Source organism: Acanthopagrus latus, chromosome 23 (assembly GCF_904848185.1).
Source record: "Acanthopagrus latus isolate v.2019 chromosome 23, fAcaLat1.1, whole genome shotgun sequence".
In the NCBI taxonomy this organism is placed as follows: Eukaryota; Metazoa; Chordata; class Actinopteri; order Spariformes; family Sparidae; genus Acanthopagrus; species Acanthopagrus latus.
Window position 1 is genome coordinate 7,945,638 of NC_051061.1, and position 285,551 is coordinate 8,231,188.

Here is a 285,551-nt window from a genome sequence, read left to right on the forward strand (position 1 = left end):
AGATTGATTGACTGATATTTGTCTGTCAAGCCTTAGCAAGCTGCAGTGTAGCACAAGGACTAGAAATAGTTGGAAAAAGCTGTTCTGACTCCCTCCAAATATGAGCAAAATCGACCAACCGGCACCTCTAACTGTCATAAATGAACATTTTTTGTCATGTTTGGTTAATCAGCCCAAAAAAAGAAAGAAAGAAAGAAAGAAAGGAAGAAAGGAAGGAAGGCTTTTTCTCTATGGCCTGGTCTTTATGCTAAACTAACCAGACCTGTAGTCTTTAATTTGAAAGCCCACTGGGTCTGGTTTAGGGGGATCTATTGGCAGCGTTGGAATATAATATTCACAATTATTTTTTCATTGATGTATAATAATGATCCCCTGACACGAAGAATCGCTGTGTTTTCTTGTTATTTAGAATGAGGCTTTTTATATCTACCAGGGGAGCAGGTCCTCTTCCAGTCTACCATGTTGTACCGCCATGTTTTCTACAGTAGCCCAGAATAGACAAACTTAACACACTCTGGAGAGGACCTTTCATGTTTTTTTTTGTTTGTTTTTTTTTGTTTGTTTTTTGCATTTTTGCTGTTGCACCGTAGGGGATGGTGAAGTGAGGGGGGTCTTCAGTTTGACGCAATCTGCGACGTCACTGCTAGATGCCGCAAAATCCCACACAGTGGTCCTTTAAGTGACAGACATGAAGATGATATCAAGTCTCTCTTCTGACTCTCTGCCAGAAAGCAATTAATCCAAGTCAGCTTTATTTCTACAGACACAGTTACCTTTCCCTTTAAAGGTGGCCACTCGACTCATATCTGTCTATGAAAACTGAGCTTTCATGGTTTCCATGGCCCGCTTTCTACCACAGTGCCCGGAATTGTTTTCTCTGACCTTTTCCACCCCTCGCCTCCCCCCCGTAGGCTGGCCTAACAGTGCGTGCGGTCCAGAAGTATCTGCTCGGCACAGACATGACTCTGTTCACCACGGAGCACATGGACGGCGGCGCGCCCACGCAGCCATACCCCTCCAACTCGCCAGTCGGCGGCACCACCGAGACCACAGAGACCTACCAGAGTCCACCGTTCACCGAGAGCAACGCAGCGCCCACATACCAGGTTCCCATCTACTAGATAAGATAGACCTGATGCTGCAAGAGAAAGGTCAGGAGAGGGATGAGAGGAAGGTGATAGCAAATTGCTTCCTGTGATGTTACACCTGCAGTTGTTTATGTGTTGATCTGGACTGAGTTTTCAATAATTGTCAAAAGAAAAGAAAAAAAAAAGGTCTCTTCTTCTTTGTTTCCTCCTCTTGTTCCCCTTAACATTCCAGCTTTATCTGCACTTTTTCTAGGCCTGTATGTCAAACCCAATTTCCTACTAGTGTCCTTGGATCAGAGCAGATGAGATTAAAAAAAAAAGAAAACAAGAAGAGGGAATGTAGAAGGAGAGGCTGCTTTGTTGTGTTCAGACTATTTCGAAGAGGAAAAGGAGATGAAGGGATCAACAAGTGAGTTGGCCTCCACCACAAAGCAGTACTAGAGCACTAAAAATAGTGCAGAAGACACGCGCATACAGCACCTTCGTCTTATTCTTTTCATTCACTGAAGTGTCAAAAATCCCCTTTCATGCCAAACAGTACGGGGAATGTTTTTTTTTATTTTTTTTTTTTACAAGCTACAGTACGGTCTGGTCTTTCCTCATCTTTCCCTGCTGCAGTTAAAAGCGATCATGTGTATTGAATCTGCATGTTTTCCAAACTTAGACATCAACTAAGTGCCATACTGTACTGTGTGTCTCAGACAGTGACTTAATTTAGTAGATTTCCACATGCTGTAAAAAAAAACAAACAACAACGACAATGTTTTGTGACCAAGTGCAATATCTCACATTCTTATGTAGGTCTGTAGGTAGGTATGTACTGTACTGTAGGTAGGATAGTTACCGCTACATAAGAGCAATTGTAGGCGCTGTCTCAAATTACATGCTAGTCTTTGAATTGTACTAACAAATCTCAGGCAAGTTTCCAAATTGAAATCGTTTATCTGACTGGCGAATTTTGCAAGACGTGGAGGAGGCTGTATGTCTAACGTGAGAGACCTGAGAGAGCTTTCCGTCCTCAAAAGTTAATTGACAGTTTTAAATAAAAGTAGTATTGGTCAAGGAACTTTTACAGCATCTTTCCGAGTGTTTTTGGCCTTCCTTGATGTGGTTTGAATCCTTACCTTAACACGTTCAAAGAAAAACAGCGACATGATGGCTGAATCACTATGATTCTGGTTATTTCATGTCATTCAAGAGTGTTTTTTCTTAAGAATTGGGGAAACGTAAATCCACAGTGAATCACTTTTTAGTGTTCAGTTATATTTCTGTGCCAGGTATGGATGGATGAATTGTTGAATGGGCCTACTGGGCACAGGCCAAAGGGGTCAGGGGTCAGCTCGGCCAGAACCTCTGTTTGAACTAGCTGTCATGTCGGAAAGGCCAAACGTGACCACAGAGAGTAAGAAAATGACCACACCCTAACCCTAACCCTAACAGCTACAAAGAGACATGTAACCACCACAAAACAACCACAAAAAAGACCCCCAGAGAGACACAAAAAGACAAAAACAGCTACAAACAAACACAAGACAGCTACTTAGAGATGCTAAAAGTCATCACCATGGCGCAAAACACCTGCATAAAGAAACAACTACAAAGAGACACAAAAAGACATAACTAAAAAGATACATATAACAACTACAAAGAGACTCAAGACAGACACAGATGCTAAAATCAACAAATCAGCGAAAAAAGCCTGCCGTTAGAAACAAGACGACAACAGAGACAAAACAGCAAACATGCAAAACAACAACAACAAAGAGACAGAAAAAGACCGTGAAGAGACACAGAAAGGCAACTGATTGAGACAACTACAAAGAGACGCAAAACACCCACAAAGAGACGCTCAAATCAACAAATGGATGCAGAACAACTGCAGAGAGAATCAAAGTGACCGTGGTCATCACTTCGGATCCAGAGGTCTAGCTTCTGTCTAGCAGGCGTGGGTAGCCTCTCACCCCTCTGTGCCCAGGGGCCCGTTGTGTAATAATCCATCCATGGTACCAGGGAATGTATGCAGTGCGTTATTTGAGACAGTGTTCTATGTTGAGCGCTGTGTGTGTAAATTGGGGTGACTGGGGAGATCATGGGTAAGTCAGGTCTGTTTATGTTTACGTTTTAGAAGCTGCCAAACTGCCCTGTGTTCTTATTGCTGTCTTCTGATTACCACGTTGCTACTATGTTGTTAGTGTCTCTAGGATTTAATGTAATCACAAAGCAGAGGGGGCAACAGATAAGCTCTTATTCAGTGAGGGAGGTCAGGTTACTGGAGGATTCAGTGTCTCAGGCAAAAGAAAAGTCAGTTTGTTGGATGTTAAGGATCGCTAGCTGGCTAATTAATTGATCCTGCAATCCTGCCATTGAAGGGGGGGGGTTCAGAATTTGTTGCCATGGTGACAGGCACAGGGTTGGGTGGATGTGGGTCACTGAGGGCCCTGATGTAAATAGTAACCATGCCCAACCATGCCGGTGTGTAACAGTGTCTGTGTCGTGATTCACGTACACTCGCGATCAACAAATCTGTAGTTTTGTTGTGTATGTGTGTGTGTGTGAGAGAGAGAGAGAGACAGAGAGAGAGAGAGAGCATGTGAGTGCGTCCTCGTGCAGCAAGTGTCCATGTGCACGTGTGTCGCCGTCATGCATGAGAGATATGTGGGTTTCTGTTTGTGTGGAAATGTGTGAATGTGTGTAGCTGATGAAACTTTGTGGTGCATAAAAGTTATTTTCGTGAACATGTGTTTGTCAAAGTTTTAGTATGGAGGAGGAAATCACCAATGAATCAATTCCCCAAAATAAAACATATTATCAGAGTCCCTCTCAAGATACCTAAAGTACAAAGTAAAAATCTCAGAGGGTTTTTTTTGTTGTTGTTGTTAATGAACAGAGCCAAATACAAACACACACACACACACATATATATAATTGACCTGTAGAATGCCTTGCCTACTATTATAACTGATGTGTAAACAGCGCCCTCTGCAGACCAGAGGCACTGCAGCAGTGGCCACATGTGGCCCACAGAGTTTAAAAAGTAATCATGATAATAATGCATGAAATTGTTGTATAGAACTCATTATATATTGAATACTATGTAATTCTTAAGTTGACGTCAACATGTTTTGCAAAGTGAGATTCGCCAGCTGACAGGATTCCCTCAAGTGTGACATTAATCACAGTTTAATGTCAGAAATGCGACCGCACAGCCGAACAGCTCTTTGTTCCCTCTGTGATGTTGAATGCTCACATTTTCTTTACTTTGTATTGTTGTATAGAAACCTTAACGTGACCCAAGTATCCAGGGCCTGGAGCAACACCGACAGAAAATGACAGCTAAAAAAGTGTAAGGCTCCGTGTTCAAGGTTGAGTCCAAAAAAGTGTACAATGAGAGATAAGAAGGGTCATCTACTGTAGATAACAGATAAGTAGAGTATCAAAAAAGGGTTCAAACAATTTCAATCTGGTCCCATAAATCAGAGCTGAGATCACTCAGTCTAAAATTACCTGTAAGTATGATTTATTTTATTTCATGTTTTGTGACATTTTATTCCCCAGACTGTCTGGCAGTGAGTGCATGGTAAAGTGGGTTTATATTTTAAAAATGAGGGGTAACACAAAAGTACTGTGGTTCGGGAAAGGGTGCTGGGTGCTGGCAGTATTACTGGGCGGGTTTCAGGTACCCTGGGAGGTATCGCTCGGGGAGCATTAAGTCCATTTGATGCAGGTAAAGGACTATACGCTGTGGTTTTTCATGTTATAGTCAGTTACCTACAAGCTGTGTGAACATTCCTACCAGTTATCTCCAGAAGCAATCTTAGCTTATTCTTATATTATATGGATGTAAGCTTGACTCGAGACGTGAATTGACACTGAAGTGACACTTTATAATCAAATTTAAAATCTTATTGGACCTGAACACCAATTTTGATACCATTTATGCTTATCAAATGTATTTACATGCTGCACTCACCTCTATGTGAATGTTTTCATTGTTAGTGGCGGTGTCCACGATTCACGTGCTGAATTCAAGATCAATTCAAGTAACTAAATATTTAAAGTGATAAATTAGGCCCGTTTCTTTTGAAAGGAAGGAAATTAGTGTGCTAAAATATGTAAAACCACTAGTGTAGTCCTTGAAATCTTGATTATTACCGGGCTGCTAGTTATCTTTTTAACTGTGGATGAGTGAGACTGGGGTATTGGTGGTGGTACTAGATAATATTGGGGTACTATTAAGTAGTTTGGAGTACTATCAGGTCAGGTTGTATTATTGTTCTCAGTGCTTCAGTCTCTTCTTCAATCTGTGTGGTAGATAAAAAAAAATTATAATAATAATACAAACATTCTCTATGTTTTGTGCTCTGGCCCATGTACACTACCGTGGTATTGGTTGATTGTAAAATACAGTACGTTATTGAAGTAAATGGAACCTGTGTGTGATGCTGTCTAGGGTCTGGTTTGTCCTGTACTACTGAAAATAATAAAAAAAAACAATATTAATAATGATGATTATTTATTAACTAGAATGCATTCTTTGTTGGAAATACTTTGTTTGACCACTCTTAAAGGGGCCGACGATGCCGAAATCAAAGTTATGTGTGATCATGCTGTCGTTTTGTTAGACTGAGATAATAAAAGGTGATGATATGTAGTGACGCTGGTGCCATCACTTGTGTGGTCTCCAGTATGAAACATTGCATGGATGTTACGATATCTCCCCCCATAATATTGATAATAAAATTTTATTCCCCATCGACCAACAAACAAGTCAATATTGATTTTGTAGCGTGCTCCCCCTTTAACATGTTTCTTCCTGTTCTGAAGGTGTTTGACCTCTTCAGTGTAAAAACGCCGTGTACAGAGATGTGTGTCACTGTCTATTACCTGAATGTCTCTGGACTGCAGTCTGACCGTCACTCCAATAAAAAAGAAAACATGTTTTGGACTGCCTGTTTCTGTTCCTGACTGTAATGTGTGACAATTAGCATCATACCATGTATCATGTATCACCTCAACTGTTTGCAGCTCCACTCTGTATTACTGAGCTTATAACATATTCTATTTATGTTACTTCTACTTCTATCTACTTATAACACATTCTATCTCTCACAAAGACAAAGACGCACATGCACCTCTAACAAAGACACAAAAATGCACAGTGCTGACAGAAACAGCTTTATTAAAGCCAGACAGGAAAAGAGGAGGAAGCAGCTGTGTGATGTACACATTCATTCAGACACACGTGCAAACACAAGACGGACGCACACCCAGGCGGGCAGCAGTGCCAGCTGAAGGTCCTGAGAGAGAGGACGAACAGATCGTGTACTAGATGTAACCAGCCCTCTCTGACAAACTGAGCGAACAGTGTGTCAAAGCTCGAGTTCTAACGGAGGCTGAGTGTGTGTCAGGATGACAGTGTTTTTTTTAGTGTTATATGAATTATGATCCCTCTAGGAAGTTCTCCCTGATAACGCATAACAAAAATTTTCACCAATAAAATATATGGACATTCTTTTCTTAAAAAAGGAGTGATTACGATCATTTTCAACAGAACAGTATTTCAGTTTTTAGTTTGTTTCTTTTCACACCATCAAACACTCCATTAGTCACCAAATCAGTCTGACTAGTGGTCAGTCATGAGAACAGTTAGTTGTTTTTTTTTTTTTAAGTCAAAGATTCAATCTGTGAACCAAAATTTGTTGCAATTTGCCAAAGCAGCTTACATCTTCTCACTCCCGCTCCGACTTGATGTATCTGACCACCCACTCATAACAATTTCTTTTTTTTGCATACAGCAATGAACATTTAAAAGCAATTAAACAGCTATACTTAAATAAATATGGTGCTGAATAGTTGAACTACACATGTTTGTGTTTATTTTGTTATTTAACCAAGCAGCCCCGCTGGGGAATAATACATAATCAACTTTGACAAAATACATTTTGTCATCTCCTGTTAAAGTGAAAACACAGAGCAAGGTAAAAAATGTGAATCATGATCTTGTATTAGGCAGCAATGCATTCAAGCATAGCCTTCTCTAGTCTCTCCTCTTCATTAAATAAACTGTTAGCCCTGGTTTGACCAGTGCCAGCTGGAGACGTCCTCCAAGGATGTGGAGTTAAAATGGGGCAAACTGCGAAACCATTCACACAAACGTACCAACAGGAGTAAAATCACCATAAACCATCTTTATTCCAATTCTTTATGAGATACTATCCCCAAACTCCACTGGGGTGTGCTCCCACAGCAAACAGGCTGCTGGTTTCCAAACTGGCTGCTGCGCAATTTTAATGGGGCTGCAGGAGGCAACTGAAAATTCACCCCATGGTGGCAAACGGAGCTGAATGAGAAAACACTAGGGGCTAGCTGATGATACGGCTAATTGACTGCAAGGAAGGGAACTCGTCGCTGTCCCTGATGTGCAGGGTCTTATGGGAGTTGAAGTCTTTGGGGGCCAGCACCTGTCTGCAAATGGGGCACACCTGACAGTCCAGCTCGGCTGCTGTGCTAGCCGCTGTGGTCGGCGTCTGCCAGGCATTCTTCTTGTTCTTGTTTTTCTTTCCTCCTCCAGTGCCCGACTGCTTCTCCAAAGCCTTGCTGTCTCCGTGGGCAGTCAGGAGCTCCTGCTGCTTGCTGGTGTCCGGCAAGAGTACCAGCAGCTCGTTGAAGATGCGGTTGAAGTTGTCTCCGAGCAGGTCCTTACAGCTGTGGTGGTACTGCGCTGCTGTTATCACGCTCTGGGAACAAAGAGGAAGCCATCAATCTATCAACACAGAACTGTACTCTAGTATCATCTTTTTGTCTCCACATTAATTGCATATTGGCAAGTTGCTTGTACTTAAAATCTTAGTTAACACAGAATTAGTACCTGTCTGAACTGTGCAGAGTAGTTCTTGAACTCGTTGAACTTTGACTCATCGTTGTGAAGGTACTTTCTAATGGACTGGATCAGCTCCAAGTTCCTCTGATGGAAGTCGTCCGGTACCAGGTAACCACTGCTTGACACCTTCGGGGGACTGGAAAAAATTTCAAAAAAAAAAAGAAAAAATGCATTCAACTACTAAGTACTTGACAAAGCCGACATGAATTAATCAAAAGGAGATCATGTATAAAAAAAGAGATCATCTCACAGGTTGACTGCAGAAGGAGGAGGCTCCAATACATTGCTGTTGAGGGGGATCCCAGTGAATCCTGGGGGAGGTTTGGGGGCTGAGATTCCCAGGCCGGGTGGAGGAGGGGGCAGAGAAGAGGACTGGGCGGGGGCAGAGGCTTTCAGTGGGAAGGAGCTCTTGAAGCCTGAAATATAATGACAGAGCTGAAATACCACCACTGACCAATGGCAAAGTAGTTGTTGATTGATTTTCTTTCAAATCAACTGATCGATTATTCTTGGAGATAATTTGAGGCAGCCATTGATACAGCTGACAGTGACATTCAAACAGCTGTTGATTCAGCAAATACAGACCTCTATAAGCCTAAATATTGACCAAACAATACATTTCAAAAGCTACCACACAAATGAGAAGGGAAATTAGCCATCAAGACTTCCATCTGCTTTGGAAATTCTTATTGACTTTGTATTTTAAAAGATAATTTGGAGCATTTCCAGTTCACTTCCAGAAAGCCAGTCTGATTAGTCTTTTATTTAAAGAGACTGCACCTAGCAACCATTATAGCAGGTACACAGTCAGCTCCCAATAACAGTAACTGTCAAGACCAATGGCAACATAAACTCAATGTTACTCTGAGATGAACAGCAGACTCATACGAAAGATGTGATTCATTATCAACAGTGATAAAAGAAAAATAGAGCTACAGTGACAAGTAGACTAGTTGATCAAAATAAAATTCTTTGCCTACTATTTTCCTAATGAAACTTATCATATTGTCATTCATGATAGTAAGAAGTGAGTCCTTAATTGAAATGAAGATTGAAGACTTCATGATGGGCTCTGACAAAATGTGATGAGCATTTCTTTAAATTTATTTATTGACCAAATGATTAACTGTAAAAAATAACCAGCACTTTAACCAATAAGGACAATAATCGATAGTTGCAGTCCTGGTAGAAAACAGTGAAAAAAAAGCAAAAGGTTAAAAAGATAAGTTATCATCCTGGGGTGCTGTACCTGGTGGTGGGTTCTTGGTCATGAGGGCAGGGAACTCTTCTTCCTGTTCAACAGGGGGGTCTTTGTTGGGATGAGGGGCTACTGTGGCTGCCTTCTTAATGACAGGTGGTGACTCCTCAGGGTGGCCATTCGCCAATACACTCATTGCTGCCGACGTCACACCACCAGAAACGGGTTTGCTCCGACTTTTCTCAGGGACGTTCTCCTTCTGTGCTGCCGTTTCCACTGAGACTGCACTCAAACTTTGCGTCATCCCCGAGGCTGAAGGCACAGATGTAGAGGGAGTAGCTGTGTTCTTCTGCTGTTTTTTCTTCTTGCTGGCCTTAGAGGTAGGAGGATCAGGGTTGGGAGTCAGGTTTGGAGGGTTGGGGGTCACAGGAGGGGGTTTGATGTTGCCTCCTTTAACAGTGAGCAGCGATGAGATGTCCAACATGGTTGGCACTGAGCGGAACTCCTGCTGCGTCAGTCCTCCACTCTCATCATCAGAGGAAGGAGGAGACCGGGTTAATGTTGCTTTCCCGTTCTCCCCTACTTTCTTCTTCCTACGTGAGGATGAAGATGATGAGGAGGAGAGGGGCTGAGGGCCAGAGGATGCAGAAGAGAGTGGAGGAGGAGGTCGGGAGGAAGAAGGGGGTTGTGTGGCAGGTTTAGCCACAGTTGCATGGCTGGACCAGGCGGAGTTGCTGCGAGCTGCGGTTTTGAGGGGCCGTATTTTGGACACAAGAGCGGGGAAATCCTCGTCATGGAAAGAGGAACTCTTCTTAGGTTGGGCAGAGTAAGCTGGAGTCATAGGGGACGAGACAGCGACAGCTGAGAGGCTGGGGAAGTCGTCTTCCTTTAAACCTGCACGGGCTGCTGTTACAACTGAAGGAGCTGGCTTTACTCTGGAAAGAGACAAAACAACAGAAGCAGAAATTAAACATTTCAGCACAATGTGGTGCATGAAAGGAATTCAGTCTGTAGCATGTGAAAAAAGTTACATGGATGTGGCAGCTGTGGCCCCTAAAGCTGGAAAGTCGTCCTCCTCTGGACTGCTCTTCATTGTTCTTACTGTAAAAGCAAAGACAATAAGTATATATGAGCACAGTGAGAGTCTTCCTGCTTGTGAATACTTTGGCCTACAACTACTTATCCATTACAGCTGAATAACTGACATCAAAGACTAAGTTGACACATAAACTAATATTCAGAATCTGATACTGGTCACGTAAACAGCTTATACCATTTGGATGTTCCTAATTTAAACCTTATTTCAACTATAGCTTTCTTTTTCACCAGGAGGTTTGCTTGTTGGTTTGATTTGTCCGGTCCTGTGTCTGGGCTCTTCTGGTTCTGTTCTCTCCATTCTCTCAGTCCTTTCCATCCTCTCCATCCTTTCCTCACGGCTGTGTTTGGGAGCATTCCTCTCCTGCGCTGCTGCCCTCTCCTCCTGTCTATGCATTGCCAAGGACGCCCTCATAGCAGCTGCCACCTCTCTGTCCTCTTCCTCACTGCGTGGACAAAGCACACATGCACTCATAAAGCAAGAAGAAAAACAAATACATCGCATAAATGCAGTTGTTACACATCCATTCAGAAACTGCAGAGGAGGGAATGTTGCGCGCACACACACACACAGTGAAAGCTTATGGGACACTCAGTAGTGACAAATTCATGCAGTAAATATTTCCCATTCTCACTCATCAACAATTGCTCTGGATGCTCAGCAGTCCGGTTATGATAGCGTCCACATCTTTGTGATTCCTGCCGAGTTTATGCTAGCTGTTGGTGCTACAATCCAATAAAATAATTTAGACTCACCGGGAGTACCTCCAGCTTTTCTGTCCCCCCTGAGGCCTTCCTCCTCTTCGATTGTGACGCTGCTCCTCATAGTCCTCACCTGTCAAGATACCTAAATGACACATGCACATATTTTATTCCCATTCACGGCATTCAAACTTCAGTTATATCAACAATAATTTTCTCAACACTCAAAACACACAACAATAACCATCTCACCAACCTTCATTTCTTCTTTGTTGTCGCGGGGCGTAGTTAAACTGTAGGTCGATGTGGCGGTTCTGCCGGGCCTCGGCCCGGTTCTTGCTGTGTGCTGCAGCCTTGTGGGCCTTGTAGTCGATCTCAGTGCGGAATGCATGTGTGAACTGTTCTGTGGCACAGCGGCCTTCCTCACACAGATAGTGGCTCTCTCTGAAGTGCTCGCTCAGGTACTGATAATCACTGTTGATAGCAAAGTTAAAAATAAAATATATATATTATTATACAACAAAAAAAGTAAAACATTTTTAAAGCAAATTACAAAAAAAAGATGAAAAGAAAAACTAAATGACCATGTAAGGCTATTGCACACATTTGAACTTATTAAATACACCTGTAGTATTCCTGGGAACCATCAGCATCACAGAAATGGCAGAAGTAGTGGTCCCTGCGCAAGTGTTTAAGCAGCTCATCGTTATCGAGGTATCGGTCATCACAGAACTTGCAGAGTGGATGTCCTCTGTGGCTTGTGTCATCTGGGTCTCCATGCGCTCGGTGGCGTGCCAGTTCCTTTCGGTTGTACCACTTGCGCTCATAGGAAAAGATCTGGTGGAAAAGGTAAAGTTTAAAGAACATGCCTCTGACAGCACTGTGATCTTGATCTTGTGTATTTTTTAAGGGGGTGCACCTTTCAGCCAGCTTGCACAGACAATATTCTTAACACTTCAAGAGAAAAATAAGCGTCATAAACAAATATCTTAGATACTAGTTGAACTAGCCCTCAAAATGTTCCAATAACCAGTTTCTGGTATTCTTTATAATCAAGTGCTCGTGTTTAGATGACATAGATAGTCTTTCAGTCTAATGGGGCAAAACAAGATCCTTCAAAAAATACACACCGCAAAGAGAATCATATATAGCTGCAAAAAAAACTTGCGCTGAGAATTCAACGGACCAATGTTTACAAGTAATTTTAAATTTTAAAATGACATTCTCTCCTGGTGTTTCTGATACTCAGTTCACATTGTAGTTTTTAGTCCTGCACCACTAAGAGGTGTAATTCTTTGGTGACCTCAGGTGGTGGAAAAAATAAACTGCATAACATGACCATAAGTATATCACAGTATTTTCAACATTTACAACATTAGAACAATAATTTCTTATATTTGTCAACAACTGGCTTGCCCCTGGACCGGCTGGCTGGGTATGAGCATACCTTGAGATGTTTTGTGCAAAGCTTGCAACAGAAAAGCTCGTGTTGCTTCCTCATGTGATACTCCAGCTCCTCAAACTTGGAGAAGACCTTAGGCTCTGAACAGCGGAGGCACTCTGGCATCAGCAGGCGCCTGATAAGACACACATACACAGGAGTGAACAACCAAAATAAATGAGCTCTTGGTTACGTGGAGAAACTGCTCCTTTCATTGTATGCAATTGACTGTATTACTCTTAGTGATAAAAGATATACATTAATGATCACTTCTGTATAGTTACCAGTAAGGTTCAGAGAAATGGTCTCTTTTGTTAAAGCAAATGATCCTACAAGTGACAGCACAATGTCTACTCCCTGCATCTGTACCCGTTTGCTATATATTTGCACAAACAATACAAATACCCACAGAGGAAGTCACAAAACTGGCATGTATACATTGCCTGTTAACATCATTGTCAGAGATTTGGTCTGATAGAGTGTTTTCTCATTGTGTGTATGTGTGTAAATGTGACCCCTTATATTCAGTACAAATTAACTTAGTTTGTAGACAAAGAAGCATTGCTCCCCCGAGTATAATAAATGGAAAAATTCAAGGCAATCAGGGTTTTTTTTTTTCAAACCAGAAGACTTGCCATGTTAAGCAGGTTGTTCTTAATCTATAAACCTGGTTGTGGCTACTTTTCAAGGGCCTTGTAGCACAAAATTATCAGAGACATCCAAATGTCACCACCATGTTAGTGGTGGTCGGGTCTCCACTTTTCCAAGTTAAAGAGTTTAAATTATGAACAGGCTATTGGTGACACTGTCATGTAGAAAGGGGAATGGAGCAGAGAGGTACCTGTACTCTGCATAGATCTTCTCATTACTGAAATAGATATCATGCTTCTTCTCACAGGGGAACTGCTGGTAGGGCAGACAGGAGAAGGCCTCCAGTTTTTTTACGAACACCACCTGAGAACAAAAAGACAGTCAGAATGGAAGAGGTGTTGATCATTTTAAGCAACACACACACACAGGTTAATATTCTGAGGCAGGTTTTGGTATGATTAAGAGTTTGGTCTAAATGATCTTCTATAGGAGGGAGAAATGCTGCTGCTGACATACAGTCACCACTGCTCTCACACAGATCTTATGTAATGTGGTGGGACACCTCTACCTTATGAAACCCACCAGTAGATAAGGTTATACATACCTACAGCATATATGAATGAAGCAGTTCGAAGCATCGTGTTAATAACAACATCAAGCTGTAATATTAGCTGACAGTAAACTTACTTTAAAGGGGAACGCTGGGCCATTATTGGTATCGCACCGTCCAGCTGAGTTGTCTAGTCCATAGCTAACTAGCTACCTGTGCTACCTGTTACGCCCGAATTCCACAAGGCAGGACTGACTAACAGACATTTAAATAAACATTCATCTGAGTGACACCAACTTAGAAGCCAACGTCACAGACCCCCCGATGGACCACTCCAACGTGCTCACGCTGGTTAGTTTGAGAGGTGACAGCTGACATGCTCAGCTTAAAATGCACCGATAATTCACTCAAATTAATTGTCACATTGAGTAAAATGAATGAGCCATGCTGCACTAGCACAGTGCCCACTGCTCATTCGCGGAAGCAAAACTCAACCTGACTTCAGAGGAGCTAACTAGCTAGCTTATATTGACAGACTTGCTAATGGCGTGAGCCACCTCACGAGACAAAAGTAGTTGCTAGTCATCGTTGCTAGGCACTGTCGTATTCACCGGCACTGCTTTTCATTCATTATGAACCCAACTAAGAGTTAATCATACAAATATCTGCTGTTTTTCTACAATAAACACCCCCCAGAACGATGTGGCCTAGTTAGCACCACCAGGCGCCATCCCCGGGCCACAGTAGCGGAGGAGGGCCCACCTTATCGAGCTCCTCGCGGCAGACGGCGCAGTACTTCTGGTCGCACAGCACCCTCATTTTGGTAGAGCAGCGGTAACAAACCGGGTGGTCGCATTTTCCCAAGGCGAAGATATCGACCTCCTGGCAGCACAGGACACAGTGCTTCTCCGTTTCTTTTGTGGCTGCTGAATCCATTGCGGCGAAAAGGCACAAATTAACTTCAATACTATTTGTTGTGAGGGCGAGCCAGCCACACAGCCGCTGAAGTGCTTACGTAATTATGAAAGTCTGAGCTACAGCCGCGTCACGTAACTGTCGTACCTCTGATCTGTATGCTGTGCGGATGGACAGCATGCCCTCCGGTTGTGGGGCTTTCACCTATCACACATGTGTCTGTCAGCGCAGGCGATCATGACGGCTCCACGTGTGTCCCATGGTGTGTGTCCCGCACCGGTCTGAGCTGATGCAGATAAGAGCTGCTGCACTTTGGGAAATATTAACATATGCCTCAAAGTCCTTTTTAAATATACATTGTATGGTGTCAGTTGCAATCATGTGGAGATCAAGAGAGGGTAATAATTTAATAATTCTAAAAAGATCTAGATATGAAGTGTCAGCTCTCTTGATTTTAATCTGTGGCATTCTCATAAATACACAGACCAAAAGTAGAGGGAGAAATAACATTTTCAGGCATTTGCTGATGAAAACATCTTAATGTAAATAAAGAGCTTTGAGCAAAGGATGCAAGCTCAGACTCAGCAAGAAACCTTTCATTTGGTTTCATTTCTGTTCAAATGAAACTCAATACATGTTTCAATAATGCTTCTTTTGTTTGCTATTCAGAGCCCGGTGATGTGTTGAGACCAGTAAATGACTGAGTGAAACTGTGATAGACTGAGGGTGAGCTGTTTCAACAGGAAGGTTTTCCTTGTACAGCTCTGTATGGTGGATCATCTCTGACTGTCCTCCATCTGGATCTGCACCAAGGTAGTGTTTATTGTTGAATTCTGATTTCTGCAACCTGGAGATCACGAGCTCATGTTGGGCCCGTAGTGACATGAGTTATACAGAAAAAATAAAACAAAAACTAGTTACTGAAAACAAAATCATCCATTTAAGAAGATCAGTAGGTATCAGACAATTTGCTAGCAACTATTTAAATTAATACAACAGCTGCACAAAACTGTGTTATGCTGCGTTCTGATGAAACACGAAGCAAATTTTTCATGTTACTTGATTACTTACAAAGTCATATAAGAGATATAACGTCATGAGATGCGAATTGAAGCAATGCCGTGACAAATCGCACCTAGACAGCACTGGCGTGAGTTGAAAACATTGCACTCAAACGAAATTTCCGTGTGACGCTGTATTGCAAAGGCCTATCACCGTTGGCATTCAAACTGACGTCATGATGGTAAACTTTACTGATGTCCGGATGTACATGAACAACAATGGGGGAGAGGATAATAATCACCAATCGTTGCCGTATGTATCTGCTCGTACCAAGAAGGGCCAAATAAGGAGCTGCCATGGAGGGAGGTGAGCGAGAAAGTCAGACAACCTTGTAAGTTTTGGAAATATGTCTCAGCACTGCACAGCATAGCTCTTATCGATCCCAACTCAATTCAGGGAATGAGCATTTTAGAGGACCGGACCTGACAAAGCATGAAATCAGCCTTTTTACAAGACAGTATTTTAATGTTATTTCAGCATCCTACGCGAGTAGATGATATTACAAATGTATAACCCTGTGATCAAACTTGCGCAAGTAAGGCAGCTAGAATATTTTCTTAGTGTTTCGTCTGAACGCGGCATTAAAGAAGGTGAAAGACTTCCACAAAGTTGAAGTCCTCTTGCAAGCAGTGATTATTACTGTCAATCAGTGATCAAGTGTCCATGGTTGTGAGGTGTCTTGCTAGCTAGCGTTTCTTGTAGTGGTTGGGGCTCAGTCCCATGACTCTGAAGGTGCAGCTGGCAATCTTCTCATAGAGAAGGAACATGAGAGCAGCAGTCAGCACCGTCTGCAGCAGCTTGGCCTCCAGGCCTTTAAACAGACCCAACATGCCGTTCTTCCTGTGGAAGGAAACAAGTGTCAAAACATTAGTTATGTTAAATATGAATATGTGAAAGAGTAAAAGTCTTTGATAATATTTATTCATGCAGGTTTATCATGATTTGTCCACCTGCACATATAAAAACTAAAGAAAGAGCTGCTTGATTATTTGTCTAATAACAAATATCATGGTAAAAAAGAGCCTCATGCGAGAAACACCAGTACAGACAGATTTCTTCAACTGTACTATAAACATTTTCTTCAGTTGTTTCAGCTCCCGTAAAATGATTCTAAATTTGTTTTGTGTGAAAAGTCATCTTTTCTCTAATTTCATCCATTTCTTTTGATGAGCTCGATATCCTCATACATCCATTTAGAGGCATTGATTATGATGCTCAGATCCCATGAATGTGCACATACTTATGAACGAGTGGCATTAAATAAGATTAGTCATTATTAACACTCGTACACGCAAACCTTGCAGGGAAAACGATTTAGTATATGTATATGTGAAAAATGTAATGGAGAATGTGCTCCCTAGTTTCTCAGAGCAAGAATGAGTCATGCTGACAGAACACGCTTGAGGTCACTGCACGTGTCATTTTAAATTTTGTAAAGAACCTAATCTGAGTGGCGAAACTGAGATATACCAGCTATGAATGATTGAAATGAAAGGTGTGATTTGCTTGCACCCACCTCGCCCTGTTGACCAACAGACACTTGATAGTCCTCAGGCTGGACAGCAGTTTTGACTTGTCCTTTGACTCGTTGAACTGACCGAACTGCAGTAATTGTGAAACAAAAAGCAAATACAATGCTCTTGAAAGAGTGGAATTTTTGAATACTTATTTAATATAAATGAGAAATATACATTTCTACACAAAATATCAACCAACCACATGCCTCTTATGTGACATGTGGAAACAGAGACCCACAGGCACAGACCATCAAAACTTACCCTAAGAATGGACTGTATAGTCTGCAGCGGGTATGTAACAGTGGTGGCAACAGCTTTAGCAACTGCGCCGATGATGAAGACTTCGACAGACGACAGCTTGGGGGATAAAAGACAAACACATTTTCACGTTATTAGTGGAACACAGAACACCTCTCAGGAGTATGGTTTTCTGGAGGATATACAAAGGTGAAATGTCCACACTAACTGCTTATGTGAATCTGTGACACGCTATCAGATTACCCTTAATCAATATATTTATCCACAATTGCTCCAAAAATAGTCAAAACATGTTTTATAAGTATGGAATTGGGCACACATCCAGCAGACTGTCTGCCTCTCTCACTCCCTTTAAGCCACACAAAGATCATGTGAACAGATTTACCGAGTGTCTACTCATCCAGATGATGGGATGACCTAGACATAGCTTCCATCGCTTTGATTTTTCAATCACTGGCGCAAGCATCTTTAAGTATCTTTAATTTTATTCCCAGGATGTGGCAGTATTATTACCTACTTTAATGATGACTGAAATTACTTTAGCGCCTGAAAAAATAAAGAACATGAAGAAAAACGCAATCTATTCCTCTGTGAATGCAGTCATTTGGAGCTGAATCAGGACAGTAGACAAGATGTTATCTGACAACAAGATGTTATAGACAAGATTTTATGCTTATGTTTTATGTTCTTTGTAGATTTTTCACTCTCAAATATCGATACTGGCATAAGCGTAAAAAAAAACCCCACATCAGCTGGGCTCATAAATGCGCTCATAAATATCTGCTCTGGCAGAGGCTGAAATGATAGTGAACATCAATAACATTTTCACAATAAGAGAATAATGAGTAATAAAAACATAATATTGTCATTTTCAATCAGCTGTGTTCTTCATATATCCTATTACCCAGCATTCTCTGCTCTTAAATACTGCTCTATTTCGCCTTCTTTCCTTAAGATGTTTGTTATCTCCTGGTCCCTCTCTCATGTCTCACGACCTTCACTCACCTCCCGGGGAACTCCTCTCCTCAGCTGCCTCTTCAGGCCTTCATAAATCATGAACTGGATGGCGGGATTCAGCACCAGCAGCAGGGACGGGAAGGTGCCGTTCCACAGTGCTCCGACGCCCTCATCACGGATGATCTGCACAAATGCATCTGCAAAAAAAAAGAGGAAAATATAAATGATTGAACTCAGTGTATTAGACACACTTAAAATAACATAAAAGCATGATCGCATAATGACCATTTACCCTGAATGCCAGAGTAGTTGGTGGGACGTATGTCGGAGTTGCGAAACTTGGAACCTTGCAGCTTCAGCCTGGTGTTGACGACCCACAGAGGAGTGGTAACCAGTACGTTTATAACACCTGGAGACAAGAAAGCAGACTAAACACAAGCCATCAACCAAAGAAAACTATGGCTGTGGTTAAGCTTCAACCTTTGCAAATCTTGTAGCATTGTTTCATCACTCTATCTATGAACTGAACACATTACATAGCTAGTCTGTGAAGACAGATTTAAAAGTTTTGTTGGAAATGGACAAAATGTTGTTCGAGGTTCACCTGCTCAGTCATAAAGAAATGAAATTAGATGGACTTTCATGTCCTGAGTCACTTAGACAACACTATATGATCTGAGTTCATGAGGCTTACCTGCAGCGATGCCTACGATTAAGTCAGTGCTGGGTGACGACTGCTTTCCCTTCAGCCAGCTAGCCTTGAGGCTGTGGAAGCAGTAGAAGTAGACAAAGTTGGAGCAGCATAAGCTGCAGATGACCGGGAACCAACCTCTGTACGGAGCAAGTCTGCAGAGAGGGGACAGTAGACACAGGAACACATTTGAGCACTCTGCACCTGCTGTACTGTAGTGGGAATATTGTGCAAATAAAAGTTCACATTAAAGACAAAATTTCAACTTTATTTCCCTCATTTGCTGTATTCAAAATAACAATTGGTATACTGTGACAGCAGTGCATATCCTTTGCTTATGTAGAGATTGGAACTGTGTACATACCGACAAAACGAACACAGACAATTGAAAGGCAAAACAGAAATCAAATCTTGGCTGATCACTCACAGTCCTTCCTCTTTGACAATTTCTGCCAGAATGGCCGGAGTTGACTTGGCCTTCCTATTTTCATCCACTGATCACAAACAAAAAGACAACTTGTTTTGATTAAATACATTACACTGATTATTATGATAACTGTAAACAAGACTGCGTCACTGGTATTTCTTACCTTGAAGCCTCAGTCTGGCAGTATCAAGGGGGAAGAACACTGTCATGGCAGTCACACTTCCCTAAAACAGTATTTACAGGAATTGAAGAGATCCAACACCAAACACTATTAACAATTCTAACAATTATAGGGCGCATAATAGCACGGAGCAAGTGCTAAGACCGAATATACTGCATTTGCTGAATGACCATTAACACTAAATCCGGCAGGTTTTCTGGGTTGTATGTTACACCAACTATTGCCGAATTGAAAGGCTGGTCAAAACATTTGAAGATTTACACAAATTGGTCTATTTAATATGATACGTGGCGCCAACAGGTCATGAACATAAAAACACGCTACATTTTGAATGGAGTTCTGTGTGGAAAATTCACAGCGTATGAGCGCCAATCAGTTGTAGCCGCTGTCACACTGCACTCAATAACGGGAATAAATGGTGAAAGTAAGGCTAACTTACCATTGCTCCCGATACAGCATGAACCAAACTCTCGTACGAGAAAACCTCGGAGCTCATTTTGAATATATTTTGTGCTTCCAAACCTTTGCTCGATTAAAATATAACCATTTATCAATTGGTATGAATCTATAACTAAAGCAACACAGCTGTCGGATCCTCGCACTGGTGCTGGCTGTTTATCAGGGATCACTTCCTTGTGGATAACTCGCAGACGTTTTCTACGAAACACGGGTGCATCATGGGTAACGTAGTTCTCGTCATAGTACCCGTTATAATGAGTTTTGACCCAGTTCCTCTAAAATCTGGATGAGGTGCCTAAGTTCACATTCAAAATATTTTTAATTTTGGTCTCTTTTATCTTTGGGAGTATTTACAGGGTCAACCAAAGCAGAGATTTAAGGATACAATAATGCACAAATATTAATCTATAACTTTCTATATTTAACAGGGTGTATTTGTGTTATTACTGAGGACTGTGCTCAAGCTGCTAAGTATTCCCGACAACAACTTTTCCCCCCACAAACATTATTGGATGAGTGCCTTCATCCATAGTGCATGTAACATAGAGGCTTCCTGTACAACTTTGTTTTTTACTAATAAGGTACCAATGATAGATTATCACACTGTGATCACACTGGAACTATTTTTCCTATTACAATACCTATTATATTAGGTATGTAGAAATACTTGCACTTCCCCTGATTTTACTTTGAGAAGTAGGCTACAGGAAAAGTTGACTCTATCATTTACAGAGCTCTACTCAACTCTGCTTTCACAAATAATGTATCACTATGAAGCGGCTGTTATTATACATGTATATTCAATAGCATTTCCAATTACCAATTTAACAATTTTCAATCTACACTTCCTTTGATATTTTTGCATAACTGACACCAGGTGTGATCTAAAGTACTTTGAAAAAGGTGTAATTATGGTCATGACATGCATCTCAAAGATTCCTTTGTAAAGTTGCAGTGGGCTGATGAAAAGCACCTGAGCTGTTGGTAACTGGAGAAAACTGGAGTACACCACTGTGGTGCAGCAACAGAACACAAGGACATCAACCTGTAAGGCAAGATGAAAACTACAGGAGAGCCACTGTAGTCATCACGAGCCATATGGCATCAATGCTTCATGCTCTATGTGCAGGAACAGGTAGCAGTTGTTGTTGTCACATGACATTTGCATGAAACCTTCATGCTTGTTCCATGACTGCAGTGATATGTGGCAGCTGTTATCATGGCCTAATGTGGTTCACACTAACAGTTTCTATATTTCTGGTCATGAATTGTTTATTCACATTGATAATTCAATGATTGCTGCCATGGACCTCTTGGTGACCTCTCTCCATCGCCCCCTTTTCATAGACTATTACTTCCATTTCATTATACTGTATGACATCATTATACTCCACAGGACCCGTCCTTTCCCTGACTGGTGTATTTTCAGTCAACCTAAGACTGATTCTTTTGGCTTGTTCCTTTGTCTTGTAGTGTCCATTAGCTGGGTTGCTCCAGGTGTGCATTTAACTTACACTTTTATCAATTACACACATTTGCTCTACACCCAAATTATTATGCTCCTTTGAAAACAGTTTGTTGCAACAGTTATGACTTAGAAAAGGAAGCTGAATCCTTGCTCCCTGTGATTCAACGTTTTATGTTTGTACTGAACCAAGATTCATTTGAGGACATTTATTTTACATTGACATAAAAGCTTTATTTATTGAACAGTCTGACATAAAAATGAAAATAAAATCATCTTATAGACACAGTTCAGTTGCAAAGACACATACAGTGCATATTGTTATTTGCTTTTACACGGGGGTTCCATGTACGTCACAACCACATGGTGAAGTCATCAGACCATATATATTATAGGCGTATGACAAACACCGCCAACTTTATTTGAGAGTGGAATGTGTGTTAGAAAAATCAATGGCATCTACCCAGGATCTCACTTACGAACATAAACTTGGAGCAAGGCACTTTTCTCACAATGACAACAATAAAACTGCTCAGTAAGCACTGGTTATAGTTGGCAGCTACCAGTTGTACAGATTGTTTAAGAGAGCAGCAGCTCACATGCTTAACCAAGTCTTCTCTGACATGTTGGCAAGTGGTTTATGAGTGAATTAGGATACTGGTTCACCTCCATGTATGCCATTGAGATGCAGTTAAATGCAGCGGTGGTCAGTGAGATGAAGCGTGCTCAACGTGGCTTCCATAAATAAACAGCTAAAATAAATAAATAAATTAAATATGATTAATACATTAGTCTCCAGCCCATTCACTCAGCCAATCCTGACACTGCCTCCTCTGCTCCTCACTCTCCTCCACTGTCCTTCCTTTCCTCCTCTCCTCCTTCTTTCTCACCCTCTCCCTCTGCTCCTCTTTGATCTTCCTGTCCTCCTCTGCCCTGCGCTCCAGCAGGGCGTCCACAGTGGCCGCAAGCGTCCGTAACGAGCGCTGAGGAAGCCACTTGGGATCCTCAGTTGGGAGAAAGGGGTCTCCGGCTGAGACGAGCAGGGGCTGAGGTTCCAGGGGAATCTGGAGGAGGTGGGCGTGCAGCATCATGCGGTAAGGGGCGTCGTCCGCTCCCGAGCTGTAGGTGAAGTCCCCAACGATGGGGTGGCCTATCGCACTGCAGTGGACTCTCAACTGGTGGGTGCGGCCTGGGGAGTAAAAGATAGCAGTGAGGGGCAAGAAATGGAGACAGACTCTTCACAGCTGTGGCAGAGAATTTTCACGAACCATTCAAGTTATTTCAAGGTCAATGATAATCCTTCTCTAAGTTTTTTCTCTAAAATATTTATCTTATCGTATGGACAGAAAGATGCTTAATTTCCTATCAGTTTTCCCTGATGTGACAAGAAGCAAATGTAGTGTTGTTACCAGTGAGTGGCTGCAGCAGCACCTTGGTGACAGGGTCCCCATCATACAACCCATACTCCAACACCATCAGCTCAGTCTGGCAAGGCTTGGGGTTCTCACAACCTGACGAGAGGAGGTTGTGGGAAGATAAACAGCCTTTAGGTATCTTTCTGATAAACTCCACACAAACTTTAAATGTAGGCATAGCTCTCTCACCCTAGTTGAGTTGAATGAGTAGAGGGGTAAAAGTTCAGCAATGCCACGCATTCATAATCAAGTATTCCACAAGTTCGACAGTTTCCCTATTCTAACTTAAACCAAATGCCAGACATAACCGTCAAACCAAGTCTTTGAAAACTGAACAGGTACACACAAACACACAGTTCAAGCCAGGCCAGGTTCACGTACCTTCTGTTCCCTCAACACACATCATATGTGTTTTTCCCTCTGAAGAGTTCTTGCCAATGGAGAAGTCCAAAGTTTGTTTCTCTTTTTCTACCCAGCCACGTACCTGCGAGGCAAAAAAACTGAATTAGTTTAATTTCCTTGCAGATCTTTGAATCACACCATATACACAGAGACATATGATAATACTTCTGTTGCACGCCTGTGTGTCACGGTGCTTATGTTGCATACCAGGGCTAGGTACGCCTTGGTGACGGTGCGGTCCTTGAAGCAGCGGTACGCCCGGCCAGCTGCAGCCTTATTGAGGGCGACACAAAGAGCCCCACTTGTGGAGAAATCCAACTGATGACAGAACCTGTGGGTGAGAGGGACAGATGAGTGTCCCTCTTGGTGATGTGTGGCAGCTGATGTAGTTGATATTAGAGTGACTCTGACCTGAATCCATAGTAGGTGCTGGGATCTGCCAGGTGAGGGAAGTGGTGACGAAGTTGCGCCTGCACGGTTTGTTTCTCATACCACATCTTGCTGTCGATGCGGATGTCCCAGTGCTTGTCGACCACGATGTAGTCATCGCTCTGGTACAGCACGTGCAGGCTCTCCAGGCTGGCAGGCTCAGTGGTCATCATGTGCGACCTTTAACTGACACAAGTCACGCAGGCCTGCAGAGACAAAGCAGATGTCTTAATATATCAAAAGTCTTCAACAGAGGCACTAGAATGTGAAACTGACTATAATATTACACTCTGAAATGTAAAGATACAAAGAAATGAAAACTCTCCAATAAAGCACAAGTACTTAAATCTGCACTTGAGTAAATATACTTAGTTTTCCAACAGACTGTCCTTGTCCTTTGTGCAGGAACAAAACATCAGTTTTAATGCCATAGATTGTTTAAAAATACAAACAAGCATGCTAGCTGAACTGCTTCGATAAATTAAAGGGGAATATAAATGGTACTACTTTAAGGTCCTTTCATTTATTTATTTATTTTTTACCCAGCAGCAAACCAGCATTTTCGAAAGACCCTACAGCTCGAAGCGACACCTTCCCCGGCTATTGTTACTTTAAATAGTCAGAAGACAACTTTAGGGATAGACAGCAGCAGCAATAATAGCACATTATAGACTGATTAGCATGTTTGCTATCTAGCTAACGTTACTGTATCTGTATTAACACCGTGACATAACTAGGTATCAGGTCACCTCACACAACTGCCACTGCCTGGTTATTTAACACTAAGTTACTTACTAGCCAAGATTAATGTACGGTAAATATTTTTGACATACCAAAAGTAAACGCACATTTATATTGGAAAGAGAGATGTAAACAAATCCACAAGTGCTGCCACGGACATGCGCAGTCTTTTCTTTCTCTTCTTCTATGGTTGTTATGGCGGATGAAACGCCAATGGCAGAGTTGTACAGCGCCATCTACTGTCCGGGAATCTGTCACATCATTTCCATGGCCCTGCTTCTTCTATGCTTTTCCCCACCCTTTTTTTTATCCATGTATCACTTTGAGCAAGTTCTTGATTGCACACAGGCAGTTATTTCAGTGATTCAGTAAACCTCCTCAGATATGCTACTGTACACTGATCTATACATTGTGCAAACGCAAACTATTATGTTTTGGTTTTACACAGATTACCACACCATGACCCACCTACCCACTCATTTCCACTGCTTCCAGAAGTTGTTTGCACTGTAGCTTGCATATCACATTTGTGGCACATTTACTGTAATATTCTATTATGTGTTTTCATGTTTATTTATGTACTGTAACTTTAAATCTTTATATTCTGTTTTGTTGCCTATTTTGTTGATATGTACCTCTCCAATTTAAAGTAGTTGTTTATGCATTTTCTTTGTCTGTAGCTTGAAAGGCTCAGAACTTGGATTACATTGTGCAGTCCTGTGTTGTATTATAACAATAAAGCAAAGCCTTGAACCTTAAACCTTGCATATTGCTAATGGATCCCAGCGATAACTTGATAAAGCTCTTGTTTTGACCTCCCTGTGGTCAGTATGTTTCTGTGTGCCACCTCTAGTTTGTTGCTCTTCTTCCCTTTTTTTTTACCTCATGATCCCTTAAAATTAAGCAGTGCCTGTCTGTGTGGGCAAATCCACCATAGAGGGATCTTTCCTTCTCCGATTGGTTCACTTGGATAAATGATAGAGGCCGGAAGTGGTAAAATTTACCAATATAACTTTTAGAAAAAGAGAAAAGATTAGGTAAAGGTTAACTATACTGATACTGCATTATCCTTTTATCCACCTGTGACTCCTCAGGCTCAGATTTATCGTGTGACCTATGTGGAGGTCTTGACCATCTGGTTCGGACACAAACCTTATATGTTTATTACATTTTTACGTATAAAGATACAGGGGCTTTCTAGTAAATAAAACTTTTCTTAAGTGTTCATTAGTCCATTAGTTCATTAGTCAAGTCGCGCATTTCTGTTATTTTTCTGTCTCCTGAAATAAATCACACATCAAGCTACCTGATCTTTACACACTGACTCAACATGAATAACAACAAAAAAATGCATTTAATGTGACCCTTTACATGTACTTAAAATACTCAAAGTCACTGTTTTAGAATAAACATTTTACTACAGCAGATTTGTTTTTACATGTAATTGGAAGAAGAGCCTCTGTAAAGCATTTTTACTGATGCTGACTCACTGGCATAGGCATACCTAGACAGTGAACAGAGCAATCACAAATGTTATTAGTTCCTCCAGTGAATTTCCTGCTATGACAAACTGCAACTGTGAATGTGTTCGTCTCAGCTTGATATTCCATCGAATAAAGCAGATTACCGTAATTTCATTTTCTCTCCTGAGCCATTTACTAAAATCAATTTTAATGGGCACTTTTTTGGATTGGGGACAATACGAACAGAGTCCATCATCTTGACACAGGGGATTGTGTTTATTGCATTTGTTTCATCTGTTTCTGCTCACCGTTCCAGGTCACTCACTTTTTTCTCTGTGACGTCCGTAATCTCTCACCGCAACCTCCCCTCGACATTTTTATCTGGCAGGGGTCACTGGCTCTGATGAAACGCTCCGTCCAGTGTTGCGAGCATGCTTAGAAGACGGGATGTTGTGTTTTTACTGGCGTTGTTTTTCTGTATTTTGTAATGTTGCGGGGTTTTGCATCTCAGGGACACCAAGTCCTTATATTGATACAGAAGGCTTTAACTGCGTTATCTTCAGCAGTCCAGCCGTCCTCAAACATTAGGAATGCAGTGTTAGCTGCAGAAACAGCTCAACTACTTCTACAATATACTACTACACAAACACAACTTTTTATCTTTCTGAACCACTCCTCCAGCAGTCACTGTTTGTGTTGTGGATCCATATGTTCAGCTGGTTCCAAACACTAATCATTCCTCCACACTAATTAGCAGCTGCAAGAGCATCGTCTGCAGGCATGCAGGAAGTCGGTCTCGGTGGTGCTGAGGTGTCAGTCTATATAATGGCATTCATGTTTTTTGTATTAATTTGAATGACCAAGATAACTTATAATTGGCCATTAGTTGGCTAATAATTAGCTAATAGTTATCATCCTTAACAACAGCCACATCAACTGCAGCCAAAAACAGCAAGGAGATGAAAAGGGAGAGAAGGTCCCCACTCCATTATGAAACTGATGATCGCAGCACCAAAGACGCATGTGAGCTTGTAGGCAGATCTGCCTGTTTGTCACTGTTAACAGAGACTCCAGTCTGCAGGACAGTTCATACACTTGACCGACAGTAAAGCAACTTCAGACTTCATGACCAAATCAAGTCTTATGTATCCTGTCGACACTTGTGATCATATTCTCACACTATCTCTGTCTGCTGAGAGTCTGTATCACCCCTTTTAATCATAAATTGATGTTTTCTTTAATGCCTTGTTTTATGGGTTGCTGCAGCCCCTCAGCACCCATAGTTCCTGTGTCCATGATCTGCTGGTTAAGTTTTCACTTAGTGAGTCTGTGTATGTCATCATGATAAAATAGACATCTATTATGGCATGAACTAACAGGGAAGAAGATTTGAGTATTCTGCTCACTGTTTATATGTCTGTCTGTCTGTCAGTCCGCGGACAGGTTTTCTCCAACGTGATAGCGTCACAACCGTGTAAGAAGCCGTCACAGACCTTTACAGGTGTGTAGCCAACCACAGACAACTTATGTAATGATAGTAGTAATCACTACTGAATACTCATGGGTCGGAACGTGAACATGTTGAAGGGTAATCGGTCGCGGCCTGTTTGATCCTGTCGCAAGATGGTCTCCAGCTCTATCATGCTGTGACCTCTGCTTGGCTCAGCGTTAACAAATCATTGTTTGGAACATACTGTACCGAGACACGTTGGTTGAATAAAGTGCGGGCCTGGTCCAGTAATCCCTGAACACAGCCAGGTATGAATGTGTTCTAAGAAGATCAAGAATCATTATATAATTGGCATTTCATAACCCAACACAGTCTGCCAATCTGCCAATCTGCCAATCTGCCAGTGTGCGCGTGTGTGTGTGTGTGTGTGTGTGTAAGTGTGTGCGTGTAAATGAGACAGGTGCGACTACAGACTGATATTCAAACACACACACACACACAAAGCGATGCATGTGTCATTACGCAGTTTCAGTGGGAATCACAAACGTTTCATTCAGATAACAGAGAGGAGATGAAGAGGAGAGCCCTGAAACACTGAAGAAACTCATTATGATCTCTTTCAATCACAAGGCACTACTTTTTTCCTTGATCCAAAACTGGATATTCTTTTTGCTTCCTTATCTATTAAATTTCAACCACTAACTGGGAATATAACCAACTTTAAGATTACATCCTTGTGAAGAGACTAGAGGAAGGCTCTTTGAATGAAAACCCTCCTGGATGTTGTATTTCATGTCTGGATTTTGCTGACTTCATGGAATCCAATGTGAATTTCTTCTTCATGGACATTATCCTTTGTGCTCTTTGGATCTTTTGAGGAGTTTAAAAGCTCGGTAGAGAGCTGGAACCAGACTGATAAGGGGTGGCTATAATACCAGCTGTGTCTCAAGGACTGATATTGTCTGATTCCTCCACAGGTGTAATTATACGGACAGTCTGGATATGGTGTTTTTCTCCCATTTTAGTCATTAGTTGATTGTTGAAGCTGAAAGTGTGACATAATAAACCGTGGACATCTCAGCCTTTTTTCCCTTACATGTATGGGTTTTTTTAACTTTTGGACACTTTACTCTTTCACCTTGCCACGACACTAGTGTGAGCGAGTAGATACGTCACCATGCCAAAGTCATTTCTGCAGGCTCGCTGTGAGGAGCCGATAATGACATCAGACTGGGGCTTCTTTCTGCTGCTGGCCCTGCTGCTGCTGGCGCTGATCTATTTCTTTCTCTACCTGCCGGCTGAAGCTCAGCGAGCCCTGCTGGAGCAGGCGCTCCGGAGCAACAACACAACCACGGCAGTGACCGAGGCCGGCAAGGAGGACTGGCTCACAGATGACTAGGAGAGTTGGAGCTTTGAAAATGCAGAAATGACAGCAGAACAATGGAAGAGTGGATTGACCTGGTCTCAAGGATGGTTCTCCTGTGGTCTGGGACAAAATGACAATGTGAAGTAGACAAATTGAGTCGCGGCATTTTCTAGTGCTCTTTATGAGTTACATGTGATGAATGGCATCAACGTACAGTCTGTTCAAGTAAAATATGTAATAACATTGATTGGCAATTTTTTTCGGAGATTAAAAGCCACCTGACACCCCTTGAAGGAGGTGCAAAACCATCACCTGCCTCACTGCAAAATGCTTTTTCAAAGATAAAAAACAACACTGGAGCAAACACGCAAATAGACTCAGCTGATAGTTTCATTTCCAGACACACACATCGTGGATGAGAATATCGATACAACTCTTACATCTTTAGAGCTAAAGCAGCTACAAATAATGTGTGAAAAATAACTGTGATACGGTGGCGGTGGAACAAAGCAGACTTTGTTTTAAGGCCGTTCAAACACAGATTTGGTTGCCGGGTAGTAAAGACAGGGATCTGACCAGATGGCAGGCTGTAAGGAAAACATGGTATCAGTATCAAGATTAAAAGTTCCTTTAAGTCTGTTTGTTATAAAGCTACAGTAGCAGTTGGTTAGCTTAGCTTAGCTTAGCATAAAGAGTTTAAATAGAGGGAAACAGCTTGCTCTGAGCAAATACAACATAATTCACCTACTAGTGCCTTGAAAGTGCACTACTTAAACAGACTCACACTATTTTTTCCACATTTAAACAAGTAATGAATGCAAACGTGTTACTGGCTAAGCTAAGCTAACTGACTGACTGATTTCAGTTAGTGATATTAGAGTACCTGACATCATCTCTTAAATACTCATGGCAAGAAGGCATATTTCCCACAGTACTGCTTTAAAACTAAGACTTAGTGTTCATATTATTTAACAAATATTAAAAAGTTTAAGCTCTTGTTGCCCTGTGGTCATTTCTCTCCAGGTTGTAGCGTGGAAACACTTAGATGATAAAAGGAAATTGCATTTGATTTAGTTAGGAGTCCCAGAACTACAGCAGTATTCAATATGAGTCCGATTTTGTCATTTAAAGGGAATCATAGTATCTGCTGAGTGGGTAGACTGGGTTTGAATTCTGACGAACGGAGAAATGAGAGACGCACTGGTTGTTTGAATTGCCTTTATTAAAAGATACAGGATACTAGAGTTGACACCAATATTTGCGGATGCAGCACTTGATCGTTACAGGCTGGGGCATTAGACACAGACGAATGTTTCCAGCTATCCGTGCCTTTAAAAATTATCCCTGGATATACTGTACCTGCAATTTATGGCAACCATTGACATCTGGATATTGCGTCAGTATCTTATTTTTCTCAAAACCACGTTAAATTTTACAATAAAGTCGTAAAAAAAGGAAGAGAGAGAATCTTGCTAAACCATGCAACACCCAACAAGCCAACATTTACAGTTAGTCTTAGATCACAACGATTTCAAATGGTATCTCAATGTTCAATATGTTCAGCAACAATGACAATATCATATCTAAAGACTTAACACAATAATGATATTTCTTATTTTATTGAAGGAGAATCTCTTCGTCCCTTGACATACGTTTTATCGACTGTCACTTTCAGCTACCACCTGAAAATGTTTCATTAATGCTCAAAGCAGAATCTTATTCACATCTTCTGTCCCTGGTATACGAGAGAGGTTTAGAAAGGGCTAGTTTTGTTCTTTTTTTTTTCTTCTTTTTTTTTTTTTTTTTAACTGAGCAAAGAGCTTCAAATCCTAAAGGACATACATGCACGTCTTTCTACAATATGCACAGTTCAGTTACAGTCTTTAATTGGTCTGCTCCACAAAGACTCAAGTAGACAGGTGCTTTGGAAAAGCGAACGTCAATTTCACGACACACCATGTTGAAATTTGAAAAGAACACAAGTCAAAGATCTTGAGAGGTGATGCGTCTCCTCTTCACAGTTAATTAATGGTTTGATACGACAAAATTTAGATGATTAGAGAGTCCTTTTATATATAATTTCAAAGTATTGTTTTACTTCTTGTAAAGTTGATGATGTATACTATTTCTTAATGTTTTTTCTGTGATATCTGCATGTTTGACTCAACACCTTAACTTAATTAGCGAACAGACCAATCAATCTAAACCCTATGATCAGATAAATGATGAATCCCAAGAGATTATAAACTAAACCAGAGGGCTGACAGTGTAAATGTAATTTTTCACCTCTGCTATTAATCTCTTTCTTGCTGCTATTTGGGGGGAAAATCGTGCCATAGGTTTTGGAACTACAGCTCCCACAATGTATTTGTCGGGAAACTGGCACAGCTTAAAAAAATATCCCAAATTAGTCTGCAGTGCACCCGTGACACAGCTGTCGCAAAGAGCACTTTCACATTCAGAAACTGTAAAAACATGATGATTCTCAGGCAAGTTATACGAAACGTCTTTTTATACGATTTCTAAGTCGATTTATGGACATTAAAGATGGACACTGGAGACGATGATACCGTCGGAAAGGCTTGTCACTCTGATTCTAGTAATGGGCATCATGTCTGTGTGCTCAGATTCGATCTGCGACTAATGGTAGCTATATGAATTCTGATGTGGAGGGTGTGATCAGATGCTAGCTGTTTTACAGTACTGTAACTGCTCCATGAGCCAGCCAGGTTTCCTTATAAATGTAGCGCACATTTTAACTGAATTTTTGAGGAAATTGGCAAAAGCAAAGGGAGTTATTGCGCATTTACATCCACTATTGATCCATTCTGTACTTCTGTGTGGCTCAGGTGCTAAATGCCTGGCTTCTGGGTAACTCGAACCCTAACCAATCGCCAACCACTCTTACATCGCAGAGCGGATCGGCCACGAACTGTCCAGTTGGGTTCCTTTGCACCACTGCAGAAGAAGAAGACCCAAACCTCAAATGGCAGAAACAGTGTAGAAAATATAGTGTTAATGTGGCATTTCTGTCTCTTTCATGTATAATCTGAGTAACGTTAAACCTCCACATCTGATACTTTCCACATTATGTCATTACTCCAGTGAAGCGGAGGCTTCAGTGGATGTTTAAATCACATTAATCCACTACGTGTGTTTCCGTTGCACTTTGTCACATTTTGTTTTCAACAATACACCAACTCTTGACTCAGCCAGGGGAAAGAACATTTTTTTTTGTGATTTTCAATATTCCCTTTTCAATTTTCTGCATTTCCACTCAGTTTGTTCTTTAATCTGCATAAAGAAACAGGTGGATGAAAAACCAGCTACAGCTGAACCTGTTGGTGAGCGAGAAAAGTCGGGCAGATAAACCCGACTAACCAACTTCCGACCAGGCTGCCCTTTTTATCTGACACAGTATCTTTGCCTTGTGTCGCTCCTCTCAGCGCACTTTTACTGTTAAACTTTAAACTAATGCACTCTGTATTTACATATTTCATCTCTTCTCTTTGGAAAAGTCTGTTTGACAGATATCGAACGTTTGTAATTATGCATCATATGTATTATTTCCCTTTGTGCCTCAGACTGACTTCCTTTGATCACCTCTGCAGAGCCTCCACTGCTGCTTTATGAAGGCAGGAATACACAAAAGGATGAGTAGGAAGGGTGGGAGACAGACGCATGACACTAAACGAAAATGGAGACTTATCATCCCAGAAGCCTCGTCATGTGGACAGCTCCACATGGATGAGTAAAATAACAATATAACTGCGGGGACAGAAGGCGGGGGTGGGGGGGTTCTCTTCTCTAAAGGTCCCTGCCTGGTTTCAGGGCACCTGCATTAAACAGACAAAGATGAAAAAGGTAGAAGAGGAGAATAAGGAGGAAGAGGAGGAGAGTTTCCTGTCTTGGGCCGCTGCAAGGCCGCTCTCACAGGGCAACAGAGGGGAGGGAAAAGATGGAGGTGAAGAATAGGGGGCGAAAAGGTAAGAGTAGCCTCATCTCTCTCCCTCTATTGATCCCAGTCCTTCTTGACGTCGAAGTTCCACTCCCAGTCCAAGTAGATGTTCTTGTCGTCGTCGATGAAGCGGGAATGGACGCCGTAGTGGCCGCGTGACATCAGGCCTTTGGGCGTCTCATCAACCGGGCCCACAAACTCGTGCTCCTCCGCCTTTGGGCCGTAACTGCCCACCATGTGTGACACCTTGTTCACTGCAGGACAGACACAAAATGGACACTCAGTAAACGGAGCCCAGATGCAACAATGTGCTCAACATTAGATTTGGGATTTAAAGTGAAGCTCTGACGATTTTGCGCACCGAGGTCTGTCTACAGGTCGTGAGTAATATAGGCAGCAGTTCATCAAATTTATTTATTGACTTCAATTACTTAAAATGGGACACTATGCAGCTAAAATATAAATAATTTGCATCTGCAGCTATCTCATATAAATACATAGAAAATACAAAATATTGTTTGTTAAGAATTGATACTGGGTGATTGTGGTTCAGGAAGCAAACTTGTCACTGATCAAGATGAATAACACATCAGCTGAAATCAAGATGTATCATCCGGAGTAGGGGCCTTCTAGTAAATTGAATATTTGACAGGATATTACTTCACTTTCTTTTATACTATACTTTTATACTTATTTCACTTGGTAATCTCCTGGAAATATTAAGGACAGAACCCGATAGAATAATCTTTTTTAAGAAAATTTTTAAAAGTGAAAGTGTTTATGCAGAAAAAAACATATTACCGACTCATCCTAACTCTGTTTTTGATAACATAAGTGCTGTGATCATCGTTTCCCTCACTGAGCATGTGGTTCATCATGTGATCACTTTAGAGCTGCTCTTCACTAAGTAGATGTTGATTGACAAATCATTTTTCTGTTCTTATAGTGCACTTTTACAGGTACAATTTGCTGAACAAAAAAGTAATCCTTGCACTTGGTTGCAGATGTTAGATGTACACTGAGTTGCATGCAGGATATATTTGAGGTATAAATGGGGAGACTGTTGGCCATGAGTGGTAACGACTGCACTCCTTCTTTTTGTCCGCCGCAGCGACTGATGTTCGAGCTTTACCCCGCAATAGCAGACATGACGGATGCCTTGTCACACTTATCGTTATCTGTTTTAAAAGGCATTCAGTCAAACTGCAAGTCTTAAATGACAACCAACATTGATCGATGTTCAGTTGCTTTATGTCTTTGTGTCACTTTATGAATGGCATCATTAGGAGAACCCTACACTTTGTTTAGAGTAGCTGAGTTGAACTCACCCTTTATCCCTTTTCTGTGGATCACATGATTGTACTTCAAGCCAGCGACGATTTCTCTGTTCACCTGCAGACACACACAGTTTCATCACATCTTGTCATGGACTTTTCTGTCAGTTACCTACAAAACCAGCATCCCAAAGTTAGCATGAACCCCAAATGACGTTACATGTATTTAACCCCCTGCTGCTAGAGGTTATTACTCCTTTATGACCACAACTACACATGGATTCATCCAGTCTACACTCACTTTATCCTGCTTTTCTCTGCACCCTGGGAAATAAGAGTGGGGTACACTGGTTCACCAGTCGATCACAGGGATGACTCATATTCAAAACAGGCAATAGAGAGTGTCCAGTTTGTCTACATGCATGTGTTCGGGTGTTTTTAGTGGGAGGAAAATGGAGTACAAGATGTAATGAAAACATGCTAACTCTGTGTGCACAGAGAGAAAACCCCAGGTAGTTGGCAAAAGCAAACAAAAAATGTGTTTGTCTGCAAATCTTTTCTACATATATTCAAAGGGATGCATAAAGTCAGGGACTCACATGAGACAAATTTTCAACTGAAAGGTTGAAACTGAAGCAGGCAGAGACACGTGGATATAACATTTCTCATTATGCATCTGAACACCTTCCTTTATCTCCTGCCCTCTAAATTCCCACTTCTTTCAAAAACCTTTTTTTTCAGTTTCACCAAGGTAACAGGCTGGGTATTACTCAGACAGACAAGAAAACTCAGCTTCATGTGTAGAATAAGTTTAGAGCCCCTTTCGATAACTTTATTTTAATCCCCTTTTCAGCTGCAGTAAACGATCAAACGAGCCAACCCACAATCAGTCCCGATTGTAAAAACTTTTTTAAGGGATTCAATGCAACACGTTTCAATTCACAGACAATTTTCCCTCTCTTGGGAACGTGTAATAAACAAACAAAGAGCTCTTTTGTTCTGGACGAGGCAGCGTTTGAGGGCGCAGTTGATGCAGTTTGTCCAGCAGGTGTCCTCACAGCAGAGTGCAGTCTCTCAGCTGTTTGGTCATTCTCTGCACATCTCCCTTTTCCTCCAGGGCTGAGTCCCTGGAGTACTACCCTCTGTCTCTAGTCCACACACACACACACACACACACACACACACACACACACACACACACACACACACACACACACACACACACACACACTCTACACTGACCTCTTTTCTCTCTCCAGCCATGCAGTGTCTCGATTTCAACAAAAAGCTGCTTGTCAAACCTACATTTCCACTTACGCCAAATAACGTTCCCCACGTCTCAGGTTTTCCTAATTTTCTCATGTCGATCCTCTTTTGTTCTTACTGTCCTATCACGTACAGAAATCGTTCCCTCAATCCGAATCACTTGCAAACCATTCCTGAAGCAGCAGATAATTAGGTATTCAACATGTGTGTGTGTGTGTGTTTTGCAGCAGCTCCACTGAATTTCAGAGATAGGACGAACAAACACTATCAGCCGCTACAGGATGAAATGTAGTTTCCAAGGACAGCTCCCTCTCTAAACACCTCCGGACCATTTCAAAAAACAGCCAGCAGTAATGTAGCCTGCACTCCACGGTCGATACTGTTGTTTGTTTAGTGCATTTGTCTTATTTGTGCGGCCAACTGGTCGAACATAGAGAGGTTGAATAATTCATAATAATAATTCATAATCTTATAAATCTCTTATAAACATCCTCTGTGGTCTCTGGGAACACTCCTTCTCTTGTGGATATCTGCTCTGCATCTCCTTTCAGAGGTATTTCTCCCTCCCCAGTCTGTGATTATTTATAGTGGACACAGAGGTAAAGAGCATGGGAAATGGCTGCTGCGTGTTTACACTGAGTGGGTTATTTGTAACAGAGCAGAGAAGGAGACGGAAGAGGACGGAGGTGTGAGAAAACAGAGGGGGTAACAAGTGCAGGCGGAGGCGGGGCACGGAGAGGGAAAAGGAGAGTGAAAGGAAAGGTGATGCAAGGGAGAAGAGAAAAAAAGTCAGAAGTTGATAGAGAGAGGGGGATCAGGGGAAGAAGTTATAGTCATTGACTAGAGTTTTACATTTGAATGATTTCTCATTTTGGCCATCACACCAGAAAACAGCAGAAACAGTAGAAAAAAAGCAGCTCTGGTTATGTTAAAGGTGAACTGGTCAGGATTCACACCTGTTGTCAATGAGAAAATGAGGATTTATAAGTTTCTCCATCAGTTGGGTGAGTTGTTGGAGCAGAAATGAAGCACTGGAGGCAGCAGACAGGAGCAGCGGTGGCACTGACCCTGCCCTCGCTTGTTGTCGTGCCAGCTACCGTGCTGGATTCTTTTTGCTCTTTTCTGCCTTTCTTACAGTTGGATCGATGCTTCGTGCACAACCATTTGCTAATTGGCACTTTGCACAAACTCCAGCTGAGGCTGCATAATCCAAGTATTGCACGGATTTCAGTTTTTGACCTGATGATGGCGCTAAAGGAGAAGTCATCAAAGTGGTTTCTTTTCATCCTGAGGTGAATGTCTGCGCGATATTTCATCGCAATCCAACCAACAGTTAGGGAGATATTTCACTGGAACCTCATGAGGATTTGTCCTTTGGGGGTTTCGAATGTCAGTTTACCAAAAGGTTTTTGCCCAACTGTTGAATTAACACTAAATTTTTGATTCATTTCACAAGATGTGTAAAATCATCATGTGATAAGTTTGGTGATCACCAAAGTTGCTAAGGTTTCCTGTCGTGCACCGTGTATATCTGTGCCGCATTTCATGGAAATCTGTCCGATAGTAATTAAGTACATTTACTCAAATACGTTACTTCACTGCAAAACATTTTATATATCTATCTTTAGCCAAGTGAGATTCATTAACATCAAACCAGACAAAAAAACTATAAAGCAAATATAAATATATACAAATAATATGTTAATATATGAAACATTTGCTTTAACTTTTGATACGTTAGTACATTTATTGCCAAAGAAAATACTTTCCATTTACTTTGGTTCACTTAATATTAGATGTTTTAAGGTATTTTTAACATGATATCTATACTTTGACTTAACGGTACAGCCCTCCTCCGGACCCCAGAGCTGACAGTGTCAACCATGGCGCCATGTCGCTCGCTTGGCTGAAATCAATGAAACTGAAATGTACTGGCTCGCTCCCTAATTTTAGAAATATAGAGGATAATCAATTGTCAGAGTTGAGCAGCCAACTTGCTGACAGATTTGCTTCACCAGCGTTCCTCCTTACTGGCACTATAAAATAGAAGAGCACCGAAAAGGCTCATTAAATATGATAATGGCCTTGTTTGATATTGTGGTCTGGTTTTATTGTACATGGTGGCTTACTCAGCACAAACACTCTCTCTCTCTCTCTTTCTCTCTTTCTCTCTCTCTCTTCCCCTCTTTCTCTTTATCACTTACAGTAAATACCTGATCATCTGTTTGTTCATTCAATCTGTGTTGTCATACAGTACATCTCTTACCTTGAAGTCTATCTTTAGTCTGTATGTCACTCCTTCCTTTAAGACGAGGGTCTTCTCTTTCAGAGCTTGAAGGTCTGCGAACAAACAACAACAAAACATTACTCATCGGTTTACACGTATGACATCACCTGATGCAGAGGGTCAGAATGACTCACTGTTAGGTCACATTCCTGCTGTTCTACTGTGGAGTCACAGGAGTGCCATCAAAACAAATTAATCTGTACGAGGAAAACAAATGTGGAAATAAAGGAATAAAAAACCTCAATGAAAAACAGTCCACAAAACACAAAAGAATATAAGTACTCATTTATATGTTCATTACTTATTTGTTAATTTATGTTTATCTATATTCATTAAAATATTTTTTGCCATTTTTGTCTTTATTTTTAGCCCTCTTTGAATCCACTTTGCACCATTCTTTTCCTTTTCCATATTGCTTTTAGAGGAATACAGCAGTTGCATCACTATTAGAACAGATCAAATGATATATCAAAATGCAGTATGAAAAAGTCATTAAGTTTAATATAATAGCAGCTGTTTCATCATGTACAATATGATGAATGGGGCTTGCTGCATTCTAATAAATCATACACATATATATTCAAATATATATACATACATACACACATACACACAATCAATGCATTTTCCTTTCATATTTTTCTGCTAACTAGGAAGAATTTAAGTCATATCTAAAGTTGGCATTCGTGTCCCAGTGACTCTCAAACCAGAACATCTTCTTTGGACAATGAAACTGTCTTTGTCGTGGCATTGGGGTTGAATGGGTTCATACTGAAGGGGGAAGGAGCATCCCGGATCACTGTGAAAGCACATCACAATCAAAAATCGCATCCACTGCCTAATCACTTTATATCTCAATTTAAAACCCGACCATCAGGCCTGAGTGCTTCCTAATGGACGGAGAGAAACGGAGGAAGGCGGCGAGGAGGAGGAGGAGGAGGAGATGAAGGAGAGATAGAGGAATGAGGTGAATAAAAACAGACAACAGTGATGTGTGGAAGAAGACAGATCGGGCAAAGAAAGGAAGTGGCCTACAGATCACACACACACACACACACACACACACACACACACACACACACACACACACACACACACACACACACACACACACACAAACAGAGAGTACATCTTCCTGTACAGGGTTGGAGGTTTGATTCCTTCCAGTGTCAGCCACATTAAACATATATGCATTTGTGGTATTTTAAGTAAAAGCCTCCAAGAAACAGCCTGATGATAATCTCCCAACTCTGCGTGTGTCGACTGACTGTTCTCACTTTGATTAAGAATCTACACGTCCCCCTGAGATTTGGGAGCGCTACACCACCACATCAAACACTTGAAACTCCCCATTAGATGAAATCAAAAATGCATGTTATCGAGATAATGAAGCTGTTCCTTGGTGACATTATTCACTGCACCAATCTCTGTCTCAACCTCATTCCATTCAGTCTATCTCCCTCTATGAAGTGTTGGTACGTGACTCTCCTCTCTCGTCTCCTCCTCCACCTCCTTCTTTCTCCCGTCTCTGGAGACGAAGAGAGAAAAGAGAAAAGATGCCGACCTCCCCTGGGAGCGTCTGACTGAGAAAATAGGTCAGTGTGGAGAGCTGTCTACCTGTTCTCCTCACAGGCACAGACACACACGCAAGCACACACACACACAACATACATGTCTATCCACACAGGGATGCACATGTGCAGGCAAACCCACGTACTTAACACACAGCTGGAGCTCGGACTTGGCAAATATTGAGTAGATTGTAATAATATTAGCCAGAAAAGCCCCAAAATCTACAGAATGAAATATCTGATTCACCATGTTAGATTACTTTATGATCTCTTTAACAATACCTGCCATAAAAATACAATTCTTTTTTAATATTTTTTTTGTATAGCTGCTGCATACCAGTAGACATGAATTTAACGTAAACCTGCAACTTCATGACTTAAAATACTAAATACTACTAGGAATAACAGGCATTATAGTATAAAATATAGTATTTTTGTGTTAGTGTCATCCTTATATGATATTAATCTGATCTAAAATCCAACAATAATTAAAACAGAAATAATTCTGATATCAGACGAGCTTTATGCAATTACAAAATCTTGCACTTTTTTTTTAACATTTTTCTGACAATTTAAGCCACCAGACCCTAGTTGGCTCCTTTGAATAGAATTTTAATTCAAAATGCAGTTTATAAAATATGATACATTCTTGAAGATTTAAGTACCCAACAGTAAATAAGGTAGATAATCACGTAAAGGGGCCAGATTGATAGGCAACAGTATAACACGATGAAGCAGCAGATCACACTGTGTCATGTTGCTAGAAATGTGTAGCCAGCAAAACAACTGTTTTCATATGATAAAGACGTGCGGTTACTTCACGCAATCTCACGGTTTACATTCTCCAAATGAATACAGGGCAGCATTCTGCTTTAGTAACTGTTAGCTGCACAGCTAACAGCACTTACAAGCTAATGGCAGCTACAATTAGCAGCAGTTAGTGGTCAGGACTGGGGGCCCAGAGTGATATTACGAGACAGGACAGGTCAGGGCTAACTGGTTAGCACTCTACCTTAAGCAGATATCTCTGCAACGCAACACACAGACGTCTTCGAAATAATGTCGAAACCCTTTCTTCTTTGCATTCTGTCTATTTTTTCTTTCTTTTTTTAAACCAAAGTAAAAAAAAAAATTAAATTCTCAACTTTATGGTGCATGATGCTGTTTGTCCAAAACACATTTTTCCAATGTTTTTCTGACGCAGCCACGCCTGTAGTGATGAGCGTGATCGGCGCCCGAGATTCCACAGCCAAGCCAGCAGCTCTGTGAGGCTGCACTTAGACACAGCAGTGCTTTGAGCTATACGCTAATGACAGGATGCTAACATGCTAACAGTGACAGCGATAATAATATAAACCATTTTAGTTTTGTTGTGCTAGTAGTTAAGTTAAACCAAAGTGCAGCTGCGCCTGATGCGGATGCCATAAAACAAAGTATTGAACACGCTGACGTTTTGTTCTAATGATGGCACCCAATGAAAAGTCAGAGAATCACCGTGGGATAAATCAAGTAATTCATCCCATGGATGAAAAGGATGTCTTTTAAATCCATGGTAATCCATCCCATAACACAATGCTGCCAGTGTGGCTAAAAATGGTGCCAACACATGAATTCACCAGAAAAATCTGTCATTATAAAATATCTATTACTTGAACTTTTCCTCTATTTTTGATGGGCATTTAACATCCTGATATTACTACTTAATTAAATCATTGATCAAAAAAATACACTCCTTCCAACAGTACTGATAACCGTATCAGACACGGCAGTCGGATAAGTCTGATCTTGTGTCAGCCGGGAAGCTGCAACTTTCATTGCTGCAGTTTCAGTGAAGTAATTATATTTAATGAAATAAATCAATAAGAATCTTGGATGACAAATGAGCAATAAGTTCATCGGAGACATCTTTCATTAAGCTCAGATACGAAAGAAAGATTAGAAATTGGCCCTGCAGTCCAAACATCCTCTTCCTCCCCTGCTGTACGCACATGGAAGGTTTCATCCTCTGCTGTTGCCATCTCAGAGACTAGCATCCAGGTCTTTTGAATTAATTTACATATTTTCTTGCCGCTTTTAAAAAGATTCATCCCATTACTAGATGAATTTCACAAACCACATCCCCTTCAATGGGTCACATGTTACTAACATTATATGTACCTGCAGTGCATAATAAATGCTCGGTAGAGATGTGAGATAAGTGTGACTTAATGTGAAGCAGTATGCGTGCTCAGCAAAACAACCCTGAGGGAACATGAAAGTTTAACAAAGCCAGTGCTTACATTTAGGGCACCAGAGCGCCGAGAAGTCACAGTTGAGGATAATGTCTGGTATAGCGCGGCCCGGCAGCAGGACACACTGTACAGTGTCTGACACACCATACACCATAGACCAGAGTGTAGTGTTAAAACTTACAGCATGGAAATATGGTTGTGCGGTGTGTCACCAAGTGAGAAATAGAAAAAGAATAAAAATAAAACATGTCTCGGGCAAATGTTTTGTAATAAATGGCACAATTTTCAACGTACAGTTCTAAATGAATTAGGTCACAGTATTGTGCTCACAGTATACGTTTTTTTTTTTTTGTGAACACCGTACCTCTGGCAGTTCTGCTGCTGCGTCCACTGAGACATGGAAACACATTAAAAGTTGTTTTTGTGCTATCAGCTCAGCATGAAGAAAAGTGTTTTTCGCATGCCAACGCATCAACATTCGGGCCATTCCTCTAAACAAAAGCAGCAACTGAAATGACAAAAGATGTGTGATTTCTCGAGAGCGAGAATAAAACCTAAAACTTCAAGTCACAGGCCAGCAGCAGCGCTGATGAAAAGGGAGTGATGTACCGGCTGGGATGAATCTAAAATAAGGAAGAGCAAGTGTCATGTCAGACAGAAAATGAGGTGAGGCAAGAAAAATTAGAGCGGTCTGACTGGTTGTAGCCAGATTATCTAAACTGCTTCATTTGCAGTTAAAGCAGAGAGTTTTACATGTTATTGTCACTGTAATAACCCCTCAGTGCAACGGCAAAAGTGAGTATGCACAACATCAGTACAGAAGTCATTCTGTGATGGGTTTACGATGGATATTTTGAGCAACAAATTTACCCTTGGATCTCATGGCTGCATGGTTGGCTGCGTTTCCTGATCTGAACAACGATCGACCATGAAAACAACCCAGGCAATAAAATGAGTGTGAATTGTATATGATAGTTCAAAAAACTTGCCATTTTTCATGACAGGCATGATGTCATTGGGAAGGAGGCACTAAAGACTGACTTCAGTAAACAACAGCGATGGTGTCCCCATACTGCCTGTTTTCAGTTCAAAAAGCCTTTAAAAGAACAGTAAGGAAAAACAACGGTGACTTTCCTCTCTTTCACTGTTCCACCTCACAGACACCCATCCATCCATTATCTGTAACCATCCTATGCAGGGTCACTGGGGCTAGAGCCAATCTAGAGATGAAAAATCAGTCTCACACCTATTCACACCTACAGGCACTTTAGAGTTGCCGTTTAAGCTGTGTGTCAGGAAGTAGCCCGAGTACTCAGATGTAATCAATGCTAACACAGGGAGAACGAGGAAGGTCCACACAGAAATGCACCTGCCAGCCATCAAACCCCTTGCAACACCATCGACATCATGCCTTTTCGCCATTTGCCATAGTTTACAGTTGTGCATGAGGGAGTGCTCTGCGCTCCAATTGGTCAACGTTTAGAGCACATCGCAGAAGGCCACAAAAAACATTAACGGCTGGCCCCTTCTGCGGGGACTTGGTGGAATGCGCCAGATTGGTTGTTGTCCAAAATCATGGACTAGATGGGATAAAATCATCAATGGTCGTGATGGACGCCCATTTTCGGTTCGGTTTGGCTAAAAACAGGATGATAATGATCAGTTTGAACCCACTTTTACAGTAGTTTATATGAACAAAACCGCATGATCCGTTTCGGTTGATGCTCAACGGCTCTTGTGCGGACACAAAATAAACAATAAATTATGAATTGTACTGTTGTGGAGCAGAAAGCAGACGTTTCCGAGCACCGCCTGTCCAGCTGTTGTCTGTGTTGACACAGAGTCAGAGGTTTGATGTACTCAAACCTTCTGAGTGCACGAGGGAGCAGTTGTGAACTGAGAAGCTGAGGCTGAAACATGCGAACCAAACCGCCTCCGTGATGTGAAAGGTCTTGGAGGGGACAACCACTCAAGGGTGCAGGAAGTGTCGTCTACGATTCTATTACTACGGTGCAATGCAATGCAAGCTTCTCCGTGTGTTTTGCCACCCCTTTTCCTCTCTTTCTCGAACATGAACGCGCACACACACACACACACACACACACACACACACATATGAAGAAGTAAACGCCCGTCATCACTGAGAGCACCATGCTGCATCGGTAACAGCATATAGTGTATAATGAGGTCTCTAATGCATTCAGCCACCGATGGAAAGTCCATTTCGCATCCAGTCTGGTGCCGGCTCGGCTATCCGACTGCAACACGATACACCAGCAGGGCCGATTATTACACTGCTGCTTACTCGGTAGATTAATGATTAAGGATGCCTTTCTCTCACAATAACATTCAGCCATCTCACTTTTTTTCTCTTTAGCTCTGCAACACAAATACACACATTCATCCAGTTTAAAGCTAACGCTCATTTGTCCAAGGGGAAATGTGGACAAGACAGTTTTTTTCACTGTTGAGATTCTCCAGGCACATTAGATAAACAGGTACTTTGGATTCAGCACAATCAAGTCCTTCTCAAAGAGGCCTTGAATATCAGAGAATCTTTCCTACATCAGACCAAAGGGTTTTCATCTGCCTCTGTGGATGAAGCACTAAATATAAGAAACGACGGAAGGGACATTTTCACAATCTTTTATCTTCAAGGTCGGTGGTTAACATGAGCTTCATGGGACAGCTCGCCCAAAAATAAGAATTCTGTCATTGTCTATACACCACCACCAAATTCGGGTGAAGTTTTGTAGTCCATAAAACATTTCTGGAGCATCACAGAAAAACAGCATTGCAGCATTCTGCTAAACAACTGAAGTAGACGGGGACTTGCTTTATGATGTAAAAAATATTTTAAAACAAGTCCCCATCTACTTCACTTGTTAAACAGAATGCTGCAACACTGGTTTGCTCATGTTTTGTTCTGCAACATAAAATACACTGGTAAATACCCAACACTTGAATTATGAAGTGTTTACTTATTTAAAAAGGCAATTGCAAGGTAACAAGTGGTTTAATGAGACTGCAGAGATTGTCGAGGACATTAAACGTCCTCGTGCAGAACATGGAGGCGCACCTCTTCACCAGTCTGCTTGTTGCAGACTATTGTATTTCTACCGTTCCAACTTATAAATTAGTCAATTAATTGTAAGGTGAGTATAGCATAATGTCGTGAGAAGCCCAGTAAAACCTTTTTTTCTGCAATAATCCAAAATACAATTGAACAAAAATCAATTTTGTTGTTGTTGTCTTTTTGTTCAAGGGAACAACAGCAATGCTAACTTCCCTGCCTCTCTATGACAGGCTGGCACCATTACTATCTGCTGTGATGTCTCCAGCCAAGACTAAATGAATGAATAAACCTGGGCCCAGGTGGTTGTCTGAATCCACCTTCAAAAGAAATGGTCATATCTGCTGCATCAGAGGCCCCCTAATAAAAGTCACATTTCAACATTATTCATTAGTCACTCCCTGCCTGGATAAACACCCACATCTTTTAACCTCCACACCTACAGTTTGCACTGCAAGGTCCCCATGAAAAATGTTAAATATTCCATAACTGACACTCCTGATGACATCACTATGACGTCATCACGGTTAGAGCTACAGACACAAACACAACTGTTTCCATTGGCTGATTAGTACTCCTCATGAGCAGTTAACTTCGCGTGTATAATCGGTGGAAAGGTGGAGTGCTCCTTCAAGCTCCACGCTCCCCGTTTGTAACACAATCTTTCTCTTCAAAAAATTGCAGTGCCAAAGGCCAACCCGAGATTACTCAATTGATTTTCCATCCGCCTTTCTCTTCCTCCATCATCTTTGACTGAGATCAGGTCTGAGAGCATTAGATCCGTCTGGTGTGGAGGAACAGCGTGCTCCTTCCATTTTGAGCGATTCAGCAGATCTTTCATTCCGCTCTGAAACATGCACATTAAAGGCTGCCAGATACTTTTCTCTCTGTCTGCGTTTGATTCAGAGGACACCGCATAGTACAAAGTCGGCATCGCCTAGCAACTGTGTGACCTTTCCTATTAGCAGTCTGTGATGGTGTCTTCTTCTGCGTGAGTGTGCATTGTATGTGCAGTCGCGTATGTGATGGGCAGGGAAATCCTTGGACTGAGGAAGAATCGAGCAAATCCTGAAAGAGACGGGCGCACTCAGTCGCAGCAACTGTAGTCCCGTTTATCAGACACACCCTGACACACTAGTCGATGATAGGGTACCTACACGCACACTCACAGATCGATCCTTTCCTCAACTTTGTCCCCTGTAGGGAGTGACATAATCTCTTTGCAGCCACCCGATTACCATGCACTGCAGACACACACACACACACACACACACACACACACACGTAGACACACATAAATGTACAGCCACCTTGCTCCCCTTCCTGCATGTCGCCTGCACCCGGGGGGAAGATGTCAATACTGCCCACTAAGCAAACATTTAGCTGTCTCTCCTCTCTCAAGCATATGGACACACCCACTGCAGTCTTTCTGCACACAAAATGCAGCACGATCTGGTTGACATGCCTTGCCCTGGGGCAGATCGGATATTTGTGTCACCATACTGGACACGAGGGCATAGCAGCACCATACCACATCCACCACCGGCCTTGGTTGAGGGAGGTAAGTACCGAGGGATAGAGACGAACGAACAAAGGAGTGAGAGGGTGACAAAGCCAAAAAGCAAAGCGTACCTGTCAGGTCCATGGTTAATGGCGCAGGGGCCTCGTCACACAGCAGGGTCAGTCTGGTCACCTGGACATTCGACCCAGACAGGTCTGGAGAGGAAAAACAGTGTGGTGATTACAGCATTCAGCCATTTCACTAATTTATACTCAGGTATAGTTCAACATTAAAAAAAAACTTTATTTGCTCTCTTGCAGCTGAAGATGCTTATGGGGTAATGTGTGTTTATAGGTCTTGGTGAGTACGATTGCATATGTTAAAAAAAGTAGTATGAGGCCTTTTTGTGGCTCAAGAGGAAACTGCATGTGATTTAATAGAAAGTTGAAGTCCCTCTGTTGGACTGCTGTGGGACATTATTTGGGCAAAAAATATTAATACCAGTAATTGGAGAGAGATAAATGATTTTTCCATCTTGCTCGAATTGTGACCAGTAACTTAAACACTGTGGGTTATACGTTGCCTTACTGCTCGCAGAACTGTCGAACTCTCCTTTCACATAACTGCAGTTGTCAACGTGACAAGTTTTATTGTGATTTTCACCTTTGCTAATACTTCTTTCTGTACCGAGGCAGCCATGTTGGTGTTGGGCAAGACGATGTAGTTCACTGAGCTGTTTAACACAAAACTGAGGATAGATGATATTTAACCATCTTTATGACAAACAGCAATGTAAATTTACTAACATAAGGACTTCATGGCAACACTCAAAAGAAATTTAAAATGTATTTGTTTCTCCCTATTGACTGGACCGCTTTTCTATTCAGGAAAGAACAACACATTTCAGCCTTTCCCAATGAATTCAATGTTACTAAGATGTAGATAAGGTGAGGTTGGGTTACAGCAGTGGAGGAGTCAGAGCTAGTCTACTGATATCAGCTGTCATGGCCTGGTTGCTGGATTAGAGATGCTGAGGCAAGCAGGTCTGTTCCAGTGTGTGTGTGTGTGTGCGTGTTTTTGTTTGTGGGTGTGATCGGAAGTTGATGACTGTGAGAAACTATGTACCGAGTCATTATATTGAGCGAATGGTACTGTTAAAGCTGCAGTAACGCTGTCTATCAGGGTGAATCACCAGCTCTTCTATTACCTCAGGTAAACAGTAAACACACACACAAACACACACACACACACACACACACACACACACCTGTTGTAATGGGTACTGTCCCCAGCAGGGTCTGCTTGTACTTGACCAGACTCTCGTCATCTTCGTCCATTTTCTGAATCTCCTCCAAAGACTTCTGGGCCGGGGGGTTGTAGTTTAGGTTTCTCTCATCTTCTTCCTCCTCAATAGGCAAATCCTTTTTGTCAGCCATTAGACCTTACAGACAGAAGGAAGAAGACCGTTAAAGAGGCATTTCAAGATGTTGCACTGTCTGAAGGTGGTTCTCAGGACAAGTTTCCAACCAGTTTTGATGTCCTATACTCTCTCCCATTGAATTCACTTCACCCTGGATTGATTACTTACAGTAATGATTTCACACTATTGTGATTACCAATGAGAACCGTGGAAGGTGGATGGTTGTACCAATAGTCCTACTCTAAGCTCATTAACTGTCACTTGTTCATGTCAAGGACCACAAAACTGACACAAATCAGACCATGGACCCAGCATCTGGTCCCTTGCTTTTAGGTACAGTTACCCCTGGTTGGGAAACTAGAGTATACAGGCGCAAAATTGGCAGAATGAATGGGTCTGTTAAACTGAGAGGAAGCTGCTTTTTGCTCAAATGTCTGTGTGGCAAAAGTTGTTTATATTGTATCCAAGTCCTCTTGAGTACATGATTATCAATCAAAGCCATCTCAAATTAAAACAGTTTCCTGTCTGTTGGACAGAGGAAAATGTAATGCACCTGTAACTTTCCTGATGGTATAAAAAATAAAATAAAATAAAACATTCAAAGCTGTCTTCTGTTAGACATTCAGCTGGAAAATCCAGAGAAGCAGAGGGCAAATAACATTTGCAGCACAGATACTCTGCAGTAAATATTTCTGTTCTATTTCAGTGACTCAAAACTCAACCAGCACCGGCAAGATTGCCTTACTGTCTGGGATAAGATGCATATTACTGTATGTAGGGCAGCTCCAGCCATCCGGGGTCTGATTTCATCAGGGATTTTGATTCAATATTGAGGTTTACAGACATTTGATAATGTGTTCTGCAAGCTGAAATTTCATTTTCAGCATCTCCACCTCATCCGCACCTCCAGAGAGTGAATACTTGCAGACTGGAATAAATATAATAACTGGAAGGATTTGGCTGGACAGAACCACAGCTGACAGCAGTCATGAAAACACAGCAGTTCTATTTAAACTAATGGACAAAACATGCTTTTCTGCAAAATTGTCAACATGTTAACCATTTTGAATTTATATCAAAATAAAGGTGAGACTTTCAAACTGAAAAGACAGAGAGAAAGTATGGCACATGCTATTATTAATCAAGATGCATCAACGTCCGTACTGAAAGCGGTGATATGTTATGGGACATTTTAATATGAAATCAGCTTAAAATGATTTTAAAGTAGACATATCATCCCCATTTTAAGGGTTCCTAGTGTTGCTGAGGATAGATCTACATGCTTTAATGCACAAAAAATGCATAATTTTACTCATACAGTCCAGTGTTGCAGCTCTGTATTCCCCTTCTGTCTGAAACACACTGTGTGAGCTCCTGTCTTTTTAAGGTCCCCCTCCTGATGCCCAGTCGGCTCTGATAAGTCAGCTCACACACACCTGAGCCCACACCACTAACTACAGCAGAGCAGCTGTGCCAAATCAATTCTTAACTGCATAATAGGACACTGGGCAAAAATGCTAAAAATGTGTGAATCTGTGATGTAGTGTGATGACACAAAGTCACAAAATTAAAGGTTGGACCACTGACAATGTGTTTCAGGATCAGTGCTTCTGGTGGGAGAGATGAGCTTCCATTAGCGTAGACTTTTGAACTATCAAGATCTTTCATAAGGCCGAGTACAGATAATAAAAAACACGAGAAGGTGAAAAGCATAATGCTGTAGGTCTCCTTTAAAATTTGCTTTTCATACCAGCTTGTACGTCAAAGTGAGCGTCAAGTCAGCATTTGTTTTGTCAAAATTATTGCGCTGTTGTGACGCATGACTTCATGACTGCATTACAGGCTTAGCATTGGCAATGATGTAACTTGATCACAACAAAAGCGGACATATTGTTAGGACTTAAGTTTAAGTCTTTAGAGTCAGCCGTCTTCCTTGTTACTTGGCATAGTTGTGCTTTTGGATCCTAAAATTCTGAGGCTGAGATAGGGAAGTCCTTTTTTCAGTGCATTGGTGGTTGTAGAATAAATAAATAGATTCATACTTTACCATTTTATGGTTTAGGAGAGAGGCACATATTATGTTTGTCTCATAATCTGTTAAAAGGACAACAGCCATGTAATGAAGTGTTCAAGTCTTTAATGTTATGCTTGCTGCCTGTCTTTGTAACTTAGTGTCTTTGTGGTTAATACCCGGCTTTCAAGCCTGAGAAACGCTGTTAAAGAGTGAAAATTCACATTATGCGTGTATCTTCTCTTCTTATCAACTTACAAGGACAACACCCACACACGTACACACACACAAGGACAGATCATATCCTACAATAAAACATTACATGGCCGCCGACGCAAACGCACGATGCATACCTCCGGACTCTAATCATCTGGAGAACAGGAAACAAGGACACGAACTGTGCTGTGGATGCCTGTTTACTGTGTTGTAACAGGTTTGTGTAATAGCCTCTGGTTCTGTTTTTACTGTTCATAATGAGACCGCTCGGTGTACATCAGCTCAGAGCTGTGTGTCGGGGTAATTGGATGACACAGAGAGTACACAAGTGCGCACGCACACACACACACACGCACACCCTTTAGTCACAAACACAGTCGAGAAATGCATATAAATGCACAGTCACACAGTGTTCTGTAAACATTAGCGGAAATCAAATGCGTTAAATGGGAACATTAACCAGCCAATGCAAGTGTCACACACACACACAGATGTACACGTGTACCCGTGCACTCCTCTGTGTTTGTAGCAGCACCCCACCCAGTCAGGGCCAAACCACGGCTGCCTTCACCCGTCACCATGGCAACCCTTTCAACTCCCCTTGCAGTGACATCACCTTTGCTGTGGATCTGTTTTATGTGACTGAATACACACAGCAGAGCATTTATTTTCACTCGCAGCAGGAGAGAGCCAGTGGCCTATCAGTTTTAATGCGCACACACATACAAACACTTGTGCACAAACACACCCACAGTGCTCACTTTTTCTGTAAATATATATTTAACAGGATGGTTTTAACCCCCTGGTTGTAGTTTTACTCAAATCAATATTTAGGAAAAGAGTACCTCTACACAGATTATTTATTTATTTATTTATGATAAAAGATTTTTGCTGCAGTGAAGTTCTCTCATTTTTTTGAGATAAGGCTAACATACTGCCACACACATCAGCACAGAGGGCGGTAAATTGTTAGCATGCAGCGCTACAGCTAGTGACCTTCTGGGGTCGACACTTGGACAATAAAGTCATCACTTCACACTTGGTCATGTCATGTCCTGACCTGCTCTACCAGCTGAGCTACAGCCGCCCCATCACAATTGGCAACAAGTGATAATGTATTGTTGATTTTTTTCCTCCTTTAAATCTAAATAAGTTGGTGGATTATTTACAGGTTTATAATAGTGTGCTGACACAGATTTGTCCCAATAGCATGACAGTGGATGGAAAGAAGTTGATCGTTGAGTCTCTCCTCTTCAGACTCCAACAATCAACTCCATTTTACCAGGTTGTTACAGTTTGTTACAGTTTGAGTGCCTCCTCGCACACTTTTACTGGACAAAAATGTGCATTGTGCCCATCGTTTCGTAACTAGAACAGATGGTAAGATAGTTCCATGGGAAATGGCACAGTACCTAACACACATCATATACATAATTAAAAGGATAAGGATCAGACAGGTTAGTTTCCACACTTCAAGCTTTTTTCGTAAATCTATCTGGTAGATTAATTACCATAAGCCCCACAGATGTGTTTCCTTTCTATTATAGTAAAAATAAATGGTCAACAGATAAACACAATTTGTCTTTTTGACAAAGTCTTTTAACATGTTCTTTGGAACAAACAATACATATTCATGCATTTCCTTGGTTCAAATATTAAACATCCATAAAACATGAAATGCCATAAATAAGCCAAACTAGTTTTACTCTGCATATCTTTCTACAAAGACAATAGTTATTCTGAGATCTCAGAGAGACATGAGAAAGCATGGCACCATGGTGGCTTATTGAAAGAGCGTGATCTTACCACGCTTTAAAAAGGTCTCCATGCAAAGTTGCCGATGTTAAAAAGGAAATAATAACAATCTGGTTTGAAAAAAAACACACACAAACATCTAAAGCTGATTGCTCCCTTCAACACACACATGAAACTCAACAGTATGTCAGATATAGTCCATAAATGATTCACCCAGCCGTATTTACATATCAAACTCTGCATGAGCGTGCGTGTGCACACATGGACCCGCACTGCATATGAAACGTGTCTCTGAGCTGCTATTAAAACAAGTTTCCTGACATCTGAGTGCTCCTCTTTGATCTCAAGACTGCTGACCTGTCACAGTAACCGTATCAATTAACATTTATTTGAAAAGGCAGGTTTCGGTCTGCAGAGATTTCCTCTCTTGTACAACCGAGCGTTTTAATATGGATTTCTTTCAAAGCTGTGGTATGTGGTCGCATAAGTATGTCAGCCTTTCTCACCAGTTCCACTGAGGCTCTTAACGAATCTGATGCAAATGCTTACTTTTCTGTAACATTTGTTCGGGGAACATCAAATTAAAATGGCATTTTAAAGTTGAGTTAAGCTTTATAGAAGTGAACTGACTTCTTAAAGAGCTTTTCCACTCTATTATGAGTTTTATCACTTACAAAAGGAAGAGAGACAACTCTTCTCATTGCCCAACATGAAACAGCAGTTGAATTGAGCCAAAACACGCAGGGCTAACACCCTCCATATTGTGTGAATCTGGTGTTAGAAACAAGCTAACGCTAGCGCAAAGTCAGCAGCGTGTGTGCATGTGCGTTTTTTACATGTGTGGAAGTGTGTGTGTGTGTGCGGTCTTCCAACAGTTTCAGCCCCCCATCTGCGATGTGATATTAACTGTTGGATTTTCTTTGACGCCCATAAAACTGCCTCATTACCCCAGTAGCTTCTGAAAGCATCTTCTGTATCATTACGTACATGCCTGCGGTAAAATACACACAAACAAGTGTAAATCAGTGCTGCTATTGCAGAAAAGCTTAAAATCGTGGCTGGTGAGGAATTCATTCGGTTGTTGAGAGGTGTCGAAACAGAGATGCTACTAGGAAAAGAATGAAATAAATTAAACATACCTCTATCTTTGTACCATTGAGTGAGAATATGATTTGGATTTGTAGGCCACTCTATGTGCTGTGTGGATTTTTACTTTGTAGTCTAAAACAGAGGATACACAGTCAGTATGTACAGCCACAATGCTCAATGCTCAGACTCAGTGTTCATCTGCTGGTATTTACAGCTAAACCAACATGCTTAGTGAAAATCAACACTGCAATCTGTTTGGCAGGGGAGAGGTGGCTTTAGGGGAAGACGGATTCAAAGAGGACTGCTCACATGGGACCTCAAACACACACACACACACACACACACACACACACACACACACTGAGCATGTTCTTCTGTTAGTTCTTGCTGAGATGAGCCATTCACAAATGTTTTGTATGCAGGAGTTGACTAAATTTGTACATTTCAAATCCTTAAGAGAACCACAGCCTTCACTGTCAGGCAGAAAGTAATGTCCCCAAAACAATATTTTTGGGGAAAAAGTTGTTGCTTTCAATTATTTTAAGTGTAAGGTTTATCTGCTGGGGACACTTGCATTGTGTTGGGGCAATGAGGTCACATAAATATCTCAAGACCTAGTCAGAGTGAGGGCTCACATATGGCTTATCAAAAACAAAAAACATATCAGAACATTATATACAAAATTTTAAGTTGGTCCACTTTTGATTCATTGGCTCTTGCCAAGAGTTAGATGAGAAGTTTGTAACCCCTCATGTGTATATGGTAAATATCAAGGGACAGCCAGCCACTTAGCTGGTTGGTTTAGCCTGGAAAGACTATAGATGGGGGTAACAGCCAGCCTGGCTCTGTCCACCAGTGTCAAAAGCTCACAAAATAAGACCTTATATCTCATTATTTTGGTTCATACAAATCCAACATGTAAGCAGACTCTATTCGTCACAGGGCTGAAAGATGAAGCCAAAGTGGAAGTGCTAGAACTGCAGTTCTTTGAGTGGCTACTTGAGGCTTGATCAGAAGTAAACATGTTTCATGTTAATTCTGCCATTTAAGACAGCTGTATGACTTTGTTTGAATTACATTAAGGCCTAAAGTTATGCATAAATAGGGGCGTGGCTGCTTCAAGCGTTGACTAGCTGTGCGCTGTCAGCAACTGGACTTAATTTGGCTCACCTCAGCTGGACCGTGCACAAACATTTGTCCATTTTTGGATTAGCCAGCAGTTAGCACAGTCCAGCACTGCCAAGATGGCGAAAGCCTGAAGCCCAGATGCTCAGCTTCACAGTGGCTCTTTAGAAACTGGTGACGTCAGAGAGACTATTCCCACGTCTCATGTGCTCTGTCGCGAAGTCCCAAGCAAAGTTAAACAGTTGCTGGCTGTAGCTTCAAATTTAAGAGACAATGGTGTCAATCGTATCATATAAATCTCTACCAAAAAGCAAATAATTGCAATTCCCTTTAAGTATTAAGGTTAAGTGGGTTGTTAAAGTGTGCAGTTCTGGTGTTTATCTACTAAATGGACACCCTGAGATAAAAACTGAATGAGGAAAAACACTTGTTTTGACAATTATTGAGAATTCTGTATCATAAATAGAGCATTATCTCACAAACTGAACAGGAACTGTTTAATTTCATCTGAAGTAATGAAAGTTAAACTGCTCTCCTCTTGCCTCAACAGCCTTCCTCTGTTTTAATAATCACTTCCTGTCTGCCCCCACTTTGCTTAACCCAGATAACCGTTCACTGTGTCAGGAAAACACTTTGTTCTCACTATGTGTGTCTACTATATGTGTGTGTTTGTGAGCATGTGTGCCGTAAGCGTTGATTTGCTGTTTTTTATAGTCCTTTGAGGCCCGCTGTCACTGCTCTGTTCTAATACTATAACGAGACCTCCGGGACACTGAAGCACACACACGCACAAAGGGACACACACACACAGCGGGAGATAGAACGCAATCTTTCAGGGCTCTGCAAAGCCAATAACAGCTTTTACAATGAAGGAAAAGGCAGTAAAGGAAGGATGAGCAACATAACAACATTACGGCGGGCCATGCGAGCAGGGTTTGCTTCCATCTCCGAGGCTGCTGACGGGGGTGCGTGGCCCTTTTCCACCGCAACACGACCGGAATCGATCTGTCGCCTGTGAGATTTCCGTGTAAGGCTGCAAACACCCTGTCAACCCCGGAGACACTAGTAACACTTCGTCATGCTAACCAGCAAATCGTTGGAATCTCATTTCCCATGTTTCCCTGTTGTGTTGATGAAAGGCTGAGATGACAAACACATGACAGCAGCTGCTGAGATTTAGCACGGGGAGGACGTCTCATGAATGACACTGCAGCTTCTTTACAAATCCTCAACTCGTACAGATACATTTCTTAGTCAAATAGAATTTCAAGTACAGTCAGTAAGGAGCCTCCATCAGACTGATACCTGCCCAACATGTGGCAGAAAATAAAAGGACAATACTGGTATGATAGAACTACAAAAATTCTTTTCTTATTCATTAAGTTTCTTTAAGACTTCTTTTGGAAATTCTTTTAGTGCCTGTGCCAACTGTGAAACAAATACAACCACAACAGCTACAATTAAGAAAGCGACAATAAACAAAGTGCTTCTTGACATTACCCAATATGAAAAGTGCAGACACATCTCATATGGGTAAGGGAACTTTACAGATGTTGTACCATTTACTTCTGTCCCAATACTTTCCCTGCCACTCAGGCCTCACAAAGCAGTGTCATACTGTCATACTATTGTTTTTAAGCAAATACCAGTGTGACATATCTACTACTTACATTTTTTAGTGGACTTAACAGACACCATTTCCCACAAACCCCATACCTTTTCCTTTACATTTTAATGAGAGCTGTTCACCTCTGTTGTTGCTTGTGTGTTCCACTAAACGGAATTTCATGAAACTTGGATGGAGGATGGATTGCAGCACAGAATAGACCACATTAACTTTTGGTGCAGATTCGGACAAATGGATGGATCCATCACTTTCTTTAAAATTGATGACAATGTTGTTCATTTCTCAGGGAATAAAGCAAAACAATCAGGCATATTAAGGAGGGTGGTATCTATGAGTATAATTTGACACAGATCCAAGATCTGGTGATCTTGAATTATGGTTAAACATTTGGGAGGTTTCAAACTTAGAGTGATACAAGGATATTGAGTTTTACATTTGATTAGGCCAGATTGAATTAAAGGGGAATGGTTGGGCCTTGGCAGAGGTATGCAATCGACTAATTGCTCAAGTTTATTGACTGTTTTTAACTGGCTTTGCAAAATGAAATAAATAAATTAAATAAACACATTTCATTATTATCATTACTGGTCTTGGAATATGGAAAGTCAACCTCTGGATCAGAAGTGATGATGTCATGATTGCAGCCCTAAAGACATGACACCAAAAGGAAAGCACATTATTATACATTGCATACATTTACTTACCTAACCCTAACCACTATTTGTCTAACCCAAACTATGAAGCATTCACCCTAGAACTGAATGATGTAATAGGGTTCACCATTTTGGTACTCACAAAGTTGTCGGACCCCTCATTTGGTCCCCGCAAATATAGAAAAACAAGGTCACGCGGGTGTACAAATACACACGTGTACACACTCGCTGTCACCTTGTCAGATGTGTTTAAGCAACTGTACAGTATCTGCTCCTCACATCATCCCTCCTCCTCTCTGTCTGTCCCAGCTGTGATAAATGAGGTTGTACAGCGGAGCAGACACATACGAGACCAATCAAGTCAGTCAATTAGACAACCTGCTGTCTCAACAAGGCTGACGGAGCAGCTGAGGACGTATTACCGTGTGTGTGTGTGTGTGTGTGTGTGTGTGTGCGTGTGTGGGAGTGAGCAGGTAAAGAGAGAAGAGAGGGAAAGACAGGCTGAAAGTGAGGAGGGAGGGGAGGAGAGGATTAGACGGTGAAGTATGGAGGTTGTGTTAGTTAATCTGACAGTGGGAGAATAGGAATGAGAGGGGACAGAAAGGAAGACAAAAGGAAGGGAAGTAAAGAAAGAAAGAGGAAGGAAAGAAGCTTGGGAGGACGAGACAGATGCAAGGAACTAAACATCCGACCAATTCAACCTAAAAAAAAATGAAATAGAAGGAGAGATTATGGAGGAAGAGGAAGGATGGGGAGTTGGAACTCACAGAGAAAATGAGGATAGAGAGAAAAAACGAAGGAAGAAGAAAGAGATTTCAATTAGCCTGTGTGCTCTCTGTGTGAGCCGGTGTTCGCTGATTGACAGCTCACAAAGAGTGTGCTGCCACATGGGCCTCACCCACTCTGTCTGTACCACACATTCACATTCACCCGCACACAAACACACACTTTGTCAAATATCTCCCTGCGTTCCTGGAAACAGCTGCTGACAGAACACGTCAGTCCCACCCGCCAACATCTCCCATTGTTTCCTCCTCTTTCATGTTAACCCCCACCTCCTCCACCTCGACAAGAACATCCTCTCCTCCTTTCCACCTGCCTCATCTCTCCCTCATCTTCCGCCTACACTCTTCTAACCATTTCCACTTATCCTCCTCCTCCTCTGCTTATAACTTCACCTCCTCATGGCTTCTCCAAACCTCTTTACCTCCCTCGCCTCGTCATTTTGCTCCCCATACCCTCGCCATTTATCTTCCACTCAGTCACCTCCCACGTTCCTATCAAAATCTCCTCCTGCTCTTCGCTTTTTTTTTTTCTTCAAAATTCAATCTCAGCCAAGTGTTTTTGACAAGATTCGATGTGTCATATCCATAGAAACATGTACAGACGCTGCAAAAAAAAATAAAAAATTCCCTGTGTGCGGCTTGTCCTTGCTGGAAGCTGAAAAATATGCAAAAGCAGCAATGAACATATTTGAATGTAAGATTCATTGCTTCAGAAGTGGCTCTCTAAGATGTTAAAGGAATTAATTAAGGAGTAAATCAGCAGAAGAAACAGACTGAGAGCTGTGACGTGAAGATGTACGGTGGGTGACTCCTCAGATCCTGACTGGAGCGGAGCGATCAATTCAAATTGCTGTTTGAAATTCACACAGTTAATGGAACAGATTATTCATGGCCGCCTCAGATCTTAAATCGCATTTCACTTCCACTTCCAAGAGCTTCTCTTTAAGATGGTCTCATTTTTTTCTCTCTGTCGTAACTGGTTTGGTCCTTCAACCTCTTTTCTCCCTCCGTGTGTGTGTGTGTGTTTCAGTGTCTCTCTTTTAAAATTACTCATCTCACAAGAACACACACTCTTATACACACACACCTGTGTGAGGGGAAACCCCAGGACTGTTCCACCATCTGTAACTGCTCGGCACTGCTGCAGTGTGGTGAACACACACACACACACACACACACACACACACACACACACACACACACACACACACACACACCCTCGTCTTGCAAAGATCGTGCTGTTGCAAATACAAAAGCAAGAAATACTGTTTGAAATAACAGCAGACAGTCGAAATATTATTTGACTCCTGCATACGCTGTGTCATCTCACACACATGCACGCACACACAGAGCTGTTCCCACCTCTGCCAACATTTCTCATGGACGCACAACCTTTTGGCTGTGTGTGTGTGTGTGTGTGTGTGTGTGTATATGTGAGCAGAAACATAATTACAAAAGCTGGCAGTGCACATGCGCACACACACACACACACACACACACACGGAAGATAGTGTAGGATGTGATCAATACCTATTGATCTGCCACCTTTGGCTTGTCTTGGCAGCGCTTCATGTTAGACATAAAAATGTCCACACCCGTCAGGATAGAGGCGTATGGCACACACACACACACACACACACACACACACACGCACACACACACACACACACACACACACACACACACACACAATTTTGATTTAATCCCTGTATAATAAATCCTGTAAAACAAATAAAATGGATAATTCATGCACAGTAAAATAACTTGAATCACTAAAGTTATACTAATTCACTAGAACACACACACACACCCGCGCGCTTCACCGTCTCCTCACCTCTGTAGCACATAGTCAACCACAGCAGCTCCAGCACCTGACCCCCAAACTCACACACGTCCACTCCCAGCATGGTGCCTCTCTGCGGGGCTGCGCCCTGTGCGACGGCTGGCAGAAGAAGCAGGGAACCAGGGAACCTCCACAGGTAGCAACAAAGTAGGAGAGCAGGGACGGATTAAAGAGGAGAGCATCCACACAAAAAAAGTCTCAGATCGGGGGGTCAGACGAGCATCTCCTTCCCAGGAGGATGTGGAAAAAAAATGTGGTTGGAGGGGCTGAAGGGGGGAGGCTGGTGTGAGAGAGACAGGAAGAGAGGCAGGGAGGGTATCCTTCCTTGGCTGTGGGTGTGGATGTGATGGGGATGTGTGTGAGCGAGAGAGAGAGAGAGAGAGAGAGAGAGAGAGAGAGAGAGAGAGGATGGAGGCAGGGAGGGTGAGGGAGGGAGAGGCAGCAGACACAAGAGGCAGCCGGCTTCGTACACTTCTTCTTCTTCTGCTTCTTCTTCTCTTTCTTAAACTAGAGCAAGAAAGAGGCTAAAATGCTAACTGTGAGCTGCTGGAAGCTAACAGTGGCAGGCACACGCTGGTTCAGCCGGCAGAGCTGTCTGCAGCAGCATGTGTGTGTGTGTGTGTGTGTGTGTGTGTGTGTGTGTGTGTGTGTGTGTATGTGTGGTACTCAGACGCTGGCTATCGATTCGCAGACGAGCTGCGAATCCCTCCTCTCCACCACCCCCCCACCCCCCGCATCCCTCCCTCCCTCCTCCTCGTGTCATCAGCCCAGAGACTGCAATGAGCTCATCCTTGACCCCCCCTCCTCCTCCCCCTCCCTCTTTCTCTCCCTCATTCACTCTTCCTCGCCTCACCCCTCCTCTCTTTTTCCACACCTCATTCCTTCTCACGCAACCCCCCCCACCCCCCCACTCTTCAACTCTTTCATGCTTTTATTTTCCTCTTCATTTTTCATCACTTTTTTTGAATTCTCGCGTGGTGTCCACCCTCTCCCTCCACCTATTCATCACTGTGTCACGCCATCGCTCTCTGTGTCTCTATTTATCTTACCCCCACCCTCTCCCTCCTCCTCCTCTTCTTCTTCTTCTTCTTTATCTCCTTCTGTCTTACAATGACCACACCCTGTCAGCAGTCTGCTTCAATCATGACTCTCACTCTCTCTTTTCCACTCCATCTCTTCCTCGCATCATCTTTTTGTCTTTTTTCCTCCCCTCTCCTCTCGTCTTGACATCCCCAGAGCTATGAGAGAGGCTGTAGTACTGTAGAATACAAAGGGGGGGGTTGCTTCTCGCCTCTTGACAATCAGACACAAACCCTTTCACACATGTCTGCGCACGCATACACACACACACACACCTTGTTAATCTGTCATTCAGTGGTTGTTCAGCTGTCATGTCATGTGAAACAACTTCTCTCCCTCTCTAACTGTCTCTCAGACTCCGGAAAACATTATTCACATTTTACATCCACATATGTACATTCATTTAAAACATGCTGTAATTTGGTACAAATCTGGGGAATATTATTAATTTTCCTGATTTGACTCAAAGAACAAAATCCATAAATCAAATGTAACCTGACCCAGATTTGTTTTGTCTTATCATAATTAATGTTTGAACTCAACAAACTGTCTGAGAGAGAGCAGAGTTGTTGTTTTTTTTTACAAGCGAAACGGGCCGGTTTGATAAATGAGGGGATGTCGGCTCGTGTGCCTGTAAAGAGGATGAAAATTAGCGACTGGGGAAGTGGGAGCGAGTGGCAGAGATTAAAAAACACTGAAGCAGAGGAGACACAGAGCTGAGCCCCGTGTCTTGATCCAAACTCACTTTGGCGACACTTTCGTCTTTGCTGTCTTGCCAGCGAGCGGCGGTGAGCTCAGCACAGAGAGGATGTTTGTAGGTTTGAGCCAGACCAATATATTTGTGTCAATAATTCTTTTGAATGATAGATATCAGTCATGTTTCACTGCTGATCGGATTAATGTTTTAGATACTGTACTTTCAGATCACTTGAGACAACAACCTGAAATAATTAACCTCAATTAACCTAATCAGTGACATCATGGAACAGATGGCTCATAATTTCAGTTTGGCTTCCTTAAACATTACATATTTTCTCTTCCTTTTTGGAATAAACTATAACACCAGTGCCATCCATAATAAACCCGGTGGTGTCAATCTATTTGGTCTATTTTAAAGGAGGACATGAAAATATACAGTTTAGAGCATTTCATCGGGTCACTTCCAGAATGTGTGCTATCTGTGTACACATAAACAAACTGGGATGTTCTCAGCTGGCGACTATAACATTCTTAGTTTATTTTGTTTCACAATTTTTGCTAAAAACTGACTGAATGGCATACATGCACACAAGCTAAGCGTTTCTAATATATAAACCCATTATTAAACCTGAGAATGGAATAGAAAAAACTCAAACTAAGGATATCATGTTAGAATATGACTTTGGTAGAAGTGAAAGCCCCCATACAAATAGTACTTGAGTAAAGATCTTCAGGTACACTGTAGGTCATCCGATTACACATCTGTCAAATGATTGGATTCCATATTCAACATTTTTCTGATTGTTGGAATCCATGTTTTGTCTCTGATTGCTGATAGAATAGATCAGTTTAAATGTGCTTCTTTGGCTCTGATGCAGCATGTAATCTGCAAAGTAACTGAAGTTATCAAATGAATGTCGTGGAGTAAAAGTACAATATTTGCCTCTGAAATGTATTGGAGTGGAAGAATGAGGTAGCAGGAAATGGAAATACTCAAGGAATTTCAAGGAATGAGACGTATTTGGTAAGACTCCGGCCGAACTGACGTGACAGGTTCAGCTGCAGCCACTGCAGGCTCAGTCATTAATGTGAAGCACAGCCGGAGGTCAACACAGACAGTGAGGTCATTCTGCTCTCAGACACAGTACAGCAAAATGATGACTATTATTCCGAAGAGACTTCAGACATCGTTTTATACAAAAATAGAAGCCTTTCACAACAGCCCATAAAAAAAAAAATCCCCTCAAACCAGCAGAAATCTCGCGCCTCATTGTACAAATCCATCATTTTAAAAAGGTTGACGTCAGTAAAAGCTTATTTAATGTCATTGCCGTGCCCCACCAATCACCCCTGTCAGTGTCAGCAGTGGCTCTTTCTCCTGTCTGTCCTAAAGCAAGCGGTGCTATAAACCCATTATCCTCATATTGCTTTATGGAAATATAAATCAGCGGCAGCAGTGGTTCCCTGTGGCATGAGTGGCATCTATAAAATGTGCGCTTGAACAAAGTAGTCATGGATGGTGTCATAAAGAGTGTCTCGGCATAAGGAGCCCCGAGGGTTCAGCCATGCAGACACACATTTTTTACTCAAACAGGACAAACCTGATAAAACGCTCAGCGGGCAGCGACCGAGGACCTGCTGCGCTTCAGTATATCTTCATAACACGAAGTCATCACCTCAAACGCCAACTGAACCAGTCCATTCCTCACTGTATACACAAAAGGACGTAGCTGGTTGTGACAACATCGATGCCAAATACTACATTCAATCCAATGACCCAATAATATTATATATACATAAATACATAAAATTGTTCCTATTGGATGTTTTTGTGATTTTTTGAAAAATGTGAGCATTTACCTATTTTCAATGTAATTATGAATACATGTTGGCCAGCATTAGGACAATATCTTGGGAAATACGCATTTTTGCTGTCTTGCCCAGAGTAAAATAAGAATATTGATACCACTCATGTCTATATAGCAAATATAAAGCTAACAGTCAGTTCGCTTAGCTTAGCATTAAAACTGGGAGGTTGGAAAACAGCTAACCTGGTTCTGTCCAGAAATAACAAAATTGTTCTACTGAAACCTCTCAAGCTCAGTAATTAACATCCTGTTTGTTTACTTTGTTCCCCCCAAAAAAGTGCAAAACTGACATGATTTGGTTTTACAGTGTTAAGAATTCTTGCCAGCCAGTTATAAAACAACAATTAGCTGTTTGACGCTACGTTAAAGCTCCTGTTGTCAAACGTTTTTTTCAGGTCTGAGACACTTCGTACAGGATATTAGGAGAGCAAACTTCATTATTATTATTATTTATTATCATCATCATTATTATTGTTATTATTATTTTATTTTTTTTTAATTTCCCCAGTGCCACAGTAGAAGGCAGCATGGAGACCAGTGATAATTCACACAAAGTCATCTTTAACTTCAACACACATCATAGTATCACGCTGTGAAAAGGGAACATTTGCATGTCCACCCAGGTGTTGTGTTTCCATGAATGCCTACTGGACAACTGCAGAATTATCCAGACCAGTAACGAAAGCTTGTTGTGCCCCTTCCCATCTAAAGACAAAAGCCAGATGGTAGTGTGGTTGCCGGGGTTTTTTTGTCCGGTGTTAAAGTGGTTAGAGTTATCTGTCATGCTGTTTACATCACACTCAAAAGTTAATTCATCACCATGACGAGGTGCACGGGTAGTGGTGCCGAGCGAGGAGAAACAATTATGATACAGTAACACACCTCAAATTGAATTCACGGAATGATATCACATGGATTTGCAAGTGTAATCTGAATTGATTTGGCAAGTTATTCCATTAAGCCGTGGGTACATGAGCTCTGGATAATTGCTTTCCCCCCCTTCTCTCTCTCACACACACACACACATACACACACACAGATATAGTATGTAAGCTATACACTCGGGGTGTGCATGTAAGCAGTGTCTAAATGGTTTTCCGACGGCATATTGGGTGTGGAGCCTTTATCTCCGTTTAGTGTGGAAAAGAATGACCCGACTCATTTGGAGCTTATTCAGCCATAACCGCCTGATTTAGTCTGACTGAGAGTGACTGAATAACCCAGACGCTAATTCTCTGAGGGACTGAATAATAATTTGATGTAGTAAAGGTAGTGGCTGTGTAGTGATGAATGAATAAATACAAAGGTGTTTGCCAGGCGATGATTGAATAACTCTGGAGGGAATCAAGTGTGTCAGGGGACGAAGGAATGAGTAAGAGGATCTTTCTGTCGGATGATGAGCGAGCATGATGTGCATGAGTTTGACTCGATTTATCAAAGGCAGAGGAGGAGCTACAGGGGAAGTATCAGCAATAATGGGACGCAAAGCAACAGAGCAGACAGTATATCAGGACACATCAGGATAAACTATGTGCATTCTGTAACTACACATACAGAAAGTCACAGTCAATACAAATGCAACACTGTTTGTTGGTACTGCTTTTGTTTAAGCCATGCTAGCAGCTTTGCCCTATGGATATAGCACTGTCTCTGTGTTGGACCGTGACTTTGGTCCGGACTGATATATGTCAACATCTATTGGACACATTGCTAGTGAATGTTGTACAGAAGACATTCATGGCTCTCAGAAGGCGATGATGCACTGACTTTTCCTCTAGCACCACCATGTGGTGTGGCAGAAAATGCTCATTGAAGAACAGAAAAACTCAAACATATGTTTAATGAAATAATCATCTAAATCAGAAAAGTATCATATTATCGCATTTGAGAACCTGGAACTCGCTAACATTGGTCGCTTAAAATAAACATTAAGTAGTAATTCACATTTTGTGTGATTTGGCGCCCCCCACAGTTTTAGAGTGCAATACCACTGTCGTAAATACAAATCCCAGGTCTGTAAGACTTTGTCAAACAACTCAATATATCATAACAATGCTATATGTTGAAAGCTTATATTTTAACATGTATGTAACACTGTGATCCTACCCTCTCAATGAATTCACACAGTGCACTAACAAGTGACAGGGAGGGCAGAGTGGCTGAGACAGAGACACCATTCACCCTGTTACGAGACAAGGTGAAAGGTGAAAAAGCTACATATTGTTGCTTTAATAATGGACTAACTGATTGTCAAAACTGTCAATTTTCTGCCAGTCAGTGGATTAAACAACTCAATTACTGATACAAGAAAACATAAAGATAAAAATGAGAGAATATCTGAATTTTGATGAAGCTGATGCTGAAGTAAGTTTTTTTTAAAGTACCTAATCTGTTCCAAAAACAATTGTTCTGGTTATCCTCCTTGCTTTTCTGAGCACCAAACAAAACCAGACCCTCATCTTTTAGACCACAAACTCACTAGAGACAATTCTGAAAATGACCTGGTTCTTTTTGGGGTTATATCATTTCTAAATCTTTTCATGCGTAAAAAGAATTTTACCTTTTTAGATTAAGGCGAGAAAGTCTTGACAGAAGCTGGCAGCAGAGGACTCGTCCCGCAGCTTATTTGTCGCACTGGCAGACGCCTTATATACCCTCAGAATCAGCCACAGGTCAGGCAGGTCAGCCCCTCTCTGGCCTCAAGCCACGCCCTCAGTCAGTCCTCTGCAAAATCACTCTGGACAGGAAAAACAAGTCTCATTAGCAAGTCACGGATAAGCCCATCTACTTTACTTGACAAACGTGGTTAATTGACAGTTATAATAACCTCTCATATGCTGAAGATTTGAGTTGAGACTGCTTCTTATTTGACCTTTTGTCACAAAAATGTTCTGGAGAAAATTTCATCAAACACATTTCAGTTCAGATCAACAGCACTAAAAAACTGTATCCTCCAACGTAACCATGAAGCTGAAATCTGAAATATGGAATTTGTTCGGGACCGTTGAATAAAACTGAACTAGCTTTGAGTCAGTTTGCCAAACAAACTATAGCACTCACATGTATACACACATAAACATACCTGTGAACACATATACAGTACACATGCACACATCACACTGGTATTTTCTTTAACCATCACATATTTTATTTTCCTTTTTTAGGCATAAACTGTAACATACATGACCCTGCACTGTGGTGTCATGTCAAGCATCTTTTGCGTGTATTCTACAAGGGGGCATGAAAATATACAAATGATCTGTACACTTCCTGTGTGTGTGCTTGGAGACATCCTATTACGTTTTGCACAAACAGGGACATTCTCAGCCATCTACAATAACAGTCTTAGTTTATTTTGTCAGTAAGCTAAAAGTTTAAAGGCATGTAGAGCCAAAGCAAGTCTCTAAAGTATAGAGCCAGTCAAACATTAATAAATCAGTAATTATCAATCAACAATCTATTTTATTCTAAAATCGACCATACTGCATAATATGTAAGTTTACTTTTTGTACTTTAAGTAAATTTGGAGCTAAAATTGAATGCCAATACTTTTGTTAACAGTCACATTTTGGATGCAGATCTTGAGTGTTTCTACAGCAGCGGTGTCTCTACTTTTACTCAAGTAAAAAATCTGAGTCCTCTCTTCGTCACTGGCTTTTTGTTTGTTTCAGTTTTTGGTTTTATAAGGACATACCACATAAAAGTGATTCTTTAAACGCTGCACTCCTACAGCCACAGTACAATAAAATGATAATTAATACAGATTATTTGATTTGAGATTTCCTTTGACGAGGATGTTCATCAATAGTTTATGTGTGAATCACACATCACTGAGCCATTTCTCTGCATACGAATCCCCTCAAGCTGGCAAAAAAAATATATATATATATATGAGTCTCATTGCACAAACCCATCATTTTAAAATGTTAAACGGCTGATTTAATGTCATTGCCTTACCCCACCAATCACCACTGTCACTGTCAGAAGTGGCTCTTTCAGCTTTCTGTCCTAAAGCAACCACTGCTATAAACCCATTATCCTCATATTGCTTTATTGAAATATAAATCAGCAGCAGCAGTGGTTCCCCGTGGCCTGACCGGCATCTATAAAATGTGCGCTTGAACAAGGTAGTCACGGACGGTGTCGTAGAGAGCGTCTCAGCGTAAGGAGCCCCCAGGGTTCAGCCATGCAGACACACATGTTTCACTCAAACAGGACAACCCTGATAAAACGCTCAGCGGGCTCAAGCCTTTAATCATAACTAATAACAAAATCATTATTCAAGTGCAGTAAATTTGACATACTTTCCCATTGTTTGACAGCTGTTTTGAGAGATGTGAGTTCACCAATCACTAGGATGTAACTGTGGCTGACAGGCATGTTGATGCGGTGAAAGCATGAAAAGGGTTCTGTTAGTACTGGCAGTTTATCAAGGTTATCGTGTATAAAGATTATCAACTAAATCCATTTTTAGTGCCTCACAGAGCACTGGATCATGTCATTTGCAGTCAGTTGGTTTATTTAACTGTGAAACGTTCACTGAAGTAACGCTTGTTGGTTCTGGAGGAGCCCTCGACAGTCTGAGAATATGTACCCTGGTGGTTTATCTCATCTTGGGCTCAGAGGCATATTTTTGTAAATGAGTGAATAATAACAGTGTCCAGCAGTGGCCACCAACAACAACAAATGAAAAGAGTTCCAGCCATATGTGACGAGGCATCATCACAGAGAGAGTTGTGATGTATGATGATGAAACACTTCCTGGCTTGGATTTTAAACACTCTGAAAAGTTTAATTCTGTAGAGCTGAGATGATTATTGATTACTCATCAACTATTCAGTTAATTACCAACTATTTTAATAACCAAATAATCGGCTTGAGTATTCTTTTTTTTCTTTTTTTCAAAAGTCCAAACTTTCTGAATCCAGCTTCTGAGATGGGGCACTGTTTAATGACATGTTTGAGCTTTCTTAACCTGCCAGTGTTAGCACTGTTTCATCAATTCATCATCCTTGTAACATAGTATACCCAGATTCCGCCTTTACAAATCGTCCGCTTTGAGAGCTGTACTTGCTGCTTCAAGAGAAGAAACTTTAACAACTTTGCAGAACAGATACATTAAGTTCCAAGTCTTCTTGTGGATTGTGTTTTGAAGGCAATGTATTAAACGGGCTCTATGTATTAATTTTTCAGCCATTTGTATGTATTTATCACTTATCAAAGTGTGTTGGCCATATGTGAGCAGATTTTAATGTGACATGAAAGATGCCATTTCAGTTATCTATTTCCTTGTAAAAAGTTTTGCAGCATTGCTTATCTGGCTCTGTAATGTGAGGGTCCCTTGATAAATAAAAGTTACTTATTTGATTAAATATGTGAGTAAAAATATAGAACTGCACACACGAATTAAATGAGCACACAGCACTCAATGTAGAGCACTTTATTGTGTATTAAAGGGTTTATATAAAGAAGCAACAATCATTCAAAGCCATCTCCTATGTTCTAAGGGCTCCGGAAATACTCGGTTTTCAGTGTGAACTCAGCCTTCACAGATGCAACTTGAAAAATGGTATTAAATGGTTATGATGCTGTTGTGAGCCCACATTCAGCATACCTGTAGAATTCTATTGAATCAGTCAGTCTAGAACACATCAAACCTTGCTATTCTAAAAAAGAGCAACACATCCATATTTTTAAGCTGAAAGGAGACTTGGCAGGTGAAGTTTTGTCTTACCGACATGTCGTGTTTTGCAACCAAACCTCAAACAGCTGGTTAAACAGAATTGTCAATAAATGTACAGTGAAAGGTGCAAGAACAGCTTATCAAGAAAACATCCTGCTTGAATAAAGAAGACACAGGCAATAGACTAGCTGGTGTCTCCATGTAGGAGTCAGAAACCATCAGTAAAGACAGTCAATTAATAACCCCTCTGTCCTGATCATCAGTGTTAAGCCAACAGAAGATTTCTACTTTTTTCTGTGACCACTTACCAGACACAGTTGTTGTGATATGCAAAACTGATCAAAGTTGCAATACAACTGAGTGCAAACAACACATTTCCAGATAAGCTGCAACTATTTCATGACGGTCAGATGTGTAATAAAACAAGTACTGAAGTGCTGCAGAGATGATCTGGCCTATAGACTTCCTTCTCAAGATGTAACTTCAATTCATGCATGTTATATGTAAATATGGCTGATTTTCAGCAATCCACATGTAGATAGCTCCGAATAGAGCAAGTAAGGGTAGCTGGTCTTTTCCGACATCTAGTGGCGACTAAGAGAACTGATGTATACAGGGCGAGCGCATGTTTGAAATAACTTATTGTGCTATTGTTTTCTTGTTTTTCCTTTTTTGCTATCAATTAATTTGGATTGTCAATCTTTTGTATTAATAAAACTGTTTTATTTTAAAATCGAACAATTGTGACATTTAGTTATAGTCTCAGAGAAAGCTGTCCACTCCTATCTGTTGATGGGAAATATGTTTAATGTTCACAGAAAATGTTTTAATGAAGATAAACTAATTTCTCTGATGTCATCTCTATTCACTTACTGATATGAGTGCTAATCAACACCATGCGACAAATAGACAAATTAATCATGTAACATAGATAAATTTCAGCTTTATTAATTTGCAAAAGGATAATCCAGTGGTTATAAAATCAAGCATAGTCTATATTTTCACATTTAAAATTGTACAACAAAACAAAGACCACAAAAGAGAGAAAAAAAAGTCAAAGTTTAAAACCAATGAAATGGACAAGGACTGAAAAAAATAACACTGATACTTGAAGAAATATTAGATTTACAAATTGAGAAAAACAAAATAAAGTTAAATCGGAGTATCTGTGTTCTGTGTGGTATCCTGACTGTGCAGGATTAAATTGATTAGTTTAGACAGAAGGTGGTAAACTACAGTTTACATTCATATAGCGCTTCAGGAGGGACACTTGTGGGTGTTTCTTGACAAAAACAGACTTTCTTCAGCAGTAGGTCAAAGTGCAAACATTTGAATGTGTGTGAAAAATGACATTCGTACCTCTTGAGTATCACTCCATTTCTGACTGACAGTAGTATAAATATATATATTCAGTAAAGCTGACAGAAGGAGAGAAGGGAGAGTCTGTATCTCCATGTAATAACAAATCCCTCTCACACACAAGATTCAAAAATACCCCTCTCTGTTATTCAAACTGCACTTGTGGAAGTGTCTTGAATTATGGGATATGTGGAATCCATGTCACACTCTTAAAATTAAAACAAGTTTTCAACATCAACAATAAATAACAGCCTTCGTTTCAGTGCAAAACTACACGATAATGGAAAATACTAATTTCTAATGACCCCAAAAAGACATGAAACAGTCAGTGAAGTTGTTGATATTACAAATCCATTCTTCAACTTGAACACTCATATGAAATGTCTTGTTTAGTTCAATAACAAGACATTAAATGCATCCATTTCAATTGTTTAAAAATGTAATTCATAATTGATTAGTAATGTATCACTGCATCACTTCACTGCACCACAACATTACTTCACAAGGGAAGTAACATTTAACTGTTTAAACAGCAATGGGGAAGCAGAATAAGATTAACACATGATTAACACAACTGATTTCTCCTCTCTTCTAGCTGGTGAAGAAGCTATTTTATTTTGAAAAGGTCATTCTTTATTTGACCCCATAACATGACAAAGTAAACAAGGTCTCAAAATGTCATGGTATCATTTTAAGTCCCAGCACACTGACGGACAAATTGTAGGTTAGAGGTCAGTTGCGTTGTCTTCCAAATTTTAAACCAACAACAGTTTGAAATTTAAATGAGTATTTTCTGTTAATAACTTACGCTGTCATGGTGACCATTTTGGCATTGAAGTATGACTGAGACCATTGATGGTGTCGTTTTAGGCTGCATAGCTGGTGGTTCACAGCTGACGAGGCATCAGGTGGTCATAGTTCATGGATTCGTGTCAGCGTGTGTGTGTACTATGTCTGAGCCAGCTGAAGTTCCTCCAGTCCGTGTTTGCCAAGGTGATATCTGGCCAAGTCTTTCCTGGTCACCAGTCCAACCACCTGCAGAGGGTCACACCCCCAAAAACATCATCCTCAGCACTGTGGCATCCAGCAACATTAGTGCGATCAATACCTTTGACTTTGATCAATACATAAAAAGCTCAGACGCACACAGGGAAAGGAAAATATATATAATTACACACAGAGACACAGAAACACACACTCTTACCCTGTTCTCATCGTCCACCACCACCAAGTGTCTGAGTCCCAGCGCTCTGAACAGCTTAAACACACGAGGCAGAGATGTTTCCTGCAAACAAACCACGTCTTTCAACTTTACATTCATTTAAACAACTTTGACCTCCAAAAAAAAAGAAAAAAAGATCAACAGTATAAATGAATAAATACAGAGAAAACAGGAGCACAAAGAACAAAAAAAACAGACTAGCTTGAATGATTTCCACAGTAGTACCAAAAAAAATGACAATGGTGTCTGTGGGTCTGTGTTACCTGTGGTACAGTGTAAGGTGTTGCGTTCATGAACTCAGAGAGGTCCATCATACACTCCCTCTCGTCCTGGGAGACATGGATGCTCTGGATCGGGGGGAAGCGGGGATAGGCATCTCTGAAGTCCTTCAGCTGGAGTTTCCTCTGGGTCAACCGGGACCGAGCCAACTCCACAAACACCTGCCAGGACAGAGCAGGGACAAACACTTAGCTATCCCATGTCAGCTGTCACACCGGTGATGTAGCTGACAATACTGACAGCATTTTGACATCACTTTTTCCTACTGCTGATGTTACCTTGTGCTTGAGAAGAACAATCAGCTGAGAGCGGAGGATGAGGCCGCAGAGCTTCGCTGGCTGAAAGGGAGAGGGGGAAACAAAGAAAGGAAAGTTCAAGAAATTAAAGAAAAACTGTTTCTATCCACACTGAGGCTTAACCTCAAAGTAACACCCCTTTTGGGTAGTATTGGTATCATCAATCTGTAATGTTCTGTGCAAGGAGTCGTCCCAGACTGCATTTACATGCCTTATATTAGTTTTTGTAGTGTATTGTTTATCATTTCATTTACTCAAGTCAGTTACAAGGTACACGGTAGATTTATTTGTCATGAATCGCCATAACCGCCAAAATAAACCCCTTCAAAGAAAGAGCCCAAGCCATTAAACAGTACCTCATCACTACCAGTGACCTGCACGACAACTGGGAAGCCGTTGTGATTGGTGGATGTGTTGCTGAGGGTGTCCACGATGGTTCCTACTTTTTCGATTCTGTTCAGACAGGTGACCGGAGAACTCATCACCTCCCTGGATGTAAAGAATGAGGGGAGAAAAAGCAGAGTAAGAAATCTAAAATCACCGCTCACCAAGTTCTTGTTCCAACACTGAACAAATAAAACACTACACCACCTCTCTCAATGTCTCTGAATGTTTTGAGTAGAATTTAACAGTCATCCATTCAGAATGGCTCCAACTCAGCCATTAACAAACAGGAAGGACCTTACCTGGCGGTCAGCCAGTGGGAGGTAGCAGGAGCCTCCCAGTGCAGGAAGGGGACACTCTGCAGCTTGATGTGGATGTCATACAGACCCTGAAGCAGAGGAGACAGGTCTCATTCAACATGCCAACTGTATACCATATGCACTATAGAGCATGATCTATGTAGCATACCAAGAGACCAACATACCTGCTTTGTACCTGCAGGAAATTACACTACTTTAACTTCAGAATATTATTTACATATTAAACTTGAAACTTAAAAGTATGTTTTGAATGGTGAAAGTAATGTTCTGGGGTTTTTTCTGTAAATGTGTTACATAGTCAAAACCTGCAGAGAATTTGTGTGGTAGGTGTTGGGACACAACTACATTGTGTTTGTGTCTCCATACTGTCCTCTAAACTTGCCTATGAACAGCTTTGAGTTTGAATTCCTAGCTTACGGATACTTTAATATGGATTTATAAGGATCAACTAATGTAACACATAAGGAGGTAATATTCTGTTGTCTATATTCCTATACTCACCTCTACAAAGTAGTCTCCGACTATCTTGGCAGTCATGAGAACGAGCATGATGGGAAGGCCGTATGTGACATTTCCAGTAGCCTCTACCATGATGACGGTCAAACTGAGAGTCATCCTCACAATACCACCTGTGGAAGGCAGTGTAGCGTTATAGATACTATTCTTTCATGTTGCATTTTACAGAGTATTTAACAGAATACATGTGTAAATATAGATTATTTGAAAAACTGCTGAGAATCACTGTGATTGGTCATAACAACATGATCCATTTAAAATTAAACGTGAGGATTAATGATACTCACCCAGCTGAGCTGCAGCTCCAATCAGGGCATATTTCCCTGGGTCAGCCCATATCTAAAAAAAAAAACCAAACACACAGCAAAGTCAAACACTGAGTCATAACACCTAGTATATTAGTTTAGTTTAAGAGAAAGACTTTCACACAAGCTCTCCACTTCCCCAAATATGTTTTTGTTTCAATTTTGGTATTTTAAACACTGAGAAAGTGGAACCGCAATGGGAAATGTGGTTTTAAGTAAATCACACAGGCATGAGGTGTTTTTATTCCTATCAAGGGAACAGGGGACAAAAGTTATTGTCTTGTCCGCACAGAGTGAAGCATAAGACACAGATACTAACCGAGCCACTTGAGGTGATGGCAGCCAGCAGTCTTCCAAACAGTCTTCCCCAGGCTGCTCCTATTAGCAGTGATGGGATGAAGACTCCAGCAGACACCGCCAGGCCGTAGGTCCAACACGCCAGGAAGAAATAAGTCAGGGTGAACAAGCCCAGCGTTAAAGGATTGTAGGTGTCTTCCAGACAGAGAGGAATGAGAGGTGAATAAGGGGATCATTTGAAAGAATTTTTATGAAGACTTATTTTAGCAAGTGAACAGCTTTACCGGGCTGGTTGTGGAAGAGACTACGAACACTTCTCTCAGGAGTGTTGAAGAAGGCCGTTGCCATGGAGTTATACTCCCCATCTGCACAGAACAACTTAGAGAGAGAAAGAGAGGGAGAGAGAGAGAGAGAGAGAGAGAGAGAGAGAGAGAGAGAGAGAGAGAGAGAGAGAGAGATATTATTATCTGTCCCTAATCTGTCTGTTATAAGGTGAAATTGCAAGAAATTAAGTCAAAACTAGATAACCAAGATAAATATTCCAATCTATCCAACACTGACTCTATAATTTAAACAAAGACACTACAGCTGAGCTAGCAGCTGTACTGAGGCACAGTAGTGATGTTTAGCTAATGGTAAACAAGCATGCTAACATGTTCAAAATGGCAACACTCTGATGGTAAACATTATGTATACACTTAACATGTTCACCATCTTACTTTAGCACATTAGCATGCCATCATTTGCTGATTAGCACCAAACACTGAGGCTGATGGGAATGTTTAGACCTGATGGTGGCGCCAGATGAAAAGTCAAAGAATAATCGAAGTTATTACAGTTCATCCTATGGGGAGCATGAACATCCAAAATTCATAGCATCCAATCAACAAATGTTGGGCCATTCACTCACAAGTGTGAGCATCGTGGCAGCACAGGGACAGTAGGATTCATCCTCTGGAGAGTAAGAATGTCAAAAGTAAGTACCTGCAATGGGTACTCCTCAGTGTGCTCCGGCCCCAGAGGCTGACAGTCATTAGAGAAGTATATCATGGTGAATGACACTGTTGCTGTCACTGCAGCAACCAACATGGCCTCCATCACTTGCAAACAAGGGCGATGAACATACCTGTACACACACGCACATACAGACACACACGGGGGAAATCTTAAGTCCTACATATAATGGATTTAATGAATCTGAAACTTCCAAAATGTTGATGTACTGTCAGCTTCAAAGTGGACTTTCCTAGAAGATGAGGAAACACTGGGTGCAATAAAAATAGCTGAGTGGAAAACAAAGCTTCACTGCCAGCTCTGCCATTTTGTGCCTTTGGGTGTTGTGGCTGCAAATGTCAAGTGGGTTCAAGACTTCATCGCTCACAGTGACTGTGGCAGTGAATATTTTTGGAAGCTGCCCAGACAGGTAGAGAATATAATAAACTATGCATACTTCAAAAGCGCAGACAGCATCAGCTGATCTCTGGAAATGTTTTAATAAATGCCAGAGATCAGAATATTTCATATACTGCCATTAATGCTGACCAATGTAACACAAGCCCCTTATACGTCTAACAATGGAATGTGTTTTTTTTTCCTTTACAAATTACAATTAGTTGAACCCAAGCTTTGTATATATTACATATTAATGTAACCCAGTTCCTATCAAGATGACTTGTTCATTCATCAATAGTAATCACATTATCTTGTAAACATTCATTCTGATTGTGGCAAATTATGGCTACTTACATGAGTACTTACTTAAGCCATATTAATTCTTTGTTGAACTTGAATTTGAACAAAGTTGAATTTTCCCAAACTAATGGTAGCACTTTATACATCATCATGACAAGCCTGGATCTATATTTTTAAACCTTTAAGTTTTTATTCCTTGTGGGTACCTTTATCTCTTAAGTGTTACTCTAAGTGACACTTAAATATCCATTCTGACTGAAACTGGCCACTCTCACACATTTCAAAGCAAACCAACACCCTGGCCAAAAATAAATAAATTTTAATCATAGGTGTGATTGGCAAAGGACAAAAAAGCAGGAAAATACACTATCTTATACTTATTTATACAATATTATTTGGATAAAAATGGTAGGATTTTAATTATTCACTGGCATATTTCTACAATATAATATCAACTATAAACATCTACTTGTGGACAATATAATTATTTAAACTGCTTGCCATATCATCATCATGACATCTGTACATATCTACCTCCTGACAAAGAAGCAGGAACAGCAAATATCTTAGCATAAGTCTCCTCCCATATCAGTCAGTCGGTCCCCCAGTGATCGTACCTGTTCTGACTTTGTGAATATTTTTAAGCACAAGATGCTTTGATTCTAAGAAGCTGTTTAAAGCGTTCAGCTGAAAACTTCCTCATCCTGCACCCAACCCTGTCTCTGACAGACAACAGCAAAGCCTTTGGGTTAAAATGTGTTGCGTTTCTTGACACACTGCATGTACAAAAGCAGTTCAAATATCCATCCATCTCTTGATTGCAACATTTTACCTGAAGATGAACATTTTTTTGTACGTGTAAGAATGTCATTCCTTCATAAGCCTAACCTGATCCTGAAAATGGTCAACCAGTAGTTGAGAACGTTGAACAAAGCTCCCAGTAATCCACCTGCACAGGAGGGAGATGAAAAACTTAGAAACATACACATGGAGGGGCTGTCATGTTTAAAATGTGAACAAAATGGCGTAGTTATTCTCAATGCAAGTGCCTCTGGTGAAGAATAGAATCAAATAACATTTACCTATAGCTCCCATAGCGATGAACAAAGGAATCTCATAGAGGTTATAAGCCACACTCTGAAAAATAAATAAGTAACATCATGTCAGCTATTACACTGACTAACAAACAACACATAAAAACAACGCATGTGTTTCTCACATCACTCTCAAAGCGTCCGAAGTTGATGAGACCAGGGCTGGAAAGGTCTCCTGTTTTGTTGTGATAGATACTGAGGAAGAAGTTCAGGGTGAATGTAGAGATCATGGAGGCAAAGAACTGCAGACAGAGACAGAAAACAGGGAGGATGATGAATTAATTGTGACAACATTTGCCTCAATACAAGCACCTTGACAACACTACATGATCATTAATACTGGGATTATGATTATGAAGCACAAAAGACACTGTGACTTACTATCCTCCATGTCAGCATCTGGTTCCAGAAAGAAGCTCCCTCCTCGAGAGAGAACAGAACGCCACCTGTCAAACAAAGAGACAAACACTCAACAAACCAAATCAGCATTTTACCTAATATATATATACCACTACCCTAAACCTAACCCACAGCTGACTAATGTACGTTAACTTGACACTGTAGGAACAGTGTTACATAACTTTCAGAACAGTTACCTTAGACATGCAGAATTGTTTTTATAATATCACATTTTCAGTCCTTCCTAACAGTTTAACTATCATTTCTAATGATACGACTGAGCAAAAGAAATTAAAATGAGGAAAATTCATTCAAAGCTGACGCAGTGCGTTTACATGACACTTAAGAAAACCAAATTACTGGGTTAGTCCAACTATGATTGGATTTTTAAGATGCATGTATGCACCTTAGTCTGACTAAAATCGGACCGGATTGGATTTCTCTTAGTCAGATTAATACACCTAGATTATTCGATTGATAGTCGCATTACTCCTGTATGTCTACACTCCATGAGATCGGATTGGATTTTTGCATTCTGCACAAGCTCACGATTTTTTTCCCGGGGCTATGAGCTGGAAACAGTGACAGCGGCTTTCCTCCGAAATAACCGCAAGCAAGAGCGCCACTGTGCATCTAGTTTGTCTAATTATCATGTACACCATATACGAAATGTACAAAGATGTAGCTTCTCCTCACTCTTTTTACGGCATCTTTCTCAAATATAAGAGTTTGTTGTTGCTGGTGACGTAAAGAGGTCAGCCAGAAGTGGCTCACTTACCACTAGTTGAAATGGGTACAGCGCCACCTATCGTACCGGGGTATGACATGCTTTGGCCAGTAATTCGATTTTCTCACCAGCATGTATACTCAGACAATTGCAGTTCTCTGACTGAGTAGCATAGTCGAACTATGGCTGTTATCTAAATAAACTGTGCATGTAAACGCACTGACTGATATTGCACTTGTCTGTCAACTGGTCTTTTTCTAAGTACAGGAAGGTTACAGTTTTATTTTGTTCTCATATTCCTGGTTTGTATTTCCAAACAGTTCACGCAATGTTGCCATCATCAATCGTCACGATAAAACTGCAGACTGACAGTACATCGCAAATCCTATTCCTTGGAGAACAAGTGCTTTTGAGAGTTTCCACACAGGTTTCTTTGTCTTAGTTTGGGCATATAGCCATGTTGGTTTTATAGCAGCTAAACTGCCTGCACAACTAAGGCACATTGTTAACAAAGTGCATGTGTATACTCTGCTTGTGTGGTTTCTGAGGTTTTTACCAACTGGTGCCCCGAAAGCAGCTGAGACTCCGGCAGCAGCTCCTGCAGACACAAAGTCCCTTTTTTCTGTGTCTCTCCGGAAGTATTCAAAGATCTAGAAGCACACATAAACTTATCACTTGTTATATATCTTTCAAACAGACTTGAGAGGCATCACACACACAATTGAGAGAGACATTCACTATACACACTGACCTTGAAGTCTCTCTTTAAGGAGGTGCTCCTGCCCTGGGATACTCCTGCAGCTACAACAGCACCAGAGTGAATCATGGGACCTTCCTAAAGAAATTGCAGGTAAACCAGAAGTCAGCTGTGAAAGGGTGTCCATGGCAAGCCTTGGCAGTTACATACAAAGAATGAAAATTATGTATAACAATTATAAATCCCCACTTTTTGTATGTGGTCTATAAATGAGGAGGTTTGCATTTTGGGACAGTCATTGGGAGTTTCAGTTTACCTTTCCGACAGCAAGACCTCCGACCACTGAGCATATTACACCACACACTTTCACCACCAGGGTCTGTGGAGGATAAACAAGCAACTTCAGGTTATGAAAGTCCTTCCTGTTAAAAGTGGTTCAATCACATCCATTCACTTGTGTGTTATATGTGTCTGTACCTTAAGTCGTACCACCCGAGGAATCTTGACTCCATTCAGGTAACATTTTATCTGAGGAATGCCACTTCCTGCGGCTATGGGCTGGATGAGAGGAGGAGGACAGGAGGACAATGGGGGTTACAGTAAAAACACACAGACCTTACAGTATTTATAATAACAGCAGTAATATCTCAGGAAATGATTAGAGAATTGTGGAGTTGACATATTCATAAGGAAACAAAAAAAATCACTGACTGATTATCAAATGAAATGGCATTAGCAGCTGACATGTGGGAAAAAACACACACTTAAACCACTTCTCTAATAAGTCTTGTTGCAAAGAAAACTTAATGTTACTTAATAAACCACAGCTGCCCCTGCAAAACACTTTGGCTAACCAGAGTGGCACGAAGAGAGAAGCAGATCCATCTTTACAAATGTTCAACATTACACACTGCTTTTGTCCAATTAGTTTTCACTTCCACCATTTATTTGAATGGCTTGTTAACACTTTTACGCATTGATGACACACTTCTTCTAAATCCTGTCCCACAGTCTGAAAGAACACACAATAGAGGAACTGAAATTAAGACAGCAATTGTGCTTCCAAAACCGACAGCCAATCACTGTCACATTATTTGCTCTCCAGTCTTACCTCAAAAAATGCAACAATGATGGCTCCCACCATGACAATGGCAGAGTTTAGGACCGCCCAGAGGATGAGAGAGATTGACAGGCCACCCACCTCTGTAAACTTCTCTATGTCTGTGAGGGGTCAGAGGTCAAGGGAAGACCTGAGGGTTCTTATAGCACATGGCTGGAATTTGCCAAATAGGGTCACACTGTTGCGGTCACTAATGATGTTTCAGTAGCTCTAATCAACAAATGGCTGACATGATGAAGGCACTAATACTAAATGTGACTATTTGGACAATATCTATGATTAGAACATAATAACTACTCATTTCTGCAACAGCTATATGGATTAAAGAAAACATTTTTTAAGGAATCAACGCTTCAAGATATTACATATTGCAAAAAAAAAAGGGAGATTTAAACGTCTTCTTTGATTATAAGGCAGGTCTAGGTGAATAAATAAATGGTGTGAAAGTATCAAAATCTTCACCCCACAGAGAAATGCACTAAGCCCATTTTCAGAAGCTGCCTATTAGGACTTCTGTAGGGTTGTTATGTCACAACTATGTGGCCACAGCCATGCGAAAATGTGCTGATTAATGACAGCAGGCTGGGCTTGCCAGGAGGGGGGCCTTTAAGAGACATGCATTAAAATGTAGTGAGGCAGAGGATGAATATTAGTGCCGCAGACAGTATGAGGGTTCAGTTCAGTTCAGTACAACCCCAAAAATCCTGCAAAAGGTGAAGGTCATATCTTCAGGATACTCTCTTTGACCACTTGGTATTTAAACCCAGCCAGTTCCTCCACCACGATGTCGATGAAACAGGCGATGAGGCCGGTCAGAAAGCCAATCAGACCACAGACCACCCAGCGACTGATCTCCAGACATCGGAAACCCTAAAGATATAGTATGAAGAGATACAGGAGAGATGAAAATAAAGAATACATGCATTTTTACACATGCAAATATTCAGGTATTATTGCATATATATTCGGGGGATTCCCACGCCACTTACCATATAACTCATCCTCCTCTCCTCCTCAAGAAACAGCTGGTTCTCAATGTTATCATAGTCCAGACTCTGGAATAACACACAGAGAACAAAATAAGCACTATAAATGAAAAAAATACAGATAAAAGGTGATGGTGACTTTCTATTCTTCAAACAAAGATCTTGATAATGTGACATAACTGTCTGTGTGCATATATAGCTTTAGATCAATGTCAACAACTTCATATCAAACCAATAACATGTAAACACAAAGCTGATTTTATCAACTGTTTCCAGTTACTGGCCAGTTTAAGAAGATTATCTACTACTTTGTTGCACTCTTTTTTTTTAGTTTCATGACCTCGAGTTCAGAGTTTCTATACAAGTGTTACTGAATCAATTTACTTCTTCTATTATCATTTGGCAACATTAGTCACTTTTAAACTCCGGCATGCCAAAAAAGTAGTTAAGTGTCCTCAGTGAAAGGCACACATGGAGGATACAATCAGGCTACACCACAGTGTTGCTGAAAGTGCTTTTTTACCTCAAATTTAAGTGACAGCAGCTTCTCATTGTGGGGGATCTCTTTAGGCCGCCCCCGAAGAGAGTCCTGCATGGTAGAAAACACAGAAAAACAGAGATCACCACACCAGCTATGACCTACAGTACAACCTCTGACCGGCTGAATCATGTGAGGGACTGCACTCAGCTGGGAACGGAGCTACTGACATCAGAAGAAAAAGTAGCAATTTACAAGCATTTGAAACAACATAAAGAAGCCATTCTTCTAAATTAGGATTTGTTTTGACAGATTTTATCTATTTCTAACTTAGATACTGGAGCACATTAATAATGAGGCAGATCGAAGATGCAGTGACTGAAAAAACAAAAGCACCAGTGTTTCCTCCAGAACATTTAGCATGAAATAATCGAAGATATGTAAGAGGACATTCTTGTCAATGCAGACTTTATTTATCATTGAAGGAAACTCTGGTGCAAAAGAGTGCATTCTGACATACAAACAAGCAACTACAGGCAATTCAAAGGCATTCCTTTTCATGTATTCATGCAGTGTTAAGTGGTCCGTCTGTCCAGCCGCATAATCAGCAACGAATCAAGCAACTAAATGAGAAAGCTGACATTCACATAGACAGACCAGAACTCTGTGTGAGAAATGCACTTTTGTTTACAGCATCCAACAATCAAGCAAATCACATGCATGACATCACATTCCCATCAGCTGAATCTGATGGTTTCTGTCACGGAGGGAAACCGATCTGCTGTCTTCAGTTATAGCCCTATGCTGCCTTTTATTTACTGTCCTGACCAAACCTGACTCTGGTGTGAGCTAACTCAAATACGTTTTCACTTTGTTGGTTTCACGATTACAGCAACAAGTTTTTGATAAGGTATTGCTTAACTGCCCTGTTGCGCTGTACTTTATCTTAAATTTTCTTTTTTCCAATCAGCAACCGGTGTGTTGGATCAGTTTCTGAAAATACTGAATGGTTTGAGCACATTATCATGGTCAGCATCAATTCACCATTTGCAATGCATCACGGCGGAACGATCAGACAGTTTCCAAGCACGTGACTCTTCTGCAGACTAGATGAGTCAACCTGCAGTCACTCTGCTGATTTGGCCTTTCAGCGGGTGATTTCTGTGACAAATTTCCTATATTGGGCTTTAAAGGGGAGCAACTGGTATTAAATTAAATACTGTCTGCAACATTTATCTCAGGCTGCATCTCAAAAAATCTGGCTTCAAGTCTCCATTTGGACACATACTCAGTCTGTGTGTGTGATTAAATCACATTAAGTCAATGGTAAATGCCACCTAGATGCACATTGATGATGTGTGTAATTTTAAGAAATCACTTCTCATTTAGGGCTGTCATAATAACTGCTTTCTGTTTGACAATATATTGTCCCAGAAATAATCACTGTCATTTCGAGACTGTCATACTGTGTGTGACTGATATAATGATAATGTAACAGCATAATTACGTAAGTGCAGCCTTTCCCAGAACACTGAACTTTGATATCTTAACTCTAGGGAAAACCCTGAAAGTTATTCCAGCTTAAAGTTGATTAACAGTGGTTATATTGCTATTTAAACACACATGCAAACACAGTGGTTAATACTGAGGTCAGCAAATATGATCAAGGTTATGTACATGCCCTAATAAGTCTGTAAGATATCGTCGAGAAGAGCTGCACGATGTATGTAAGTTGATAACGTTATTATGGTGACAGGCCTGTTCTCACTGATTTGGTTGTAGATCACTGGGGTTTTACTATTATAGTGGATAAACTGACTTCACTTAAGCAGTCTAAGAGAAATCCCACTAAAAGTCTTGATGGAGTGATGATCAACAGGAGCAACAGACAAAGAGAAAAAGTGATATGACGCTTCGAGTTTGGACTTTACCTCTTCTGACGTAATCTCCTCCTCCAAATCCACCGTGCTGAGTCTGCCTATCTGAAATATACTGCGTCCTTCAGACAGCTACAGACATCACAGACAGCAACAAATATATGTGGCTAAGTGGAGTTGTTTACAGGCTGATGTTTTCACTTGACAGAGATGATTTATCCGATGGAACTAACACAGCATGTACGATAAAACACTTGTCTGATCATCACTGAATACAACAAGGTCCTACTGAGGTTCTATTTGTTTACTTGTATTTGAGGGAAGAAAATAAATATAAGTGTAAACAGTTTGATGCCATCTATGGTCCTGATGGTGCAGGAAGTAGCTGGTGGGTCCTGGTGACTTTAGAGGAAAACAGAAGTTGGATTTTCCCATGTTTCTATATTAGTTTGACTGGTGACTTTGTTTAATCTAAAGAGAGCTGGTCAAACATCACAGAACATTATCACTCTCTGGTATTGCCTTTTGAGACTATGTTGCCCTCTAACATAATGAAAGTACTACAGGATCAAAATAGTATCTATACCAGGAACAGATGACCTGCAACTCTATGTAACACAAATCAAATCATCCTTAAAGCTGATGACTTAAGTCAGGTTAAGTTGTCCGTAATGATCAATGTGTCCATCAGACTGCCTCTTCCAGTATCAGATCAGCCGATCAGTGAATGGCCCAAGTAACAAGCCATTGAAAGGACTGGCTTGTCAAAAGTCTCACTAATCTGATTACTTTCGTAGAAATTTTCTAGCTGACTGAGTCCAACTGCGTGCATCCTGTAAGTAATTACATGAAAGCTAAGTTAATTACTTTCATGCCGTCCCAAACCAAGCTGCAACTGCAAAAAAAACATACCATAGCACATGAAAACACGCCCCAAACTGAACGCAGTGCATTAAAACTCAATACGGGCATTCATGATGCATGCAGCGCTTAACGTAACCTTACAGTGGTTTATAAGACATGACACAGCATCTTCTTAACGGTGCAAAACAGCTGTTAAGCTAACGTAGCTAACATGCTAGCTGTACCTGTCTGGAGTGTCGGGGCTGCTCGGAGCCGTTGAGCAGCGGTGTCCCCTCCCCGGTCGCCCCGGACTCGTCGGCTCGGCTGGACCACGACACTTTCTTCGTGATGTTAGCCATGGTGGCCTCCGCTAGCTCGCCGCCCAAAGTGACACAAAATTTATTTCATGAATTGCAGTTGTTGCTAGCTTACTACTGTTGTTCTTCCTCAGGTCCCCATGGTCAGCCCTGTAACTCGTGACGTTTAGTAAGGCTCGTGTGCAGGACCAAAAATATCAGTGTGGCGCGTTGGGTGCTGGGTAATGTAGTTTTACTAGTTTTGTCCCGGCAGCTGAAGATGAGCGCAAAGATGTAGCGTCAACAGGGCTGTGTTCAACTGTGAAAGAGGAAGTGTTAAGGTTCTTGACGTAAGCAAAAGTAGCAATGTAAAAATAGTCTAAAGTAAAGGTAGAAACACGCCCTCTTGCAGTGTTAGTATTAGCCTACTATAACACTATACACATATAATTATTGTTGCATTAATTTGTAATTAGCATTGTTGTATTTTAAGGCCTTCAACTGTGATGTAAATAGTATAAAATAAAGTCTAATATTTTTCTATGAAAACTGGTGGAGCAAAAGTTTAAAGTATCATGAAATTAATGTAAAAATACATCAAAACTGTATCAGCAATGGAAAAAAATATATAATTTGATCCTTTCTCACAGTAGATTCTACAATTATATTACTTGTTACAGCAGGAAAAGCACAGGTGTACACACATGACATTACTGTGGAAACTATTCAGTTTACTTTAGGTATCTGAGTAAACCACCAGTGATGATTGGCCTGTCCGACAAGTTTGTCATAGAATACCTGAGCAAGGTAAGCATACTAGAGACATGAAATGTAAGAGAGGGACACATCCTTGACTCACATTGAGTTTGTTATTTTTCCCCTTGGATGGGATGCATGTAGACATAAAAGTCACGAGAAAGTTCCAAGGAGACCTCTTGTAAAACAATAAAAATGGCTTTATTGTCACAACAAACTCTCAAACTTTTGAGACTTTGCTGTAGAAAGAGACATACACTACTAGTTGTGATCATATTCATAGAAAAAGAAATGATTCCATTCTGACTTTATCAGGCCTTTTTATTCACTGAGGGCCTGAGGCTGGTTCACAGCAAAAAGTAATTAATTTTGTCCTCCAGATTGTGCACAATTTAAACTTTGCTGTACTTATGCACCCAATAAAATGATAAAACAAGCCAATGATGAGTTTTTATATTTTTGTTCATATAAAAATAAGCATTGTACATTTTTTGACAATCCAAAAAGGACATTTATATCTGTTATTGAAATGCCATAAACAGAAAAGAAGGAGCAGCATCACTGAAAAATGTATATATAGCAATAATTATAGGCTGTTTTATTGTACAACCCATAGTATTGAATCTGTTATAGATCAGATGGAATGTGCCTCAGGTTATTAGGTAAGATAAGAAAAAGTGACAATTACAGAAAGTGAATAAAATCTAAAGAAATTAAAGTTTATATTTGACCCTTTTTCAGCAAGAGACAATTAACATTCTCTGCAGAAATTATGTTTTGGAATGTAACTTACAGGCAGCGCTCTAAACATTCACATGCCACCTGCTGCACCTCCCCACGCACCTCCTCTATGTCCTCCATGCCCAGCACCACCCCTCTGGGCACACCTCTTCCTTCTGCTACCCCTACCACCTCTGAGGGACTCAGCACCCGGTTCCACATTCTGAACCCTGCCACCTGCCCAGCAAAACCCTCAGTAGGGTCAAACCCTCCACCAACAGTGTCCTGCTCCTGGCCCAGCACCACCGATCCACCTCCGGGAATCTCCCAGCCCTTCCTGAAGTTGGAGCCTGAGGAGGTGAGGCGTCGGTCACTGTAGTACCAGAAACGTCCCTGGATGGAGGACCACACAACGCAGAGGTGGTGCCAGCGGGCATCCAGGATGGAGGACACAGGGAGACGCCGATGGACAGGGTCTCCAATGACAAAGTCCAGGGAGCGGGAGGAAGAAGAGGCATAGGAAGATGGTGAGAATGGAGAGGAGTGGTAGGACGGGCGGGAAGGTGAGGGAGAGGCAGAGGAGGATGAAGATGAGTCGGAGGAGTTGCGCCCATACAGAACCAACTGGTTATCGTTGTCATCTGTAGCATAAGAGAGCAGTGTGCCGACATGTGAGGCCTCCACACGGAGCCACAGACACACAGAGAGTTCAGGAAGGTCGGGAAGAGTCGAAGAGAAGGTGACGTAGTTCTCCGCTGAGGCCGACGGGAACAACAGCATGGAGTCCACGTTACAGACTGTAGACAGAAGGCAAGAGAAGATATATTCAGTGCGATGCTAAATCTAATATCCCTGGCACAACAAAGACACTGTAGAGGCACTAGCTAATACTTACTGGTTGCATGCTTTTTGCGAACTGGTTGTGCAGGGATCTTCTGTCTCACCGGAAGCTGGAGGAGGTTATGGATCACTGAAGACTCCACCTCTGTGTTGCTGTCTTCCTTGTCTCCTTCAGCCCATGTGCTCACAGGGCTGGGCTGATAAGACTCAGACTGTGGCCGGGGGAGAGCCTCTGAAGTCCGGGGCTGTGGAGCCTCCGGGCGGGTCCTGCCCAGTCTTTCTTTGGCGGGTTCAGGATGGGTCGGAGCCTGGTAGAGCGGCTGGGGCCGAGAGGAACTTGTGTTGTGTAACTGATGGTGTCTCTGATGATACAATTGAGCCTGAGATAGCTGTTGGAGCTGGGGTTGGATATGGGCTTTAGGATAAGGCGCAGCCTCCTCCTGGACAGGATAAGGTCTTGTCTGGGCCGGCTTTTGGATCTGTGACTGGGGACGGTAAGACTCAGGCTGGGGGAGGTAATCTGTGGGTGTCTGCTCCAGGGTCAATGAATGTTTTGGCTGGTTTGGTGCTGCCTGGTATTGATGGGGCTGTTGGGGGATTCTGGTCTGAGCTGTGCCCGTTTGGGAATAGCTGATCCCTTCCTGTCTGGGTTGGGGATGCACTTCCAGAATCCTTACAGTCTTTCCTCTTCTATGTGTCTGGCTTCGCCTGCGTGGTTCATAGTATTCCTGAGGTGTGATGTCAGAGTTAAGGGGCTCTCCCACCCTCCACAACCCCCTGGGTTTCCCTCCTCCATTTAGCTGCAGGACCTCCTCCAGTTGGCCCTCTAGTCGGGTCACACGGAGTGCCTGACTTTTCATGGATTCCTGCAACCCTTTTAGGCCAATGAGCAGCTCGTCACGCTGGGCCTGAAGGGCAGCCAGCCTTTCCTCTTGGCTCTGGAGCTCCAGGGTGAGGTTGGAGAAGTCCTGATCAGGATCAGGCTTCTGTTTCTGAGCATGGCGGCGGTTCTCCCTTATTGTCCTTTCCATCAAAGACATACGACCCTCGGTCCGCTTACTCCTCTTCTCGAGCTTCCTGCTCCACTCTCTGGGGATAATAGTTATCATGAGAACATATTTGTTTAATTTCTGAATCATTGCTGTTGAAAAATACATTAAGTAGTACAATCAGGCCTGACACTGGTGAACTCAGGGAGTGTGCAGGGGCTGTTCTGTAAATCATTATTTCCTAACCCATCAAAAAGAACAGATGCTAAAAGGAAAAGCCACCCACTCAAAAATGTCTTGCTAGAGCCGATCCTGAAGTTTAACAATGCATTTACTGTACATTCTGTTCTTATTTCATGTGTAATGGTCCAATCCGGAAAACATTCAACTGGACTTAACTGTTACATTAAGTTGTGTTCTCTCTCTGCTCTGCCTAATACATCTCGACCCGCCCAATTCTGCACCTATATTTACAGTGAACCTTTAGTATTTGTACCCAGGCTCTAACCTGAGACCTTCAGTCTCCTGAGTTGTGCTCTGCCTGAGGTGATCAAGCTCTTGTGACATGTGGTGCAAGTTGTCACTCAGGGCCTGAACACGGCTCCCAAGCTCTCCCGAGGAGTTTCTGTTCTGGTTCAGGGCCAGCATGTCCAAGCGGGCCTGGGTGAGTGCCTGGAATTGCTGGAACTGTCAAAAAACAGAAATGTGTTTTGTGTCAGTCTTTCTGCAGCTGTTTCGTCACTGATTTGAGGGTCAGGAAAATTCCCAAAACCCCCAGAAGAAAAAACACATCAATTTTCTCATTGAACAAACATCATTGTTGCAATAGAAGAGTTTTTGCAACCATTTCAGTTATCTGCTATTCATTTACAGAATGACGAAAATCACATCTGTCCAACAAAGGCAGGACAAAGGGAGTGAAGTTGCAGAAAATGGGTTTGAAGTTAAAGCTTTTTCGCTAAATAGATTCAAGATTCAAGAGGGGTTTATTGTCATTCCAGCCATATACACAGTACATGTTGCAAAGAAATAACATTTCCCAAGAAACAAACAGTGCAAACAAACAACAACAACATAGAACAACAACAATACTAAATGCTTTTTTTATAATACATTTAGCTGCATACATCATAAAATACTCTATACAGTGATTATATGATTATCATTATTATTATTAGTAGTAGTAGTACTAGTAGTATTTACATGAGGTGCAATAGTGCATCAGACAAATACAAAAACAGCTACGTGTGTGTAAACTGTAACAGTGAGTTACAATCCTGAATTTAAGGTTTTTGAGGCTAATTATTCATCACTGTCACAGACCTTAAGTTACACAAAACACATTAAAAATACATTTCAATATGTGATTGATTTAAAGGAAGCTGAAGAACATCACATAACATGATGTGCTCAAGGCTGCAGAAATGGCTCTTAGCGTACTGCTATCGCACTAAGCTGTAGGCTAATTAGTGACTAGTGTTAATTTATCTGGTGTTATTTTTTCTCCATTATGATGATTTAGCAACTGTGTTATTAATGACTGCATAACATTTAATTACTAAGATGTTAGATCAACAAACGTGTATTTTTCAATCACAGGAAACAGGAACATTGACTTTATTAGCTTTAGCTATGAGGCTATCTCACAAGCTAGCCTGATATAGTCACTACTGTTTGTTTTGTTTTTTATATTATCCTTGCTTTTGGCTAGCAAATGTTTACCTTTCTATGGTAGGATATACTATTTTCATGGACTGAAAGTCAGATTGGGGAGGTAAATACACTTACTTAATATATAGGCAACTACTGTGTTTTGACTTTTTAGGTCAGATATATTAAAAAAGTTAAGTCCTATAGTCTACAGACTCTAGTTTAGTCTGCAAAAAAATTGAAAGTCTGCAGCTTTGTATAGCTCTAAAAAATGAAGGAAGCTTTTATCATAATAGCTCATAATAACATCGCTGTTGTCTTGCTGTTTGTTGTTTTATTGAAATCCTGGTGTGCTTTTTAAAATGGCGCAGGCATTTACAGAGTTAAATGCTATGGGGAAGTGCAGCAAACTCAGAATTGTATTAATAGCGTAAAACTAATTCAAAAGCAAATTAAAACATATATAGTAATTTATTGAAAAGCATGAAGTAAACCCAGCAGCTGCAAATCATTCACTGTTACGGAAGCATGATTTATATGAACACCATAACAATCATGTATATGGAATGGGGGAAAAAAATGGATTCAACCTGACCTGCTCAGTGAGACGTCGTAGTTTCTGGGACACAGGATCGACTCCCTGCACCTTATCCGACTGAATTTGCAACAGAAGCATGTAGACCAGGATCAGGGGCCAGTGGCTCAAGCTCAGGCTGCCCATGGTGTGCTGGAGCTGGGATAGATGCAGCCAGGAGTCCAGATCCCTGTCTCGAGAACTGGTGGTGAAGGAACAAATAGAGGAGAGAGTGAGACATAGCTGAAAAAGGTTGGTCTTGGTACACACTGCACACACACAATAAACATGCATGCACCCACACAAAACACAAAAGCACACCCACAAGCTGGGACAGGAACACACTTTCCATTTTCCACAACATCACTGGGGACCTCAGAGGAAATGCAGATGGATTTAACAGGGAGTCAGCTTCTCTCCGCCTCTCTCTCACTCTCCTGGACCAGCAAACACAAAGAAAAAAAAGATTATCTGCTTTAAACTATCTACAGATTAATGACCAATGTTGACTTAAATGTAGACTGTTCAGAGGTGACCTTTGTCAATATATTTGTTTGTTGCTCCACTTGTAGTTAACTGGATGCTCTGTTAAAAAAAGGATTCATTAAAAGTTGTCAATACTTTCCTGTTGGACAAATGATAGAAAAGGAGACCTCTGACATGAAAACATCTGGTTATAATTTGGGATGTCCCGATCGGGGTTTTTTCAAGATCCGATCCGAGTCCCTTAATATTTAGTATCTGCCGATACTGAGTCCCGATCCGATACTCAGCCTTATCGAATATTTTCCTGGATAATACAGCTTCAATAAGAAAAAAAATGCCTGCATTCCTTAATAATTTGTTTTATTTTGTTGAAACGAAGTGTATACTCATATGGCTCTTTCGTATTCTGCATGTGCTATTCCAACATTGGACGACCACCTTCCCTGTGTCAGCAGGTGAGTCTGTGACGCTGCACTGTGTGCAGCCAGCTGAAGTGTGTGCGAGACGCAGCACACACTTGGTGCCTCCATATCATCCACTGCTAATTTCATATTCCTTACGTTGTCACGTTAAATGACGTGGACGCGTTGCCTGTCTACACCACGTTCAGCATCTCCTCAGTTGCCTGTTTTACACGCGCTGCTGTATGAGACCCACCAAACTGGTACGCCAACACCTGCACTTGGTAACGAAAGTGAAACGTGGAAGAAATGTAATGTAAAGCCGAGATGGTAGGGCATACCGGGGATTCAAAAACTCCAGGTGTCCAACAAAACCCTGATCCTCTACCGCGGAGATGAGCTGGTTACCCAGAGCGATTCATTGAATCACCTCCTCTGTAATATTTTTGGCCATGTCGCTGTCTGGAGGATATTTCTCTGAACTTTTGAAAGTATCCGCGAGTGTTTGTTGCTTCGGTGTCTTTGCCTGTGTTGCTTGAGTGAACTCGTTGTATTTTTTGAGCGCCGTTGGACTACTTTCGCTTTCTAATGTAAGTCATTTCCACACTGCAGGCATTTCATCCACATCCCTAGTTATAATGCAAGCGTGTGCTTTTATTTGTGCGTGTATGTTAGTGAACTTGTGCGCACGATGATGAAGCCGAGCTAAATCTCATGATGTGTGGGCTGCTGAAGAAGCAGGCCTGTACTTTCCTCCTCACTTGACTCAGCTGATTGGGGATCTGACTCTCTTCTTCCTCTTCTGCTTCCTCTTTGTCTGACCCAATCCAGGAATCATTTGGATCCCTCCCTTCTGCTTTCTACTCATGACCGAGTTTCAACACTGTGGCTTTGTTGTAGCGGGACTTCAAAATGACATTATTGACTATATCAATCAGAGGATATCGTCTCTTTAAAAGTAAGTGTGCATGTGTTTGAGTCGGTATTCTGTGACTGTTTTCCTTTCACAAACCGATATAGTTTCAAATAGTTGTATTTAGGGTAGAAAGGCCACACATGGGACGAAAATGCTTAACTCAAAGTCAAACTGAGCAGATTAAAAAGTCATTTTTTAAATGTGAAATAAGTTTAAAATGATACTAAGAGCATTCTATTCAAAATGTACAATAAGTCACACAACTAATTCCAGTCGAATTGCACATGGAAACGTTGAGTGTAAACACAGTTCTCAGTTTCACTTTCACTATGACCCCTTGGCATGAAGCCAGCCTCACTCTGGTATTTTCTGTCTGTCAGGTTGGAAACCACATGCTGCCGACAGGAGGGTCAACATCATCACTTGAAACGGGGAAGGGGTTTGGAATGTGCTGGGGGACTTTTTATCGGCTTGTCCTCACTGGCTTGGTTTCATTTTCTTCCTCGTCTGTAAATAAGGATCACTTTTGTTGGACGCTTTGTTGGAGCTTGAAGGACTTTTCCTCGGGCTGTGTTTTTTGAGTTATATGAATCAGACAGATCCTGCTGCAGACATGGATGAAGAGACTCCCCTGCTGAACAGAAGACCGGCATCATCTGAATCCCAGGTTGGAAACATTGCACTTGTTTTAAATGATCTCTAAATCTCAGCAATAGCTCATAGATTTAGCTTGTGTATGACTGATTTAATATGAACAAAAAGATAAATTCTCCATTTTTTGTATTTAGTTTTAGTTTTTTGTATTTAGATCAGGGTCCAGTTCCACAATGATACCAAAACAATAATGACTTACTTTTATGCTTAATTGTATTTCTATTCTTTCTTAATTCCTTTATTGATCAAATTTCAAGTGTAAAATTTCCCATAGAAATATACGATTCAAATAATCAAACTGAAATATGATCATTTTTACATCTCAAAAACGAGGCTTGAAAAGCTTTCTTGTTCGTTGTTATCTTAGAAAAAGCCCAGCCTCTCTACCTCAGGATACCTCAGAGCTGAGAGCCATGTTTGCACCAATCAGTGACACCTGATTGACCGACCACAGCAAAATGATCAAGCAGAGCAGCAGAGCTCACATGCTCAGGGCATCCTATAACTGTTAAATTATCACAGAATACATTTTTGCTGGAGTGAGTGAGGGGAGCTAAGTGTCTGCTCGGTCATCCAACTTAAAACATCAGCTGTAAAAAATGAATAAAAAAAACAAGGCAGGAAATTTCAAGTCATCGATTTAAGTCGTGAGTCATGCTCGTGTGCACACAGCTACATGGACATCCTCCCCTCATTACTGACCCACAGAAATGCCTTTAAATAGATCCTACAGTCTGAATCGCATTTAATCAGGCGTGTCTCAGGAGCGCTATGCAGTTTTGGGGGAAGACAGTTTAATCAGGAGAGAAAGACTTCCACTGACTGATTTTTCAGTCGCTGAATAAACAAACTGACCATAAAGGACAACACAGTTTCATGCTGTTTTATTTTGTTTATATGTGGCAGACCCTGCCACTTTTGTAGCTTCAAACAGTGTTCTGGGGACCTTATTTTCCTCTGAGAACAGTTTGTTTATCCTGAGCTTGTATTATTACCTCATCCATATTGTAAGTATTAAAATCCTGAATTTGATTTTGCTCTCCAAGACTACACAGTGCACCTTTTAAGGTAAATGATAATTTTACTTTTTAACCCAATACAAAAGAGCAACTGCTGATGTTGATCAGCACAGGCATAAAAATGCCGTGTTGTCACCTCCTATAATTTGGTAAGCATTGTGATGGCAGTAAATGCGTTTATAGCTTGTTTAGTGATGACCCCGATCATAACTGACTACAGGATCAGTGGTCTGACTGATCCTGCTATCACACTTTGAAACTTCCCCTTTTCTTATTTCTGGTACAATATTAGTCCTTTCTGCTGTAAAGAATTTGATGAGTTCATTTTGGGGTTTTCTGCAGGTTTACTTTAAGTTGACCTGGAAACAGTACAACACATTATATCTGTGCAATAAAAGACTTGACTCAGGAATCTATCAGGCATCAGGTGCATATCTTTTTTTTATCTTTTAATTACACTAATTCATTTCTATAGAAACAATAATATGTTTCTTTTTTATTCAAAACAAGGATTTATTTTTTTAGAGAGAGCAACTTGCCTTTAACCCAGACGCTCTGTCCGAGAGCAGCACTGAATCATAAAATAGAACTACTGTGTACTGTATGTAGCTTTAACTGTTCCACATCCTTCCACACTAGATCAACAACTCCAAACTGTTCCTGGCCGTTTTCTCGGCCGTCCTGGGGAACTTCAGCTTTGGTTACTCCCTTGTTTACTCATCCCCGGTACTGCCAAAGCTCCAGAGCCCTGATGCCGACCCCCGGCTCAGAATGGACCCGAAGCAGGCTGCCTGGTTCGGCTCGATCTACGCACTGGGGGCCGTAGCGGGTGGGCTGGGAGCCATGCTGTTCAATGACTTGATTGGACGTAAACTGAGCATCATGGTGTCCGGGGTGCCGTCGACTATTGGGTGGGTCTCAGTAACAACACACAGCACTTTTTACACCACAGTAGGTGTAGGCTGATTATCGGCCCTGGATGATTATCTGGCTGATTTTTTACAAGTATTGTTAAAGTTGATTTTCTGTCAGATTGAAAATAAAATAAACAAATTTAAGAATGTGCTACTACATGGTAACATGATTTGTTGCACTCAATAATATTAATCTGTAAAGTTACTAGTAAACGTATCAAAGTACAGTACCTTTAAAATTGTACTGAAGAACTGTACTTGAGTAAACTGTACGGGTGGAAACAGAGTTGGATTTTTATTGTAAATGAATATCGGTCCCAAATATCATAATTATCATAATTTAAGTCTCCTTGATTTAAAATAATCGGTATCAGTATCGGCCCTAAAAAGCCATACCGGTTGACCCCTACTCCACGAGACTTATTTGACAGCTAAAGTAACAACTCATTGCCTGCCTTAAGTGCCCTAAATACCTCAGGCTGATTAGCCGTGCAGTTGTAAGTAAGTCTTCTGGGAATGACATGCCAGTAAACTCTTTGAGGAGATGAGGAGGATAACACTGGCCTCGCCCTAAAAGGTAGAGCACGCCAAAAAAATAAATCAACAGGAGGATGAATGAGATGTCAGTCAGGCTTACGCCCCCACACACAGTCCTCAGAGGTGGCACCTGAGATACACCTGTGTCAGCCATGGCTTTCATTCAGTTACAAAATAAATGATCACTTGCAAATAATAAACTTCTGAATGATAACAATAATATGTAGTTGGAATCTGCAGCCAGTTATAACATTATTGTTTGGCTTATGCACTCTAATGCATATGTAACATACGACGACATAACACTGACAGCACCACTCTGCATGTTTTTGCTGGATTTAGTGGAATTTTTGCGCAGAAATGCCATATGAAATGGACAGAAATGTAATATAATGTAATTAATTTCGTTAGTCATGAATGTGTAATCACCTGAAACAACGAATCGCTGTGTTTTCATCTCCCTTGATTAGAATGAGCCTTTTATATATGGAGGGAGGGTACTCTTCCATTGGGTCAGCCATGTTGCATTACTATGTTTACGTTATGCTGTAACTTACCTTTTTTGTCTGAGCTGTTTGAAATCATTTTTGGTTATATGTACATTCTTGTTCTTGTTTATAAAAGTCTATATAGTCATGTCAGAAATCCCAAACAACTGAACTGTACATCTAAAACAGCAAGTGGCCTTCTGTAGCCTTCTGTATTCTGAATAAACTGAATGATATCTACCGTGAGATCCAGAGGTGGGTCATGATGTGTATGTAGGAGCCTGCATGTATTGTTTGTTTTGTATGAATTCATCTGTATATACTGTGTGTGTGTCTCAGGTACATGATACTTGGAGGGGCTATGGACCAGTGGATGCTCCATGTGGGCCGTTTCCTCACAGGAGTTGCCGGCGGGATGACCGCAGCATCCATTCCTGTAGGTTGCTATGGTTACAGAAACTTTCCTCAACCTATTTTACCATTTCTCTCTAAAACAAAACAATTTTACCCATATCCAACGATCCTGACAACAACTGTGTAGATAGTTATGGTATTATTTCAGATGTTTTCACACCTATATTGGCCAGAATTCAAACCACATGTCTCAATGTGACTGAATTTATGTCCTTTGTGTGTTTATGTCACAGGTTTACATCTCAGAGATCTCCCACAAAACAGTGAGAGGAGCTCTGGGCTCCTGCCCGCAAATCACTGCTGTGTTTGGGTCCTTGTCCCTCTACGCCCTGGGTAGGAACATACCAAAACTGCTGAGTTCAAATAGCACAACATTTTATGTAATCTATGTTAAACCAGTTATCTGCCAGAGTAACAAAACAACACCACCAAATGGCAAGATAAGCCCAGAAATGCAACAGCTTCCATAGACCACAATGCAACGTTGTCTTCATGATGTACAGGTCTGGTGGTATCGTGGCGGTGGCTGGCAGTGGCAGGGGGGCTGCCAGCCGTGCTGATGGTTGTGCTGCTGGTGTTCATGCCCTCCTCCCCCAGGAGGCTCCTCTCTCTGGGCAGGGAGCAGCAGGCTGAGAAGGCCCTCCGCTGGCTGAGAGGGAAAGACTACGACACACAAATTGAGCTCCGAGACATACAGGTAAGAGTCACAAAACAACTACATGTGTCTGTAATAACTTAGAGAAGCAGTTAAATGGACAACTAGCGTTAAAAAGGTGGTAACATCACACTCACACAGTGTCTCCAATGGTTTACCTTCTTGAAGCAAAGACCTTTTTTGTTTGAGTTTTATAAATAAATAAAGTATGTTTATGTGTCTGTCTGTGTGTTTCCCAATACAGCACAGCATCAGCACACAAGTTAAAGTCACATGGTCGCAGCTGGCCACACCCATCTTCTACCAGCCAATCCTCATCGCAGTGATGATGCGTTTCCTGCAGCAGATGACGGGCATCACACCCATCCTGGTCTACCTGGAGACCATCTTTTCCAAATTCCAAGTCCCCCTGGAGCCCAGGTTGGACATCTACTCTATTTATCTATATCTATTTTTAGATATTAATGCACTTTTTTTCTCTCTCCTTTGGTTATTTTCATTGTTTTACTTTCAATCATGTCATTAACCTTTCATTTCAATCACGCAAAAATTTGCTGAATATTTTCTTTTTAATGACGCAAATAAATTTATCTGCCCTCAAGCAATGTGCAAAACACAAATTTCATGGTGTTTGGTCTGTTAATTAATTGCATTATGCTCCAGATTTTGACCCATCCATGTCCTATGTCTGTCAGGTACGATGCTGCTCTTGTGGGTGTGGTCCGCATCATTTCTGTTGCCATTGCAGCTGTTTTAATGGACAGGGCGGGACGCAAAGCCTTGCTGTACACGTCAAGCATGCTGATGTTCGTGTCCAGTCTGACTCTGACCATGATCTCCCACACCACAGCTTGCCCTCCAGTCCCCGTCCCTCCTAATGGCACTGTGAGTCTGGACTACAGCCTCCAAAGTGACGGTGGAAACATTGCAGCAGGCATCATTCCTGTCATCAGCACCATGGTGTTTATATTTGGTGAGTTTTGCCAGCCAGTCGTGTTGTTGAAAAACCATGCTTTGACTTGATTGGGCCCACTGCCAGGAAATTCACTTCAGATATTTAAAGGTCTGATTTTGACGAAAGTGATCTTTTATGATAATAGAACACGTCTAGGTGATATATAAACACCTTCAAAATGTAAAAGCAGCCTTAAAGAGGAAGGAGCTAAAGTAAAGCATTCTGATGGAGGCTAAAAACACAGAAGGTGCTGCAGCAATGGACGGCATCAGAAAAATAGTGTTTTTTTAATATTAAAGCACATCAACATTTTCAGTAGACACCCAAATTAAAGGAATGAACCCGAAAACGTGCGTAATATGGAACCTTTGACTTGCAAGATGTAACATCTGCTGCGAGAGTTTGCTCAATTAATAAAAATAAACTAATAAAAGTACACAACTCAACAAATATGTCACAAAGTTCAAAGACATTTTAAAGCAGAAATGTTAGGTATTATGTCTTGAAAGTGGTTGAATTGTCATAACTTTGGTGATCTGGTCAAAATTTCAGTTTGCCCAATACTTCCACTGTATGGTGCACTCTACGGTGAACACAGTAAACACTATACCTGCTGAACATCAGCATGTTTGCTGTGTCGGTGTGAGCCTTTTAGCACACCAACATTAGCTTTCAACTCAGTGAATTGCTGTTTTCAATGCAGCTTTTGGTTCATTCCAGCTCAAATTGCCAATGTAAGAGCAAACAAGCACTTGTAAACACAAGTGTACAGTTAATTTGTTTGTTGGGCAAAGGTTTGAAAACCTGTCAGGCTTGTGTCTTTGTATTTAACAAAGCTGCTGCGTGTCTTGTTTCAACATGTTAACTGTCAACTGTTATGTCCTCAGGTCATTTTATTATACTTAGCTCAGCATCACTAACTGCTTTCTGTTACACATCAATGTCCTCATGCTCAGAAAACCTGTCTCTGCCTGCTTCGTTAAATTGGTTTCAATTATATTCTCACACCTTAATTAATTTGGGAAGCTTTTCAGACTTACGATGGGGTTATGCAGTGCTTTATTGCTAATAAATGTCTTTTTGGTCCATTTTTCATACAACATGAGTATTTTTAGTCAATTAACAAAATGCACCTGAGTCTGCATGGTGTGACCGTGCCCTAACAAAGTGCTCCACGTGACATTTTGTGCTTTAATTGTACTGTGAAATCACCTGCATGACATGCGCTGATCACTTTGTCATCACGTTGTTGGTTGTCTCCTAGGATACGCCATGGGATGGGGCCCGATCACCTGGTTGCTGATGTCAGAGGTGCTGCCGCTGGCTGCCAGGGGTGTGGCCTCAGGTCTGTGTGTGACTGTCAGTTGGTTGACGGCCTTCATGCTCACGAACGTCTTCACCATCCTGGAGAACCAGTACGGCCTGTACGTGCCCTACCTGTTGTTTACGGTGGTGTGCGTGCTCTGTCTGCTGTTCAACGCCGTGTGCATCCCAGAGACACGCGGCCGCTCACTGGAGGAGATCGAGAACTATTTCAGGACAAGACACGCGTTCACCATCAACCGGAGTCCTTCCACTGCACAGTCGAGCTGAGGCCTAAAGATCCATATTATAAAAGAATGAACTACTCCCATGGTTAATCTTTGAAACACCTGCGGTAAAGTGATTTTTTTCAATTTAAAACGTAACCATCAGCTTTGACAGTCTGAGGGCAGAGGGTGTTTATCAAACAAAATATAAAGCCCTTTGAGAAAAGGACTACAATAATTATTGAGCACATATGGAGCGATATATGGCTGAGTTCAGCAGACTGAAAACAGTTACCATGAGGTAACTGCTCATACATCTCACTGACAATCATGTTATAGATAATAATATTTGTATATATAGGACTACATGTTTCTTTCTCCCCCAATGATGTAACACAATATGTATTTTGTCCAAGGTTACTGTAATTAACTTACCCCAAACCAAAAATTAAAACTAGCTATGAAACTAGCTAACTAGCAACTTAACATATTTAACATAAAGATATACAGTAAATGCCATTAGTTTTATTTTTCGCAAATTAAGTCAATTATGTCAACACAACAAGAATGAGGAGAAATGGATGCATATGTTTGTTGACATCAGGATGTCTACATGACTGTGGCTTATATTCCCTCCCAATAAAAAGAAAACTGACATCGAAGCTAATAATAAAATCAAAAATGTCATATTTATAGACAAATAAAAACTAAACTGAAACAAGCAAACCAACACTGCCTACTAGCTGAAGCGAAACTGACTTGAAAACCAAAACATTTAAAACAAAATAAAAATGAATGAAACATGGAAAAATACAACCTACGTTACATTTGTTGCCTAAATAAAACCATTGTTTTCAATTATTGTGTTCTTTAACATGTATTTCTGCTATAGTAACAGTCTTCTGATCATATCACATACCTCAAGTTTATTTTGCATGAGTTTAACCACATTGCTGCTTTTCTCCTGAGCTCTTACATCTATTAAAAAAACATCTTTTATCATTGATTTTTTTTTTCAAGGTTGTAGGGTGTCACCTACATAAACACCATGATCAGAAAAATCCAAATCCACTCCAAACATGAAACCCTGTGCTTTAGCTCAGTCTGACTGGCTGTGCAGGGACACTGTAGCTGTTTCAGGTAATATTGTGAATGTTTTATTGATTCACATCAGATCTTAACACATCAGCTACTTGATCCAAATATGTATCTATTATACATAAAAACAAAAAAAACTCAATACAAACATTCATCTTCTTCTCAGGGCCTAAAAACAGGACTGAAAGTGGTGCTGCCAGCACACAGTGGTGGCTCAGCAGGCCAGGTCACATGCCACAGTGTGCTATCATAGGTTTGAGTGTGACTCACGGCTGGGTCACTGCCACACTATCCTCCTGTTGTCTGGTATCTTCCTAGAATTAGGTGACTAAATCATAGCGGCTAACAGACGGACAACTTAGATGTGTCTTTGTGCATGTGACTGCACCTTACAGCAGCAGCATGTTTATCAGATGCTTTATGACATATTTAGTATGGGAAGCTAGCTACTATGTTAGCTAAATGAAGCTATAATCATTTATTTTACTGAGACTAATAGAAAGACTTTTGCACACTGTTAAACATGTTCTTAAGTACAGGAAACCATTAATCAGCTCCTTAGACGGGACACATGTCTGGAATGATCACTGAAGTAATACCTTGGGGCGACGGCCATAAACACATGCACATACTGCTGAAAGATACATGTTTGTGTAGTAGATCTGTGCCTGCGTGTTTGCAATGCCGGTGCAGCTGAGCTGTGTGTCGAGTATGAATATGAATCCATTTTGTCTGAGTATTTCTTTGTAAATCAAATTTGTCCTTTTTTTGAAAAAAAAAAAAGAAAAAAAAAAGTTAAACACCATTGAAAGTGCACAGTTTGGTGTCTTATTTTCTTTCATTTTTCTATAAAGCAAGATTGATAAGTTCCAAATACACTGGTTCAAAAAGAGCTAGTCTTTTTTAAAGTCATCCACCCTTTGAAATATTTACAGGCCTCTTTCCATATTGTTGAAATATCTAAATTGAAAACAACATTGACTAATTACACCACACAACATGTGTATCCAATCTAATACAGCGACATGTTCACGCTGTTCTTCACATCAATAGGTTAGAGAACTGAGACTGGTAAAGACATAAACTAGGTCATAGATAGACAGTCAGATGGATAAGAAGAGCGCCAGATAGCAAAGACAGCCTTAAACTTCCGTTCACTGAGTATTTATATACCTGCTGAGTCACAGCCTATTTTTATTTTCATGATTGTACACACCTCCTCCATTCTCCTCCCTCCGACTCTCTATCAGTACCTACCTGCTGCCTTCAGTGGGTGACGTTTTTTTCTCCACTGTCATCAGAGATGCTTTGCTGCATTGTTAAAATGGGTCTTGCCAGAGGTCAGACTTACGATTTAATTTATTATAGACAACCAAGGCTTTATTTAAAACATAGTCAGGAAAAGTCAGGAAACCACTCGATAAAATTAAGAGAGGAAAAAAACCCTACTTTGTGATTTCTCTGCCTCTTAAATAATGAGGTATACTACAAGGCTCAATAGTAGGACCACATCAGTAATCATTACACACGTGTGGTGTTCACCTCAAATGTTATGCAGATGATACGCAACTATACCTGACAAGTAAGATAAATTATGTCATTGGAATTTTTCTGCTGTAAAACTAATATATGTTTATGATTTTGATGAATAAAGAGTCAAACAGTCACAGTGACAGAAAACTCAAAATGATATTTAGTCAGATTTTCTACTTTAAGTAACTTTCTAATTAAAATTGCTAACATTGGACTGATTCTGTTTCTTGCTGGCACAGAGAGAAATATGAGCAATGATCATTTCTCACCTGTTTACTTATTGAAACTCATGAATTAAATAGTTTTCTTGTTTCTAGCTACAGTGAGGGTCATTATCAGAAAATGTGACGATTAATTGTATTCGTGGTTTCAGAATACGTGGATGAAATTCAGTATTATTATTCAAATGTTAACAGCACCACGCAAAATGTGTTTTCATCTCTTCACTAGCAAGAGTTGGATATTGAAAATGTATTTATCATTACTCCTAGCATATACATTAGTACTGACATAAACATGGTGTCAACGTTATTACGGACTCAACCTCTGCCCTGTAATCACTTCATAACACACACACCTCTCTCGATGGATGGAATGTAAATCTCTGCAAGGATTGGTCCATTCTCTGGAATGTTGTCCATCAGGCTTATCGAAACAAACACTCACAAACACACACACACACACACACACACACACACACACACACACACACACACACACACACACACACACACACACACACACACACATTATCACCTCACCCAGTTGACATCATAGACAGAGGCAACACCCCAAACTTTCACACACACCTATACATGTTTATATCTGAAAAACTAAAAATGTGTTTCGGCTCAGCTTGTGATATTCACACTGTGATATTTGAGATAAAACTGTAACTTCACCTTAATTTACCCCCAGAGACTCCAGATTTATGGGGGTCACTGATCAAAATGTTGTTGTAGAAACATAGTGGACGCGAGTTAATAGATGCACCATTAATACTTACATGCAGATATCATTGTACTATAATCTGACTTACTTGTAACATTTGGAAGCATGTTAAGTCTGTAATGATAAAAGGTCAGTAGGATTGATGTGGTCTGCTTTTAGACATGGAAGACTGCTGGGTTTTCCCACTGTCATTGATTCAAATTGCTCCACATAATGGAAATCAAAGTTATTTTATGGTCTCCCCGAACATACAATACATACAAAGTGTGCCTCAGGCACTCAGGCCACAGGCAGCCGTGATCCAGTGACCAACAGTAGAAAAATGTGGTTGAACTGGCCTGCTCCCAGCTGACGGAAAGAAAAGGCAAATCTCGCCAGACATCTTTTGGAGCTGAAAATTTTTGACGTTAGCACCACAGAATGAAACAGGTTTGTATATTTCAGCCTGAAAGAAGATGTGAAAGGTTTACACAGAGGAGCGTACTCAAAAGGCATATTAGGCAGACTGGATAGCCAAAGTCATTCATCACCTCCTTTAAACAATGTCAAGTGATTTTTTTGAATACTGACAAACTGTAAGTGCTTTGTGTGGTTGTCTGTTTATGATTTCCTTTTATGGTTTTTGTTTGAAAAGAGCAAAGATTCCATTTTCATTTGTAGTCTCATATCAGTCTATACTGAGAAGTTTTGCACCACTAAAGCGGCTAGAAGGAGAGCCAATGTCTTGTCAAAAATATCCAGTGTTGAAGCGCTTACAAATGTTGAAACCCAGTATTGAACATCAAGACAAGGCATCTTAGCATTCATCACCCAGTTGTCACACCATCTCCTCCTCCTTTTGATGTGAAAATCTGATATAATCATAATGTGATATGACACATACTGTAGATGTCATGTGAAATGCATCCAAATTTGTTTGCAGAAATGTAAAAAGCCACCAGTTTATCCTGCTGACTTTACTGTTTCTGGGCCTTGATCACTTTTTGCTGTGATACAGCATTACCCATTGAGTAATTCTGCACAAATTGGGGCCAAATATTTCTTTAGTGTATGTTTGGTCCAGTGTGTTTCTGCTCTGGATGGTTGAAAAAAGATAGTGTAATAGTGTAACTTTTGCCCTAAAATACCGTAGAGATCCAAGGACTTTAGCCTGTGGTTCAGTCTGGGCTTTCTCAGCCCAGTCACCAGAATAAAATGTTGGCATTTACATTTCTGCAAATCATGTACATGTTCAAATTTCTACATTTCATGTGTCTCATATCAAAAGTTCTACAATCAATCATGTTATGTTCTGATCACATGTACATCAAGGTGGAGGGTATAATGGTCTTAGGCGAGACTACGGCCAAGCAAGCGATCAACGCTAATTTCAACCTTTGTGTGAGACTAGTGGATAATTTTGACAAGACGTTGGGACATTTTCCATCCCTGTTAGTGGCAACCAAAAAGACCAAAGCCTTTTGATGAGACAGACAGGAACAATGCAGAGACTTGTTATTGGCAACAAAACTGGATGTTTTTGATGAGGTCTCAGGACAATATCCAGCCATGTTAGTGGCTACAAAACCGTGTGTTTTTGAGGAGACACCAGGCGATTTCCCAGTTGTTCTAGTGGCACCATAACCAGATATATTTCACATGATGTCCCTGTATTTTTTACCGCCATGTTAGTAGCAAGAGTTTGAGGTCAGAAAAATTACCAGCCGTGCTTTTTGCAACAAAACCAGATATTTCTGATGAGCCATTGGGATATCTTCCAGCTGTGATCAGAACAACAAAACAGGTTGTTTTCCAGCTGTGTAGGTGGAAACAAAACCAGACATATTTGAGTAGACATCAGGAACTATTTACAGACATGGTAGTATCAACAGAACCAGTTAAACCAAAACATGATGTTTTTCAATGTGGCTCTTGTGCCTTAACCTGAGCACAGTGTTGTCACATCAGAAAATGTAAAACTGAATGTAAAGAAATGTAAAAAGGCAACAGAAAAGAAAAAGTGTCAACTGTATTTAGCTGATGATTAATAAATTATTTAAAGCGACATGTATCCCAGTATTTCCCCTTTCCAACAAATAGTTGAGGGAGAACAAGAAGTTCACTGGTCTCAGTGTGGAGCTCTTCCATGCTGAAAAACACACCTGTGAACAGCATTCAATTATTACAATTTGGCGGTCACTGGTCAGAGTTTAAGTGAATCAAGAACTACGATGGCCTCTCAAGTCTGTGCTAAGTCAGACTGTCAGCTGTAGGGATACAAAGCAGCCAGAGAGAAACTGGTTATTGTCACTGAACAGGGAGACACATACACTCCCTCAATAATCCCACAGAAACAAAGAACACTGTAAAAAGGAAGACCAGCACAGCCCTTTAAAGTTACACCTAAACACAGTGAGTGACTCATTCATATTCACGTCTTTGTCAATGAGGGAGGGGCAGTAGGCGTGTCCAGGGAGAGGCTTGAAGAGGGACAGGTGAGACAGGTGCATTTCTCAGTTATAACATATCTGGTCTCTAGATTGGCAGCAGCTCACACACACAGAATCTAACCAACTGCAACACCTGGTGAAGGTAAGACTGACTGAAATTAATAAGATTAGTACAGCAATGATTTTGTGTTTCTTGAGTTTGGAAGATTTTAAACTGAAGATGAGACAGGTGTGAGGGTTTACAGGTGTGGGGTCTGACATTTGTGAACAACAGAAGACTAAACTATCTCATATGGTGTCATGATAGAAAAACAAACACAGAAAGTAGATTGTCCAGTTATTCTGCAGCAAGAAGATGGACTGAGATTCAAAAACTAACACTATGGTAAATGCTCAAACAGAGAAGGACTGGTGATTATAAGAAGAACAAAACATTTTGTTTAATACTCGTGCTAAATCTGTGTTAATGAATATATTATGATCTAAAACTGCAGTCATTTTGTGATTACAGACATAACAGGTTCTGTAGGCTCCAGCTCAACCTTGCGGTAATGTTTCTGACAGGAAATACTCGTAATTTTGGAGGTGATTCCTGATTACTTATGTAACATGCCTCTTCCTCCTAGATGTTTGTATTTGTTATATTTACATGTTGGTTTGGTATTTGAGGTTTCGAAGAACACATACAGGCCATAGGTGTAGCCCAGGGTACATAATATAGTCCAGCTCTCGTTCAATGGCTTGGTCTCTGGTTCATCTGGGTTTAAAATGAACCTGTCATTCGGCTGAACTATTGTGAGGCTCTGTAGCAACATTACACTACCTGTACATGCGTGTATGCTTCTAATTTACTGATTAATGTAACATTATATTTATTACTTCGATTTAAGGCAGAGAGGGTCTGCTTACACCTTCACACTTCATGTTAGAAACTGACATTTTAGATGTTACTGTAATGGACTTGCTGTAATGCAAGTTTCAGTTCACATAGTTTCTTTAGCTTTTCTTTAGCTTATAGCTAGTTGATATGTTAACTGATTAACAGGTGGTGATCAGTAGAAGTAGACTTGGTTGTCTATAAAAGTAGTTCTTGCCGCCAAAATAGTAAGATCCGTAGCAGAAACAGTCCGCCGGAGAAACACTTGAGATAGAATATATTTTTCATATACAACTTGTTGGTATGTGTGGTGCCTTCAGATTAAGATAAAAAATGTTAGTTTCGCTGCTAATCTGCCCAGTTGCAATGCAATACACAGGAGCAAAGACACATTATTGGGATGTTGGGACGCTGTCATGTCTGAAAGTGCTGAAGGGTTGTGAAATGATACATTTGGAAGTAAAGTCATAATAAATACATACTGATATTAGAGACAGGAAGTGCTGAATTCTGGGACCAGAAATTAAGTGGTGCACCAAATTAAAAGATAGTCCTCCTCATAACAACTGACCTATTATTCTCCAAAATTGCACTGGACACAAAAGATCTGACTGAAATGAGCAAAAAAAAAGTGTTTTCTCTTTTCCTTTATCCTAAAATTGTTTGTATGTGTCTTTGTAATACAGCCACATACATAAAGAAGAGCACAACTCAAACTAACAGAACTCCCAACTCCATGTAATCGCCTGAATTTACTTAATAGTTTTAACATCATATCATATGTCTTTGTGTTTCTTAAAATAAGTTCATCAAACACAGAAAATGTGTCATAATAGAGAGCCTTCTAATTCTAATCCAGGATGTGAGGATCATGTTACCCAAGATCTTCTAGGGACATTTTTCTGATTGGGTGTCAGTCACAGTTTTTCCGACTAGCAGCTGGATTCACTCCAGGTGTCTGTCACAAAGCGATAAATGATAACTAGGGTAAAATCCACATTTCATTTACCCCATCCTTTCTCAGCTGATTATTAAGCTGTACCTTAAAAGTAGACTGCGAACGTTCCTCTCTCTTTCCCTCTCTCTCTCTTTCTCTCTGGCGCTCACTCAGTCAGGATGGACCAGCACAGTTGGGGCTGACAGTACAGCCACACCTGTGACTTGAACGTGTCTCAGGGTGTCAACTGAGAGCAAGTTTCACTGAACTCAACGGATCAGTCTGTAGGTGATTAGCTCTTTCATCAACAGTGGTAAATTACAGGCTGTTCTGATCATTTGGTTACAACAGGCAGTCAGCTGAACCTTTGACTTGACTCATCAGTTAGCTTCGTGGGGTTTCTCAGATAAATGGAATGAGTTGCATTAACCGGGCCAGCTTTTCAGTCACACCCTATGCATCCTCTATTAATCCACTCCTCAGCACCTGCATACCTGGAGGTTGAGAGAAAGCAAACTGAGCTGAGGCCATGTGCCTCTGTCCTCTCTGATAGACAGTGTCAGCGTCTGACTTTGCCCCCTGTGTTGTTTAAAGCATCTCTGCAATGTGCAGATGTCATTTTTCGGAAGCCGCACCCAGTCGTGGGCTCCGTCAGCAGCTTTATGTCCCGTCGATGACAGAAACATCAGATTATGTAAGGTTATTTGTCTGTCTGTGTTGATTTTTCTCATTAGTTGGTTGTTTGCTCTTGGATCTATTATTTCCTAATTCTTTATCTATTTCTTTAATTTAATCTTTTTCATTGTGGGTGGATTCTTTTTGATCTTGAAAGCACCGTGACTGTTGCTGACACTTTTTTGTCACTGAGATTAAAAAACAGAAATAGAAAACATGTCAAGCAAATCATACTCCTCCCTCAAAGAAAAAAAAGAGGAGTTTGAGGCTGATGGATACAACTTTAGAGAACCTTATCTGATTCACCTGAACCCAACACGCCACATGTTGCACAGTGGAACAGAGCCGATGAGTGATGGAGCAACTCAGCCAGTTGTTCTACATCAGCACACTCCCAAAAAAGCACAGTACATGCTGCAGAGAATCAGACCCGAGGGATGAACCTTGACGCCTCAGGTTGTGCTTCATCAGCATTTACTTTGCTTGTCTGTTCTAGACCGTTTTAGGAGTGAAGTGTTCCACCTTCACTGTCCAGTTGTCTCGGTCACGCAACATGATGTCAGGCTCCCCAGATGAGCTCACTCGACAGATTTACAGATCTGTGCAGCTGTGAAGTCTGCAGCAACACACCCTCAGACTGTGACACAGAGGGAAACATGCAGCCCGACCGCATTCCTGCACCGACGTATGGGTGTATGCAGGCCCTGTGTGTGTGTGTGTGTGTGTGTGTGTGTGTGCGTGTGTGTGTGTGGTGTGTGTGTGTGGCGCGACAACAAAGCAGCCTGTCATCTTTGAGAGAGAAAACTTCCATGACAAGTGATGAAGTATTGACTCCACCCTAGAAACTCAGATGTGTGTACAGAGAGAACGTCAGGTGATGATCAAACTAGTGTGTGCACTGTGTGTGTGAGAGAGGTAGAGACAGAGAATTGGGATGCTTAGTCATGCTGTCTTTTGTGTTTGTTTAAAGAGAGACAACGAGATGAAGCAGACAAAAGGATTAGATTTCTCTGTAGATGAGATCATTATATCAAACTAGTCACATGACTTTTTCAGAGGCCCTAAAGACATCTACATCTACACAATGCTTCAGGCTAAGTCTGAGGGACGCCTGAAAATTATATCATGATATTTTTAGGTTATATCACAACACACGGTACGTATCTCAGTATTTTGAAATCCCCCTAAAGGCACCTCCAGTGCTTGGACTGCATGACAAATTCAAACATCACAACATTTTTAAACCAGATACCTTGATATTGATATTGTGACAGTACTGTAGGGGTGACTGTTGGTGCTTTGGCAAAATATTAACATGATTAGATTTGTGTGCAGGGGCGGAAGCAGGATGTTTGAGGGGTGGGGGGACAAAAAAAAAAAAAAAAAAGAGGGCACCACATCTACGTAGAAGAAAATATCCACGCATAGCAGTGTATAAACACACTGCTCCAACAACCAGTTCACCACTTTGGGCCACATGTGCGTCAGTGAGAGGTGACAGACATTTTTGTCAGAGCCTCACGTTTTAAACTCCGTCAGTCAGGCTTTGGCTCCATCTAGTGGCAGAAATTTGTCTCAAGAGGAGACGAGAAGCTGATCATAAGGCACAAAGATAGAGGTTCAGTATGTTGAATGTATTTTACCCTGGCTGCGTCCTCATTAGAAGAGTTGTTGGTTGTAACAATCCTGCCTTCTGCCTCTGCAGCGCAATGAGTTCCGGGGAGCAAACAGACACCCCCTCTCCCTACGTCCTACCAGGTAAACCCAAGCACACCAGGCTCACACACACCATCATCTTCAACAAATTGCCTCATTGACTCCATCTTTTTTCTATCTCACCTCTTCCTTTTTCTTTTTTTTCTTGATCGCCTTGTCCAGTTGCAAGCCAGGGGAGTGATGTGAAGGTTTACCACCTCCACAGCCCATTCGACCCTCATGATACCAGACCCACGGCCTCAAGCGCCGCGCCAGGTACACTCACACCTGATGTTACGCTCCCTGGGAACACACGTCAGAAAACTTAGGCAGAGTTTATTCTATTACATTGTTTACATTCTTGTCCTCCCATCATTCTCTCTCCATCAGTGTACACCGGTGGAGGAGGTGGCACAGGCGGTCTCGATTCTTCAGAGGGCAGAAGGACGTTTGTGAGCTATGACACAGCGCTGGGGTCTGAACCCGGCATGACGACCTGCACTTCCTGCCAGCAGCAGGTCATGACCAACGTCACCTACAAAGCAGGGACGTACGCCTGGCTGATGTGCTTACTCTTCATCTGCTGTGGGTGAGTGTGTATGCATGGCCACATTGACCTGCTTGGGGGCTCCAGGGTCCCTACAGACCACCTTACACATCTCTGAATCCCATTCAGTACATCAGGCACATATGCAGCAAATTGTGACATACAGCTTGATACTAACTCTGTGTGTGTGTGTGTGTGTGTGTGTGTGTGTGTGTGTGTGTGTGTTGCAGGCTAGTCCTGTGCTGCTGCCTGATCCCTTTCTTCATGAAAAACTTCAAGGATGCATACCACACGTGCCCCCGCTGTAACAGAGTCCTGCACGTCGAGAAGAAAAAATGCTGTAAATGACGAGCCTGAGGGCCAGAAGTGGACCCACAGAAATATGAAATAACATTCTGTCACTATTGTCTGCGTTTTGGGATGTAGCTTATTTCTGTGGATGAAACATCTTATTGTTTGCAAACAGACTGTGTTTTCAGTGCTTAAATATCATGTGCTCGCTTTTTTAAAAATCAAGCGCACCCCATGCACTTTTTTGGAGGCCATTTTATTTTTGTCCCATTCCAGCAGGAAAAAAAAAATTATCTTTCTCAGAAACTTCTGCATATGTCGCGTTGTTAAAATGAAGGCTGTAAATAACTGTAACCAAATTAACTAGTTAGCAAATTGTAAGATTTAAACAGACCAAACGAGCAAATACAATGTTAAAAAATTTAACCAGAACATCAGGAACAACCTAGAGTATTGTCTTACATGCAGTTATTGCACAATAAACCTGTGTTGGCACTGTTTTGCCACACTCAGTAATAAAATTAGACCAATGTGGCTTTTTTGTGTGTTATATCTATATGTCGTAAGCCATTAACCTAGTCTTATATGTTTTATATGAAGGGATGAAGGGAAATCTGAGTGAGCCTGAGGTTCAAAGAAAAGCTTATATATTATATAACAGCAGCCGGCTGTGGATGTAATGTTGAATTTATCTTAAATCATTTTACTTTCAAACAAAGACATGTCACAGGAGTTCATCAAAATGCAAAGGACAATGCAAAAATCAGAGCAACACTTGACTATGATGTGACATCATCACCAGCTGGTGGTGCCACTGATCGAGACATATCACCAGAGCAACTGCTAACTGCTGCTAAGTGTTAGCTTGTTAGCTCAGTTAGCCGCACAAGTAGCAGTCTGGACTCAGTTGAGTCAGGGTATTTTCTCTCCATGTTTGTAGCAGCAAAACCAGATATTTCTGACGACATGCTGGGATATCTTCCAGCTGTACTCAGAAAACAAACAAACAAAAAAAAACACTAAAACTAAAAAAAAAACAGGATGTTTTCCAACTGTGCACGTGGAAATGAAACCAGACATATTTGAGTAGACATCAGGACAATTCCCAGACATGTTAGTACTGACAGAACCAGTTAAACCTAAACATGATGTTTGCCAAACCCAACAAGTGGCTGTTGTGCCTAAACCTAAGCACAGCGTTGTCACATCAGAAAATGTAAAACTGAATGTAAATGTAAAAAGGCAACAGAAAAGAGAAAGTTTCAAGATATCGAACAGCTTATATATGTTTTAGATTCTTTAGATTTCTGCATTTCATTGTCTTTCTGTACATCTTGTTCAATCATGTGACTGTTCAACTATATTTAGCTTGTGATTAATAAATTATTTAAAGCGAAATGTATCCCAGTATTTCCCCTTTCCAACAAGTAGTTGCGGGAGAACAAGAAGTTCACTGGTCTCAGTGTGGAGCTCTTCCATGCTGAAAAACACACCTGTGAACAGCATTCAGTTATTACAATTTGGCGGTCACTGGTCAGAGTTTAAGTGAATCAAGAACTACGATGGCCTCTCAAGCCTGTGCTAAGTCAGACTGTCAGCTGTAGGGATACAAAGCAGCCAGAGAGAAACTGGTTATTGTCACTGAACAGGGAGACACATACACTCCCTCAATAATCCCACAGAAACAAAGAACACTGTAAAAAGGAAGACCAGCACAGCCCTTTAAAGTTACCTAAACATAATCAGTGACTTAATCATATTCATGTCTTTGTTGCTGGAGGGGCAGTAGGCGTGTCCAGGGAGAGGCTTGAAGAGGGACAGGTGAGACAGGTGCATTTCTCAGTTATAACATATCTGGTCTCTAGATTGGCAGCAGCTCACACACACAGAATCTAACCAATTGCAACACCTGGTGAAGGTAAGACTGACTGAAATTAATAAGATTAGTACAACAATGATTTTGTGTTTCTTGAGTTTGGAAGATTTTAAACTGAAGATGAGACAGGTGTGAGGGTTTACAGGTGTGGGGCATGATAGAAAAACAAACACAGAAAGTAGATTGTCCAGTTATTCTGCAGCAAGAAGATGGACTGAGATTCAAAAACTAACGCTACGGTAAATTCTCAAACACTGAAGGACTGGTGATTATAAGAAGAACAAAACATTTTGTTTAATACTTGTGCTAAAATCAGTGTTAATGAATATATAATTCGGCTGAACTATTGTGAGGCTCTGTAGCAACATTACACTACCTGTACATGTGTGTATGCATCTGATTTACTGATTACTGTAACATTATATTTATTATTTAGATTTAAGACAGAGACGGTCTGCTTACACCTTCACACTTCATGATAGAAACTGACATTTTAGATGTTACTGTAGTGGACTTGCTGTAATGCAAGTTTAAGTTCACATAGTTTCTTTAGCTTTTCTTTAGCTTATAGCTAGTTGACAAGTTGCCTTGGTTGTCTATAAAAGTAGTTCTCGCCGCCAAAATAGTAAGATCCGTAGCAGAAACAGTCCGCCTGAGAAACACTTTAGATAGAATATGTTTTTCATAAACAACTTGTTAAAAAAAATGTTAGCTGTGTTGCTAATCTGCCCAGTTGCAATGCAATACACAGGAGCAGAGACACATGATTGTGATGCAGGGTCATGTCTGAAAGTTCTGAAGGGTTGTGAAATAATACATTTGGAAGTAAAAGAACATACAAAAGTATGTTAAATAACAAAAAGTTAGAAACAGGAAGCGCTCAATTCAGGGGCCAGAAATGAAGTGGTGCACCAAAGATAGTCCTCAAAATTGCACTGGATACAAAAGATCTGACTGAAGAGGGCAAACATTTTTTTTCATTTATCCTAAAATTGTTTGCATGTATCTTTGTAATACAGCCACATATATAAAGAGAAGCACAACTCAAACTAACAGAACTCCCAACTTGATATAATCACCTGAATTTTGTGTTTCTTAAAATAAGTTAATCAAACACAGAAAATATGTCATAATAGAGAGCCTTCTAATTCTAATCCAGGATGTGAGGATCATGTTACCCAAGACAGTATCTTCTAGGGACATTTTTCTGATTGGGTGTCAGTCACAGTTTTTCCGACTAGCAGCTGGATTCACTCCAAGTCTCTGTCACAAAGTGATAAATGATGACTAGGGTAATATCCACATTTCATTTACCCCATCCTTGAAGTTAGGACATGAACATTCCTCTCTCTCTCACGCAGAGTCAGGTTGAACCAGCACAGTTGGTGCTTCCAGTACAGCCACACCTAGGGCCATTTCCATTTTTTGGGGCCCTTTGCAAGATATTGTTGGGGGCCCCTATTTTGTCAAACTATGATGGATAGATTCATAACCCTTACAGGTGATTATTACAATTTAAGAGGAAAACAGGACAGAGTCGTGAAAACCTCTCTCAAATTGAAATCAAACATCTTAAATTGACCCACCCAAGCAAGATAGGAAATAATTTTACAAGGTAAACATGGAGGATCCTCTATAGGTCAGGAAATGAAACTGATGCAGTGTTCCTCAAAATGTTTTATTTTAAATTGTGAAACATTTTTAAACTTAAACATCCTGGTCAGGTGGTGCTGAAGGCAGCCGTGTTGCTTCCTGGTACATGGCTCCAAAATATTTCAGAATTGCTCCTGCAAAGACAAAACTTCTGAGGTTACCAAGCAATTTAGATCCTAAGCACATATTCATACTATATAATTGAGTTATGTTACACTAATGCAATAACATTGTAATATACAGTACAGTGTCCCTTTAAAGCATGCACCCACTTTCAAAGTTGTCCACCCCACATCATGAAAAAAACCTTACCTTTATTCGTTTCTTCTTTTTTTCTTTTGTTCTGAACCAGATGAATAGGTTGGTTTTGATGCCATGCCATGAATGACCGGTACCAGCAGCTCAGCACAGCCTGCTTCGCTTCTCCTCGCTTAGTAGTACTGGTTGTCATAGCAACGTAGCGCAGTAGAGACCAGCCAGCAGGCATACGTATCACTTTGGCTCGCTTGGAACCTCAGCAGAGGTACTAAAAAAATAAGTGCCAGGTACTTTGCAAAACTTTTTTTCTGTGGGTCACTCCTCAGATATTGAGGCTGGACTTACATCTTGAGGGGGCCTCCTAGTGGTGCGGAGGCCCTATGCAACCACATAATCAGCAAATAGCAAGACACGGCTCTGGCCACACCTATGACTTGGAAGTGTCTCGGGGTGTTAACAAAGAGCATGCTCCGCTGAACTCAACAATCTGTAGGCCAGAGCCGGCCGTAGGCATAGGCTGTATATGCAAATGCTAAGGACGGGGGGTGCCGCAAATGGGGGGAGAGAAAAATAATAATAATAAAATGATTTCGGCCCACAGCAACATAACTTAAAAGCAAATCCTATTAAATAATGGAGAGGCCTTTTTTCTGGGTTCCTGGCTCGTTGCCCTGTACCTGCCCTCTGTGAGAGGGGCAGGGTTGAGAGGCTGAAGACCGAGACCCCAAGACCAAGAGAGAGATTTATTGATACTGTAGCGGAATCGCAATGCCCAAAAGGCTGAAATCACCTGGCACCCAGGGAAGGAAAAGAAAGAAAGAAGAGAAAGAAAAACATGAAGAAGATTGAGGTACAGTAATGTCAATGTGATGGAGTGAATTAAATTAATAGTTTAATCCATCGTAATTACCATTGTTGAAGCAGAATGTTAGCTTACTAGCTTACTTCAGGCGATGGCAGCATTGTTTCATAATCAGTAAACAGCTCAAGTCGATGTAAGTTAATGTTACTCCACTTTAAATTCATCAGGGACATTTGGAAATCTAACATTATGCCTGTTCAGGTGTTATTTTAACCTGCTGGCTGTGTTATCCTGCTTGTACCTCAGTTAAAATGCTATTAGTTTTCCATCCCCTGTATAAGTAATAGTGTAGTTGTAAGCCTTCAGTTTATTGTGTCACAGTTTATGTTTGTTAAAGTTTACATTAGTGTTAAAGTGCAGTTAAAGTGTGTTACTGTTAATACTCCATACCTTAACTTTCCCCTATCATTCATGGGCAATAAATATATTGCAGCAAGTAGCAGCAAGAATTTGGCACAGAGTTATGATTGACAAGCTCCAAATCCAAACTTATGCCATTTGTTCACTTTTCACACATAAATCCATGCTAGCAACTTATCAACATAACTGGGTGACTTACTATTTCACTCACAGTGTGATAACGACACGCTAAACCACGCCCACTTTGGATTTGAACATCCACAGGCTTTCCCCAACACGTTACACAGCCCCCACCGAAGTGGTTAGCTGTCGTCAGTAACCCAGGTGTTCATAACAAAGTCACTGAGGTGCAGATGAGGTTAAAGGGTCGTAGGGTGTGAGCCGGTCCCGGTGGAGCACCACTAACCAGTTCTGTCTGATCAAACGTACTCTGTACACAACATCTGACAGTTTCTCAAGTAGAGTACAGGGTCCAGCCCACTGGCTCATCAGCTTGGGGTAAAAGCCCCTTTTTCACTCTAGACTGTAGACCCACACTTGATCTCCAGAAGCAAAGTTCCCTGCAGCGGGAGTCATAAGCCTGCTTCTGGCAAGACCCAGCATCTGCCAGACCCTGCCTGGTCAACTCATGGACCACCCAGAGCCGTTCTTGGAGATTGTGGACGTATTGTGGAGGTAAGTCCACAGGAGTGCAGAGCTCATGTCCAAACATGAGTGAGGCAGGAGTACACTTAGTGGATTCTTGGACTGCCTTCTAGTATGCCCACAGTCATTCTACATCAGCACATTCCCAAAAAAGCACAGTATATGCTGCATAGCATCAGACCCAAGGGATGAACCTTGATGCTCCAAGTTAAGGTTCATCAACATTTACAGTTTTTGGAATGAAGTGTTCGACCTTCATGGTCCACTTGTGTCAGTCACACAACATGATGTCAGGGGTTTTTCCCGGTGAGCTCACTCTTCAGGTGTGCTAAAGAAGTCTGCAGCGACACACCCTCAAACTGTGACAGAGACAGAAACATGCAGCCTGGCTGCATTCCTGCACTGACGTACCCAACCTTGGGCATGAAATTAATCCATCCATCTGTAGATTTTCTTCTGCTTATCCAGGACCGGGTCGTGGGGGCAGCTGTCTGAGCAGGGACACCCAGACTTCCCTCTCCCAAACACTTCCTCTAGCTCTCTCTAGATCTGTAAGGGAGCGCCCCGCCACCCGGCAGAGGAAACTCATTTCGACTGCTTGTAACCTGGATCTCATTCTTTCAGTCACAACCCAAAGTTCATGACCATAGGTGAGGGTATAAACGTAGATTGACCAGTAAATCAAGCGCTTTGCCTTTCTTCTGAGCTCTCTATTCACCATGACAGACTGATACAATGACCGCATTACTGCAGCCGCTGCACCAATCCGCCTGTCAGTCTCGCGCTCTATCCTTCCCTCACTCGTGAACAAGACCCCAAGATACTTGAACTCCCCCACTTGAGGCAGGAGCTCCCCCCAAACCTGGAGGGAGCAAGCCACCTTTTTCCAGTCGAGAACTATGGCCTTGGACTTGGAGATGCTCATTCTCATCCCAGCAGCTTCACACTCAGCTGCAAACAACCCCAGTACATGCTGGAGGTCCTGGCTCAAAAGAGCCAGCAAGACAACATCATCTGCGAAAAGCAGAGATGAAATCCAGTGGCTCCCAAACCAGACGCCCTCTGGCCCCTGGCTGTGACAAGAAATTCTGTCCATAAAAATAATGAACAGAACCAGTGAAAAAGGGCAGCCCTGCCAGAGTCCAACGTTCACTGGGAACAGGTCTGACTTACTGCCAGCAATGCAAACCAGGCTCCTACTCCAGTCGTACAAGGACTTTACAGCCCTTAGCAGAGGGCCTCTGACCCCGTACTCCCAAAGTACCTCCCACAGAATGCCACGAGGGACGTGGACAAATGCCTTCTCCAAGTCCACAAAATACGTGGACTGGTTGGGAATGAAACCTCAAGCACCCTGCAGAGGGTGTAGACTTGGTCCAGTGTTCCATGGCCAGGACAAATCCGAATCAGTTCGACTATCGGCTGAATTCTCCTCTCCAGTACCCTGGAATAGACTTTCCTAGGGAGGCTGAGGAGTGTGATCCCCTGATAGTTGGAACACACACTCTGGTCCCCCTTTTTGAATAGATGGACCAGCCCCCCAGTCTGCCAGTCCAGAGGTACTGTCCCCAACTGCCATGCAATGCTGCAGAGACATGTCAGCCAAGACAGCCCCACAACATCCAGAGACTTGAGGTACTCAGGGCGGATCTCATCCATCCCCAGTGCCTTGCCACTGAGGGAGCTTCCAAACTACATCAGTGACTTCGGCTTGAGCGATGAATGAATCAACCTCGAGTCCCCAGCCTCTGCTTCTTCTATGGAAGGCGTATCAGTGGGATTGAGGAGATCCTCGAAGTATTCCTTCTGCCACCCAACAATATCCTCAGTCGAGGTCAACAACTCCCTACCTCCACCGTAAACAGTGTTGGTGGAGGACTGCTTCCCCCTCCTGAGACCCCCTCCTCGAACTTTGCTCAGACCCAAGCTTTTGTTTCCGCAACCGCCTGTGCTGCTGCACAGCCAGTAACCATCAGCAGCCTCAGGAGTCCCCTGAGTCAACCAGGCTCGATAGGACTCCTTCAGCTTGACAGTATCCCTTACTTCACCACCACCGGGGTCAGGGATTGCTGCCATGACAGGCATGGGAGACCTTATGGCCACAGCTTTGAACAGCCGTGTCAACAATGGAAGTGGAGAACATGGCCCTTTCAGACCCACTGTCCCCAGCCTCCCTCTGGATCTGGTCAAAGCTCTCCAGGAGGTAGGAGTTGAAGACCTCCCTGACAGAGGGTTCCACCAGATGTTCCCAGCAGACCCTCACAATACGTTCGGGTCTGCCAAGTCTGTCCAGCGTCCTCCCCTGCCAGCGAATCCAACTCACCATCAGGTGGTGATCAGTTGACAGCTCAGCCCCTCTCTTCACCCGAGTGCCCAAGACATACAGACGGGGGTCAGATGACATGACCACAAAGTCAGTCATTGATCTCCGGCCTAGGGTGTCCTGGTGCCACATGCACTGATGGACACCCTTATGCTTGAACATTCGTTATGGACAAACTGTGACTAGCACACAAGTCCAGCAACAGAACACCACTTAGGTTCAGATCAGGGAGGCCATTCCTCCAAATCACATCCCTCCAGGTAACACTGTTGCTGCCCACATGAGCGTTGAAGTCCCCCAGTAGAAAGACAGAGTCTCCGGTTGGAGCACTTTCCAGTACGCCTCGCAGGGGCCTCCAAGAAGGCCAGGTACTCTACACTGTTGTTTGGCCCGTAAGCCAAAACAACAGTGAGAGACCTATCTCCGACCCGAAGGCGCAGGGAGACGACCCTCGCATTCACCGGGGAAAGCTCCAGCAAATGGTGGCTGAGCTGGGGAGCTATGAGCACACACACCAGCTCGCCGCCTCTCACTGCAGGCAACTCCAGAGTAGAAGACAGTCCAGCCTCTCTCAAGGAGTTGGGTTCCAGAGGCCAGACTGTGCATGGAGGTGAGCCCAACTGTCTCTAGCTGGTTACGCTCAACCTCCCTCATTAGCTCAGGCTCTTTCCACCCAGCGAGCTGACATTCCATAGTGCCAGAGTGCCATAATGCCAGAGTCACCGTCTGGGGATTGGGTCATCATGGCCCATGCCCACAACCGCCACCAAAATCTCATAGCACTGGCCCCCTCCGAACCCTCTTGCGGGTGGTGAAACTTCTGGACGGTTCAAAGGAGGAAGCGTGAAATTAATGTGAGATAAGTGTATGTTTGTATGAGTGAGAAAGAGAGAAACTCAGATGTGTGTACAGAGGGGACTTAGGTGATGATCAAACTAGTGTGTGCACTGTGTGTGTGAAAGAGGTACAGACAGAGAATTGGGATGTTTTGTCATGCTGTCTTTTATGTTTGTTTAAAGAGTGACAATGATATTAAGCAGACAAAAGCATTAGATTTCTTTGTATATGAGATCATTATATCAAACTAGTCAGATGACTTTTATTTGTCAGAGGCCCTAAAGACATCTAACAATGCTTCAGGCTAAGTCTGAGGCAAAAAAAAGAGGGCACCACATCTACGGAGAAGAAAATATCCACACAATGCAGTATATAAACACCCTGCTCCGATTACCAGTTCACCACTTTGGGCCACATATGCATCAGTGAGAGGTGACAGACGTTTCTGTCGGAGGCTCACTTGTTTTAAACTCCGTCAGTCTTGCTTTGGCTCCATCTTGTGGCAGAAAGCAAGATCAAATTTGTCTCAAGAGGTGACGAGAAGCTGATCATAAGGCACAAAGACAGATGTTCAATATATTTAATGTATTTTGCCTTGAATGCCTCCTCAATGGGGGAGTTTTTGGTTGTAACAATCCTGCCTTCTGTCTGTGCAGCGCAATGAATTCCGAGCAGCAAACAGATACCCCCCCTCCCTACGTCCTACCAGGTAAACCCAAGCACACCAGGCTCACACACACCATCATCTTCAACAAATTGGCTTAATGATTCCATCTTTTTTCTGTCTAACCTCCTCTGTTTTTTTCTTGATCACCTTGTCCAGTTTATTCTATTACATTTTTTACATTCTTGTCCTCCCATCATTCTCTCTCCATCAGTGTACACAGGCGGAGGAGGTGGTTCAGGCGGTCTCGATTCTTCAGAGGGCAAAAGGAGGTTCGTGAGCTACGAAACGCCGCTGGGGTCTTCTCCTGGCATGACGACCTGCACTTCCTGCCAGCAGCAGGTCATGACCAACGTCACCTACAAAGCAGGGACGTACGCCTGGCTGATGTGCTTACTCTTCATCTGCTGCGGGTGAGTGTGTATGCATGGCCACATTGACCTGCTTGGGGGCTCCAGGGTCCCTACAGACCACCTTACACATACATTTCTGAATCCCATTCAGTACATCAGGCACATATGCAGCAAATTGTGACATACAGCTTGACACTAGCTGTGTGTGTGTGTGTGTGTGTGTGTGTGTGTGTGTGTGTGTGTGTGTTTGTATGTGTGTGTGTTGCAGGTTAGCCTGTGGCTGCTTCCTGATCCCATTATTTGTGAAACACTTCAAGGATGCATACCACACGTGCCCCCGCTGTAACAGAGTCCTGCATGTTGAGAAGAAAAAATGCTGTAAATGACGAGCCTGAGGGCCAGAAGTGGACCCATAGAAATACGAAAAAACATTCTGTCACTATTGTCTGCGTTTTGGGATGTAGCTTATTTCTATGGATGAAGCATCTTATTGTTTGCAAACAGATTGTGTTTTTAGTGATTTAATATCATGTGCACGTTTTTTTAAAAATCAAGTGCACCCCATGCACTTTTTTGGAAGCCATTTTATTTTTGTCCCATTCCAGCAGGAAAAAAAAGTTTCCCTGTTATCTTTCTCAGAAACTTCTGCATACATCGCGTTGTTAAAATGAAGGCTGTAAATAACTGTAACCAAATTAACTAGTTAGCTAATTCTAAGATTTAAACAGACCAAACGAGCAAATACAATGTTAAAAAAATTTAACCAGAACATTGGGCACAACCTAGACACACAGTTATTGCACAATAAACCTGTGTTGGCACTGTTTTGCCACACTCAGTAATAAAATTAGATCATTTTTTGTGTTATATCTGTATGTCGTAAGCCATTTTATATGAAGGGATGAAGGGAAATCTGAGTGAGCCTGAAGTTCAAAGAAAAGCTTATATATTATATAACAGCAGCCGGCTGTAGATGTAATGTTGAATTTATCTTAAACCAATGCATGAATATTTACTTTCAAACAAAGACGTGACGCAGAAGTCCATCAAAATGCAAAGGACAATGCAAAAATCAGAGTAACACTTGACTATGATGTGACATCATCACCAGCTGGTGGTGCCACTGATCGAGACACTTGAAAGTGTGAGTTGGAAGATTTAGAGGTGCAATATGTAAGAAGTAGCTGCCTGTTGAATTCAAATGCAAACCAACAGCATATCACCAGAGCAACTGCTAACTGCTGCTAAGTGTTAGCTTGTTAGCTGCACAGGTAGCAGTCTGTACTGGGAGCTTGGAGACTCGGGGTTAGTGTTCACACCACTAGGACAGGAGCTTTGGGCTGGGACAGGCCGGAGCTAGCTGGCTAGCATGCTAACTTCAGTAGATATCTCCGCCAAGCAATATACAGACTGTCGGAACTGTTATTTCGTCCAGTTTTGTTGATCATTTTTACATATTGCTCCTTCAAAATACATTTTTGACCATGTCTGCATAAAGCAGCCTTTCAACATATTTTTGTTTGATTGCATTTTTTCTTTAGCCAATAACGTTCATGTCAGTGTTTCATAATGTTGTTGTTTATCTCTGCTCACACTGTCCCCTGGACCAGGTAAACCAGATATGCTTGGACCCTGTTATATACTATTATTATCTATTTTGTTACGTTATTTCTTCAGTAAAAGTAGACTTAATATATAGCACCCTGATGTGTTTATGTTGTCTTTTTCCTTGACCTGCTTTACAGAGGTCAGAGGTCGGGGCCAACCATCCGACCTGTTGGTTAAGTTGGTGTATTGTTTCCACAAGACACTGAGTTTTAAGCGTGCTGTAAAATTGTACAGCATGTGCCTTCGAGATGTAGAGAAGTAGGAGTATAAAGTAAACTAAGGGACCTTGTGTGAGACTGATTTGGTCACTGATGTGTTCATGGTCAGGAGTGAACTTTAAACCACAGCTGGTTCCTGCAATTTGTTATATAATAGAGCAAGAATGGCAGAGCTGTGACAGTTAATCCTGCATTAAATTATATTTTTAGCCCTGCTAGTAGCATGACTTTGCTCTCGACTGAGACGAATTGTTCTGAATTGTAGTTCCTCTCAGAATGAACTGTAATAACTTCTGGGCTTGTGTTGTATCAGGGTATATCAGTGCATTGCCATTTTTAAAAGTGCAAATATGTAAGAATGTGAAGAAATGAGACTTTTTACAGTATGTCAGAAGTCTTTGTATTGTCTTGACTTTCACAAATGTAATGCATTTTACCTGCTTCACTTTTGTATTCTGTGACAAAGAAGTGTAACAGGCATTCACTTTAGACTTGGCCAGGCTCACAGTTTCCCTACATCGTCCACCTTTTATGTTAACTGCCCTGGACCTCTAATTTGAATGAGCGGACATGTGAGTGGGTTCCAACTCTCCACCAAACAACTATTTGGCATTGTATTTCCCCCAACGTGTCCAACTAATCCTCTTAACAGTGTTTTGGATTCGAGCACTCGCACAAGCAGCAGTGTTTTTGTTTTTATAGAAAATTTTATTCAACATACATTTCCAGCAAAAAGGCAATATACAGGAATAGTTGTCGTACACTGCTGCTACACTGAGGATTTTAAACTGGAAAAGATCAAATTAAGGTGTGATTCTGCAGGTCATCTTTGTACTGCACTTTTTAACAAGACAAAACCAATGCAGTTAGTTTTGAAAAGAAAAAAAAAAAAATCCAAATGTAACAGAAGAAAATCGTCAATGGTACATCAGGAACGCAAAGAAAAAGAGAAAACCCTACACACAAGAAATATGGACACCTGGCTCCTTCTGTACCCAACAACAAAGGCGTGTGTTTCTCTTTAATTTTACACGTTCATATTTTTAAATATACAATTCTTAAATGTTGTCTTTACAGAGCCAGCTATGCGCTATTAGGGGAGCATTCCATCTGTGCTTTAAAGGAACAAAACCAAAATCCAAAACCAAAACAAAAAAAAGGGCTTTAAAGTGTTTCTTACAATGCTGGTTTTGTCTCTACACATTCCTCAAACCTGTGGGGCTCGAAGTTGTCTGCAGCTCCCTACCAAGCATAGCGCAGTTACCGCTCCCAATCACCTGGAGGCGACAGTTTCAATCAAGAGAGAAGATGACGAAGCTCGTGTGTGTTTGCGTTCAGAGGAGGAATGACTGAGAAAGACATTGGACCCCCCCCCCCCCCGGAAAACAAAAAACTGGAAGAGAAAGTCAAGGGGGTAATGTCCGTGCATGTGTGTGTGCGTGTGTTCCTTGAAAGTCACTGAGCAACTCAAAACCACAACCAAAATGTACATTTGCCAGTCCTGAGAAACCTCTGACATTAAGTGCCAACGTGCAAGATGAAATACAGACAAATTTCCTCCTTTCTTTTTTTTTTCCCCATTTATTTTTAAACAGATGCTGTGGATTTTTATTTTATTATACAAGATCTGCAGAAAGACAAAAAAAAAAAAAAAGTTTAATTCATTTTTTTCCTCCAACCAAACTAAGTGAGAAAGAACTGTGTGTAAACTTGTTGTCGTTGCACTAAAGGATGGGAGCAGAAAATATAAAGAACCACATCAGGGCACTAGTGAGCCTCGGGATTGGACGCCAGTTTGCAGCTGTTACTTGCAACAACAACAAAATGAAATAATAATAAAAGACCGATCGGCCCTCCCCCTTCTTTTTCTGTCAGTTAGTCTTCGCAAACATCCTTCCATCAAACTCCACACAGCAGTATGGTGCCTCTTCAAACAACTCTTTATTTAAAAAACAACCCCCCAAAAATTCTGAAGGGAAAACAATTCCGGTGAGTGGGGTGGGAAAAGGAAAAAAACCTAAGTCTAGAAGTTCATATATATATATATTTATGTATATATATATATACTTATATTTATACTGTGTCCCACTTCCTCTCCCCTCTCCGCTTATTTTATATTAAAATCCAATTTCAGTTCTCCCACTTCCTCCAGACAGCCAACAAAAAAAGCCAAAAAAAAAACCAACAGGCAGTCAACAGGTAGAGAAGCCAGAAAAGAAAAAGAACCGTACAGCCTCAAACATAGAGGGAGACGATTTTTTTTTTTTTAAAAAAAGAAAGAAAAACAAAATAAAATTAACAACAAAATCAACAGTCAGGAGGTGGTTGGTGCAGTTTATTTTGTGGTTGAAGGATAATCCGTCAGCTGCAGCAAGATCCGTATCGCTGAAGACATAGTGCCGGTGTAGAGCTGTAGAGGTGTCCAGGCGGGGTGTTAAAAGTGATGAACACACACACATACGAGCACGCACACATGCACGCCCACACAGTCTCTCACGCACAAACACACATACACACTCACGCACACACGGTTGGTTACAGTCTGTGGTTATGGTGTGTTAAAGTAGGTATGGAGGAAGGCGGAGCAGGAGGAGAAGGAGGAGGAAGAGGATGAGGAGGAAGAAGAGGAAGGGAGGGCTGCTTTAGTTGTGGATCTTGATTGCTTTCTCCAGGTAGGTGTAGCGACCTCTCTTTGGAGCCTTGTTGAAATGGTCCAACCCTAGCCAGGGGCGCGGGTGGGACATGTTACCTGGAAGGAGAGACAACATAAATAGTGTTATTAGCATTAGCAGTAGTCCTGCCTCAGAGCAAGCGCTTCATCAAACATCAAACTGAATTTTATGCAAACAAATCTCTAGGTCTTTGACATAAAGGAATATTTAAGGCCCTCATCGGTGTATTTGGGTGGTTTAATTACAACATATCATGACCGGTAATAAGCTCTCGCATGTTTTCAATAGGCACACAGAGTGCATTTAGGATTTTTTGTGTCCCTGGAGCATTTTGCAGGGCCAATACAGTGGCATCATTTAAACGATTTATCTCCCGGGACTGTCCTGACATATTTGCATGTGTTTGTTTAACTCACAGAGCTTAGCTACAGCCTGCACAACTTCATACAGTTACATTAAATACAGCAGTGGTTGTGTTAGCAGAAGCAGTAGTAAATACCTGGCTGTGGTTCAAAGTCCTTCAGGTTGACCTCATACTCGTCTTCAGTGATGTACTGATGCCGCCCCATCATCACAATCGCAAACTTGAACTGAGAAAAAACACAAACACACACACACACACAAATACATGTTATTACAACTCTTTACTTGTCTGGTTCCTGCCACACTGCATGTTGAATCTCTGACCGTATGAGCAGTGTGAGGTGTCGTACCTTCTCAAATTCTTTCTCCTGGATTTCCAGCATGGTCTGGATCCTCCTCATCACCTCCCGAAATGACTCGCCCTGTAGGGAAGGGGGCAGGGTTGGGAATCAGGGAAGGAATCAACCAGACCAACACTGAGCATGATGTTGGGTAATACACTATGCCAAGTAGAACAGAAACTCTCTTTTGCGTACAAACTGCAGGGCTCGAGACTAACAGTGACCTGCCATGGGCATGATACAATTTTTTCTTGGGATGAACAAAGATACTGCCTCAACCAAACTGATTTTTACATGTGCAAGGATAACTATTGCCTCGCAAATGACAAACTGAACCTAGTGCCAACTGCAATGGGATGCATCTTGCTGTGACTATGGTTACCATCACTGGCTGACTAACCATAATGAGTCCTAACAAAAAATGTAATCAGAAAAGGATACACTATTAAGTCACTATTGACAGGAGATGCATCCTATTTCTTCGACTTTATAATGCAACATTTTAACAACAAATCTGTGTTGAAATCAGGACGGGAGCCAGATAGCTGTTAGCAACCAGTGGGCAGCAGAGTCCTGCACTCAGATTGGCCGAGAAAGCTAAAAACTATACACATCGTTTAATCTGAAAACACATCAAGGTTACAATAAATAAATGTACCAAAGTACTTAAAGCTCGGATCAGTTTGGAGTACTTTGAATTAATACTTTTAACTCAGTTCAATGTATGATGATGAAGTAAAGGAACATTCAGATTTTGGAATGGTTGACATTCACAGTTTTTGGTAGAAGGGTTAAAAAAGGTAGGCTTTACAAACAGACACACACACCTGTCTGATCTTGAGCAAGAACGGGATCCCAAAGGTGCCGAAGACTTCCTTGTGGAAGTGAGCAACGGGGATAAGCATTTCACTGTCCTTGTCCAAGTCCACTTGGTCCAAAGGAATCTCCTGATTGAGGGGAGAAAATGGGTGAGTGGAGCTGCTACCAACTGTAGAGCAGGTAACAAAATGTGTGTATGGTCAGATCAACACCAACAATCACACTGTTAGGTGTAGTGAGTGCAAGAGACTTCAAGCCAGAAGCTGTTTGGAAGCAATTATATGGAGGGTTTTGATAAAATTTAGGCCCCGTCCATACGGAGATGCTTATTAGTGTAAACGCACATGTATTCATCGTTTTGCATTGTTTTAGCTGATCGTCCACATGGATCCTGTAAACACAGTGCCTGAAAACTCAGGGTGGAAAAATCCCAAAACGCTGCCCTCTGTCCTTGTGTGGATGACAAATCTGCATACTTTCTGTATCGATGACGCCATCGCCCCACCCCTCGACTGCTAGCCTTCAACCTCTGAACCCCACAACAACAACAACAACAACAACAGTGATGGACTACTGCTTGTGTTCATGTTTATTGTAACTTACTCGCCTTGTAGTCAAGTGTGAGTCGCAGCAGCAGTTCGACCTCATTACTGGTCCACACAAACGATTCTAGTTTCCTTGCACTAGCCATTTTCATTTTCTTGTTGTGTTCGGTTTCTCTGTCTACTGTCTGTTTGTATACAGCGCGCAAGCTTTATGCGCATGCTCCGTCTCTTCTTCTCAATTTTTGGTGAATTTCAAGCGCCACCTAGAGGCCTGGAATATGAACTACAGCGTTTTTAGTCGTTCTCAGTGGATCCATTTGGACGCAAATATTCTTGAAACGATACCGGGGAAGATGGAGAAAAAAAAAGATTGTTTTGGTACATGTGGACATGGCATCAAACAGCTGTACAAAGTGGCTGCTTGTGTAGACAAACTTTGTGAGCAAAAAATATAACAGCCACGCTGACGGGCCTGTAAAGTGATGCAGTGGCGAGAGAAAAAATGACTAAATATAAACTACTACAAAGAGAAGAGACAGAAAGGAAAAGTCTCACATTTACACTTACCTCTATTCTGAAGGTGCGGCTGGCAGCCGGGGATAAACATTCTAGCAGCTCGTCCTCCTGGTGAACCCCGATGATTTTATAGCTTACTATCTCTAACAGCCTGCAGGGGGAGGAAGAGAGGAGGAGCGATGAAGGGAGAGCAAACAGAGGAAGAAAGGATGAATAATCTACAGTCAGTAACTAAATTCTTAGAGAGTATCATCACATTAAACAGGGAACAACATAAAAATCAGTCAACAAATACAAGAGCTAGAAGCAAAATGAAAATCAAAGCTATCAGAATATTAGGTGGATTGCTGTTGGCTGTGGTTGCTGCAGTAGTTTTGAGCACCTCTGAGGTGAAAAGCTGGTGCTGCTAGGTTATGATTTAAAGTATTTGGTAAAATCTTCATGAAAATGTTTCTTTCTTCACAATTGCTCGATAATTGAAAAAAGGTCAAAAAAAGGTTCAACCAAATCGAAAATGGAAGCCAAATTCACAGGCTGAAATTGACCAACCAGCACTCTCTGAACTGTTCCTGACCCAAGATACACTGGCGGGAAAAATCTGTTCGCTATATGAAAAGGTTTGTGCTATATGGGTTAACACACAGGCTCAACTTCTTCTCAGGGCGAGGCAGGTGAGAAAGTGACCTCTGTTAGCTTCCACTGGTTTAAGTCTATCCACCAGCAATGAGAAATCTTCTTGTTTTATGTGTGTGTATGATAATGTGATAATGCCATGGCTGGGAATAGAAATGTCTTCAGATTGCATATAAACAGCTGAAATAAGTGATACGACAGAGTGATGGTGTTGTTTGTTTTCCATACCACAGAATACTGTGGTTATCTAATAAACAGTGACACACACACACAGAGTTGCAGGATAGATACCTGAGCTTCTCAGAGCCTTTTTCAGAGAGCTCCACCGCCTTTTTACATTCTTCCAAAAGGTCCCGCACACAGCCGTGTTTGTCAGGGTAGAGGGTGATCTCCTGCAATGGATTCACACACATTTACGTCTTTGATAAGTCAAATGTTCTGTGCGATTCCAGCAGAATGCGTGGGTGAGACTGACATGCATTATGTGGCTGATTAGTGTGTGTGGTTGTGATTTACCTCCTCTCTGAACTGGCTGTTGAGCCATATGGATTTAAAACTCCTCCTGTTCTCAAAGTCTGTAATCTTCATCTTTAACTGTGGATGACGAGAGAAAGAAGTCTTGTTCAGTTTTTTTGCATTTGAATACATAATTTGCATGTCACTGAAGTAGCTTACATCACACTCATCTGTACAGCTACAAAAACGTTTCATCAACTACCAGCTGCTTTATTTAGAAAATAATATACTGTTGTATAGTGATGGACATATGTTCATCATTTCCTACATGGGTACATCTACCCGAGTAGACAGCTGCAAGTTGGCCAAGATAGCTTTAGCTTTGTTTGCACAGTCATGACCATCTACTACAAACACATTAACAATGACTAGCTGGCTGGACACGTCCCTGTTACAATATCTATCAATTTAGCCTTTGACATAAATCTGGTGTCTCCATCTCCACATATGGTTTTCTGTACAGACATACTGAAACTATTTGCGCACTAAAACTCTCGGGAAAGCAGAAGGCATTTTGATTTTAGAAAAAACGATACAGCATTGATCAGCTGTCATTCTGACAGAAGATCCAGAACCATTTATGAAGGAAAATGCACAAAATGCAAGAGGAAAGGGTGATTATCTTGTCTGACCAACATTCCAAAAACACAACATATTCAGTTTACTATAATGACAGATCAAATCAAGCTGCAGATTTCAAGATCTCAGCACCAGGAACGATCAATACATTTGCCAGCCCTAAATAGATCAACAAAACATAGGAATAGTTATCAGGAAAAGACAAAAAAGGTGTGAAGGAAAATAATGATAAGCATCATGAGAAACTGTGTAGAATCAAGACATCTTTTGGCAGAACAAAAGTCCCAGAGCTGTCGTTCCTACCTGCTGGTAGTACAGTTTCTTGGGCTGCCGAGGTTTGAAGAATTGCAGCAGGTCCCGCAGCGTTCCCTCATAGTTGTGTCTGAGAGGATTCCCTGGACCGTCCCTGTACCTGGCCACCACACCACCAGGCAGGGGGGGAGGACAACGAAGGGGAGGAAAGAAAGATGAAGGGAGAGGAGAAACAGAGTGTGGGATAAAGGAGCAAAAGAAGAGAAAAAAAGAGGAAGATTGGGTAAACAGGAGGGGAAGACGAAAAAATTCAGAGATGCAGAAGCAGAATGAAGGAGGAGTGGAGAGAGAAAAGAAGACGACGGGGAGGAGGCAGAGTGGGAGGAGTTAGAGGAAAACAACAAAGAAAGGTGGGGGGGGACAGGTTACGCAACATTTCTACTGACAACTGCAAGTAATCAAATCAAAAGCAAGTGTGACACATTCTGTGAGAAAACTAAAGCCTATAACAAGTTAAAGAGGCAAACACAGTTTGTATGCCAATGACTGAACTATGTTTTAATTCATTTTATTTTACACAACATCCAACCTTTCTTTCGTGCAACATGACCGATCGCGTGAAATAATGACTGTAAAATTCTAGTTTTAGTGTGTTTCAGTGTGTGTGTGTGTGTGTGTGAGTGTGAGTGTGTGTGCATTTGTGTGCGTGTGAGGATGAGACAAGCCTCCTACCCCTGTGATTTGAAGAACTGCAGCAGCATGGGATCTGTGTTCAACCTCTGCGCTACCGTCTTGGCCACCTGACAAAGAAACAACACAAACATTACAAGAGGGGATCCTCACAGGCCTGTCAGGTATCATCTGTGTCTGCCAACTCAGAACAGGGAAACTGCTGGGATGAGGGACAAAAAAACATTTAATCCTTATTTATAATATATAGAGCTTAGAACTAGGCAGGTTTACGCATTAAAGAATCAAGTACTTAAACCCGTTTAAAGATATTTTATAGGTCTTCTACCGGATTGTCTTTTAAAGCACAAAACTAGCCACACAATCACTAGGTTCAGTTTTAAGGTCGTATATGAAATAGAAGTAAATTACCAATATCTGATGTGGTTTAACAACAATATATATTCTGTTGTTTGGAGAATGATGAGTTCCTTTCACCTGAGCTAATGCAACCACACTGACATTACATCCCCCCCACCACCACCACTTATCAAATACATACTAACATTTAAAAGGTATGAAAGGCACGCACCTGAAAATAGTTCATGCGGTTAGAGAGTGTGACCACAAAGCCGGGGTCATTGTGGATGGTCTTGTCACAGAAAATGACGTCCACACGGTGGTAGAGATCCCGGAAATAGTCCTTTGCTGTCGGCAGCTCACTGCTGTCGTTCTCTGGGTCGTCCCTGCGTTATTGGAGAAAGGTCAGACAGTGGGTTAGCTTGGGTGCAGAATGTGCAGTGTTGTCAAGAGTAGGCAGAACCTTGTAGATTTTTCTTTTTCTTGCACTTTACTCCATCTCAAAAAAGGATATGCAAGGTACATCATCTTGTTTAAATATGCCAGGTGTACCAGCTAGTGTCATCAAAAATACGTAAATATCCATTCATCAATTCTGAATAATTGCAACGGTATCAATACTCATTTTCTGCAGTTTTGATACGACACTACCACTATTTTTATCAAAAATCTATGCACTCAATGTTTTATCAATATTTCCCCATGACACTGAAAATAGATATTTTTCAAGGTATTGTATTGGAATAAGATCAGTATCATGAAAAACAACAGTAGGTGTTCAGCTGAAGGTCTTCCAGGTAGGCTGTTCTTAAATAACCTCACTAATTTTTTATTATTATTTTTTTAAGAGATTACTCCTCAGAAATAAGAACTTGAGACAGCCAGATGTACTCATAGATGTGACAGTGGCAAATGAAAGGATGGATAGGACGATGAGGTTTGAAACAAATGAGGAACAGCAAAGAACTTAAGAATAACAATATTTCTAACAAAGAGCCGCCAAAAAACAAAACACGTAGTAAGGGACACTGTGCAAAATGAAATCATGCAAGTGGAGTGTTCTTGTGAACAAACAAAAGTTGTCTCCTTTTAGAATTATTCACCAAAACACATTGTGTTCTTGCACTCTGACAAATGTGTTTAGTGTGTTTAACTCTAGCACTGTTTACATACATGTTCACTTGTTTTCAGGCTTCTTCACCACTTTTGTTGGATTACCATTATGTTTGCTAAATCAGCAGAAATTAGTCCACTGATGGAATGTGAACTGGAATGGCCCCAAAGCATGATAAAAACACACTCATGGTAACACTGAACTATAGCAATACTAGTTGTCAAAAACAACATGCTGCGCTTCTAAATCTACATGAGATACGAAGGTTATTGGGCTGTTTGCTCGGCTATAAAGTTCACAGGTGCCATCAAAGGAACCCACTGTATTTTAACCCATTCAGCTGTAAAAATCTGAATGTAAATGAAGTCATACTGCACATGAAAATAAACACAGACACACAGTCAGACTTACTTCTGGAAGACAATGATGTCCCCGTCCATGAGCTCATCCAGGGCCTTGTCCAGAGAGACATCATAGTCCTGTATCCGCTCTGTTAGATTGGGCTTTACTTCCTGTAACACACAGGGGATCATGGGAAATGTAGTCAAAGTGAAGCTACGTAAGCACACAAGCGTATTTGAGGAAAGATATGTAAACACACAAAGCTACAGAAGGATAAATTATGAGAAAAGAGTGATGCTGCATACGATAGTGTGAAGTTGTGGACAAGAGAGTTTGTGAGGCAAAGCTTGTGTGACAGATAGAAGAGCAAGAGAACAAGAGCGTGTGAAGGAGCTAGTGAAGAGTGAGAACGAGTGAGAAAAAGACAGGAATGTGTCAGCAAACGAGCGCTACATAAATAGCTCACCTCATAGAGGATAAGGCTAGTTTCCTGCTGAAACCCTGCTCTCTCACACATGACTGGCAGAAGGTCTCCTGGTTACCAAGAGAAAAGAGAAACACAAACATGATTTAATCTTTAAATCCAGAGCATTTCCACTTAAAATAGACTCGGATGTTGCCACTACTTACTTATTTTGCAGGATATAGGTGTGTAGATATGTCCACAATAATTTAAGCTTCTGGTTTTGGGGTCATACATCTTCAAGAACAACATGACATCATCTGAAAAGAAAGCACCAATTTTACAAAAATAGGAACCACTTCTGACATAGTGACTGATGAAAACAAACAAATTGTTGCTGGAGATGGACAGCATGTCAGTGTAATGTTAAAATGAAAATACGGAACACACAAAGGGAAGTAATTAACTTGTTGGGCAAAAACTATTCCTATAACATTACATTATTTTATTCTTCCTACCATAAAGCACGATTTCTAGGAAATTAATAGTGCAGTTTGTCTGTGCCAAGACTAACACAGTGGCTTTGCAGTTTGAAACAAAACCTTGAAAGGTTAATTGGGGGAATAATGTAGGGGTCATTCAGCACTGCCACAGGCTTAAAAGTAAGACTTTTTGAACCTAGAATGAGTCACCGATCTCTCTAAATCAAGCGTCATTAACAAAATGAAGTGCCACAATGTGTGAAACATTGCTGAAAGCGACATAGAGCTGGATGACGGGTAATGAGTGGGACTTACGGTCTTTGTCGAACTTGGGTAACGTGGCCCCACTGGCCGCCATCTCTGGATCCACGGTCTCCAGAAATATTGTCCAGGGGTTCTCGTTGTCACTCAAGTCGATCATCTGAAATGCAGAAATGCACAAACCTTAAAAAATGTATTTACATGCAAGAGTGAAAGAACACAGGCACAGAGAAGAGCATGCATTCATGGGCATCAATGCTGATGTTACTAAAGCACACATACACTAGGAATCAGTTACGCTTTGCACTGATTGATCACATATGAGCTGATGCATCAAAAAGAGAAACGCGCTGCCATTAACTGAGGGGCCCATGTCCATATCGTTTTTTGCAGGCACAGAAGTGTTGCCTGTGTGCTCCAAAGAGCACTGAGAGAAAAAATGCTGCATGATATTTGTGACTGACAGCTGGTAACAGAGGACGGACCACATAGCTCACAACAAGCTTAAAACACTGAAGGTGATAAAAGCACATCACTCATCAGCTACATTCAGTGTACGGATACTCTGGTCCCACAAATGGGCTTTTATGCCTCTGTTATGAGAGTTTCCACCTATTAAAGCTCAGGATAGACAGAAACAGCCAAAACAAGCTTGTCCTCCATTTTCTGGATTACCAGGGCGACAGGTGACAAGTCCCGACTGTTCTAATGTATGACTGGTTGCCTGAAAACAAGCGGTACTGATGCATCCAGTGCCGTTCTATAAAGTTGAGAGATTCTCAACTTGAAACACAAGAAGCAGCAGCAAGAAAAAAGTGGAGCGCTCTGGAAAAGATGCTGGACACTCTAGGTGGCCGCATGCTGCTGCCTACGCTCACGGCACATTAGAAACAATAAAAAAATTTTTTAAAAAAAAACAGCGGCTCGTGCTCAGAAAAAAAGCTATGTGGACACGGGCCCTGAGGACGTACTTCATCCAAGACTGTCAATCAAGCTCCTGCTTATATTTCTGTCCTCATTTTCAAACATTACTGCAGTTGCTATATTATTCATTGGATGAAAATCATTCTTGACGTGTTATTCATCATATTTAGCAACATAATAACCAAGACAAAGTTCTAATAAAACTTGCAATAATACAAACCATTTATGCATTACCTAAAATTTGTAGTGCATTTGAACTTCCTAACAATGTACAGTGAGGACTAGCTTACATAGTCCAGATGAATACCCTTTTTCCCTTGAGAACATTGGGGAGAAAAGGCTGAACAAAAACTAACATCTGTTTCAGCTAGTGTATACAATTTATTCTAGCATTCACGATAGATAAAAACATAAGTAACAGAAGTCTTCCTTTCAAACAGATGTGAACAAAGAAATTCAATATTTCCTTGGAAAATGACTTTGACCACTTGACCAATTTTAAATGGTCTCTGGTCGATCACTTGATTACTTGATCAATCATCTCTTCGTTTCACCACTGCCTACACTCATGTCTACATGATGGATAACAGCATAGTTTCCTCTGGTTTCCTGTGAAGTAAACTAACCTAAATTTAACATCTTTCTGAATCACAGCTATACTGAATGAACAGTGAAGGCACAGTGGTAGCTTCTTGTCTGACTGAGGCAGATGAGGAATGTTTCCCACAATGTACCAGAGCAGAGTACCAGAAATACCTGCACTGGTTACACCCACAAACAGGTCTGAAGAGACCAAACACTTACAGACTTGTTGCAGTCAGCCTCATAGTCGAGCATAGCGGGTCGCTTGGTTCCATTGCTCCGGGCCTGCATGGGCCACAGCCTCATCTGGTCCTGTGGGAAACCCTGCAGCAAATGAACAGGTGGGTTTAATTCAATTTGCACTTAATTTGCACTGGGAAGACAAAAAGGACTTCATATCACAAGTCAAAAGTAGCTGCAGGTCAAGTAGATAAGGAGAGATGGATATGAAAGGAGTTCTGTTATGGCAGAACTTAAAATTACTTCTGCTTTATTGAGATCAAATTCTTTGGAGTTCTTCTAAAAATGTATTTCAGTTTACTTTTTAGTCATCCTAAGCAACAAAACTAGGAATGATATATTGTACTTCAACTTAAGTTTGTCCATACACCTGTATATACACAAACAGACTAATGTTTTAACCCTCAGACACATGCACTGATGGGTCTCACCATGGTCTGGGAGAGGTTCTGAACAAACTCTTGCAGTGTAGAGCTCTTCAGGACCTTGAAGACTGTGTATTTCACCTTCTCCTCATCATACATGTCATTGCCCTGATGACCACAGAACTGGTCCTCTGTCACCATCTGGCCAGAGGAGAAGAGGACAGGAGGAAAACAACATTAGTGACTGACATCAAAAATGTACAAAGAACCAAGACTTAAAGAGAGAGAACCAGAAAGACGATACAGTGTGCAGACATTTGCCCTAACTGCAGTTACATGTCAGCTGGCTGGACATCCTGATCTAGCCAGAGCACTGGAGCTGCATTTATTTTAGCATTCAACACATTCAAAATTGCAAGAGCGACGTCCACATCTTGAAGTAGACCAGGTCTGTTCGGATTTTGCATTGTGGCACTTTGTTATTCACAAAACAACTACTGAAAGCCTTCAGTCTGTGAAACAAACAGAGACCCACTGCAGAGATCACTTTAAACTAGTGAGAAAAAAAGGCTTCTATATAGTTATAGGCATTTTGTAAAACTGTTCAACCACACAAAATCCTTATTGCCATTTATTTATTCCCCTTGTTGCCTCTCCAGAGGAAGTAATAGAGAGACTACACTTCTGTCCAGACTTCATCTTTGACAAAATAACAAAAGGCAAAGCAAGTGACATCATTGTACAGAATAAACATTTCTCTCAATGAGCCGTTTCCTCCCGATCACTTGCGGCTCCTCTCATTAGCTCGTCCATACTATGACTGCCAGAGCTCAGCTAGACTACCAACATTCTTGCCTGCTGCTGACAGGTTTCACTCAGAGAAAACAACTCAAGACTCACTGGAAAACCTTTTATGTATACCAGCGATTGCCTTAATGTGATTAACTCAGTGTTTGTACAGACCTTTAAGAGTAAAATTCAAGCACTTTCACCTAAGTACCTAAACCAAATACTTCCAGACTCTCAGAGCCTTTGTCATGACATCTGAACTGTTGCTAAAATTGTGTTTGACACTACCGGCCCCTGCAGCACTGCACCAAACTTGTAGGGAAATCTTCCGGGTTCCAACTGTACATTCTTTAATGAAACCAAAGTGCAGATGTGTTTCTCATGTATACTCTTCAAACTCACGATCTGTAATCAGCAGCTAACACCAGCTAGTTTCTGAAGTAAATCAGCGATCAAAAGTACTCTGAATCTCCAGAGCGTTACATCACTTAGGAATCTAAACTGCAGTCCTGGTTTAATACCTGGACCTGCATGTAGAGGTGAGCCTCTTGACGCTCCTTCCTCTTCTGTGCCTCCACCCTTTTCTCCTCCTGCAGACGCTCTACTAGCTGCTGGGGGATGTCCACGTCGGTCATTGGCTGAAGCACCTCACCTGAGATACAGGGACAGACGTAAATGAGAATTATACAGCAGGTTCAATAATTCTATTTATGCAGGATATTGTTCTTTATCATAGATGAGCTGTTGAGCAGTAGTTGAGGGGAATCTTTTATGCATTTATGGACACCAGTTTTTGTTTCACATTAGCCAGAAATACAGAAGGTGAAAGGATATGTTACTTACTGAGCTTTGACTCACGGATGTAGACCAACATGTATGCGTTGGTGCAGTGGCGCACTGAGAGGTCGTCATCATGTCCACCGTAGTTGTGCTCTATGGCCTCTTCCTTGGTGCACCGTGACACCACGTCATCATCAAACTTGCACCACTGGAGAGCGAGACAGAGTGATGGAAGACAGTGGGGAGGTGGTGGAGAACCGAGGATGAAGAGTGGGGCAAATGGGCAAAAAAACCAAGCAAGGAGACGGGAGAAAAAGGAAAAACCAGAGAGCACTTAAGACGACCGTATGCGGCAAATCATCTTGACATGCTTTGAATGAACTCGAATACCAACATGCTGTCCATGATGCTAAAAAATGTACACTAACTTCCCTGATTATATTACGTTAAAACGACCATAAATGTTGTATTGCCCTCCTCTTAAATAGGATGAACGGTACTGGGGTGCTTTGTCACACAATTTACAACAATACACTGAACCGATGTGGTCGTGTCTGTGGTTCAGAGTTCAGCAGGAGATGAGTTGGTGTTAGACAGGTTTTAAGATTGGGTGAAAAAAAACAATAGAGATTGAACTTGTACTTGTCAAGCAACATTTTTTGTAGTGTTCAACACTGGTTTTGAATGGTCTGGTCTTTGATATTAAGTGGTGAGACTGATGCTAACAACCCTTCTGTCAAGCAGCTAATCTGACTATTAATTGTCCACTGAATCTGTGTGGGTAGCTCAGCAAATGCTTCACCTCATTTTTAATATTTTTGTATATTTCTGGAACAATGTGTCAATAAAGAAGTGGAAGCTGATATTTTTAATCTCCACTCTGGCATCTTTTCTGGCAACTTTTCATATATGTAACAGCAGTAAGTCACTATTCTTTTAAATGGATTGTTTCAAAATATCCACAGTTTGCCGTTTTCTTGATGGTAGCTCTACCAAAAAAAAAAAAAATCCTTGAGTACTTATCGTGATGACATGTTTGACGGTGAGCATCCCAGTAATGTCAATAACGTAGTAATGCAATCATCTCTCAAATGTATTACTACTAGCACAGAAACCTTAAGCATGTTTACAGAATATTTGGGTGAAAGGTGCATAAAAAAAATTGTTCTCACTATTGGTTCCTTGACACTCACTTTGCCGTCCCCCTTTGGGTTAAGATAGACGACGTAGTGACCGCCATGGTTGTCCCCGCTGTGCACTAGCACTGCATGCAGGATGTAGTTGGCTGGGTCCTTGGAGTCTGGCTTCTGAAGGAACTCATCCAGGGGCAACTGATCTGGAAACTCAAACCTAGAGAGTGAAGAGGAAGAGGGAGAAGCAGCAGGTAGAAAGACAAAGGATGTGGATTTGGAGAAGTGTGAGTAGAGAAAAGGAAGATGGAAAACAAGGGCAAGAGAGGTGGGAGAGAGAGTTTGCAGAGGATGGGAGATGACAGGCAGGAGAAAATGGGAAAGAAGGACACAGGACAAAAAAAAGAATAAAGGGTCAAATATGAAGACATGGGGCAACATATCATACAAGAAGGAAAGCAAAAGAGAATGCAAGAGTTAAATGTGTGTGTGAGAATACATAAAGCCCTCAGGGGGCCAGGTGCTGATGGCAGCGTCACAAGGATGACTCAGAACCCTTTGAGACGCTACAGGGGGAAATTAGCTATTCTGGATGGCTGCGTGTGTGTGTGTGTGTGTGTGTGTGTGTTCCTGAAAGTGTCACTCTATCCTTGCGGATTGTTAAAACACCATTAGCTCCCACAAAGCTTTATGAAGAATGATACGTCCGAGAGAAGAAAACTCTCAATGACTCACTTTCTCACTGTCTTAGTGCAGGAGGTCAGGGCGCGCTGTTCAGAGTGAGCAGGCTCAAGAGCCGTTTCTGGAAATAGACCGCTCCCTTAACCTATGTTAACATGGACCAGAGTGTCTCTAAAATGATGTCGCTGCACCAGCCACTGACGCATTGTGTGAGCATATATCAAAGAATGTACATGCAAGTGTGTGAGAGAATATGGTATGGTGTTTTTAGCTCTACCTGTCATTAATCTTGATGTTTTGGTCAGTCTGTGGGTCGTACATGAACCTCATCAGCTGCAGGTGAAGGATTGGAGGGAAGGTAAGGAACTTCACTCCCTTTTCTGCTTCCTGCAACACAAACAAACATCCCATCAAAATTAATTCTCCAACCCCAAATGTGTGCAGTATTAGCACAGTCACATTTAAATTTCACATTCTTATGTCAACATGGTCCTGCTTTACCAGTTAAGGACAGATTTGACAAAAAATGTTAGGTTTATATAAGCATAAATGCAAAACGATACACAACAAAAATGAAAACATAAAACTACATGTAAGCAAACTAAATAACCTATATACAAAAGAAACCTAATAAATATTTTAGACGCAGTCACTGTGCAGCCTCACCTGCAGGCCATGCTCTCCTGCGTCGTATTTGTTGTCTCCATCTAACTGCTCTGTTGCAACGTAATCTTTAAACGACTCGAAGACTGGAAAAGAAGCAGAAAGCATAGACAGCGTCAAGAAAAACATCCAAATATGTACATTTTAAATCAACGTATGGACATAAATATTACAAAAGATTGCAGTCCATGTCACAAGAGTCTCATACGGTATACAGCAGGAAATGCGGAATGAGGCAATATCATGATATAGTTTGATTAGATCAGTGTAATTTATTTCAGAGAAAAGATAGCGAAGTCTCACTCGTCCATTGTTAAACAAAAAAAAAGCTGTGAAGTTGTATTCATGTTGCTACTCACTGTTCTTCTTTCCTTTTATGCTGAGCTGGATGTCATAGTAGTCCTCTATGCGCTCTGACCGGTAGTCCACATGCTTACACTGGATGTATGACTGAGGAGTAACAAACACACATGGATTAGGCTGTATGAATACATGCCAAGTTAAAAATATGATTTCCAAGAGGGCCACTTCTCAATTTAACCTCATTCTATTCTTAAACTGACCTTGTTCCAGGCTACATCCTGCGCCAAGTTAGACTACTTCAAATCATCACGATGTTAGGAAAATCTGCAGCAGTATTTACATAATGTTCACTGTGCTGACATTACTGTGCAAAATAGACTAAAAAAACCCTACCTTCATTGAATAAACAAGATAACTGTTAAATTCTTCTTGAAATGTCACTAAGGGTGGACTGAGGTGTTTCATGACTACACAAAATGTGACCATAGCCATAAAGAGGAGACATACCACCATCTTTCCTCTGAAGAGCTTGGGGATGGTTCCCTCAACACAAGTGCCTTTCATTTTGTTCTCCACATTGTCCAGGAGCTGAAGCAGACAAACACAAACAGTATGTCAGTAACTATTCGGCATGCATAAACTTAGACACACAAATTCTTTAAAAGACCATTAGAGAACTCACCACTCTGCACAGCTCCTGTACATCATGTTGCATGAAGCTATCTAGTGTTTCCCATCTTCTCAAGGTGAAAGAAAAGCACACAGAAAGAGCAAGGCAGTTAGATAGAACATTTACAATGAGTCAAGACTTGGCCATTTCAAATTCTACAAAAAAAAAAAAAAAAAAAACTTAGGAAGGTTGAAGTTGTCTCTGCAAAAGTAGTCTGGAATGATCCATGGAAGCAGCAAGTCAAATCACCAATTTATGATATATCCCTCTCTTGATCACCACTTCAAGGGTCAGCCGGCACAGTATTGTCAATATCATTTCGATTGTTATGCCAACATGAAAATTAATAGACAAGGTGAAACTTGTCATTGTAGCATCAATCTGTGTCACCTCAAAGCCCTGTTCAGACCAAGGAGAGAGATAAGCTGACACTTGTAACTACTTTCATCAAATCTGCAGCGTTCTGAAAGCTGTCAGTTCACGCTGCCGTGACGAGACGATGTATCATCTCAACTGCAACAACTCTCACCCCTTCAGTGTTATCCACCAGTTTTTAAGGCTTTTTTATGGCTGGATATAATTAACAGTGCCCAGTGATAGTGAGTTACTTCTAGTATAGTATAGTTGCATTTCTAGTAATGATTAAGTGGCAAAAACAAATGTGTGGGAGAGAAAGAGCAAAAGCGGTGACTTGACAAGCTGGGTCACACGCAACACCATCAGCCTGCCCGAGTCAAGCTCCAATGGGTCAGCTCACAGCTTAACAACTTTCCCCTGCAATGTCCTAAAATGGTTCTATTTTGGTTGGGAATCTTTTGTCTCAACTGAGCTTAAGACAAAAGATAGGTGAGCCATCATTAACGACAAGTTTACTTTACCCGAAGGACTTGGTGAGTTTCTTGGTGCCGACAGGTTTGTCGCTGTGTTGCAGCTCGTAGAAAACCCTCTGCAGAGCCAGGGGAACGCTCTTGGACGAGTCGTCTCCCTCTGTGGGCATCATGTACACCGCCTGGAGAGTCAGGAGGATTCACACATTTAGAAAGTAGCATTCTACTTTTTTTAACGTTTACTTTACAATTAAACTTTGCACATTTATAGAGCTCCTGTGGGAAAAAAAAACACAAACACTATACAACAGTGCTAAGACTATGGTGAATTTAAGGGTCTCTGTGAAACCAGATGATGGTAGAAGCACTGCTCCAAGAAACATTGAGCAGCAACTTAAAAGGAACAATAATTAACACAATAGATAGTCATGCTAATAGCAGAAAAGCAACACGCAAAACACACAGACACACACAGAATATAAGTTCACATTTCAGTTTTTGCCTTTATTTGATGTTGGCATTTAATATTTGTGGCACATCAATATGTGGACATAAAAGGTACAACCGCTGAACAGACGCTCTAGTGCACATATCCATAAAAGAAACATATGGCTATAGGTAAGTTTAATCGTAAGCATTGAAAGCACAACATCCTACAAGTGTAAAACATACCCGTCGTAGCTGGTTGGTGAAGAAGAGAGTCTGTAGCAGGCTATTCATGTAGCAGGTAGCTCCCTGGTTCTTCAGTCCAACATAGCCAGTGTGTTTCTTAGAGTCCCAGCTGGTTACAGAGAGAATGTTGAAGTTAGGGATTTAATTCCTTTAACCTACACACAGAAATTAATCCTGGGAAACTTGTAGGGGAACCAAAAGAAAATTAAAAACTACATACGCCACTCCATGTGGGGCATCTGCCTGGACGTAGACTTCAAAGGTGACTTTGTCATCATCGATGAAACCCCTCTCTGGATCAGTCACATCCTGAAACACAAAGATAGTAAATTTCAATAGGAATGGGAAGAAGTGAAAGCAAGGACCAAGTCAACGTGGTCCAAATAGGAGCAAAAGTATTATGCTGCCAGCCACTGATAAATACTAATCCGCCATGGATTTGTTTGTCTGATTCTTTACTTACACTCCAGGACATGAAGTTGGAGAAGCCCCAATCATTCTCTTTGTGGAAGAACAGGTGACTGATCCTGCGGCTGAAGGACTTCTCGTCATCTTTGTAGTTGATGATCTTCAGCATGGCCTGTGCGTGGCATGACCATGACCTGAAACACAGAAAACAGGATCGAGAAATCTTTAAAAGCCATCTTAACATTGCGAGGCAGCAATATAATTTATCTAATTAATTTTGCCATTTTTTCTCAGTCTCAGATTATTTAGACATTGTGTACGCATGGAGGAATAAGCTGCCTGCATGAGTGTTAGAGATTAGACTCGAGGTTCATGAGAAATTGTAAACTCAGAAGTGTGTTTAACATAAAACATAATTAATGTGCATGAACAAGATTAATTGCATCTCAAAGTATAAAATGAACAACCTGTGGTTAAGGGTGACCCAACTACAACGTGATAAGGCATCAATAGCCAATTTCACTTGCTTTCATGTTTCTTTCTGGTGAATTCTAACAATACCCTTTGACTGAAAGGTCAAAGAGGGCGCTTACACTTGAATAAAAGATCCTTTCATCAGGATAGCTGGCTTCAGAAAAAAAAATCCTTCAAGAGACCACAAGCACTAGAAGCTGATGTCAATTAGAGATAAATACAAAACAAAAAAGCATTCAACTGATTTAACTGAAACACACCTAAATCATCATCTGTGTAATCAAGATATGACAAGTGACTCCTGCATCTTGAAGTTCCAACAACTCAGAATACTCCTCAGCATGCATGCCATTATGACAAGCATTAAAAAATAAGATGAATGTCTCAGCTGTGACCATCTGAGGAGTAGGCGGCTCTGCCTGTCAAATGTCCATGTGTAAATGACACTAGTGAGGGAAGATGCTGTGAAGCTTATGGCAATTTTGAAGGAGCTGCAGGGTCCCAAGGCTAAGATAACTGTTACACTGGTGCTTCACCGGTTGCATCTAGGGGAAAGACATCATTGAAAACTAATATGACATCTGGGCTTATGTTTGATCAAAGGCATGTGGTGAGTTATAACAATTTGGTAGGCGGTTTGATGGTCTGATGAGACTAAAAGTTTAGCTTTCCGCACAGCGTACTACATGCTATGTTTGACATAATCCAAACACCACGTGGAAGCACACCATGCCAACTGTGAAGCGTAACGGTGGGATGCTTCACAGGCTTTGCAACCAAAAATCAATACAAGGAGTAATGCCGCAGGGATGATGAAAAACATTTTAATCTCTGGACTGAATCTATATCAATTTGCAGACAGTTTCTCACATTAACATGGAAGATGCTTTATTGTCAAAGAAAGCCAAATGATGTCAAGTGTGACTCAAGGTTATAATAGACAGAAGTTTTAAATAGATCAGCACTGATGCGATATGACCACACTGATGTGAACAACAGTTTTATGAAATGTTCCTGCTAAAAAATGATTCAATACTATAAAAAAAAAAAAACGTTCCTTGTGATGTTATCCAAGAATCGCCATTTGTGTATAAGGACTTTCGAAGGTGCCTCTGTACCAGTGCAATGCCCCTAAAATCCCCCGTCCCACCGAAACACCTACGTGGAGTCTGATTCTGCGTTACACTGCAGGAAGAAGCCCACGCTCTTCTGGTGTGGCCGGTCAGGATAGAAGCGCGGCATCACCATTATCTTCCACGGAAGGTTCCGGACGAAGCAGGACGGGCTGAGCACCGACTCACTCAGACGGCTGAAGCGTTCCACCACGAAGCGAAAAGTTGCCTCTGACCGCCAACTGGTGTCTATGGAAGGATGGTGGGAAAAAAGGTGGTCAACAGCGAACAGGTTTCCACTAGCTTTCATTAACGCAACCTGGTGTGACTGTACAGTAGATATGAAAATGTTTCATAACCTAATGTGAGACCAACCACTCCACAGCCCATTAAATTCAGTCACAGAAAGATGGACAATCTGGATCATTACTTATCACCATTTTTTTCAAAGCACAAGCTATGACACAAGCAAGACTATGAAGCATTTATACTTGTGTTTGCATAAGTGCACATAGTCCTCACCATCCTCCATGTCCTCCTCTGTGTTGTTGTGTCCATCTGCCATGGCCACGTTACCATTGATCACTGGATTGGCCGGGATTCTTGGAGGATCGTCTGTGTCCCCGGCTGTGCAAAGACAGAATTTACATTTTAACAATGTGGACAGCCGAGTATGAGCACAGGTAGTAACCTGTAGAGTAGAGTAGAAACCGCTCTTCAATTGGAGGAAAGTTGGCTGAAACCTCTGTGCTGCCAACCATGTTGACCTCAGGAGGTAAGAAACAAGGGTGAAGAATTTCAATAATTCATTGAACATGATCAATAAACTATGACATAAAGAGCTAAAACTAAGACACCCTGGTTATTCTTATTTAACTGTCTAGTCTCTAAAATGTCAGGAAATGGTGATCAAAAAGTCCAAACCCAAAGGTGACATCGTCAAAGGAAAACTCCAAGGAATAAAGGATACTAGGGAAAAAAAAATATCATGTTTAAGAAGCTAGTATCAGATATTTTTTTCCTTAAAACAAATAAACTAATTGATTATCAAAATAGTTTGCGAATTATTTTAAAGTTGAATATCAATTGATTGATCTTTGCAGCTCATACACCGTTGATCCATATCATTAACAATGTGAATATACAAAGTGATAGAAAAATTTAGCAAAAGTATGTAAAAGTTCTATGTTTGTGAAAAGTCTGAGGGGAGACTAATCAAGTTCTTAAAAGCCTTATTTTTGCCTATCTTCTCTAAATAGATTCATCCTTTGAAGAGCCAGCCAGACCAAGCTGATAATTGTGAGAATCATCTACGGCATAAACGCAGCATGAACCAAGACTGGTTCTTCTTTTGTTTTAAAAAAAAACATGAGTAATTCTGCAGCTGCTGGCCTCCTCTTTTTCTCCAATGTCTACATACATACTGATTCTTTTTTCCCCCTTTAATACATTTCACTGGGAAAACCCTGCTGAGACAGCATGACAAGTCTACTTCCCCGGTCTGTGTGTCAGAGTTAGGGCAAACGTGAGAGAGAATGTGTGTGCATAACAAAGACCATGCAACATTACAGTAGGCTGGGTAATTATGGACACAATGCAGGATTAAGCTGCAAGTCATCGCTCAAACAAAAACACATGCACGCGGAGGACAACAATTATCCCAGCCAAATGATGAGACAGCTCAATGCACAGTCTCGTCTATCAAAACACATTGATGACAGATACAGAGGAGCTAGAGTACACTTAGAGGAGTGAGGGAGATCTGTCGGGATCCTGTGATGATGACAACGATAACGACAGCATTGATACCAACACCCAAGCTCTGACATATGTCTCCAAATGTGTTGATGTGCCAGTCCGTCCCTTACACCGTCTTTCATCTGTATCAGTGTTTCTTGTCTTCCTGTGAGCCGACAGTGTCAGTGGTGTGTGTGTGTGTGTGTGTGTGTGTCTGTCTGTCTCCAGGTGACGTTACTGACCGAGTCCTCCAGAAGACTGACCTCGTTTCCCCAAGTGGATTACACTGTGCTAATGGTGTCTGTCAGTCAACTTCATGACAACTTCTTGTCCCGCCCACTGTGTCGGTCTATCCTGGAATCTCTGAAAACTAAGTACTAATGGAGGGGTCACCGAAATCTGCACCAGCTGGAGCTGTATGTAGAATTTAATTCTGAACAAAATGTCACACAGGCTCACTGTGGATCTTACAGTCACTTAAACTATGCATGCGTCTGGAGGGAAAATCACAAGAATCTCAACAAGCTGAATAATTATTTAAACATATACATTTCCAAGAAGTATCACAGCAATTGATCTAAATACCTTCTATGGCTGTCCTTCAACAGTGACTCTTAAAAAAGGCACAAGAATATCTTTCCCTTCAAATGGGATGTGTGCACAAAACTGTTTTTTAACCTTTCCTAATTTTCCACAGCATTTGGACTGAACACAGCATATAAAATTTTCTTTTAAATCATCAAGAAAAGATTTATCCCATGAGACAACTGTATGCTGGGCAGAAAGACAACTCCAGATGTTTGTTCAAACTACAGCAACAAGGTTGTAACAGCACAGATAATCCCATTACAGTGATTTGGCTATAGGACACTTATATGCTGCTCCATGTAACAGACCGCACTAAGCTGTGATTCTCTGATTTCTGAAATTTAACCAATGCAATCAAGGTAGGACTATTCCAAAAACAAAGTCATTAAGTACATATAATATCATTAAATGAAACTTCGAAATTTGTTTTTTAACAGGATGCTTATCTTAGGCAGTATTCTTTCCCTATTAAAATGTATATGCATAGATACTAGCGGGATCGTGTGGCAGCAACACACTGGCAAATCCCACTAACACTGCTGAGGCAAAACAGATAAAATGACTAAGATAAGAAGAGCGCATGATGGCTTAACCCGACTACAACTCTATGGAGCCTCAACCCATAAAGGAGTTTATTATTTCAGCTTGTTTTCATTGTCCTTGTAAGGCTGCAATGCACTTATAGAGAACCCAACAGGGGTGAAAGTAAGGGGTGAGGATGTCTGGTGAGTGCACCTGCTACTAGTAAAACAAGTATTAAAATGAATAATCGAATGCCAGCTGAAGCATTGTTCTATAAGCTTATATAGCTAATTACATAAGACAAACTGAATATTGTGTTCTGCAGAATAACAAGCAACATGAGTGAGAAGCCATGACAAAATGACTCGGACTAAATGACGCAGTGATGCTGAGGGCTCCCACAAGCCTCCACTCCGTCCAAACTTGAGATAAAAAAACAAAAACATAATAAAAACCGGTGGCAGAGCAGGTGATCTGTGTGTGTTTGAAGCTTGTTAAACGCTTACAGAGGTGGCCCTGCTCCAAACCTGACTAACAAAAACACAGATCATTAAAAATGGCGAGCTCCATGCCGTTCGGTCTTCCATACAATGAAGCAGCAAATCCCCGCGCTGCCCAAGTGCGGGCCTGGCTTACCGCAGCGGCGACAACCGTTATATGCCAGCAATGCCACACGTTTGTCACCCGGCTGTCAAGCGTCAGCATTTAACAAACGAACAACTAAACCCAAGTAGAATTTGCAAGATGTGTTTACAATTGTCATCTGCTCTACTCTAATGGCTGGACTTGTTATACCAGTCATTTTAGCAAATCACGATTGACGCATCTGCGTTAGCGTTAGCTACCTAGCTAACATTATCTAGCAAACACTAGCCACAGATTCGTCTGCAGGCCGTTATTAGCTAACATTAGCTGGGTCACTCGTACCAGCTAACAAGCTAGAATTAATGCTCGAGAAAAATATTCCCCAGAGTAAGCACAGTATATGGTTGGACGGCAATTACAAACATTTGAAAAAAATCTAGATTACGTGAGGCAGATATTCAAGGCCTTACATTCGTGCAATGGCCAAATCGAACGTTGCAAAATACAAGCCTCCATTTTGGAACGCCACACACCCCCTCCGTGAGCATTAGCTGATCAGCTAACTAGCAAGCTAGCCAGCGATGAACGTAAAGTATTGGGCCTTTGAGGCTAATTGACTAGCTTACAATTAGCTGCGCCGCTAGCATCGTATATTGCACTTTACCCGCTTAGTGAACACATAACATACTTGAACAATGCCCGGCGAATTACTAGCATCAAAAAAAATATTATTCAGACAAATATATTGACTTTGCATATTAGAAGCCGAGCTTTCTTCTAACCTTAGTTACTGATATCGTATTTTGTAGGCCCGCATTAATATACCAAGCCATCCGACACGATGCTAACACACTATGTGTAAAGGAGGCTAGCGAAAAGGTTCACATTGAGCGGTTAATAACGGGTTATGTTTTAACGTTAGTCAGAATAGCGAGGCCAAGTGTATTTTACTAAGCTATCGTTGATGAAGAACACAGGTGCCGATAACTGTCAAAATCAACCGAAAGCCCACACTTAAGTCCATTGAAGTCAATACAGCAAAATTAATTTACCCAGCGATGGTTCCATCTTAAGTGCAGGACTTACTGCCGGACTGTTTACAAACATTTACGCTAGGTTATCAACAACCTGCGGGCCTGGAATTCCATGACGGCGCTTGGATTCTTAACGGCGATGATTTGGCAAAGTGCGTCTGATAACTTGTTACAGCAAACGTACGTGAACAAAAGCTAAACGGCTTATTTGGAAACACAGTGAACGATCCCGAATGAATGATTTGTGTGGCGGATCTCCTTTACAGAGTGGACGAACATTTCTTTTGGGTTATTTATAAGCAATAAATCATTGCATGCGTGCGGGGAGAAACGAGCTCCGTTCGCTTAGAACGCAAAATGAGGTCAGCTCCATACAAGTCTGCTGCAACGGACGCACAATCAGCAAAAATTCAGCCGGCTATCCTAGCTAGCTTTGGGCCTTCATGTTTACTGTCAACCTGTGCTCACCTTTGCACAAATAAAACCTCATGCATTTCTCTTGCAGCCGTTAAATCCCGAAAAAAGTGTCCGCTCCCCGTTCGTAGGACCATTACTCACCTTCCATCTCCATGTCCTCTGGTTCACTGAGCTGCTGTTCGCCGGCTTTCTGTTGCTGCTGCTGCTGCGTGTGATGATGGTGGTGGTTCATGTTGGCAGCTGTTGTTGTTGTGGTGGTGGTGATGCGGGGCTCCCTGCTATCTCGGTTACCCTCGACCTTGTCCAGGGTCGGCTCGGCGGGGAACCGGGTTCTGGACTGCTGGTGAGGTGTGGTAGGATGCGGCGGTGGGGTGGACAGGTCGAGCCTCGGCGGCCGGGCCTGCTCTGTTGCGACCTCGGCCTTGTCCGCTGTCAGCGCCGGGGAGTGAGGAGGGGAGGTCGGCGGGGGAGCGGGTAGAGAAACGCGGACGTATTTGCTCGCTATTCGCCCAATCTCGGCGCCTTTGGTGGGTGCGAGTCGCTGGTTGACGGCGCGGAGGGGGGGCGGGCTGGATGGACCGGGGCTCCGTGGAGGGAGGCCCGCTGAAATTAGCTAAATCAATCCGGCTCTACCCCTGGAAATGTGGGGTAATGAGTCAACGCACAGCACGACCTGCACCTTCAGGAACAAATACCCTGTTTATAGCTAGGTTAGCAGTGAGCTACCTGACACTGGGCAGCCAACTGCTGATATAGGTACAACAACAATGAAAACAAAGGCGCATTTGATATAGACACACATTCAACAACTTTGCCTGCGATATCCCCAGTCCGTGTGCTCCTCCGATTGTCCCTCGTCTGGGGGAGAGCGGAGGAAAAAGCTATCCATTCAAAGCAGCTTCCAATACGGAATAGCGCTAATGTTGATTTGGAAGTTCGCGGAGACGAGAGTTGCCACGGGCCGACACCGAACCAATTCCCCCAAACCACCCCTAACACGATAAACGACGGAACGCGGCACCTCGTTGCATTTCTAGCCAACCCTCTTGTTTCCCGTGAGGAATGTGCCCGGTCATACAACGTTAGCCTGAGCCTGTGTAGCTCTCAACCCCGCTCCTCCCGTGGTTTGTGATGTGTTGAGCGAGTCTGAGGTAAATCTCAAAATGGCGGTCGGCGGCTCTTCTCTGAAATGTCACATCCGCATGGAGATCCAAACACTGGCCCAGCCCCGGCCAGGTTCACATGCATGTAAATGATAGGGATCAGGCGTGTGCGTCCGCTAAAGGGGGAATAAAACGCGAGAGCCCACAACAACAATTATTAGACGGAGGGAAAATTATAGGAAAGGGGGGATACACGGCGGAGCGTACTCGTGACAGCCTCTTTCAGCGAGGCCCCGGTCACTGATGGGAACGAATCATTGTCTGGATGTGAAAACAAACTAAAGAAGTTAAATAAGTAAACACGTACACTCAGTTGATTCCATTTGTAAAGCAACACACACCTTACGATAAATTGTAAATAAATAAATAAATAAAAATAAAAAAGTATTATTTCTTTAAATTGACATTTTAAGCCTATGCAAATCATATAAGGACATAGTATACCACCTGCAGCATGTATCATATATCAAACACATACATGAAAAACACATTGCATACCTTAACAGATTTTTAACTTCATTTTACTTTCTGGACATTCTTTAAGTATAACATGTATGCAGGGTTTTTACTTCAATGCATTTTTTTTTTTCATTTTACATTGTGCTACACTATCTCCACCAAACAGTCTCTTTGGGAACCTGCACCATGATTATTTTGATTTGCAAGGCTATTACTTTCTGCTGCCCTTCAGCTGCTTGCTCATTTATTTCAGAATACAGTGTTATGTAAGTGTGATACAGCCTGATACTGTGATGCTCTTCAGGTTGGTCTGTGTTGACTGAAAGGTTGCCAAGCGCCTGCTCGTGTCACTGCAGCGCCGCTTTTGCTGCAAAATAATAAATTACATTCATTTACAGAAAAGACCGCAAAATTGGACAGAACTACGAACTACCAACTTAGATCAAACACATCAAAAATGTACAGTTATACTCATCAAAAGTAGCCCGCTACCGTAACAATTTGAGGAGTCACTGAGGAGAAGTGCACAGTTTCAGGATTTTCGGCTGCACTGCCTCATTTAAATAATTGTTTTGCATGTTTATTCATTAATTAAATGCACATTAAAAAACAAACCTTAAACCAATCAATATAACAACTGAAAACAAGCTGCAAAACTGTAAATCACTTACAACAGAACTGCAATTTCTTCAGCTTACTCACTGGTGAAACATACCAACTCTTAAATATTACCATTTAGTAGAGAGAACAAAGTCCCATCTTGAACGATCCTTTTGGGTAATGTGATTACTACTAAACTGGATATCTGCAGTGCTGAAACCACACTGTCCAGGCTTAAACAGTCATTACTTGCATAACTAAATGGCGACATCATGTGGAGAAAAAAAATCCCTGCACCCTTGCTTGGCCTTAGGCTGAGTAGCAGTTGAATTGTTTTATAATGACAGACTCGCTCATGTTTATCTCATCCCCGTTTAAGTTTATAGAGCTTATAATTAAAACCATTTTTCCCTTTTTTGTTTTAAATCTCGCATATCTAAAAATCTATTCTCACGGGTGAATTATCACATGAGTGTGATCGTCTTGATGACTTTTAATGGGTGTTGACTTATAAAAAAAAAAATACTTCTGTCAAAAGATAGATGTTTGTAACATATATATGTATAATATTTATATATTTAATATTTATAAGGCACGTTTCCAAAATATTATATTAAATTAGTAACTCACTTAATATATATTTTATTCTATTAACAATTTTTCCGACAAAACTTGCACTCTCTTGCAAGCTTCAGTAAAGGGGAATTATTTTCACTGAGGTTCTTTTGTGTCAATGCTATGACAGACGTGTCGTAAAACCAATGAAATGCTGAGAAAACACCTCAAGCCCATCCTGCACCGCTCATGCCGCCAATTGTTGTTGACCTCTAGTGTAAGGGGCGGGATGAAGCGCATAACAGGGTAGTCTGCGTTGTATATATCCCGACGTCGACAACTAGGCAAAATAGTTAGCTAAGCTTATCTCCACAGATGGTGGCAATTGTGAGCGACGTTATATTATAGTGCGGAATTGTTAAACACTCAACAGTATTCATGAATTTGCTCACATAATTCTTCATATAGTGTCCAGATATTAATCTTTTAACAAATTAAAAGCGCAATTTCATCGAGTTTTGGTGCATTAAATGGAGGAGAAGAAGGAAGACGGAGACGCGGAGATACAGGAACACGGACCCGAGCACTGGTTCTCAAAATGGGAGCGGCAGTGTTTGGCCGAAGCGGAGCAAAGGGAGCCGAGCGAAGAGGAGGCCGACAACGACCAGGATAAACTGTGGCATCTCTTCCAGAACTCTGCCACTGCTGTGGCCCAGTTATACAAAGGTTCAAGCCAGCGCTTTCTGTTTGTTTGTTCCTCTAGCGGTTCTTACACAGCCAGTATACCTTTGGCTTGGTGGTCAGTAACCTGGCTACTTAATGTGAACTAGCGCCAGTGGCGATCGTATGCTAACTAGCTCGCTAACTCGCTGTCCAGTACTGGGTAACGTTTACAGCTGATTTTGCAATGCTAAAATTAGCTAGCTTTTGCTAGCTTGAGACAACAATTAATTCAGCTTTTAAACTCGAATCTGACGTCGCAAACCTGTTTCGATGCTCAAACAACCTCAGCTAGTCGGCAGATATATTTAAAGTAGTTTAAGTTAATAATAACTTTCTTTGTCAGAAAGCTAGCTTGTTGACAACCAAGTTGGACAGCAGCGGATGGCTAACGTAACGTTAGCCAGGCTAGTTACAAAATGGCGATGGTAACAACAATCGTAGCTACGCGACATTCCCAGATGACAGTCTCTTGAATACTGCCAGTGTAACCATCTGTGACAGCAGACACGATTAGCCGTGAAAATGTGCTTTATCGAAATAAAGTTAATAGCCACAGAAGTGTACGCTTGCCTTCAACGCCCGGTTTGCTGCTGAGTGAGCAGTTTGTTTAGCATCGCATAGCCAGCGTTATAATCACAAAATGGCGAGGATAGTATTTTTCGCTGTGGAAATATTGGTTTTTCTACAATCTGCTATGGCTGATGTGTTCTCAGACATACTAAGTTCATGTCCAAAGTGACAGAGCTCGACTTGCCGAGTCGACCCATGTTTGGCATGTATGTTTGACATAGCTTTGCAACTTAACTGCTGAGAGGGCAGTTAAGTTGTTGTGTCGGTGCTTTATTGCTTAACAAGCTGCTGCCAAGCTGGCCATCTAGCACTGGCTGACAGTTATTTTTATGCCAAACCCTGTTCATGCAATTGTAGGTGCAAGACAAAATGGCGATTGAAAACGATCTCCACTTCAACCCTGCAGTCACCAAGCTGTTGTGCCCCTCAGATGTTTCCTTGTCCTGTTGGTCCCATTAATCAGGGGTGTTTGCTTTTAGACTGTACACAACTTTCCTGTATAGAACCAAACATATTTTCCCTTTTCCTCCCACAGACAGAGTATGCCATCAGCAGGGTCTGTCATTGTGGGTGCCATTTCAGAACTCTGCCACAGCAGTTACCAACCTCTACAAAGGTATATAACAACATCCCTCTTCTCTCGACTGTGATTTATTGATCTGCCAGCTGCTACACCTACAGTTGTTTGTGTCCTTCATTTCATCAATATGGGCTGTAGTTGACAATCACTGTACTGTAAATGTAGACATATATTTATTGACAGGCTCATCCAATAAGTGGTAAACAGAAGTGGTCATTATCACTCTTATCAGCTCTCTATTGATCAGTCTGTCGCAAGACTTGGAGGTGTTTGAATATCAGGCATGTATGGTCAGCGAGGGAAAAGAAAAGATTGCATTTTAAAACTTTAACAATTTAAAGATTTGCTAGTGAAACAGAGATGGTTTGTAATAACATAGAGTTTGTACTGAACTGGACTGAATTCCTTGCCCTTTTTTAGAACACAGACTGAAGAGTAGTAGTGGGAGTAGTGACTAGTTTGCACTGTCCACAAGTAATCTGCTGTTAATTGAAAGATACTGTTCACAATTGGGTGGCTGTGGAATACAAGGTGAACACTGAATGAACTGATGAACACTGTCTTCCACCATCACAGAGAGTGTGGAGGCCCATCAGAGAAGCTTCGATCGAGGCATTCAGATAGGCCACCAACGCCGCAACAAGGTGGGTCTTGTTCTCCTGAGGCACCTAGATTCTTAATTCTTAATATAACACCTCCCTGTCTTATTTTTTTACATTCAGATACCACATGCTTACAGACGACATTGTATTTACACAATAGGGATATTGAACAAAAAATGCATCAGCATTTGTTAATAAAATTGAACTGTTGCTAACCGATGTATGGATTACTTTCACAGGACATGTTGGCCTGGGTGAAAAAGCGTCGAAGAACCATCCGTAGGGAGGACCTTATTAGCTTTCTATGTGGCAAAGCACCACCACACAGGAGTAGCAGGGCCAACCCCCGGCTAGCCATGGTGGCCCCCAGCCGGGCTAATTCACCAGCCGAGACCGGCTCATCTGTGGAAGCAGACCTTCAGCCCTTCAGGGAGGCCATAGCACTGCATGGTGAGGATACTGAATTTCATTCTAGCCACCTAATAAGAAACTTGATTTAAAACCCAAGTGGCAGCTACATAGTTGAATGGAAAATCAGTGGTACTGCTGATCTTTAACGCCACTCAAGTTGCGCATCTGTTTTTGTGTGTGGCATGCTCAAGCACACAGATTCCTCGATGTGTGGGTGCACTGAATCCACAACTTGATAGAATTAAAGTTTGGCAACATATGATAGAGTGGCGATTTGGGGATTTTATAATGAAGAACAAAAGTTAAAACATTAACTGAATAATTTATTCAAGAACAGGCTGTCACCTAAATTGGAACAAATGATTGTGTTGCAGGCTTAGCACTGATCTACAGTATCTTAGTTGGTGGAGTGTGAGAAAGCACGCTTGCCCTTCAGCCGTCTTGCTCTGCTGCCACATGTGGCTCAGAGATAAGGGTATGTTGTGAACGGGTGTTGAATTATCAACCAATGGTGAAAGAGGGCCTCACGTTGTTAGCCCCTCGTGTGTGTGTGTGTGTGTGTGTGTGTGTGTGTGTGTGACAGAGAGAGAGAGAGGACATGTCACTGAACCAAAAGCCAAGTATTTTTTAAAATGCTTTTCTTATGCAGAAGAAACTGTTTCCATTTGGTAATGCCGTTGTGTTACAGTCTGTTGGGTTGGTGTTTCGTTGTGCCGTCAGCGCAATTGAATATTCAGAACTTTATCTGAGTGTCTCCACGTTTTGAAGGGGCCATTTTCGGGTGTAGCTGAGGTTAGGGGTGGATGATGTTAGGCATGTGGTGGTTAAGGTTACAGACACACAAGTTTGGACTGTGTCAGGTGGTTTCAGTGTGTGTCCTCTCTCAGTTTCAGATATCTTTTGCATTCACCACCAGTGTTTGTGTATGTCCGAACCAAATCTTCATTTTGATTTCAACGGCACCCTCGACCCTGTCAGATTCACAGTTTTATTGTTCATTGTGTTAACACAAGCAAACTTTGATGTATTTCTTTAACCAGTCTGTGGCACCAAATCAGGTATGGTATATCCTTATGTCCTTGCCAGAGGAGGAGCTTTTTGTTTGTTGGATTACAAATGAGGAATCTGCATTACAAGTATAGCACATACTGTACTTCATCATGTCATCTTCACAGTCAGGCTTGGTTTACTATACTGGATTGAAGTTACACCTGCTATCTAAAGTCACTGTTACTGTTGACAACAGAAATCTTTTTTTATTGCTGTGGTAGTTGTAATGTTCAGTTATGTTAAACTTTTGACATCAAGCAATGACCTGTTTCAAGAGTTGTTTTGTGGCCCACATCCTAATAATGCTATTATGAAGGAGCTTCAGCTCAACTCCTGTTCCCTTCTTGCATCCATGGAATCAGAAAACCAGCCGAAGTGGGTTTCTTAAACAAATGATTAAGTCCTGTATAAGAAATGTTTACTTGCTGTGTCCTTTTCAGGCTACGGTCTTCCGTTTTAATAGCTCCTGCCTGATTATGTCTGGTTAAAAAGTGAAATGCCTTGTACATCTTTTAAGTTAGGTCTGAGATGGAAGCTTACTTTGGTTACCAACATGGTAAAGCATTGCGAGTGCAAGACTCCTATGCAGAAATCCTCTGTAGGAAGATTTGCATACCATCTTTCTGCCACGCTGTGTCAGTGCCACTTTAATCAGACAGTTGCAATTAGGGTTCATACAACTATGTTGTTTAGTACTAAATGGATGTATCACTGAGTATATACAGTTTTATAATAGACTGCAATAAAAAAAAAAAACACTAAGTATAAACTGATTGTTGTGAATTTCTGTGATGGAGATAATCTTGATTAATTAAAAAGCTTGATAACAAACAGGTCTAAATTTTATTCATTTTATTCATGAATTGCCACATGGGAAGCCAATTTAAAAACCTTTCTTTCTGATTATTTGGATAATATTGCGAATAGCAATTATTTTAACCAGGATAATTATCACATGAAATTTTCATACGGTCCCATGCCTACTTGTAGCCTTCTTTTAGAACCACTGACAGGACACAGTTTTCAGACAGTTATTTATTTATTAATTTGTTTATTTATTTAAGCATTATTCAGGTAATCAGGCTTTTTAGGAAATGATTTGCTCATCCGTCTCATTTCTCCACCCAGTGATGCTCTTTGTCTATTGCTGCTCTCTCCCATCTATCCTGTCTCCTCCTCCTTCCACAGGTCTGAGTGGAGCCATGGCGAGTATCAGTGTGCGCTCCGGTGCTCCAGGGTCTCCCACACACGTGAGTGGGAGCAGCAGTAATGCAGGTAGCGGAGGTGGATCTTCCGGCTCGGGGCCGGTCTGCCGTGGCAGGCGTAATGGGCTCCAAGATGTTGACCTGAACACTTTCATCGCAGAGGAGATGGCGCTGCATCTGGACTCTACAGGCTCCGCCTCTGCCGGAGGGGGGGCAACCAGGAAACGAAACTCCACCCAGTGTAGTGATGTCATCACAGACTCCCCTACACACAAACGCAACAGGATGATCTGATCTGCTGCCTGCCTATGTGTGTGAGGGGGTGGGGGGGGAATGCCTTCAAGGCCAAGGCTTGGAGAGGGGGATGGATGGGCTTATGTGGGACAGATGTGCAGATGGACAGACGTTCAGGTGCCGGGCTGTGCTGAAGAACCCGGGATGAAAATGAAAACGAGGACTGAGGGTCTCAGTTCAGTCTGTTCAGATGTTGAATGAATTCTGTTCCTTGTCTCCTTTCCCTACACTGTTGCCACAAATCACCGATCTGCAATCAGAACACTTGATGAGTGTGTGTGCGGGCGACTCGGAGGTCTGGCCGACATAACGTACTCCTTGGATATCGCTGCCCTGGAAAGGAGACAACGAAGAAAGCCACCAACTCATCCTAGGATGCAGACAGTTCTCTTAGGGGTGAACGTGCACTGTGCTGCTTGACAAATTAAAGCCACTTGATCCTTGACACATTCGTGCCCTTCCCTCCCTTGACCTCACCCATCCTCACCCACCACCTTAATAAGGAAGTGAGGGCCATGATCAAATCGTCTCACTCAGTGAAGTTGCTCGCCAAATGTCGGACCCGCCTCCACCAGAGACTCACCTCTGCGTCAAAACTACCACAACCTGTTTTTTTTCTGTCACTTCATCATTTGAAGCTCTCAGTATCCTGTCAGTGGTAGAGCCCAATCTCCCAGCAGGAGCACATCTGTGGCATCATCCTGCCTCATCTGTAACCAGTTACATCTCTCTGGCTACTAGTTTGACGGTATGTAACTACCAATAGCAGGCCATCAATGTTTTGACATTTAGATCTTAATCTCTGCTAACTACTCTGCTTCAACAGTGGCACGATTTAGTTCAGTCAGTCGCCCTTTTTGTTTGTTCTTCAACCACCAGTGTTAAAATACTAGGTTTGTCGCCACTGTTTGCAGCAGTGATAGCCAAGTTATTTTTGCGTTCTTTCACCTTCACCTTGTTTTTCTTTGTTTTTTTTTTGTTGTTGAGGATAATGGAAAGGAAAACTTTTTTTTTTTTTTTTTGTTTGTGTATACAGCTTCTCAGAAAGCCCGTTTGCTGACTGCGGCGCCCTCCCCCCTTTACCCCTAGTCTTATTACGAAAGCAGCTGCTGTTTTATGTGATCTTGTGATTATTCTGATGAGTTGCAATAAGGATATTTTGCACTTAGCTTTCACCTCTAACTCATGCAAACAAAATCGGCTCTTCCATTGTATCCCCGTTGTAGCCTTGTCCAACCATAAACAGGCCCACTTGTGGTCAGTCCACATGTCACTCACCAGGTGATGCTTAGAAGATGTAGACACTTGGTATGACTAGAAATGGAGCTCTCACGCACAACTCTTTGAGATTATTTGACCGACTTGTGGATCATTAGTTCTCGAGTCCTTCCCTGACATTTAACTTATCGAAAGATAATCGGTGCTGTAAAGAAAGCATAAATCTCAAATGTACTTACAAAGGTAGTGTTTCCCAACACCAAACATGACAGCCAGTGCACACGATGCTCTGGATAATTCGGATATGGATTGTGTGTTGGGACACCATCTGCTTTTTGTATAAGGGGTGTGTGCATTAGTAAGAAGTGGATGGGTTTGATTTTACTTGGTACAGGATGATGCAACTTGGGGCTCGTTTCATTTTTGAAATGGTCGTTGCCTTACATCCTTGAGTAAGGGAGTCGGGCTGGAGACACTGATATCGCACGAGTCAGAAGTGTGGGCATATTTAACAGTTTAAGTAATGTGAACTGGTACTGTAAAAGCTTATTTTAGGGTCTTATTGGAGTTAAATCTAAGCTTGTTTGTGAGCGTAATAAACTCAATTGTTGGAACATTCATTTAGTATAGGAAGCTAACAAAGTGTAAATTATTCAAAAACAATTTTGAGTTGTGTAGTTCTGAAATAAACTTTAAATATTTCCGGTGCCGTAGTAGTGATACATCCAACTTTACCTGTAAAACCTGCTGTGGCCGACTTGTGGGATGTCAGTGTTTCCTTCTCCTTTTTCCAAAATTGTGTTCACTCCCCTCAACTCTGACCTGGAAAGTGGGTTTTTCTTTTGTTGTATAAAGCATGCCAGTTTTTAACTTCTGTTACATTTTGGTCACAGATTTCATTTTTTTGCATTTATAGGTTGGCTTTTATATTCATACATGATTACTGGCTTGTCTGAAAGAAAAAGAACCAGGCTGAGATTTGCTGATTCTATCAAAAGGAAATAAGAGGTGTACATTTAGGACTTTGTTCTCACATACAAGTGAAACCACTGAATTAGACTGAAAATGTAAACCTCGTATTGGGAAAGGGAGATTTGATTTGCCTCTGATTACTGTGGAGGAGGGCAGACAAGTAATTCATGGGGAAACCATGTCGGCCTTGGTTTAAAATAAATTCACCTTATTTTTTTTTTTAAATACAAAAATGTCATAAAAGTTCTGGGTAACTTTAGCCATCACAGGTCTGATTAGATAATGTAACATAGGAATGATCCATGTTTCTTGAATAGGAAATCATCCTAAAAGAGTCATTATGAGTCCATCACAGTGGGATGTTGCGGACTGCTCGGTAGAATATGGAGTTCGGACCTGACAGCGTGTTCTTCATTAAATCGAGGAATGCATTTAGAATATTTTTTAGTTTTTTCTTTCTCCAGACACTTGACTCACTGTTTAGTGTCTGACACTCCACATTGTCATTGGTACTATACATGGCTGAAACCAAATGGCGCATTTAGTTACAAATGAGTAGTCCTAGCCTCCCTATGTTTCTGTTGCATGACGATATGTCAGTTAAAGGGAAGATGTGAAGTGTCTGCTGACAGAAAATGAATTAAAATTCAGACTATCAATTGATTATATTTTTTTTCCCAGAGGCTTAACTAAAGAGTCTTTCCAGTCCCACTGTTCAACCTGCAGCGTTGACCCCCATTGATTCGCCTGGTTATAGTAGAGGGGGCACTTTGTGTTGTTTCTTTTCTTTCCCTGAGCCAGTCGCCGGCCTTCATCCACATTGTTTGAAAAGGCTGACTCATGCCACGTGTCTCTGGAGCCAACACTATTATCAGCTGTTTCTTGATACTTATTTGTTTAAAAAGTAATAAATGGCTAATCTATATACTTAACATTTAATTGTTGGTATGATATATGTGGTTCACATTGTAAAAGAAATAAAACCATTGAGTTGCAATTGGATGGACTACGTTTCATTACAAGATAAATATTTTGATCATTTTGCTTTGCCTTTTAAAACTTTGATTTACTTAACATTTAATTCCTATAGATTCTTTATTGGTCATTAACAGGAATTTTCCTTGGAAAAACTGTACAGCAAGTCACATTTGCTTGAGTGTTCACTTGACGGCAAATAAACAACAAAACAAACTTTTCAGTCAAAGACTGGAAGCTTAGTTTTTCTTGTCACTCGCTGTTTGGCCACACAGTATTTTGTGAACTCAGGACCTTGCAGCACAGGTTCTCCCTACAGACCAGATGGATCTGTTTGGTTACAGCACCTTGTGACATACAGATAAGGAGAAGTAAACAGGTGTAATGGAATATGAATACAAAGTATAAATAAATATAAAGGAATGATTTGTGCTCTTGTAGTGGATTTCATTTTACTTCTTGTGGAAGGAGTGCCACACTGAAAAGGTTCACCATTCTCGAGAAAAAAAATGATTGGCAAGGAAAACCAAACCGTTAGTGGAGCCCTTTAAGTTGTAAAATATGCAGCTTACCTCATTTCCTTTGACTGCACAGATGATTGATTTAGCTTATGTTTGAAGGTACACAATGTAACTTCTGTAACTTTAAAGCAAGAATTCTGGTCCCGTATTCTTGACCTGCGTGAATTGGCAGTGGGCTGTTTTTGTTCCCACCCCACCATAACTTCAAATACAAATCCTTTATGAACTCATGTAACATTTTTAATGACTCTGGCCTTTTTCTAAAATAATTTAGCAATTCCATTTTTTTTTTTTATTTCTTTCCTCATTTTGTATATTTTTTTGAGTGCCTGTGTTTTTTGACATGCCTGTTTTTGCTCTGAAGTTTAGAAATCCAAACAAATGTATGGCTTTAAAACACACTGAAAACTCATGTTAGCTTTGGCTAACTGCTGTGCCGTACGAGCTCTGTTGATACGACTGTAAGAAACAGTTGCATAGCCCTTCTTTAAAGGTGGATCAAAGCAGATACCTGCTGGTCAAACACTGTTGAACTGTCACTGAAGCAGATCTGCAGTTGTAGTTTTTAAGTTTTGGGAGACTCAATTTCTACACTGAACTGTTCAAAGGTCACAGAGACTTGATCACATGAGAATAAGCATTTCTGCTGTTAACCACTAGGTGCTGCCAGAGGACAGCATTAGGAAAAACATCCAGCGTGTCTGCCATGGGGAAATGTAGCAAGACAGTTCTGCTAGGTTTTATCCTGTTCTGATGCTGTGCATCATTGTCCATCTACTATGATCACATTCAGATGGAATGTACTGTTCTACCTCTGTCTCTAAACCTTCCTACTATCTTAAAGGTTCCCTCTGGAATATTTGATTTTGAGAAAGCACGTTATTCCACTGACTTACCAACAGGTGGCGGTAAATTGACAAATATAGAGCAATGCGAAGAAAACGAAGCAGAGAAGAAGACTGATAGGAAGTAAACATGGACGTAAACAAAGCAGGATTCAGTTTTTGTTAAGAAAGTTTTGATTTTAAAAGGAAATCCAATCAGTGTGTTCGCTAGACTTTGATGAAATGCACAATGTGTTTTTCTTAGTGACACCAAATGGAGATTTACTTATGTTTTGTTTGTTTACAGGATAATTCCTCTGCACTTTAAAAGGTGCGAGCCAGCAACTGGATCGAAGGTGGCCTCTAGAATTTTCATATAACAAACAATTTTTTTTTAACCAAAACACACTAGTCATCCTTGGGGTATTACAAAGACAATGCACTTAAAACACTTCTTTCCTCATGACACATGTTACGATTGAATATTGTAACCACTGCAGTATTTATATCCATGTTCACTTGCTTGCATATTCTTCCTTCTCTTTGCCTTTGTTCACATATCATTGCACTTCTCTGCTTATCAACAGCACAAATAGACGGTGAGCAATACTGCATAAAAGCAGCAACAGAGATGTGTATTACACCCGTCTTTTGAAGCTTTCTTTAATTCAGCGGTTTAAACATACAATGTAACTGTAGTGAAAGCATAAGACAGTGTATATGTGGCAGATTTTAATTTATATTAATTTATTTGCAGCACTATCTTAGACGTTGGCTGTTTTTTTTTGTACGCTTGGAGAATGACGAAGGCAAAGCACAGAGGGTTGTCCTGAACATATCTGAAACATTAAGCCACACAGTATTAAATACGCTCTGAGAAATTACATAAGCCAGTGAAGGAGGAAGCAAACAAACGCATCATCTTCAACATTGAAAATTAAAAAGATAGACTAAAACAACCCAATCTGACAGATTGTTGAGTGAGTGAGTTCATGAGTGTACTGCTCTGTTGCCCAAGTGATCTGTGGGCATGAATAACATACAGCCAACATCCTCAAGCACAACTGTTGTTGCTACTGCTTTGGTCCATGGGTGGTATTTTACAAGATCTGTTCCTGCATTCTTCAAAACACCTTCGCCCTTCACTTCCTCCCTCTCACAGACCACCTCCACCTCTTCATCTTCACCTACAGCTGCTGTAAGAGGTCGAAGCCAGCCTCACAGAGGTCCTTGAGTTTCTCCACAACACTCTGACCAGCATACACACTCAAAAAACATCTAAAGCTGAGAGCCTGTTGATTGAAGGTTTGTATTTGTTCCCCTTGAAGGCATCTCAGACTAGCTGGGATGGTGAACACGAGTGTGCCTTTGAGCATTCTTGGATTTAAAAGACTTAAGACTCTTGCTGCAATTTGGAGCTGCAAATATACAAAACTGCCTTTTGCAGCTATTTTATTAATTATGTGCTTTACTAATACTCATAATCTAGCATCATATTAGTGCTCCTAAAAGGACCAAATGTTTTTTTTTCTTTGGGCAGAGAAACTCAGGGTCTCTGAGAGCAGAGGGATATAAGGTGAGCTCCAGAGTTTGTTTCAGTCTGATGAGTAACCCCCGTCCCGGACCAGGAACTGGCTGGAGGGCGCATGGATCCTACCAAAGGTTTTGGGGCAGGACTCAGATCTGGCTGAGAGGCAGGAATTTCTGATAGTAGCTCTTGGTTACATCGATCATCAGGTCCTGCGTGCACTCTGGGAGCTCCCCTGAAAACAGACCTGAGAGAGAGAATAGATAAACACAGATAAATACATGAGAGATGACCAGGAAGTTAGAAGAGAGAGCTGAAAGTGGTGTGTGTTTGTGTAATGTAGCTGACCTGGGCATCCAGAGAAGACAGTAAAAGGTGGCACCACGGTCTCTGGGGGGAGCACGGTGTTGTCTAGGATCTTGCAACAGTCCTTCAGCACACAGCGACGACCCTGTGCACAAACACAAGACAAAAGCAAGTTAACAAACATATGATACTGTGTCAAACACAAAGTTTTTTCCTATTCTGATTATTACACTATGAAAAATGATGAATGGTGGACAAAACAGCAGTTTTTTACAACAGATTTGTTAACCATCTACAAAAACCTGAGTAACTTTGTTGGAAAGGCACCTACTGAATCACATCTGTACTTTCATTATCAATTAATCTGACTGTTGATTAAAAAAAATGGGACTAACAATTTCCCAGAGCCAGAAGTGATTCTTTGTTATTGCTTTCATATCCAACCAAAAGGCCAAAACTGAATGACTTTTCATTTACTATCATTAATGACTAACACAAGCAGCAAATACTGAAATTGAATAAACTGGAATAAGCAAATGTTTTTCAACATATCAGCTTACAAAATAGCTGAAATGATTAATCAATTATCAAAACAGTGGAAGATTTATTTCTTTTGGCTTGACAAGCGACTAGTCATCGCTGCTCTATTTTTTTTACAACAGTCAGTGAGGAACATGCATGTGTAGCACAAAATACCAAAATGTTGCATAATACTATGAACATAATAAACTCAGAAAAAAATATGAAGAATCATTTGCAAATAATTTTATACAGCATTTGGGACACTCCATCACTAAATGCATGTTTCCAAGGATAATACACTGATAGAGATAAATACATATCTACTACATTTTTATTTCAAGTGTTAATATTAATGGCATTTATATTTTTCAATATCTGCTTGCTTCAGAAGCTGCTCATGTTTTTTTTTCTTCTACTACTTTATAAATGTAAAGACTTGCCAAACCATGAGCTGACAAAATAAGGTCAGTGCTGCATATTCACCACTGTATTTATCTTCTGTTTTTTACAAAAGAAATGGTTACATCATATGTTGTTTATGGCCAGGTGTCTCCCTCTCAACTTTCTATCCTTTCAGGTTGAAGTGGACTCTGGTAACCTCTCACACTACTTTAATATTCTAAACAACAATCAATGTATTGTTTTAAACTGAAATGAACAATCAATTTTAACAATCCTGAAAACTAAAATCAAGACATATGATTATGCCTTATTATCAGACACCTGTTTAAATTACCATTTTTAAAAATTCTGCTTTTTTCAATCGTGCAATCTAGAAAAGCACGCCATGGTAAAGACTGCTCAACCGCAATATAATTTAAAAATATACAATTAAATGTGTTTCATTTCACATTAGGTTCCATCTTTATGTCTGTGAGCCTGTGAGCAGTTTGCTGTGCTGCTTTGTTAAGTTCATCTGATCATGACTGCCATGTGACTGTTTGACCTCAGGCAAGAGAGACAGAGCCTCCTCTCATGTCCTCTCTCACTGGGGAAAGAGACGTATCTCTTTCTGCATGGTTTCCTGCTTCTGTCGATCAGCTTGTTGGCTTGCAATTGATCCCACTTACTATGACACAGTTCTTGCCGATGTGGACATAGGAACCAATCTGTGCTGCGTTGACCACACAGTCCTCCTCGATGAAGACATGATCTCCGATGTGCAGCGGGAAGAAGGCCACCCTGGATGGAGAGATGGAGGGTGGGAGGAGAAAAAGATGAAGTTCAGGTGTTTGTTTAATGGGCATGCAACAACCAAAAATTAAGGGTTGTGGAGTTAGCTGTAATTATTGACAAAATCGACCAGGTTGTAAGAATAATTGCTGTACAGTCCTCTTCTGTACTCTGACTTGGCTAGTTTAGCCTTCTCTGTGAGGATTTCATTTGCTTTTCTTTGTTATATTCAATAGACAAATGCATGTCTTTAAGTTTTGGGATGTTGTTTGGACACACCCAATATAATTAAATACATTTGTTTTCACTTCCTTCTCACAGCTCTCACTTTATTCTGGCATTGTAATATAATAATGACAATATATCTTCCATAAAGAGAGGGATGTTTTACCCTTTGCTGAACTTTTTGAAAGGTGGTCTAATGACGCTTCTGCTCTTCACCACACAGTGTCTGCCCACCCTGACATTAGCCAGGTCGCCTCTGATAATGCAGTCATTCATGACTATAGTCTAGAGGAGAGAACAAACACACACACAAACTAAGATATGCCAAATATACACATTAATAACAACAGCTCTGAAGGAAAGCTGTAAAATTCCCTGTCAGGCAGGTGCATTTTTCTTTCCATACTTTGCCATTGAGGACGATGTTTTGACTCCCACACAGCACTGACTGTCTGCTCACTTTGTTGCCAGAAGCCTGAAATAAAATGACAGAAATGATTAATTAATAACTGTATTAAAGTCTGTTCTCGTCTTCATTGTTAAAAATGAGCTGAGCACAGACAACGATTCAGTTAGCCTATCAGACGCCCAACGCCCCGCTCAGCTACTGTTAGCCAAATAGCAAGCGACTAGCTAGCTAACAACGGCTTAAAATTCAACACATTACCGTCTCAATGTACTCCGCTTTGTTGTACAGTATTTCAGACAACTCCATGGCTGTGAATTCGGTAAAATATGTAAGACAGTGTGGATAATTCAGTAATAATAGCTAACGCATCTATCTGTTTTTGCTCTCTGCTCTGCTGTCAGCTCGCTCAGCTTCTCTTCTTCGGCTGACTGATGAATGGACTTTCGGACTGTAAGAGTTGAGTACCAAATCATCGATGGGTTTCCTTTAACCGAAGAAATTAAATAATCCACTGAAATTTGTCATACTTAACTTGTATTGCACACGAGTTATTAATATACATAAGCTCTTGAATTACTGTGTTCCTTCAGGTCATTTGGCTGGGCAATTATAAAAGTACAAAACTACTTATTACTGATATTATTCTGTAATTGATTGCTTAGCCTGAGATGAATTATAGCTCCTTAGCACTGTTGTATTTTACCTTTTTATCAAAGTAAATATTTATATATTCATAGCATTATGTATTTTAAATGGAATCTTCGATAAATAACACTGTACAAAGCACAAATAAAATAAAATACACAAAAAAAGAGGCGCAGCTTGTGTTGTGCGCATGCGTACACCGGAGCCCTTGACCCCGTTTCTTCTTCGCCTTGCACGCTGGGAGCCGATAGTCAGTTTTCTCCGTCATGGCGGCTCGTGTCCTGCAGCAGTGCGTCCGCTCGCTCGCCCGGCCCTCGCTGAGGCTTTCCTCTGCCAACCTGGCAGTCAGAGCCGCTGCCGCCCCGGCTGCAGCCATCCACCGACCCCTCTCCTTCGCCGTAGACAGCCGGAGGACGCGGTGGCTCGGTCAGAGCCGGGTGAGTCTCCTGTAACATTGAAGAGTCGTGGCCTGCTGTGACCTACCGACGCCTTTCAAACCTGTCAGGCTAACCTAGCCGGCTAAAAGTTCAGGATGGCTGGCTAGCAGTTTATTTGACCGTGAATAAAAACGTGTTTGAGCGATATCCTGCATGACATCCATGAAACCTCGTAACGTCATTTTTGGTTGCACAACGGCCATGTTTTGCCTGTAAGCTAACATTAGCTAGCTAGTTAGCAAAGTTGGTGAGTTCATTGACTCACGTATGTTGTTGCTTCCCTCTCACCTGCAATTTAAGAGCCATATGCTGCCTAAACCTAATCTAAGCTCCTTCTAACACTGTGACCTAGCTAAATCTAGCTAGGAGAGGCTCGTAATGTTTTGACAGGCCCGTATGGGTTTTGGATTTATAAAACATTGCTGCAGCTGGAAGTATTTCTGAATTATCTGTGGTGTGTTCAGTTTATGGATATTTGTTGGGGGGCTGCGGGGATCAGCACGTTCAGTATTGGCATCACGGCATGTCATCCATTACAAAGGTGATGTCATGTTGCAACAGAACCCCTGGTGTTGGCAGTTCATTGGGACTGATTTCTTGCTGTGGTAATTATTTGTCCATCCTGTATTTCTGCGATCATCCTTTTCCGATACGTGCTGAGACCATGTGATACTAGTGGGGCTGCACTCTTGAGTTACAGCCTGTTAACAGTTTGTGCTCATAACCTTTGAACCATGGATGGGAAGTGAACATAAATAGCATCCCCACCTCTTTGTCCTCTGTGAATTTCCTTGACCCGTGCTCATCTCGTCTTCTTCTTCCTCCTTTTCAGGTTCCCTCAGTGGGAGTGTTGTGCCGACAGTATGGTGACCTGCCCCCCCTCACCCTAGAGAGCATCAAAGACCGCGTTATGTATGTCCTCAAGCTCTACGACAAGATCAACCCTGAGAAGGTGAGAGTGAGCGCCGACTGGCTTAGAAGTTATCGGTGAAAGATGGATGTTAGGGCTGCACAATATTAGAGAATATTGACATCGCAATTTGAGTTTATTGTGATAGAAATGACCAGATCCCTTGAATAGTGAGTCAATCTCCAAGTGGCACAGTGTTAATGTTGTCATCTGAAATCTTGAATTTGGTTTATTTTTCATATCAGTTGTATTAATTCTGATATGTATTTATTTGTTTTATTAGGGAGGACCTCAAATAAAAGTCAGAATCAGTTATTTTGCCTGTGTTACTCTGCAACAGACTTTGTTGAGCCTGCATCTTGTCAGTGACAATGTTAAGAGGTAGATAAAGTAAAAGCTTGTTTTAATTACGTGGCGTATGGAAATAATCCAGCTACTGAGAAGTTTATATTATGAGTGTTAGTCAGTACATGTTTGGCATATGCACCGTAAACATTCAGGTCATGGTTGTGGAAAAAATGTCTTGCTCTGTGCTCCCACAGCTGGCAACATCCTCCCACTTCATGAAAGACCTCGGCCTGGACAGCTTGGACCAGGTGGAGATCATCATGGCCATGGAGGACGAGTTCGGTGAGTGTCTGTCAGCATGTGTGTGTCGCTGCCAAACTGACAGGGGTACACAGAATTACACACAACGGCAAAGAAGTAATGTTCTTGTCGGGGCACTTCCTGCGGTAGAATGGACTTCATGTAGGGCGAGAATGCATTATGAAATAGTGCAGTTGTAAAGCTATGTCAGTTTATTCACTTTATAAGTTAAAATGAATGAAATAAAATGTATTACTGTATACTGTAACTCTGATACTAAAGCCAGCACTTGACTCCTGGCTTCATGAGGCCTGTGCAAACAAAGAAATGCTGGACCCAAAGACAAGCTGAGTTCAAAATAAATTAGCACTTCATGGCATTACTTTGAGTCAGAATAATAGCACAGTTATGCTGTTTGCAGCTCACTGTGACAAAGGTTCCCTTTTTTTTTAAGTTAGCATCTCTCTCTAATTCTAGACATTCGGTAGAGTCTGCGCTCATTTGTTGGTCACTGCTGTTTTGTGACCTTTGCAAATGTTCATATGAACCGGTCTGCGTTCAGCTTTCAGAAGAGAGGGCTTCCTGATAAATGGTCTGAAATGTTGATTTGGTTTGAACAAAGCTGTAACACCTAATTTAATTAGTTGGTGAACTCAATAATTTGTAAGTGAATGAATTTGAAGACATTTTTAAAGAATGTCAAATTCTGTTTTACAGCTCCTCAAATGCCAGGATATGATGGAGCTCTCTTTATCATTGCAAACTGAATTTAGACTGTTGGACTGATGACAGACATCTTATGATTTCAACAAGGAGAATGGGAGAGATGTGATGGGCATTTTCCTTATTTATTTAATAAAATTCAAGTGAGAAAAAAATATGTAGATTAATCAAAGAAAAAAGATAATAGTTAGTTGCGTCCATTGTTAGTTTTTTCACTCCACAGAATTTAAATGAAAATTTACAAATCACCAAATTTGGAGATATCTGGTACTTGTAGGACTAGGCATACTATGACTGCAGTCCATTACAGAAAATGAGAGTTAGTGTTGTGTGTTTCTCCTGCAGGCTTCGAGATCCCTGATGCAGAAGCTGAGAAGTTGATGAGTCCCGAGGAGATTGTACAGTATATTGCAGACAAGAAGGACGTTTATGAATAATTGTTCCATAGCTCGTTACAGAGGCAAGTCTCACAGCCATGTTTTCTTTCTCTCTCTGCCTCATCACTGTCTCAATCACACACATACATTATTGTTTTCCTGCCGTCTAATCAGTTTTCCTTTATTTCTTCCAGAGAGAGTGACCCCACAGAAGTACTCGTGAATGACAAAACAATTTTCCACTTCCTCCCATCAGCTCTTGTGTCCACTACGGCGTTTGTTGGCTGCCGTGTCTTGTGTTTGACTGTATTTAAATGAACATGTGCTTTGGGAGCTTGGAGATTAAACAAAATATAAAACAAGGATATATCACTGTTTATTTCTACTTCCAGCTCCACCCTGTGGTTCCGATGTATAATTTCTCAAGAGTAGATCAATAAAGACACATGCTGTATAGATCTGTGTGTCTGCTGTGATATTCATTCTCAGAGGACACAATGTTGTAAGATAAGACAGTGATATCATTTAAAGTGAGAGAGATTCAGCATCAAACTCAGACAGCAGATTAACAGCTGATGTGTTCAGGTTGTATAATCGGGAAAGTAACCAGGTGCTTTACCATTCAAATTCCAGAGACAAACATTTGACTTTTAGTATACATATAACAGCTGTTAGTTTTCAGATTAGTTTAAGAAGCATGTGATAAGGTTCTCAAAGTTCAAAACTAAGCCAGTGGTTTGAAGAGAGAAGTCTAAAGAATGACTTGATGTTTGTGCAGTGGGACCTTTTCCTACCACATTGATCATCTCACAGCCCTCCAAACTCGTTTTTGGACCCTTTGGAGGGCCGAGACTGAAATGCTTAACTATAAATCAAAACAGTAAAATGTCTCCAATCAACATCATTATCAACAATTTGGTCATGCAATGTATGTCTGTCACTGGGGCTGTCTTCTGCAGAAGCTTAGGTTTCAATTCTTTTTTAAAGATTAACTTTTACTTGTAATGGAGTATTTTTTACAATAATGCATTGGTACTCAAGTAGATCTCAATACTTCTTCCTCTACTGGCTCAGTCCTATGTTCCTGTACTACCTTATAACTTCATTTTTAATCTCGTACTTGTTTTTTTATCCCACTTTATAAGACCAATTTCGTCTTGGTTGAACAGAGCATTTAGAAATTGATGTCAGCCTTCTATAAATGTTCCAAAGTTACATTCATGCTGCACATACTGTGTATATAGCTTTAAATGGGCAATATGTAAGAATGTTACTTTAAAAATGTGAAATAACTAAAATTAGTAACAGAATGTGAAGTGGTAACAGTTTGACTTATAACAAAGACATGTATGTACTTTGCTGCAGGTATATCTACTTAAGTTAGCATGCTAACCAGCTAGTGCCAGCCATTCCTATCAAGTACCACTTTGTACATCACAATATGATTGTCCAGTAGTGTAGCTCAGGCCTCCAGTGGTGGGCACTGAGTGCTATGACTACTAGCTGCATGGCTATCTGAGCTGACAAGCTAATGTCAGCTACCCTAAAGTTAACAGGTCCACAATTGTTACATATTGCTCCTTTAATATAACTATAATTTGAAATATGTATGGTGACATTTAGAAAACAGTTCGCAAAGTTACTAGATTCCATTATCTGTGCTAGAAAAATAGACAAAAGCTCATCTTGAGATATTGAGCTTAAAATGTACCTCAGGTATGAATTCTTGGCATTTTAAATGTCTAAACTGATGAATTTTCCTTCCTTATCCCTAAACTTAAAGCTATAACATGGAAGGTTATCTGACAATGTGAGGAAAAATGCCCACAAGCAAATTTCTTGAGTAGAATTTTAAGGATTTAAATGATCTCACAGATTTAAAATTCCCTTTCCCTTCATTCAAAAAATAAAAGAACAAGAGACACAGAGAAATAAAGAGTCGAGGAGGTGACCAGCGAGTCATTGTTAGTCTTTTATTGAGGGTTGTACCCAAGTTTTACAGCTTTGTATGACGGCTGCAGGAGCCAGAGGGTTACAAACAGTAATCAGTATACGAGTACAGCCAACAGAAGACCTACTACCTACTACTCTACACCTTAGTACAGATTCTCTTAAGAGCACTAAAATCCAGAAAAATAAGAGAAAAAAAATACAGAACAAACCAAGCAACAAAGGAAGGAGAATAAAAAGATTAAATGAAACCAAACAAATAGACAGCATCAGAGGAGACATTCATTATTAGAGCACACTGGAGTTGGTTTTCTATACCTTGTAATATCAGGCGACTTCGTTTTTGTCAATTTTTATACCCATACAAATAAAGATTGTCCTTCAAAAAGTGCAGTTTCCCCCAAAGTTTAAGATAAAATCCTTTGATGACCCGAGGAAGACATTTGAAAATAAAAAGGTACTTCCTGTTTTGTTTGTGAGAGAGGAAGACTTCCCCTCCTTGATTATAGACATGTACGCTTATATTCTCATATATATATATATATATATAATATATTATATATAGTTTCAACAGTCTCCCAAAGCAATGTGCATAATAGGTTTACAGGTGATCCAACTACACACTGTGGATTGATAGAATCTCTATAAAAAACATTGTAGTTGTGTAAAATTTGCAGTTTCACCGGCCTCACTCCCCTCGGCTTATCGAGGACGAGACGAGCTGTGAAAATAAAGAAATGGACTTTTGCAAATCTTAACCTGTCCTCCTTTCCTGCTACAACTGGCCCGACGGTTGCTAGGTAATAAAGGTTTTTTCAGTTTTTATTATTATTATCATTATTATTAGTAGTAGTAGTAGTAGTACGATTCAACGATGGCACAACATGTTTGAGGAATATTATTGGGAATCCCATCTCAGCTGTTTTTAAAAAGTTTGTGGGATTTTTTGTAATTTTTTTTTTTTTCTATTATTTAAAGAAAGCAAAAAACCCAAGGTGGACATGGAAGCCTGGGTTCAACACTCCACTGCATAGTCTCTCTGAGCGACACCCACCCCTCCCCTTCTGTACTGTAACCCACCCGCACCCTCCCCGCGATACCCCGCCCACCCCGCCCGCCCCACATCTTTGTGCTGGTTAGACTAAAGCTTTTCAGGGTTTTTGTTTGTGTGTTCATACTAAATGTAAAATGACAAAAAAGACAGCAGATTCTCACAGTTTTTGTGTTTTTCCTCTTTTGTTTGTTTTTTTGTTTTTTGTTGTTTTTTTTGTGTCAAAAAAATAGCCTTAGCGCTTTTGATCGACATTTAGGAGCCATTGGGTGTGTGTTATGATATAAGATAGCATTTGCTCACAGGATAGTTAAGTCAAGAGAAAAACAAAGAGTCACATTATTTTTTTTCCTTAAACATTAAAAAGTAGTAGAGTATCACCAGCCAGCTTCCCTCCTCTCCTACCCTCTATCTTTCCTTCCTTCCTTCTTTCCTCCCCTTGTCTGGCCCTGTCGGGAAGCTGCTTGGCAGCTCTGGGGATTGTACATTGCTCATGGTGGTTTTCACTTACTAAAAAGGTTTTCCTCACATCATCCTTTTGCAAATGACATTTTTTTTTCTTCAAGCATTTAACATTGTCCAGCTTTTTAAATACACATACACACATACACAACAACGACAAAAAGAGGAAAAAAAAAATCAATCCCTTTCCTTCCCTCTCACCCTCCCTCCTCGATTTGGCATGATAATGTGTTCAAACACACACACACACACACACACACAATTTCTGTAATAGACTGGGTTTTTGCATCTTCCCACAACACACACACACACAAACAGTAGATTGGCGGAACAGAAACAGAGCGAGATTAAGCTGGAAACAATAACATCCACATCAATGAGAGGCGTTTTACAGACGTTGCTTGTCCCTTCTCTAACAGCAGAATGATGCCGCCTCCCGAGTCGCTGATCAGGGGTCAGTTTCCGTCCCGCTAATGGTTAAAGTAAAGATACTGAGGAGTGAACGAAACCGGCCCCAGGGCAGCAGCAGGAGAGAAGCATTGACAAAATTAGAATGAATGAAGTGTAAAATTATTTCAGCAGAGCGGAAAGGGAATCTAGACTATTTTAGAGTTCACCTGCCCCTGACCTCCTGTCAGTTTTGCGTTTTCCTCTCCTGTAGTTAAGCTTAGGAGTTGGAGAGGGGGAGCTGATCCTGGAGGCAAGTATAACCCTGTGTCCCTGAAAAGCCAGGAAGAACCAGCCGATCACAAGTCACATCCCCTTGCCTGAGTCACCACGGGCTAACAAGAAGCCTCGCCTTGTTTCAGTCAAGCTACAGACACGAGCGTCTCTACGCCAACAGTAGTCAAATGCTTATTCGTACACAAAAACGCCAAGCAGTGGTTTCATGTCTTGATTTTTTTCCCGTTCTATGTTTCTGCATTTGAGGCCAAAGAGGGCAGATCGAGGCTCCGGCCGTCGTTTATACTTTTAAAAACCGTTTTCAGCTACATTCTGGCTTGGTTCAGGCGGCGTAGTGACGCAGCCACTCTGACCAGCCGGCCCAGCGAGCAGAAGAGGTAAACCTGGAGAGGACCGTCCTCCTCCCTCTTCTCTTGCTCCCTCACTGGGGCCAACAAAGCACCATCTTCTCTAGCCACAGCACACACACACTTTCATTTCAGTTGAAAACATATAGACACACACACACACACAATATTCTCACAGACAGAGCTGAAAATCCAAACTACATCAACGTTGTCACCAGCAAGCTGTCTGACCGTCCTTCTGTCTTTGCTCTCTGCTCGCTCGGCCTTTAATCTAATCCACCCAAGTGCAAATTCCAAGGCTCCTCAGTTCAATTTGTCAAATTAAGTTAACTCAAAAACAAATGACAAACATGGTTCAGATGTTCCACTTGATAACATTTGTTAAACATGACAAAAAAAATTATACAAACGAGATATATATAGTTTAAGCAAAGAGATCTGGAATTAAGTAAACTAATCTTTTTGAATTATTTGGTAGAGAGCAGTTCAATACTGGCACACACCACTGTCAAGTCTGGCTAATACTCAAGGTTCTGTCTCACTACGTATGCTTTGAAGTTGTTAAATATTCACGGCTAAACTTAAAAACACAACTAAAGCCAACGTTTTGAGTACTTCTGAAATAAAAACCTATATAATAGAGGGGGAAAACACATTAACACACACACACAACAGGCTTAACACGCGATAATAACACAATGAAGAAAAGAAATTAAGGTCCATGGCTTCGCTAATGCTGACTTCTCGTTCACACAAACGCACTCTCTGAAGCTTTTGTATTTCCCCGGATATTGTGCATCATAGTAACTAAACAATCACTGGTAGGTAGGTGAATATTATTCACACGTGTATGTTGTCGACAAACACTACTGGTGGATTTACATTCACGCTGTTCTCATACACACACTCAAGCTCAACGACACAACCCCCCCCATATCCCCACATCTTCCCCTCTAGCAGTAGAACTCGTATCCGCTGGCACAGAGCATCCAAACACACACACACACGATTCATCAGGTCAGGAACTTCAGATGAGTACCCCCCCTCCCTCCCCCACCCAAAAGGAAAAAAAAAAAAAAAACAGTACAACAATACAATCATATTCTATTTGTAAACAGGTAGAAGCCACTTGACTTGTTGTTGCATCTTCGGACACAATTAGGATCAAGGCAATGAAATGTGGACGACTTTTGCACTGTTAAAATAGTATCTTCAACCAAAACAAGATTTTTAAAGTTTTTCTTCTTTCCTTTTTTTTTTTTCAAAACACCATTTGTGGCAATGAGAGTGATTAAAAATAAAAAATAAGCAAGTAATATTTCGCATTTTTGTTGTACTTAATGAAACATTTAAAACATTGAGACACGGGAAAGAGAAAAAGAAAAAAAAGAAAAAACGCCTCTCAGTAGGCCATGTGAGAGGCTACAGTATGCATAGATACAGATTCGCCTTTCTCTTGGTTTATAAGTCTGACACGACAGAACTTTTTCCACTGACAGTCACACACTCACACAATAAACACTCCCCACTTTTAATTCTTACATCAGTGGAGTGGAGGACTGGAGGAGAGGAGAAGAGGAGGAGAGAGGGACCTCCGCCTCCCCACATTAGGACCCCCCCGCCTCAAAAGACAGCATATTGAAAGCAGTGTGTTGAGCTTCTCCAGCTTAAAGCAGTTATTTGGCAGAGAAAAAAAAAACTTACAGACCTATACATAGTTTTCAGTGCTAGAAGTTGGATTTTCCTTTCCTACAAGGAGTAGTAGTTTTTTTTTTGTTTTTTTTTTTAAATTCACCTACAAGGGGGGGAAAACTGGCTTGATTTCCTGAGAACCATTGCTGGTTATTTAGCAGACAAAGAGGAATAAGTTCAAATAACCAACGCCATGGCCAAAAACACTGATCCGAATTCCCAGAGTTACAAAGCATCGTCTTCATCCTCAATAAGAGTTTACATTTTTTTATTTATTTTTTATTCATTTTGTTCATTTTTTAATTTTTTTAAAATGATTTTAAATTTTTTTTTTGAGTTTTTTTTTTTCTATTTTACTCCATCTTCTCTTTAAAATGAAGAATGAACACACGTTCCGCCTCCTAAGTCTTGTAAACAAGAGGTTGCAGTGTGGCACCTCCAAAACATTGAAAGCCTATTCTGAAAGTGCTGTTCCCCCCCGCTGCCCACTAGGGGGCCAGCGGGAGGGCTTGCTAGATAGGCCACGCCCCCATAGCAGGGTGGGCGGGGCTTGCTAGTCCCAGCTGCGGCTACAGTCCTTTGCACTGCAGAGCTCGACGTTCTTTAGTTTTAAAACAAAATTGGTGCAATACTTTTTAATGTCACTTTAACTATCACCAGATAATCCTCCTAAGTCAGCTTTTATTCTTCTTTAACTATCTGTTGATCTTGAACTCCACGACAACGCAGTAAGGTAGGCGTGCCAAGGCAGAGAGGAGCGCACACATACTCATTCATACACGCGATCACACACGCACACACAAAGTACTTTCACACACACACTCGTGCGCGTGCACACGCATACACACATACGGTAAGGACCTCAATGAGTAAACAGCTACACTGGAAAAACTGGCTGCTCCCTCTATATTGCAGATTATATATACTGAGAAAAAACCACATTCAGTGCAAAGTTAAAAAAGCTCATACTCCAACATTGTCAGCAAACAAATGCAAAAAAAAAAAAGAAGAAAACAAAAAGAAAACATTAAAAATAAAAAGAATTGGAATTCAAATAAACATGACGAATGAAACAAAAAATATATATATAATAATGAGCTCGATTGAAGCTTTTTTCGGTCTGAAAGAGCACTACCTGGAAGCAAATATCCATCCGTTCACATTATAGAATTGGCCTGCATGATTCAAGTATTCCGACTGATATGTTTTTGGGCTAAAACAAAGTGGACATATGTGCAGAGAGAGAAACGTAACTTGTTTTCCACAGGGGAAACCCCATTTTGTTGAATATCTTGTAAGTGAGAAAGAGTCCAACTAGTGCCATTGCGTTATAACTACTTTTTTTTCCCATTTTCTTCTGCTGATTATTGATATTTCTCTACTGACCCTTCCCCTCGCCTGTTTGATTGGCAGGCGGTTCACATGGATTCCCCTCCCCCTGTCAGGTGATCCACTGGGAGGAAGGAGCTGATTGGAGAAGGGCTGCTGATCCTCCCCGCCTCGGTGCCACTGGGGGTCCCCCACAGGCTACTGGAATAGTTGGGCCCACCCCAGAGGGAGGAGCTGTGGAGATCACTGCTGTTCCATTGGTTGGGTTCAGGAGCGCGGCTGGGAAAGGGGTGAGACTGATCCATTCTGCTCTGAGAGGAGCCAATGGTCTGCCAGCTAGAGGAGGGAGTGGCCAATGACTGCCCTTGTGCAAAGAAACGGTTGATTTCCTCCTCGCTGGCAAACTCAGCCAGAATAGTAGTGTTCCCCAAAACACACCTACAAAAAGGGACATCAGGTGAGACACAGAACCTGTGAGATAGTTTGTCTCCAAAAACATCCATCACCAGTATGTTGGACTCATGTACTCATGGAATCAAGTTATTCACAGAAATCAGGTTAGCCATTTACATGCACTACAGTAACCAGGTGTATTTACACACATCATTTTCTTCTCGACAATCCCCTTTATTTTGCTAGCATTTTCCTACGTATTTGGAATTCGCTGTGTCTTGATTGTATTTTTTTTTTTATTTATTAGTGTGTTAGAAGAGTAGTGAGAGCAAAGGTTTTCCTAAATGTTAAAAATGATCAAATGTTCAACGATGATAACTACTCATGGGTTTGTTTCATCAGACTGTAGCTGGGATCTTTTTAAAATAACTAGTGTTAATCACATTCATATTTTTACTTTCTCAACTGTTGTTTAGCAAATGCTCACGTCTAAAACAACCAACTGTATACGCAGTCAAGCAATAAGCATTTTCTAGGAGAAATCTGGTTTGTTTTATCTGCTGCCAGGTTACAGTAACCGAGTTTCTTTTTAAGATAGTACTTAAATACATTTGCTGTTAATGCCAAACTGTAGCACATTTACCTCAGTAGGCACAGTTAATATGTCACTCTAATGGTCTACAGGGGCAAACATCCAGTCGTCTTTCCAGCCAACAACTTATTGATTTCATTTGCTAACCTGACTGAGTCAAGTATTGAACAGGTCAGTCAATGTGCCATCATGAGCCTGGGTCAATGACATCACAGAGTGATAGCTTTAGTACAGGACAGGAAGGGGTGTGTGTGTGTGGTTTCCTTACATGTGCAGGCTCTTCTGGGCCTTGGTGGCCTCATCCTTGGAGCTGTAGCAGACCACGGCATTTCCGTGCGGCAGGTTGAGGTGGAATGTGATCAGAGGGCCATGCTGCATGCACAAGGTCCTCAGGGTAGAGCCATCAATCTGTGAGACAATCGGACCCCAACATTTCATTGTTTTTTCTCATAGACAATTTTACATGGCTCACAGTTGCATCACCTTTATGGATTCGATCAGCTTTAAACTCACCTGGCTGAATCACAAAGCCAAAATATTAACAGAACTGGTCAGAAAACAACCGGTTGTTTGATTAATTAAAAAGTACAAGGTACAGGCTTGTGTGCATGGAAATTATAAGGCCGAGGTTAACTATGACTCCCCAAGCTGTATTTTGCCAAGTAAGATTCTGTTGAGTGAAAGCTACAGATTACAGTGTTGAGAAAATGGAAATCATATCACTTTAAAACTTTACCACTTCACAACTCTATACAGGATGACAAAACACACAGGTTGAATTTTATATTTCAACATGCAAATACCTGAGGTGTGAGATTTTTCAGGACAAGCCATTGGGTTCTTCCTGAGCTGCTGCTGTCACCCCAACTGGAACCTGGCAATGCACAGAGTGGAATCACAATCAGCTAACAAAGAGCAACTTGTGTAAAGTGTAAGATGGTAAAACAAGTGGGAAGGTTAGATGTGTCATCCAGCCACAAAATGCGGATAAACTGTCCCATACTTTGTAGTAGTATACCCTGCATTTTACACATGACGGCAAAAGATGTCACCAGTGGTATTATTCTTATTCCAAACTATAAAGTTATTTTTTGTAAAACTAAACCGTCGAAGCAAATTTCAATTTCTTATATTCACAGTTTCTTTCCTTACATCCACTAACAGTGTTAGACTAATGAGAAAAATACGAAGAGATCCTAGTAAGTCCTACAGGTAATACAATACTGCTCCTACCAGGTGTGTATCTGGACTCAGAGGAGCCCCATCCCAGCCTTAGGGCTGAGCCATCCCAGCCAGAGGAGGCAGAACTGGGCTTCTGGCTGGTGAGGCCGGGTGGTGGTCTGGAGGGGGCCGCCACAGACAGCGCTTTAGGAGGCAGGGGGACCTTCCACAGCTCATGGGCAAGGGAGGAGTTGGACACAGAACCGCCGCCGGGAGACCACTTTGACTCACTGGGTCTGGCTGCAAGGCGACAGGAGAGCAAAGTGAAACCTTTTGATACCCTCAAGTCCATTGTCACATGTCTAATTTGACTGTTGTTACTCTGGATGTTCTTAAAATTAAAACTTTTTTCCTCTCCTTAATGTGAAGTTTTCTCAAGATTATTTGGATCGAGAGGAACTCATACCTGAAGTGCTTTGTGCTGTACTGGTGAGGGAACCGCTGTGGCTGGAGGCACGAATGGATGACCAGGCACTGTTAGAAGGCATCGTGGTGTTCAGTGATGAGGATGGCCCTGAGAAAGAAAAAGAGAAGGATAAGTGTCAGTGAGAGTGTTCAATAGCACCTATTTTTTTCCACACCCAATTTCTTGGTTATTTCAGTTTTACAATTTCATAAAAAGTTAATTTAACACAAACATATTAAGCTATATTAGCTCGTATTAAGACACACGATTCTGTTATTTCAGTAGAGCCAAGTAGTCCAGTACATGGTACAGAGTGGTGCTTCTTCTCTATGACACAATGTTTGGCTGAGCACAGACGCTAGCCTTCTATTGATACAATCTGCCAGTGCCTGCTGGTTAAAATAAGGACGTATACTTTCTTAAAGTTCGTTGCTAAAAGACAAAAATTATTAAGAGATTGTGTTGTAGATTATAAACTTAACAAATACAAAATGGAACTGGCTATGAAAAAAAATAATGTCCAGCATAATGTGTGTGTGCGTGTGTGTGCGTGTGTGTGCGTGTGTGTGCGTGTGTGAGAGAGACCTACCGTTGTTCCTGTCCCTGAGGTGGTCTGTGTCGCGGACGGTGTTGATGGAGAGGTTGTTGATGACACTGCCGGGGGTCACATACGGGTCAGTCTCAGGGTCAATGTTGGGGTAACCTTTCCAAGGCTCCCCGGGTCGGAACTCTGCACATTAGCACAAAAGGCACACACAGAGCAATCAGCATTTTTCTACACACACAAAAAATGTTTTGTTTGTTTGTGCATTTGAAAGCAAGCCTACCTGGGGGCCAGGTGACAGTGTTTCCATGGGGTGGGGGGGAGTTGGCACGGGGCGGCCAGCCATCGCCCACCGAGCCCATTGATTGGCCGGGAGGACTCAGGGGAGATGGGCCAGGAGACAGGAAGTCATAGAAGGGAGAGTCCTCCAGACGCAGCCCAGACGACATAGCACCTGAGGGACCAAAACACACAAACATGAAAACACAATCACAGAGAGCAAACCAAAACAGCAGCCCTATACATCTTGAAGTGTGTTCAACACTTTTAAGCCACCTCAGCAACTTAATCCCCACCCCCACTCTATTAGTGTTTGCCCCAAAAACAACGGGCCTCTTCTTTACCAGGTTTGCTGTTCTGCTCCAGAGGGTCAGTAGCCCAAAGTTTCTTCAGTTTGGACTGGGGCGGCTCTTTGTAGCTCACAGCTCCGCCACCACTACCGCCACCAACACCCATGTCCAGGGATACATTCAGATTAGAGTTCAAGCCTGAAGGGAGCAATGGAGGAAGAGAGAAAACAGCAGAGAAGAGGTCGTCAGTTGCTGTGAGTCTAAATATATGAGCCAACTCAACAGAATTGGTCAAAACTAACAGTTTATCCACATACAACAGAAAAATATCTACAACTAAATTCATTGGCATTCAAGTTAGGGAGAATACACCAATCAAATGTAAAAATTACTCTAACACTAGCCACGTACTTAAAGGGAAGTTGCTGAAGGATCCAAGAGCAGCAGCATCCTTCTGCATCTCAGGGGTATTGTGGGACAAGTAGTTATCCAGGTACGGTTTGGGGAGTGGAGGCTGTTTCAGAAGGGAGGGGTCCAGGTGCCGAGGGGGCTGCATCATTGATGGAGATGAACCAATAGGACGTGTCTAGGGACAGGAGGCAGGAGGTTAAAGAAACAAATCAATGAAGCAACATCATGGAACCAGTGCTATTTCATCATCTAAAAAATTGAATTTCGAATGTAATGAGGCCCGAATCAGAGCAATTTTTCTCCACACACACCTGTTCAGTCTGTCGTCCCACAGGCATGACTCTCTGGCTCTGAGCCTTCTGATGTTGCTGCTGCTGCTGCTGCTGCTGCTGCTGGAGGAGAAGACGCTGCAGACAGATGACATGAAAACACTTACAACCAAATACTGTATACGACAAATCACAGCATTTTATAAGTCAGTATAGATATACTGCAGGGGAACACTGTACAAGGTTAACTTACTTTAGTACAAAACATGTGTATGTAGGACATACATTAGCTGAATTTAAGAGATATTTCATTCAACTGCAACAGGTTCTCTTCAACAGTTTCAGTGGCACATAAGCTCAACAACCACAAAAACCTGAAACAATGCGGAAAATATCCTCATCTCCATGCTTGAGTGCATGTGTGTCACTCTACCTGTAACTGGCTGATCTGGGTGAGCTGTGATAGCTGGTTGAGCTGGGAGAGTTGGTTGAGAACAGCCACCTGCTGGGGGCCAAACAGAGGGTTCAGACCTCCATTTCCTCCTGGGTACTTCAACAGGGATGGAGGGACCTGAACATAAACCAGACATTGGTTTTAGTGTATATACTGTCATTCCAATGTCTTTCCTGTGAATGAAATGTTAGAAAGCCAACCATGGACCAGCTTGTGACTAACCATTATCCACGAACATTGTAAAGTGTATATCTACATAAATACAGGCACAAGTTGAACCATCACCTATTTAAATACATTTCTAATACAGAACAATATTCTAATATTCAGTCTATGGTCAATGGTCTAAATTGAACGATCTGGAAGATCAAAGAGCATTCACTGAAGAGATGCTGAGACATTCATACCATTGTTGATCACACTATGTAACCTCAAAAATAATGAGCAATCGATGCAACGATGCATCAACAAGATGAAAACAATGTTAAGTGTTTTGTGCACGTGTGTTACCTGAGAGGGCAGGATGGGTGGAGGCACTTGGTTACGAAGATTAGGTTGGGGGGGGACTTGGGACTGGGGGCCACCTCGGCCCTGTGCTACGCTGCTGCCACCCATCATAGGGTTTACATTCTGAGCAGGGAAGACACAAACACAGAAATGGTCAAAAAACTTGTGACACACTTAAAAATGACTGGGATTTTCCACCGGCTACTTACTGGTGAGTAAAATTACAAAACACATTTAGGAATTGACATTTCTAACAAGATCTGACGGGTAACCTCCTAGAATACACATAGAAAGATTCTTTCTTAATGTTGGCATCTCAGAATCAGCGGCTCACAACCTCAAGACAACATCCTCTTCATCGTCCCACACTCACCTGCCGAGCGCCCCCAGGACTAGAGTGGGCAGGAGACAGCCCAGAGTCGAGACAGGGGATAGGCTGAGCAGAATTGGAGGGAGAGAAGCTCATGCTTTGATTGGAGGAGAGCTCATCAGAAGCTTGGCTACCATAAGCAGAGGGGGAGACAGACAGCTGCAGAAGCAAGGCCAGGTGCACAGCAGATGGTTGGCAAACACAGAGGGACAGGAAGCGCATCAGCAGCCAAAGAAGTGCAGCGAGGGAAGGAGAAAAGAAGGAAAAGAGTTAATTTTACAGAAGAGGGTGACAAGAGGAGGAATGAGATGGTGACATGAGGTCAGAGAGAGTGGAGAGTGTAGGAAAGGTTGAAAGGAGTAAATGGTGAATAGAAGAGTAACCAATGGAGAGGAGGGAATTGCAGTAGAAAACTTAAGGAAGAGCAGCTTTTTAATGCAGAAGGAAAAGCAGCAGAGCCAAACAAACCCACGACAGCTTTATACAGAACTACAGAAAGGAATGAATCATTACCACATATTTACAAATCACTTGCAAAACTACCAATTGTCAAGTGTGCATATGTCAATGCTGATTTGTTGCCCCTAAGTGTCATGACAAAACTAATACTTCATAATTATAAAATAAATCTTACACACAGCAAATGAAAAATCCTATCCACCAAATGCAGTGTGTTAGAACAACCACTGTGGGGCACTACAGGGCTGAGGGAGAACTACGCGGCCTGACATTACAGGCAGATTAAAATAAGAGACTCTCTCTTCCACTCCACACCTACCACACAATCACCACCACTGACCGAGAAATTGCCCAAACCTCAGTCTAGTAATGTTGTTTGTACACAGTGTACAAGTGCTGATGCAGCCCACCTGCTGTGTGTATTCCTGTCACCCTTCTTTAACTCCAACCATAGGATACCAGATAAATATTGATGTTTCTGCGTACCTTGTCATAGTAAGGGCTGCGATCCATGGCAGACTCTTTGTGGAGCTGGTGTCTGGACCCAGGGTTCTTCCCCATGACTCCATTGTAGTCTCCCATACCTCCCATGTCCATACGCTTGTCTTGTACCATCCCTGCTCCAGTCTTCATAGAGTCATCAGGAGAGTCTCTCTGCAAGGCAAAGACAAGAAAATAGGATTTTAGAGACTCCCTGAACATACCAAGTTGGATATAACAGGAACTACCAGGCTGCTGACAGCAAAACAATGGGAAATAGTACTCACAGAAAAGTTCATGCTGTTGAACTGGTTGATGAAGGGTTTCATCCAGGGTTCATCCTGTTTGTTGACTGGTTTGTTCATCTGAAACCAGTTGAAATATGATTTAGAAGTATCAAAAACATTACTTTCCGGTCATCAATGTTAATATCTCTATTCTGTCAAAAAAGACCTCCAGAGCATAAACCTTGTTGTGCTTAACTTTAATACGTGGACAAACCTTGTAGGCATTTTTATGCTTGTAGTTCCAGCTGTTCTGATCATGGGACCGGTTGTCGTGTTGGCTGTTGCTCCACATGCCAATCTCTACCTCCTCTTCCTGGTCCCAGCTATTGCCCATGGACACCTCCTCACCACCCCATGTCTCCATGGGCTTGGGACCTGGGGCTACAAAGAGGCAGAGAGGAAGAAACAGAAAACATTATTTCAACATCAGACAAAATAGCATATAGGATTAACAGTATTTTTCACCTCAGATACTGGTTTTTGCTTAATATTTATGTAAATGAGTGCACCTACCAGACTTATGCTGGCCACCCCATGCAGGTCCAGATTCTCTGCTACCCCTGCTAGGTTCATCCCAGTTAGAGCTAGTGTCCATGGGCTTCCCCCAGGCAGATGTCCCATTGTCCACTGTTACAGGTGGAGTAGAGGAAGGCTCCCCCCATGTTGAGGACTCCTTCTGCTGGGTGTAAGGCTCACCCCAACCTGCAGGAAAAGGAGGAGGTACCGATTAGAATAAGAATGCTCTTTCTGTGGTGTTGTCTTGAATCAACAGCCATTCATTAAAATGTATCATTATTTGAATATTCAAACAGCTAAAATGCATCTAAAGCTAAAACAAACGAAGGACAGCAAAAACCATTATTCTCTATCCAGCAGAAATAGTGATACCACCATATTCCAACTGGGCCTGTACACTGCATGTCCTCTCACACAATAAAAAACGTTTAAATAGAACAAAGAAAGTATAATTGTTACTGGTAGAACGTGCCTTGTTCAGTGTGACAGTATTACCCCTATGGCCAACTGTGTATCAAGATGCAGTCAATAAAACACACAATACTGGCATTTAATAAGACTTTCCTTAGACAGAGTAGCCATATCAGGCTTATGTGGACACTCATGAGGTGGAGAGTGGGTGGCATCATGTGGAAAAGGCGACATCGATGCCCCTAATTTAAATATGTGGATGAAAACATTTTCTTCTTGGAAACCATTTGCAATGATGCTGCAAGTTTACACTGTTTTTCTCTGCTGCAAAGCTCCAGGAGCAAGCCCTGCTCATGTCCCTGGGGAACCCCATGTCACCTTGCTTATGTAAGTGTTGTTTACTTTAAGCCCTGTGGGTGTGCACAGGTCCCCATATGCTTTCAAATGTGAGACTGTGTGCTCAAAGTGAGTGTTAGCATGAGTTCAAAGAGCTCCTGTTACAGCTGACCACCCAGACCTGCTACTTTCTCCCTCCACAGGAGGCGTTTGGGGAGATGCCAGGGATACCTCCCCGTAAAAATAGGACAGATCATGGGGTGGCCTCAGGCTCCAGTGTCCCTCATGTGACTGAACATGCTCGCACACAAGTATGTGCAGATAGAACAACACAAAAACAAACACAGGGCGAAACAATCATGCAAAGGTAGCTGAATTTGCACAAACTGGCACATTTTTTCATGTTTTAAGGTAGATGTAGATATGCACTTAACACTCACACGCAATCGAGGGTGTACATGTGATGCAAACACAAACACCAAATAAGAAAATGTAACCCTAGCCTGCATCTATTGCTCCGTTTCACCATCTATGTAGGTGCATTAGTTGATCTAATAAAAGGGGGACGAGAAACACAAGATGTGTGTGTACGCATGTGTGACAAGTTGTATAGAATATAAATTTGATTTTAGTTGCACATATTCAAATACTGGAGCGGACTGAGCAGTATATTATTTAAAAGACAGAATCAATATATTTATCCAATTCTAAATATTACAACAAATTTTAAAAGTATGCATTAACTCAGAAGACCTCAGAATTTTCTCTCAATTTACAAAGTTGTCACATTTAAATGATTCGAGAAATAATCAGGTTGTAGATTTCGATTCACAGTAGCTGCCTAGTTTGCCCCACCCTTCCTTTCCACCCACTTTGCTGCTCCAGTTAGCTTGCAAGACAGCAACCCTGTATAACCCCACCAGTCCCTCCCCTCTTTTCCCTTCCTCAGCCCACTTTTACAGAATAGCTACTCTTTTTAGTTTTCCCCTCTAACATTGGAACCATTCCTATAACCGAGTCACCAGACCTCCTTCTCTACCACTCACGGTCTCTCTCTCTCTCTCAAACCCAATAAAAGCTTGTGTTTCACTGAGCAGAATTGGCGGGTGAGAGAGAAAGGGAGGAGGAAAGAAAGGCAAATGAGGGGAGAGAAAAATCGATGCTCTTAGCATTCCAAAGGGATGACTCAACCTGCTTTACAAAAAGCCCTCGACACAGACAACACCATGGGGAGATGGGAGAGAATAGCTGTACGTGTTTGTTTTCTATCTATGCCTCTGTGCAAATTGTGTATGCTTCTGAATACATTTGTCAATGTGTGTGCGTCCATGCTGTTTTGTGTCAAAAACCTTTTAAGACCTTGTTTCAGCTATCTCAAAAGAGAGTGTAGGTGGGTGTGACTTGCACCTTTTTATCCATTTGTGAGGTTTACAGACTGCACCAGAAGGCTTGCACTTACATGCTTGTTGCATTTTAGATAATGGCTTGTGTCCCAGCATTTTTATGTGCACCTCAATACCAAATTAAAAATAAAACGTTAATCTGCAAGCTAATGCAACCCAGGCTTGGTACAATCTGTCACAAGTGAGAGGATCAAAGTATCCCTGCAGGCTTAACTACACTAAACATATAGCTAATGACGAGATCTGTTGTAACCTGGCATATTACAAAGAGAGCTATTCTGACTCATAGGTGTTAAAATCAGCATAATTTTTGTTTCCACATGTATGCACATGTGTGGGCACGTGCGTAAGTTTTTGTACTCCTTCCTATTTGTGTTTTCGTAGTCAAGCTCTGTGAGATGACGACTGGTTCAACTGAAATTTAGTTTATTAATTACTTAAATCTAGCGTCTGTTTAGAACGTGTTTTCAAATTATCTTTAGTTAGGACAGTTAATTAATCTGGCTTCATCAGGCCGTATGGGTGCATGCATACAAATTCCACCTTACCAGAAGTGCAACTTTTGTCCTGGGCAACAGGCTGCATGGGCTGAGGAGGATGCTTTGAGATGTTTGCTTGGTGGGACTGGCGCTGAGAGGATGGGCCCATAGCCTCCTGTTCTGATTGGCCAGTCCTGTTGTTCCACATGTTGACAGCTCCACCGCTGTATTTACCTGGGAAGAAGGTTGAATGTTATGGTCAGTCTGGAATTTCATGATTTTGTTCAGGTGTCGCAGCCACTCTTTTTAAAGAAATGTGTAGTGGTTGAGGCTTTACCAGGGTCTCCCCAAGCTGCTGTCCCATCATCGATCTCCATCCTCCGACGAATAGACTCTGGAGAAGGCTCTTCCCACCCAGTTGCCACTTCTTCCTTCTGACCTACTGTGGGCATAGGGCCTCCCAGCCAGCCTGATAGAAAAGTGTATTTGTAATTTGTATGTCCTCCCACCTGTCTATGCTATGCAGTGTATAGCAGGATTGCTGTGTACAGGCATGCAGAAAATACATTATTGTCTACTTTCTGTGTGCAAAAAAGAAGAGATATTTCTTTGGTTGCATGTGCAAAATGGGACACTAAAACATATCACAGTCTAAATATGAACACATTTACATGGAGACACAATACGAGCTACTATACAAAGAGTACCATGTACTTTCACTATATGTTGTTTTTCTTGGCACAGGAGACTCTGTGACAAATAAGGACAGTGAATTATATAAATCTTAACTACCTGTAGGCTTGTTAGGGCCTCTGGATGTGTTGGATTCAGGACCTTTTCCCCACTCATTGGAGGGCTTGGAATTCGGCTCACCCCAGTTCTGGGATCCTTGGTTGTTCTTCATTGGCTCACCCCAGCCCTGGCTGTTATTCTGAGGATTGGGTTTGTGGACAGAGTCGCCCCAGTTGGAACCTGGATTTGGAGTGCTCTGATCTGGAGTATTTGATCCTCCACTCCCAACCCAGGTATTGCCGCTGCTGGTGTTGGTTCGGCTTGGCTCACTCCAACATCCAGAGCCAGACCGGTCACTGTCGCTGTCCCAACCCACTGAGCCTGCACTTTTCTGAGGCTCCCCCCAGTGGCTGCTGGCCCCTGGTCGGGTACCATCTCCACCATTACCCCAGCCTTCACTTCCATTTCCACTGTTGGAACCCCAGCCCTGTTGTGGCTTGGGTGCATTAGTCCATGTATTGGATCTACACAAAAGCAATCAACGTGATCAGTAAAATTATAATGTGGATGAATAATGTTTGCAAAAAGTAGAGAAAATGAAATGAAAATACCATCAGTATTTTCTATTTTAAACTTAGATTACCTGTCTTCTTTGTTTATGTTATTGCTCCAGGTGTTACTGGTGTTGCTGCTGCTTCCCTTGTAATTGGATCCATCATCCCAGCCACTCTGTCCACCTCCACTCGCTGGGACTTTGCTGTCCCAACCAGTGGATGGTCGCTCTCCCCAACCTGAACCTCCTGTACCAGGGCCTGAGCTGCCCGGCCCACCGCCCCAACCTGCAAGTTGAATAGAAAATGTTTTCTTTTATACCTGAACACGTTTCTTTATATCACTAAAATACATTATCATTTCATACATATTATAGCCATACCTCCAGAGGTCTGGGAAGGAGCTGCCGGTGTTGTTGTGCCCCAGCCGGAGCCTCCACTGCTATGCTTTCTTTCGTCTCCCCTGGGACCCTGGTGCTGATTGTTAGAAGTGGTAGTGACGTCCCAGGCGGTGTTCTGCCGTACAGGCGTCTGTCCCCATCCAGTGTTGGACAGAACCCTTGGGTCCAAATCGTTCCGGGTCACAGTTGGCGGTATTGTTGGAGTACCTTTTCTGCGGTTTCCCCCTTTTGATTGGCTGCCATCTCTGTCAGAGCTGGAACGACCTCCAGAGCTCTCTCCACTTCCCTCACTTCCTCCAGAGCGACCCCAGCCTCCACTCCCTAAGCCATGGCTTCCACCTCCTCCACCTCCACCTCCCATGCCCATGGCGTCATCCTCCAGGCTCTTCCAGCCATTGTTGGCAGAGCTTCCTTTATGACTTCCAGCATCTGAATGGTTGGTACCCGGAGCTGTTGATCCCCATTCTCCATTTGACATCTTGTTGTTAGATGTCGAAGAAGATGATGAGGACGAGGAAGAAGAAGATGCGCTGCTCCCCCAGGGACGTGGTATCCCTGCTGGAGGGCCCATAGTAGTTTGGCCATTTCCTGGTGTTTGGCCTGCAGAGCCTGGTATCTGATTTGAGCTGACACCCCAGGACAAGTTACTCTGTGGCTGGTTTGGGTTATTGGTGGGCCCCTGGTCCCAGCGTGGGGCCCCAGTGTTATTGTGGGTATTATTACTCTTGTAAGCAGCAGTTAAGGAGTTTTGGGGGGTCCCACCCTGCATTAAGGCAGGGTTTTGGGGGTTCACAGTGTCTGCATTTGGGTGGCCCTTTTCTCCAGGGTAGGTAGTTGCGCCCCAAGGTGTACCGAAGGCCCCAGGAGCCCCCAGCTCTCCTTGTGGGAGCTGGGGGGCTGATGAGGGGTTTCCATTGGGCAGCGGACCCCCACTCCCTCCTCCAATAGAGCCCCAGGAACAATCCCCGCTAAGCTGGGGTGAGGCGGTAGAGTTTGGTGGACTAGAGGTCATTGTGGCATTAGTAGTAGTAGTAGTAGTATTCATCATTATAGTGTTATTTGGTCCATTGGATTCAGTGTTAAGGTTGGTGGGCTGGAGGCCACCATTTCCACTGTTGCTGCTTCCTAACACCTTGCTGCTTGCTGTACCATTATTCACCTCAGTGTCTTCCATCATACTGCTGTTGTTTGGAGCTGCCATGCTACCCCAGCCCAACATTGGGCCCTGTTGGGGAGCTAGACCCAGTTTGGAACTCATCCCCTGAGCCTGTGGAGGACGTTGGCCCTGGGACACTGGGCTTGGGGTTAGATTCTGTGGCCAGGCACCGTGGTTGGCATTTGGGTTTAAAGTGTTTGGGTTTAACCCTCCATTGATGCAGGGGGTGCTTCCGGCGGCGGTGATCATGTTGCTGCTTGACGGGGTGCCCCATACACCTCCATTATTGACGGGCTTGTTGTTGTGGTTACCCATGTTATTGCTGCCAATACTGCTGGACCCCGTCACGGAGTAGGGGGAGGGCCCATTGATGTTATTATTTCCATTATTTGCACCGCTGATGGTTCCCATTCCTCCACCATTTACCTGGCGACTGTTGCCATTGCTGTCTCCATTCAATGAAACGCCGACCATCATGGCAGAAGTCACCATAGAGGAGGAGGGGGAAGAAGCCGTAGAAGACACAGAAGAAGAAGCATTTGCTGACATCATCATCACTGTTGTCACAGCGGCGAGGTTTTTCTCAGAGCCAATCGACGAGCTAGAGTCTGCATCCATGCATTCTGATGCCAACTCAGGGTCCGATCCTGACCCACAGCCTGAAGAGGAAGAAGACGAGGAGCAAGAGAATGAAGAGGATGAGGGAGGCCAGACAGAAGAGTTAGTTGAAGAAGGGTTGTTGGGTTTGTCTGTGTTTCCGTCCACTAGGACTTTGCCCCAGTTGCTGTTGCCGTCACTACCGCAGGGCGAGCCAGAGGACCAGGGGGAAGGCTCATACTGCGAGTCCAAGCCAGAATGCTCCAGACCTGGGGTGGACATGAATGAAGGTGATAATGTTAAATTGAAGATGTACATTTTATCAAAGCTGACTTAATATACTAAGTTTAGTTTCAAAGTTTCAAAGATGCAGTTTCACGTAAGACATTACGTCCATATTAAATGAAACAACAGATGTGGTTTGAATTCCCTTCATTCACTGTCGCTTTTACATTTTTCTATTCCCTCCAACCTTCAGCATCCCAACTGTTCTGAATGTGATCAGTGCCAGGCCTGAGCCTGGACACAGCTGCCATCATTTTGTCACCACAGCAGGACCCAAAAGCATGCCAAAGCTATAAACTAGGATTCAGAGAGAAGGAGGTTGAAAATCAGCAGGAGGCTAGAGATGGAGGGCATAGGGGAGATGGCAATTGAGTGTGAAAAGAGGCAAGGAGGGAAGGAGGTGCAAATGAGAAGAGGTGGTGGCAACAGAAAGGTTCAGACTTGATTTAAACCTTGATACTTTTTCCAAACACAATAAAACTGTCTGAGATCATCTGCATGCGGGCCTGGCATGTCCCTAGAATTAGACTCCAGAGACCACTTCTGATCCGATTTTTCTTGCATGGCCATTATGCACACACTCATCCAGTTGCAATCAAGAGTGTCTGAATTTTCAGTGCTGCAGCAACCCTCTGAATAATTGCCTTATTTATCATAATTTGGCAGGAGGCTTTGGAACTCAGACTGCATCATTGCAGTGGAGGTCCCCATTTATATCCTGCTGTAAGTTACTTTACTTTTACTTTACTAAGTAGTCACTGCAATAGGCTTTAATTGTGACAGAACCTCTAATGTTACCCCTGACTACCCAAGGTTGATTCTATTAAGCTGATCCAAATAAACCTCATTGTTTTGTTTGACAGGATGTTGGTGATTTGAGACAATGCAAGGCCTACATAGATTTTCAGGCATCTCAAAAAAATCTAGCAAGATTTGTCTTGTTGTTTCTGGTTAATGAAAAATCAATAAACCCTTAGAAAGGGATGAAAAACATTCTGCTTGAGCTTTGCAGTTTAGTAATGAGTTTATGGGTTGTGAGCAAAGATACAATGAGGATATAAAGTCAAATTATTTCTGGTACCTGCCCTATAAAGATACAGAGGGCAGCATATCCACTCCCTTGCCTCCAAGGTATCTCGCAGGAGCATCGTTTTATTATTGACACTTTATATTCTTTAAATTATACAAAAAATGTACTTCATTTTTTCATGGTCTTTTCACCTACTGTCTCCTGAGACCACTGACGAGTCTCTTGACTAACTGGTTGCACAGCTTTGGGTCACTTTCACTCAAAGCATCTCTCACTTTCAAAGCCTCTCCTTCATATAAAGTGTTTGCCAGTTCTCCATGGTGCTCGTGGTGTTCGCTTGCCAAGTCTCCTCTTGCACCCTCTCTCACACCCACTTTCTCACTCACTCATTCATCTCTCCCTGTCTCTCCATCTCATATACGACATGAATAAAATGCATCATCTGTCAAGGTTAAGTCAGACTCAGTTTACCTAGATTGTCGATCACAAAGTAGAGAGCCGAAGTAAGACAATGGGTGGAAGAGTAAAATGCAGAGAAAATTGGAAGGAAGAGGGCAAATGTGTAGTCACCTGTTTGATTAGGGGAGTGGCTGACGGAATCCCGAATGGGAGCCATGCCTGGAAACAGAGAGAGGAAAGACTGTCAAACAGACTTGGAGGGAGTTAGAGACAGAGCCAGAAAACATAAATGGGAAGATGCTAGAAATAGTTTGGACAGACAGAACATTCAATGAGAATCAAGCAAACAGAGAAGAAGACAAGAGTGTTAAAGTAGAAGGGTTCAAAGAAAAAAGACCTTGCAAGTAGAACAGCATTAATTGACAAACCCTGCTAGTTGCTGAACCTACATTAGTAGCTACAATTGATATCTGGCTGATAAAATGAGTAATAACTTAGGGGTGTGTGTGTAATTCTCTCAGACTTGACAGAGCTAAATTTGGTGCTTATTTTTATGCTTATTCTTGTAACTGAGTCCCCTTTGGGTGCAATAAGACTGCACACTAACAAGTTATTATGTTCCACTTAGTTTGTTCAGTATCACCATCATGAAATCAAATTAGAAAATAATTTATGTTCCCCAAAAAGTGCAATTGTAGATCTGCCTCCACTCTAAATTTAATGCAGTCAGTGTTGACTTTTTCGGAATAGAGGTACAAGTAGAAACTTATCCGAAAGCTATGAGCAATGACACACCCACATTGTAACATTTATTGACATTTAAAAGTAACCGCACAATTGTTTTCTTGCTTATTCAAGAATGTGATTATTGGCAGACAATGTGCACGCATGGGCTTATTTCATTGTATATGTTTGACGACGTATGCGGATCTGACTGAATGCAATCCACTGCTGTTTGCTTGTGCTCTTTCATTTCTTTTGATGGTTTACCTGTGAGTGGGGCGTGTGGCTGTGGCTCCTGGCTGGGCAGGAGGACGTCCCCTGGTTGAGTGGAGAACAGGTGACCTTTGGTTCCCAGGTCGACAAAGGGGAGGTCAAAAGGTCAAAGCTCCGAGGGCACAGCCTCAAGGGCCTGAGATGAAGAGGCAGGGCTTGTCAGAGCGGGCAGCAAGCTGATCGGGCCCCCTTGGCATTGCTGAGGACTGTACGTGTGTGTATTTGTGTGTGTGTGTGTGTGTGTGTGTTTGGGAGGGGTGTGTGTAAGTGTATGTGTGGGGAAGGGGAAGGGGGGGATGTGGTTCAGATTAAGGACTCTGCCTTGACTTGGTATGCTCTGGCACTGCTGGGAAAGAAAGAACGAGACAAAAAAGGAGAGAAATATGGTTAGGTCAGCAGATTGCATGAACATTATCAATAACTTCAAAGACAATCATCCGTTTAGAAACCACTCAGTCACATCAGTATCCATTACCAAATCACACCAACAGGAATGACTACAGTCTCTTCAGAATTCTCTACAGAATTTGTTACATTTGCAGCTCATATGACTCATTGGATATATAGTTCAATCAATGCACAGCGACTCATGAACACACATAACAATTAAGCTCTGAGTCGTGTAGCTACTTAAAAAATTAACTTACTGATGTGTGCACTTAACAGCCAAAGTACAGTTTATTCACTGTGACAGTGCGATGATAGTTACCACAAGGTTTCCAGTGGGAGTATGTCTAGTGTTACTGAAGATAAGTAAATTGTTTTGCTGGTTATTGTATTCCCTGCAAACAATCTCTCCCAGCCACACCCAAAGACGATCACTGTTCTTATGGTCTCTTCGTGACATCTCCTCAGCCCTGATGCACATGTTACATTCTAAAGAAGGTGCAGGCCAGCTTAAATGGAAGCTACGATATACAGTAACTATGGATGCCAATTCAATGATGTTTTGGAAATTAATTACAAGCCTTTCTGACCCAGTGAACACAACCTTATCCGTTCACCCTGTTCTCTCTCTATGGTTGAAGGAGACTAATTATTCCCATCTCTCCTCTCTCCTGCTTATGATACATTTGAGTGTGGGATGAGTATGTGAGTCAGAAAAGTAACATGAAGAACGAGTGACCACCCTGCACACCTTCTCTTGAAGGGGGATGATTGTGTATAGGTAAGACTAGATTAGGGTTATACAACAGGCTTAAAGCTGGCAGCGCTACCCTAGGATGCCATTGCAAGCAAAACCTCTTATCCTTGAGCAGAAAGAGAGAGGAGTAGAAACAAAGACAGCCAGTGAGAGGCGAGGTGAAAACAAAAAGAGGCAGACTCCTTCAGTAAAAAGTGGACTGGTGTGTTTGACAGTAAGAAGGAGAGTGAGTGTGCGTGTGTGTGTGTCTCTCTTCTGACCTTTTCTTCAAGCAGGTTACCAAGTGTGTTAGCTCTCTCTGCCTGCTGCAGCAGTACCCAGGTCTATTTATAAACCTTGAGTTCAAATAGCAACCACTATGTTCACTAGCCATAATGATAAGAGAGCAAACAAACCCATGTGTGGACAATGAGCAAGTTTGCATGTGCTATGGAACATGAATGTGTTGCAAGTTTGAACTATAGTAAGAACAACCTTATCAAAGAGAGACAAAATAATCCAACCACTTAAAGTCACAAGCGATAAAGTTTCTTTCAGGCACACAAACCAGGAGCCAATGTATTAAACCCTACATACTGACCAGACGCACTTAACTGAGGCCATACTCCACCTTTGTTAATTCACAGCTCACTAGCTAAACCTGGGCACACAGCCAGCATCTCAACAAAGTCTGCCAGAAGCTGCACGGCCTCTCTCTGGAATCAATCAAAAAAAACAGACAGCACAATGATATCATTATTATGAACTCGAGAAACTGATTTTAAAGTATTTTTAAAGAGGCAGCATTATAATACAAACAACCCCCTGACTAAGAAACATAGCAGAAAGGTATAGCGTTGAATGCAGGGTTGACCTGCTCCCTCAGGCAGCCCTGACACCAAATAGGACAAGCCCCTTCCAGCAAACACAGTTGTTTACTTACATGGATCTTGACTCAACCTTCTTACAAGGAAAGACCTCTGTCAACCCGAAAGCATTTGCTTCAAAGAGGCTACACAGGGAAAAACACTTATCCTTATAAGGCAGTGCGAGTCAAAGCCATGTAGAAAGACACTCAACACTTAAGATACTTGTGGGGGAAATAAAGATTTTTATTCTCTAACCATTACTGACTTATCCATATATTTAACTCTCATTGTATAGTGGTTGTCTACATGATACTGTGTTTAAAACAACCATCCTGAGATAATCAATATCTAAAATCCTTGTTTGCTGCAGCACTAGTGTGTATATGATTGTAAAACAAGTGTGACTACATTACATATTACAATTTAATCGCAAAATATAAACTTCAACATTCCTCAGTGCTGGTGTGGACAAGCATGTTCTTTGCTGCTGCTCCGTACATAGAGTACAGTTTGTTCCTCTTTCCCTTTGCTTCCATCTGAGAGCTGCTTTCATGAGGGCCCCTGGAGTTGGCAGCAACTCGACTGCTGCTATCATCTTACAGACAGAGCCCGTTGAGGGGAGAGGGGAGAGAGAGAGAGGGAATATAGGGACAAGACACAAATACAGAGTGTGTGGCTGAGGGGAAGAGAAAAGAGAAATGAGACAAAAAGAAGAAGTAAAAAACCCAGATGATACCAAGATTAAGGAGGAGGGAAGAGAGGTGGAATGTGGAATAGGAGGGACAAAGAGCAAAGGCAAAAAGAGCCTGTCATTGAAGTTGATGTGAGAGGAATGCAGCTGCAGCTTCTAACATGTATAAAAGGCAGAAAGGTCAATTTCCTGAAGTCAGCCGCACATCAACCCAGTACAATGTGTACTCTTTGCAAAAAACACAGAAACTAAAGTGTGTGAAAGTCTCCAAAATGCTGAATCCAAGAACAGTGAAACAGGATCAATAGAATTAACCAATAGTGTTTTTCTACCTTACCTGTTACATAAACTAACCTGGAGAGTAGGAGTAGAACAGAGGTGGTTCTAAACCAAGGTACATGTGAATACAGACTAAAGGCTGTTTTTTGCACATTGGGTCATAAATGACAGACCTTGTAATCAACACAGGTTCTAATTCTATTTGAGAGTCCTGAGTACTTGAAGTTCAATCAGATAAGTCACTGTATTTATTAGAGGAGGTCACTCGATTTACCAGATTGTATTTTAGATAATTTGATCCATATTAAAAAAAATTTAATTTAAAAAAAAAAAGTGACAGTGATGCCAATCACTGGAGAAAACCCACCACTGGTAAAACAATGCAATTTACAAGCTCTGCACTGTTTGTCTGGTCTGTCGAAATCACTATATGCACTGTCAACTGAACATTGCTTTTCGCTAAAGGCACTTTTCATGTGTCCTGTTGCTATGCAACTGCAAAGTCTATTTGAAACATGGTGCTTTGTTGCCAAAAGCTGACATATTCTTTAGAATCATTTGCATGTCAGAAAAACACACCAGGCCCTCAGCAACAAATTTCAACACTGAATTAAAAAAAAAAAAAAGAAAAAGGGCTGCTCTAAGAGTGGGCGTTATAACAGGTATAAAACACAGATATGCAACTTGACACGGATTTGGCTACACAGTTAGTCCTAGTACTAAATGGATTTCACCTGTCACATCACTTCAAGTGCAGCACAAGCTTTAGTGAACTCCCCGCACTTCTATTTTTATGTCAAACAAATGTACATCCGAATTGTGATAAAGGGACCAGAACTTACAGCAGATCTGAACTTTCTTCATACATGGACATGTTTCCTCATTCCCTCCAGCACTACAAAAAAATCAGCTCCAGCTCCCACACAATACATTGGCAACCACTCCTTATACTCAGACATGTTTGATTATGAGGGCCTGCGGTGTTGCTGCCGATTTATTCTGTATACAGCAAATGGTGTACATACACTGTATTATTATATGTTAAGGGTAAGGATAGTTTAATCGATTATCCTTATAGTCCTGGCTGGGTTAAACCCATCAAAATCTATTTCTGAAGCTGACTAACCAGTAAAGGAGCTCTTGTAAGGAAAGACCATGTTGTCATGGCAACATTCCTAAACACTCCCAATTCCTCTGGGCTTGTCCGAGCACGATGACATCAGTGCAAGACGCACATGCCAGGGTCCCTCTCTCTCTGTCTCTCGCTCTCTCAAGTATTTGAAAAACCTTGTGAACAAATCGAAAACCTGAGGGGAAATCTTTCCTGTTTCAAGCGCATGAGGAAGTGTGAAGACATTTACCGGAATGTTGAACATCCTTTTCAAAACAGTGTTCACTACATGAGATTGCATGCACAGCATTAATGTGTGCAGGAGTAGATAAGAACACTAGTCACATGGTCCATCAAACTTTGGAAGGGGTTACAAGGGGTGTCCACACATGCACACCAAACCCTAACGAAGGGCAACGTACACAAAACACAAACTCCATTTTTTACTATGACTCATTACTGGGTTGTCCATTATTTAGCCATTCATCAACTTTACAGTCACCTGTCCACCCACAACCAGGCTGGTAGTGGCTGCCACCAGGTGTGCTCAGGAATTTTTTTCCACAAATGTTTTAAAACGGTCATGACGAGTGTTGGCTTCTAGCCGCTGGTTTGAGTGAGAATATTCGTGGAGTTAAGCATGTTTTGCACCGATTACTATCATGCATGGTCAGGTTTATGTCTCTATACAATGACACTATACACTCTACTCAAGGCCGCAAATTTGGCAGAAAACAAGCCCCTGTTTCATAATTCATTCATTATTTTCTGGTTTTCTTTTCATGACTGGAGATTTCATCAGCTTGTTTCAATCCTGCTGATGACTACATTATCTGCACCTGTTGACATTTTGTTTTTTTAAATCATTGATACATAATTAAGAATGAAAGTGTTGCTTAAGAGTGTAAATAATGATGTGCACTCAAACCCTTGGTTATGCATTTTGCACATTTGTTCTCTCTGATGTTCCATTTCTTTGTTTGTTGTTTTAAATATAGACCTAGTGTGAAAAGCAGCTAGTAATTATCATTTACAATTTATCTGCCACTTGTTTTCTTGATTAATCAATTAATTGTTTGGCTTGTACTGTGTCAGAAAATGGGAAAAAAATGCCGTCATGAGGTCTCAATGTGAACTAATGACAGATGCTTGTTATGTCAGAAAACTGCCTGCAACTGCAGATATCCAGTGTACTATCATATGAGATATAGACAAGTTGGAAGAACAAACATTTCAGAAAGCAAATAAAGAGAAGTTTGGCATTTTTGCTTATAAAAAATACCTAAAATAAACTTTTTTGTATTACAATTAATACACATATTTCTATTAATGCAGCTTGTGTGTGTGTGTGTGTGTGTGTGTGTGTGTGACAGGAGATTTTAGTCATATCCCCACACGGTTCAAAATAAAAAATAATCACACTACTGCATACTCAAGAGCCTTTGACTACTGAAGGCAAAGCAGCCTATGGACTCAAGCTATAGTAAGATGCTGTCAAGTATAGACACTGAGTCTTTCAGAGGAACAATGACTTCACTCATGTTATTGTATAACCATTATCTAGGGGGACGATAAATGGCTGTGCCAGTTCACAGTTTGGTACTACAGAGACTACTGAGCTGTTTATACTGAAAAACATCACCATATCTAACAGTATAGTCAGAGGGTGAGACTAGAGACACAGGACGGAGGTGGAGAGGAGTGAAAAGTGAGAGACAAAGAGAGCAATTGAAACATAAAGACGCTCAAGGTCAGAGATAGACGCTATCAGACTTCCTGCTTACACAAGCCGTGACAGTAGTTTCAGCTGTAACAGTAGTAGGCTCGTACAAACACGACTCAGTGGAAACTGTAACGGCAATTCAAATGGAAAAACGTTACTACGTCACATTGCAAAGTACACCAGCGCTGAACGCACACAGAAAGCACACTGAACTATTTAGGCAGATAAACAGAGACAAAGCACAGACCATGCAAGGAAGAAAAAAGGTTGGAAAAATAAACATCTTAATATTGTGAAACTCTTGAGGCCTCCAGAGCTGAGATGGACAAATAGTTTAAAATTAGACAATAGGAGCTGATGTGAGCCAAGCAGTTTGTGGATTTCTCAAGTCTTCTGGGAGTTGAGCGCGCTTTGCTAATTTATACTTTGCCAATGTCTATCATGTACTGCCAGAATCATGTCTTGACACAAAACTGCAGCACTAATGGTTGTCAAATATTTTAAATTTTTTAATCGATCCTTCTTTTACTACCTACAGTACATTTCTAGTGATTTGCAATGCATTTAGTATTGAAGATGGAAAGGGTGCCTATTTCAACACTATAGGAACTGAAACCTACGTTTTAGCGGCTCACCACTCATTTTGGATTAATAGCTGTGTGCAAGTTGAAACAGCAGATGCTATATTGATTGCCATAAGTTGAATAAAATTATTTAAATGAGAATTGGTATGAGTATAAGTACTTGTTTCATGCCCAGAACAAAAACCCAACCTTCCCACAGCTCCCAACAAGACAATGACATCTTGTCTCACCTTTTCACCAGACCTGTATCTTCTTATCCTCCTGCCTCGTCACACTCTCCGTCTCTCTCTCTCTTCCATCCACTGTTCTTCCCTCTATGGGTATGTTCCCTGTGGAAAGTAGAAGGAAATATAATTATTTTGATTGCAATATATATATTGCAATGGCCCAATAACATAAATAATGGGTAAAACTAAAGAAAGTGTGTCATTTTTTTATTATAAATTTGTACTTTGAGACAACCTAGTGGCAATCCAAACAAAAGGGTTGAGAGAAGGGGGAAAATACTTCTTTTAGCCCATCATTTGCTTAAAAAGTCAATAAAAAGAATTGGTGTGTTTATCTTATTTGTATGAGATTAACAAGTTTAATCAGAGCGCACAAACACTTAATAAACCTAAACCAGATGAATGAACATTTGAGATGGCAGCCATATTACCTCATGTGGGTTCATGAAAAAAGCTCTATTATTTTAAAAAGGCCACTGACAGCCAATGCAAAAGTTAATGTCTGCACATATTGCGACGATTTATGACAATCACAAATTTGCGAGGAATTTATTTTAGACAGCAACTCCACTTAAAGAATAAATAATAATAATAATAATAATCACTTAAATAATTAATAATATAAAAACTTTTTTCCACTACCTTTTTCATTTCATAGACAAAAACTTGTATTCAATAAATCCAAAAAATATGATAATTGTGACTGGAGAGGAGGAAGCGAGGCAAGACCAACAACAGGACATACATTGTCTGCATGTGCTTAAAAGCATTTTATCAAACATAAATTCAGTATCTCCAACTGTGTACAAATGTGTTCCGGTATATGGTCCTTATATAGGTAGGTGCACGAAATATCTTCCATTGGTACAAATATCTTCCATACAACTCATGCAAATCCAAGGGGAAACACTACCATATTATTTTTTTGGCTTCCAGAAAGAAATAAGCTCTTCCTATTAGTGTCCTATTGGTTTGTAATCAGACAGTGGCTTCTCCCTCAGTGAGTGTTAAGTTCAGCAGTACTTGGCTCAGTGGGTGTGCCATTTAGCCTGCAGGAGAAAGCTGCAGGCTGCAGTCTAATCCAATAATGGGATTACAGCGCAGCACTTACCTTAGCTATAAACGGACAGACGTACAGAGATGCTGAGATGACTCAGACACCATGGCTACAACATTTAAAGTGCATTATTTGTCCACATGGCATTTAATTTGAGAATTGCACTGATTCTGTTTTAAAAGCAATTAAATGTTTAGTATGTTGGAGACATTTACTGCATCAAACAACTAAATTTTCAGAAAATAAGACATATTTTCACAGAATCATTTGATGTAACAAAAGGAAAAAAATAGTGCTTAATTATTGTTAAACTGGTAGAGCTATCTGTCTTTTGCATACATCAACTCATTAACATCATATCTACTGGATGATGTATCATCAAGCCAAGGGACAACAATTAAAATATGCACTGTCACCAGTGAAAATCATACAGATCTGCAGGCACCAGTGACCAGAGCTGGTGCTAAACTCTGCTGAATGTTCACAAGTCATCTTTACATGACAGAAAGTCCTTGCCTTTGATTGTATGTGCAGTCTGCTAAGCTGAAGCCTAGAGATGATCAGAGAACAGCCGGTGACAGCTTCCTGTCTGTGACTCTGTGACAGTTTTCTGTCACAGAGTCAGAAGTGTTTAGTTACCTACCTAAATTATTCTGCACAATTTTTTTCAACGTAAGATTAAATCAGCCGTTTGTCTGTACACACAGTTTCATTCTTCATTTGCCTCCACCTTCAGTCACCACCCTCCTTCCTCTGTTCCCACACTCCCCCCTCTCTTCGACTCCTCTCCAGCCATCAGTGCTTCAGCAGATGGTTCTGGGTTCAAAAACAACAGCAGAACATGGTGGGGGCCCTCCTGGAGTGCACACATACACACCATGGACAGCATCTGTTTATCAATGGGCCGACAATTCCCCATCCCCCGACAGCTACAGCTGACAGAGGGAGGGGGGCCGTCGCAAGTCATCAAAAGCAAAAGGAGGGATAAAGAAGAACAAGGCAGTCACCACAGGGGGAGGGAAGGAAGGGGACAACAAAGTTGCATTTGCAAACATGTTTTATGGTTTGTTTTTTTCCTTTTTCATCACTACATCTTCATCCAAGACCATGTCCTGCATTTTAAACAGCAACAATTAACAAACTATCAATTTAGCTATAAAAGCAGAACATGAGTTCAAGTGCTAGACTTTACTTCCTGTAGAGAATTTAGAGAATTTTTGTCCATCAGTCAACTTCAGTCCACCCAGCTCTGGGAAATTTTATCAACAATAAACCAACAGCATTTAAATTGCTAAAAAATAAATAAATAAAACAAAAAACAGTTGCCAACCTAGACAGCAGCTTACTGCTGGCACTAACATATAACAAAATACTTTTATTGTGTTGCCTTGTTTTACAACACCTTCCACATAGAAAAGTGCTACTGTTTTTTTTTCTTACTTTAACACACAAATCACCACACTGATGAAAAGGAATCGCTTTCCAAAAATATCTCATCTCTAAATATGGTCTGTGTTGTGTTAAAGTGGATAAAATAACAATCTGGACAGCTGATTCCATTATTAAGCACATACTTTTTGGTTTTTCCATCTTAAGACAGAGGGAGAGCTGAGGAGGATAAAAAAGTGGCAGACAGACACGAAAGATGAGGAAATAGCTGTAAAAGGTAACTAGTGATGCTAGGTGCAACACAATACGTCACAGTCCAATTAGTATAGCAGATATACATTTCATTTTGCTACATAGTAGTTTTTAGTGGGTGGTCTGTATGTCCTGATAAACAAAGCAAGTTACTCTTAACTCACCTCTCATCCTCTGTTAACTTCAGTGTTACCTGCTATAGTCAGTTGAGTTTGAAACTACTTCTTCGCTACCATTCTGAAATTTACAGCGTAGCACAGATTCCTCTGCCATCCACTTGCCTTTTCTGTGAACCTGTTTCTGCCAGCTGTCAAATAGAGCTGAAAGACTTAAAAATAATCAAACTATATTTGGGTTTCTGAGGTAGAGATCAGAAATCTGAGGCTTTAGACTGCTGCATGTGAAGACCCCGTAGGAGTGTTTCTCTCTCCCTGATGAAGTGAGTCATGCAGAAAAGCCAGCAAGATCTTGAATTTATAGGAGACAGAGTATTGATTGCATTTGAAGCCTCGTGGATGGCACTTTTTTTCATACACCCCAGACATAACCCAAACATAAACCAGTAGACATGAGCATCCATAAACATACACTCACAAGAGTCTGTCTGTCCCTGAAGAACAAAAGCCAAAAGGGTTGTCGCATGGCTAATTTGCATGGACAAATCAGCAACATTTGCATCAATTTGCATTAGCATGTCCTCATAGAAGGTAAACACTGGAGGCTCCATTCAAGAAAGCCATCACTCAATTAGTGAATGACAACGAGCATCTCCTCTGCACAAACAGCCAAACTGCGTACGCTTTGTGATTGCAAGATGTCACATTTCCTGCCTAGCTGCATTAAACCTGCCATTTCAACAGCAGCGTTACAAGTGGCTTGGTTCATCTCAGGTCACAGTGACTTAAGGCAATAAGATATTTCTGGATGAAAAAAAAGCTATTCAAATTGTGCCTCAAGCAGAGGAGGGTGGGGCAAGTTGGGAAAGTATTTTCTCCAGCAGGGCTCGGCAGATTCAAGTGCAGATTCAAGTTCACTTTTTAGAAAGAAAAAAAACTCAATAAAGAACAGTTAATGTTTAGTTTGATGTAAATTGTACTATTGGGCAGTTTACAGAGGGGGAAATTTGAACATCATTATAAGAAGTTGTGTCAAACTATGTTTAGATGAGCATACTCTTAAAATACTAGGCTTAAATATGTTGATACTTTATAGCTTAAAATTAAGACACTTTGTTTGAATTAAATCCGTTACACAAAGGATAAAAACAGGCTTGAGGTCAAAGTTTTGTAAATCACCAGTCACAATTTCAGCTATGCCAAAAGACACCATCACATATCTACATAGCTAAACGACATTTTCTCCTACGATCAGCTTTTTGTCTGAGCCTGCACAGAGCAACAGCACATAATATTCCATTCCTGCCCCAGTCTCATGACCATCTGCAGGTGTGGCTTTACTGCTCAGAGGGGCAATGTTCGACTACCTGATCCCCAACCAATATAGCAATGTTGCAACGCGGTAGGAATTTATAGCACTGCTGTATTAAATTCCAAATACGACAATCTCAAGAAGGCCATTTCAGCCTGGAGTCAACGCTACAGCTTCAACAGGTCATAGAGCCCTGGTGAAAACTCCTGATATTTTTAGACAAGAATAAGAACATGTTTAGAGAGAACAGTAATTTGACGAATGAAGCCAGACAACCAAAAGTGAAAGTGAAGCCAGACAGCACATTGCTCTACAAAGGCAAAGGAGATAACACTTAATTCACAACTAATTACATACTTTTTTTTTTATTGTGTCATGATAAAGAATGCAACAGGTCTACAAGCAATAGACAGGATCTGTGAGTACTTGTGAGCAAGCTTGATGGCAAGTCTGTCTCTAGAAATGACTCACAGTCGAGTTTTGCTTATGCATAACTGAAGGGCTTCGGAGTAGGAGTTCTGAATACTTATTCAGTTTTTACCCTGAAGGATGTAATCCTTGCTGGTGCCACAAACTCTATAAATGTATTGAATTTATGATACTGTGGTAAGCCTTTTATAGAACCATCCACCAAATGCTATTTGTAAACTTTGGGACAGTACCTCTCATTTAGACATAAAAGTGAAACCACATTCCAAACATCATGAATTGAAACAGCATTAAAGTCACCACCTCAACATCGCACTGTGCTGTAGTAAATTACAGCTATTTGAAAAGACACACATCCCCGAATTAAACTGATTTATATTGGGAGTTGAATGCGTGTACCATGTTTGTTTTGGAGTTGTCCTTTTTCAGATTAAATGTCCCACATGATCATTTGAAATTTAGTATGGGTAAAGTAATAAACTGTATATGTGACAGTATATAGATAGATAGATAGATAGATAGATAGATAGATAGATAGATACGTCCCTAGATGACCAGAGTTCAGCCAATATATGGTTAGAATAAATCGGCCAAACTACTCAATCTGTCAACTTCCAAAAATTTCCCTTATGTGACTTCAGTATCAGTCACTCCAACATAAACACAGCTGGAAAAATATGACCTAATACAAGGAAAATGTGAATCATCAACTGGCTGAAGCTACCCTAAGCAAAACAGCATAATACAATATTTTTTTAAGTCATTATTTCAATAAAATAGAATGGCACTCAGTAGTGTGCATACCACCACCAATTAATCAAATCAAGCCTAATCCAATATCCCCAACCCTAACCCAATATCAAGCTTGTTAGCCGTGTATTGCTAATTTTTAAACCACCCATAACTGCTTAACTATAACTTGAGTCCACAAGATCGGGGAACTGCATCAAGTTTTCCCTCATTCATAGATACCAGCCACCTAAACATAGATGATGTTTTTCCATCCATACATTGTGCCATGAAAAATAAACAATAATGTGTCTGGTAATAATTTAAAGCAAGAAAAAATTATTGGATGCACCCCTGCATCAGGATCCGCACCAGAGGTTAATAGTACCTATTCTAAACCAAGACCCATCCTTCATCAGATTTTCATGGAACACTGTTTTGCAGTTTTTGTGCAATCCCTCAGACAAACCAATAAACGTGTAAAAACATAACCTCCTTTGCAGAGGTAACATTCTTAAACCATGAAACACAACAAATACATTACAGAAGATATATAACAGAAATGGCACTAAACCAACCGTAAAAACTATCTAGTTCCGATGTTTTTATTATCTCTTGTATGAAAAACATCCCTGGACATAAACCCACACTTTTGGCAGTGAGGAGTAGGTGAGTTGATGGACTGAGTCCAATTACATACAACCAAAAAAAAAGAGATCCTAATTCAGGAAATTGGTCAAGATAACAAGATTCATAAACAGAATTAGGACCTAAAAACAGAAAACACATTAAACACAGCCCAAGGAGTGAGTGGATGGACTAGTTGTGGCCCACGGCTCTATTGTGTGCCTGCATGTAGACCAACTGTATGGACACAATGAGCTGCACAAACACCTCTCCACACACAAAACATCAGGACTCTGGCTTCTCATTTAGCGATTTTAAAACAGCAAAGCTTACTCAGCACAATGTGGCCTAGACCAACCCAGACCCTCCAATTCAATTCAAACGGAACTGCATGTGCTTGCATAAGCAGCAGCTGCCCATCCTCTGTCCCCCTGACCCACACACCCCTTCAGCAACCCACCACACAGACATGCACACAGGTCATCCTACCATCGAAAGATACAAGATGAGACGTAAACTGGTAAATCTAGTCTTAAAATGCACATGCTTGTGTGCATTTATGTTGGCACACTCACCTGTTAAGATGCTTCAGCTTCTTTGGTGGCAACAGCTTCCAATTCCAAATCTCTGAAAGACAAAGGCAAGATAAGGGGGTTAACCTCTCAGAATTAATTTACCTAAACAACCCCCGATTACGAATAAAAAAGATACCCTGTCTGTGGGTGGTATACAGTGTTATCAGTTTGCTGTGATTTAACAACATCCTGTGAAACTACATGTAAGCGCTGCATACTGTTGCTACTCCTGAAATGCTTCACATAACTCAAGCTTAATGTCACGAATAAATTACTGGTGGTCAGAAGATGCGCACCTCACCTCCGCAGTCTATGCAAGGTCAAGCACAAACAAACAAAACAAAACAAACAAAGAGTGAGACTCCTCAGTAAAGATGCATGAAAAGTATGTTAATTGGTCAATGTGGAAATGCAAGTTGAACCGCATAACAGGGCAATGCACGACGAGGGCACTGCACAGCTGAGGCCCTGCAAGGTGAACAGTGAATGTGTGTGTGTCTGAGAATGACAGATAAAGAGAGAGTGTGTGTGGGTCAGAGTTACAGCTCGGGTCCTGATCGGCCATTATCTCAGCTGTTGCCTGACTTACAGCTTAACCAACATGGCTTCTCTCAAGCCTGGTATTTTTCCAGCGCGAGCCAAGACCAACAAAAATCCTCAATAGGTCATCTAATTACAATCGATGCAATTAAATCATTATGTGGCTTAGCTCTGTTTGCAGCCTCGCCGGGCCAGTGCGAAAAGTTGGGTAGATACGACTGCAAAACCAGCATAGCGGAGGTCTAGTGTTAAGCTAACCAGCCGCTCTGTCTCTCTGCCGACAGAGGGTGTTAAACGCTCTGAAACGAATTACAACTCTGCGGAGTCACAAATTTACCACCAAATATCACATTATAGTACGTTTCACCAACACATTTTGGTTATTTGACGTCATTCCCGCAACTGTGTCCTGTGTGCAAGTCGTAAAAAAGCCCGGCGATCAGTCGGAGCCACCGCCGAGCAACCTACGTCGTCAGATTAGCATTGCTGCTAATGCAAGCTCGCGGCTAACGCTACGAAGCGGCTATTTAACTTACCCGGTCTTATTTCAAATCAAGTGGTTTATGTGCTTTAATAAACATAGTGACGCGTTGAATCCACCAACAACGGTATTTTTACTGATATTCACACCACTGGAAGCATTTGTTTCCGAATAAACACAGAATAAGCTCTTTTGACAGATACGTACGCACAGCTGGCCAGCTAAGGTTAACCAGCGCTCCTACTAGTTAGCAGTTAGCACAAGGTTATCCTGCGCACAAACACAAAGGTTTGCCTGTCAAAAAACGCTTCGAAGTTTTCAGCCATCTGTAGGCAAGTACAGTCCACTGATGTGTCAACCGATGTTTTTTCCGTCAACGTTTGCGAACTGCAATGCAACCGAGCCGCCTTTGCCAAGTGCTTAGCACGCTAGCTTAGCTCAGCTCACGGCTAACTAAACAACAGCGGCTGCTCAACTTATCGACACCAGTCCCCGGTCTCCCTGCTCCTGGGCTCTCTGTGTACACTCGCTCGACAAAAAAGACACAGCCATTCAGTGAGAAAACACCGTAAAACCAACCTTACCTCATTGAAGTATAAAGTGCAACAGAGTGGAAAGGAAAGCCGGCTGTAAGGCTAGAAGAATTTCAACGCGTTTGCAGCATCTACGAGGGGAGGCATCCGTCCTGCATGATCGCCATTTTCTTAACTCGCTTGCTGGCTAACCTTCTTTCGCTTGAGCTCTGCTTTCCCCTCCTCTCTCTCTGCATTCACTTCAGCTATGACTGCGTGTGTGTGTTTCTGGAGGGGGGAGACAGCGCAGGAAACACATTCACCACTTCCTCTGACTGAGAAAACCGAACACCAAGCCGAAGGTAAATGGTATTGAGAGAAGAGTTTGAAGCAAAGCCAGACATGTCAGACCTGTTCACGCTAAGTACCTCGGTCCCTTCATGTTAGTGAACCCGTAATAACCTGTGGTACCATATGCATCAGACCTGAACCCGTTTTGAAAAAATAACAATCAGTGTCTACTTATTTAACATATTTGGGTTTAAGCATTCAATTGTGATTTCTCTTTTTTACAGTTGTCATGATTTGCAATATATTTGTGTAAAAAATTAGCAGTATGCCAATATGAAAATCATAATAACCACAAAGTACCTCCTATTATTTTAATTTTTATCTGCACTGGGACAGATGCTGTCGGAGGATAAGTTCATCCAAAAATAAAAATGCAGTCATTGTGTACATTATCCAAAACACTATTGCAGCACTCTTCTATATAACTGAAGTAGATGGGGATAAAATGGCTCCATTCAGAATAATTGTATGTGTAATGTGTACAATCTCGACACGTGATTGAAGCCATTTTATGTTTCTTTTATGTTGTTGGGTTGTTTTTTTTTTTGTTTTGTTTTTTTACATTTAAAACATCCCTTTTTACTTCAGTTGTTAAGCAGGATGCTGCGATCCTGTTTGACTGTGAAGCTCCAGAGGTGTTTTGTGGACTACAAAACTCTACCCACCTTTCCATCCACATGGGAGTGATTGAATAATGACTGGATTTTCATTTTGGGGGTGAACTTTTCCTTTAAGAAGATTGAACCCCAAAACCTGAAAGTTACAAAGTTGCATTTTTTAGCCATCTCTTTGACCGTTGTGTAAGTAAAAATAAAAATAAAAAAGACCCTGAAAAGAGTTTTTAAAAAGAGACAGGGAGGAGAGAGAGAAACAAATACAGCGTGGAATTTGCCAACTGCAACGTTTCACTGACGAGACAAAGGCTGCTGCTGCTGCTGCTGCTGCTTACAGGAGAGACCGGCAATACGTGTGTGTGTGCAGAGCAATGACCATTGACCCGCCAATGGCAAAAACAACCCCCATCCTTGTGCACAAATTGCCTCCCTTATCTGCTTGTATGTAACTGTGAGGGAGGGAGAGAGGCATAGAGTTCATCTACTGCCAAGAGATTATTTTATTTGACCAGATATCAAAGACAGGGAGATTAGATTTTTAAGCATATAAACAAGGAGGCGACCTCTCAGCACTGGTGTGCCAATTACTACCCAAATCTGGGTTGCCTAATAGATTTCTAATACTGATGATGTGCTCATGACAGTTGGGAATTCAGATATAATTGCCTTCCAAATGGGAAAATACTGAATTGATCTCGTATTTGGGATTCATCCCGCCTTCATGCACTTATCTGAAGTTCCCTTTTTCCCATCTGTCAGGTCATACTACAAGATCAGATACCTGAAGGATATCAGGGGACAGCGAAGTTGTTGGTTCAGTTGCTTGAGAAATGAAACCTTGGACGCATTGTTATTCTCAGCAACAAACTCAAACAAGCAAGAAAAAATTGTCATTGGTCATTGGTCTTATATTAAAATAATTTAAGGCCTTAGGAGTCCTAGCTAAGTGCAGTAGTAACAATAGTGTCACTGACATTCATGCGATAAAGCACAGTGGTGTTTTGAGCCATGTGCTAATGTCTGCATGCTAACACACTCACAGTGACAAAGCTAAGCCGCTGTTGTTAAGCTGGTAGTAAGTTAACCATGTTCAGCATCATTAATTAGCATGATAGCATGCTATATGCTAATAAGCACTAAACACAAAGTGTGACTGAGGCTCATGGGAATGTCGTCAGATGATGTCACTGCCAAAAAGTTAAAGGTGCCAGATGTGTAAAACAGCTGACTACAAAGTTTCGTTCCCAGGTTGGGAAACACTGATGCTTTGGTTTGGGTGGCTATCAAGAGTCAGCAACATACAGCAAAACCAACCTGGGTATGAAACTCAGCAATTAACGATCTCCCTCCAGATCCTCTGATTTGAAGGCTCAGCAGGTGTCAATCTGGACCACACTTGTGAACAAAACAAAAGATCAATATTATTATTCAAAAACCACACCAGCTGGCATGGATAGTAAAAAATAAACTTTAGTACTGGAATGATATTTTGGATTTTTGCTGCTGCAAAGTTTAATCTGAAATCATGGCTTATAGAACATTTGATTTTCTTTTTTTTAATAACTGTAATCATGCATTGTATGCATTTTAGCATTAGCTGCTTTGCAACTTTTGCCTTTTGCTTTCTTGATAGTGTGTTGTATTCCAGTTTCTCAAGAAAAGTATGGAAATTCATCATATGCCTTTTATCAAATTCCACAATTCATAGATCGTGAGGAAAGCAGGGGTCGCTACAGGACATACTGACATGATTAGCTCAGGGCACTTTGACACATTCATGCAAACAAAACCCAGAGCTCACATGTCTGTTGGCGAGTAGAAACATGTTCTGATGGAACATATACCAGATATAAAAGCTTGATGAAGTTAAAAGTTAGGTCAACGTCAGTACATAAAGACCTGGGAGCTTGTCTGGTGTGTCCAGTGAGAGTCCACTCATGCATTACAATATACTGGGGCAAACTAGCATTAGATTAAGCTGGTAGACCGTAACAAAACAGAAAAGTCCAGAGACAGCCAGTGTAAAAACCTGAACAAAGAAAGACAGAGAAGAATAGAGCAGAACACAAAAAAAAAGGTTCACTACAAAATCAGGTCACCAACACGAGTAAAACTGATTATTCACGTTGAAGCCCAAAGGCCAACACTCGATAGTAACCTGGACATGTGTCTTTGAAAGGGCAGAAAACTACATTTTGCCTGATGTGTCACAATTAATGATAAATCTACAGTTTCGAAATCCGGTTGAGTTTGTGCCACTGGGCAGTCAGAGCAGGGCAGTCAAAGAGTTTGCTGATAGTCTGTGACAAGGTAGTCACCTTGACAGGCAGGGGAGTGTATGCAGAACAGGCCAAGGTTTAATCATTTACACACACACACACACACACACACACACACACACACACACACACACACACACACACACACACACACACACACACACACATTCAGGAGTCAAAGGCAGGAAATAGACCTTGGTTACTTGGGCAAACACAGGTAGCCTACACATACACATGTGTCCAGGTCTGCTGACACAGCAATGCCAGTTCAAGTTATGCAATTGCTTACATGTGTACACACATTCAGGTTTATTGTTGTTTTCTTCACTATGTGTGTCATGCTTTACACATTCCTCTTCTTGATTGTTACTCGGTTTGGCTCAACTATAGTCCATATTCGATGCACATGCACACACACACACACACACACACACACACACGTCACGGCTGCAGCTGCAAAAGTGTAAAAAATGGGAAGACCATTGTACTGGAGAAAGAGAGAAAGGGACATGGAACATTGGGTTGAAGTGTGAAAGCTGGAGGAGGAAAAGGGAGAGTGAGCAACAGAAAGTTAGTGAGAGAGAGAGAGAGACACACACACACACACACACACACACACACAGATAGACTGACAGACAGAAGAAGGTCAGAAAAGAGATTTGCATGTCAAGTAGTAATAGGCTTGTCCCGAGTACAGACACGCACACTAGTAAGCTGCAGTGTTCATAGTGCTGCAGCATGTGTGTGTGTGTGTGTGTGTGTGTGTGTGTGTGTGTGTGTGTGAGTGTGCATGCTTGCAGGCTGCCAGCCAAAAACGAGCTGCCACTTCACTAATCAGAATTAGGTTTCGACTGGCATCTGATGCAAAATAACAGAAACGAATAGGTTTTGTGTGTTTGTTAGACAGTGATACTGCTCCGCTTCTTCTTCTTCTTCTTCTTCTTCTTCTTCTTCTTCTTCTTCTTCTTCTTCTTCTTCTTCTTCTTCTCCCTCACTGTTCCTTTGAGTTGGATTGAAAATCATTCATCACTCATCCCAACTGCCTCCCCCATCCAGCAGTCCTCACTTATCACCACAACCCCTTCATTTTTCACGTTTGGCCCCCTCCAACCTCATTATCTTCTCCCTGCCTCCACCCTCCTCCCTCACATTCTATCAGCACAAACACTCAGATACACAGTCGCAGCCAGCATGCGCTCACACACACGCACACACACACAAACACATACACACACTGACTCATGAGCTGTCCGTCTCTTATTCTTCTCTATTTATTTCTCGCTCTCTCATTAATGTGTTTCCTTTGAGCTTGTCGGGTGAAATTAATCCATTGTTTTAATTTTAATCTATCAAATGGTGCAGAACATGTGATGTAACATGCATTTGCTGCCTCCATGAATTAAAAAAACAAAACAAAACAAAACAAAAAAACCAGTATGAAACTTACATCGTCAAAAGTTTGGACGGGCCGGGGAGTGCCTGTCGACACTAACTGACCCGTCACATTTAAAATGGGCTTTTTCCAGTTTTTCCAGCTTCTGCATCAGATAGCAACACAGTATCTCATTATTTGAAAGCCTGCAAAAGGGAAACCCTGAAATACACTTAAACATTTAATAACTTGCCAACCTCACAAACACATTGGCAATGAAGTACACCACCAAGTTCAGATGAGCTACAAGCTGAATAGAGACAGTGGACAACCTTGACTTTTCAGAGCTATCACAGTGCTCACTCAGTTCTTTCATTTTAAAGGGGCTCTGTGGAACTTGCGTGTTTTGCTAGAAGCCGGTCCTTTGCTTATTTTACCGGACTCCATTCCTAAACTAATAATAGCTGGTGCTGCTCACCGTTAGCCGAGCAGAGAGAGGCACTGAGTCGAGGCACAGGAGAACGTGCATGAGGTCACATCCTGTAGACAGGCGCGAAAACGTCCTTCACAAAGAAATCCACGATCCAGCAGGATTAAACATCTTAAACAAGTCGTCCACAGCACAGTATACACTGTAAAAAAACAAACAAAGAATCATAAAAATAGATGGTAATATACTGGCAGCAAGTTGTACCAAGAAATAGGGTAAAATAACAGTATTTAGTAACATGTATAAAAGTTATTTTCCATAAATTAGTTATATCGTAAATATGTTTTTTTAGCTTGAATTCTTCTTGAAATCATATTTATATACATAACCAGGCTTATAATTACAGGACATTGCTGTATTTAATTGGATTTTAACATATTTTTTTATATGAATAGCCATTTGTATAACATACAGCTACTCAGTTACAGATTGTTCATGTTATTTTACATTAGAAATGTAAATTCACAGTACATGTTTGTCGTTTTATGGATATTTGGTATATTTCAAAAATATAAATACAGAAAATCTGTATTTAAACTGAATAATACATTAACTGACACATCACGTTCATACAAGTTGTTAGCTGCACAACCACAGAGGGTCCCTTCAGCACCACCTTCAAGTCTATCTGGGGGACTCTGTTGCATGTCACTCACCATCTCACAGTCATCTTTCTACTCTCAGCTCCATATTAAAGACAAATAAGTATGTCCTGCAAATGTATTCCATTCCTTCACGAGTCTAAGTCTCAGCCTTGATTTTGTTGCTCTAGCTGACTGCAACAGACTTGCAAGAAGGAAATGTTCTGTCTCCTGCCTGTCTCTCTCCACCTCTCCACCTCCATCTCTGACAGGGTACCAGCTTTGAAATGAATTTTGTTGTGGCTAGACTTGCACCTGGTCTTCAACCAATTACCTGAACGTTCAAGACGAACGTCTCTCAAGACGAATACCAACGCAATCCATCAACTGCTTTGTGTGTGTGTTTTTGTTTGTTTGTTTTTTACACACATATGACTTTCATTCACCCCTTGCAGAGGTTTTGCATGCACACAACACACGCATGCACACCGATACAGGTTCCTTTGCATTAGAGACAAGACATCTTCCCATTTCTGTCCCTATAATCCATCACCGGGCTCTGAATATGCAGATAGTCTTGATAAGTGTGCTGGGTGAGGGTATAACATATTCAAATGTACCCTCTTTATTTAAATTCGCCCTCATTTATATTCATATCGCCGATTCAATGCCGGCCTCACTCCTCTATTAACACAGGAACTCATGCAGATCGGTGGTCACACGGAGCAGTGATTGGCTGGTCTTATTGTCATTCATCTTTGGCGGACATATTTCACTGTGCAGCGGAAGGTGACTGGGAAGCAAACGCACAGTACCACATTTAATCACACAGACATTCGGTCGCACACATTAGTCACATGCTCACACTCTGCAGCCCACAGCGTGTTAACGGCAGTCGATGAAAGTGGCAAAGACAGCCCTGGCACTCTGCTGACGCTGTGTCTGCGGGGGCGTGGGGGTAGACCTAGGGGAAGGGAACACCAACAAAAACCACCAATTCCACTCTGATGGTCCACCTGTACCAAAGAGGTGGCTGGAAAAGACTGCTGTCTGCTATCAAGGCATACACTTCATATTAAAAGATTAGTTTAACAGGTTGGTAAATCCTGTTTGCATCTTTGGTGAGAGTTAGATCAGAAGATGATGCTACTGTCATGGATGTATGGTAAGCTGTCAGTTAGGGTTAGGGTTGTCAGCTTACTGCATAAAGACTGAAAACGGGAGGTAACAGCGAGGTAACAGTGGCTATATAACATATTAATTACTGAATTTGATGTCAGGCTTTTTTTTTTCTTTTAATCTTTGGACGCAGGTGTTTTCCTCCGTTTAGATTATAACTTTGAGTCTCACATCAGCATCCTTAGCATCTGTGTTTTAAGCAACTGGACGCATTTCAGTTTCTTCAGTTTCCAAGAGGCCTCTTCAGATCTGACTACCTGGAGGGGAGCTGCAGGCTTTTAAACCCTGTGTGGGAATGTCCTTACAGGACTAGGTGAGCCCAGGTTTGAATGGATGTTAAGCTGTCTGGGGAGAGAACTCAGTACTGCATTGTAGATGACTGATAAGTGATGTTTTAGAACACATCCTCTGTTCAGAGACAGTCGTTCCAGTTTTACAAAGATGGATTCCTTTATTCCTCTTTCAAACCATCTGTCTTCTCTGGCCAAGAAGTTTACATTGTTTTCCTCAAAGAAATGATTTTCCTCCTTCAGATGTAAGTGGACAGCAGAGTCTCAATCTGAGGAGTTGGCCCTCCTGCGTTGTGCCATTCGTTTATGAGAAGGTTGTTTTCCCACGACATAGGGAATGACGATGTCGTTAAGTTTTCCCGTCTCCTCCTCTCTGTCTGCGCTGGACCTTTCAGAGGTTTTGACAAAGGTCCAGTTTGGGTAGCCACAGGATTTAAGTGCTCCCCTGATGTGCTTCTGTTCTGTAGATGTAAATATGGGTCATGATAAGCTACTTGCACATAACAGCCATCTGTCTGGTGAGGACAGGCTGGTTGGTCTGTCCATCCGTAATTCTTCCATAGGTGGCACAGGTGCCTCGCTTTTCTTACATCAGTGGAGTCACCTGAACCGATAAATGACCGAGCAAACCACGAACCACAGAAGGCACCTGGGGCCCCAATCACAAAGAAATGCTGCGACAGGCAAGAAGAGTTTGTAAGTCACAGAGAATCTGTCTTGTTTCCAGATATAATTTGGCTGCTTTTTCTTCATAGCTGGCCGTAAAATGTGACTCAGCAGCTCGCATTCAATCTTTTCTTTGGAAAGCAAAAAAGTGCGTCTCCAGCCTGCCAAGTTTATCTCAGAATAGAAGACGTATTTTAAACGACGGAGTGGAAAGAATCACTCAGGGAGCCCGGTGCCCAAACTCCTGCCCTGCAAAGTAAATATCAACACAAGTACAGAGAAAAAAGTTCAGACTGCATCTCAAATGGAGTGAAGCCTCATCTGAAGTCACGCTATGAATCACTGAAGGTTCATTACCAACATAACATCTGATATATATTCAGTTAGGAAAGTTGTGTGAGGCTGTATAATGCGTGCAGGGTGAGTGACAACTTCTACTTTCACAAAAGACACAAAGCTCAAAGTACAGAAGTAGACACCAGAAACAAACCAGTACTATTGCAAAAGTGAAGTGCAAACAGGTAAGTTCAAATAATAAGATCATGATACCAACAGCATGATATTACTGGCTTATATTACGAACCTTGTTTAAAGCTGGAATCGACTGTATTCTTACACAGATGACAGACCCAACGAGTTTTCTTGTCACAGTCATAATAATGTTTTTAAGGAAAAGAGATCATTTTATTCATCACATTAGCTAATAATACATGCCGCTCTGACAAAAAAAAGGACGCTTCCGGCTGCCCGTATGCTCCAAACTTTGTGGCGTTTTGGAATGTTTAAGTGTTGAGTTGCTATGCGTGAGTTTGAGTAGCTGTAGGTGTTCTGTTTGTCTTTCAGCAAAAGGAAGAGGTGGTAAATCCAAATGCAATTTCAACCCCTAACCCTAGTGTCATCTGGTTTGCACAGAAGAAGCAAAGAAAAATTGAGATAAAAAGAATTTCATAGACGGAGGCTTGATCTTTCAAATGTTAGGAGTGGGCACAGAGCCAGCCTGTAAATATCATTTTCCTTTGGTAGAGCTTCTCTACATAGAGCACAGTTTGGTTTCTCTGCCGGGCCATGATGCAATGTGTGGCATGCAGGCTGACCTGGGAGCCATTGTCATGTACAGAGCCACTGCTGGCCTTTTGTTACCGCTGGACGGGCCGGCAGACCTCTTGTGGAGAGAGAGCGTGTGTGTAGCTGCAGTTCAAAGTGTGAATGACAAAGAGGAGAATGATGTGATGGGAGGGGAAAAAAAGTGGCAGCCACAGGAGATGAGCCGGGGGGATGAGGAGCTGACAGAAATGACTGAGAGCTCAGGCCAACAGTAAAGGATCCATCATATTAAATCCTCCACACTTAAATCTAACATGTTGCAATTATGAGGGTCTAATCAACCTCTGACTACCCTTTATTCTCACTCCTCATGTCTATTTCTGTTGCAAAGAGGTCAATTAAGTGTAATTACACTGAAGTTAATTCTCAATCTAGTTAACAGGCTGAAAAAGAGAGGATGCAATTATAGTTTTCTCTTTTAACGTTCAAGGAAATTCAACTTATTTCCTCTCGTCCCTTTCTCTCTACCTTCCTCCAACACACACACGCACACTGTCCCAACCCCCATGCCAGTCCGATCAGCCTGAAACGAGGTGCGTGTGTCAATGTGTGTGTGTGCACGCTCAGAATGTTCTGGTGCAAGGGGGGAAGGGGTGTGTGTGTGTGTGTGTGTGTGTAGATTGTCCTGGCATGCTGCCAGTCTCTCTCAGTCTCTCATTACCGGTGTGTGTGTGTGTGTGTGTGTGTGTGTGTGTGTGTGTGTGTGTGTGTGTGTGTGCGCGAGCGCGTGTGCATGAGTGTGTGAGTGCACAACGGGGGCCTGGCAGCATGACGGGCGTCACCAAGGCAACGCCAGAGCAGGTTCCAGATGCAATGCATCATATTTCTACAGGAAGGTGCACAAACATATGCGTACATGCACACACACAGGGACACACACTCGTATTAAATGGGCAGCGGACCTTTGGTTAGCCATGCAGATTAGTTTTATCGTGATGGAGGGAGTCTCATTTAAATATTCATTCTTCCTTTTATTCTGCTCCGTACTCAAATGGATGATTTGCCGCCTCGGGCCAGAACTCATCCTGGACACACACACACACACACGCACACACACACACACACACACACACACACACAGTTCACTATCCACTACCCACAAGTGTTTCAGAGAGACCTTTACTTTTACTTTTGTACCTGTATGTTAAAGGAATAGTTCAAAAATTAGATAAAATACTCCTCGTGCTCAGCTGAGAAGACTGATACCACTCTTAATTTTGATTGTCAAAGTTACCATGAAGTCATAATCCCAGTGCAGTATTATGCTCCATATCTCACCTATAGACTAGTACCGGAGCCATTTGTGGCAAAAAAAGCCATTTTGAAGGTACTGGTATGGTATTTTAGAGTTTGTAACTTCCTGGAAAATCATTCAAAACGCTGATGACTCATCCTTATTTTTTATCCTATGCCGCTGCCATAGATGCATCCAAAGAGGAAAGCCTCCAGAATGGTATGTAGCTTGGGACTGGACCTCACGGGTCACTGTACCAAAGCCTTACTTTATAACGTGACCTAAAACAAACCTTCAGAACTTTACTTAGTGAATTTGGAGAAAGTGGGTCATGTTTTATGGAGAACATTTTTTCTGGTTTTCCCTCTGCTGCCCTCAGGCTGCTCTGACCAGGTCGTTTTACTTATTGCTAAAGTAACTGCTAACAAACGTGCCGATAACCAGAAGCTTCTCCATGAACAGCTCCGGACGGTGGAACACTGAGGTTCTTGGTTGACGAATACTGGTTGCTTTGTTGCTCAAGTAAGTGCTAACTGCTGTTAAATGTAATGTTAGCTGGTTAGTTCAGTAAACCTTTACTCAGCTCCAGGATTGCCAGGAGCCCAACCTCGCTATGGAAACAACCGTGTTACCGTATTTCCGCTGTGCTGGCCATGTTGGCGGGTAGCTGCCAGTCCGGGGAGAGGCAGCATTGGCGACTTGGCGGTCAGGGGCGTGGCCTACATTTGCGTGATTGACTGCTGTTTTTACTGGGAAAATGCACAACTGCAGAAGCGAGCAGCACTCCAGTTCGTGGTTTCATTGCATAAAGAGTGAAACTGGAATGCTTAGACATAACGTATTAATTAGTGCGGCGTCTCCAGTCTCGCTGCCGGCTCCAGCTTCAGTTTGAACGCACAGAGCAGTGCACGTTTAGAAATGTTGACCTTTTTACTTTAATCATCTCATTGTAGTGAGGGGATCGTTTTTACAGAATGAACTTTACAGAGCAGAGTTGTGTGGGCTTATTGGGTTTCCTTCTAACACCTCCTGCATGATTCATCAGCACAAACCACGAGCAACTGTAACAGTCGCGATTCATTGACAAAGACGAAGCTACACAACGTGCAGGTAACGCAGTTGCGAATGGTGGTCAAGTTTTAAAAGGTTTGTTTTTATTGGCCGCGTTCAGCCATGTGAAAATGATGTGTTGTCTTCCTCTCACCCTTTTTTTTTTTTTTAATTCTCACATCCTGTCTCACTTTTACACTGTTTCATCTCAGTACGAATTAGAAGCCAGGGTTTTTTATACGTCTATTTTTGCCGCTTTTAACTACGTAGGTGACATCCTAAAAATACACTCGTTGCTCTCACATTTTCCATTTTCTCCATCTCTCTTCACTCGTCCTCTCCTGCTTCCCCTTTCATTCTTATCGCAGCTCCGGCTTTATCTCCCTCGTTTTTCTTGTGATGTATCCCACACCGGTTGTTTTGTCGCCGTTCCTCACGTCTTCCTCTGGCGCGTCTCCCTCAGCGACTCACAGCAGCTCTAATAAACGCTGATCACGCTCACTTTTGGGCCCTAACAGGGGTTGGACAGTGTGTGAGTAACGGTGAAAGTTTATATCATTGTGTGCATCCATAGGAATCCTTCTTTGTTTACACACGTGTCTGTGTGTGCAGAGTTTCTGTCTGCATGACTTATTCATGCCAGCGTAGAGTTACAGTCGGCCCAAACACAGACTAACATTTCCACAGCAGGTCCCTTCAGACTCACCCAAGAACACTTTTTCCAAACCACACATGAACCTGCGGAGAACACTTTCAGAGAGTCTTGTTTGAAATGACCAAATGTTTTTATAAAGATTCGGGTAGTTGGTAAATGCCATATATGCATTCAGTCATGTAGCTGTTTAAACACATAATGCCATATAATCAGCGCTGGTGTGAAAGAAAAATGACTTGCATTTGAGTATTTTCAGTTTGTCAGCTTGTTTACAGGTCTTACTACTGAATTCCACTGGTCCAGCATTGCACTGCCGGACTGTTAGACAGGTTAAAAAACAAATAATCAAAACTGATTTTTATCACCATTTTTATACCAAGCACTCTTTCTTTTCATAATCTGCTGCCTACATTACCCACAAAGCAATTCAGTCACTGGGTGAGTGACATCACTGGGGGCAATTTATCAGACAACATGCAGCATCCTCTGAAGCCACAAAAGGCTTTTTACTAGTTTTCACACTTGCAGAAGTACTCTCCAAGACCGTTAATGCTACCTGCTTAAGATTACATTAGTAGCTGCTAGCATAACACGCCAGGATCTGTCATTGGTTGCAATGCAGTGTGGGTACCAATTCTCATTCTGGATATCCACCCATTTCTTCAGATGCCTATGGGTGCTGCCGTGACAGATAACTACTTCTGTCGGTGGTTTTCTGTTTCTGGTTTCCTTGCAACTGCATGACTTGACCGCCTCAGTCAAGCTAGCCTGAGGCAACAAGTGTTCTGTCATAAATGCTAAATTGTTTTTAAAATGAGCTCAGGTACAACATGTGCTGTTCTTCGTTACCACAACAATTCCAGAAAATTGAAGTTTTTTTCGAAAACTTCTCGTGTAGAACATCAACAACTTCACCAAACATGTCCGTGCCCTGCGCGCCATGCCGAGGAAGGAGGAACGGAGACTAGCGTGGCTCTCGGCTTTGAGACTAAAATATCCCTCGAAGAGAGTGTTTGCTCCTTCCACTTCGTCGATAAAAAGCCCACGGAACTGCACCCTGATCCAGAGCTCTATCTGGGCTACGACTGACCTCCTTCCTTCAGCATTATCCACGCTGTATGTTTAGCTTGACTGATGCTCTGGGTGGGCTCTACTGCTGCCTTCAGAAATATAAACTCACTGTGTTTCTTCAACAGTACTTTCCCTATGTTAATGTATTAATTAATATTAATGTGCAGGTAGTTGTGTGCTTCTGTGCTTTTGTAACTGCCTAATTCTTTGCTGCCAACACCTTCAGAAAATACAAGATAATTAACATAATGTTGATGTCGCTAACATCGGGCCATTGCTTCATTTCATCTACTACACCGTGAGAACTGACGGGTGAGGCACTGTTACAGAAATGTCCTAACGACTTTTTAAAACATTAGTACTGTGTATCCGCGTCCAATTTTTGTCCATTTTGTCGCTGTCTTTGTGTTAAAAGCCGATCTTTAGAGCGTAAACACCCAGTTCAACCAGTTCCACCGGAAAAGCAAAACCGACTACCGCCATGAACCATGGGTAAGCTCACAAAGTCAGGAATAAGGTGGATAGGGAAGAAAATGCTCTGGTTTGTTCTTTGAACCAATCACAATCACCAACTGGCTAAATCCTTGCAAAATAAAAGGAACAAGCTGCTAGCTCATTTAGTTTCGTATCATTAGCGACCAGATTAGTGGTGAGAGTGACTTGTCTTTTTTAGCATGTTGGTTGCTAGCTTGAAGGCTGTCAGGAGGGGAATACCGCTTGAAATAGGCGCCCAACAATCAGCTTCATACCAACTGTCCACATCCAGTGAATCAGACCATCAATGTGGCCATCAGTGCATAACTCTTTTTTAATGTGAGAAACAACAAACAAACTATGAATAACCTTAAGTAACTAATAATTTTCTTAGGTTTTAAGAGGCTCTGCTGCAAACTGCAACAGGATACAGAAAACGTTCATCTTCATCAATACAAATCATCAATGACCATATGTATTTATTGTCATTAAACATGGTTGCCAGGAGAATAACCAACACTTTTGCATCTGTGACGCATTTCAGTCTGAAAAAAAAAATCCTGCAAATACAGTATGTGGCCTCGTGCAAATATTTTCTCAGTTGTTGCTTAGAAACAGAAGAAGCCACAGCCAGTGAAGCCAACTTGAGTGTGCATCTCTTCATGTGCGTGGCCTCACAAATTTATGGGCTATTAATGGGTTATGTATGGTTTTCTATGGCTCTCTCAGTTTGAGCACAGACCAGAAGAAGCCACAACCTTACACTGTGCAAATAATAGCGATACAGATTAGGAGTAAATGGCAAGATAACACAGAGAGTCTGTCTCCTTGCTTCTTTTTATTTCCACATGGTTTCTACGAACACCTCACAAAGATCTGACTTATCTGTGTGCTATTTTTTTTTTTTTTTCCCCCAAGATTTTAAAAAAACTCCTAGAAAACTTGGGACACCATGACAGGGTGTTAACACTCAGACTCAACATGGGGGATTCAGGAGGGGCAGTTTCAGGTCTTCACACAATTTAAAAAAATGTGTTGGAAGCAACAGGGCTATCAAGTCTCTACAGTCTAAATCTATAGTTATCCCAGTGCTTTTACATCTGCAACTTAATTCAAAAAGTTACTTTTAAAAGATTGTTTTGTATATATTGTTGATAGTTCACTGTGCAATTTTAACTAGCAAAGTTAATCTGACAGATAGCCTAGCTGGCTTCCTACGAAGCAGTGAAGCACCAACCTCATTGCCAGATAAATCAGAGAAAAGGTCACTTGTTCCACTATTACACATATATGCAGAGCCTTTTGGGAAGCCAGCTAGGCTAGCTAACAGGCTAACCCTGCTTGTTAGAAACACCTATGTGATCATCCAAATGGTCAAAATTGCAAAAAACTCTATACACAAAAATGAAAGGTAAACTTTTAACATTATATGTAAAGTAAACCATGAAAAGTGAAGTATTTGAACTATTTTACAGATGAAATAAAATTGAGGTGACGATAGACATACTGTAGATGGGAGAAATGTCACAGTAAATATTGAGAGCTGTCAGATCAATGTTGAATGAAATATGACTCACTTCAAGCGTAGTGTTATAAATCACTGAAATCACTGCCTGAATCTTTGGTTCTCGAGTTCCAGTAAACTGCTATTTGGAGTCATTTGGAGGAAATTATGCAAGATGTCAATGTACCTGAATCAGTTCAAGTAAATATGTAATTAATATAGACAAAATAGATTGATAGATACATACTTCTTTCCAGGCTCATTAATAGTTTACTTTGAAAATAAATGAGAATCAGTATACGTGGGTACATGTATAATGTCTGTGTGCGGGCTCCCCTCCCCGGTGCTGTCGGATCCTGGCCCGGTGCCAAATGGCAATTGGTTTTCATTCCGCCAGAAACAAAAGACCAGCGATGACAGTCAGAGCGAGAGAGTGTGTGAGCGTGCGAGCAAGTGAGAGAAAGACAGACAGAGGGAGAGAGAGAGATGGAGAGAGAGAGTGAGAGTGAGGTATAAAAAGTGAAAGAGAACGAGGGGGTGACGGGGGAAGGGCCTGTGCAGATTTCACATCTCAGTGAGCACCGAGGACAGAGCGAGAAATGACTGGAAATTAGAAATGGAGAGCGTAAGAGAGAGAGAGAGAGAGAGAGAAAGAGAGATGTAAGGACACGGGAGGGAGGGTGAGATGAAGGTGATTTTTTTTTTTTTTAAGTTAAGTTCGTTAAGTTTCTAATGAAGCTACTGAATGGCGAGCAGAGGAGTCATTCATCACATTCATTCGCGCCGAAAGAGCAATTAGACCCCGAGCTCCTCCAGTTTCAGGGCCGTATTTAAGATATTTGTGACCCTGTTTATGAGACACATTTATTAATAACGTTAGAGTTCCATTGAGACACGCACTTTAATCTGCTAATTCTACATTTTTGTGACATTGTTGAGAAGGAACTTTTTTCCCATCAGAGACCATCTACTGTAAATATGATTAATAAACAATACTTCAATGTTCAGATGATGAACCAGTGAAAGCTTTTTTTCCATGACCTCTAAGAGAGCAGAGGTTATGTGCCGCATGTGCACCGTTTGTCTGAGACCCTGACTGATGACGCAACTTGATGAGAAGAGTGGGAATTATTTCCAAATGCTATTTTCAATATAAATGGATTTGCAATAAGTGGGAGCTGTTAGTAGTTGCAAGCCACCACACTCCACTGGCCCCAGTAGTTTAATAAGTCACTTGCAATTCTGTGTTGGCTCCACAGCACCACTGCAGAATTATTTACCAGCGTCGGCCGGCATTGTTTTCACCTTGCAATGCGGTTTTGGGTGTCATCAACACCTATTATAGGGGGAACAGAAGCAGTTTTGAGTACTGTGATTATTTTAACAGTCTGTTTCGGCAGACACATATTGTCAGTGTATCACAATTATGTCAAAGATAGGTGTGGCCCGACTTAGCACTCATGCAATAATGTAATAATGACTGCTGGGTCATCAGGGGTTGGAACATCAACCCTTAGACAGGCGTCGCAGGGGAGGTGCGACCTCATTACAAGAACGTCCCTCTTGTTATAAGTGTTAGCAGTGAAAGCGTTAAAATACTAATACTACTCATACTTATTAACTTTATTCATATCCAACAAACGTACAAAGGGCTACAAGGGCTGCATAGAGTGGAATAAAATAAAAAAAGAGTGATAAAATATACAAGTGGAACAGATTTTAAATCTTAAGTGATAGAGAGAAATAAAGAGCAGTCAAATAAAGAGGAAAATCAGATACACTCAGGATATGCTCTCGGATAAAAGTACATTCAAGAGGACACAAACTCAGACAGCCTTAGTTCCTCAGGCAAAGCTCCGTCCCTTTTAGTTCTCATCTGGGTTATGCTTCCTGTTTTTTTCTCTCTCCTCTCCCTTCTAAATGTTGAGCTGGTTTTCACTGAGAGACGATGGTCGGGTGGTTTTAGCTGTACTGAAAAGGCGTCGGTGTGACGTCCTGAAGTTCAGCAGTAGCTGTAACGTAACGAGGCTCACGCAGCAACACAGCAGCTGTGATTGAAGCTGAGTCACTGTGTGGAGACGGCCGTTATGGTGAGAGTTTTTTTCCAACCACCAAATACAAAAGAAAAAAAAAAAACAATTAACGAGAAGACAGTGAACGTCGCTCACAGAACGAAAACAAGCACTACAGAGGTTTCACGCTAACATCCTGACAACTGCTGAGCTAACCACCCTTTTGCTAATTTAACACTTTCCTTGATCTGATATTCCATAACAGTAGGCTCTATTAATTTAATTACGTTTCCTCCTAGTTTAAAGGTGTTATTGATACCATTTGGCTTTTAGATTTTAACTACTGGATTCATGCCACAACAACACAATCATCTGCCCCATCAAGTGGTTTCCAGTTTGTTGCACTAGCTAATGCTGCTACCGATAACTAGCAAACATTAACATTGCTAAAAGCAATCAATCAATCAATTAAAGCTTTACTTTCATTTAGCTGTACCAGCAACAACTAGCTATTGTTAACGTTGCTAATGCTAACAGTGACAAAAATAGTTAAAATGACTCATTAACAAGCATAATAATATTTTTAAAGAAAACGTTAGCATGTAGCTAGCTCTCTACAAGCTCTGAAGATGTCTTATTTTCTTTTAAATGTCATCAGTATGACCTGCGATGATTTTACTGGTACACGATGGATATTTTGCACCTTGTCTTGATGTTGCAATCTGAATATTTGTCTCTCACGTTAGAACCGTCAGCAGCAGCAGTGTTTGTCATCTCATGTGGCCCGATCCTTCTCCCAAACTAATGTTAATGAGGAGCAGTAAGACTTGTCTCGCTACGCTTCAAAGAGACGCCAACCGGACTGATGTTGTGAGGCTCTTTCACCACAAGTGAGACGCTTCCTAACAGAATTTTACAGATATTTTTATTATCACACGATATTAGTTACAGTGTCTTACTGGCACCAAAACCCCTATTATCTTCTATACATAATCCTCTTACGCTAAATCCTCTGTCTTGCCCTTGTTCATTTAGAGACACGAGATGAAATGTCAGAGGAGTGAAAGCTGATATACCGGGGACGCATTTCAGCATTTAATCCGTTTATCTGTGTTTACTGCTTTGTTTTAATTGGATCCCAAATGTGTTGTTGCTGTGATAATTTAATTTAGTTCTGGCTGTGTTTTAACAAATGTCTCTGATTTTTTTACTACACTTTTGGATTTGTATAATCTAATTCTACTACAGCAGGAAGGACACACACGCAGAGAGAGAGTTTCTTTCTTCCCTCTCCATCTCCATATCAATGGCTGCAGGACAATCATCTAGCTGGTTCATACCAGGAGCCTGGTGGACACACACACACACACACACACACACACACACACACACACACACACACACACACACACACACACACACACAGATTCAGCCTCTTTCTCCCACGTTTTCTTTCCCGTACTTCCTCAGCGCGACTCTTTCTTCTGTGCCTCTCACGCAGAAGATCACAATTTTCGCTGTTAGGATCACATTTCATTCGTCTTTCATTCACAGAAGTTTACCACTGAACACCATTGCAGTAAGAAAAAAGAAGAAGAAAAGCCCTGGACAGGTTTGACATTAGTGAATGAGGTCACGACAAGAAACAAGGTTTGTTGAGAAATTCTGACTCAGTATGGAACTGCTGTCCTTTATACAAAACTATAATATTCTGTACATATTTAATTATTAAACATTGCTGGGTGACATGTTTTATAAATACGCACTTCTGCTTAAAAAAGCTCGAGAAGTCAAATGAAACCAATAATAATGTGCAGTCACAGCTACTTTCAAACATATTAGAACAGAGCAGGAACAGAGATGGAAACATTACAGTGACTCTTTCTCTCATGATTTCATCCAACTGGAGAGTGCGATACAGAGCTTTTAATAGCAGGTGTGGAATGAAAACAGAAAACAAAATAAATCAGATCAACACTGCAGTGTTTGTGTACTTTAACTGAATGAAGTGACTGATGTGCGACTGTTTAGCCGACTGTTTGCAGAAGGTATAAATTTACAGCAGGATTACCGAGCACCCAACGACACACCGGCTAAACCAAATAATGACCTGTAAATACAGAAAGTGATGTCAGTGTTGGAGCAGCTCGGCGTGCAATCAGTTTTCTGTGCACTCATGTGTCAGAATGTCGCTCCCGCTTTATTTTGATGACAGGACGGCACGCCAATCTGCATAATTCCCACAGCCCGCCCCCGCGTCCCCCTCCCCCCGCATGTTAATGAGCCGTCGCCTTGGACACGCTAATTAAACAGAAAAGCTGCACACTCACCCAATCAGGAGTACAGAGGAATGTAGACATCACACACACACACACACACACACACACACACACACACACACACACTGGTAGAGCTTTTACCTTTTACTGGGTGATATGATGCAAGCACACACACACACAAATATACACATAGAATGCTGGATATCAACTGAAATCATCTCTCGCTTTCATTCTGGGATGGCAAATATTTTATTGTAGGTTGTGCGTGTGTTCTTTCTGAGGGTGGTCGGCGTCTTTCACACACACTTATCATAAATAAGGTGTCTAGACAGCACAGCCGTCAGTCTGCCCTCTGGTGAGTGTTGAACGTACAGATCAGCAGAGTGACAAAGAGAGGGGGAGAGGGAGAGACAGGAAGGCCAGGGCTCTAATAAATATGCATGGTCTGTGTCCTTCTTGAGGAAAGACTGATTCATCCCACACTGCCTTGGCTCGCAGGCCCTAACACACACACACACACACACACACACACACACACACACACACACACACACACACACACACACACACACACACACACACACACCCGAGGCACATTTTAACCTACATACCACAACAAGAATATCCTTAAGAATCAGTCAGTTTATCTGCCTTCATCATTCTGTTGAACATTCTGTGATTTTAATCGTTCTACTGCTTTGTCTTTTTAACACGGACGTCTGTAATCCAGTCTCTAATTTCCAAACACTGGACAGTCTTTTAAAATGGAAAAAAAAAATTCTCGGACTATACCTCTGTTTCTTTTCTTTTCTTTTCTTTTCTTTTTTTTTTTTTTTACACCTATCAGCCTGTAAAGTCTTGTCTTCTAGCATCCAGTTTCAAACCAGCATGAAAGAAACATTCTTAAAACTGCTCAGAATTTTTTTTTAAATGGAAATTTGAACATCTGCAATTTCATAAAATTTCAGGCTCCAGAACATCTAATAAATGGACCTCAGGGTGAGAGTAATTCATCAGCTGCTCTTCTCAAGGTCAAGAATGAACTTAGGTGCTCAACACTTGATATACATAGTTGGGTATATTTAGTTGGGTTGTCTTTGCCATTGGTAACAGTTTGTTTTTGTATGTTATAGTAACGTAAAATAAAAATAATATAAAACGGCAGATATTTGACATTTTACAACCACCAGCATTATTTAGCATCATTGTGCAATAATGTATCCATTTTGTAAATAAATGACTCTGAGAAAGTAGATCGGTGTGACCGTTGGACTCGTTATGGAGAGTTTAAAAACAAATGATCAGCAAACATCATGGAGCAGGACCAGAGATACCATCATGTTTATTCCACACATTCAGCCTGGTGCCTAAAATACCCACAATGCAACTTGATGCCACTGAGTGACATCACTGGAGGCAGTTTATCAGATTACATGCAGATTCCTCGGGAGCTGCAAATGGTTTTACACTACTATTTTCACATAATGTAGTAGGACTCCCCAGGACCTGTAAACACACACTGATGTGTCAAATTGGTGGAGTTGCCCTTTAAGTACTGGTAATGCAACTGTAAGCAGGGACCGCTTACAGCTAATGCTGCTACTGCTTTTTGTTGGCGTCCATGAACCCAAGAGCAAGGACAGGGAAACAGTTTAACAGGTGGAAAATGTATGACCATGGAAAAATCGAGCTGGTTTGAACGTGTACAGAGATGAAGTGGCCTGTATACTTTATCTTGGGTCGCGAGTTTCTGCAAGTTGTTCCCCATAATACACTGAATTTAACGTCAACTGGCGGCTTCCTCCAAGGCAAATTAAAAAAGAAAACTTTTGCAAATGGTCAGCAGTAAATGTGCTGTTAATGGGATACAACTTTTAATAACACCTGCATGCTGGAGAGGAGGGGAGAGGTGGGATTTAAATCTGTTCCTAAACTCAATAGGGCAACACTAGCCTTTGGCAAAGACGCACACGCACACACACACGCACACGCACACACACACGCACACACGGCCACACAAGCACATACACACTCTGGGTAGCCTGAGATGCTCATTGTTATTCTGCACACAGTTGTGGTCACAGACAGGGCCAGGCAGGAGTGCAGACACACACACAGACACAGACACACACACACACATGCACAAACACACACACACACACGCACAAACACACACACACACACACACACACACACACACACACACACACACACACACACACACACTAGAGCTCTGCACATGTTGTCATGACACATTACAAATTCTAAATACCACACAAGATTAAGAAATACAAAAGCAGCACTAATTTGCATACACACAATTGCACACTCCGCTACACACTCACACACACGCACACATTCCCTCAGTGCCAGACTAACATCTGCCACCAATAGACCTCTTTCTTTCGAAGCTTTCCTGCTGGCACTTCATGAAACAGAGTGAGAGGGATAAATGAAGCCGAGGGGCTGAAATATAGAAAAGTACACAACATTATAGAAACATTTCCAACACAAAGAGTGTGTGACAACAGTCTGACCTCACAGATCACCCACAGCAGCAGCAGCTACAGTGTCTGTGTGTTGCGTTTTGTTTTGTTTCGCTTGGTAGTGTACTTCAGCCTGTCTGCACAATAAAAATCCAATCGAAGACAACAAAGTCATTGAACTGTGACTTTGGTCTTGTGGATTTTAATTTGGACTTCAGCTTTGATGCAAATGTTGGATCAGTTGCAACTTGTATTATGCCATTTCTCCAGTAGAGGGTGTTAAACCCAGTGTTAGTGGCAGTGGTGGCTGACAGAGGAACAGCTTCTCCTCACTGGTTCTGACAGCGGGGTCATGCCACAGCTAAATAAAGACCACCCTGTCGCCTCCTGTAGCTCGATGGGTTTGAGTCCTTGAGTGAGGCGCAATGATCTACATGACGTTTAGTGGCAGCTGACCTCTGACCTTCACACATACTAGTCATCCTTTAATTGGCTGCTTATTTGTTTTTTCTCTCTAACACAATCAGTAACTAGTTAGTTGAACTGCAGTCAGCAACAAAATAAATATGAAATAAGCTGCACCTGTTGCCGAACTTCAACTTGTTCTCTAGTATATAGGGACATGTTTTAAAACATGTTTAAAAAAACAACTGAAAACACATAAAATGGTTCCTTGCAGTTTGTCTGGTGTATTCCAGGTCTCCCGAAAAGGCCTAGACCCCAAATCCATCCAAAAAGTAGCGTTGTATCCCCTTTGTGAAGATAAAAGTTTCCCTGTAGCTGTGACGCACAAGTCATTAGCATGCACCTTGTCTGAAGGGGTCAAAAAGGTGTAAATAATGTCTTTTCAAATCACATTTGGATCTCTGGTCTTCTGAAGACTCTGGATGAGATGTCTGGAGCCATTTTTTTATTAATCTTTTTAATTCTCAGTTTTTCGAACAAGTCCCCATTGACTTCACATGTTCTGGAGAATGCTGCAACGCTACTTTGCTGTGAAGCTCCAGAAATGTACGAAATATCACCTGACTTCCCATCGGCAGAGTGGACAACCACTGAATTTTCATATTTGGGAAAACGTTTCCTTTAAGAACCTAATAAAGCACTTGTACGTCATGTGGATTCCATTTCCATTTCTGCTTAATGACATTCAGATGAAAATATTGTTCCTTTTAATCCACTACATTTATATTACAGTAGCATTTACAGGCTACAGGTTAAATGTGAAATATTTTCATAGCTTTATATGTAGCTCTTTTACATATCATTGCATCAGTAATACTGAGATATATATATTTTACTCACGTGAAGGATTAAATATCTTTTGCATGTCGTTTGACTACATTTCTCTACATTTTACACCACTGCTTCTCAACCTGGGGTCGGGACCCCCTCGTGGGTCTCAAAATAATTTCTAGTGGTAGATGGTTGAGGAGGAAAACAAAAAAAAAACTAACCAACGTATTTTGTACTGAGGGATAGTATTTACATCACATTGCACGTGTCAGTGCTATTTTCCTGTAACTGATTTCGATTGACCAATTTTAATGAGTGTGTGTGCATTAGTTCTGATTGGCAATGCACTCAATCCCCCCTTCCACCAATTGTTTTTTCTTTTTTTTGCTTGTAATTTTGTCACATTCAGGGTGGCGGTGGTGCTAATTGTTCTGGGGAGTCTGATGAAACACACTTTGTATCTGGTCTCTATTTATCTCACTCTTTAAAGGTACATTATGCGATTTTGCTTTTCAGAGCATGGGCTGCTCTCAGAATTATTTTTTTGATGGCTCATTTGGTAAAGACGCTGCAACATCCAGCCTGCTGAGGATGGACTATGTGAAGAAACTCAGTTTAAGGAGGAAAACAAGAAGTAAACATGACAACTTATGATATTATCAACTGCAGTGACCTTGAATGTACCAGCATCGAAAGTGATGGATTATTCATCTCATTTCCCTTTTGCTGATTGGACGTTGCATGTTTCCCCCCCTTTTGTTTGCAGCTAAACGTCTGCTACACTTTGTATTCCCTCTTACATAAAAAGCACTTTGAATTGAAGGATTTCTTTTCTCAGAACATCAAATCATAAAGTAAGACTCAGTTATCTCGATGGGGCAGATTGGCAGCGGCGGCGGCTCCTTTTTCTACACCACCACATGGATGTAACACCACAAACAAGTGTTTGCAGCTGCCACCGGCCCCAAACAAGCCAATCTGCATACACCGCGACACACACACACACACACACACACACACACACACACACACACACACACACACACACACACAAGAGAACACACAGCTTAGTCTTCATCAGGCAGCATTGGCACAGCGCCCTCAGACATCGGCACACATCACGGGCACAAAGGAGGGAAGGAAACCCAGACACACACATACACACACGCACGCACGCATACAGACAAAAAAAAAGAAAGAAAGACAAAACAGAGAAAAGAGAAAGAAGCTGAAATAAGCAGAGGGGAAGAAACAAAGCGCAGCGGGCGACGGGACGACAGAGAAATAAAGGAGACAAATCTGACAAAGCGTACCTCGTTTCTGATCCTCACCACACAGGGAGAGCAGGAGGGATGCTGCTCTTGATTGCTACTACTGGGTCCACCTGTCTGTCTGTCTGTCTGTCTGTCTGTCTGTCCTTCTGTCTGCCTCGATCTTTGTCTGTGTGTCTGTCTGTGCATCTGTGTGCCATCTGCATCTGTCTGTCTCACGTTTTACTAATGTGTCTTTGTGTTACGCCGGGTCAGTGTCCCGGTGTTCTGTCACACTTTAATCTGCAGTTTATTGTTCTGTCTGTGTGATTACCTGACTGTCTGACTGTCTGTCCGCCTGGATGTGTCCGTCTGTCGGTTTCGTGCACGTGACTCGGTTTTGTTACTCACATTTTCTGCATCTTTTGTCGCCTATCTACCAGTCTGCCACTGTCTGTCTGTCTGCAGCATTGCCCCTCTGCAAACACACACATACACACTTCAGACACACATGGACGAACGGCCATGTTAGACCCAACACCCCAACGAAAGCGAAAAACAGGCGCAGAGGAAACGCAGACGCCACCGCAGGAAACGGGGGGCGAACAGGGTGGGCATGCCAGGAGCCCCACGAAGTTAAGCGGCCATCTTGGTGGACACGCAGCAGAGCACGACAAGTCAATGGAGGGAGAGCGAGAGATGCCCCGGCCGTCCCGAGGTTCGGGGGGCCACGAGCCAAGTCGGGCATCCCACAGCCCCAACAGATTTCCTCCGTTCGCTCCCAGCATGCCTTGGCACGGCGACGAGCGACTGCAATCACAAAACAGAGCAGAGACAGCAGAGAGGGAGGCAGAGGGGCTGGATCTCTGCCATGTCTTACTTGTAGTGAGTTAATGAAGCAAGAAAAGCTTGGACACACTTCAAGCATCAACTTTCACAGGCACGCACACAAACACACAATAACACGAGCCAGCACAGACAGCGGGCATATTGAACACGTCTTTTAGGTTTGATTTCCACATTTCCCCACCTCCTGCACGAACAAATGGCCCCAACAAAGGCAAACAGCCGCCGCCAACCTGTCGGGAAAACCTGGACGTATTCATGTCCGTTTGAAGTCTTGATTCACGTTTAAGCGCTTTGTTGAGATAGAAGTAAGAAAGAAAGAAACAAACAAACACAAACACCCCCTAAAGTATATTCATTGCCTTCAGCTTGGATTGCATTACGTACCTGGCGTGTAGGCGAGGCAGAGGCAGACCAGGCGGGTGGAGGGGAGGTGGTGTTGTTGTATTCAGCCGGGAGGGCAAAGAGGAAACCGAGAGACAGAAAACAAAGCAGAGGAACAAAAGGCACAAGGAGCATGTTGCTTCAGAGATCCGTCGCCTTACGCTTAATATTTCGAAAGTAGAGAAACGATCATGACAGACGCCAGCGCACAATCATCCCTCAGACATCAAGACTACACAGAAATTAAAGGTCCAGTGTGTTGGAGTGAGTAATGGAATATAATATTCATAACCATGTTTTCATTTGTGTTTAATCACCCGAAACTTAGGTTAAAATGAGCTTTCAGCCTTCTACAGAGGGAGCGAGTCGTCTCCTGCTTATTTTATTTTTCAGAAGAGGCGGCCCATTCTTTTAAGTTTTGTCTCTCCAGGCTTGATCAGCAAGTTATTACATTTCTCAAGGGGCTTTAAAACAGATTCACAGGCCAGGCAGCACCACTGACCAACACGTTCCTTCATTTTTGAAAGCCTCGATGAATGGTGATTTTAATGTTTTTTAACCCCAGCTGACAGATTCAATCATCTATTATTCAATTAAAGGTCCAATATTATACTGTTTTTCATCAATTTCACACAGCTGTCAGAGGTCCAACAACGCTGTGTTTAATATACACTGTCCCAAACCCATCCATGGTCCTGAATCTCAGCTGTCTAGAAGTTGCTCTACAGAGCTCTGTTCAGAGCAGTCTGTTTCTGTGCCTGCACCTTTAAATGCTAATGAGCACTGTCTGTCAACGCCTACTTTCCTGCTATGCTTCCCTCTCAGGAAGACGTCGCCTCTAACGCTAGCGGTAGCATCCGCTAATGTTATGGTGAATAATATATATATATATATATATATATATATACACTATATTACCAAAAGTATTCGCTCACCTGCCTTTACTCATTCTATGAACTGAAGTGCCATCCCATTCCTAACTCATAGAATTCAATATGATGTCGGTCCACCTTTTGCAGCTATTACAGCTTCAACTCTTCTGGGAAGACTGTCCACAAGGTTGAGGAGAGTGTTTATAGGAATTTTTGACCATTCTTCCAAAAGCGCATTGGTGAGGTCACACACTGATGTTGGTCGAGAAGGCCTGGCTCTCAGTCTCCGCTCTAATTCATCCCAAAGGTGTTCTATCGGGTTCAGGTCAGGACTCTGTGCAGGCCAGTCAAGTTCATCCACACCAGACTCTGTCATCCACGTCTTTATGGACCTTGCTTTGTGCACTGGTGCACAGTCATGTTGGAAGAGGAAGGGGCCCGCTCCAAACTGTTCCCACAAGGTTGGGAGCATGGAATTGTCCAAAATGTTTTGGTATCCTGAAGCATTCAATGTTCCTTTCACTGGAACTAAGGGGCCAAGCCCAGCTCCTGAAAAACAACCCCATACCATAATTCCTCCTCCACCAAATTTCACAGTTGGCACAATGCAATCTGAAATGTACCGTTCTCCTGGCAACCTCCAAACCCAGACTCGTCCATCAGATTGCCAGATGGAAAAGCGTGATTCATCACTCCAGAGAACGCGTCTCCACTGCTCTAGAGGCCAGTGACGGCGTGCTTTACACCATTGCATCCGACGCCTTGCATTGCACTTGGTGATGTGTGGCTTGGCTGCAGCTGCTCGGCCATGGAAACCCATTCCATGAAGCTCTCTGCGTACTGTACTTGGGCTAATCTGAAGGTCACATGAAGTTTGTAGCTCTCTAGCAATTGACTGTGCAGAAAGTCGGCGACCTCTTTGCACTATGCGCTTCAGCATCCGCTGACCCCTCTCCGTCACTTTACGTGGCCTACCACTTCGTGGCTGAGTTGCTGTTGTTCCCAAACGCTTCCATTTTGTTATAATAGAGCTGACAGTTGACTGTGGAATATTTAGGAGCGAGGAAATTTCACGACTGGATTTGTTGCACAAGTGGCATCCTATGACAGTTCCACGCTGGAATTCACTGAGGTCCTGAGAGCGGCCCATTCTTTCACAAATGTCTTGTTTCACAGTCTGCATGCCTGAGTGCTTGAATTTATACACCTGGGGCCAGGCCAAGTGATTAGAACACCTGATTCTGATCATTTGAATGGGTGAGCGAATACTTTTGGTAATATAGTGTATATAGATATATATATATATATATATATAGATATATATATATATATACACACATCTATATCTATATATATATCTATATATATATATATATATATATATATGGCTCACGGAGATGCTTTTGCCCAACCATACCAGTTTGACCCAGAATGGGACCCAGAAGGAGAGACTCCTGAAGAAGTACAGACTCTGCGGCTGCAGCAGGATGTTTCAGAATTGTAGTTTGTTCTATGTGTTGTTACAGTTACTACCATGTGGCTAACGGCTAGCAAAAGCTGTGTTTGTCTCCAAACTCTTGGACACTGTTCGCATCGTCTCTGTCTCCAGTAAGCTCATGTTTGCTTTGTACTGACCCTCGTTACTGAAGCAGTCCGATGTGAAGTGATTAGCACACACGTACAAGCTAACATGAACCGCAGCCGGGACATTGTTGTTAAAAATGAAAAGCAACCACTGTCTCTTCTGTTGTTCTGTAGCTGGGACAGAATATAGGCACTGATGCTGATTTTTACAACCAACAACAGAGTAATTTGCGTGTCTTACTCTGAGCGACGACATTGCGAAACACTGCTGTCTTACCACTGGACACACCAAACTTCACCTCGAGGATGAACGCCCCCCTCTCAGATATCTCCTATCACCGCGCAGAGGAGGCTGGCATGTGTAAATGACTCCTTTCATTACGTAACGAAAGGAGCTGAATCTGATCAGCCTGGAGGAGCGCTGTTATACCAGTGGGTGGGCTGCAGAGACCATGCAGGAATCACTTGCTTTCCTCATTCAGGGAGTTCAGGGAGGACCAGTGTATATATGAAGAGACCAGGGAAAACATGTTTTTCATAATATGGGACCTTTAAACTTTAAAATACAATAATCAAGAAAAAGATGTTCTTTCTAATTTCTGGCTGTATGAACTGATTTCATCCTCCTGTGGCTTGTCAAGAAGCTATGACATAAATACAAGAACATGTTTGAAGCATTTTAATTAGCATAACTAGCCCTACAAATAAATTAAATGTTGGTAGGTAGTACAAAAGGTACAGCCCGGCCATTGTCTGAAGCAAAAGACAGCTGTAAAGAAGCAGAGAATACACCCAGTTGTTTTAAGTCGGCAGGTTTTGTTGCTTACTATTGAAGAACGCTAGTTTTGAACCACGTCATGTCGCAATGGAAAGAGGAAACACATAACACCTTCATTTTCAGGGAAAACTTAAGCCTGGTGGCAGAATGAATATCACAGTAAAGGCGGGGGAACTAATCCATACATGAATGGTGTTGTTTTTCTACAGACATTTGTCTATTCCCAATTTAAAGCTCCTGTATAGTTTTTTATTTCTGAATACATTTCAATGGGAAACATTGTTTTTTTAACTTAACCACATTCATTTGTTGTTTCTACAAATGACTGTTTCATCACCATTCATAAAACATGACCAGATTGTATTTGGAGTTGTGCCTTTGATTATAAAAGTCCTGAAAGCTCTAATGAACAACAGGGTGTCTAGTTTAAATGTAACCTTGCGGGACACTTATGAGGAAAAAAAATGCGCAGAAGGAAATTAAGCATTAGATCCTGGTGCCGTTGAAAGATTTTAATAATTGTTGAATTTCCCAGGCTGTGAAATCCGTGCATAAACACATCTCAACAGCAGAAGTCCACATCATTCGCTACACATTAATCACAGATGGCATTTTAATAGCATCGGATGTTGTGTTCTGATGGACATAAGAAGTGGCCCATGCAACACCTCTGGCCCCCAGCTAGCAGCTCTGTGAGAAACACATCAGTCTGCTAACATGTTAGCATTCTGTGCTATTTATCTTTCACAGTGTTTTGGTGCTCAGAGTTTCAATTCAATGCTCTTGTGGGCTGATGTTTGTGAGCCTATTTCTGCCACTCTGCCCATGCTAAGTCTTAACTATGAGATAATGTCAAAATGATGAAAATCAAAATGGAAATGGTGGGGCAAAAGTTGAAATTATGGGAAAAAACGTCATCATAAAAAAGGTGAAGTAGACATTTCTTGCCAACCCAGAGCATCAGTATTCAACGACATGGGAATGAAACTCAAGAATTTTCTTTCTCTAGAATTTTCTGCTCCAGCTTAAATGGATAAAAAGTTGAAAATATGAAATAAAAATCATTTTGAGCTATAAGTTAACATATATTTCATGATCATGACGTTTTATCTCATACCTATAACTTACAGTGGGAATATTATTAATATTAATTTCTTTCTTTAACTGGCAGAAATGGGCTGGGAAAAAACACAGCACATTTTATGGATGTTTCTTTTTTTTTAGTCCCTCAAAACAGGAAAAATTAAACTTTCCTCTGGTAAATAATTTCTCCACCGAGCAGTTGTTTTTAAATCAAATATTTACAGAAAAAAAAACAACACAGAGGTTCAAATCATAAATATTCACAGTATTAGTTATATATTAATCATTCTCTTTTCATAAATCATCTTTATGCACTCCTGTGCTCCTGAGTGAGGCAAATCAAACTACCGGCGGACCTGTTGTCAAAAGGTTTCTATCATGCAAGCTGTGAAACTTCAGGTTTAGTCCATAAACCATAGTTGGTGGCAGTCCTGAGCGAGTACCGAGCATGTGCAAGTTCCTTGACCTTAAATTAAGCAAAGAGGTCAAGAGTCTCAAATTTGTTTCTATTCACATTCATTTTCTTAAATAAATAAAGTGCTTTTCCTTCACAATTTGTTCACTTTCATTTTGGATGCTGCGTATGTGGTATAATGTGATACAAAAAGTATCCTGGGGAAACAAAAAGTCACAAAACTAATGCAGGCACTTTTAGGACAGAGAAAGGAAAAACATGATTCAAGTATATTTAACTTTTTTCCCCCCCATGTAGCTCAAAATAACATAAGTGAGCAGAGCTTGGCACATTCCTCCTCCTCTTTCCACTTGTTGTCTACCTCTCCACTGCTCCCTTCTGCTCCTCCATCTCTGCTCTTCTTTGCCTTCTTGTGTTTGTGTTTCTTCAGCACTCCTTCCTCCAGGAGCTCCAGGGCGCCTTGTCTCTTCTCCTTTCTGTGCTTCTTCTTCTGCTCTTTACCTCTGTCACTGTCGTCGTCGTCACTGCTCTCCTGGCTCGCTGATGTACTGACGCTGTTGCTGCTGGGCCTCTCCCCCTCCTCCAGCTCTCTCCCTCCGCACAGTTTGTCAGCATCGCCCTCTACTTTGCCCTCTTTTACTACCTTATCCACCCTGTTTCGCTTATATTCCCCCTTTTCTGCCTTGCTCTGCGTTAATTCCCGACCAGGGCTGCTCATTCTGGGCTTCCTGAGCTCTGACCCTCCGGGGGATTCGGGCGGTAGCGCTTTACCCCAGCTGTGGGAGAGGGAAGGAGGGGAGTGGCGGGTCCCCGTAGGCCTGTCTTGGTGCCTGTAGTTGCCTGATGTGTCTCGGGGATTTTGGCAACGGCTCCTGTCTTTACATTTCCAATCAGGGAACGTGTCTCGACATGTTCTGTGTGCATTTTGGTCAGGTGGTTCGCCGGCTCTGCTTATCGAGCCGCTGGAGGATTTCCTGCCGGGACACCAGGAGCTCTTGTCGCCGCTCTGGTCGTCCCCCCGGTGCCTGTCTCTCCTCTCTCTGTCATGTGACGAGGAAGGGAGATTCCTGCTGCCATGTCCCCTCTCTGTCTCCCTGTCCCGCCCTCTCCCTTCATCCCTCGTTCTCTCTTTAGATCGTTTGCTCTCTTTCTGCCTGTCCCTCGGCCTCTCGCTCTCCCTTCCTCTCTCTCTGTCTTTCGGTCTCTCCATCTCTGTCCTCCTCTCCCCACCTCTCTCCATTAATGAGGTGTTGTCGGGTCTGTCTCTGCCACTAGAGGGAGCCACACTTCTGGAGTTTTTCTCTCCCTCCCTTCCCCTCCCTCTGTCCCTCCCGTTCTCTATTTCTCTATGTCTCTGTTGTTCTTTCTCTCCCTCCATCTTCCTGTCCGTTGGCGTCTCTGCTGTCACAGACACAGATGATGATGATGATGGCAGCGGCAGCAGGAACACTGCAAGAGCCTCCTTTTGAACTTTGATCTCTGGTTGGTCCTGCTCTTCTTCCTCAGACTCTTCCTCCTCCCATTTGGAGCGAGGGACCTGACACAGACAACTAAGGCGTCACTGAGATGAAATGCACCTTTTTTCAGTGTTTCCGAAACGTTTGACTCTTAAACATTGAAAACAAAGCAAAACATCCTGCAGTTCAACCAACGAACAATTACTGTACAAGACACAAAAGTTTTAAGAAAATACAAATGATTGTTCATCAATATTTACAAGTGTTTTATTTACATTCCAGCTAAGTCACAATGTGACTGCTGGTTGATCTGGCGCCACATGCTGCTCTGACAGACACACCTGTTTGAGAGTGAGATCCTCCTCCCTGTCAGCAGCTCTGTCCTGTGTGAACTCCTCCAGAGTTTTCATCACCGTCTTTGTCTCCTCATGATCCTCATATGTGCTGCATTTAACAAACGCAAGGAAAATTAAATTTCAAAAATGGCTTTTAGGCTTTCATGAAGCATGCTGTGTTCTTATGTTGGTAGACAACTGCATCTGTTAATTGACAGGCTTTACGTGTTTTGAACGATCTGATAAGCCAACGACTTCTGCGGTATTTGGAAAGGAAATCATAAATAACAGTTATGTCCAACTAAATACAACTAATAATGTTCACATGATGATTGAATGACATGCTGATTATTTATGCATGTCATATTATACATGCATCTTATTTTGTTTTGTAACTCAACAAACTGAATAAACAATATTCACCACATATTCATTCTGTTTATATGTGATGGACCCTGCCACCTTTCTAGCTTCAAACTGTGTTCTATGGGTCTTATTTTCCTTCTTATTCAGTTATTGAAAAAATAGATATTGGGAGCCATTTTTACGTTTTGAGCCATTATTTTCCCCTTCTCGTAAAATATCCTGACACCGCGTAATACTTGCTCACTTTGGAAGCTGGGTTAGCTGCAAGCCGTCGGCCACTATCAGAGTCAATTCCCATTAATCCTGGTTACCAGTCTGTAAACAGTGCACCTAAATCAGCCAAACCAATTAATCAGTCAACCTCTAGTTATCATTGGTGGCGGCGGAGTCTGCTATTCCTGCAGTGGATTCAGATGGCCTCTCTATGCAGTACCTAATCCAGCATTGCAGTTGGTGATTTTAATTCACTGGTATCAGCCTCACTGTTAACTGTTTACTCTCTGTAACATGTAACAGAGCTGTATCAGATCGCCTACTTTCGCTAGTTCACATTAAAGTGAAACGTGGAGTAGCTCTCACTGTGAGGCAGTCACAAATGTATTCATGGAAGATTAGCACAACGATGTTAATCATAAATGTGTCTGTTCTGTATTTGCTGACATCAGTTTTAAAGACTGATGGTGGGTTAGGGTTAGACTGTGGTGTCATGGAACAAGAAGAACTTTAAAGGACAAAGCAGTGATATTCTGACCTGCCATCGTCCAGCTCGGTGTTCGATCTGTGAGGGTGGCTCTCGTCTCTGCTCCTCTGTGACTTGGGCTTGGTCATGCCTTCTTCTTCTTCTGCTTTCCCCATCCACCACTTTGCTCCCTCCATCAGCTCCTCCTTTGGCAGGTTTCCTCCCTCTGCTCTCTGCTTCTCCTTCTGGGGACCTGCTATAGACTCTTCCATCTCTCTACCTCCGCCGTCACTCCACACTCTCCGTTCTGTTTGGGCTCCTTCCCTCGCGCTCCTCCTCTCGTCATTCGACAGCTCTCGTCCTTCGCTGGCCTCCGTCCTGTCTTGTTCCTCCCACTGTTTCTTGCTCTCCTTCTTCTGCTCCTCTGCTCCGCTGAAGGCATAATGCCATAAGTCAAAGTCCTCCTCCTCACTATGCTCTTTTGTCTTCATCTCTCTCTCATCGTCTCTGTGGGTATCTTTCTTCAGTACTGGTTTTGCCTCTCTTTCTTCTGGTTTTATTTCATCTTCAGGCTCACCTTCCCGATTTCTGCTGGATTCCTTCTTTTCATTTACTTCAATTTCTGCCGCTCCCCTGTTTAACTTCTCTCCGTTACCAGTTGTCTCAATTTCCTCACTTGTTTTTACTGCGATGCTCTCGAAAGAAGACAAGTCCAGTTTTTCTGTGCTCTCTTCCTTCCTTTTTAAATCCAGGTTGATGTTGATGCTTATCTTCTTCTGTGGTTTCACCTTTATCCCTCCCTCCCAGATGTCCTGCTCCGTCAGAGGCAACATCTTCTTCTCCTGCTTCTTCTCTATGTTTTGTTTCTTTCCATCCATTGGATTAAGGGATTCACTCTTGCGGGTCTCTGGGACCTCTGTGATTTTTGTTTTCAGACACTTGCTGCTTTGGGCCTTCACAGAGCTTCTCTGACCGTCCTCTCCTTTTCTTTTTCGGTTCTTGTCTGATCGTGAGTCAGAGGCTCTGCTGCCTTCAGGGTTTCTGTACCTGTCTGTATCCACCCTGCCTGCACCTTTGCTGCGCCTTTCTTTGTGTCGTCTCTCCACATCCTGCTTTGAGTCAGAGTATTTGTCACTTCTCGTTCTTTTATCCATTTCCAAACTTCTTTGCTCTCTGCTTTTTCTTTGTTTATCCAAATGTTTACCTGGTTTCATGAGTGTTTGGACTGATTCTAAGGCCTCACTGGCGGTGACTTTGTCACGTACCGGGGTGCCATCCTTGTAGGCACTTGGTCCAGAGTTGTCCCTCTTCTTGTCCTTTCTGCAGTCATCCGTTGACTCGGGGGATGAGGACACCTCTCCTCTTTCCTTCTCATGTTTCTTCACGCTCCATTGCTCATGTTTTGAGGTGCTGAAGTTCTCTGATTTCTTTGTAATTAGCTGCTTGTCATCTGTATTTCTTTCCTGCAAAACCGCTTCTTCACTGCCCTTTGTAAGTGCCCTCGGCGGAACTCCGTCTTCTGATGGGGTGGAGCGTCCGTCAGAGGACGATTGAGACGGAGGGGAGCGGCTGTCGCGGGACGAATGAGACAGAGAGGAGCGACTTTCGCTCGACGACTGAGATCGCGTGGAGCGGCTGTCACTTGAAGAGTGAGATGGAGGGGAGCGGCTGTCGCTGGATGACTGGGATGGAGGGGAGCGTCCATCCGTCCGTCTACCTTGGAGTCGATTGCGTGATTTCGAGTTGGCGCGCGAGTGACTTCTGCTTCCTTCTCTTTCGACCCACTGAGGAGGAGGAGAGGGAGGAAGACCGAGGAGGGGAGGAGGAGGCAGCTGGTGGAAGTGACCGACGTAGCTGTTGAAATATTTCTCACACCACTCTTTGTACGCCTGCTTCCACTGCAGGTAGCGCTCTCTGTCCAGCTCCAGACCTCTGGTTTGATTTGCAGGCTGAGCGTACAGGTGACCTCTCCCCTCGCCTCCTGTTTCCTTTTGAGGGTGTTCACCTCGCCTCCTGGAGCTGTACCTGCTCGAAGTGGACTTCTTGCTGTGATGCCGACTGTGATGGCTGGCTTTGTGGTGATCTGAGGGGGACTTGGACCTTGAACGGTAACCGACTCGAGGTGAAGACGACGAGGACGGCGTAGGGGAGCGCTTGTAACCGTAGCTGTAGGAGTGGGAGGACTGAGAGCGGGGGTGGAGGTTTCTGTGGCGGGAGTAGGGTGAGTGGGGCCTGAAACAAAACAAAGAGAGAATATTCAGACATGTCATATGTCACACACATTTTAAGGCACTATTGTCTTGCCATTGCTTGAGTTTCTTCCATTTCTATTTCTCAGTATGCTTGTTTACGAAAGAATGGGGTAAAGAAAACATGTCTGTTTCTAGAGATGCATGCATTGGATTTTTGCCGATATTCAACATGCTGATATTTCCAAGACCTTTTTATGCACACATTTCTTCCATCTCATTGCGGAGAACTTAAAGTCTCCCCATATAATACTTTTCAGAATTAACACATTCACTGGGCAAAAGAAAAAAATGGTGTCTATCAGTAAGGCACCATCTTATCGGTCTTACATATTGGCAGGAATGTTCATATTGGGCTGATGTCAATATTTCATTTTAAAGCCTTTAACACAATATTAATATTGTGTCTTTACTCTCTTACATCCCTATTCCTCCCTCTTGACCATCAGTTTGGATAGTATCCTAAACAGAAACAAACTGTATACCTTATGCAGTCTGACCGTGTATATGTTGACTGATTAGTAGCAAGGTACTGAAGCATAAATATGGCAAATAAGGACTGTGGTAGTTCACAGTAGAAACAGTGTCACTGATACATAGTCTGTCCACCAGAGAGCACTCACAAGTTGATTATTCAAGTGTAAAAGGAAGACCAGCTCAGTATGTACCTGAAGAGATCTGTATCAACAACATTTATATTACATGTTTATGAAAAAAATAAGTTTTTCACTGTTAAGTACCGACTGGGATATAATATGTTGACTGCAGGTGAGTATCAGAGGTTCAGTTTCAAGGTAGGACAACACACTAAGCATGAGCTCTTATTAGAAAATAGAATAGAATAATCACAAGCAAAAAAAAAGGCACAAAATACCTTGATCTGCCCTGGGACCTGGATCGGGAGCGGGATCTGGACTTACTCGACGAGCGAGAGTAGGAGTGGGAAGATTTGGACATTGAAGACTTTGAGCGAGACGAGGAGCGTCTGTAGGTAGATCCTCTGTTAGGTGACCTAAGGGCAAAGAGAGAAGGGTTGGCATGTGAGGGGAGATCTATATTTCATCTAATTATCAATACATTATCCTCATACTGTGTAATACAACTGATTTATCAGACATCGGTTTTGTGTTTCATTTACCTTTCCTTCTTCTTTCTCTGATGCATGTACCAGTTTTGGGGGATGAGGGTAGGGATGGAGGAGCTGGAGGCAGAGGAGCAGAGGGAAGGGATAGGGGCACCCTGGGGGGTCGGGAGGGTCCAGACGGGCGTGGCAGGTGGGTATCCAGGGGGGTAACGGTTGTGAGGCGGCTGAGTGGCGAGGAACGTGTGGAAAAGGGGTGAGGGAAAGAGAGGCGGAGGAGCTACTGGATATGAGGAGGAAGAGGAGGATGAGGGAGGCAGCTGCCGGTTGTTCAGCTCACTCCAGGCTGTGGGGGGATAACCTGAAGAGGAGGAGGCACTGTGGGAGAGAGAGGAAAAGACATCAGTGGATAGAAAAATATACACACTAGGACCTTAGAAAACACGCACACTTCACTAACCTTTCCCAAATTGTTGGTGGTCCAGGGTTTCTCTGGGCTGCACCTGTGGATTCAGAGATAAATTGGTATATAGTATAATGAAAAGACAGACAGAGGGACTGCTTCTGAGTCACTCACCTGAGGAGGACTGCTGTGGATTCACTGTCTGGGGCTGTTCCTCCGCAGTGTGTTTAACCTGAGCAGACATCACAGATTTCATACGGAGAAACTTTGCAGCATGGAGTTAGTTTGTCTGTGTCAGTGTGCGTGTGTGTGTGTGTCCCCTCACCAGTGGTATCAGCTGTGATGCAGCAGCAGTGGGATCTTCATGTGACACCAGCACAGAAGGTGCAGCAGCCGCTGAGTCATCATGTGTCCTCTCTTCAGGCTCCCTGAAGAAACAGCAGATACATCACAGCACCACATCAATGCGACTGTTTGCGAGCTCTTCAAGCTCTAATCCACGGCGCCACATTTGATCAGGGATTGCACCAAATGCTCAACTTCGGTGGGTACTTGAAGGCTGTACCCACACAGACACTTTGTCACGAATAAAAAAAATCTAAAATACATGCTTTTCCTTTGACCTACAGCATCGAGATTGTTTTGGTGAGGAATCGCTAATTTTTCTAAATATTGGCTATGGGGATGTCTGCCTTCTCTCATGTGTAATGGAACCAGATGGCACTCGGCTTGTGGCGCTCAAAGAGCCAAAAGAATTAATTTGGAAAAACTCAACAGCAATGTCTCTTTGAAGAAATCCTGACCTGGGCAACAGATAATCCACTTACTATGTAGTGAGACATTTCATGTACAAACTATTTTCTTTCTACTAGACCCGCCTGTCAGATCGTTATCCACACAGAGAAAGTGTGCATCTACTCATGCTTGTGACGGCAAAGGATGTAAATATTAATGGCTTCCTGCTTAGTTAGCTACCCTCTCATCCAACAGTAGATATCTGCTTTGTTAGGCTAGCAGCCCTGTCATCCAAAAGCAGATATCTACTCATGGATGAAAGGCTAGCTAACTAAGCTAATGTTACAGCTAATCAACAAGAGGCCATTAATGTTTACACCCTGTGCCGTCACAAACACACACCAAAACAATCTAGATGGATAAGGAATGTATAATGAAAATATGTATTTTGGATTTTTAGGGTGAACTGTTTTCAAACCCCCCCCCCCCACACACACACACACGCTGCATCCTGAAGTGACTTTACCTGTCAGATACCTCCAGGTGGCCTTGCGCAGGCTGGAGGAATGTGCTTGGCGTGTCAGGAGCAGGGGCGGGGCCTGATGCTGTGGGAGGCGCCTCACACACCTGAGACGATGATGGTGTGTCTGCAGTCTGTGCGCAGTAGAGGAGAGGATCCTAATGAACAGAGGCAACAAGAATACAGCAGGGATCAGAATATAACATAGAAAGCAGAGAGAGGGTCAACATAAATTACAATATACATGCTTCATTCTTGTTCATGCAGTGCATAGTGTCTTCTAAGTGTTTCAACGGTTTTCAGAAGAGAACTATGACTCTGAGATCTGACAAAATGTGATTGTGAAAGAGAACCGCAATTATTTGCACTTTAGTCATGCGCTAGTCTTTGTCTGTCTGCCTCCCAGATCAAACACATCATTACGCGGATCACCTGCTGGCTGTGGGTCGACTGGTAAGGCTTCTGTGGTTGGATCTGCATGGTTGGAGGCGGCGGGGTGGGGACAGGGCTCGGCGTCGGGGTTGGGTTTTGGGATTGGGAGCTACCACACTTTCCTCTTTTAGATTGACCTTGCTCTTTCTTGAAAGTGTTCACAGCCTGCGTTGGGAGGAACAATAGAAGGCTTCTGGTCAAACACCACCCTCAATTTATTTTATTATCTCTGTACATATTCTCCATTCCTTTCCCAACTCACCTGCCGGAGAAATTTATTGGGTATCAAGGTATCAGGGGAGACATCTGACTTGCCACAAGTGGAGCACATATGGTCCTCTGAATCCAGCAAAGCAGTGCGAATACCTGACGAAGAGATTAAATGGTTTTCTATACAATAATGAGAGAATATCCTGGATATGTGCAAGGCTATGTTGCGCTGTTGGTGTCGTTTGGCCTCGCAGTGATCAGGGGTGGAGCTGTGGTATCGAGTTCCCACCCATACACCTATCTCAACATGACGTGATTGTGATGTTTCAGCACCTTTTTATAGCATTAAAACCAAACTTGTCAGAATAATGAACACTTAAACATGCAACAGTGTGATAGGAACTGCCTAAAATGAAAGAAAACATCCACCTTTATACATGTCAGTGGTTTAGGGAGTTACCAAGTAACTAATATGGATTTGGCATCAAATAATGACTTATTCCTTCACCCTCAAAGAACTGGAAAGCCACCAGCAGTAAAAAAATTGCTGTTGTCTTAAAATGATTCATAACTTTTGAACCGCTCACCTGTCCATATTCTCTCCTTCCTGTTTTTTTTTCTTCATGTTCATTTGTTAATATATTCTCTGAAAAAAGTCACTTTGGAATGTTCCTCTGCTGTGATTAAATAACTTTTTAGGACACATCTACATGGCCATTAAATGAAATACAGGATTATATATATTTTTCACTGAAAAACACCCAGAATAATGTTATGATAAATGGCTCTAACATGCTTAATCAGATATAGACAAAAATATATATTGAATTCTGAATCATCTAAGTATATGTAAGTAAAAAAAAACTAAACTTCCTGTCTGAGGTTCTGCCTGAGAACAATTCTGGTCATTTCAAACTTTCTCAGCCAAACTAAATGTAAAATGAAACTTAAGGTTCCATTGAATAAATTGATGTGTGGCCCTTGATGCCAACTGCTAGAACAGAGTAATAAAACAAAAGACTTACAGGAGAGCATCCCAAATATTGTTCTAGGTCCTTGAGGGTCAAAGTTTGTGTGTGTGTGTGTGTGTGTGTGCTTGTGTGTGTTTGTGGCAGACACTCACAGTCGTCACAGTAGCTGTTTCCACAGCAGGGTATGACCACAGCATCACTCAGCAGGTCGTGACAGATGAGACAGAGGAGTTCGGTGGGGACAGGATCCTCCTCGCCTTCTGGTTCTAGCTGCTCCTGAGGAATGAATGGAGGCTTCTCCTTCTTGCCAATGGCGTACGCCTTACTATAGACAGACAACAGTTCACACGCCAAGTTTTATGGGTCTGGAGGGTGCCTTTAACCAGAGTGACTGTTAAAAGGGTATGGTTGACAACCGTCAGCTGAGGGGCACAAACAGTCTTGCTAATTGCGCTTACGATGATTCAGTTAAACAGGCCTCAGGTTATGTACCAGGATTTCAACAAGAGGCCTTTCTCTCCTCTAATTGAGAGAACCAAGTAGAAAATCTAGTTGCCTTGTTTAAACACTCAGCTAATGACTATGTTTTGCTTTCACCACAGATATGATGCATTTATACAATTTACAGTTATCATTTAGGGATTGGGCTTAGAGTCAAACATGAGGGCAATTATTAACGTTCAAGTGAGCACGTTTTGCCTGCAAAAGCTCTATTTACTCTCTCCCACAGGAGTCGAGTCGAGCCTTTACATTTGAAACTTATGTGAATCACTATGTTACAGGCATTGTATAAACACATATATGTTTATTATAAATCATACACACTCCATTCAGTCGGCAGACATACAGTTGCTACTGTTCTAGCTGTGTTATTTTAGATCACACTACCTTGCTTAGCCTGACCCAGCCTTCTCTGCCTCTGAATGGCTACATCCTGCCAATTAAGTTACACTGGTTCAAGACACAGTGTGTAACGGGATGCTGCAGCAGTGCACCATATGAGAAAAATGATGTGTTTTTTGATAGCTGAATCGTGTAAACCTATTATACTTGCGACCCCAAAATAAAAGTATACACCTGAAAATTAGCATAATATGACCTCTTTAAAATAACTATGTAACTTTAGTAAGAGGGTAGGTTCACAGCCTTACATACATGTTTACTTCAAGATACAAGGTTACAACACATAACATCGTTGAGATGTAAAGAGTTTTGTTTGCAGCTAGGACCTACATTACATCTGACAAATTGTTACAGACCTGGGATTTATATTTACAACAGTGGTGCTGATTTTGACACACAAAAACTGAATCTTTTGTCTCACGCGTGTATGGCAGGAATGGCGTAATGTCCAGAGTTGGTCAGCATGGCTCCCTTTATGCTTGGATCGTCCACCTCCAGCAAGAAGGAACGAGGGATGCCTGTGCTTTTCTTCAATCTCGGAAGGGCCTCGAAGTTTTTATCCTGCTGCAAAACACACAGGCAGGTAATGCTAGGTTTACAGTACACACATGCAAACAGCACAGTCACACACAAATTGTTTTCTTGCAACTGAAACTGCCCACATGTTCTGGTCTTACTCCGGTAGCGGGGCAGTTCCTGATGTGGTGTCCTGTAGTTCCACAGCGGTAACAGGTGTAGTTCGATGGAAGAACAGCACCAAACTTCTTGTTGTAACTGGAGACAGGAAAAGACGGATGAAGAAAAGAAATTACAGAAAAGCAAGGCGGATGAAAGTTAATTAAGGTGGATAATTAAAATAACGTACAACGTGCTGGAAGACTGTGGAAGAAGATGCAATAGAGTAATGAAAGCCAAAAGAGAACAAGTGATGCATCATGACATGGAGACAGAAAGAAAAGGGAAAAGAAAGAAAAGACAAGGAGAAAGCAGGTGGAGAGATGAGGAAGAGATCTGAGGGCATTACAGGAAACGACTCACTTCATGGATTCGTAGATGGACTGATTTAACACAACTTTAATCTTATCCTCCTCCGACACGTCCGCATCTGCCAGGTTGGCCATCTGCATGTACAGACATGGATTTACATGAGCAGACACAAAGACGGCAGGTCAAATCTGAGCATCGGTCACTCGCACAATCCAGGATAAATTCCTAAAAGCTAAATAACATGTATGTAGGTGAATATACCTTGGAAAAAAGGGGTAAGGCTCTGGTAGAACTCTGCTCCTCCATCTGTTATAATTAAACACAAAATCAGTTTTGCAGATGAAGCGACAAGAGCCTCCGAATTACATGTCTGGGGAGAAGATTAAGAGCTCTGATTATATATATATTGGAAAGGAAACACTGTTAAGTTTTACCAGAAAATACACACAGTTGATTCATAACGATGCTCATGGTTTTATTCCAACAGAAGACCATTTGTCCTGCTAAACTTGATGCTTTAGCCCGGGTATCATTTGTGATTTTAAGCCGAGATATAATTTACACCAGCATCCAGCAGTGATTGTCACACAGAGTGGATGATAAATGTCTGCTCTCATCCCAAGATTTCCGCCTCAGCTGCTCCTGCCAGCTCCCTTCTCATCTCTCCTCACTCTCTTCACTGAAAATGAAGGAGCCAACAACATAATGCTCCCTGGGAATTTGCACCTGTGGAGCCAACAGTTTGTAGGAAAAAACAAAACAAACATCTTTGCTCTCATCACCTAACATCTATCTCAGTGCCTATCACCTTGGTGCTTTCACGTTTTTTTCCAGAACCTGTTCTTGGTTTGTTCATTTCACTAGCATGGATGGTTACGCTGATCTGCCGGTTGGCTGTCCCAGAAATCTGGTCCATATCAGAGCCCAGCGTACATGTTTTCTAATTTGCACAATTTTTAGACCAACATTATCTAAAATGATGCTTCCATTAATTGAAAAAAAGTGTATGTATTGGCAGATACAAAGACATCAGATTCATACTCCATTTTATCAGTACTGGCACTGGACCCAAAAATCGAGCATCAATCGGTCTCTGGACCAGATAGAGATATCTTTAAAAAAGGTTGGCAACCGGTCAAATTCATACTCAAAACAATTATTGGGCAGCATATCACCAGGGTAACAGCTAACTGTAGCAGCCGTTTAGCTAGTTAGCTGGGCAGCTAGTGATCTAGACTTGGAGTGCAGAGCATAAGGGAAGCGTTCATGTTCAGCTGTTTAGCTTTGGACCAGAACAGGCCGGGCCTAGCTGGTTAGCATACTAACTTACGATGTTGTCTCTCTCCAACACAATATATATGTAATAATGACAAAAATGTTGTTTCTTCACATTCTGTTGATAATTTGAGCAACTGTTTGAGTAGTGCACATTTATCAAATGGATGGAGCTGAAAACTCAATTAAAAAAAAAAAAAAAAAAAAAATTATAGCAACATTCGTGATCCCCATATGATAAACCCTAAAGACTCTGGTGATCACCTGACTTTTTCACAAAGCGCCCCCATGAGGTTGGCATTTTCATGAAATTTTGTGCAAATCCCTTCCAGGATGATCCCAATCACACCACCCATCATTTAAACATTTTCAAACTGTCCAACTACTTAGATTTATGGCCTAATATCGGCAACTAATTATTAATTAAATATTAATATGCTACAGTAACACAGTGAACATGCTTTCGATCATACCTGCTGAACATCAGCATGTTAAATGCATTAGCTTTGGTAAAGTTACAGATCTACCGCAGAGATTTACATTATTATACAAAGATAGTGCCGTCACTACTGCTCCTTATATGCGCTCAATAAATGCATTAAAAGCCACACACACAACCACATATTCATAAATCATAAACATATAAACCTTAAAGCTGCTAAATAAACCTCAGTGTTCTACACTGTAGTGTATATATATCATATAAATATTATATTGTTCATGGCAGTATGACAGATCTTTATGTCCAGTTGTATTAAAACTCAGACAAATCTCACAAAAGAAGCTATCAAAGATGTATTATTGGAAATCTAGGATGCAGCATTTTGGAGCTTGGGGATTAGAGATCATGATACCTCTGCCTCCACTGCTTTGATTTTAACTTCTCTTTCTAAAATATGGATTTTTTGAGACCTCCAGCTGTGTGAAAGAGCAATACTAAATCTCTGGAGTTGAACCCTTAAAAGCTTGTCCGATGGTCAATGTGATTCCTCTAACAACATTTTTCAGCTCAATGTGTCTTTCCTGCAAAGGAAAAATGTGGACAAAAGACTTTAATCATCGATCTGAAATGTTCAATGATGACAAATAGGGATGTGTCTGTAAAATGTGTTATCTGAGGTATCGACTGTGGTTGTGTTATCAGTGTCTTTCTCTCTCTGGTGAAGTCAAACACATAATCAATACATAAGACAGCTTCATACAAACGACTTTATTGGTAGAAAAACACAAAGGAAAAAAATGTGCAGTCCAACAGACTCAACGTACTGAGAAGAGTGGCAGACAGTTCTCCTACTGAGAAACCAGAGACAAAATCAGGTCAGGTCAGAGCACACTAATTCAGACTGAAGCAAGTTAAAGCTTTTGAGATGTGTTTAGTTCACAGGATCAGAAACAAATCTACACTACAAGAACTCGGGATGAAAGAAAAATATTAGGTGTCTGAGGAGTCATTTTTGGCCCTACATTAAAAGATAAGACACTGTTTACTGTTATTAGAAGGGAGGTGACATTGTATTCCTTTGTTGGTTTTATCTCAATTGCATTAAGAGATCGTTTCTTGACGGATATGAAGATTTTGGTTGGTGTTAATTAATGATATGTTTTACACTTCACTAGAGTAGATTTAGATTATCCTGATGCTAAATTATTCATTTTTTTTCAGTGGATGGTGAACACTAATCCTATCTGCAGACCAAATAAGATCAAATGTAATAAATCAAACACTGCCATTAATTATCAGGACGTTCAACCACAAATTCAATTTAGTCATTATCTACTCATTCTCTTGCCAACAGAAAGTCGGAAAACTTAATGTAGCCCACAAAACATTTCTGGAGCTTCACAGCAAATATTTAAATATACTAACTATGCAAAAAAAAGAAGAAAAAACATTAAATGGCTTTATACATCTCAACCAACATAATTCTAATCACCAAAAGCCCCAAGATACCAAACTGATTTTAAAAAGACATTACTATTACAACACGTTGCCAAGCAGGCTTGGGGTATGCTAATATTTTAAGCTTAGCAACTACAGTGACAATTTTAGCTTCGAAGAAGCATGTAAATAATGTGTTTTCAAATCAGTTTGGGATCTCGAGGCTTCTGGACACTTGGACTAGACATTTTATGTTTATGTTGAGAGGAGAACGCTGCTTGCTATGGAGCTCCGGTAATGTTTTGGACTACAAAACTTCACCTAACTTTCCATCAGGCTGAGTGGATAATGACCAAATTTTCATTTTTGGGTGAATTCCTCCTTTAAAAGACTTCATCAGCACAGCTATTGATGAAGGCTAATAAATGAATGTATACATCTCAAAATGCTATGAGATGTCTGAGAGCATCTGTGCAAGTGCTGCAGCAGCTTGTGAAGAAGAAACTACAGGACCGTCAGCAGCTCCAGCATCATAAAGCAACAGTTGGGTTTATCAGTCTTTAATAGCTGGTCTGCGTGATAAAGTCTGACCCGCCCGAACAGCTCCCACCACCCACAGACAGCTACTGAATGACTGTCAACAATGAACACTGACTGGTGACACAGCAGTTTGTTAAATTAACAGCTGAGGGCCTTTATTGGAGGTAACACTTGCAGGTGTTTTTCTCTTTTGGCCATGTACAAATATGGCACTAGTTAAACTGAAAACTTGTAAACTCTTTACTTGCAAATACTATATTTTTACTTATCGTCAGCAGCTCCCTGTAAATCAAATACTAAATACAACTTCCTCTTCACGACAGGAACTCAAAGTGCAATAGAGGAAACAGAGGCTTTCTGCGAATTTGATTGCGGTTTCATTTGTTTAACCCAATCGTAGCACAGTACACATTCAACTAATATTCGATCACAGACACTAGACCAGACAGTAACACTGTGTGTGTTTAGTGGAGCTGCAGCAGAAGAAGTGCAGTGGGATGTAGTTTGGTTTACGTACTGCTTTGTAGGCTCCAAAAGCGTGGTGATGCTGGCCCTCTGATCGCTCACTAAAACACAAAAGGAAACCTTTTTAAATAAGTTGTCCAGGACAATCTAACACTGGTAACAAAGATAAGGGCTGAAATAACATAAAACAACATTTGTGTTTATCTAAGAGGACATTATTCTGTGTAAAATAAAAGTTTAAAACCAATCTTTAAAGTGAATCACACAACTAATGAAAACCAGAATTATTGTGGTTTAGAAAGTTTTTCTTTTCTTTTATAAAGAAGTCAGCAAGAAGGTCCCTGGCTCCTCTGGGTGGGCACCCACAGCACACCAACAAATTGTACCTGTGGCTCTGGATGTCTTGGATGACATGAGACTTTGAGATGTCCTACATTACCCACAATACCCCTAAAGAATCAATGTTAAGCTGAGAGTCGAGTAGGTGTGTATAAATGTTTAGTAAAGCCAGCTTCATAGTGGATGTTCAAGGATTGACAAATAACAAGAAAGCTTGAAGTTAACAGTCATATAAATAACAGTCAGCCTGATTGCGTAAGATGTACTTGCCGGATGTGGCATTTAATTCGCCTTAGGCAATTGCCAAATCTGTTGAAAAAACTGTTGAGCCCCGTATTTGTCAGCTTATATCATGTAAAAGTACAACGTCAAAGGTATGATTGCAATCTGGCAAATCTATAAACTATTTTCTGTTATGTCTAAACTGTAGCTTTTATGTGAAAACACTATTATTGTAGCTTAAGAAACATTGTTTTTATATGAAAGATGTCGAGCTATGTGTGTTCAGTGTTGATGCAAAATGGTGACTCTAGGAAGAGCATCTTCCTTTCGTGATTCTGAAGGTCTGAAACCAAAACCTGTGGTTTACTGTTGCTCTTAAATCTTTTTTTTAAAAGTCTTTTTTTTCGGTTGCTTTTAAATGGAAATGAACAGGACTCAAAGTTAAGGCCTTTGACGCCGAGTGACTGTCGGCCTGCCTGTGCAGGTGGAGAGTCAGTTTGCTGCATTTAATCTTGTGGGCAGTCATGCTGCAGCCGCACCACTCCTCCCCCCCCTGCATGTTGCTGACAGGGCTAATCACATGACTGCCTGTTGGTTCCAGCGAGGTCTTTTCCTGCCTTCAATGCATAAAACCCACAACACCGCTGCCTCTCCTGTCTAAGCCCGACTAAAATCTGGGTAATCCCTCTGAACGTCACGGTGGAGTTTCAGTTTTAGTCTCTCCTCTTTTCCGGTGAGCATAATAATTATCAAGGAAATATTATGAAAAACACCCTGTCTTATCAAATATTGGCCATCAGCTGAAGGGATCACACTTGTCCTCATTACAGCACTACAGGTAGACTTGTAGGTGCCAGGTGGTGGCTCCTGAAGGCAGGGTGGAGACTGCAGCAGCAGCAGGGACATCAACAATAATCACAAGGCAGGAATTCAGCAGCACTTACGTGTTTCGGGTCTTGCTGTGTGAGCCGGACTTGACTCCGCTGTTGGGGATCCTCCTGACGATGACAGAGGAGCCTTTGGGTATCAGACCTTCTTCATCTGTGTACTCTGGGTGAGACAGATGGAGGAAATGAGGGTTTAGAGGGGAAGGGTTAGCTCACACAAAATGATCCGAGTTGGGATTTTGGAGAGGCAAGTGCATATTTACTTTCACAGAAATATCCCTCATCTTCAGGGTTACTGAAATATCATGCTCCCTTTGCTGCCACCGAGTACATTTGAGATTTAATCTTAGGTACAGTCTTAAACAACGAGTCTGAGACTTTAACCAGAAGGATTCTACTCCAAGTCTCAGTTTTGGTTTCACAAATCTACAGCAATGATTACTTCTTAGGGATGTTAATGATCAATGACAATCAGAGACGGGCACAAATAAATCAAAGAGTATTTTACAATAACAGATTACAGATACTTGGTTTTCAAATACAGACTAAGAAAACACAAAATACTGGCATGAGAAAATGTATTTAATTAAAATACATGTCTTTTTATCAGTAAAAAAAACAATACAAAAAGACAGAAACTGATATGACATTTTAGTCATTAAGTCGCCTCAGTATGGATTGGATTTTGTTGCCAGTTCTTGAGAAGTGATAGACGGGAGCCTCGTAATCAAAATGAGGTCATTATTTTGTCTTACTGAATTTAAAATTCAGGTAAGCTTTTGCCCTTCATCTGCTGTTTCAACTCCTGATGTAGCCAACTCTGATTTTACATCAAATATCAGTGTTAAAAACAGTTTTCTATATTTTCATATTTCATATGATTAATCAAGAATTGATTGTTAAGGCAGCTGATGATTCAATAATGAAATAAGTTTATGAATACATTCATGATAACAATTTTCAGTTTGTTTAGTTTGGTTTGGTTCAGGCAACAAAAATACCTATACAACATGTTACAAAGGGTAAATTTCTCCCGTGTGTGTATTCTGCCAAACTATTTCACCATGTCACAAAAAGCTGTGGCATTACAAAAACATGACTGGAAAATAAAGATTTTAGTATTAATTCAAAAAGCCTGGTTAACTATGGTCAATTTTACATTCCTCTAAATTCCCTCCGTAGAGTATTGACACCATTGGATGCTGTAGTGACACAGCCCTGTTTTAAGTGACATGGTCTTTTTTCTTATTGTTTCTAACTATCCTCTCTTCTCATATCAGTAAAATTCCAGGTAGCCTGTGGACCTTTTTCCAGAGTTTAGCTGCAGGATTGTGACTCACTAGGTAATTCAGAGAAGTCGTGGGTGATTACCACGTTTGATCTGTGTATCACTCATTTTATTTTATATTTTGCCCTCTTCTTCTCAACTAGGCGTTTACTTTACCTGTTCTTTAAACGGTTTGCATCAAACAGAGAAATGCTGGGTTTACTCGGACGTTTCCTTCATTACTGATGCCCATTAATGATTATTTCCATTGTGGTGCGCGTGTGAGGTTCAGTTCTAATCTTATGGTCATGGCCAGGCTTGTGCTACCCACCACACCTGTGCTATTTTTAAACACATCTCATGTGCGAGGACCTCTGCATGCATGCTGCCACCGGCCCGGGCTGATCCACCACCACCAGGCCGCCTAATGACCGGCGTGAGGCGTAAATGCAGCAGGAATGTGTCCCATTCATTAGCACCCCCCCTTTGTCAGAGCTTGACTTTTCTGGACCCCCTGTCGAGCTGAAAGAGGTGACGCAAAAGAAGAAGAAGAAGAAGAAAAAAAACCACTCTCTCGCTGGCCAGCTGTCAAACAAACAAACAAACACAAAAACCTTGAACCACGTGTTTTCTTCCAAAGTTCAAACAGTCGAGACAAACACACTGCTATCAGTCCGTCCGTGTGTCTGTGTGATATTACCTTCCTTGGTTTGTGCGTTGGTGATCTGCAGGTCGCAGTCCCCGGCTCGCAGCTTCTCCCTGCCCATGATCTGCCTCTTCAGGTCCTTCAGCGTGATGTGCGGGCCGTCAAACACCACCGTGTCGTAGCTGAGTTTGGAGGAGAATTTATAATGAACATGAGTCATGCTGGAATGACACAAAAAAGAAAGCTCGCCCCACGCTGTCAGACAACCGACAGCTGTCACTTTCTCGGCGCTGGCTGAACCCTGGTAGTTGCTATGGGAGAACAAAGTTAGCTAACTAGCCGGCGTTAGCAGCGTCGAGCGTCACCGGTCTATGGAGCTACGTCGTCCGTGAACAACTAAGCGATAAAGTGGCGTTCACAGGATGACATTTCCCGGCGTCTGGCGCAGGAGCGGCGGGGAGGCAAACCGAAGCCACCTCAGTCCGTTTCGAGCCTAACTTCAACTTTTATTCCTGCCTAAAACGCTCAACTGTTCGCTGACAGAAACCACCAGCTGTTTCCGCAGGCAACGGCTCGTCAGCACAGTGCACTTACCGTCTGATGCTGCGTTCACGTGGTGCCCGCACGCTCCGTCCTCTTCCACTCCTGTTGAGTTGTGCCTGTCGCTCGAAACACCCTGTATCGATTTTATAGTTATTATTAATGTATTAAAAAGTTTTGTTTTATGCTTATGTGCTCTAAGACGCTGTTGATATTTTTTTAACAAGGCGTTATATATTTATCAGGTTTTACTGTTGGTTTTGACGTGATCTGATTTTAGTTTATTCTTTGCAAATACTTCGCATTCATGGTCTAAATAAAAGATCGGAGTTTCCAATGACTAACTTGCATTAAAAAAATATAATAAGAGATTATGGTTTACAAGAGCAAAGAAGAATATATCCACTGCTATAGTGTCTCCACAACTGAATCTGTAACATTTGCTAAACCTTATGTTTGATATAACCAAGATAATTTCATTTTCTGAAATCATCGTCTTCTTCTTAATATTATCATCATCAGTTTTAGAAAAAAGTCAAATGCATATCGATGAGAACAGTAGTTGGTGTCTAAACAGGTTTTATTGTCTCACTAAGAGATGAAAAAAAGGCCTGCATAGCATTCCCATCTATAGCCTAGTGTCATACAAGAAGAGAAAAAATGTCCACACATACACACTTACATACACATTTGTGATGATGCCTAAAACAACTACGTGTATTTTTCACACTTAAAGCTAACTATGCAGGTTAGAATATAGATTTTTACATGTTTTTCTCTCTACCCCTGAAGGCAACACTGTGATCCATACTCAGAGCGGTGCACCTGTCTGGGCTCAGGGGACAACACGCAGCCTGGCTCAAATGAAACCACATTCACACCTGATAAAGATTATATTTATCGCCGCCATTTGTCCAGTCCTTCTGTTAGAGTTGTGGTTTGTTGATTTATATAATTTTATATCAAATTTGTATTATAATGCAAGTGGCAAACTCACTCCAAAGCTCACTGAGATTTAGGTACACAGCGGAAAAAGAGACACACATTTTACTTTTTGAATAACAAAGCATCAACGTGCACATAACTCTCAGCTGAATGGTTGACTGTTAGTAGCTCTGTTGCTTGTGTAGCCCAAAACCACACCAGAGGGAGACAAAGTACCATTTATGACACTCATACGTGTGTGTGTGTGTGTGTGTGTCTGTGTGTGTTAGCTGAGCTGTGCTGCAGTGTGTAGTTGCTCTGCCAGGTTCATACTTTGACACCTTCGGCCCAAAGGCCATTGAAAAACAATGCCTGATTGTCCTCAGCTGAAATAAAGCCCTATGTCAGCTGACAGTGCTGTTTGACGACAGCACCGACCTCTCCTCTCCAACCAGGTTCCTGCAGGGAGAACGAGGATGCCACTAACATTCTGTCAGTGTGTGTGTGATTCAGGTACAAACAGAAATTAATATTCCAGATTCAACTGTAATGAACTCTTTCATTACAGTTGGATTTGATTTGATTTGGACTGCCTGAAATGCCAGTTATACATATCAACAATTACATTTGTGGTTTTAAGCCCAGAGTGGAATTCTTGGCATCACAATTTCTTTTTTTCTTTACAGTAATTAGCTCTACATTTTCACTATCGATATATTCATTCTTAAATTTTAAAACTTTCCGTGACGCAATTCCTTGACGATTTCATAAATATGCCTTTTTTTCGCTTTTGTGCTAGATAAATGAAAAAACAAACAAAAAAAACCCCTCATATCTGTGTGGTAAGTAGGAAGCTCCAGCCAACAGCCAGTTCTGTTAACAATGGCCACCTATGGGCACCTATGGGCCACCTACCACACATCTCAGTTGTTTAATCTGCACAGAAGCTGTAACTATTGTCGGCCTTAAAGAGACAGTTAGTCTTTCTATAGATGGTGAATCTGCCTGAGTGTAGACCGAGCCTGAGCTGTAATGTATAAAGATAGACAGACAAACACTGCTGTCCGACTGATTCGACTAGGCTTGATTATGCTTGTTTTTATTTAGCTGCGGCTTCAGTGTTGCTAGCGTCTTTGATATCCAGCCTCCACAACGGGGACCTTACATTGATTCAATTATTAATGAGATATTACGGCACCGAACGTGCATCTCAAATGAATGAGATGTAAAGATTCACTTGGATACACTGAACAAAATGGCAATTAAATTGTATGTAAACTCCTGCGTGGCGTGTGGGGTTTGTGTCTGGAAGTGATCTAACATACACTTTGATTGGCTACATTTCTTTGTCTGGGAGCAGTTGCTGGTGGAAACATTGGCATGCCAAGGATTTAATGTTAACAACCCAGTAATGCAATGGTCTCTACAGCTAGCAGTGAAAATGCAAATGGGTAATGATGTGTACGTCTGAAATCTCCATTTGCAGCTCACAATTGAATAACACAGTTAACACAGGTAGTAAAAAAATGATTAAGGGAGGGCATCCAAATTATTACACTTTGGTTTTTACACATTAAAAAAGAGCTATAATGTGCTCAGATGTCACTGTGGGACACTTGTGTCCTATCCTTATGCTAAGCTAAGCTAATCAGCTGCTGGCTACAGCTCTATAGGCCACTGTAAATGCATGAGAGGTGCTATCAAGCTTCTCATCTAACACACCCGTGGGGCAAATAAGAACTGACACATTTCAATAAATTGAGCGTTTATTTGTCAAATCAAAGAAAAATATGATCTAAGCTAAAATGAGCGTACCAGAGGACTCTGAAGGGAGGAAGACGAGAGGTGAAGGAAGAGCACGAGTGAGAAAGTAGCTCGGGAAGAAGGAATCTTCTCTGACATCATCACTACAGGTTGGTCATGATGACACACACACACAGAGGAAACACGCTGATTGGTTGGATTCAGATAAACGGAGGGAGAGAAAGGAGAGATGAGAGAGGAGTGTTTGAGGAAGTGCTGTGCACTCGGTCTCCCCCCACCCTCTCTCTCGTGCCTGCTCTGCTCAGAGGAGGGATTTGCCCTATCTTCCCTGGCTTAGCGCACCATTGTGAAAGCAGTGGGAGGATGGAGAGATGCAGAAGGAGAGAGAGGGAGAGAGGATGAAAGGGAAACAGCTGCTGCCTTTAAACTGATGTTCTTCTTATCGTGATATGATACAGGACATGTTCAGTGACTCAGCCATCAAAGGGCTGCTGGGAAACAATTACAATTCTTAGCTTTAAGTGTGTGTGTGTGTGTGTGTGTGTGTGTGTGTGCGTGTGTGTGCTCATGTAAATTATGGATGGGAAATGATGTGTTTATTACATTATCACTGTGTTTGTGTGTTTTATCTGTGGGAAGTTTGATTAACTAATTGAAATTTTCTCGAAAAGAGCCAAAGGTGGATTTTTTAAAATGTAAATGTATTCTTTAGCGAATCAAAATGCTCTTCAATACTGTATAGAGGTAAAATAATATGATAATGCATGTGACCTCATAATGACAATATTGTGTGTTTCCATGCTAGAGTGAGTTTTACTGGGACACATAATTTCCAAACATTTTATTTCATTTTTCTCGGTCCTTCCCTCATCCTCCCCTCCACCTTACACTCCCTCCTTCCTGTCTTTCTGCTTGAGCAGCATTCACAGCTCCAAGGCTTTTTTTTCCCTCTTCACACTGCAGATGGCCATAGTGTTACTCCACTCAGGGCGCACACACACACGCACACACACACACACACACCCGCACGACACTGCTCTCTTTGTTGGTGACAATGGTTCAGAGTGCTCTTCACTCAGTTTGCCCTTCTCGGAGAACACAAGTGTCTCTTGTCCTCAGAAACTCAACTCGCTGAAGATTTGTCGAGCCACTCTGGCACCGATCTGATGCTTTGTGTCTTCGACTTCACAGCATGCCATCAACAGTGGACGGAGGAAAGGCATTTTTGGTGCCAGTCGGTCAGTTCATCCACCGCTTTGTTGGATAGACTGGAGCATCTCTTAATTTCACCAAATGAGTTGGCACGACATTCGGTAGAGATGCTCCCAGATATTGAATCCTGATATCTTGATGAGCCCCTGACTTTTCAAGCTACTACCTCAGTGTGCGGCACAAGCAGGGACGTTATATTAAATCTGGCCACAGTGTTGGAGCCTGAATCATTCCTATGAAAACTGCTCATCAAAACAAAAGCTGGACCTCCCGGGTATGAAATTACCAGGATCTTCCATATTGCTCAGCCCATCGCACGTGCACACAAGGGCCTTCCACCAACAGAGCCGGCTAACTACTGGTTTAACGCCTCGCTAACTTGAATAGAGAAAAAAATGATTAAATAGTGCAGCTCGTCCAGACTTTCCAAATTTCATTGGACTGAAAGACTCTTTTCCATGAGCTGACATTTTGGAAGAAGTGGCTTTAAAATGATGGATACGTAGATGTTGGAAATCACCACAAAGTCGAGCTTTTTTGGCTTCATGCACCACTGAGCAGCATTCGTTGGGAATGAATGGGGCTCCGTATCCAGGTTCTAATGTAATGTCCTCGGAAAAAAATGAAAAAGGAGAAGTGAGTGGCTACCACTGCCACAAAACAAAGACTGTCACAGCTAGCCGATTAGCTCGCTGATGTTAGCATTTATCTCAAAGCACTGCCGTACCTGATCTAAATTTGCTGCTCGTGTTTTGCTCTTGTTAGAGTCTACAGCTGGGAGTCAATAAACTGGATTTCTAGGAGTTTCCATCCTCCAATATGTGATTTAATATATAATTTGCGTGATATAATGCCACTTTAATGCTCATGCTGTGAAGGATGGCATGCATGGCGAGTTATGACGGGGGTTAACAGGTGCTAATGAGGCAGACTGCGCATAAAAACAGCTGTTTTCCAAACTTGACGCCAGCATGTTAGATTCAGGCTGAAGACTGATTTGCAAGTGTGAAAGTGGCTAGTAAAATATAACGGCGCAGATAATGAACTATACAGCAGGGTTTTATGTGCGGGTGCACCGACAGATGTTATAAAACACATGCACCCACACATGCGAGGACACGCACCTGCACACGCGCTCACACGATTGCGCAGCCAAACGGCGTACAACAACAGAGGAACACATGCGCACAGACATCAAGGTATTCGCTGCATGTCCCCCGGTGAATCCACACACACACGCACACACACACCCCAAAAAAAAATGACAGCTGACTTCACAGAGCTGGTGAACTCAGATTTAAACACACAAGCTGGCATTCATGGATGGATGGATAGATAGATAGATGGATAGATAGATAGATAGATAGATAGATAGATAGATAGATAGATAGATAGATAGATAGATAGATAGATAATTAGGACATCAAAGCTGGCAGCAACTCTCCCTCAGAGCCTCATTCTGTCACAAACAGCTGTTATAGCAACATCCAACTGGGACACAAACACAGACACACACTTACACTTGTATCTGTGTGTAACATTAGGTGCTTGCCTGGTATAATATCCCAACATTGCCAGATGTGTGTGTGTATGTGTGTGTGTGTGTGTCCTTGAGGCTGAACATCAAAATGTTTTTTTGATATTCTGTCACAAATAAAGGATCGGCTCGTCACAGTGACCTTCAGTATTCAGAACAAAGTCTGCACAAATTCCTGTTTTATTTTTAGAGCACACAGAGGTAACACATTACAGTCTGGTACAGCCCTATAAAATAATCTGATGTGGGATTCCTGCTGGGAAACGCTCAGTGTCTTTTATGGGCTATTAGCATAAGGGGCCATTTTCTCTTATTGGGCCAATGGAGCTGAAGAAAGCAATTACTACAGTACCGTACTGCTCAATGGGAGGGTGGGTTTTTCGAAACAGGAAAAAAAAAAAATGTGGCAGAGAGGGGAAGATGGCTAAGAGGATCACGGAGAAGAAAGGAAAGCAACGGCACAGAGAGCCGGGGCGAGAGGGGAAAGAGAGAAAAATGGGAAAATGGAACGTGGGCGACGGTCACAATGTCTCCGTGCGACAGAGGAGATGAGCGGCAGGAGAGATTGAGTGACAAAACGGCACATATAAAGGCAGTTAGGAGGAACAAAAGCAGAGTGGCAGCCAGTCCCAGTGTGGCGGAGAGTCACCCGTAATCCCGTCATCCACTCTAATCTCTATGACGACGACGCGGGGCTCCATCGGTGACATCACGATTATGAATATTCATCAGGTGAATCTGAGCTCTCCGCCGAGTCCTTCCTCCTCACATTACACACTCACGCGGTCTCGCTGTTATATATGTTCTGATTATGTACGGTCGTGAAACTGAAAGAAAGTAGGCCTCGTATATATAACGTTCAAGTAAACAGAGTAATGCAGCAAATACCAAAACATGTAGCGTCACACTGTCCTTCTGACCTGGAAGTCAGGGGTGAAATCAGACATTGGTGGGGAGTGGACATGCTGAGAGAAAAGTTAGTCTCGATCGACGATGTCGGAGCGGTGTCAAACGTTAATGGCTGCTTTGAATGGCTCCATTCGAAGGCAGGCCGAACAGCTGGCTGTCACAGAGAGGGGGCGATGTGACAATCATTTGAAGATGGGGATAATGGTGTACGTTTTCAGATCTGATATCTTTCCTGCAGGGTTACACAGACACTGGGTCTGATAGTGAAGCCAATGCTTTCATTTTGCATTCCTTCTAACAGCCAGCAGGGGGCCAACTCCACCGGTTGCAAAAAAGAAGTCCAACTGTATGTAAGCTTACGAGAAAACGACCCTACTTCTCGCTTGATTTATTATAATGTCCTCAGTTGCTTGTTTCAAGTCTTCCTCGGTGAACGCATGCAGCTCATTTAGTAAATTACAGTTCCATTTAAAGTAAAATTGAGGTCAGAGCCAATCAGGATAGAGGTGTAGCAATGCATGTAGTCCCCCAGCTCCATCCTTCAAGAAATGGTCACGTCTCGCTTCAAGAAAACAAGATGGTGACGTCTTAATGCCAAACTCGTCCACAAATCAGTGGGTGACGTCATGGTAGCTCCATCCACTATTTAGTCTGTAGTGTTTGGTTTATACATATGAAAAGGGAAATGAGAAGTTGACAACTTTAAAATGCAAATTAAGATTCTTTGTCTGATTTTCTAGGCTTGCAACCCCCTAGATTCATACTGCAACCAACCAATTTAGGAGCCTGGGAACCAACCCAGTCACCAAAAGACAAATGCTGGCATGGTCCTGTCCTGTAAAACCAAGATTAAGGTTCAATATTTCTATTTAAACTTTTTGACAGAGCTGAGCTTACGATCTGGTTAAGGCTTTAGGCACAAAAAACACAATTTTAGGTTTAGGAAATCAGGTTTTGGAGACTTGTTTTGGTCGCTGCAAATACTGCTAGAGTTGTCTGTCACATATACCTGGTTTATTCACCACAAACACCGCTGGAAATTCTTCCGAGGTTTCATAAATACCCAGTGGTGTGACACTTACAAATGTTGAAATGACATGGTCCCTTGTTAAAAGTTACTTTAAAATGTTGGAACACAGTCTTGAACTGTGGTCATTGGCTTAGTAGCCTGATCGCCTATAACTCCACATTCTGTCCACCATCCGATATACAAGTCAGGTCATAAACATATCATGTGAATGTGATATCACATTCTACAGTAGTCTGTATATGAGGTACAAATGTGAATGTATCAGTGGTTTGCAGACACGTCAAATGCCAACATTTTATCCAAAAGTATCACCAATCACAAGTTACTCCTCAAAATGTTTCAATCGGTGGCCCCTGCAGCACACCCTGTGAACAGATGGAGACCACCTGATGTGACACGCTGATAAATACTGCACATTAATGATGCAGCGCTCTCACAGAGACGTAGGAATACTATCAGATGCATCTTTTTCAATCACGGTCTGATCAGGAAAAAAGTGACAAATAGACAGATGGAGAGCAACCCGCACACACACGTGCTCGTTTGTGTACTCACGCACACACGCAGCCCTCTATATGCTTCCCAGTCTTTATCTCCTTCAAACACCTCAAATCTGGCACATCCTCCAGTCTCCTCATTAGCTTTTTTCCCTCTCTGCTTCCCATTTCCCCCCTCGACTCTCATCCTCCTCCTGTCCTCTTTCTCTCCGTCATTCAGACATCTGTGTGGTGGCTGTGGAGATAAGCAGAGGAGTTATCTATCTATCTATCAGAACGGTTGACACAGCATGGCTGATACACATCAAGTGTGTCCCTGTGTGTGTGTGTGTGTGCGTGCGTGTGTTTGCGCTGTATGGGTATGTTTCCCCGTCGATATTGTGCAGGTTTAGCTCGCAGTGTGGCGATAAAGATTTGACAGTATTCATTTGTGAAAACAAGGCCACCAAAATACGGGGTTATCCACTTGTGTGTGTGTCCAGGATGCAAATCACACAAATACACATCGGACACTCACACACATTGAAATACAAAATGAACTCACCACAGGCACTTTGAAAAGGTGACTCTTTATTTTTCTATTTATTATACTGTATATAATATTCTTCCTCTCTAGATATAGGTACTCATATTTATATCATGTAAGTAAAAGTGTGCTTTTATTCACAGCATGTGTCCATGTCAGACCGCTGTTAGTTGGAGGTTTACATTATAAAGTATACAGTGAAACTGGCTGGCAGCTATATGTGTGTGTGTGTGTGTGTGTGTGTGTGTGTGTGTGTGAGAGAGAGAGAGAGAGAGAGAGAGAGAGTTATACAGTCAGTGTGTCTGTGTATAGAAAGACAAATGTGAGAGCCAGCATGTTTCTGCATGTACGTGCATGGTGTGTGTGTGTGTTTGTGTATGTGTTTGTTGAGGACTAAGTAACTCATGACCGGGCTCAGAGGTATGGAGCAGGATAAAAGCTGCCCATGAACACAGATTTCAAAACGGCTGATCATCTTTCGACCTTTAACCCTTTTAAGTGTCTTATTCAAATTACAAACCCACATTTTTGGGGGGATTTTATTTGTTAATGCTACTTCAGGTTCCAGCTGCACTTTTGGCTTCTGTGTTTCACTTTCGTCACAGGGTAACGGCTGGTTGCTATTTACTCTCCTCATCTGCGTCTGAATAGTTTCACCTCAAAGCAAACTGCTACAACGCCTGCAAGATACACTCCCTGAAAAAAAACAAAAAAAAAACGTTTTGCCTTTTTTTCAGGTCATTGCTACACATTATCAACACATTGATATTAAAATATTAATCACTGCTTTAACTGATAGTCTTTAACTCTGTGTTGCTGTCATGGGGACTCTTGTTACTGTGCACTGCCTAAGTGCAGGTAAATCAATTAAGAAATCCATAAAAAGTTAAAATGACACTAACTCCTCCTTTTCTTCTCCTGAGTTTGTGTTCTGGCATTAGTTTTCTAACAGTCCTCAGGTCAGTTTGAAATGGATAAAGTCAGGTTACCATTCACCACATAAAGTGTTGTCTTTTTGTTAAAGGTGCACTATGTAATTCTGGGGAAGAATTTGTCTTTGTTTTCATGTCAAACTGACTTTAAATGACAACACAACAAGGACAACACTGTTTCACTTTGTTTATATGTGGCGGATCCTGCCACCTCTCTAGCTTCATACAGTGTTCTGGGGACCTTATTTTCCTCTGAGAGCAGCTTGTATTCAGTTAAATATTTCTGAGTTTGTATTGTTACCACATCAATATTGTAAATTTCTGTGACTTAGTTTATTCTGTTATCTATGTAATGCCCCTTTAAAGGTGCAATATCACATGTTATTTCTTGATAGCTTTAGTCAATTTCTGAATGTTTCAGACTAAATTTCTTGCATGTTGCACCTTTACACAAAAAGACTAAGGGGTCATCAGCCAAGCTAGCAGCTACGTGAGGCTGCACAGCTAAGATGCTAACGCCAGCATGCTGTTAAGCTCACAGGGACAATGCTAACATCAGCGTGTTGTCATTGTAGGCGAAGTACGGCTAAGGCTGATGGGAATTAGCGTTGCTGGTATAACTGCGAGTTTCTTTTTCTTTTTTTACAATTATACAGAGTGTAACATCATGGCAACCCATCCCGTAGTTGGTGAGATGTTTCAGTCCGGACCACAGTGGTCAACCGACAGCCATTTCAATCTATGGAGCCAAGTTGCTAGCAAGGCTAAAACCCCTACAGCCTGTGAACACTGTAAATAAACACTGTGATAGCTTTGTGTTGTGTTCACCGGTCTGTGGTAGCCTGACTCTACTCATTACAACATGGCTCGGTAGAAAGTGATGGACAGTTTCATGTCTTTGGGGCATGGCTTACTCAGATAAGAGTCTGACTTATACAAAAAAATCTGAGCAGTTATCCAATAAAAGGAATTCCTCTGAGGTCCAATAAAAACTGATCTCAGCAGGAATCTGATCAACTTTTGTTGTCCCATTTCTCTCATAGCTGCAAAACACCTTTTCCAAGAGGGGGGGAAACCTTTCACATGTACCGTTGCTCCCGCTCATAGGCAATTTATGCAAGAGGGAGCCTGAATGCACCTGATGTGGAGCGTAACTCTCAGAGCCATTTTGGGCCTTTCATCCTTGGTCGGTCAACCGTGCCAGTCTTGGATATGTTCTGCACGTAAACAACACTGCCTGAACGCGGGGCTGGAGGCGAAAACCGTAAAAAAGCAGATTTGAATTGCTCTGTACTTGCTGTCAGAATAATATATGCGAAATGTGAGACAGGTATGTAATCTCTCCAGCTAAAGGGGCTGACGGTTGATTCGAAATCAGGATGATGGCAGTCAAGAAAAACGGGCTGAATAGATTCTCTTTAGTGGACTTGTATTAGAAACCAACAATCTACCTGTCTAGAATCTCTCCGTATTAAGGACGCACATTTTGCTTCTGATTGGCAGTGGTAGTGGAAAGACCTCTCATGCTGTCATGTGAAAGCTCCTGTAAAAAAACAAAAAAAAAAACAAAATCGTCGACCAAGCCAAGCTAGTAGATTTTTTTTTTGTCTGGTTCTCAGCAGGCTGCACCAGGTTGTGCTGATTCAAGACCAGCTGTCATTAGGGATACGATAGATTCTTCTCTATCCCGCTAAGCCCCCTCTGCTGATCCTGAATCAGCCGTGCAGGCCTGAGACGACAAGTCAGATCTCAGCAGCGTGTGTGACTGAATAAAAGACCTTTGAAATAAGAAATGACTTCCCTTTCAGCCTCGTAGCATTAACTCCTTACTGAGTTTTTGTCAGTAACACACGTAATCCACCAGAAAACCACTGACTCCGAAACAGTCCTTGTATCTCGTATGGCTGCGTCTGCTGAGGAATGATTGGGGCAGTTAGCTCTGAAACTGATCCCAGTGCAACCGTTACAGGTCGTGGGAATGCAGAGGAGGTTACACTGGAAGCCCCATGGCTGATCTGGGAGCTGTCTGAAGGCAGGACAGGCAGGCACTGGGTGCATGGGTGAGGAGAGGCTAACTGCACGCACACACGCACAGACGCACAAACACACACGCACACACACATCAATATTAACACACACAAACATGCAGGCACATAACTCCACCCGTAAGCCCTCCTCACACAGTAACCTTGTACGTGTTTGTGTTTGTGTGTGTGTGTGTGTGTGTGTGTGTGTGTGTTGGGAGTGAGTGCAAAGTGTAGAGTGTTTATAGCGTGTGTTTGTCTCACAACTACTCCATTAAATTCACATTTCTCAAGCAGTTCTTCTGGTCCTCCGTGTTCGATTAGCTGGCTCAGTGTAGTAAGTTCCGTCGAGGAGCGACACGTCAGCGACAGAAACAGTTTGTTGTTTTTCCTCCCAAAGAAACACTTAGAATGATTTTTTTTTTTTTTTTTCCAAACGTGACACAGTGATTTTTTTCTTTTGAATAGGACACATTTCGTACCCACACCGCACTGGGCGTAGCTGAAGCCGTGAGTGTGCTCTGTATGAGTGTGTGTTTCTGTGCATAAACACGTGTGTGTGTATATTTTTGGACCATTAATGAGTGTCTGTATTGCTATGTGTTGTGTTCTTGTGTTTCTATACTCTTGAGGACCTATATCAACCCACACAACTCTTGTGAAATGAGGACTTTTTAATGTTTTGCTTTCCTTCAGGTCAGATTTAGGAATAAGTCAGTTCAAGGTGCAATAAGTAAAATTCGTCCACCTTCTCAATTAAGACTCAATCAAAGGGCACCACATCACCTCCAACTGCTGCCAACTGTAGCTGCGGCAAGCTAATTAGCTCAGTTAGCTGTGCAGTTATCAATCCGGACTGGGAGCTTGGAACACACGTTGGATGACACTGAAACTGTTATTTCTTCATTTTCCGTTGATAACTATTATATTTTCAGTCGAAATTGTTACATATTCTACCTTAAGATTCCTCATTACGATTTGGTAAGCATGGCTGTTTTATTCATACAAAATGACTATTATCTCCATCTGCTGTCAATATCTTAATTTCCTGAATTTTGCTGTGAATTTAATTTAATTTCAACCTGTTATGAACGTGTACTCAAGCTCGAGCCGAACGGAAAAGGAAGATGGTGAGACCTAACAGCGTGTTTAACCACGTGTGTCTCTTTCAATGTGTAAGATTTTGTGTATTTTTCAAGATAATAATCATGAATAGCAAATTTAGAGTACATTTAACTGTAGTTATTACTTATTTCACTGTTAACAAAAGGTGAAATGCGATTGAAATCATGTTTATAGGTGAACTACACAGTAATTATTCACCATTTACCAAGTATTAAAACATCAGTCAAACAATTGCTTAATGTTTTATGAAGTATTTCATAGCTTGTGAACAGTGAAATAACTATTATCTAACCAACTCATTTAATTAAATACAAATGTACTTTTACCAATGACAGTTACTATAAAGTGTTGGCTTGAGACTGTGGGTGAGTAATTGAGTATCACAGTGCCTTAAATTGTAAACTGTTCCTCATGTTTTGCCCCTGTCAGTTTAAAGGTGCACCGTGTAGTGTCGGGAAAAGACAGTTCAATCAGAGAATATGCTGATATGCCTAAAATAAATAAACAAACTCTGTTTACATGACTGAATAAACAAACTGACCTTAAAGGATACCATTTCACACAGGTTTAGTTTGTTTATATATGGCAGACCCTGCCACCGACAGTGTTCAGGGACCTTATTTTCCTCTGCGAACAGCTTGTTTATTAAGTTATATTTCTGAGTTTGTGTCATTACCTCATTAATATTATAAATATTAAAATTTGAATTTCTTCTCCAACACTACGTAGTGCCCCTTTAACGGACTGCCGTATTGGATTGCATTCAGCCCCTGTTGCAGGTCAATTTTAACCGTCGTGCACAGGGTCTATAAGTCCTCAGAACTGCAGTGGAAAGTATGTATGTGTGTGTGTGTTTGTATGTGTGTGTGTGTGTGTGTGATGCACTTTCAGTGTTGAGTGTCCCGCTGACAAACTGTAAAGTGACCTCTGGCACCAGTGAGGTGAGGTGAATGTCCACGAGAGATCCTCCGAGCGCTCCACTGTCTCTTCGCCCTCCTCCTGTCAGAGGCTTCAGATGTGATCAAAACAACACAATCTCACAAACCACATCAAAGTAGAAAATGAAACTAGAATAATATAATATTACAAAGACTACGACCCCTGCTTTCCCAACTCTGCTCCCCTTCGATCAAACCCCCCTTTAATAGATTAATAACTATAATATGTGTCAGAGTTTGTCATCCTCTGCACAGTGGCACCTTTAGAGTAGAATCATTTTTTTTTCTTTTTCTTTACTAATAATACAATTATTTGTTGTTGATATCAGAGTATCAAAGCTGTATGGCGGTAAGAAGAGATAGACAGAATTTTGGTCTCAAAAAGCACCCTGCGCTCTATTGGAGTAAACATCATTAAACACAGCACAGGCTTACGGGTCCACACACCCTTGTAAGGCGTCTTAAGTGTAGCAGTCCGGTGTCCCTACGGGGTATAGAGATTAGGGTGCCATTTGAGACTCCATTAGAGATATAGCGAATGTGAGCACTGGAAGCGGATGGATATGGCATGCATGGTTTTGAAAGGTCAATGCTGACATGGCTCATGGATGCGGTTCTGAACCCTGACCCCCTTGCGGACCCTCAGGATCCGAGGGGGGCCTCTGATGTGCTGAGCTACATAGCTACTACTGCTGAGTCGGTATACTGCAGGAAATCCTATGCAAAAAAGAGTACTTAGAGCGGTGAGTCTAAAGCTAACCTGGAGGCCAGGATATACAGGAAACATTTTGAGTAATATTTGGCACCAAGTATGATTAACAATATTTTGCTCATATATGTTTGATCCTTAAGCTAACTTAAATAATTCTCCTTTAATAAAAAATGATCCTACCTCTGCTTAAGGCAATGTTCTTCACCTCTAATTACTTCAGAAAGTCACCCATGTAAGCTAAAGTTAGCAACAACAACAAAAAAAAGCAGCTAAAGGCTAACCTGTTGCTAACACAAGTAGGAGAGTACAGTCATTGCGTTTACTCTACCTTGGCTCCTCTTTAGCAAGAAGCGTGTTATATACTCAGTTAGCTACTCAGCTGGTTTTTAAAACGGTTCCTCTTGTGCAAATGTACTTTGCCTTTCCTTCCTATGCGACACCCTTGAAACGACGTCGCCACAGCGCCGAGCATAAAAAGCCCTTGTGTGCTCCTGTCCTTTAAAAATTAAAAGCCCTTGCTTTGAGAAAAGCAGTTTTTTTTTGCCCCCCCCTTTCACATCCTGTGACAACTGCTGATGTTGTAGTTAAGCTTGCAAAATTAATATTTACATGTGGAGGACAGCAAGAGCAAGTCCGTGGTGATGCACGTTTGTCCCTTTAAGCTCCCGATATGGCGTCAGATAAAACAGCAGCGTCATCAATTAAACAGTGTGACTGAGGGTTAAAACATCTTTTTATTATCAGGGTAATAACTCTCAGAGTGTGACTGGTATCAGCGTTGTGACGCGTCATGTTTAGTTTGTACAAAACAGTGCAATGGTGGCTTAGGGAGGTAAAGACAAAGAAAAATGCTGTTAACATTTATACTAGCTACACACGCTCTCTCTCCACAACTCTACATAGCCTCCTGATGACTCCGTCACAACCCCTCCCCCTTCTACGTACGTATGTGTGATCAGGTGTTGCTGATAAATGGTACAATGCGATCTCCAGCACTCTCCTGCACTCTTGTTGCCATTTGGCTCTTTGTATGTGTTGTAGCAGGCTAAATATCCTCAATGTTGTACAACAGTTAGCAACAGATCACAAAGTTTTGAGTGCCATCGGGTGGATGTCTTGTCCAACATTAGAAAAAGCGTCCTAAATCTTGCAAAAAAGTTTCTTTTGTTCGTACGTACGCTCGCATTTTTTTTTTTTTTTTTGCTTGATTCAAGAAGATAGTTAATGCACTCTGTGGAAGATGGACACACCTCTCTCAACTAAGTTCTGACATGGGGAACGTTTAACTGACATGCCTGATCAGCTGTTTCCGATCTGAGAGGAGAGAGAAAAATAGCAGCAGATCTGATGTAACATTCAACAGAAATTTCATTTCCGTCGCGTTTCGACCTCATTTGGTTTGACTGACGGGCTTTGACTGATGGTTTGCGACCGGCGAACTGCCCTCCAGTTATCTCCACGACAATGCTCCTGATAATCAACTGACAGTCGTGGATGGCTGTCAAAATTTGCTCAAAATTTGCTTTGCGTCTGAATGGACGCCTGGCTCGCGACACTGATCCAGCCTCATCTGCGTCTCTCGTCTGACGCTGTCTAGTTCATCCGATCACTGCGGGGGATTCAAACCCTCCATTGCTGTTTCCATTCAAAAACGAGCCCTTTTACCCTTTGTCTGTGTTGTCTTGCGCAACTTAGGACTCTTCATCGAGGCAGAGGAGTGTGCCCGTCATGTTCGCGAGTGGAAAGCGACTTTGTCAGAGAGCGCGCGCCGACGACCTAACCTCAACTCACATCTGCCAAGTTTGAGTTAAATCCATCCGCTCAGCATTTTTGACGTTTAAATATCTGAGAGAGCGCTGGAGAGAGGGAGATAAATGGAAAAGATGAACAGGTGTTTGAAATAAAATAGGGCTGTGACTGTCAGCTGTATGTAGGAGACATGTGAGAGATGTGCAGACGTTTTTTGGGGCGTTTGTGTATACAGTATGCTCACATGTAAGGGAGATAAAAGAGGGGGAGAGGCTGTGAGTGACAGCTGGATGCATGGAGCACAAATCCTCTGAATAATGCATGGGACTTCCTCCAATTCCATCTTTTTATCTTGAACTTTCAACAAATCCTCCGTTGGAGAAGAGAGATGTGTACTTTAGACTGAAGTGAGCATTTTCTCAGTGTTTATTTCTGCAGCTGAAAGTTTTTTTTTTTTTTTTTGACAATTGCTCTGGCAAGAGAAGACAGCTTTATGTTAAATTCATCTAAAAGAGGTAGTGGGCAAATAAAAAAAGAAAGAAAAAAAAGTCCATCTGTTTGTTTAATGTCTTTTTGGCTCTGCCTTAAAGCATATTCACAGCTCAGCGGTCTCCTCTCCACAGTACCCTGAACCAACAACCTCCAGAAAACCTAACTAGTCTATACGAGCAACACCAACGGAAGACAGGACCTAAAAGAGAGAGAGACAGGGTGAGAGGAGGTGTGGCAGTGAGGTGAGTCATGGGGCTACACAGAAAAATGTGGAGGGTGAGAGGTGACGAGTGAAGACAGACACATATTTTGATCATCTCTTTAAGTTTAAGGTGAAAAAAAAAGAAAAGAATCGAGATGACTGGTGTGGCCGGGGTCAAAGGAAGCACCAATGATGTAACTTTACCATCTAAAAGAAATTCATTAGTTTTTGTTGAGTCACACCATTCTTCCCCCCCAACAGCTGATCTGTAGTCAGTGTACTTCATCAAAACAACCACTATGCAGGTTTAACAACTGACCGGGGATCAGAGAGATGGGGGTAAATGTTGGCAGGAATGAGCTCGATTCATTTTCAGTTTGGCCGGTTATGAAGTGAGCCTCTCCACTGTCAAATCAATCAATCGATATGAAAGGAGTTTATATACAATATGTCTAGAAAATAATAACTAGTGCCACAAATGTGCTGCCATTAAATGGACAAACTGCATCTTCACTTGATATTTTTGAATCCAGCCGAACTGAAAGTGAATCAACCCCGATCCTGAGGTGTTAACTTCCACACTTTTAAAACAGCAATGTACTCAAGAGAGACAGCTCGGAGCTCGACGGCTGTTCCCTGCACTAATCCCAACTGCTGCTATCCAAAAAAGTCAGGAGGACAGAGGTCAAAAGGTCACACGGAGTCTCTCGACCTCTTTCCTCTTCTCCTTTAGTTCACATTATTTTAGGAGAAGTTGCCCCAAACAGCAAACCACTTACGATATGATTTTAAATCCCGTTTCAAAAGCCAGGGAGTCAATTTATGAGCATAAATTGAATGTGCCTTCATATGTAAGGATTTACAGGTATAACTACAGTGATATGTGGTAAAGTGGAGTTGGGAACAACTTCTCCGTCAAAACCGACCCTGCTACACGCACTGAAACTCTCACAGGGCTCAGGATTCACAGTTCGAAGGCTAAAAGTTCACAGTTCGCAGTCAAAGTTTAGCAAACCCCCTTTTCCCACCCAGTAACCCTGTGTCCCCTGCTTTCACTCGCACTCCCCCTGTGTTTCACATCATCCCTCTCTTTGATACTTTGATTGGGCGATACATCTGCAGCCAGCGCTCCCTCACACGGGCGTGGTCCTGCGGTTGGGGTCCTTGCTGTAGTCTTTAGTGAGTGTGCTGCTCTGAAGGAACTCCCTCTCTGAGTTGAGCAGCCCACCCATGCCGCCACCGGATTTGGTGCCAGCGTTTCCTGCCTCGCGTGGGTTCAGCGTGTACATGGGCATCTCGGAGGCGGCGGGCCCCGTGTAGCCGCCTTTCCCCAGGGGTGAGGCGTCGCGGCTGGGGGCTTCAGAAGAGCGAACACTGGAGCGGCGTCGGAAGCGGTAGCGGTAAGAGGGGATGCGGCTGAAGGCGGACTTCTTAATGAGCTCAGTGCGGGACTTGGCCCGTAGCTTGCGGTGCTTCTCGATGAACATGTGCACGGCCAGAACACCCACCATTTCTGCCATGATGAAGGAGAGGGCGCCAAAGTAGAAGGACCAGCCGTAGGAGTAGGACTTTTTGCTGTCGCTCTGGCCCGGGTCACCCGAGTTGGCTGAGATATAGACAATAATTCCTATGATGTTACTGAGCCCTAGAGGATAAGAAAAGAAAGAGAAAGATAATAGGAGATGGGAGCTGAAAGGGTGTGAGATTGACCCACTCATTTAAACAAAAACAAGAAGAACAGTACACAATGTCAGTAACTCTCAGAGACAGAGGTTGGTCTCTAAATCGCCACAGTTAAAGGTGCAATATGTCGATTTCCTATTCCAAAAAAAAAGGGTGTATACCCAGAATAACCTCTAACTGCTGCTAATTGTAGCTGCCATTAGCTCAGTTAGCTGCACAGCTAGCGGTCTGATAGGCTGACTCAGCCCAAACTGGGAGCTCAGAGGACCAGGGTTGTTTACACTGATACCAATTTAGCTATTGACCATCCATAAAGGGAGGTTTACATTCCTGGCGTGCAAGCTTCACAGTGAGCACATCAAAAACGACGGCTTTCCAACCCGAGATATGGGACCCTCTTACGACGAATCCAAAGAGACACGTGGATGTCTGACTGGCACTGCCATAGTGCCAAACCACTACTGTGGCTAAAAGTGGCAGATGAGTGAGATTGAAAAGTGAATGATAAGCGGGAGGAAAGTGTCAGAGAGTCGCACTGGCGCCTGATGGAAGCATCGGAGAGAGTCATCGCACACAGCTGGGCTCTCTTATTCCATATCATTAGTCCAGAGTACAGTACTCATGCAGTGCGGTGGAATGCATAGAATGGGGACAATTAGCCAGCAGCAATTAACCAGAATCAGCCTATTGTGGTAAATAATTACCAATTTGGCTCCATAAATTTACTACAAAACCCAGTGGGACCCTACACATCCCACTAAACAGCAATTACAACCCTTTGTGTATGTATCAGTGGCGAGAGTGTGTGAAGTGTGGGTGTTTTGAAGGGCTAATGTCAGCATCCATGTGATAGATGATGTGGGTGAGTATGTATGTGTGTGTACCCTCACAGTGCATCACTGTGGTGTTTTTGCTGATTGATTAATCTGCTGCTGTGACCAAATTTCCACACTCCGGCTTCTCACACAGGCACTTCTGTGTGCTTTAGATGCCTGACGGGCTTCTTCTACAAATATTTGAGCGCGGTTCATCCTCTGTTGGAAGTGGCGGCACAGTTACAAAATTACACACACTCACAGACATACACGTAGCCCGTTGCTGTCATATTTATCTAAATTTCCAGAAAAAGGCACACACACACACACACACACACAGTGGAGACTCACCTGCAGAGACGAAGAAGATTCCCGCACTGAGGATGACATTGTGACGGCTCCGGTAAAACTCGCTGGCGGCCACACAGAGCCCTCCGAGGAACAGCAGACCTACACTCATGATGGGGAAGATACTGGAGGCACGCACAGCACCTGTATACACAAACACACACACGAAGAAGAATGAGAGGAAACATGTTTACAACTGATAGGTACAAACGTTTTGTGCAGTGTAAAGATGCTACCTTTCAGAATGAAACTGAAAATGTGTTCAAGTACATTACATACTGTACATATTATATACTGTATATTTTATATTGACATTTCTGCAAAATGTATCGTATCATGTTCAGATTACATGTTTATGACCTCACTTTCATATCTTGAGGTGAAGGGGACAGTGGTGGAGTTACGGGCAAGAAGGCTGTCAAGCACAGTGACCGCAGTTCAAGACAGAGTTTCAACATTTGCAAGGGTGATAACACTGTATTTTTTTGTAAGCTTGATGCCACCAATATTTTTAAGAAAATATCAGGATTATTTCCTGCCATGTTTGTAGCGACACAAGAGGGATATTTCTGACATGACGTTTTACATTTTCACTTGCGTTTGTGGCGACCAATACAGGAATTTGAAGCCAAAACATAATATTTTCCTCTGCCTAATCAAGTGGTATTTGTGCCTAAACCTGACCAGCCAATGAGTGCAGCGTTGTCACAAGATGAAATTGAAAATGAAACCTCAAGAAACGTAATGTTGCAACATATCCGTGGATTGCAGTAGTTTATCAAAATGTATTCCACTGATTGGGACGCAAGCGAGCAGAAGGTTTACAATCACATTAACAATATTTGTAAAAGAAGATGAAGTGATACAACACAGCAACATACTGGGTGAATGCTGTTTGCAAATGTGGCCCTCACTCGCTGTTTAAGAGAACAAATTTGTTCGAAAAATAAACTGGTGAGACTTCATTAAAGAAGCTGTCAAAACTCCTACACTGTTCCTCCAACGGTCAGCACTTTAACCTCATTGTCATTTTTTTATGTTGGGATCCACTCTGCTAAACAAAGTGCTAAAACAATGAAAAATGTGTCACTGTGCACACACGCACGCACACACACACATGCGCCAGTGTGCTGCTGCATGCTTGACTGAGTCTGAATCCAGAACATGTTAAAGCATTCAGAGGCCTCGCTTCAGAGAGAGAGAGAGAGAGAGAGAGAGCGAGAGATGTAGAGGGAAAAGATGGACTAAAACCAAGACAGATGGAGAGTCGCACTGACACATATGCAAGGCAAAAATAATGAATCGCAAAGATGATGAAAATGAAAGCGACGCTGCAGTAGGAGTGAAGTGTTTGTCAGAGGCCCATATGTGTACATGATGTGACACCATATTGAAGGATATCTACAAACAGCTTGTCATGCAGAACTGAGCCGCATGCTATTTTTCCATTTTTCCATAACAGCTGATGCGTATTCACAGGTGCATCGTTTAAAATAATAATTGAAAACCTCCCATGTTTGACATGTTTGTGTTTCTGCGTCCGAGTGTGAATCTGTTTTCTTTACGCTTCCTGCGTTCCAAAACATCTTCAGCATGACTGACAGCTGCAGCGACCAGTTGCGTAGCGTGGATTTAGCTATAAGCCCCGCCCCTGTGGCCCACACCCCTGGGCTGTATGAAATGCCGGTCACTAGGTCCCCGCTCCCCATTGGCTGGGCAGCTCTGAGCCCTGTGATCTAATTGGCTGCCTCTGGGGATGTTGCTCCATGTTCAGTGGAGCAACGAAAAAGAAGCACAGGCTGAATCCATTTCCCCTTTTTTTTCTCCTTGTTGTTGTTGCATTTTCCTCGCTTCGTCCATCTTTACTCTGTGTTTACTGTGGAAGAAGGAACAGACAGAGCCCCCTCCTCTCTGTTCACCCTCCTCTCCCTATCTCTGTGGCTGCATCCTGTTTACCTCTGTCCTATTACTCTTTCTGGAAATAACAATGCACTTCCTCCTTTATCCTTCGTCATTTTCTCATCATGCCGATGTTTTTTCCTTCTCATTTTTCTCACGTGCTTGCTGATAAAACCCTACCGTCTGTTTATATCTCTTGTTGTTTCCATTAAACCCTCTCCTTTCATCTATCTCCTCTCTCTTATTCCCTGTAGCTACTATTTATCCTTCCCAGCCAATGTGACGCAAGATAGTTCCATCATGTCTGCAGCGATTTCCTCTCCGCTGGATGAACACAACTCGATGTTTCTCGAAATTTTTCTTCTAAACTGCATTGTAATCTGCTAAGATAGTACCTATTTTACTACCCACTTGAGTAACACCATGTTAATACCAGGACCAAGGAGACTGCACATCATTAACTAACATCAGTTTGTGGGGCTACAGTTATCTTTAAGCTTTCTCGGATCATTTCATCATCTCAGGTTTATGTTAGAATGTAAATTAAGAGTCTGATCTTACATGCTGTAATACTCAGAATAACAACTGTACAGCTTTATGTTCAGTCTGTTTGCATCATATCATGTATGTGTCCATTATGTGCATAAATATGTGTAATCTGTAGGATCTATGCAAAAACATAGAGAGCAGCATATCACCAGAGTGACCAACTACTGCTGGCTTTACCTGGTTGTCCTTGACTAGAGCTTGTTACCAACAGACAGTCGGACATCAGCAGTGATTGAAATGGCGTTCGGAGCTGGAATATTTTTTCCAGAGTGGATTGTCGAAAGACAAACCAAGACCGTGTGGATGTGTTTTTATTTGTTTGAATGAGGTGTGCTTAATGACGAGTCAACGGGGTATTTAAGCTCAACTTAGTTTGGTAAAAGAAAATAGAAAACTGTTTAGTGAGGAAAACAGAAGTGAAAGAGCGGTTTGATCTCTTTCTATATCCCAGATTTTATTCCATGGCTTATTTAGGCTCCTCACATATTTAACAGGTTACACAAATTGTGGGACCTTAAAACCGGGGTCAGAGGCAGGCCAGTGATACCTGAGGCTGGTTGTGAAGATTGCAGCGTGTGCTCATTGTGTGTCATATTGAACTTACGGAGGAGGTATTCAGCAGCATCGGCTTCATAGTCAGCGTCCTCTGGGAAGTGATCGATCTTCTTACACACACCTCTGAAAGTTCCTGCAGAGAGGGAACACACATTAGCGGGGATCTGTTTTGTTACACATGAGAAGATTAAATATTATTGTAGTACTCCACATGTAGTCACACACACATACACACACATTGAATTAAAATGGAACAAAATGGTAAATTGTCAGTGGAAGTCAAGATTAATTTATACCAGAATGAATGCATGAGTGGCTGTTTTTTGTTTTTTATATCACATCCTGACATCCTAAGAGTTACTTTTTGAGAAGTGATCCAAGTTGGGATGGTATCTTTCAACAGGATTTTGCTTACATATTTCCTGAATGGTCACAGCTGCATTCCTTGCACTACAAATGCCTAAAAATGCCACATTGTTCTGGTGTTATGATAGCAGCTGTTAGCTAGTCAGCTAGAGTATCTACACAGCAAGAATAATTTATGGCTAGAGTGAGCACTAGGTTAAAATGAATCAGTCAATTACCTTTTGTCAAATGATTAACTGCTTGGTCAGGAAAACATGGCCATCGATTGACTGATGTTGTACTTTTTGACAATCAATAATCAGTAAGCAATCTTTTTGTGTGATTGTACTGCATCGTAATCCCATTTCCTGGACAGTGAACATGTACACATCCATTTCCATACATGTACGTGAACCGCAGAAAAAACAGCAGAAAGGCGAGCGGGAGAGAGAGAGATGACAGATGATCCAGGACAGAGCTGTAGCCTCCAGGGCATGTGTGGGAAACACCAATGAAAAGCCTTATCACACCCAACATACACACACATACACACACACACACCAATGCACACACGCACAGTTACCACTTTGAATACAAAACCACACACTAAAATACAGACATCAAGTGTACACACCTCTCACATCACCAAAGCTCATTAAACTGATATATGAACACTATCAATCATGCATGTAAGTAAAAGCCTTTACATTAGTGTAGGTCAGTTTGTGTGTGTGTGTGTATGTGTGTGTGTGTGTGTGTGTGTGTGTGTGTGTGTGTGTGTGTGTTTGTGTTGTATTGACTAGGATGCAGTCTCCTAAAAGCGTGCCGTGTGTCAGGCAGAGAGTGACTCATCCCCCTTAGTACAAGTCCTCCTCAAACACACACACACACACACACACATACACACACACGCACACACACACACACACACACAGCTTAATTCTCACCCATCATTCAGGCCCATTCACACACGGTCAACACCATAGGGGATGTGTGTGAGAGAGAGAGTAAGAGAGAGAGAGTGTGAGAGAGAGAGAGGGAGAGATGGGGGGGTGACCAGGGAGGGATGATGAAGGGGAAGAGGAGAGAAGGCGAGATGAAGGAGGATGAAGAGAGAGGAAGTGGTGGTTGAAAGAGGTTCTGGTGGCACAACGACATGCCAGAATGAGAGAGAAATGGGAGGATGGAGGCTGCCGATGAACAACAAGCGACTCAACCTAATTGCTTATTTGCATATGAAGAGGCTCTTTCCAGTACCCACACTCAGAAAATCATTCATAAATTGATTCATCCAGCTCATGCAGTCAGTGACTTAATTCTGACTGAGACTCTGATTGACAAAAGAGGCATTTACACAGTGTTTGATATCTATATTTAATAAATCTATAACATTTTCATATGAATCCAAGTCTGTTTTTCTACATTTTAATACACACAAATATCTGTACTGTATCTTCTTTGAAAACCCTTTTTAGGACTGCTGCAGTCCTCATCTTTTCACACTGTTATCAATGGTTCTGTTTTTGGTTGAAAAGGCTGGTTCGCAAAAAAGGAATGATTTTATCCGAAACCCAAACGATTCAAAATGGCTGCATTTTATAAATCTGTGACTGCTCTCCCTTTTCTGGTCTGTCCTGTTCAGCGGTTATCCGTCCAGTGTGTCTCCAGACCGTGATACAAACTGTCGGAGCTAAAGCAAACAAGACGGAATCAATCTAGAACTATAAGTGACTCATTTCGAGTACATTTTTCTGGATCAAGCTCATCATATCTGAATATTTTCTGGTTCCCTTACTCATCTAAGAAATATGACTAGTAACCTTAATGTCTCCTGGTTTGGGAATGTTTGTCTTGACAAGACTTTAGAAGACATTACCCTGAAGGTTCTGAGAGCTGCTGAGGGCATTTTTCACAATCTGACAAACTAAGCACCTTGTGTTTTTGTCACTTACATCCTTAAGTCCTCTTCCACAGAGTCAGCCAAGGTGCACCGCCTATTTCTAGAGAGGGGCTGTACGTGTTTTAAGTGGCTGCAGTAGGGGAGAGTATGAGCAATGTTAACTTCACCTCTAGATGCCATTAAATCCTGCACACTGGAACATTACATTAACCACACCGATTATCATCAGCTAAGGAATATTAAAGAACAACCCTGGTGCTTATTTTCTCAGGTTCCCTCAGCCTCAAGCCCACCCGTTTTGTTGAAGACATAATCTTTATAAACGAGTGACAAGTATATAGTTTAATTCCTAAGAAGGAAATGTAGTTTCATTTTCTAACTAGAATCATTGCCTTGCAGCTGTGTGCCTCTCCACACCAGTAAAGTGGCTGTTCCTGAGTTATGGCATTGAAAAATGGCCAGAACATTTTTTGTTGAATATAAACTCAGATATAAAATCAAGTTAACCAATAGACATCTGTGTAAAACGTGTTTCATAATAATCATATGAATCACTGACTAATGACCAAAAATGTGACCTTTGGCACCAAATTCTATCGATTTAGTTCATCCTTGAGTACAAGTGAATGTTTTTGAGACATTGCGTTCACAAATCGCCGGCACGGAGGCATAACAAGTAGTACTAGTTTACCAAAAATTACAGAAAAGTCCATTTGGTGGATACTAAGGATGAACAGCTAAGGATGAATACACATTTTTGCGCTGGTGGATGGTGGATGCTGACTGATAACTACACTGCCCATGTTCATATTAATGAAAAAAACATATCAACCAGTGCAGCAGCACAGCTGATTAATGTGTTTAATAGTTTTGGGACAACACTAGAGCTGTAGAGGAACAGGATATCAGGCATTGGCTACACAGACAACCCTTTTAAGAAGGAGCGCTCTGTTGTGGGTTTTGTTCTTGAATTGGAATTGTTGATGAAAAAAAAACCAAAACAAACTCAGATTAGTGCTCTCATTCATTAATGTGGCCTGGTTTGACTGTAGTCACATCAGGTAATTGTAGCCTGAACTGTTGGACGCATTAAGGTGTAAAGCATCATCAGTCAGAGCTCAGCCTCGTGTCTGTCGGATGGGAAATTTATTATACCTCCTGCCTTTTAATGTATCGAACCATCCTGATGTATAGAGCACCAAACAGCCTTATGTAATGAAATGCCAGTGAAGCGATGCACAAAGAAGGGACACACACACACTTGCAGCTGTGGATGCGAGGATGGTGTGGACAGAGCAGAGAGATAGATGGATGCTTTTATTTATCTCTCACTGGATGGGAATCTAAATCACAACTGAATAAACGCAGTTAAAATCCAATACACACATACATGCACACACACACACACACACACACAAACCTGATTGTACACACTTTTGTGTGAGTGTACCTGATGAGGTCACGCTATTACTTTGGAGGGGGTAAAAATGGTACGCTAAAAATAACCCCTTAACACACAAACACACACACAAACTCACACACAGGAGGATCATTAAGACTGTTGTCTTGTACCTGCAGGTCAGCATGTTCATCATGATAATGTGTGAGTAACAAACAGTGCACTGGGAATCTTTAAACAATAACAAACACACACACACACACACACACACACACACACACACACACACACACACACACACACACACACACACACACACACACACACACACACAGGCAAGCACATGCACACATCATCAGGGAATGGAGGATACATGGAGATATGTGGCCTCTAGTCTAAACTGATATACTACCTTTGCATTCAAAATAAGTCATTAAGGACAGTGAAGTGGCTGTATTTAAAGCTTGAAAGAAAGAAGTGCAAAGTCAAACACATAACATAAAAAGGCTGCACTTGCAGTAGAAAATAGCACCTGTGTCCACCTCGTCTTTATCATTTTGCTATTTTCAGCTGTCAGTTCATTCATCCTCGAAAACAAACCCAAATTTGTTTCAGGAAATCAAACACACTGCAGCTCTTTTAAGGCAGCACACAAAAATGTGTTTCTGGAGCTAACAGAGGCAGCTATTAAGAGAACTGCTGCTTAAGAGATATCTTTTACTGTAACTGCTTATTTACTGTACTTATAAACAACAAATTTCATGAAAAGACAAAACCAACAATGCACAGCTAGTCCTGATAGTGTCTATCTAAAGCTAGAAGTATCTTATTCCTCTGTGTCATAGAGCTCAACTGTATTAGTTGTCCAGCTTTGTCCAAGGAATGCACTTTATATTAATTTTAGATATTAATCTCATACACTTTTCATACAGTGTATCCATGCATGGAGTGTGTAATTAGGAAGGAAACATCGTGAACAGGTTGCCAGCCTATCAGAAGATAAATTCTGACCAGAGGTGGAGCAAAAATAATACTCTGGAACAGTTCTTGATCAACAGAACAGCTACAGGAACCACAAATAAGTCTGCAAATAGATTAACACTTCTGCAGCCAAATGTGTGTGTGTGTCTTTGTGTGTAGGTTAGGTGGGTGTCACATATTTCCTCAGCCCACACTGAGGTTGTGGAGAGCTACCTCCAAATGCTGTATCAGTGAGTGAGTCAGTAGCTGTCACACAGACTTATGTCAAGTGTCACAACCAGTCTATGATCTCATCAAAGAGAAACCAGTGCAACACACACATACACACAAGCACACACACACACACACACACACACACACACACACACACACACACACACACACACACACACACACACACACACACTTAGAGACACAAAGCGCCAAATAGAGTATTGCAGTATTGACCTGGTTTGAAAAGGAAGAAACATTTTTTTTCATGAATTAAAGGTTACATTTCATCCCTCCAACTAGTTTTTGTGGTTTCCTGTGAGGTTTTGTCTTACTTTCAACCTTCTTTCTTCAACTTCATCATCTCCTTTTCCCTCGACTCTCTCTCATTCACCTTCTCAATCTGCTTTTCTTTCTCACTCTCTCGTTGTTTCTCCCAGGCAGCGCATATGTGAAATAATGTTGATTCAGATTGATTATGCAGTAAACCTAAACTTCAATGATATCAGCCCTGTGGGTTCAGTTGCCAATTTAAATAAAACAAAGGTTTTGGGCTCAGGACAAAACCTACAAAGGAGAAGGGGGCAGGCAGACAAAGAGAAGATCTAAAACACCTAAAACCTTTTAGAAAATGTGAATGAATTATTTTAGGTTGAGTCTAGGCACTACACAGAGGCTCCAACGATGCAATACAAAATTACATTTAGTAATTGTTGTGATGAAGCAGCATCCCCACTCAATATTAAACAAATGCTAATATCTAATTTGCATCACAACACTTTTATGAGAAACGGAACAAGAGGAGGATGTGGCTTGCACTGCAAAATCACTCAAAGACACTCAAGTGGATGATAAAAACAAATAGCCATCAATACATACGGGCTTAACACATTTTCTGTAATAACAAAGCCATTACATAATTAAAATCGTGATCCCATTTGAGAAATAAACAGAACCAATAAAACAGACACCCGCAGGTTTGTCTCCAGATAAGGGAGGAAACAGTTAATCAATAAACAGTTATTAGTCATTTATGTGATGGCTTTGAGAGTCCCTCAATTCTAAAAAAAAAAAACCTGTACCCAAATCTCTCAGTGATGGCCCCTAAATAATGTCCTTTACTGAGATGCAACTCAGTAAAGCAGGTGTACCTGTGGCTCAGATCTGGTAAACTGGAGTGTATCGCACAAGTGCCATTTCTCGACACCGCCTGAACATGTACGGTACAATTTCACTTTCTCCAAATTCTTGGGAAATTAGATAAGCTGGAGTTTGGATAATGTCCTTCACAGTATTATTTCACCTTATGGGTGTGGATACTGTTGGATACATGTGTGCAGACTGGCTTGACTTCATTCATTTTCTGTTTTGCTTGTGTCAATTTTGCAGAGAAATAGCCCTCACATACCCCGGGACTCTGACCCCTACACTACGTCACAACTCTAGTCTGTTTCTCTAATTCGATGCACCTCGAAGGTCATGCAAGCATGTGCATACATGGACATCAAAGTCTGTTTGTGTGTGTGGTGGATACACTCTAATTAACAGTAAACTAATGAACACACACATACACACACACACACACACACACACACACACACACACACACACGGTGGGACCATCTATCAGGAGACATTTGCCTCACAAAGGTCAACATGGCCTAAGGGCATCTGCAACCACAGCCACAGCAAGGGATTATGGGACATGGCGAATAGGCATGGGAGTCCAGTTTGTGCACAACTGCCATCCTGTGTGCGTCTCTGAGTCATGTTGTTTAGTTTCTCCTACTGGGTCCAGTACACTGCTGCTGTCACATATCTGTGCACACATGCTCATATGAACATGGACACACACGTGCACTCTTCGCTTGTATGCTATCATTTCTTACTGAAGCGCAACTCCATGACGCAGCCCCAAATAAAGGTCGCAGTGAAGTACAGTGTGTGCACTATTACTCTGAATAATAATAATTGCTGCTCATGTTTGAATACCGGCTGACCATTTATGTCATAATGACCTTTGTATTAATGCCAAAAAAACACACTTAAATAGACAGATGAATGTTACAGTTTCCATGTCTGAAAGGGCTCCTGAGACACAGTTCAGCTCACACACACATTTGGAAATTATGTATGAAAACAGTAGTACAGCAAATCCAAGGGCTAAAAGACGAGAGGTAGAGGAGAAACACTTTCCGTTTCACTGACTCCTGACTAACTGCTAGCTGTTCTTGAGAGTGCTGAGCTACAAACACACTTTTATTATTTAGCTTTACCTCACATCTTACTTTATCTTTTTGCACCTCCTTCTCTCATTTTTTCCACTCTGCTTCACTCTCTCTAACTCTTTTTGGTTAGCCTGCACTCTCTACTATCGTCTTTCCCTATCTGTTTAATTATCATCACCATAATATTGATACAATCAAACTGTATCATCACAACAAAGGTGAACAACTCTGAACTCTGAATGAAACATAAATATTTGCCTACAGTAGCAGTCTAGCTCTGCATGTTAAATTACAAGTGCACAATGGATTGTGCATACTAAACAGTGAATATATTCCACAAGGTATAATAGTGCCTCAAATCAAGGTTAAAAAGGAGACAAATACAAACAACACCGTGCCCAGATGCCCCAACGATTGTGACGAGCTGGGCATGAGGTGCCAGCTGTGTTGTCCTTGATCTAACTCTGTCCCACACATACACACACACTGAAACACCATAAATTACAAGACCTTTGCAAAAAAACACTACAAAACTAAGACAACAATAATCAACCAAGCATGCGCTGAAGTAAGGAAAGATTCAGGTCAGTAAAATTGTTCACAGATCAAAGTGACAGGTACAGTATGAGATGAACTTGTTTTGACAGGTAGGAGAAAAGAAATCAGGTGATGTCAGGAAGCAAATATGTCAAATCTGGAGTATTTGATTGACATGAGAGCTCACAGGTTTACTTTGAGTGTAGTGGGAGAGCACTGTGTCTTCTGGGTGTAAAAACAAACTAAATTCCCACAACAGTAAACCATGAGCTTTATGTGCAAAAAGAGAAATGCATCTGATGTACTTGAGAATGAGTTATTTCAACTAGAATGGCAGTCAGTAGAATGCATACCTCTACCAAAGCCCAACAGTCCCCTTTATTTCAATTAACCCTGAACCAATGTCAAATGAAACATGTTAAAATCTACTAGAGTCAGATTTGTCTTTGGATGCATGCATAATATCTTGAGAAATTAATGAAAATGCCCCCCCCAAAAAAACAAAAAAAAACCTTGTGGTGCTGTTTATGTCCCTTCACTT

At 41.8% G+C, this 285,551-nt stretch overlaps 17 protein-coding genes and 2 long non-coding RNA genes across 38 annotated transcripts in view; 7 read left to right on the plus strand and 12 right to left on the minus strand.

Annotated features, from left to right (window-relative positions):
* The window catches only part of syngr3a (synaptogyrin 3a), a 10,591-nt gene extending 4,558 nt beyond the window's left edge, over positions 1-6,033 (plus strand). The window contains exon 4 of the mRNA XM_037088255.1: positions 912-6,033. Within this exon, the coding sequence (XP_036944150.1) occupies positions 912-1,121 (210 nt within the window). The 3' untranslated portion in view covers positions 1,122-6,033. The remainder of the gene's footprint in view (positions 1-911) is intronic.
* Positions 6,034-6,250: 217 nt separating this feature from the next.
* znf598 (zinc finger protein 598) lies at positions 6,251-14,628 on the minus strand. Its single transcript, XM_037088253.1, has 12 exons — positions 14,308-14,628; positions 13,246-13,358; positions 12,411-12,540; positions 11,589-11,800; positions 11,220-11,437; positions 11,018-11,108; positions 10,493-10,707; positions 10,198-10,267; positions 9,218-10,101; positions 8,219-8,384; positions 7,957-8,104; positions 6,251-7,825 (listed from the first exon to the last, which is right to left on the minus strand). Exons 1-12 carry the CDS (start codon positions 14,479-14,481, stop codon positions 7,451-7,453), a joined length of 2,796 nt encoding a protein of 931 aa, XP_036944148.1. The 5' UTR covers positions 14,482-14,628; the 3' UTR covers positions 6,251-7,450.
* On the plus strand, positions 13,512-18,388 carry LOC119013584. 3 transcript variants are annotated; one of them, XR_005072788.1, is made up of 3 exons: positions 13,512-13,896; positions 15,130-15,273; positions 18,253-18,388. It is a non-coding gene; the product is annotated as an uncharacterized LOC119013584 (long non-coding RNA). The 3 variants fall into 3 exon arrangements; XR_005072787.1 differs by lacking the exon at positions 13,512-13,896 and adding an exon at positions 14,596-14,722; XR_005072786.1 differs by lacking the exon at positions 13,512-13,896 and adding an exon at positions 14,740-14,858.
* On the minus strand, positions 15,967-20,205 carry slc25a17 (solute carrier family 25 member 17). The gene is made up of 9 exons (XM_037088254.1): positions 19,993-20,205; positions 19,536-19,596; positions 19,373-19,439; positions 18,949-19,100; positions 18,547-18,663; positions 18,303-18,451; positions 17,301-17,396; positions 17,039-17,124; positions 15,967-16,362 (listed from the first exon to the last, which is right to left on the minus strand). The coding sequence occupies exons 1-9, from the start codon at positions 20,047-20,049 to the stop codon at positions 16,209-16,211; spliced, it is 939 nt and encodes a 312-aa protein (XP_036944149.1). The 5' UTR covers positions 20,050-20,205; the 3' UTR covers positions 15,967-16,208.
* Positions 20,206-21,671: 1,466 nt separating this feature from the next.
* On the minus strand, positions 21,672-24,699 carry rpusd1 (RNA pseudouridine synthase domain containing 1). 2 transcript variants are annotated; one of them, XM_037088831.1, is made up of 6 exons: positions 24,572-24,699; positions 23,706-23,929; positions 23,502-23,625; positions 23,274-23,376; positions 22,887-22,988; positions 21,672-22,666 (listed from the first exon to the last, which is right to left on the minus strand). In XM_037088831.1, exons 2-6 carry the CDS (start codon positions 23,894-23,896, stop codon positions 22,266-22,268), a joined length of 921 nt encoding a protein of 306 aa, XP_036944726.1. In that variant the 5' UTR covers positions 23,897-23,929; positions 24,572-24,699; the 3' UTR covers positions 21,672-22,265. The 2 variants fall into 2 exon arrangements, with proteins under 2 accessions (XP_036944726.1, XP_036944725.1); XM_037088830.1 differs by having other exon boundaries at positions 24,557-24,693.
* A 5,245-nt stretch (positions 24,700-29,944) lies between these two features.
* arhgdig (Rho GDP dissociation inhibitor (GDI) gamma) lies at positions 29,945-59,077 on the minus strand. Its single transcript, XM_037087569.1, has 6 exons — positions 58,420-59,077; positions 47,172-47,345; positions 46,036-46,119; positions 37,508-37,581; positions 34,030-34,093; positions 29,945-32,955 (listed from the first exon to the last, which is right to left on the minus strand). The coding sequence occupies exons 1-6, from the start codon at positions 58,490-58,492 to the stop codon at positions 32,756-32,758; spliced, it is 669 nt and encodes a 222-aa protein (XP_036943464.1). The 5' UTR covers positions 58,493-59,077; the 3' UTR covers positions 29,945-32,755.
* Positions 59,078-68,676: 9,599 nt separating this feature from the next.
* clcn7 (chloride channel 7) lies at positions 68,677-83,161 on the minus strand. 3 transcript variants are annotated; one of them, XM_037089322.1, is made up of 25 exons: positions 82,895-83,008; positions 81,861-81,938; positions 79,975-80,040; positions 79,455-79,520; positions 79,203-79,335; positions 78,457-78,566; positions 77,823-77,903; positions 77,662-77,724; positions 77,400-77,483; positions 77,205-77,298; positions 75,904-75,968; positions 75,648-75,764; positions 75,511-75,565; positions 75,317-75,377; positions 73,721-73,862; positions 73,021-73,114; positions 72,759-72,931; positions 72,422-72,473; positions 72,120-72,247; positions 71,601-71,686; positions 71,271-71,403; positions 70,897-70,956; positions 70,603-70,779; positions 70,322-70,402; positions 68,677-70,152 (listed from the first exon to the last, which is right to left on the minus strand). In XM_037089322.1, the coding sequence occupies exons 1-25, from the start codon at positions 83,006-83,008 to the stop codon at positions 70,066-70,068; spliced, it is 2,400 nt and encodes a 799-aa protein (XP_036945217.1). In that variant the 3' UTR covers positions 68,677-70,065. The 3 variants fall into 3 exon arrangements, with proteins under 3 accessions (XP_036945217.1, XP_036945218.1, XP_036945219.1); XM_037089323.1 differs by having other exon boundaries at positions 70,066-70,152; positions 81,861-81,911; positions 82,895-83,161; XM_037089324.1 differs by lacking the exon at positions 81,861-81,938 and having other exon boundaries at positions 70,066-70,152; positions 82,895-83,161.
* Positions 83,162-83,981: 820 nt separating this feature from the next.
* On the minus strand, positions 83,982-89,822 carry LOC119014705 (pentraxin-4). 3 transcript variants are annotated; one of them, XM_037090110.1, is made up of 7 exons: positions 89,703-89,736; positions 89,011-89,059; positions 88,800-88,911; positions 88,496-88,676; positions 86,759-86,937; positions 85,317-86,350; positions 83,982-85,218 (listed from the first exon to the last, which is right to left on the minus strand). In XM_037090110.1, the coding sequence occupies exons 4-7, from the start codon at positions 88,619-88,621 to the stop codon at positions 84,491-84,493; spliced, it is 2,067 nt and encodes a 688-aa protein (XP_036946005.1). In that variant the 5' UTR covers positions 88,622-88,676; positions 88,800-88,911; positions 89,011-89,059; positions 89,703-89,736; the 3' UTR covers positions 83,982-84,490. The 3 variants fall into 3 exon arrangements, with proteins under 3 accessions (XP_036946005.1, XP_036946006.1, XP_036946004.1); XM_037090111.1 differs by lacking the exons at positions 88,800-88,911; positions 89,011-89,059 and having other exon boundaries at positions 89,703-89,822; XM_037090109.1 differs by lacking the exon at positions 89,703-89,736 and having other exon boundaries at positions 88,800-89,198.
* Positions 89,823-89,825: 3 nt separating this feature from the next.
* On the plus strand, positions 89,826-99,322 carry slc2a6 (solute carrier family 2 member 6). The gene is made up of 10 exons (XM_037090112.1): positions 89,826-89,951; positions 90,193-90,319; positions 90,658-90,944; positions 92,590-92,861; positions 94,229-94,325; positions 94,537-94,636; positions 94,807-95,000; positions 95,203-95,378; positions 95,654-95,931; positions 97,178-99,322. The coding sequence occupies exons 3-10, from the start codon at positions 90,864-90,866 to the stop codon at positions 97,504-97,506; spliced, it is 1,527 nt and encodes a 508-aa protein (XP_036946007.1). The 5' UTR covers positions 89,826-89,951; positions 90,193-90,319; positions 90,658-90,863; the 3' UTR covers positions 97,507-99,322.
* A 4,187-nt stretch (positions 99,323-103,509) lies between these two features.
* On the plus strand, positions 103,510-109,512 carry LOC119013350 (cell death-inducing p53-target protein 1-like). The gene is made up of 5 exons (XM_037087785.1): positions 103,510-103,595; positions 107,648-107,700; positions 107,821-107,913; positions 108,028-108,226; positions 108,415-109,512. Exons 2-5 carry the CDS (start codon positions 107,652-107,654, stop codon positions 108,530-108,532), a joined length of 459 nt encoding a protein of 152 aa, XP_036943680.1. The 5' UTR covers positions 103,510-103,595; positions 107,648-107,651; the 3' UTR covers positions 108,533-109,512.
* A 2,498-nt stretch (positions 109,513-112,010) lies between these two features.
* On the minus strand, positions 112,011-112,799 carry LOC119014559. Its single transcript, XR_005073002.1, has 2 exons — positions 112,317-112,799; positions 112,011-112,138 (listed from the first exon to the last, which is right to left on the minus strand). It is a non-coding gene; the product is annotated as an uncharacterized LOC119014559 (long non-coding RNA).
* A 1,304-nt stretch (positions 112,800-114,103) lies between these two features.
* LOC119014058 (cell death-inducing p53-target protein 1-like) lies at positions 114,104-121,526 on the plus strand. Its single transcript, XM_037088956.1, has 4 exons — positions 114,104-114,159; positions 117,946-117,998; positions 118,168-118,366; positions 118,575-121,526. Exons 1-4 carry the CDS (start codon positions 114,113-114,115, stop codon positions 118,690-118,692), a joined length of 417 nt encoding a protein of 138 aa, XP_036944851.1. The 5' UTR covers positions 114,104-114,112; the 3' UTR covers positions 118,693-121,526.
* Positions 121,527-122,452: 926 nt separating this feature from the next.
* Positions 122,453-146,881, minus strand: usp7 (ubiquitin specific peptidase 7 (herpes virus-associated)). Of its 8 annotated transcripts, none has more exons than XM_037088945.1 (31): positions 146,644-146,881; positions 142,142-142,246; positions 141,670-141,868; positions 140,089-140,227; positions 139,846-139,934; positions 139,626-139,734; positions 139,005-139,135; positions 138,139-138,193; positions 137,964-138,044; positions 137,513-137,603; positions 137,157-137,239; positions 136,768-136,877; positions 135,852-136,029; positions 134,743-134,887; positions 134,421-134,551; positions 133,177-133,311; positions 132,728-132,829; positions 131,054-131,159; positions 130,484-130,576; positions 130,320-130,387; positions 129,923-130,023; positions 128,630-128,783; positions 128,101-128,168; positions 127,420-127,528; positions 126,538-126,615; positions 126,313-126,413; positions 125,440-125,539; positions 124,336-124,455; positions 123,518-123,589; positions 123,304-123,394; positions 122,453-122,881 (listed from the first exon to the last, which is right to left on the minus strand). In XM_037088945.1, the coding sequence occupies exons 1-31, from the start codon at positions 146,732-146,734 to the stop codon at positions 122,775-122,777; spliced, it is 3,342 nt and encodes a 1,113-aa protein (XP_036944840.1). In that variant the 5' UTR covers positions 146,735-146,881; the 3' UTR covers positions 122,453-122,774. The 8 variants fall into 8 exon arrangements, with proteins under 8 accessions (XP_036944840.1, XP_036944842.1, XP_036944841.1 ...); XM_037088947.1 differs by having other exon boundaries at positions 122,746-122,881; positions 135,873-136,029; XM_037088946.1 differs by having other exon boundaries at positions 122,746-122,881; positions 127,420-127,522.
* A 2,612-nt stretch (positions 146,882-149,493) lies between these two features.
* On the plus strand, positions 149,494-158,305 carry c23h16orf72 (chromosome 23 C16orf72 homolog). The gene is made up of 5 exons (XM_037088953.1): positions 149,494-150,005; positions 151,108-151,188; positions 151,729-151,796; positions 151,994-152,204; positions 154,404-158,305. Exons 1-5 carry the CDS (start codon positions 149,810-149,812, stop codon positions 154,712-154,714), a joined length of 867 nt encoding a protein of 288 aa, XP_036944848.1. The 5' UTR covers positions 149,494-149,809; the 3' UTR covers positions 154,715-158,305.
* A 1,553-nt stretch (positions 158,306-159,858) lies between these two features.
* Positions 159,859-163,831, minus strand: dctn5 (dynactin 5). Its single transcript, XM_037088954.1, has 6 exons — positions 163,646-163,831; positions 163,385-163,453; positions 163,145-163,263; positions 162,651-162,762; positions 161,101-161,203; positions 159,859-160,999 (listed from the first exon to the last, which is right to left on the minus strand). Exons 1-6 carry the CDS (start codon positions 163,691-163,693, stop codon positions 160,902-160,904), a joined length of 549 nt encoding a protein of 182 aa, XP_036944849.1. The 5' UTR covers positions 163,694-163,831; the 3' UTR covers positions 159,859-160,901.
* Positions 163,832-164,247: 416 nt separating this feature from the next.
* ndufab1b (NADH:ubiquinone oxidoreductase subunit AB1b) lies at positions 164,248-167,525 on the plus strand. The gene is made up of 5 exons (XM_037088955.1): positions 164,248-164,469; positions 165,302-165,421; positions 165,922-166,009; positions 167,036-167,150; positions 167,262-167,525. Exons 1-4 carry the CDS (start codon positions 164,299-164,301, stop codon positions 167,125-167,127), a joined length of 471 nt encoding a protein of 156 aa, XP_036944850.1. The 5' UTR covers positions 164,248-164,298; the 3' UTR covers positions 167,128-167,150; positions 167,262-167,525.
* A 5,775-nt stretch (positions 167,526-173,300) lies between these two features.
* Positions 173,301-205,861, minus strand: LOC119013529 (trinucleotide repeat-containing gene 6A protein-like). Of its 3 annotated transcripts, none has more exons than XM_037088151.1 (26): positions 205,535-205,861; positions 203,930-203,981; positions 197,447-197,545; positions 190,831-191,179; positions 190,012-190,059; positions 186,356-188,395; positions 186,065-186,260; positions 185,482-185,945; positions 185,027-185,158; positions 184,759-184,923; positions 182,058-182,246; positions 181,759-181,925; positions 181,545-181,622; positions 181,264-181,431; positions 179,952-180,071; positions 179,421-179,558; positions 179,030-179,125; positions 178,719-178,893; positions 178,362-178,505; positions 178,022-178,192; positions 177,784-177,924; positions 177,195-177,302; positions 176,801-177,028; positions 176,371-176,441; positions 175,836-175,975; positions 173,301-175,020 (listed from the first exon to the last, which is right to left on the minus strand). In XM_037088151.1, the coding sequence occupies exons 5-26, from the start codon at positions 190,055-190,057 to the stop codon at positions 174,672-174,674; spliced, it is 5,526 nt and encodes a 1,841-aa protein (XP_036944046.1). In that variant the 5' UTR covers positions 190,058-190,059; positions 190,831-191,179; positions 197,447-197,545; positions 203,930-203,981; positions 205,535-205,861; the 3' UTR covers positions 173,301-174,671. The 3 variants fall into 3 exon arrangements, with proteins under 3 accessions (XP_036944046.1, XP_036944045.1, XP_036944047.1); XM_037088150.1 differs by having other exon boundaries at positions 174,672-175,020; positions 190,831-191,182; XM_037088152.1 differs by lacking the exon at positions 190,012-190,059 and having other exon boundaries at positions 174,672-175,020; positions 205,535-205,860.
* A 28,443-nt stretch (positions 205,862-234,304) lies between these two features.
* On the minus strand, positions 234,305-255,290 carry LOC119013801 (E3 ubiquitin-protein ligase RBBP6-like). 4 transcript variants are annotated; one of them, XM_037088646.1, is made up of 20 exons: positions 255,044-255,290; positions 254,504-254,631; positions 252,594-252,699; positions 251,141-251,189; positions 247,191-247,235; positions 246,981-247,063; positions 246,605-246,716; positions 246,364-246,503; positions 245,192-245,364; positions 244,121-244,224; positions 243,859-244,023; positions 243,433-243,584; positions 242,497-242,599; positions 242,346-242,403; positions 242,229-242,271; positions 241,826-242,146; positions 241,562-241,699; positions 238,511-240,670; positions 237,400-237,502; positions 234,305-237,138 (listed from the first exon to the last, which is right to left on the minus strand). In XM_037088646.1, exons 2-20 carry the CDS (start codon positions 254,568-254,570, stop codon positions 235,900-235,902), a joined length of 5,361 nt encoding a protein of 1,786 aa, XP_036944541.1. In that variant the 5' UTR covers positions 254,571-254,631; positions 255,044-255,290; the 3' UTR covers positions 234,305-235,899. The 4 variants fall into 4 exon arrangements, with proteins under 4 accessions (XP_036944541.1, XP_036944540.1, XP_036944539.1 ...); XM_037088645.1 differs by lacking the exon at positions 255,044-255,290 and having other exon boundaries at positions 246,620-246,716; positions 254,504-255,033; XM_037088644.1 differs by lacking the exon at positions 255,044-255,290 and having other exon boundaries at positions 246,364-246,506; positions 246,620-246,716; positions 254,504-255,033.
* A 12,832-nt stretch (positions 255,291-268,122) lies between these two features.
* cacng3b (calcium channel, voltage-dependent, gamma subunit 3b) overlaps positions 268,123-285,551 on the minus strand; it is a 28,035-nt gene continuing 10,606 nt past the window's right edge. Inside the window, exons 3-5 of the mRNA XM_037090222.1 lie at positions 277,461-277,544; positions 274,412-274,552; positions 268,123-273,207 (exon numbers count right to left, since the gene is read on the minus strand). Coding sequence (XP_036946117.1) covers positions 272,696-273,207; positions 274,412-274,552; positions 277,461-277,544 — 737 coding nt within the window. The 3' untranslated portion in view covers positions 268,123-272,695. The remainder of the gene's footprint in view (positions 273,208-274,411; positions 274,553-277,460; positions 277,545-285,551) is intronic.

Excerpts from the sequence above, each read along its gene's own strand:
- znf598 (XM_037088253.1), bottom strand. The coding sequence starts at position 14,481 with ATGGATTCAGCAGCCACAAAAGAAACGGAGAAGCACTGTGTCCTGTGC. Across the intron at positions 13,359-14,307 it reads GCCGCGAGGAGCTCGATAAG|GTGGTGTTCGTAAAAAAACT; the intron begins GTGGGCCCTCCT and ends TTTTGTTCTCAG. Across the intron at positions 10,102-10,197 it reads GCCACAGCTGCCACATCCAT|AGTAAAGCCAGCTCCTTCAG; the intron begins GTAACTTTTTTC and ends GTCTCTTTCCAG.
- c23h16orf72 (XM_037088953.1), top strand. The coding sequence starts at position 149,810 with ATGGAGGAGAAGAAGGAAGACGGAGACGCGGAGATACAGGAACACGGA. Across the intron at positions 151,189-151,728 it reads AGTTACCAACCTCTACAAAG|AGAGTGTGGAGGCCCATCAG; the intron begins GTATATAACAAC and ends CCACCATCACAG. Across the intron at positions 151,797-151,993 it reads GCCACCAACGCCGCAACAAG|GACATGTTGGCCTGGGTGAA; the intron begins GTGGGTCTTGTT and ends TTACTTTCACAG.
- slc25a17 (XM_037088254.1), bottom strand. The coding sequence starts at position 20,049 with ATGAGCTCCGAGGTTTTCTCGTACGAGAGTTTGGTTCATGCTGTATCG. Across the intron at positions 19,440-19,535 it reads TGCCAGACTGAGGCTTCAAG|TGGATGAAAATAGGAAGGCC; the intron begins GTAAGAAATACC and ends GTTTGTGATCAG. Across the intron at positions 18,664-18,948 it reads AATCGTAGGCATCGCTGCAG|GTGTTATAAACGTACTGGTT; the intron begins GTAAGCCTCATG and ends TCTTGTCTCCAG.
- ndufab1b (XM_037088955.1), top strand. The coding sequence starts at position 164,299 with ATGGCGGCTCGTGTCCTGCAGCAGTGCGTCCGCTCGCTCGCCCGGCCC. Across the intron at positions 164,470-165,301 it reads GGTGGCTCGGTCAGAGCCGG|GTTCCCTCAGTGGGAGTGTT; the intron begins GTGAGTCTCCTG and ends CCTCCTTTTCAG. Across the intron at positions 165,422-165,921 it reads ACAAGATCAACCCTGAGAAG|CTGGCAACATCCTCCCACTT; the intron begins GTGAGAGTGAGC and ends GTGCTCCCACAG.
- LOC119013801 (XM_037088643.1), bottom strand. The coding sequence starts at position 254,669 with ATGACTCATGTTCATTATAAATTCTCCTCCAAACTCAGCTACGACACG. Across the intron at positions 244,225-245,191 it reads AAACAGCTACTGTGACGACT|GTATTCGCACTGCTTTGCTG; the intron begins GTGAGTGTCTGC and ends TCTCTTCGTCAG. Across the intron at positions 243,585-243,858 it reads AGTCGACCCACAGCCAGCAG|GATCCTCTCCTCTACTGCGC; the intron begins GTGATCCGCGTA and ends TCTGTTCATTAG.
- LOC119013529 (XM_037088151.1), bottom strand. The coding sequence starts at position 190,057 with ATGGCTCCCATTCGGGATTCCGTCAGCCACTCCCCTAATCAAACAG. Across the intron at positions 181,926-182,057 it reads GGGTGGCCAGCATAAGTCTG|CCCCAGGTCCCAAGCCCATG; the intron begins GTAGGTGCACTC and ends GCCTCTTTGTAG. Across the intron at positions 181,623-181,758 it reads AGCATAAAAATGCCTACAAG|ATGAACAAACCAGTCAACAA; the intron begins GTTTGTCCACGT and ends AACTGGTTTCAG.
- LOC119013350 (XM_037087785.1), top strand. The coding sequence starts at position 107,652 with ATGAGTTCCGGGGAGCAAACAGACACCCCCTCTCCCTACGTCCTACCA. Across the intron at positions 107,701-107,820 it reads CTCTCCCTACGTCCTACCAG|TTGCAAGCCAGGGGAGTGAT; the intron begins GTAAACCCAAGC and ends CGCCTTGTCCAG. Across the intron at positions 107,914-108,027 it reads GGCCTCAAGCGCCGCGCCAG|TGTACACCGGTGGAGGAGGT; the intron begins GTACACTCACAC and ends TCTCTCCATCAG.
- LOC119014705 (XM_037090111.1), bottom strand. The coding sequence starts at position 88,621 with ATGGGCAGCCTGAGCTTGAGCCACTGGCCCCTGATCCTGGTCTACATG. Across the intron at positions 86,938-88,495 it reads TACGACGTCTCACTGAGCAG|TTCCAGCAATTCCAGGCACT; the intron begins GTCAGGTTGAAT and ends GTTTTTTGACAG. Across the intron at positions 86,351-86,758 it reads CAGGAGACTGAAGGTCTCAG|AGAGTGGAGCAGGAAGCTCG; the intron begins GTTAGAGCCTGG and ends TATTATCCCCAG.
- dctn5 (XM_037088954.1), bottom strand. The coding sequence starts at position 163,693 with ATGGAGTTGTCTGAAATACTGTACAACAAAGCGGAGTACATTGAGACG. Across the intron at positions 161,204-162,650 it reads TCGGCAAGAACTGTGTCATA|GGTCGTCGCTGTGTGCTGAA; the intron begins GTAAGTGGGATC and ends GTTTGTGCACAG. Across the intron at positions 161,000-161,100 it reads TGTCTTCTCTGGATGCCCAG|GTCTGTTTTCAGGGGAGCTC; the intron begins GTCAGCTACATT and ends TCTCTCTCTCAG.
- LOC119014058 (XM_037088956.1), top strand. The coding sequence starts at position 114,113 with ATGGACCACCCAGAGCCGTTCTTGGAGATTGTGGACGTATTGTGGAG. Across the intron at positions 114,160-117,945 it reads ATTGTGGACGTATTGTGGAG|CGCAATGAATTCCGAGCAGC; the intron begins GTAAGTCCACAG and ends CTGTCTGTGCAG. Across the intron at positions 118,367-118,574 it reads TTACTCTTCATCTGCTGCGG|GTTAGCCTGTGGCTGCTTCC; the intron begins GTGAGTGTGTAT and ends TGTGTGTTGCAG.
- rpusd1 (XM_037088831.1), bottom strand. The coding sequence starts at position 23,896 with ATGATGACCACTGAGCCTGCCAGCCTGGAGAGCCTGCACGTGCTGTAC. Across the intron at positions 23,626-23,705 it reads AGCACCTACTATGGATTCAG|GTTCTGTCATCAGTTGGATT; the intron begins GTCAGAGTCACT and ends TCTCACCCACAG. Across the intron at positions 22,989-23,273 it reads GTGTGTTGAGGGAACAGAAG|GTTGTGAGAACCCCAAGCCT; the intron begins GTACGTGAACCT and ends TCCTCTCGTCAG.
- usp7 (XM_037088945.1), bottom strand. The coding sequence starts at position 146,734 with ATGAACCACCACCATCATCACACGCAGCAGCAGCAGCAACAGAAAGCC. Across the intron at positions 138,194-139,004 it reads AAACTCACCAAGTCCTTCGG|ATGGGAAACACTAGATAGCT; the intron begins GTAAAGTAAACT and ends CACCTTGAGAAG. Across the intron at positions 137,240-137,512 it reads CATAAAAGGAAAGAAGAACA|TCTTCGAGTCGTTTAAAGAT; the intron begins GTGAGTAGCAAC and ends CTTCTTTTCCAG.
- slc2a6 (XM_037090112.1), top strand. The coding sequence starts at position 90,864 with ATGAATCAGACAGATCCTGCTGCAGACATGGATGAAGAGACTCCCCTG. Across the intron at positions 94,326-94,536 it reads TGACCGCAGCATCCATTCCT|GTTTACATCTCAGAGATCTC; the intron begins GTAGGTTGCTAT and ends TTTATGTCACAG. Across the intron at positions 94,637-94,806 it reads CTTGTCCCTCTACGCCCTGG|GTCTGGTGGTATCGTGGCGG; the intron begins GTAGGAACATAC and ends CATGATGTACAG.
- arhgdig (XM_037087569.1), bottom strand. The coding sequence starts at position 58,492 with ATGCTGGGAGTGGACGTGTGTGAGTTTGGGGGTCAGGTGCTGGAGCTG. Across the intron at positions 47,346-58,419 it reads GTTGACTATGTGCTACAGAG|GTCTAATGGCTGACAAAAAG; the intron begins GTGAGGAGACGG and ends TCTGTCTGTAAG. Across the intron at positions 37,582-46,035 it reads ATTAACCATGGACCTGACAG|ACCTTCAAGCTCTGAAAGAG; the intron begins GTACGCTTTGCT and ends GTTTGTTCGCAG.
- clcn7 (XM_037089322.1), bottom strand. The coding sequence starts at position 83,008 with ATGGCTAACATCACGAAGAAAGTGTCGTGGTCCAGCCGAGCCGACGAG. Across the intron at positions 80,041-81,860 it reads AGGAGATTACGTCAGAAGAG|GACTCTCTTCGGGGGCGGCC; the intron begins GTAAAGTCCAAA and ends TCTACCATGCAG. Across the intron at positions 71,687-72,119 it reads TCGGAGACTACTTTGTAGAG|GGTCTGTATGACATCCACAT; the intron begins GTGAGTATAGGA and ends CCTCTGCTTCAG.